This window comes from Uloborus diversus, chromosome 9 (assembly GCF_026930045.1).
Source record: "Uloborus diversus isolate 005 chromosome 9, Udiv.v.3.1, whole genome shotgun sequence".
NCBI classification, from domain to species: Eukaryota; Metazoa; Arthropoda; class Arachnida; order Araneae; family Uloboridae; genus Uloborus; species Uloborus diversus.
Genome location: NC_072739.1, coordinates 83,769,008 through 84,057,365, shown reverse-complemented (window position 1 = coordinate 84,057,365; position 288,358 = coordinate 83,769,008). Strand labels below are relative to the sequence as shown.

Genomic DNA, 288,358 nt, shown 5'->3' with positions numbered 1-288,358 from the left:
TGTTTTCTATGCACACTGACACTTTCAGTAGCTTTTTGTCTGAGGCTTGGTCAAGATGGATTTTCTCAGGATTAGAAATTTTTTCCGAATTTGAAATCTTTTCAAGATTAGCACGTGGTTTTTCGGTGGACAAAATTCTTGTATTCTAACGACTAATATAACCTGAGTCATGAAATAACTAGGTTTCATCTGTAAAGAACGCATGTTCAATTCCATTTCTATTAACGAATGTCCTTAGTTATCTACAATAACTTCATCATTTAATTTAATCAGGAGCTTCCTATCCTTGTAGATACATAATAGCCAATTCACAAATCGAGTAACGCTGACGTCACCAACAATGAAACTCGTGCTATAGAATGATAATTTGATAATATTTTTTGCCAATTTTCGACATGCAGGCAAATGCTTTATTTTGACGAGACTGAACAGGAACCGGTAACTTAACTGTTTGACTGGTAAGACTGACATTTTAGGAGAATGAAGAAAGAAAAAGTGGTCAACAATGAACACTGTCTACTGGAATTTAGGGTTAATCCACTGGAGTTAGGGTTGAAATTTCAACCTTTAAAATATCATGAAACAGACTATTGCTTCGTTCAAATGTAGAAGCAATTTTCACCCGTCATACCTTGACGGGCGATTTTCAAGTTTCTTCAATATAAGCTTGAAAATCCAGTTCCTTTGCTTTTATAACAGTTGAATGAGGGACCATTCATTAATTCCGTAAGGGTTCCCGGGGGGGGGGGGGGACACAAATCTCTACATGCCGTTTCTTTAGGGGAGGGAGGGGTCAAGCTCATTCTTTCGTAATATTTTCCAAGTCGATATTTTATATTAGAAATCGCGCGGTCAAGTCGTTTGGAAGAGATCATATTTCATTTGCCTCTGGAAGGTAAAAAACGTATTAGGCATTTTTACTTGCTTAAAAAAAATTGTAAAACATAGTTAAAGAATGGTAATATTCATGGCATGTTTTATTTTTAATTAGTAACGCATCATATAATATATTTGAAAAATAAAAATCTTTGATTTATGTCAAACGAGAGTTTTAGTGTAACTAATCCTTTTCTACCAACATTTTAGAAAGTTGAAAAACGAAATTGAATCTTATGTAAGAATAGGGGGGATTGGTTTGAAAAATCTTACGTACCCTGACATGGGGGGAGGGGGGATCAAAAATTTCCAATGTCATCTTTAAGTAATTAATGAATGGCCCCCAACCAACTTTGTTTCATGGAATAGGAATGCTAGTCGGATATTTTGATTGGGCTTTCTTTCCATATGAAATATTAATTCCAAAATTAAACTCACAAAGCTAATGAGGAAGTCTGTCTGGTTAAAAAAGACATTTAATTAATTAATAAGCAGTTACGCGCACAGTACGATACAGTTATTTACAAAAAAATAAATAAATAAATAAATAAATAAAGACATTGCCATTTTGTTAGCACAGCTCGAAAGTTTCTTTTGCCAGCAGAAAACAAAGTTACAATTCCAGTTAAAAGTTTTCTCGCGGTTAATTTCGCTTGTTTTTCCCCGACATAGTACTTCTAACCCCGAAACACGTATATGCAATAATTTTGCTAAATTTTTGCTATGATAACGCTTTCCACAGTGGTAATCATATTTACTTCTTTTGGTACGTTATCGTTTAACTTTTTCTATACCCCTCTATTTTTTTAAACGGTTATCATATTTTGTAACATTCATTGAAATCTTTTGCAACTGCAGTTTGCTTGACATTGTTCGCCAAAATTTATGGCAAATGGCTATCAATGTGACATGATTTTACTTGCTATGTCTTTTCCAAAACCTGCTGCAAAGGGCTGTCAAATAAACATGATTTGATCAAAGATCTTCTGCTAACAGTTGTGAACGCGGCAGGAATGCTTGCCAAGGTGTAGCTACGATCTGATAGAATAACTCGTTCGCAAAATACTGTTCCTAGTTTTGTATGTCATAACACGTACGCTTAACTCCAATTTTAACGACTTAAGAACATTAAGCGGTATGCGAATTCATTTACAAATACTTTTTAAGAAGATATTTTTTTCTTATCTTAAATTATTTTTACCTTAATATTTTTTTTTTTTTTTTTTTTTAAAGAAATGTTTGCTTTCTGTTGCGGAAACTATCTTAGAGTTAAAATTTTTATGGAAGATGTACAACAAAAATCTCCAACATAGGAAAAATATATTTGATAATGTTATCAATAAATTTACGCTGTATGGTATTATCTGAAGCAATGTAACCTGATCTAATTTATGGCTTGCAGTGTTTAGGAAATTCCTTAAGTCAAAAAATTCATAGAAGTATATTAGTCAAGTTTAATCACTAAGCTCATTATATCTATGCTTGTTTATCAGAAGATTCTTGATATAAGTGAACTGCTTCTAAGTCTAGATGATGAGGGTTTTTATTTTACCTCCTTTTCTCCTCTTGTTTCTGTCCCCCCCCCCCCCCATTTTTCTTTTATGATTTTTTTTCTTAATAATTGGTTTCCTTTATATTTTTATTATTATCTTTGCATTCTAGTTTGGGAACAGAGGAATGTTGTGAACATTTTTTAAAGTAAAACGTTTTTTCTTATCTCTAAGCTTATAAATAAAGCTGTTTTCAGTGATACGATAAACAGTTTAGTTAGAAAAGACCTTCAACACCGATCAAGACGAACTGTAGAAACGTTTGAAATTGACTTTCTTTAGGTACCGAAATTACAGCACCATGGAGCACAAAATTCCGATTCCAAAAAATACTGAAAAACAAAAAGGGGAAACTTTTCAAAAGGGCAATTCCACGGGTAACTGCCTGACATTCACAGTGCAAAACGATAAGTATTTTGAAACATATATTAAAATTTAAACAAAAAATAATTAATAAAAATAAACACAAAATATTAAAATTTAAAAATCTATTTTATCCTCGCTTATTGTACTTTTTAAGTTGAATTTTATGGTATAATTGAATTTCCAAAATACATATTGGGTCATTTTAGAAAAATTGTTAAAAGCTTGGTAACTGACATGAATGCAACTTATGTGAAAAGTAACTCTGATTCAATAAGAGATTTTCCTGAAAGTAAAAGGAATTTTTATTAAATTCAAATCAGGATCAAATAACAATGAATAAACTTTTGACCTATGGCATTTGAGTTGGAAAATATTGCTACAATAAAGAATTACAGTAATTAGAACTGCTTGGTAACTGACTGACATCCCGGTAACTGACTGACATTTCTGACATTTTCTAAATATCCTAATGCAAATGCTTAGAATTAAGCATCAAAACAAATAAATAAGTTTACATAAAAGGCAAGCAAAGAAAATACATTTGTTAGATTTGATACAGTGCACTCCGGTTAATTGAATCACTGAAAAATTGAATCAAATTGCCAAAAACAGAACAAAATCCAGCTTTATTAAACTAACCGTTTTATTGAATCAGCTGCTTCATGGAATCAAAGTTTAGAACAAATGGGATTCATATACTCGGCGACCAGTGTATTGCTAAAATAAAGAATTGCTGTATTTACTTCAAATTGATAATTCACTGATAGATTGGCAACTGACTGATTTATTACAAACCTATTACACAAAATATCAATTTCAAAAAAAAAAAAAAACAGTTTCTCCTAATTTATTGATTTTTTCAAGCTGAATTTAATGGTATAACTGAATTTTTAAAGTGCATTTTTGATGATTAAAAAAAAATGTTAAAAGCATGGTAACTGACTGACATGAATGCAACCTGCGGGAAAAGTAGTATAGATTCAATAAATTATTCTCCTCTGAAAACAAAAGGAATTATTCATTAATTTCAATTGGGATCAAAGAAAAGGAATCACCTTCCGGCATACGGCATTTGATTTCAAAAATGTTACTAAAATAAGAAAATTAGAGTAATTAGAATAGTTTCGTGAGCTAACTGACTGACATTCATCGATAGAAAAAAAATCTTATTTTAATTGCTTTTCTTTTGCGTAGAGTTTTATTTACAAATTTTAAGGCTGTTAGACATTCGGTTTTCTAAATTTCCTATATATTCTAACATAAAAAATAAGAATTATGCAGTAGAACATACAAATAACTGTACACAAAAGCAAAGCTTTCTTTACCTTTAGGGTTGAACCAGGGGACCCTCAGCCTATGAGGACCCCCAAAATGATAGACCATATAGAAAATTACTACAAAATATAGTTTTAATATGCTAATTATGACGTTCAAAAGCAAGGCGATACAAAACGTATATAAAGATTGATTTTTAACATCAAAATAACAATTTTATGCTACCAAGTATTTTGTTAAAGTAGTTTACACCCTCAGTGTACCCTAGCTGTAGTATATGAAATGACAAAAACTGTAGGCGATTGCAACTCTGCAGCACTTCCTTCGATAGTATTTTTTTGTAGCATCTATAAATGTGTTTCGCTGAATGTCTTCTTCTTTTTTTCGGCACTACAGCCTTGGGCAGGCCAAGACCGTCTCAATCAGTCTCCTCCATCCCGCCCTGTCAGAAACAGATTTCCTCCATCCAATTTCTTGACCGAATGTCTAACAGCCTTAAAATTTGTAAATAAAACTCTACGCAAAAGAAAAGCAATTGAAATAAGATGTTTTTTCTATCGATAACCTCTTTTCCCCTCATATATATATATTTTTTGATTTCTAGAAGATTTGAAAATATGTTCTTTTTCTTCAATATTTAAAAATAGATCACATCCTTGTAAAGTTATTGAGCTATAAAAAGTAAACTATTTATATTTCCCTTACATCATCTTAGCCGCTCATATGATTGAACAAGTCCTTTTATCAAGAGTTTCACCTTAGCCTTTCTCCTATTACCACGTATCACTCTTGCTACAAAATATAGTAGATCACAAGAAACTCCATAGAAATGTTTTTTTACTAGCAGTCACTTCCCATATTTCTGAATTTTATTCATTCCTGTAAAAGTTGTGATATTGTAAGTTTGTCATTTGGCTGTACTGACTAAAATGCTTTCCTCTTTTGTTTTACATTGATGTATTTTTCGAATAGTAGGCCTTGATTTTTGAAATTTAGGTTTAAGCATTACTAAATTATGTAAGAATGAATCATGAATAAATTTAGTAAAATATATTATCGTTCTTAAAAATTAAGAGAGTTGGGTTGTTTGATATCACTTAAAGGGCTAAAAATAAAATAATTCTGTTTTCAGGAGTATTAAATTAAATACATTGCAGCCATTTTAAAGTTAAACAGAATGTCAGTCAGTTACCGTATCAATTGTGTCAGTCAGTTACCGAGGAATTTTCGGTGTTCCGGATGTAAACTTCCAATTCCACTTATTCATCATTTAAATACTTCTGATGTAGACAGAGAATATGAATTTTGGAAAAATTCCACCAATAATTTTCATGCTGAGGGGAAAAAAGTTGATTTTTTGTGGTAACTGACTAACATTTTTATAACCTGATTTTAAGATTGTTTCTAAACGAAGCACTATAAAGATATTTATTGATATAAGCTTCTAGTATAAATCTGTATTATGAGTACAACAAAATACACTAACCTTCTTTCCTTTTAGTTAGAATTAGTTTTAGAAAAAAATTTGATTACTACATGTCAAATTTTCTCCAAAAAATCTGGAAAAGATATAGGCATCTGTTATGACTTATTTTCAATACGAAAAATTACAAATTAAAATTTAATTTGGTACACTTTAAAATATATATATTTTAAGCTTTTAAATGATATACAATACTTACAGTTTGGTTTATATTGAAATTTTGATGCTCAGGTTGACATTTCAGTGGAATTGCCCCGAAAGACTTTATCAAAGTCACTATTTTGCAACACAGCATTTTCACCAATTCTTTAAATGTGTTATCAACCACCAGCATGTAGCATAATAGACATTGGACAAAAATAGAACTTGGCTATCTTTCACTCTAGGCAGAACTAACAACTGGAATTTTATAATCTTATAGAGCCTTTCGAGGATCAATTTATTCTTTCCATTGATTATTTTTAAATATATCATCATATAGGTAAAGATTCCGTAGCTATGACGCTAAGAGGGGAGGGGTTTTTGTGGGTCATCTCTCCCTCAAAGCTCTTGGTTTGGCACTCTTAATACGGTTTACTCTATATAGGGTAACACCCCCAGTAATTGGCAGGTCACCAGTCATTGTCACTTCCAACAAAAATGTCCTAAAGTAAGATTAGTATCCAATCTTTTTAAAGTAGAAGGTATATATCAACTGAATGTACATTTATTTTAAAGATTATAACTTTAATTCATGTTACTAAAGGTAGTAGTGCGTAGGAAAGAGAAACAATTGTGTGTTGAATCAGCCTTTTTTGTCGCAAAAGCTTCTTATATGGCTTAAGCGAAGCATGCGCATCAATCCATTAAAATCTGACTTAAAGTATATTTTAAATTTTCGTTGTCAAAAGTTTTGTTTAGTTCAAAGGTGTTACTTTGAGTGGGTAGAAATATATATTTGTCCCTTCTTGGATTTCTGAAATAATGATGGATGCCATTTAGTGGTGCTTCAGTTTTGCTAGTCTCCAGTAATTGGCAAATGTGCCTATAAACACTAATGTGTTGTGCAATATGTCACTAGTTTCATTTCTGATATTTTTGCAGTAACTATATTACATGGATTCTACTATTGATTTGAATCCCACAGAATATACTGTTAAATTTTTAAGAGAAACAATAAAAAACAAATATGTTTGGCCATCAGTCAGAAATGCTTGCTCTAGAGAATCGGTTTATTTTTTATGGTCCCTTAGAATCATCGGCTCAATTTTCTTTTTTTCCGTGGAAACAGCTTCAAATCGTAAAATCGAAACTGCATACCGACTAATGAAACAGCAATAATCTCGATATTTTTTCCATGCAACACTCCAAATTTATTTTCATCTCTCTAAAATACTTTTTCAACGTCAAGATGTGTGATTTAGCATTAATTTATGTAAAATTACCTACTTTAAATTAACATTAATTATGTTTCTTGTGATGATAAAATTTGTATTTAATCTAAAAATGAAAAAAAAAGTGATTTTCCAGTTTTATTAACATGTTCCAATTACTGGATCACAAGGTTTCATACACTGGGGTATCAGGTGCCAATTACTGGTGATTTTAATAACTTTATGCGTATATATTTTTATAAAAATGTCAATTCAAATATTTTTGATTTTAGTGAAATAAATACATGCACAGATGTGCATTCTTTAATACAAAAATATTTGCAAGTGAATATTTTTTTCTAAGTAATGAAAACAGAGGTAAGTTTAAGGATAAACTCTTAAAGTGCCAATTACTGGAGTCGTTACCCTATTTCTAAGAACTGTTATGTGCCCCTCCTCCCTCCCATTTAAATTCTGACTGAAATGGCCGGTTGACAATCTTTGTAAATGCTTTGAAAATTTTGTCAAAGAAGTGATATCGTATACTAGTTCTTTGAAAATTCTTATGTACAATGAATGAAAAGTAATTTGTGATAAACTTATATATGGCTATCCCACCGTCACGGGCGAGACAAAAAGACAGCTTAAATTGCACTAACATTTTGTCATATCTCTTATAATATTTAATCAAACAGGGGTAAGCAAATTTTTTAATATTTACATTTGATACAAAGATACTACTGACGCAGTTTTTTAACCAATTTTTTTTATTTAAAATTTAATTTATTTGTTTACGTCGCGTGCGGAACATCGAAAGGCAACCTCTTGTAACTTGATTATGAATTAGTTAATATTTTTGTTCCATTAATATATTAATGTTAAAATAAATTATAGATTTTGGGAGCAAAATTTTATTAATGTAAAGGAAACATATCTAGTTTGTTGAGAAACATTAGTTTAAACTATTGAAAAAAAATATGTATTGGGCCATTCCATGAAAAAAGTCACTTTGTCCCTCACGTGACGGTTCATATAGTTCATTAAAAAGTAATTACTTAAAAAAGTAATGACGAAATATTTTGCTTAAGGAATCCCACATTCGTTTGTAATTTGTTAAGCAATAAAATTTTTATCATTATCCCTTTTAGATTATTATTTTTAATGAAATATATGAGGCGTAAAATGCGTGACAAAATGACCGTATTACGTGGAATGGCCCTATAGATTCCTTTCATGTATAATACCGTAGTCTGGTAAAGGACAATAACTGCATTGTTTTAATTTTGTTTATTTATTTATTCTTTTTTTTTAAACATTTTTGTCATCTATTGTACTTTGGCTTTATCGTACAAGCTAGCTTAGTTGGTTTTCGCTGAAGAAAAGCGCGAAATGCGCGAATGGAACAGTGATTCCAACACTGTTCCAATACTGTTAATATTGAATCCAAAATATGTTTCTTCAAATATCTCGAAAATTTATTTCTGCCGAAATTGCCGTGTACCTGCTCACGACAATATAGTTCATGGAGGATTTTATGAGACTATGGAGGATATTATTGAAAATTGATAAAATTATGCTAACTTTTATATATTTGTTTTTTCTAAATTAAGTATTATTTATTCACAATAAGTTTCAAAACGCTCAACACAAAATTTACTCAACTTGGTAGAAACCAGATTATTCTTTCTGCATGCTGGACCAAAGCTCGACTAATACTCAAAAACTTGTGGGAATATTTGCTAGGGAGTAGCATCAATCTGGTATGACTGTTGGCTCTCCAGCTCTAATTCGTTTTGAAAAAAGGGCACTACGTAAACGTCCCCCTGTCTACCCTACTCTATGGCCATTTATGCATCCATTATGGAATAGCTCTCTTGTTTAAGATATATTTTTAGGGCGTTTAGCGAATCTTTTGCTCAGAAAAGAAGCATTGATTCCTTACATTTTTTTACTGGTAATTATACAATAGTTAGCATAGTGAATTCGTAGATTCCCTCGATTATTGCAGGGGTTCACGAACTTTTCTGAGTCGGTGCACCCCTCGAAAAATTAAAGTTTTCTTGCGGAACCCTAGTCTATCTTTATTATGCATGTATACATTGATGCTATTGGGACTTCACGGCACGCCTCTCTCTGCGGTACCTACTTTGGGAACCAGCGGATTATTGGATTAAGAATTCCGTAAAAAATACTTATAGAAATGTAAGACAGTGATAGTAAAACCTATTGAGGATGTCTGTAATGTGTGGTGATTCATATATCTGTTGGAGAAAGTGTGTATTATAAAGTGTATTGCTTATATTATACCTACCCAATTTTCGGTCAATGTCTTATGATGCCACGCTTTGAGGGGGGGGGGGGTTAAGAAGCAGCTAGACATCATACATTTAGGTTGAAATGAAAGCAATTTTTTTAACATAACGTGACGTGTGACAAGGGTAAGGTGGGTGAAGTGTGACACTTAATGACAAAGGGGAGTCAAATATGTCCAAAAAAGTGTAACATCATTTATGTACAGCCCCTTTCCAGCTATTTGAAATTATTTCCCCCACGAACTTATACACTTATTTAATGTCTACAGAATCGACTGATATTCTTGTAATGTCCGTAGAGGGAATTTACGAGGTCTGTAAATGTTTGCAGAGTCTGTAAAGAATTATTTTTGGTAAGTCTATAGTCCATCTATAATGACTTCATTGTTTGCGTAAAAGGTGTGCCGAATATGCTCTGTTCGGAATATTTTTTGCGTCTTAAAATGGACCTTCCCAAAAGTTTTTTACATAATAAACGGACCGAGGAGGAAAAATAACTCTTCATAAAATTTGTATTATATTTCAGCATTAAAACTATGTACTCAAATACCAAAGATCATTTTTCGCGTCCATTTTTTAGTTTCATACTAAGCTGTTATTTACTTCTTTCAAATTTCTTATTCCAATTTTATGCGCTTATATCCATTACATTACTAACTTTCGGTTGACTTCGGAGTCAAATGAATTTTTATGAGAAAGGATAAGTTGATCTGGAAGTTTCTCATACAATAAAAATTTTATGAATGACAGAAATATTGCTCGCTTTAAGCGGGGTTTGCTTGTTAAAAGAGAGTTATGCTCCCATACACTTAATAATGTACCAGCCAAATATTTTGAATCTAATCGCTAAATCCGGGTTCTCGTTAAATCAGGGCTCGTTATAAGCGAGTTTTACTGTATATTTAAACTTGAGGAATGTGGCGGCAAAGTGAAATAGAGGGTAAAAGTAAGGAGGTGAAAAATTAACTGTTTTAGCACCACCTGTCTAGTAATATTTCAACAATGTAGTATCACATGTGGGCTACTCCGGCCAAGAAAAAGTTATCTCTGAAGATTAAAGCACATGAATTTTCGAAAATTGTTACTCGTATTGTAATATTTTGTTGGTAGTCAAAAATTTTTTTTGTTATCATAAAATGATAAAGTTTTAATATCGAGACTTACTAATATTCAGTGCAGTATTTAGTTAATTAATGTTAAGCTTATTTTATTTTTAATGTTTTGTCCAATTAGTCAAGTGCATGTGAATCAAAGTGGATGGAGCAAAGTGAAATAGTTTATTTCGTTTGCTTATTCAATTTTTTATTAAATCATTGATGTATTCATTTACTAGTTCATTCCTTGATTTAAAATTCAAATATTTCTTCATTCATTCACATATTTTCCGATCCATTCACTGTTTAATTGACTCATATTAACTATCATACATTAATCAATTTGTTTACTTATTTATTCGTTTATTGTTTCACTATCTATTCATTTATTCATTCATTATTTTACTTACTTATTCATCTGATCAAAAATATTTCTAATGATCAGATAGAAAATATTTCATCGTAAAAATATTTTATTTTTCCCTTTGCTCCATGAAAATAAAATTAAAAATGACCACCTTTTTTGAGCGTACAATTTTATTTCCTAAAATATATTTTTAAAAAATGTTTCAATGCAAGCTTTATTATAAAATACATTGTACTTTCTTTATGCATTGCAATTTTCAAAACAAATTTCAAATTTGTTCATTTTTAAAAATGTAAGTAATCTTACCTATTTCAACTTGCCTCTCATTCCCTTACTTCTTTATTCTGATATTTTTTTTTCGATTTAATGTCTATTCATCTATCAGTTTTTCTACCTTATAATGTTTAAAAATGTTACAAAATTAATCAAACTTTCGCCAAAATAATCACAAAAAGCCTCGCATCTATTCTAAGCAAACCTCTTTCGTAGACATTGCTACAATTTATGATCCAAATCTATGGATATAACCTGGAGAATGTATAGAAGATATTTACAGGCAGAACAATATTATAAAAGTGAAGACACGTGTTGGAACGTAATGCAATAAATCAATTACTGTAAATTAAAAGTTTCAGCAATTTCAAATGCAAGAAATTTCCCTTACACTTTTTCTTGCGTTGCATGGTACTGGTGCTTTTTAAAACTTAAAACTTGATTGGACAAACAATGTTCTACATTCTGTTATTTTCTCAATCACTTTTCTTGTAACGATGAAGATTATTAGCGTGTTGTTGTGCAGCTAAAAGCAATGAACTACGATAAAAATGATTTTTTTTTTCGATTATTTATAGTTGCGTAGCTTAAGATGTTCATACATAAATTCAAATGCAGAGGAAAAGAGAAGAATTAGCAAATTGACATCAGTAAAATTATTTACAATAAAAACTGATTGTTTACCATTCAAACAAGTTTTCAAGTTTGAAATTTCCGTGATTTGATTTCCAATCGGTTTCTTGTTATTGATTTGGTTGAAGTAAGAGTAAACAAATTTCTTTTTATTTCATCCGTGAAAACGTATTGAAGTTCATTCGCGTGTTTCAGGCGATGCAAATCCACCCACCACAATTTTTTCTATATTTTAAAAGCTGTTACTGTCAATCTTGTAGTTTCGTTCAAGTCCATATATTTGAGTTGAATGACTGTAGAGAGCACTTTTAGCGTTGTTCAATAATATATATTATATATTTGAAAAGACTCGGGCCAAGAATGTGATATGCCACGTGATGTGAATGTTTCAGTAGGCCAATTTCCGACTGATAAAAAGCATTTGTAGAATTTTTCAAAGGTATTACACTTTCTATATTCTGCAATATTAAAACCAGATATGTTTTTTTCCCAAATGACATAATCTATCGCCATGTTCATTTCAATTTTACTTAAGAGAAATTTCAATTTTAGTTTGATTGAAAAGTCACTCCTTGTGGCTTGTCACATTTCTGCTCGGAGCCCTTCAATTGTGTCCTCCTAAACAAAAGGGCATGTCAGAGCTTTTTTTTTTTCATCTAATGACTCTCTGACTTTTACTATAGCTATTATAGTTATTATAGTTATTTCTCAGACTTTTATTATAGTTATTATAATATAAATTGCGAATGATGTGCTTTGAAACAAAGTAGGGGAATATGGGGCAAAGTGAAATAGCGGGGCAAAATGAAATGTTCAAATATTTACTCTGCTTTTAGCGCCACCTGCCTGGTAATATATTTTTACTATGTAGAAATATGTAGTCTATTCCAGTCAAGAAAGAACTACCTCTGAAAATCAAAGAATATGATAACACAAGCAATTTTTAAAAATTGATACTCACATTGTAATATTTTGTTGTAGGTCAAAAATTATTTTTGTTATTATTAAATGATAAAGTTATTCTTATTAATGTTTTAAATATTAATTGAGACCTACTAATGTACGGTGCAGTATTTATTTGCTTAATATTAAGCTTATTTGTATTTAAAATGCTTTATACTGCACTGTAAAAACGATTCAGAAACGTTCCTGGAAAATAATAGGCGGCTGATGTGCCCAATTTCAACCAGTAACATATCTTGCAAAAACCAGGAACGTTTTCCGATAAAAGTCAGTAACCTTTCTGAAATATTGGAAAATCTCTCCGGTTAAAGACAGTCGTGAACCTTCTAAAAATTAAATTATTTGATTAGAACTTCCTTGATTAACTAAGGAAGCATTGGAGCAACCATGGCCAAAGCCACACGAAAATTGTTAGCAAGAACCAAGCATATTCCTTGCCTCGCAAGACTGCAACTATCCAGTGACATATTTGCCCCCATTGGGAACTTAGTCAATCTGGACGAGCCGTAATCAAGTTAAAGCCTATACACTTAATAAACACACTCAGTCAATCTTTAAACTGGTAGCAAAAAATATCTTTCACACCAGTGAGAAGTCTGCATCCGTGCACCTTTTAGCAATTCAGGAAACCTTTTTGCGAAAATACTTGATTTTACGGGGAAATAGGTGAAAACCTCTGGAATCCTAAAAGGTTCCACGGAAATAACCAGTAACGTTTCGGAATTTTTTTACAGTGTGTTAGTAAAGTGCATGCGGGGCAAAGTGGACGGGGCAAAGTGAAATATAGTCTATTTCAGTTACTTATTCAATCTTTTGTAAAATAATTTACGTATTAGTTAATTAGTTGCTCCATTCACATTCTTTCATTTAAAACTTCCCTTATTTGTTCATTCATTCATTCTATTTTTTTTCATTCGCTATTTTATTCATTCATTTAATTTTTCTCATCTATTAACTTATTTATTCGTTTATTGTTTCCTTTTTTTCATTTCTTTATTCGTTCTTTTTTTACTCATTTATTCTATCAAAAATATCTTTAACAATCGAATAGAAAATATTTCATTAGAAAAATAATTTATTTTTCACTTTGTCCCATAAAAAAATAAGGGAAATATTTCCACCCTTTTTTAAAGGCACAAATTTACTGTCAAATATAAACAATGATGTTTCAGTACCAGTTTTATTATAGAATATAGTGCTCTTTCTCTATGTCCCGTAATTTTCAAAACAAATTTCCAATTTGTTCGTTATGAAAAAAGTAAATGAACTTAACCATTTCACTTTGTCCCACATTCTCCTAATTGCTATGAATTAATATTAAATTAAAATTTTTAAAACTATCCGGCTCAAATTAATCATAGCTGAGAACAATAATGGCCAACCTTTTTTTACACCTCATATTGAAATTAACTCACGGGCTAGAGCACAAATAATTATTAAATACATATTAAGTTTTTCTTAGATAACATGGATAAGACAGAAAAAAAAGGCCAATAAAAATAAAAATTATTTCAGCATAAAAAAATTGCGACAATTAGAGAGGCTTTGAATATACATATATATTACTATAAAAATTATTTATTCTTGTACATCAACGAAAAGCAACAAATTAACAACATGAACTGATCGACATTTTCCCGTAGACTTAACGTTGATGAGACCGAGAGACTGATGAATTTAGTTATTTTAATGCAGGGTTCGAAAATATCGAAAATATGCCATATTTTGATATGTGTGTATATATATATATATATATATATATATATATATATATAGATTATTTGAGACATTTACTATTTTGAAAACATTATATATATATATCGGATATTTTGATATGTATGTGATATTTTCAATCAGCACAAACTAATGTTTTCAAAATAGTAAATGTCTCAAATAATCAGTAAAGTCTCAAATTACTTTTTATTTTCTTATAGTATTATTGCGTCGTTCTTCAAAAAGTGTAACTTTTCTGTCACGCGCCTTTTACAATAAAAACTTTAAGGAGCAATTCATTTAACAATGATGTTTAATTTCATCAAAAATATATCTATTTAAAACTGCAAACAATTTTTTAATAACAGTTTTATTTTAGTATATTTTTGGTTCACAACATGTGAATTCTCACCTCTGTGGCACTGTTTATGTGTGTGTGACTGTTTATGTTGCTTAATAACTTGTTTATTTAAAAGTTTATACTTATTTATTTATTATTCCTTTAATGAGTGTCTCAAATACTAATTGTGTAAGTATATTTATTTTTTTTAATATTGTGTTTTAGTTCGTTTTAGTAGGACAAGAAGTCATGTCACACAATAAATTCTCTTCTCCGTTACCTAAACACAAAATGCCATTCCTTATTAACACGTGGCAGTAATTACATCAAATTTTATTTCCCATGATGCAAGGGAGAAAGAACCCTTGTTTATTTTCAGTCATAGTTGAAGTTGTGAGATTTTTGTCGAAAAACAAGAAGATAGATTTTGCTAAACTTAGTGTGGTTATTCTGACTTCTCACCTCCGTGAATTCGAATTTCAGGGATGTAAATTAATGTAAAAAAAAGTGAACATGTTTTCATACGCTTAATATGGGCAGATTGTACCAACGAAGGAAAAAAAAAATTTCCTTTAAAATGTATCTATTAGGCCTATATTAATGGAAAATTCCTCACCTCCGTTAATCCCACCTCCGTGACAGACCTTATCAATGTCATTATTTCTGAGACGAAAAAAAAAAAATGATGGAGCGGAAATACATCAATGATGGGCATTCTACCAAAATTATAAATTGCCAATATATCCTCAAATTTACTATATACTATTTTTTAACATACATTTGAAACTTCTAATTAAGCCGTTCTTTAATTAAGAGAGATTAATATTATATTCCCACTATTCATTAAAATAGCTGATTGTTTGTACAATTAACAAAAAACTACTTTGATATTAAGTTATCCTCGATTTTTAAATATTAAAAGTTTTTTCTTTTTTTTTATTTCCGTGAACAAGGAATTTTTTTTTTTTTTTTTTTTTAATAAGTAAAATAATTGGAACTTAGCTGAGCCATTTTTTATGGTTACTTCTAGTAGGTAACACTTTCATGTAAGAATGAAAAAAAAAAGAAAACAAAAGGGTTGGATATATATCGGATATATATAACATGATAATATCGACTGATATATATCGGCGAACCCTGTTTCAATGCAAAAGAAATATAGTTACAAACGGTTTCATTTTCAATATACAATGACTTATCAGAGTGAGGCCCAATCTACGGCCTGCAGACCATATACGACCAGCGAAGATGATCCATGTGGCCCGTCATTTTGTTCAATGTTTCAAAACGAAAATTATTTCTTGAAATCTTCCAAAACTGCTGATCATCTTCATTCGGTGTCATGAATGATTGTTGCAAATTTGAAGTCAAGAACTGTCCGACCACGGATTGTATGGAAAGGCAAACATCCGGTTTACAGGCGGAAGTGGACGCATCTATTAGTTTTCAGGAATGCCAGTTTTTTCAGATACATGTTAACCTCTGAATTAAGCAGAGTCACATTCAAATGAGCGGAACACGAGCGTCAACTTCTTACTTTTCCTCGTCCTTCCGATTGGCTCGTCTTAACTTTTCGTTTGCCAATTCCATACAATCCCTGTTTGAACTGAAGTCATAAATTGGTTTCCAAAAACGTATGTAAAGTTTGTATCAATAAAATAAACATGTAGTAAGAATGACAGCAGTTTTGGTTTGTAATTTTCCTTGTTTTCCCATGCTATTTAGAAAAATTTGAAGATAATATAATTAAATTTTATATTTGTCCTAGCTCTCGAGATTCGTCTTAATATGAAATGTGGCCCACGAGCAAGGGCGCCCATATGAGAGGGAGGGGGGGGGGCAAGTGGGGGCTTAAGCCTCCCCCCCTTTTTGAAATCAGAACTTCTTTGCTTTTAGTACTTAATTCTTTGCAAAAGTGTAAAAACATTTCTTCTCCAGCAATTAATGAATAAGTTGTTAAAAATGTCAAATTTTAATAACTCTAATCTACTGAAATCGGTTTTATAAGGAAAATATCCTACTAAACCCTGGGGAAAATATTTGAGCCCCTCCCCCCTTAAAATTTTTCATATGGGCGCCTTTGCCCGTGGGTAAATTAAGGAATGGGCATCACTGACCAATCAGACTGTTTTTTTTTTATATAAATTACGAGAAGTTTTTCTTGTTTTTCAAGAGTTCGTTTCTTTTACGTTTAGGAGCTTAAATCTTTGACAAAGGACGTGGATTAAAATAGATTCGTGGAATAGTACGTTCTATAGTACATGGATTCTGAAAAAAATCATACATGTATTATTTGGAATGAAATTTAAGTTCTGGGATTGATATTCCGTACGTTGACTAATATTTATCCCATTAATTATCACTCAAAGGGTGTAATAATAGCATTCATGAAGTTTGAAATGCTTCTGCAGTGCGATTCCTGCAGCGCATACACGATGGCAGAAAAGACAGTTTTACAGAGATAGTGAATAGGAAATGACATAGGGGTCATTACTCCTTTGCACGGAATTTGCAGGTGGGTTTAAGTTGTCCTCAATAATTTAACTTAATTTTTCCCTGAGAAATTCTCTCTCTCATCTCTTATCTCATAGTCCCTAGATTTTCTGGAAAATACTCAAAGTGTAAATTTGGGAAGCAAACCCCATTCTTTTAACTGCCTAGTTTTCTGTGCTTCTGCACAAAACTTGGTGTTCCTTGAGTCTCAAGGACTAAATTGAGCTCAGATCCCTGTTGCCCAGAAGCTTGATTCGTATGCTTTTAACAGGTATGACTAAGTACCTCTCAGGAGTGGTGATGGACCCCCTCAAAAGCTACTGAACTCTCACTCCACTCTCAGACCGGATATTTAATTCTTAATCGAACTCTTTTCTTAGAGCTTAAAAGTATTGAGAAATCGAAATCGCACTTTAAAAATACTGTATTAAAAATTGTTTTTATGGAACTTCAAATCTTCGAATGAAAAATACTACTTTATGTGTGTGTGTATATATATATATATATATATATATATATATATATATATATATATATATATATGTATGTACACTTAAATGTGTAATCATTTTTTTGATCATCATTTAAATGTATCACATTTAAAAAATGCATTTGTTTTGGCTTTGTGTTCGTATATTCTCTTTTCTTGAAAATCACCGTACACCGTTTTTTTTTTTCTTTTTGGACTTGAATATTTTAACACGCCAGAATTTTTCAGAATTATACTTTCACATAATTTTCTTCTCTCTGCAAAACAACTGGTTTCCACGTAAAACTCGCAAATTAAATGAAAACCTTCAATTTGAGTTTGTTCACTTACAATCAATTACATACAATACTTTTCTCACATGCTCCTCCATTTTGTCTGTCTTGATTATATTGTGCTGATTGTCAAGTTGGAGGATTTTTTTTATTTAAATATTTGAGGTTTTTTCGCATATTTATTCTGCTGAGAAAATTCCGTTGCATTTAACATGTAAGAAAAACAGTTGTAAAAGAAGAGATAAACGAAAAATGGAATAGAGGAGTTTTTGTGTTAGAATTTTTCTTTCTTTTTTCTTTTCGTGGTCATAAATTTTTACGTTCGAATTCCGACGAATTTCTGCGACGCCTGGAATTCCCAAAAGGTGTAAGTATAATCAATCTAGTGCACATAGATAAAAGCAAGATTCCATGTGTCTTTTCTTTTTCTCTCTCTCTCAAGGTTTTAGTTCAATTTTTGGCGCTGCCTTTGTGAGGCATTTAATTTCATATCTTTCAACTATAATTAAGCAATTAAAACTAATGGGTGTCAATGGAATACAACTCCTCTATTCAAATATTAAACAATTCATTATTACTTAAATATTTGAATAAGTGCTTTTTTTCGTTGAGGCGTCTAATTTAGTCTTCTAAATTCAAATAAATAAATCAATCAATAAAAGTAAATTAGAGCGAAAAAGGTAAATAAATAAAAAATTAGCACATAAGAATATAATTAAAAAAAGTATATAAATCAAAAATTAAATGATAACTAATTTAAAAATATTAACAAATAGTTAAATAAAACAAGTAAAAAATGTAAATAAATAAAAAATCAAACGATAAGAACAACAGCAAAGAAATAAAGTAAGTAAAAAATATATTAGAACTAATTTATAAATAAAAATAAATAGATAAATGAAAAATTTTGCTAAAAATATAAATTAAAAATATTTTGTTATATTTTTTGAGCACGATAGTTGCTTTAGGTTACACATTACTAGAACACAGCTGTTATACGTAAAATTATTACTTAAATAGTGTACTCCCAGTGAGTCATATGTGGCCCGCGAAGCTGATCAGTATGGTTCGTTCTTACGTTCAATGTTACAAATCGAAAAATATATTGGAACCTTTCAAAATAACCGACTGTCTTCAGTCCGTATTACGAATGATTGCTGTAAATTTGGAGCCAAATAGTTAGAAATTGATCTCTAAAAAACAATTCGAAACTTCGTATATTAATAAAATTAGTGTATTGTAGTGTTAACAATTATTTTAATTGGAGTTCTTTCTCATTGAGTCGTCTAGTTTAGTTTTTTTTTTCAATTCAAAATAAATGAATATATGCGTATTATGAAGTAAAATAAAAAAACCTAAAAATAAATACGTAAAATAAAATAGATTAATTAATTAAAAATAAATTAATAAAAATTAGTTAATAATTTAAAATAAATAAGTAAAAAAAATCCAAGTACGTAAAAATGAAACTAAATAATTAAGTAAAAAATAAATTTAAAAAATATTGTTTCGTTTTGTTTCTTTAACTTAATAATTCTTTATTGCTCACTATATTCCCACGACTTATCAGTTCTTTTCCAGATCGATTTTCTTTTGCTCTTATTTCTAATATAACTCTACAAAATTATAGATATACAATTTAAAATGATCTAAAAATAATTTTCTCCATTTGTCTTTATTCTTCTTTTTAGAAAACCATTTAATTAAGAACACTTCTCTAGTTTTTATCTGATATTTTATTGTAACTAATAATTGGGAAAAAAAAACTTTCGTCTTTTCTAACATTTACCACACATTATGCCGTGTTCCTTGAATAAATGAAATATTAAAAATTAAGTCTGTTTCCATTTTATAGCACATCTCTGTCACTTATTTGTTAATTATATAGCTTTAGAATAAGGTTAAAATGAAATAAGTTCTGTTGCATTTATTAATGCTTTATGATTTGGTACAGTTTACCTCTTCATACAAATTTCGTTTAACGGAGAAACAGAAACAATTTAAAAATTATGTTTGAAAATGTTTTTATTCTTCCATATTGCAATATATATATATTATTTATGATGGGTTCTGCACGTTGTATTGTCGTTTGCAAATTATGGATAATTTCTTAAATATCGTTTACGTTTGTAAATTAGTTATAATTCCTGATTTTATTTTACCGCTTGATAAAATTTGTGAATTTATCTGCATTGTGATTTTTATCTTTTGAAAGCGATTAAATATTTTGACTGATTTTTATTTCTTTCAGCTGTTTGGAAATAAATAATAGTTTTAAAAATATTTATTCTGTTCATCAATTGATGATTTTCTGTAGCATTATTCATCATAATTATTTTCTTTTTTTTTTATTCTTTTATTTTTTCAAGTTTTACTGAAAGTAAGAGTTTATGGGACAAATTCAAAACTTTCTATTCAAGAAACTAATAAAGCTATTAAAAAATAATAATAATAACACTCAAAATTCATAAAATAAGTGCAAGGACCTGAATGTATCGTTGTGTTTTTGTCGCAGAAAATTGAGAAAGGGATATTACCAAAAAAAAAAGTTTTAATTATTACGTCTGCATTTTCTTATTTATTTCTTTATTTATTTATTTACTTTATTTATTTATTTATTTATTTATTTTTTTTGCAAAAGTTACATTGTTTTAAAATCATTGTTCTGACCGATGAAAAGTAACAAATGAAACAGATCGTGGTAACTAATGTTTTATATATATATATATATATATATATATATATATATATATATATATATATATATATATATATATATATATATATATATATATATAACAAATAATAAACTCGTTTGGTTTTTGTGTGAACATCTAGTGTTATTCAAACATCAAAATTTTGACAGAAGGTTACACACTACGTTTTACTTCTAGTTATAGTTTATACGTTTATAAATAACTTATTAAATTATATATTATAGATTAATAATACCTTGATTATATTAGCAGAAGCAGATAAATTAATGCATTTACTATGTTAATACTATACTGCCGCATTTATCGTGTATGTAATGCGAGCGCTGTTTAAGAATTTCTTTTATTTTTAGCGTTTCTTAAAACGAGAATCTATCGTCTGTTAATTCATATTGATGCTAGAAAAGAACTGAATATTTACTTGGTTGAGAGAAGCTTCCACCCCCGAGAGTGGGGACTGGTATAGCCCAATTTTATCCCCTTTGGTTTTTATGCACTGAGGGTCAGGGTCATGTGTAGGTGCTGCTACACCCCCTCTCAGCCTGCAGCAGCCCCTCCCCTCCAGACGCCCTTGGTACTCCTGTTTTTGCTACTGTTTTCTATTCATCTTTGTCAAGAATTACGGGGTAGACATATTTGGTCATAAGCTAGCAGGAAAGCCGACTCTTTCATATTGATCGACTGAAAGGTACAAAAAAATGTCTAAACACATTTAAATGTTTTTTTTTTTTTTAAATGTATGTCAATGATGTAAAATAACTTCAATAATTAATGCACTTTGTCAACCAGAAAATATAAGCAAGTAAATGAATAAATAAATACAGTATAACTTCATTTATCCGGACTAACTGGGACCAAAGGTCATCCAGATAAGCGAAAATCCGGATGATATGGATAATAAGCTAAACATATTCTTAAATGAGCAATACACGTTTTTAAATAAGCACTTTTCTTTTATTACAACAAAGAATACAATGCTTTTGGGCAGAATTATATAGCAGAAACTTACCGCCCCTAGGCCAATGCTAAGACAGAAAGAACTACATGCAATATACCCGACATTCCGGTTATCACATCGAGAGACTGCAGTTTCATTCTTATTAGACATCTGCTTCCAGCTCGGTTATTCATTAATTCAAACTGATGAGTTCTAATAAGAGAGAAACCGCAGTCTCTGGATGTGACAACCGGACTGTCGGGTATATTGCAAAATTATATAGGTCTGTTTCTCGCAAACACTTTCATTTATAGTTTAGCTGCAGTGGTAACGAATTGGCACTTTATAATCGCCATGTTGTTTGTAAGATTGCTATAATTTATTTTACGACCTAGCAGTTTTGCGTTTAGTCAAAAGCAATATTTGGTGCATTTATGGTTCCGTTCTTGCTATCATAATTTAGAATTATTATTTAAGTGATTTATTTTTTAAATTTGCAAAGTTGATCCGGATATAGGGATAAATGGGAGCCAGATAAACGAAGTTTTAATGTAAAGCCAAAAAAATACAACTGGGAAATTCCACGGACACTATGCCCCGCACGTTATAGCTCTATATTTCATTTCAAAACATGTAGGTATAAATAAAATACTTTTGCTTATTTTTGTGGGTTGACTTCCAAAATCCTATTGAGCCACTTGTAAACTAGATAATTTTTTAGCTTGTGGTGCATAATTACCAAATCTAACCAAAAAGGTAGTGTAAGTATAATTTCGAAAGCATAAAGTAGAGGAATGTGGAGCAACGTGAAATGGCGTGAATTTGCTCTGCTTTTAGCACCACCTGTCTGGTAGTATTATTTTAACTATGGGGGGGGGGGGGTAACACATGTAAAATGTTCCAGCCGGAAAAAGGTTTCCTCTGAAGACCAATTCACATTTTCAGAGAGTGAGACCCATGGTGTAACATTTTGTTGCAAATCAAATATTATTTTTGCCGTTATAAAATGAAAAAAATATTGTTAATAACAATTTTTAATAACAATAACCTACTAATATTCAGTGCAGTATTTAATATTCTGCTTTGTTTTTAATTGTATTTTATATATGTTTTGTATAATTAGTTAAGTGTATGCGGGGAAAAATGGATGGAGCAAAGCGAAACAGTAGTTTCGTTTACTTATGCAATCATTTATTAAATCACTTACGTATTAATTTACATGCCTTCCCAAAAAATTCACTAATTTATTCATTCATTCACTTATTTTCTTATTCATTCACTATTTTATTCAGTCATTTATTTTTTTCTCATATATTAATTAATATATTTATTTGTTTATTTTTTCAGTGTATGTTCCTTTATTCATTCATTTTTTTATTTACTCATTCATTTGATCAATTTATTTATTTATTATTTTAAGAATCAAATTGAAAATATTTCACTAAAATTGAATAAATTGAATTTAAAAAAAATATTTTTCACTTTGCCCCAGAGAAAAAAAAAGTGAATTTTCCCACTTTTTTTGAAGGTACAAATTTAGTGCCAAGAAAAAAATGTTTCAATGCAAGTTTTATTTGAAAACACGTTGTTCTTTCGTTGAAAATTGCAATTTTGAAAACAAATTTCCAATTTGTCCGTTTCGGAAAAAGTAAGTTATCTTAATTATTTCGCTTTGCCCCTCATTCCCCTACTATTCTAGGGTCCCCCGTGTCTACCATTATTTGTATTTTAACCGGTTCGATGGTGCCCTGAAGACGGCTCTATATTTTTTATCCAAACCATAAACCAAACAACCCCTGTAAAGTAAGACAAAACAACGTTAGAAGAAGCACAAAATTTGCAAATTACAGCAGACACGTGTTTCAGCGTTACAAGGAACGCCTTTTTCAATGCAAAAAAATAATGAGCTTATGGATGAAAAGACATCCGACAAAAGCTTAACACAAAAAAAAAAAAAAAAATTAAAATCCGTTAAAAGCATCCGCTTTTGTCGGATGTCTTTTCCTCCATAAGCTCATTATTTTTTGCATTGAAAAAGGCGTTCCCTGTAACGCCGAAACACGTGTCTGCTGTAATTTGCAAATTTGTGCTTCTTCTAACGTTGTTTTGTCTTACTTTACTGTTCAGCACAAAGGTATTTATTTCTCAAACAACCCCTGGTTCAACACGACCAGAGATATTGATTTACTTATAGGGCTTTGTGACCACGACATATTTAACGTGCACCAGTCACCATTAATTACACGGAGGATTTTCGACCAGCTGGCATAGAACCCGGGATTCTTCGATTACGAGTCCGACACCTTACCGATCAGGTCACCACGGCTGAATTAATACAAATAGTAAAAAGTTTTCCTGCATTCAGTTACTACCCTTCTAAATGGTCACAATTTAAAGGGGGGGGGGATTGATTTTGCCATTTAAATAGTGTTAAATGAAACTTTAATTTGACAGCCACGTCTGACCATGGGCAGTGAGCAGTGTTTTGTAGTCCAAACAAACCTGTTTTTGACAGTCACTGTGATCGCAACTGCTAGCTAATTCTTTTTCTATTCTAAGAACACTTTACATGTAATAAAGCATTTTGTTCATTATAAACAAAGTGACAGTATGAATCTCGTTTTTTTTTTCATCTGTTAACAATATTTATATGTTCTTTCCCAAAGCATCGATAATTCATTCTAGAGGTTTGGGGAAACACATTAAAAGTGAACTATCTCAATTACAACTGCCTTCCAACTTTACACTTTTGATTCCTTTATTTTATTTATTTGAGTTTTTTTTTTTTTTTTTTTTTTGTTTGCTTTTCTTTATGTTTTCTTTTTGCTGAATTTCTGACAGCATTGATTATTTACATATATGATCCTTGCTTGTACCAGGGTTGCCAGGATGCCAGGTTAAAATTCAGGAAAATACCCAAACGGCTTCGTGAAATTAGCCAAAATGGCCAAGCTCTACAAAAATCACTCTGCAAGGGCGGATCCAGGAATACTTTTAGGGAGGGCGAAATTGCGTTTTAGAACTTCAATTTTGGAAAATAATTTTGAAATATTCCAAAAATTTTCCGGTTGAGAGTTCCCTTAAACATCAAAATCTTTGCAAATTGACAAAAAAAAAAAAAAAAAAAAAAAAAAAATTGGAACATTAATGTCGAAAAATTGCCTGTAGAGCCCTCAAAGGAGGGGCAATCACCCCCATCGCCCCTTGTGTCCGTCCATGTCACCCTCCCTTCTAGATATTTTGGAAACCTTCAGGGGGGGGGGGGAGGGATCCACTAAGCTTAATGAAACTAAGCTAAATGAAACTTCACGAGATCATAAGGGAACAAAATTATGAAGATGAAAAAGAAAGAGCGAAATGTATGACGTTTGATATCGCTATTTCGATTTCAGAGTTGTAAAACATTCTCCCAATATTCAGAATCTCGCCTTAAAATGGAAAAAAGCAATTCAGTCTGGTGTCCTAAACAGCCAAAACACACTGAAAATCAGTTTCCTTTGGCAACCCTCAAAATTAGTGACCTAAAATTTTGAGACTTTATTTTAACCATTTTTACTGAGTTTCGGGGTCGACGAGAGGCACATCAGCCTTGTCTGAAACTAGGGGTTTGGTTCAGAATCAGAATAATATAAATTGGACAAGTTTTATGTGAGGGGAGGGGGGGTTGCGACCAAGCTGACAGGGCTGAATCTCCGGCTTGGGACTCAGGGTCTTGACTCTTGGCGGCCGGGTCATTCCATGTCAGTTCAACCACACCCCAACACCCACCATCTCAGATTTCAATGAAACTTTGTATACTTCTATGTTTCATAGTCCTATGTAACCTCCTAAAGAATTTCTTCTCTATTTAAAATTGTTTTTATTTTATGACCCTTCAAAGTTTTGAGATTTTGGGTTAGTTGTCATTCACAGTTCTCTCAGAATGAACTGCAGCTGTTTGCAAAAAAAAATAATTTCTCAACAATTAAAGATAAAAATTTTTTGAAAATTTTCACATTATACATTAAGACTTCAAGCATTTTAGAAAAAAATATAGCAAAGATCTGAATTTATATTCAGCAATTGAAAAAAATTAACAAACTGAAAATTTTAAAATTTTTTCAATAAAAAAGTGATTTTCAAAAATTTTAATTTTTTGGCATGAGGGTCTAAATTAAAATAATTTATATACATTTTTAAATGATCAGTAACATGTGTGCTAACATATAAAATGAGAATCTTTAGGGGACTTTGAGGGATTCTGCCCCCTTGCCCCCCTTATTTTGATAAAAGAAAAAAATCGATCACAATCTTAAAAACTTAGCTAATTACTAATAGCATCAAAAAAAAAATTTGAATAATGACATGCATTGATGTTTGAACCCAAATTTAAACATTTTAATACTCAAGATTTTTTTGAATTGAAAGTAGTTAATTAAATAAATTTATAATAAACAATAAAAACAGGTTATCGCGAAATTCGAAATTTTCCTACAACAATTTATGCATACTAAAAATTATTGTTTAGTATGCATTAAGACAACATAGAAATTAAAAGAGAAATCATCTAATTCTAATTTATAACTAGGCAATTAATACAAAGTATCACAAATCCTATAAATACCAGCTCATAGTTCTTAAATTCCTTCTACCTTATGTCTGTTTTCCTACTAAGAAGATTAGAAAATATGTATGTCATTCTAATTATTGTGTTGTGTGTAATCAGATCTAGGCCAAATACAAGTAAAAATTTGATATCTGTCCAGTAATGATTTCTCTAACCAACTGGGCAAAGAACAGACTAAAAGACAAATTCGAAGCTAGACACTTCTAATTCGCAGAGCTTTTAACTTGTTTCATTAATCTAATGAAATATCAAACTGAAACATGGATTTGTTTTCCGCTTATCAAACAGATTAGCCCAGAAAAGTTCAATTTCCCGTGTCCCCCCCAAAAGATTTTTCTGTATCCGCCCCTGAATTGCGGTATGTTGTTTAAAGCCACTTTTTATTTTGTACAAATGATTTATAAACATTCTACTCTAAATATTCCTGTTTAAATACAGTGAAACTTCAGTAACTGGACACACTGATAACCCCTGTAACTGGACATTTATTTTTCTTAGGGTTGGCCCAATGCCAAATTCAATGACTGAAAATCTATCTAGCTTGATACACATTTGCGAGAACCCCCTATCAGCAGGGTTGGCCGGATTGGACCCAATTGGGTCCAATCCGGTCCAAGAATCCCTAAAAGACCCATAACTTTTTTCATAGGGGAAGTTGGGACTCATACTCATTATCATTTTTCATTGTTAAACATGATTTTTAAAACTGACCCTGATGTTAAAAATTTGACAATGGCTTTTTTCACCAAAAAAAAAAAAAAAAAAAAATCAAAATTATTCTTTTTTCAATTATTTAAAAATTCTTAGTATAAACCAAGATTATTATAATATTTTTAATAAAAATATTCAAAATCTTAGCATTTTTTATGAAAATTTCCAAAAAGGTAAGTTTATTATTTGCTAAGAAACAATTTTTTCCCATTAAACAACAGTTCAGTTTGAATGTCTTAAAAATGACAAAAAATGCAAAATCAAAAAATTTGATAAGTCTATAATATCAAAATACATTGAGATTGAAAGAAAAAAAAAACTAAGGGGTTGCTTTTTACCACAAAATAAGGAAGTATACCAAGTTTCATCAAAATCTGAGGTGGTACATGTTAAAATCCCATTTTTTACGGTACATTTGGGGGTGGAACTACCCCATATTTTAAGTTATTTCAAATGAAAAAGAAGCTTAGATTTTTTTTACATTTGAGTCCAATGTTCAACACACTGTATATTTGAATTTTTGTCGTAATTGCTGACAATTCTGTTTTTAAGAATATGGAAGAGATTGTCTGTATGATGTTATTTGCTTTTTTTTTCAGAATGGGGGGGGGGCAGAATCCCTCAAAGTCCCCTAATGTTTTTTATTGGATAAGTTAGAATACATATTCATGATCATTTTTTAAAAAAATTATGATTTTTAAAGCTGACCCTCTTGTTGAAATTCAAAATTTTGTCAGCACCTTTTTTTGACAAAAAAAAATTTAAAACTTTCATGTTTCTAATTTTTTAAAAAATTTTTATGTAAACTAAAACTATTAAGATATTTTTTATCAACATGTTCAAAGTCTTTACATTTTATGCAAAAATTTTCAGAAAGATTATAGCATTACTTATCAAGAAACAATTTTTTTAATAAACAACATCTTCTCAGTTTGAGTGTCTCAAAAATGATAAAAAATGCAAAATCGCCGAATTTGAAAAAGCTATAAAATCAAAACGAATTGATATTGAAAGAAAAAAAATTAGGGGGTTGCTTATAACCATAAAGGGATGAAGTATACCAAGTTTTATCAAATTCCGAGACGGTGGGTGTTAAAATCCCATTTTTGTGGTTGATTTGACGTGGAATGACCCGGCCCTGAGTTGATCAGCTGTTTAGCTAAAAAGTAGCCTAACACTGGTTTGGCTAATTCTTTTGAATTCTTCTAGCCAATTGGCATCATAAATGGCCTAATTGGGTAATATTAGCCAAACGTGGCAACACTTGTCTGAACATTATTTGTGAGTGAGATGAAAAAAAAAAGGTTAAATTAAAAGAAAGTTCTTGTTATTTAGTGTTTTGCGTATGCTAACAAAATATATTTGCTAAAAAGTGATCAAGTAAGTAAGTATTATTTTAGTGTATCGTAATCTTCCACTAAACATTTATTTTAATTTGAAATTCAAAAGACAAATGACTATTATTTCGGATTGATTAGTTTGTATCAGATTTTCAACTTTACAACTGAACATATATGCAAATCGAGGTTTTAAGAATTATCGTGAATATTGTTTTGTTTTAGCGTGATTAATGAAACGAGTATCTTTTTATTAACAAATTAACATTCAAAATATATTTGCTGTGCGTAAATTATAACTGAATGGGTCCTCAGAAAAAGGGCATATGTTACAAATTAAAAAATTTACAGGAAGAACTAAACGAAGAAAGCGCGCAACTGAAGAATATTAATAAAGATGAAATGTAACAAAATGCACCCTTCTTTCACAATCATTTCGGATAGTAACAATAAGCACTGAAGTTTCGATTTTGTGAAAAATGTTTTTCATTTTTCTTTTCTTTTTTTTTCTTGGTTTCATTTCCACAAAAAAAAAAAAAAAAAAAAAAAACAGTAACTACAAATTTGTAACTTTTAGAGACTCATTCCATTACTGACCTCGTCGTAAAAATAATGTGAATTAATAAATTATCGTTTCTACCAACAATTTCATAGAGTTTATTAAAACTAACAAAATTTAACATACTTTTCATGCTGCACACGTGGACGGGACGATGATGTCTAAAGCCATTACTTAACACTAATTTGTTATCACTTTATAAATAGTTTTTGTAAAATATTTTTTTTCTTTCTTTCTCCCTTTCCTCTTCTTTTTTTAAATGTTCAAACGAAAATATGAAGCATCATTCAATGATTTCCTACAAAAATAAATAAATAAATAAATAAGTAAAAATAAATAAAAAAAATCACTCATTATTAACAGATTTCTAATTTCAGAAAAAGCTTAAATAGATTAATTAATTAACTTCAATTTCATCTGCATCAAATGCTCTTTTATTATTAGTAGTATTTGTGTTTTGTTACATGAAATTTTCTTTACTGTTTTTTAGTTAGGATTGAGCGTCCAAAATGACATTCAGTACGGCATAATTTTTTTTGATATGATTGGGGAGGGGGGGGGAGCAAATCTTTGATAGAAGCGAATGGATTGTCGTATTTAGTTTTAAAAAATTGTGAAATACTGCATCAACTACATACGTGTGAGGTTATTTGGATTACATATCTATGCATTGGAACAAACATGGCAGCCTCCCTCTAAAGTGGCAAGGTTGGAAAAGAAGACATGATTTTTTTCCCCGGAAGATTTTATGGGGGAGGCAGCTTCCAAAACATTCTGAATGTCACAGGAGGTGTAGCGAATGACGTCATCATGTCTTCCGATCCCTTTTTTCCCCAGGGTGTAAGTGAGGGTGCTTTAGGGTCTGCTGACATAAAAAAAGAACACTTCCTGGACCATCGCCCACACACGTTATTGGGGCATTTTGCTCTTGCTATTCTCTTTGGAATTTCTTTGATCTTTTAAAAAGATGTTTTTGAGTTTAATTTAGTTGTTATTAATATATTGTACAAAATGTTAAAGATCAATACTTCTAACGTCTCGTTTATAGAAAAAGAAACAGTTTTTTTACTTCAATAATATTTTGATTAATTACGGATTGTTACTTATATGGACTGTCACACAGTTACTTTTAAACGGTATTTAACTGTAGGTGCTTGAATTAAAATAAGCTTGTAACACTCGAACAATAACAATAAAAATAATACAGAAGTGTTCAAACGGAGTCAAAAAATTTTGTGAGCCTCAAAAATTTTAAAATATTAAATTTAAACCTCCAACACGTTCACATCTTTTTGAAATAAGGAAAAAAAAATAAACATATTTAGTAGTAACTAGAAAATTTGAAAGATTTGCAGCAGTTATCGTTTAAAGGCAGAAATAATATTACTGCGCGAAGTATAAAATTTAAACTAAACTGGAAAAACGATTTCTACTTCATACTTAATACAATAAAAAATAAATAAAACTTTGAAGAAATTGTGTTTAATGTTTGACTTTTGGTACGCATTTTATAAGATGTTTAATTTGCTGAGAACCATAAAAAAAAAGTTGAATGGAGAAAAAAATAACAAACCTTAGAAATAGTAATTTTGTGTCTTGTTAAGACTTTATGAGCATTTTCGTGATTTCCTAATTAAAGTGTGATTTTCTTGTTTAGTTGAGGTAACTGAACTTACCGTTCAGTTACCTCACCGTTTAGGAGAGAAATACCCATTGTACATATTCGCGGTAATTGAATTGAACATAACTTTTTCCTTATCATATTCTGTTTGCCTTAAAATCAGCTGACTGGTAGCCACATCCACGTCCAATGAATAGCATTGATGACGATAATAATAGTTAATGGTAATGATAACAAGTGGATTTTTTTTTTTTTGGTTTTGATATGAATGAAATGAAGACCTTTTTTAAAGGCTTTTCTAAAATTTTAATAAAATCTTTCTTCTAAAGTAGAAATATTTATGTTAGATCATTCCTATATGTTAATTGAAAATTACATTAGGAATTACAGTTGTGTTGTAAATTTTTGGGAAAATTGTTATACGGGAGGACTTAGTTTTGACCACTGGCACGATTGTAATACTATATAATGTTAAGCGCATGAATATTATGATAACTGAAGTGTAATATTGTTCGAAAGTTCAGCCCATCACATCGAAGATTTATTGCAAAACTAGCTGTACCCGACGCGCGTTGCTACGCCAACAAAAAAAATACATCATTATACTGATTTTCATGACGATCGGTTGAACGGGGCAGAAGTTGCTACTCTGCGGTGCCTCCTGGTGGCGAGTGGCTTCAATGAGCATATTATGCACCTTCTCCGTGGAAAAGTACATATATATAGCAATTTTCATAATAATCGGTCCAGGTATCAAGTGAAGCCGTGACTATATTCAAATTTTGTACTCACGCAGTTTGGAAGATCAATCAATCGCTAAAAATATCAAATAGAAAAAGTTTTAAATCCCCCCGTTGCATGAAAAACCATAAAACAATAAAGAAAGAATTTATTTGTTCAAACTCAAGAAAAATGGCAACAGCTAACTTCTTATCAATGAGATCTTTCACGCGAATTAATTTCTGCAGCCGATAATTTTATTCGTATTTATCCAATGGATTGTGACTTAAATTGGAATAAAAAAGGAACAATCGATCGGATTTTTTTCGAACTGGTCTATAAACATTCCCAGTACCAAAAATAACAAACGGTGAAAGTTTCAGCCAAATCTGCCGGGTAGTTTTTGAGTTCATGGATGACATACAGACAAACATTCATTTATATATATATAGATTTGGTCAAGCTTTTCTTGAAAAATTTTGCTGTCCCAAAATTTTTTGAAAAAAGTCAAATTTTAGTTTGATTAATCAAAAATCTTTAGATATTAGTTTTCAACTTTTTTTAAAAAAATTACATTTCTATTTTTCTTGTTTTATTTATTTGAATTTATGTATTTATGAAAAAAAAAACCTTTCAAGTTTAATACTTTCATCTAAGACTTCTGCTATTGATGTTCTTGTTCTGAATTTGCTTTGCATTATTTATTTGGCTTTTAATTAACTTGATAGCTTAAGTAACTTAGAAAAGAATTCAAATAAAAAGCTCAAATTAAGCTTTATTTATTTTTTCAGTTCTTTAATGCTTTCTTTTTAAACTTGGGTATATTTTAATAATTCCTTATTTTATAAATTAATAGTCTTCGAAGATTAAAAACTATCTTGACTTGATTATTTTGGTGGTAAAGGTTATGCTCTTGATTAAGGTTTAAGGGGAAAAAGTCAAAAGTCAAGTCCAAGTCTCCATTTGTGAGGATTTAAAGAGATAAATTTAGCATTTTCAATAGAGAATATTTAATAATGTTTTATTTTCTGATTTGATAGTTTTAGAAATTTAAACACTATCTTGATTTGAAGATTTTGGTGATAAAATTTACAATATTGATTTGCGGTTTAAGGGGGAAAACTTAGAATCGACGAAAAATTGAAGATTTAAAATAATAATAATAATCTTGATTAACGGTTTAAGGGTAAAAATCAAAAGTCAAAACAAAGTCCATTGTGATCATTAAAGAAATAAATTTAGGACTTTCAGTAGAGGATTTTTAATAATGCTTTATTTTCTGATTTGATAGTTTCAGAAATTTAAACACTATCTTGATTTGAAGATTGTAGTGATAAAAATTCTAATTCTGATTTCGGTTGAAGGAGAAAAAATCAGCAGATGCGAAAATTGAAGATTAAAAATAATAATAATTATACATAGTAATAATAATAACAAAAATAATAAAAATGATCTTGATTAACGGTTAAAGGGAAAAAATCAAAGGTCAAATCAAAGTCTCTATTTATGATGATTTAGGAAATAAATTTAAGATTTTCAATAGATGATTTTTAATAATGCTTTATTTTCTGCTTTGATGGTTTCAAAAATTTAAAAACTATCTTCATTTAAAGATTTTCGTGATTAATTATCTTGATTTGCGGTTTAAGGGGGGAAAAATCAGAAGATACGAGAATTGAACAGTTAAAATAATAATAACAATAACAACAACAATAATAATAATAATAATGTTTTTATGAACTATGGAGTTAAAATAATAATCCTCATTTTGATAGTTATGAGAAATAGAAATTAGAATCTTGATTTGCGATGCTTAAAAAAATAAAAGTGGGATTTTCTGTTGATAATTGTTGAAGGTAACGACTGCGCTTTTGATTTTACTGCTTTGTGAGATAAAGGTTATAACATGAATTTGATAGTTTTAGGAGGAAAAAAAACTCAGTCTTCATTTGGCGATTATGAGAGATGACAATTTAGAATTTGATTTGATGGTTTTGGGAGAAAAAAATTAATTTTGCAAGCATATTTATTAGTTTTGTGTCCCAAATCTAGCTCCCAAAACTTCCCCATTACCCTTGAGTGGGATGTATTATTGGAAAAGGGGGTTGTGGATGAAGGTCGGGATTGAAGGTCACACGAGCGGGCATGCGCATGATGCATTGTATAAAAACCTTGAGCTCGTGCTGCTTTTTTTTAGACGGAACCACAATCTCTTCCTGATTTGTCAAAAAAAAAAATCATACGCACCTGGATTTTTTTTACGCTGATTTTCGTAACAATGTGTCTGGTTGATATGATTTTGCTTCGCAGCTTCCGTATTTTGTTCAGTTCCGCCGTTTTTAAATTCTTAAATTTTTAAAAGCGACTCGGGCAAGTTCTCTAAATAGAATAAAATCGTGCTAATGGTATGAAGCTGAAGCATGCATATTAATAAACGTTTATTTTGTCTACTCTAAAAAATAATTATGCGTATTACATGGCCTAACCTCGTCTTTATCGTATTTTAAGTAGTGAAATGTGTGTAGTGCCTATTTTCGAGAAAAAGTTAGGTATCATTGTAGAAAATACAAGCAAAACTGTCAAGAAAAAAAAATCGGTGCACGGCTTCACGTTCAAAATACGTCATGTTGTTATGATTTTATCACTAAAGTCATTAAGTCAAAATCAGTCATTAGGATGCATGACAATTATACCTTTCACGGCAAAGATTTTTTTTTAAATTCTCGGAAAATTTTTGGCTGTCGATAATTTTGTATTACGTGGCCCATCGGCATATGTGTGTTGGATTGATTACAGTTTTTCTTTTCTTTCTTCTTCTTCTTCTTTTTTTTTTTTTTCAACGGCACATGACACTACCAGTCTTATTGTCCTGGAAGCATGTGTAAATCATCAGGATGCCGTTTCGAACGAAAATAGATTAAATGTGAGACTACATTACGATAGCTGGGTACGGAAAATTGCGCCAACTTGTTCATTCTTTCCTTTTCAAACCTTATTAAATTAAAGCAAACGAAATATATAAATATAACTTTCCTGAAAATTTCAAACAAGACTTTTAAATAATCGTTATTACAGACACAATGTTTCGATAATTTAAAAAAAATATCCATCAATGACAGGCGTTGGTATGTAGGGACACAGCAGTAGAGGATATAGAGAGCCTTAATCCCTTCAGAATCCTTAGTTCAAAATTTATCCGTTAGTTTTAAACTATATTGCCAAATTGAGTTGTTTCTGTGTTTATATATAAGCACTATTATGATCAGACGCTCCCAGGAGAAAGTTATAACTTGTTATATACCCCCCCCCCCCTCCCCACACATTTTCATTATTACTTCCAATTTACAAAAAAAAAAAAAAAAAATCTTTCAAAAATTACATCGAACAATCGAATGCAGTTACTTAATGCTTCTACTTGTACATCTTTCAACATATTTAACGATTGGTAACCGAGTCGTTAAAAATATGTCTTCAGCGATTTGAGTGCTTTGTTAAATTTCTCAGAATAAGCTACGTCAGTCCTCGTTGAGTTGCTGTTACTGGACACCTACCACCATCTTCTGATTCCATGAAAAACGAAGGTGAGAATCCTACCTGTTCGAGTCGTTCTTAATCGGCCATTAAGCCCCCAAACGGGCCTATTTCGACCTTTCTCTCCGAGTGGGGGAAAGAACAAATGAAGGAACAGAGAAAAAAAAAAAGATTGAAACTGGTTAGTTGCGGGGGAGGCTGGTAGCAGCAGACACTTCCAAAGATTCGGCTTGTGGGGGGTGGACTTGTCACACCAGCTGTGGCAAATGGCGACCGGTTATAATGACGAATAGGGGAAAAAATCAAACAACGCTCTGGCAGTGTAATTTTTGTCGATTTCTTCTGTTTTTGTTTTTCTTTCTTCTCTTTTGCTTGTAGCTCGCGTCTTGTCTTGCTAAGGAAACAATTGCTATTGTAGTTTTTGGTGGCGAAATTGCCCGGGTTAAGTTTTAAGGATTTTTTTATTTTCGGTCTTCAATTTTTTCTCTCACGTTTTTTATCTCCTGATTCTCATTGTTTTACCTGCTTCAGTGCGTGTTACAATACTTCACCACTTTAATGACAGTGTATTGATAGAGCCATCGACCGTACGGAACGTGTTTTTTTTTTTTTTTTTTTCCTTTCTTTTCTTGAAATTCTGTTTTGTGATGATCTTTTTTTTTTAATTGAAAAAACCTCACCAAAACCGCTTTTTACTCTCCTGTAAGCTCAAGCTTCATCTAGTTTATTGTTCGCATGAACATAGAATGACTGTCGCAACTGTACTCAATGTACTGTATTTCAGGACTGTGTTACAATCATTAGCTCAATCCAATTTTTCAAAACTTGATTGCATAAATCCCCTTTTCAAATGCAAGTAAATTTTGGAAAGATTTTCCTGTATCGCAATTATATAGTTTTCGTGAACAAAAAAATAAAATAAATAAAAATAATAATAATAAAAAAACAAGGGGGGAAAAAACGAAAAGAAAATGTGTGTATACAAGGTGTTCGTAAATTGTTTTGACAGATTTACATAAATGATTGCACAGATCGAATTATTCATAATTATTGAACCTACGGTCGCATTACATTTTAGTATCATAAAAAATTGGATAATATCAATGCAAGAATTTTCAATGTTGAAAACAGGAGGATTGACGCAAACATCAGTTGCACAATTCTAGGTTGTTTCGATCAATATTGTTCGTCTGTCGATCTGTTTATCTTGATATATATCGAACTATGTATGTTTCTTCTTATATCAGAGGTGAAACGACTGAACTTGCCCGGAATTTTGGATTTTTTCTTAAATTTCTCTAAATTTACAAAAAAAAATTTTTAACTATTATTTTATTTTTTTTAAATAAATTTTTATAACTTGATTAGACATATCCAAAATCGTCCATTTTCTTAAAATGCTATTCAATATTTTTAATGATGCAGCATAAGTTATTAATGTTTTTTTACTTCAGTAGTTACTATTAGAATGTTTTTTTTTTCTTTTTCGGAAAAAAGGGCTGAGAATTTTTTTTCCCTCTAAAGTTGCACAGTATGAATAACGACTAAAAACTTTACTTACGTCCTTTCTCAAAGTGCACGAAGCACTTTTCAGGATTTTGAGACGTACGACACAGTGAGTGTCACCCAGGTGAGCCCCGATAGGAAGTCACGAGATTTCACCATGATCTTCCAAAATTTCCCTTATTCGATAAATTTTGCTGATGATTCGGAAAATTTGACGACAATATTGCAACAAATTGAGACTATTTTTAATTTTGTAAATTAATTTTTTTTAAATTACTACTCAATGTTCCTCCTTATTAGATGTAATGTATGTTTGTCACGTGTGTATGATCGTATTTGATCATTCGATAAAATTTGAATTTCAATCGGCAAATTTAGAAATTTCCCTCTCTCAAATTTTAGCTTGGGGGCCCCTAATGTCAACCCTGCTACATGCAATATCCTGCTTATAAGCAGGGGCGTGCACGGGGGGGGGGGGAGAGAAGGGACACCTGTTGGCCCGGGTCCGAACCTGAGGGGGGGGGGGCGATATTCTTAAAAGAGTGTCAAATATATGAGAGATGTAGGCGTAAGCAATATGGGGGAGGGCCCGTAAAAGTCATTTGTGATGGGCCTCAAAATTTCTGTGCACGCCCCTGCCTATTACCCTATATATATTCCAACTATATAGATCTTCATCACCTACTATATAGGTTCTACTTCATAAATCTTATATATTTATCTGCTTATATTACACAATAAAGGTAGAAGGTACTATCAATCTACCTATTTTTCTAAAACATATCTATTTCTTTGCTTTTCTTTCGGCTGAGATGCATTTATAATTTATGTTTGTTTGCAATATTCACCTTATTTTTGTTTATATCTACTGTTGATTCATTTTTCTTGGTGTGTTTTTACATTTATTTGCTTTTTTTTTTCTTTTTTGTGTCTAGTAAGATATTTATCTTTCGATGCCTGCGTCTGTACATTCATTTATACAGCCTACCCCAAGTTCTATTACGCTATCTGTCAGTCCATCTCCTTACAAAAGGCGACACTTATTTCCTTTTATCTTCGGAAGTTACAGTCTTTTCACAGATAATTACTTAAGTACAGAAACTACAGCTGAAAAATCTCTTAATTCTTATTTTCCCTCTCGTGGGGGTTCGTATGCTACTCAAAGGGTATTATTGATTATTTTAGATTTGTATGCGATTCATATTTGAAAAGTTTTTATGTGCAATTTACCAGCCCAGAATCGAATTATGCTTTTAAAGAATATTTCAAAATGTTCATTATATTTCACATTGTTCTCCCCCCCCCCCCCCACCCAAATGGAACGTTTTACTCCCTATAATCCTATTCCAAGAAACGCTTTCAGCGTGCCCATTTTCATTTTCTGCGAGCCTAGATATCAAAATCAACGATTAGGCGCCGCGAGAAGAAGAAGAAGAAAAATGAACAAAGACAGAAACCGTTTCTCAATTTAAATTTTTAAGAACCTTTTTACGAAACAAAATGGCATTTCAGGTTTCCGTTTTAATTTTTATTTCCTTTCACACGCGCGCCAAGAGTAATTATATCCTTTTTAAATAAAAAAACTTCGCAGGGGAGTGGGAAATATCATTTGTGAGGAAGATTGTCTCTGGCGTTCTTCATTTACTTGATCATGATTAAAAATGACGTTTTTTCCCCAATTGCGCTGCCTGAGGAAAAGGAAGAAGAAAAATCACACAGCTTGGAGAAAAAAAAGGTGAAAAAAAAATCATCCATTCGTGTCGTATGCTGAATTTTTATATTCCCTATTTCTCACTTACACGGCATCTTCAGTAGATATCATTAATACTCCGCTTTTTCTATGAATCGAACCTGCGTGACTATCAAAAAGAAAAAGCGCCCCAATAAAGGGGCCCAATATGCATTTTTTCATGCATATGTCATACGTGTTATGCGATTACTATATTGTATTATGAACTATTATTAACACGAAGGGAAGCTGTTTATATTTCTTGGAAACAGGTAGGTGTGTGCATTATTCACAGGTCACTTTTTGTCTCGAAAACCAGTTTTTTTTGCCGCGTCCTCCAAAGAGATGCCATAGATATCGATCTGGCTTTTCACTGTCAAGAGCACTTACTTATTGATGCCTGTCAAACTCGTCAGGTGTCGCTATTTATGTTTCACGGTGCTTTATACAAAATGAATATTTTATTTACGAACACATTTATTTGTTTTTTTTTTTATTCCAATTACAACGCCTAAATGTCATTTGATATTCCTCTGGCGTCAATTTTCAGCAGTTGTTAATTATTTGTTAAAGTCAGACAGTAATTATTAATGGGATCTTAGTCTGTGTTCAATATTAGGCGCTTTTCTATCATTAATACGTCGCTCTTGGCTTGGCGAATTTGATTATTTTTTTCCTTGTCGAAAATTTAAATTAATGCTTCGAAATCGCTGTTGATGCGCAGGAAAACAAGGGTGCTTGAAAGGGAGTGCCGAAGGGCCTCAAACCTCTCCCAAAAAGAGTATTAATCCACTTACTTTGAACAAAGAATTCAATATTTTCTAACTTTAATTCGGAAATTTCTCATACAATCTGACTTGGGGCCCCTCCCGAAATTGCACTCTTGCAGGTAAATAGGCTCATTTAGTTCGTTATGAACTTCTTTGTTTTCAGTGATGCTTCAGAGATATAATTTAGTTTAATATTGTTTCATCCGAAGAAATTCTTTGCAAAACATGCCTTTATTTTTGACCGAACGGTAGTATTTTGCTGTTAGATTCCCCCTCCCCCCCTAATTGGATCCTTCATTGAAATTTGGGTCGAAAAAAGACTCAATCGCAAATATCGCCTCAGAGCAACAGTAAAATGTCTAATCTTAGGAATAGCAGTCAGATATCCTACTGTTGCTTTGTGGGGACGATATAGACTTTTCACCAAAAAAATGAAAAGAAAATTTTGCAAATAATTGCAATTACAACAATGGATAGCTGAGTTTAAAATATTTTAAAAATATTTTAAAGAATCTAACTTTTTCTATTGTTGTTTTTATATTATTAAAATAATCGATTCGAGTTTCTTTTATACTTTCGATTTTAGATTTCCGAAAATGTCTTTTTTTTTTTTTTTTTTTTGTATATATATGAAATGGAAATTGCACAAAAATATTCGCATTTTTCACAAAGATAGATAACCGAAAACTCAACTTGCCTCCGAAAAAACTTCTCTACTTTAGAGTCAAAGCGACTTGTTGGGCAATTTCCAGCTGCGCTTTTTGGGAAACCTGTAAGATATTCATGGAATTAATCATTTAATAACAATAATAATAATTATAATAATTACAATAATAATCCTCATATAAATAATAGCTGATGATCGAGTAACCCGCGTGCTTCAACAATGAAACTTGCGCCATGGCATGATAATTTGATAAGATGTTTTGACAAATTTTAACATGAAGGGAAAGGCTTTATTATGGCAAGGATGAACTCAATCCGGCAACTTAACAGTTTTACTGGTAAGACAATGTCATATCAGGGGAATGAAGAAACGAAAAAGTGATCAACAATAAACGCTACATACTGGAGTTAAGTGTTGATCCACTGGAGTTAGGGTTACAATCTCAACTATCAAAATATCACCAAACAGTTCATTCAAATGTAAAAGCAATTTTCACCCATCATACCTTCACTGGCGACTTTCCAGTAATCATGATAATAATAATAGAATATCTTAGATTTAATATTCACAAGAGAGAAGGAACGAATAAATAGGTTTGGCTACATTAATATAGTTATATAAAGATCATGTTTAAAATGGACGGGAAAATTTGATTAAAGTAGTTACAGAAACGTAATGCGACAGTGCGGTTGGGGAAAAAACGTCATTTTAAGTAGTTGACATCTTTGCATCGTAAAGATATTGTTTTTTGTTTCTGTAAATATTAACGTACGAATAATTTCAAAAAATTCGGAGTGTTTACTTATTCAATAATTGGTGCCTGTTAAACCTTCATACTTTTTTTGCTTTGAGTATTAATATTTCAAATTTGCTTTTAATATTTCAACTCTTGTTGAACACAAATTAAATTTCCCTTTCGCCGTCATAACCAAAAAATTAATAATTCATAATTATCTTAAAAATTATTTTTACCTTACATTAATAAATACCTTTTTTTGTTTAAAAATATTTAATCTAGTTATTACTCATTAATTTCTCGTAGAAATTTTGAAACTGTCATTTCGTGATGTAATTTTCATATATAGAGATGGCTAGTATCAAAAATTGTGTTTTCAAGTTCTCGTGTTACTGAATGGCAGATTATTATACGGCTCACAGTAAACGAATTTCACTGTAATTAAATAACTTGAATAATCTCTGTAATTCAATGTTTTTATTTCCTCTTAATCTAATTGCGTCACATATTTTGTGTTAAATCTCTGACGTGTTTTTTTTTTTTTTTTTTTGCCGTCCTTGTGTTAAAAATTATAATTTTGTCTGTTCAAATAAGCATATTTTATTGGAATCGGCAATTTTAAACACTTTTCCGAAATTTGATTGAAATATCTTATGAAATTCATTGGGGTTGATTTTGCCCTTAGTTAAAATTTTTGATACTTGACATAGTTAAATGTTTTGCCTCCTTGTAAATATTAGAATTTCTATTTTTCTTGCTATTCTTAAAAGCAATGGATTTGAGTTCAACAACTTGACTCTTTATTTAGAGTATTCATTATGCAATCTCATTGTATTGTCAACAGTTTCTCGTTATAATATTCTCTGCCATTGGTTTTATTGTACATTTAAAATTAACTTTCGTATTTAATGATTTTAGTTAATTTAAACTTGAGACTAAATTGAGACTTAAAATTGAGACTGTTTTTGGCATTATGACACACTTAAATAGTTTAATTTTGAAATATATAGGATAAATTTTTTATTTAATTTTTAATGTTTTTCTGTCCTTGACATCTTTATTTGATAGTTGTTTTAACGGATAAGTATTTAACAAGACGATGAGGGAATTTCTCTTTTCCTTGCCTTGGTTTTCCTTTTTTTTCCCCCTTAATGAATTAAGTGCAGTGGATTTTCCTTTTGGCCAACTACTATATTTCCCCTCTATCTTTTGAAATATTAAACGACATAGGTTAGACCAGCTATAGCATTTTCCTACCTTCGTATTAGTATTTTTTACAATGAAGATACTAAAAAAAACCGGATTATTAATTAGTACAGTACTTAACGTAACTATTCAAACTGAAAGGTTTCATCTCTTTTTAAATCTAATATATTTTCTACTCCATTTCTTCGATTTAATTTTCATTGTATCTGGACAACAACTGAACATTCGTTTGGTCGTGTTAAATCAAACTTGGGTTACTATAAAATATTCTATTGTTTAAAAAAAAAAGGTCTGAGACATAATTTTATAAAGTTAGTGGTAACATTTCTTTTGAACTTGAAACTATTTTTGCAATTAAAACTATGGATTTTAGCTATTTTTATAAACTTAGTTTCTTTTTAAATCATTTTTTCTGCTCCATTTGTTTTATTTTATTCTCACTTTATCTGAACATCTATTGAATTTTCCTTTGATCGGGTTAAATCAAACTTTGGTAATGATAAGAGTTTTTTTTTTTTTAAATGGAAGAGAAAATTTTGATCCACAACCCTATAAAATTAGCGGCAATGATTCTTTCGAACTTAAAATTATTTTTACAATTAAAAATATTTGACTATTCGTTTTTATTTTCTCTACACTTAATCAACCATTGAATTTTCGTTTGATCGTGTTAAATCAAACATCCGGTAACGATTTAAAAAAACTTTTGTTGCTAAAAAATCGTCTAATGCACAACCATATAAAATTAGTGGCAATATTTCTTTTTAGTTGAAAATTATAATTAAAAATATTTAACTATTCTATTTATTTTCTCTGTACATGACCAATCATTGAATTTTAGTTTGATCGTGTTTAATCAATCTTCTGGTAACGGTAGAAGAAACTTTATTGTTAATAACCGCCTCCTTTTTGAAGTCGGTTAAAAAAAAAAGTTTAATTCACAGCCCTACAAAACTAGTGGTAAAATATCTTTTAAGCTTAAAACTATTTTTGTAATCAAAAACATTTGACTATTAGATTTTAGTTTCTCTATACCTGACCAACCATTGATTTTTCGTTTGATCGTGTTAAATCAAACTTCTGGTAATGGTTAAAGATTTTATAATTAAAACGAGCTGATGTGTGCATCACATGACTTCCTTTTACTCCAATTTAATGTCATTTCCACATTATTGCAATTTTAATGCGAATCAATGTTTACTCTCTAAATATCACCAACAGTAACCAAAGTAAAACCAAATTAAAAAAAAAAAAAAAAAAATCGCCAAATTTGTCGTCGATTTGGCGACAAAACTTGGCGACCAAAAGACTAGCGGTATATCGCCAAGTGTCCGATAAATTATAACACCACTTGAGTTTACATCGAAATTAACAATGATTTCCCCCCAAAAAGGGGCAAAAGACCCCCTTAGGAACTTCCGAATGCAACCAAAAGAGAAGGTGCACAACTAGACTAGGAGTCTACGTGCCAAATTTCAACTTTCTAGGACATACCATTTTTGCGGTATGCGTGATACATACACACATACACACATACAGACGTACATACGGACGTCACGAGAAAATTCGTTGTAATTAACTCAGAGGTAGTCAAAATGGATATTTCGGGTGTCTTTACGTTTCTAGGCATATATCCACGTGTGGTTGGTCGAAAAAAAAACTCAACATTAATTCGGGGGTGAGCAAAATGAAAATTAAGGCCGAATTTTGAGTGAAAATTTTTTCGCGAATACAATACTTCCTTTTTTGGAAAAGGAAGTAAAAATGAAAGAAAAAAACTCTAATGCACATTCTTATAAAATTAGTAACAGTATTTCTTTTCAACTTATTAAAAATGTTTAACTTTTCGGTTTTATTTTTCTGTGCGTGACCAACCGTTGAGTTTTCGTTTGATAGTGTTAAATCAAACTTTCGGTATCGATTAAAAAAAAAAAAAAGAAATATTGTTTAAAAAAAGTCAAATGCGCAATCTTATAAAATTAGTGGTAAAATTTCTTTTGAACTTAAAACTATTTTTGCAATTAAAAATAGTTAAATATTTACCCCATTAATTATTCATTGATTTCCTTTCAAAATATTAAAATTTCTTTTCCTCTTGTCCCGATTTTTTTCAAAAGCAAACTTTTTTGTGAATTCCACGACGTGGCTCTTACTTAAGGTAATCTTCCGGGTTTTTAATGTTGAAAAATTTCCTTCACAACGAAGAATTTAATGAGCATGTATTCCTGCGCTCATTATCATAGCATAACGAAGGAGTCCGGCACGCAGCGCCTAATTATATTTCTTCAATGGAAAGCCCTAATGAAGGCTTTTCCTCCTTTTTTAGTAACTTCAGTGCAAGTTTTTGTATTGATATTTCACAAAAGAGATTTTTTTTTATTAATAAAAACATGCCATTTTTGAAAATTCAGTTTTATTTATGATCGGAAGAACATGTAGGACATCTTCTTTGATTACATACGACTATCGTGATGTTTTCTTTTATCGAAGCATTCTCATGAACAAAAACACTAAGAACTTGTTCGTAAGTTATTTTTTTAAGTTTTAAAGTTTGTGCAATAATAATCATTTTTTTAATGTTGAATTATTATGAAAAGAATATGAATTGAAAATAAAATTGAAACATTGCAATTTAAGTCAGAATGTCATTTCGCAACAATGTTTGATCATTGATGTTTTCACTCTAAAATTCTGTTTCTGCCTCTTCATATTGCTTTTTAACTTTTTTTTTTACCACTTAAAAAAAAACTAGTTTTTTTATTGATTCTTCCTTTTATATTTTTTTCAAAATTAAAATGCACGAAAATTTAATTAAATCAACTGTACTGCTATGCTTTCGGCTTCCAAAAATTTTTTCGTATTTTATACATAGTCTGGAGGGGGGGGGGAGAAAAAAAAAAGGGAAGAAAAAAAAAGAAACCCGCTTTTTCCGTTAAATGCTATTTACACTAGACTCACAAGAAATGTGTAAGTTATCAGATATAATATTTGTATACAAGACCTTTAAAAAAATTTAATTAAGTCTCGGCTCCATATAACACTAAAATTTCAACCACAGATAGTAATTTCGGCGACATATTTGCAAGCATCATCTTGTAACCACTTTTCGTGAAATGCGGTTCAACCGTCGCTTCACAATTAAATTGAAAAAAATGCATTTCGTAATAGTTTCGGTACGGATTTTTTTTTTTTAAATTATGAAGCAACTCAGCAATAAAAAGGTGTTTCATGTTTCTATAAACATTAATTTAGCTTCCATTAGGATTGTGAAATATTTTTTAAAAATTGACCTGAAATCGAATAGGGTGTTTCGATGAAAAATTATTGTGAGTAGCTTTTATGTATGAATATCCAGTTTCAACATAAAACATTCAATGTTTTTTGGTTTGATTTAAAATACAATTTGCTCACGTTTCAGGCGCCGTATGTCATTGCTAAATGAAGAAACGACAACAGCCTTACAATTCAAAATGAAAATTAATTGCATTATTTATGGTTTCTCCTTTTAAAAACATACCTAAAAAGGCTGCGCAGCTCTCAAGGAACAAGAATTAAACGTATTTTACCTCTCTTATCTTAAAAAAAAAGTTGCAGCCTATTGATATATTGGCTTTTTCTTTAGTTTCTTGCTACAGTGAAACTTGTGAAAGTTGACCACTTGCGGTGCAATACTTTGGTGGTCAACTTAGACAGGTGGTCAACTTACAGAGGATAGTAACGAAAACTTTTTTTTGTCATTTCTTGCCCCATGCATTCATTTTTTAACTAATTGGAATACTTTAAATTCACTTTCATTGTTTAACATTACTTTAAAACAATAAGTAAAAATGTTTTTAAATATTTTTAGAGATTATTTAACAGAATGACGCGTAAATTTTCATACAAAGTTAAAATGTCTGTAAATTGATTGAAGGAAAAAAAATGTCTCATTACTTATGAAGAACTACATACTTGACATTAACAATTACTAAAAATTCATAACAAGTCATAAGTGGTTTAAATTCTTCATTTGATTTTTTTTTTTTTTTTTTTTTTTTTGAGCATTTGTAACAATGGTAATCTACTTTTCAACAAAATAACTCCTTAACGAAGTTTGGCATATTTTCTTTGACTTAACATAAGCCCAATGTTTTTCGATAGAAACATAAATAGTATTCATTGTTTTTTTTTTTTTAATGTCTGGTTGCTTATTTGATGCATAACTGATTAATCTTTTAGTACAACCTAATGCTTTTGCCAAGTGGTCAACTTACAAAGGGTTTTTTACAATACTCCAAACCAAAGCTGGTGTATATTAGTGGTCAAGATAGACAGGTGGTCAAGATAGAGAGGTGGTCAAGTTACAGAGGTTTTCCTTCATTATATAAGACTAATTCCGTTTCTGCCAAAGCGGTCAACTTAGACAGGTGGTCAACTTACAAAGGTGGTCAACTTTACAGGTTTTACTGTATTCGTTAACTGATTACATTCAAAGTATCATGCAACTTGAAACTCATTAAAAAAGTACAGTTGATAGCTTCAGAAAGGAACTTGTTACTGACACCTTCTTCAAAGAAATTATGGATGAAATTTACCTCTCCTTGTTCTTCCAAACAAAATACAATAATGTTATTGTTATTTCATATTAAATCGTTGATATATTTTTGCATTAAATGTTACCTGTTTTGAAAAAGTAAGGAAAGAAAACAAACCATTGTAATTCTTTAAAGGTTGTTGATAGGCGCGGATCCAGACGGGGGTTAAGACTCATGATATTAAATTTCTGAACATATTATTTTGTGCCAGAAACATTAAAATTTTCCCCTAGTGAAAAGAAACCCTTTCGGAAAAAAAAAAGTTTTTTTCTCAAAATTTCGTGTTTTTTTCCGATTGTTCACATCTCTAGATTAGTGTTACTTTAAGTCTTTTTTTAAGTAAAAAAGTTACATTCTCCAATTAGTATTCACTGTAAAGTCAGAACAAACAACTGTGTATAGTATTTCAACGATTGTACTAATTAAAACATTTTAAACGAAATATTGCAACATGTAACCCGTATTATGTCTTATTAAATAAATAATAATAACTTCTATTAAAAAGGACGAAAATATTCAAAATCATGGACTAAAGACCTTTAAGAAAATCTGAATTTTCATTAAAGAAAGAAGTAAATGCTGATGTAAACTAGAGATAAGCTTGATTTCGAATTTAAGATATATATATATATATATATATATATATATATATATATATATATATATATATATATATATATTTATTATTTTTCTTCTATCTACTTTTTTTTCTGTAAGAAAACGACTTCTCAGGGTTAAAAAAATTGGAGACGTTTGACAACTTTTAAATTTTATTTTTAAGTGATATTTCAGTGCATTTTCATTCAAAGTGGTAAACTTTTATCCAAAGCATTTAATTCCAGCTTTTTATACACCCTTTTTGAATGAGGAGTTGATTAAATAGGACTTACACGAACGACTATTTGTACGAATATTTTGCAACTCAGCAACTTAATTTCTTAAATCTTTTCAATAAAAACTCAGAAAAGATTAATTTAAATAATGATGTTTGGAGGTAGTTTTTTAATGAGATTTCGGTATTAAAATGAAAATGCATCTGTAACTTACGCAAGTGCATACTAATGCCATGCTAATTTTGTAATGGTTATAAAAGTTGGATGTATGCTATTTATATTTTAAAACAACAAAAGAAAAAATAAATATTTTGTCGAAGAAATCGTTTTTTTTTTCTTTTTCCAACTTAAAATGTTTATGTGGGAAAAAATATTTTACACAAAAATATGTTTTTTGACTAAAGTTTTTTCCCCTTACTTTCATGCCCTGCCCCCTCCCCGATTGATTTGCACATTGCCATAGGAAGCATTGGGAATTCACTGGTGACTTGGTAGGATAGAGCAAAAAACAAAGTCCGGTTAAAATGCTCAAGATTCTCTTAGTTTACTCTTAGTCTAGGGACCTAGGCATACGCGAACCATATTTAAAGAGTTAGTGACTGTGTTGAATAATTAGGTATACATTGAAAGATGTTTTAAAATGATGATTTTCAATGTTAGAAAAGCATGCTTATTTAGTTTACGAACTCGCTCATTTACTAATTTGAATATTGTACATGGTTAATTCATTTCGAAAAGTTTAATTAATTCTGTTCAAGCACTCTAAAGCATTAAAATTACGTAATACAACCGATGCTAAAAGCATGTAATATATTGAATATTGCGCATCTTTATTCATTATGTATTTAATTATCGTTACACTTTTATGGAATCATTATTAGTTGCAATTGGCGACCTAAACTACTTGGAACATTTTCTTTTGAAACATATCTTCCGAAGTTCCAAGCAGTTTCCTTTCAGAACGTAAATATATTTTAGCGCGAACAACGAAATACACCTATTATAGAAAAAGAAAAGAAACTCTTGTTAATTTTTTGTGCAAAATTTCTGCAATATAAATAAAATCATGCAATTTATCTCACAATTTTCCAATTTACGGCTTGTGGCGAATTAACGAAAAACTGGGGAACTCACATGGAGAAACGTAAAATTGCACAAGAGCCGTTCTTGAAACAGCGGGACGTAAGGTTATTACCAGAAATTATAATAAGCACTGAATCTTCGACCCGCTTGCAAATTATAATTGGGAAACAAATGTAAACCGGGCATTATCCCCTGCCCCTAAAGGTAAATGATTTAGAAAGGTGCGAAATCTCACACTTGCCCCAATGGTAAGGTTCTGCCCAGTTCACTAACAAGCCCAAATAAGGGCCTCTAGATCCTTTCTGCGTTTTTACGAGGATCTTATTTATGGCAAGTTTTGCTTGCACTTGAACTGTAAGATCTACAACTCACTCCTGTAGGATTAAGGGGTCAAGGAGGCAATCCCTAACAGCGCGCACACGTTGCCGATAATTCATTCCATGTGGCAGTGGTCCTCTTCGATGCAGCTAGTCCTGCAGCATTAAATCAAATGGCGAAGAGGACGCTGAGGTGTGGATATATTCTTTTGTTTCGCATTGGGCTGCATTTGAAACGGGTTTAAATCCTGTTGCAAAATATAAAAAATGGTATTAAGACAGCTTTATTAAATGTTAAGATGGGTAGATATTATGTACGAGGTATGCTGTCCATCCGTGGTGCTTGGAAAGTTGAAATATGTTGAAGCGTAAGAATTGGTTAACATGATTATCTGTCTTTGTTGAATGAGCTTGTCTCATTTTGGTTTCTTTTTTTGCGTTGGAAATTGAAGGGAAAAGGTTGTATTGTATCGTAAATTTATTGAATTCATTGATCGGATCAGTACATTGGAACGTCTCAAGATCAGTCTGATCTTGGAGACGTTTACATGTTTATTATACTTTTGATAATTAATGTCTTTTATGCTGGTCTTAGCTTCCCAAGTTTCGCCCTTTTAGACTAAATGACAGTTTTTTATTTTTAATTCCTTATGTCGAGAGTTTAACCGCGAACAAGGTAACAGTTTTAAATAAAAACATGAGCTAAAACCTTTACTCAATTGCGAATACAGGGGGAGGGTTTTGGGAGTCACGACCCCCCCCCCCCCCCCCCCGCTAAACCGTCGACCCTATTATACACCCACATTGTGTTCAAAAAATTTATGAGTAAAATGTAAGCAATTGCAGTTCTCTTTTAAATTCATCAAAACATTTTAGAAGTGAAAATTTGAAATACTACTTCTTTTCATTGCTTATGAAAGTAATTAGTAACGTTTTTGCCCTATTAGGTGCATTATTCCTGACCGATTTGGTGCTTTTTAATGACACCCAAGCAGTTTCAGAATTTTTTCGCACACAAAACCGTAGGCTCGTTCGTAGGGGCACAGAGAGGGGGTTATTCCTCAATATGCCTCCCCCCCTAAAACGGTAACCTATATTCGCCAATAGCATTTCTAACGCCTTTTGTCTTTAGAAGCTTGGACCATCATGTGGCGTAAAATATATATATATATATATATATATATATATATATATACTGAAGTTAGATAAATAACCCTTACAAATCAACTGTAGAAAATAATTTTTAATAATTTTTGTTTCGATTTAACAAAAACCTCTTTAACTCTTGTTAAGATATTTATCAAAAAATAAATAGATAAAAAAATATTTTAAAAAGTGACTCATAAGGTCCAAGACTGGACTTCTGTAAGACACTTTATGAAGTTATCACATTTTAAATAATAATAACATATATTGCATAATTATTAATAATATATATTTCATTATCAAATTTAATGATATATTCATTTGTTTAGTAATGTTCAACTTTCAGATGAAACCAACGTTGAAGATGTTTAATCCAAGCAATATTTAACTAAGGAAAGGTTTTGATGGAAAATAATTATAAACTCATAATGCGAATAAAGCTGAAAATTAACTTAAAGAAAACGCAAATTGTGAAGAAAGTACTGCAAAAAGCGGTTGAAGTATTTTATTCACGATTTGTGCTTTATTTACGTTGCTTGTGTTTTATCCACAAATGTAATGGTACAACAGCTCATAGCCTGCTGTATACTTAGCATAGTACTTAAACGGGGGGGGGGAATACAGATAGGCCACACTTGTCTCCATCGGAATGCGAAAGTTTCTATCTAAAGATTGTTGAAAACTAGGAAACTGCGCACAATGTTTAGATGATGACAGCCACTAGCGCGAACAGAATTTACCTTTTTTTTTGGGGGGGGGGGGGGGGGGGGGTCAGGGTGCGGGACCTATTCTCCAGGTTGAGAAACGCTGTACTATGTAGTCATAGTAATAAAATAAAACACATTGGAAAATTACCACATGGAGAAGAAAAAAAATCTTGAAAACTTTTCATTCGGGAATCGTAATTTGCGAGAAGGCAGCGCGATTGTTTGTTTGTAACAGTGCTGTTATTTCTCTTTGACTGTAGCTTTAATCCGTCTAATTTCACTAAAAAACTATTTATCCATTTATATCTCAGTTGTAACTGGTGGCAATAATGTTAATAATAATAACAAAAAATAATAGCGTGTTATTTTTTCTTTCACATCTTTAATTTAATCATTCAATGTCATTACTCGATTTCACAGCTAAAAATACTGGGAAATATTTGTATTAATAATAAAATCCATAAAAAAAAATTCTTTCATAACTGCAACTTGCTGATTTACTGTCGCTAATATTCATGACTTTATTTCACTGTCATCAGTATGTTATTGAGCTTCTATATCACTGCTGTAACTGGTAGGAATAACGTTAATAATAATAAAAAAAATAATAACGTGTTACTTTTTCTTTGGTGATTCCTTTAACTTAGTCATCTAATGTCACTACTTAGTGTGAAAATACTGGGAAATATTTATAATAAAAATAGAATTTAAAAAAAAAACGATTTTTCTTTGATAACTGCAATTTGCTGATTTACTGTCGTTAATATTCATGACTTCAACTCACTAACATCAGAAAGTTATTGAGCTTATATATCACAGCTGTATACGAATTGAACTATGTTAATAAAGAAAAATACGTTGTTTTTCTTTAATGATAACATAAACACTCACGTCTAATGACACTAATCATTTATCGATGTATTTATATTGCAATTGCAAATGATGAGATTTTGTTAAAAAATGGAAAAAATAAAAGAAAAACTGAAGCATCATTTCTCTTTTGGGGAAAGTTTTGGGCCGCGAGAGTCAAGGAGGGCCCCTTGTCAGTCTGGTCGCCGGGCCACCTTCACCCCCTAAAACTTACCAAATTTATACTACTCCAATACCGTGCCGGACCCTTCAAAGAACGAGGCCCATAGTTACCAGGCTGATATGGTTTCTCGTCGGCTATGGATATGTTTAACAGATTAATAAAAGTCACCAATTCGTTTTTGATACTTAAAATCAGCAGCTGGAATTTAAGGGAAATTTGATGAAATAGAAAAATTAAAACATGATTATTTTATTTATTTATTTGATTATTTATTTACAGTTTTTTAATCTTATTTTGTTATTTTATTAATTTATTTCATTTATTATCTATTTATTTATTTATTTTTTTGATGATAAATTTCAACAGACTCATCTATGTTACTAATATGTTATTCATACATTTCTATCACAGGTGTAAATTATAAAATATATCTTAACAAAAAAATTAAAAAAAAATTTAAAACCCTACTTCTCGCCGACGCTAACTTCATCTACAGTCATAGCAATAAAATAAAACAGCATGGAGCGCTAACCACATGGAGAAGGGGGGGGGGAATCTTGAATACTCATCCTTCGGGAATCGTGATTTGCGACAAGGCTGCGTGATCGCTTGTTTGTATCAGCGTGAGTTACGGCAGTGGGGCGTTGGGAGGGAAGGACGGACCGTTTGTCCACATTGGCTTTGGAATCCGTTCGAGCACCGCCCATCCCAGCTTTAAATCACGATTTTCTTCAGTCTTTGCTCTCAGGAGCTGTCTTGAGTGTGCCTGAGTTGTGTAAGTTTTGCAAAAGTTCACACCCTGACTTGCTGCTGCGAGTCATAAATTTCACGCTGACTGAGGTGCAAGAATCCTCGGTGGTTTCCCCCCCCCCCCAAGAGAGCATCCCCCCCCCTCTAATTCGGAATTACTTGTCTATGCGTCAGTTCATGTTCTTTCAGTCATTGTTCCATTTTTTTTTTCTTCTTTGAATGGAAGATTCTGATGGTTAGATCAGTTATTCTTATCCTTGTTTGCAGAGCCGACAAGAGATCATGTCAGACTAGTCAGAAATTAAGGACCCGACTCCGAATCAGAGTAATGGAACTGTTATAACTTTTTGGGGAAAGAGGCCTCGTGACCAAACTGACAAGGGGCCTTGACTCTCGGCGGCCCTGCTTGCTTAAAATAGACAGACTCAGTTTATACCTATTGGAGAAGTTAAGTTTTTTTTATCGATAATATCTGCCTAAGATTTCGTCATTATCACTTCTTTTTAACCCCTAACGCCTTTAAAATTTTCGGTCCCGTATTGTTTTGTACTTTCTTCTTCCCATCAATTAAAACAATTTTTCGAAACAAAACGAATGTTTTATGTAAATATATATGTATTTTTTCTGATATAAGAATTAGCTATTGTAAATACAATATAAAACTAATTTTTTGAAATTTTTGTCAGACGTCATGTTTCCATAAATACCAACAGATACCAAGTTTTTTTAATGAGAAGTTTACAATATTCGAACCCGAAGTTTCAACAAGTAAACACAAAAACGGAAGGAAAATGAAATTTAAAATTGAATTACAACCTAAGTGCTATCGATGCAAAAAAATTTAAGTTGCTCCTCTAAAAAGTAATTTTGTTAACTCACTTCTTTTATTCTGTGGGCGCGATGAAACAACAACTAAGGTTTGGAAGCAGTAAATAATGGTATGAAATTCCTTTGTTTTACATTAAAAATTTGTTTTACTTAAAATTAACCTTTCACTTTAAAAAAAATGGCATTTGCTTAGATAAACAAAAAAAAAAAAAAAATTTGAAAACAAAGAATACTGTACAATATTTACGCTTCCTTAATTTTCGGGTTTTCTGTCCAAAATCTAATATTGGGCCATTCCACTGAAAGCTGTCATTTTGTCCCGCGCGTAACGATTCATATATGTCATTAAAAATAATACTTTAAAATATTAATGGGCAATTTTTTTCTGCTTAACGAATTTCAAACTTATGTGTGAATTCTTAAGCAACAAAAAAATTTCGTCATTACCCCCTTAAAATTATACATTTTTAATGAAATGTATGAACTGTCACGTGCGGGACAAAAGGTTGACTTTTGCGTGGAATGGCCCTATTAGAGGCTATCCATAAAAGACGTCACATTTTCTTCCATCATAGTATTTGACTCCGCCTTTGTCACTAAGTGTCATACTTCACCTTGCCCCTTCCCCTCCCCTCGTCACATGGCACGCTTATTACATAGGCATATTATTATGGAATATGTGATGTCACACATCTTGATACCACTTTTCTCTCCCTCTCTCTCTTCCTCCTTGTAACAAACTTACAATTTCATGAGACCCACCCCCGTTAAAGCACGACATCCATTGTGGACGACCTCTTATGTTTTTATTTATTTATTTATATTTATTTATTATTGTATTATTTGTTTGCACTTATTAATTAATTATTTTTTATTTATTTTTATCGCTCAGAATTTGGAGAGAAAAAGTTTTTATATCAAATATAAAACTGTCCTTTTTTGCTTTTAGCAGCGGACACATTTTCGTACATTTATTTATTTCTCCTAAATTATTTTTTTTAAATATTTTTTATAGATGCAAAATAATAATAAGGAACAGTTGAACAAGCATGGGAGAAAAAAAGAAGCTTTCCATGTTTACACTTCTTTGTTTTTTATCGGTAATTCGTTTATAAATATTCTGTTTCATTTGCTATTAATTCTATTCTCCCTTAATACTTTCTGCCGGATTCATGTCTGTTATATATTCCATGCTTTTTAATTTTATGCGTTGAGCTTTATCCTGGTAACTAAAAGAGGGATTCTTTCAAAGCCTGTCTGAGTTTGGACGGTAAAAAAAAAAAAAAAAAAAAAACACATGGTTACAATAAAGTAAATCTAATTGTTTATGCATTAGCTTATTTTTAAAAACTCATCATTTCGATTGAACAATTTTCTATAATAAATGTCAGTGTAATGATGTGGTGGTAAGAATAAGAGACCAAAGGAAAATTTTATTGCCTAAAAAGCCATGACATCAAATAAGCAAACATTTTTTCACTAAGATATTCTTTTAAGTTTAAATTGCAATTACTTTTTAGTCTGTTTAAAGTGAAAAACAAAGTAAATTGCAGTTTATTTTTCAGCGTCATCGCAGAATGATTATAGAATATCAGTTTCCTTTTATTTATTTATTTATTTATTTATCTTTTTGAAATTAATATCACTTCGCTTTTATTTTGTAATTGAAAGTAAAATATAATTTACTGAGAGACAATTATGCAAAACGAGTTTTTGAGGTATTTGAAGGAACGCGTTTTGGATTCAATTATAACAATAGGAAATGTTGGAATTAGACGCTTTTTTCTCGATTTTTTTCAGCGGAAACCAAATAAGCAAGCCTGTACAATAAAGCTAAGGTACACTAGATGACAAAAATGCAAAACAATGAAAAATGAAAAAAAAAAAATACATTTACTGTCCTTTACATGCCCACTGCAGCATATTTTTAAAAAATATTATTCTTCAAAGAATATTATCAAATTACTAATGAAAGTTACAATTTTAAGTTAGTAGCCAGTGACCATCAGTAAATCCTTTTCATTTATTAGACAATTTAATTTTTCGTGGATAAACTATGTTAAAAAATACATATAAGCAGTAATCTACAGTCATAAATGCTGCTTATGGGCAGCACTTTGTTTAATCTAGATCAACTTTGGGGCTATTTTTTTTAAATAATCAAAGAAAGAAAATAAATATATGTATAAAAAAATGTGCAGTGAAACTGGACCCTTTTTTTTCAACCTCCACTTTTTTTATATCTTTTTCCTTATCTCTTTTTTTTTCTCTTATTCAACTCTTTATTGAAATTTATGTTGGGTTAAGAATAAATAAAAAATAAAGCTAATACGTATTTTAGCTAAATTTTGCTTTTGGTAAACTTAATATCCCTTTGTTAAAACATTTACATTATGGGGCAAGCTGAATATTACTGTGATAATAATACCGAAAGACAGAGGTGGATACAGACTACCATTGGGGGGGGGGGGGATCATGCTGAGGAATGAGCCCCTCAAACGAACTTAGAGATTTTAGTGCGAAAAACTTCTGAAATTGCTTGGGTGTCAATAAAAAGCACCAGATTGGCCATTAATAATACACCTTATAGGGAGAAAACGTTGTTAATTAATTTCATACGCGATAAAAAGAAGTATCTCAAACGTTTACTTTAAAAAAAATTAATGGATTTAAAAGATAATGCAATCGTTTGCATTTTGTTCATAAATTGTTTGAACACATTCTGGATGCATAATAGTGTCGAGGGGGGGGGGGTATGAGCCCCATGACCCCTGTATCTGCCCTACTGAAGGAGAAATAACTAAATGTTTGTCTGAATGAATAATTGTTTTAAAAATTATTTTAAAAAATGTTTAAAAGAATTATTTAATAATATAAATGGTTAGTAGTTTGCTCACAATGCAAGTTAATGCTGCGTAATTTTCAATTGCCATATTGTTTAAGCATAGAGTTATTTCCCACAAATTGCAACTGCCGTTATAATCACGATTTAGTTAAGGAATTGTTTTTCGGTATGTACCTTGATGATCATTTTAACATTTTGCAATTAAATGCTCAGTTTCCGCCATTGTGTTTTGAAGGAAATGAGTACGTACTGATCATTTACAAACGACCTTCTAACGAGACGACTGCTTTATTAGAAATTGTAGAATATAAAGCAACTTTTTTTTTCTTCATTTAAGTTAAATGTTTAAAAGACCTTGAATTTGAGACTGTGATTAACAAAATTACAAAAGTAATTACTTTTCTCCGGGATACCCTTGAAAACCTGTTATTTCGTGATGAATTTTGTCTTTGTTTCAATCTTCCACAAAAAAGTGCTGAAATGTTCTCGATATTTAACCAGCTATTAATTTGTACGAAATTCTATTATATTCTCAGAGCTTTTCGCCCTGTATCGGACAGAAAGAGTACATTCGATAAGTAATCAGACAATGTTTTTAGTTCTGTTGGGTTAGAAGCCGTTCATTTTGCCTCTTTCTTTTTTTTAATGTAAAAATACTTATTTCCTTACGCTCTGTGTTTTTTCTTATCATTTTTCAAGCTTTTTAACTAGTAGAAACGAAATAAAACAGGAACGATGAGATGTTTTGAAAGTCTGAATTACACAGATAACTTATTTAAAAATAATTTTAGGTAGGGAATAGCAATAATATCTTTAGGTGCTACTTTCATTACTTTATCTAGCATTTTGAAAGTACAGTATAACCCCGATTTAACTATTGTCAAGAGACTGGAAAAAGTTATCGTTGAATCAAGGATATCGTTAAATCAAGGAGCATGGACATTCAATGCAGCCAAATCCGGACCAGTGAAATGTATCATAAAATGGAGGAAATCGTTAAATCGGATATCGTTAAATCGGAGTTATACTACAGTATAATCCCGATTTAACGATTGTAAAGGGACTGGAAAAAGTTATCGTTAAATAAAGAATATTGTTAAATCGAGGACCATAAATATTCAATGCAGTCAAATCCAGACTAGTGAAATGTATCATAAAATTGAGGAAATCGTTAAATCGGGTGTCTGTTAAATCGAAGTTATTCTGTAGTTTTTAAACTGATTTAAATTTTTGATGGTTAGTGTATAATGTAAAAGTTTTTTCTGAATCTCGAAAAAAAATTTCAAAAGTGTCCGGACCCCAACTAAAATTAAATGACCACCCCCGCTCTGAGTCTTTAAAAGTCTTGCAATTTCCAAATCTGGGATTTTCACAAATGGATCAACTACAAAAAGACCGAGAAAAATTTATCCAATCTTCTCAACAAATGGACTTAAACCGCCCATAAACTATTTGTGCCGCAGTCGATAGGGATTTAGAGCCGAATTGCCGCAAAGAATCCCTGTAAAGCTACTTTCCCTCCTCATTCCCCGCCTGATTAACCGTAATTAACGACTTCTTAACGGCATTCCGATAGCCATGTCGCTGGAACGGTTCCTTTCTTTTAACTGATCCTACAGGAAGTTGCTTTTTCGGACTTTCATTCTAAATTGGCTTCTGATGGACAAAGTGTTTTCCAATGATTGTGGAGGCGGTTGAAAAGTTGGTGTCTGAAAGAAGTTTTCAGTAGTACATCGACTAGAAGTAACTTATTGCGTAAAGCATTATTGCTTTTGTTGTTTTTCAATAAAAAATGCCAAAATATTGCCGCATACACACAAAGGATCTAAGATTTCGTTTAGGTTTAACAATGATCTTTGAATGTTATCGATGGACGGAACGCTTTGATATGAAAATGCTTTCATGTTTGGAGTAACATGAATTATACGTCACCACCAGAGGGGCATGGGCTTTTCAGGGCTGGATCGTGGACAAAAAAAGATCGGATATACCAGAAGACTGGTATAAACACAATGTTAACTTGAGTGAATGTTTTATTCACATATTTTTTTCTTTTCAAATTTCTCTTCTGTCTTGTAAAACCAGCACAGATGGGTGGCGGAAGCCCCAGTGTTCCACGTAGAACGATTGAGTAAGACTACTGGTTTGAAACAAAAACAAGTGAAAAGTGATAATTTACTTCGATGCTAGTGTAGATTTTGTTAGAATTTCGCACCGCCTAATCACAAAGGAAAAAACTCACGTAAGTTTATCCAGTCACCTAAAGCAGATTAAAACTCACTGATCATTATTCCTAATGATATTTTAAGTCTCTAACTCTTCTCACATTCTTGCTAAGCTTGCAAACTCATATTATTTAAGCGAAGAGAAAGAAAAAAAAAACTTTCGTGATAACCAGTGTTATTTTAAAATTCCAGCTCGAAGTCAACTTTCTGGTATATTAACTCAAATCATACGTCTTTTAAGTTAACATTTCTTTACACTAATGATCAACAAGTGTTTAGAATGCTCCGTCGAATGAGCTAGCTGCCTTTTGTGACAACAAATCCGTTACCTGGCGTCACGCATCCGCAAGTAAAGACTAGAGATAAAGGGCCATTTCTCCGAAATCAAATCATTCGAATGAAAAAATGGGCGGGAAAAAAAAGGAAATTATACCACTTTTTTTAATTACAGATTCCTGATCGTGGCTCCGTAGTCAAAATACACTTTTTTTTTTCTGCGCGTGAAATTATATGGTCTTCTTGCAACTGGCTTTTTGCTTTCCGTACTGAGATGAAAGAATGTTTTTAATAAATGCCGAACATTTTTTCGCCTCAAAAACATTTTTTTTTTCCTTCGTATGTGCTTTTTTTTCATAATCTGACGCATCACATTCCGTAACGCAACGTTTGTATTTCAGAGAAGAGCTAGAATTAGAAATTCAATTTAGGCATGCAGAGGAAAGAAGTGTGCTTGTTCTTTTGCAATAATTGCTTGTAGACTTACTTTTACTAAGCTATCACGGCAAGAATTACTGAAAAAGCAAACATTAGGCGTCAAGGTTTGTGTTTGTGAAAGAAGCATTTAGAATGTTAAATTCATTAGAAAAGTAAATAAGTTAATGAAGAAAAAAAGAATAATAATAAACCAAAACAAATATTTAAAAAGTGCTGCGTTTATTGTTAGTTTAAACAGGGGTGCCCACCTAGGGGGGAAGGCGTGGCGCAGTCTGCGAAATTGAAATTTTTAGGGGGGTGTTTTGAGTGGTAATCTTTACTTTTGGGGGCTCTTGCTATTGGGGGTCTTCGCTGTATGAAGAGGGGCTCTTGCTATTGGGGGGCCTTCGCTATATTTAGGGGGTGCGACCTTGCTCTTAGGGGTAGGCACCTCTGGTATAAAGGTAGTTAGAGACAGAGAATGTAACGTTTTAAAATTATGTGTAAAACGCGTTCAGATCGTAGGTAAGCTTTCATTGATTTTTTTTTTCCAGTAAAAGGTTCATTTGGCCCCATGTTGTTGGGTGGTAATGTGTGAAAGTGTTAAAATAGATAATAACTCTGAAAAACGTCCAGAGCTCCCAAATATCCTTTGAATTCTTTTTTTTTTTTTTTTTTTTTTGCAGAAATAGAAAAAAAAAGGTTGTTAATAATGCTATTTCCCGTAGACTTAACACTGGCGCAGGGTAGACAGATATAAAAAAATATTGAATCAAAGGGAATTACGGAAATGCTTTTCTTGTATATTTTATAATTGTGGAAATTAGTTAGCTTTGATTTCGTTAAAAAATTTTATTTTAATTACTTATTTATTTTTAGCATCGAAAAAAAATGAAATAGGAAGCGCTTTAACTTTTGGCCAAAAAAAAAAAAAAAGAGCAGCAAACGATTTCGTTTTTGATTTTTAAAAAATGTATGAAATTTCTTAATTATTCCTTTCTGAAGTTTTAATATTTTTCCAAAATGATACTTTACCTATTCTATTTTTCTATTAGATTAAACTGACATATATGGACAAATAATTACGACAAAAATCTATGGAAAGGTACAGGCATTATTTCTTAATTTTTTTCGTCATGTTTTCTCGTTTTGACCAATAATAAGTGAACCAAATGCAATATTACAATACAGAGGTCTACCTTGCGTGGGTGACACTCGGGGCGGTAATTTGTACTGTTACTCCCCCCCCCCCCTCCCCTCTGCAAATGAAAAAAAAAAGTTTTTAATGTTCTTTGAAATCATGAAATTCATACAATTTTCAGAAACAACTTAATTTTCGTGTTATTACGAAATTTTAAGCGGGTTCATGTACAAATAAAAACCATAAACGCATTTTATACAGTTTTGCCCTAGACGCATATGAGCAGAGCTGTTGCGAGGTCTAAAAAGTAAGGGGATGCATAAAATTGGCCCCTTAATTATTTCAAGCGTATGTGAAACACAGTGTAAAATAATGGGTTTCAGACCCTTGGTTTAAGAGGATGTCCCTACTATCTCTAAGTTTTGACAATGAACCTAATCCTCAGAAAAAAATCACTCCATGATGTGGGATGGGTGTGAGGGGGTTCGCCCCCTTCCGGATTTTTTTTCAAATTTGTAGTCTTAAAAATGCATTTTAGCTTTATATTTTTTAAAAACTTGCAATTCCTTTTTGGGTGTTACCCCCCGGGGGACCGACGCCCCCCCCCCCGTAGTGACGCCACTGTATAATATCATAATCGTTCCCATCATTAATTAATTGAAGAAACCAAAACAGACTCCCAAAAGCACACTTGCGTAATTCTCTGATTTGTGAAACTTAATCCTTCATGTCAATCATTTTAAATTAATTTTGTTAAATTACGCGAGGAAATTAAAAACTCGACAGCAAAAAAGCATCGTCACATTGAACTATGATTTAGAGTTCATTTACTCCCCCTTCGTCTACTTGCTTGAACTGCTTTGGGCTTTTCAAGGACAATAAAAACAAAACCTTTTTCTCTTGGATTTCTTTCCTTTGTGTTCATGAAAGAGAAGAGGAAAAATATTTTATATCAGATTTCTGGAAAAAAAGATTCATTAGATTAACATCCACGCTCTGAGCTTTATGCTTGGTTGGAAGACGCGAAGTTTATCTGTAGAAAAGAAATATTAATGTCTATTAGAAATACGGCTTCAGAGGAGCATTTTTTTACGATTGAATCATGTTTGGTAGAGGATATATCACGAAGAAATATTTTTGGTTGATTCTTATTGGAATAAATTATTAGCGTATATTTATTCTTTCGTTGCATTTCCTTTGCAATACCCCCCCCCCGCCCCCCGAAATAAAAGAAATAGCAGTTCAATATGGGAAGTATGCATTTGAAGTCAATAAAAACAGTATGAATCAGAAAATAAAATCGAATGCTATGGAAATTGTTTTTACATAGAAGGTAAACGGCACTATGTCCGCAAGATTTATTTTTAAAGTATACCTTAAAAACATTTAAAACTACATTTAATGCTAAAAGTCAGAGGTCCAAAGATTATAAAAAACATTTTCAATTTATAACCCCATAAATTACAATTCGGTGAACTAACAATCACGAAAAATAACGTGAAACACAACTTCGGGAAAGTTTTGTTTCTAAAATAGCGTTTTTTTTTTTTTTTTTTTTTTTGAAAATGGGGTAGTTTCCAAAATTTTAAAAGTATTTTTTTTTCTGAAAGAGCATGCTTAGAAACATATGATCTGACCATTTTTTGAATAATTTATTTAAGTTTAATATTTTAAAAAAAATACTTAAATCGTTGCGCTTTCATTGTTTACACTTCTGTCGTGTGACATCACAAATGATGAAATGACATTCAATGTTGCCATTCACAGAACAAAATATTTAATTCGCATCTTTACTCACGTGTATTGGCAACAATATGGTTGATAGCAAGCGTAGAGCGCAATTTTAATTCGCTGCTTGCTTATCATAACGTGGAAACATAGTAGAAAGATGCGCCAAATTGCATCATTTGTGGCGTCATAAAGACCACGCCTTGTTTGAAAAATCGGAAATTTAAAAAAATTAATTAAAAAAAACTGTTGGGAAAATGAAAGTATTTTCTGGGTCCATGTAATTTTTTTTGCTCATTCTATCCGTTTCAATGACTAAAAGTAGTACTTTTGACTGAAGGAAACCACCCCATTAGTAACATTTCTACAATTTGAGGCACTGAAATGTCTCAAAGTATCATGCGATTGCTAGTACGTAATGATCACAAATTAAGAAAACAATGGCGAAAAATCTTTGGCATTTGGAGGGCTGGTTATTTAAAACCTGCTAAAAAGTCATTTTTTATTTTTACAAAACTGACGAAACTATATTGCTAGATGGCAAAAATTTTTTGATAACATATGATAAAAATGAAAAGTAGCTCTTTCTTAATTTTTGAACAAGGTCCCTAATCCTTATTATTATTGAATTTACATTTTAATTTTAGATTTAGCGGTTGTCAGTTGTTTGTTTTCTTTCTTGAAAATTAGCACAACTTTAAAAATATTTGTTTAGTTACGAACATTTAGAATATTTTATTCAATCCACAACTTTAAACCTAACATTGTTAGAAAAGTGGTTGCCAGTAGTTGATCTCGAAGCTTATAAATAAAAAATAAATAAATGTGTTAAAAAAAGCGATCGTTTATCGTATTTTGCGGCCAAAATTTTTATTTGGTGCCTAGGTTTCCAATCCTAAATGCTAAATTTGAAACCTAAAGTTTCAGATCACATTGAAGCTTTTCTTCCTTGACTCACTGTAATTAAGACCCGTGGTGGGGCCGAAGGACCAATTAATAAAATCATTCTCTTTTTGTATATTTTACAAATATGCTATCGACAGTGTGGCATACAGCAATGCATATCGAAAGAGTATTTAATAGAAACTTCGTTATTTCTTCATACACATATATTTGATTCATTAAAGTGGCGCCTAGGTTATTCATTTTGACGTCTAGAAACTGATGCGAGTGACCATAATGACGCCTAGATTTATTTTCTTATCTCTAACACTGCTTAAAACGATTGCTCGTTTTTAAGGACAATTTATCAATTTTGGACTGTAATTTATTGTGCCGACGAATACATAATTAAAAAGTAGATTTTCTCCTACAAAAAAACCTTGCTCACTAATTTAATGTATTTAAAATCGTACATCTTCAATACAAATCTAGATTGAAACCATTTTATGAATTACACGAAACTTTAAATTTTAACTTAAAAACTTAAATTGTAATATTTTTTTTCCAATTGTAATTTCCCTCCATCAGATGAATTATAACTTTCATCTGTTCATAAAGATTCGGTCCGTAACACTCACGAAATAATTTATGATTGTATAACTCAAACTTAATCAGCAAATAAATCATCAAAATAATCGCCTCTGTTTTATAATAACAAAAGATTACTGTCCTAGATAGCGCATTTGATTAAATGCAGCAATTATTGCGCAGAAGAAAATATTAAACTTAATTAATATAGTTGCCCTAAATTACGCTGGATGTTATTAAGAAAATGCATGATTTAAAGTCGCCTTATCGTGTTAAAGTATTTATAATTATGGCCTTTTCCGAATGTTAATTACAATCTGCTTTATTATTTGCAGAAATTTCGAATCATTGCCGCTTTATTTATATTAAAAATGACGCTTTGTTTCTGTTTTTGCAAAGGAATTTAAATTGGTTTTTCCGAGCAAATTTTCTAAAAGAAAAAAAAATCTTCTGTTTAATTAACGAATCTCTGGAAAATAAAAGCAGTTGTTGTTTCTTTTGTTTGTTAGAAAGAATTCAGGATTCTAAATGAAAGAATTGGAGGTTTTTCAGGGCGTTAATTTAAACGCTTTCTATATGCTGAAGCCTTTTGTTTTGTTGTTTTCTTAAAAAAATTTTTGCAAAAATATTTTTCGCTTTCACGTTAAATATTACATATACTTATCGTAAATTAAACACCTTGTTATTGTTTCAGAAGCCGTGCTTTCAGACCAAACATTAAAAAGAATGTTTATTCACATTTTTAATTTTGAATATTTACATTTTTGGAAGGAGTGGGCGAGAAATGTTTTGTTAAACTGAAGTGAAGTATAATTAAAAAAATAACAGGCAATAATTTCCATTGAATTTAAAGGCTTCACCTTTTCATGTGTCGTCACTTTTGTAACGAATAAAAGTTGGTGCCTTAAAATACACATAACTTACGTAATTAAATATATATATTTTTAATAAGTATTTATTAAAAATACTTTTTGCGACATAAAATGATAATAACTATTTTATTAACATTTTATATAGTAAATGAGATCTGCTAATGTCCAGTGCAGTACTTATTTAATTAACAGGCACGTTTGGGTTTAAATGAATAGTTTAATACAATTTGTCTAGTGCACGCAGTGCAGTGTGATATAGTTCATTTTGTTTTCTTATTCATTCATTGATAGATCACTCACGCATTCATTTAGTAATTTATTCATTTACATTCCTCCATTTATAGTTTTACTTAATTATTCACTTTTTTTCTTATTCATTCACTATTTTATTCACTGATATATTCCTTATCATGAAATTATAAATTAATTTATTGTTTCATAACTTATTCATTTATTTCTTCATTCGTTTACTTATTCATTCATTTGATGAAAAAGATTTTGAATGATCGAAAAAAAAAATATTTCATTGGAAAAAATATTTTTCACTTACTCACTGCCTCATACGTGGAGCACAGTAAAAGTTGTCTTTTTTTCAAAAGTACAAATTTACCGCCAATAGAGAAAAACGATATTTCAATGCAAATTATACTTAAAAAATAATTACGTTTTCTTTATGTACTGTAATTTTCTGAGTTTTTGAAACTAACGTTGTCTTAACTATATTTCATTTTACTCCGTGCTCCCCCAAATGAATAATACGCACACTCACTACCTGTGTCTTTACTCCATTGTTTCAGATTGTGTTTATCCGAAATAGGCTCATTTTAATATGACCAGATATTCACCTCGATTCCGCATTTTAAATAAAAAATATTCCGGGCCCCTTCTCCTTCCTTTTCAGTCCCACTTCCCAACTCTACCCTCTTTTTAGCAAGCAACCCTTCCGCCACTGCGCGTGCATTGCACTTGTTCCGTAGCAGACGATTGTAATCTGCGACACTCCTCTTTCTTTCCTTTTCCTCTTTTTTTTCGAACGCATATTTGTACCTCACCCCTTTTACCAACTTACATATTTCGTCACTTTTTTTTTTCTTTTACTGCTCTTCATTCTAGTAATTCTTAAGTTTTCCTCCCTCTAACTTCTACCTTTGTGATTTTTTTCCGCGCCTGTAGCATATTTTGTGTGAACTTTGTACTACGGAGTATTTTAACCCTTTTAGTTAGTTTATTTTTCCTTTTCACCTGTTTCTTTTTGCAAGACGCGCTTCGTCGATTTATTTTTCGTTAATTTTCTTTATCATGCTGACTATAAGCACTTTCGGAGAAATTTCTTTCGTTTACGTTTATTTTCTTTTCTTCTTTTCGTTTAAATAATAATGGAGGGGTGGGCGTAGACTAATTGATTTTTTGGTTTTCCAGGTGCGTTTTGTGGAACTGCGAGGATAAATGAAAATATTTTGTGATGACCTGCTGTTTTGCTCTTTCGTTAATAATAATTTTGAAAGCAGCAAAATACATTTGAAATTTTATAATTGCGTAAATTAGGTTTTTATAGGTGTGTTGTAAGTTCAATGTACTTATCTGATTTTAATTTGCTCAGAGATATTTTTTCCATTCTTTGAAAATTTCAGGCAAGCAACACGCTGGCGCACAAACTTATAAATGCATCTATATGTGAAGGACTCATAATTTCTTACAAAAGTAGTGCAAGTTGATGGTCATAAAAATTACAAATAATAATAATAATAATAATAATAATCCTGACTGCATGAACTTTGGTCATTGAATGTGAAAGAATCATAAATGTAAATCTTTCATAGTGGAAAAGCAAGTCAAGAGTAAGTTAGGTTTTAATTGACGTGCTATAACTTTCATATATCTATATGAAATTAATGTAATCGGAGATTTTTTTTCCACTCTTTCAAAGCTTCAGGCATTTCAAAAGCCGACACACAAACATATAAATGCATATATATGTTTAGGGCGTATAATTTCTTGCAAAAGAAGTGCGGGTTGATGGTCATACAAATTGCAAAAGAAATAATAACAGTAATAATAATAATAATAATTGAACAAATTACCGGTCATTGAATGTAAAAAAATCATAAAGTAAATGTTACATAATGGAAAGGCAAGGCAAGCGTAAATTAGGTTTTCATTGGTGTGCTTTAATTTTAATGTATTTGCATGAAGTTAATGTACACACACATAATGTACATAATGTGACAGTTGTTTTTATCACTTTTTGAAAGTTTCAGGCGTATAACACACACACACACACACAAATGTATAAATGCAGATATATGTGCAGAGTTTATAATTTCTTACAAAAGAAATGCGAGTTGATGGTCACACAAATTATTGTAATAATAATAATAGTAGTAATTACTATTATTATTATTGTTATCATCATCAGCATCATCACAAACTATCGGCCATTGAATGTGAAAGAATCACACCATTAAGTGTTACATAATGGAAAAGTTAGACTAGCGAAGTATAAGATTAAAAAGTAGCCATAGTAAGAAGAAGACTAGCGAGGAAAAGACATAAAAAACGTAAAGTTGAATAAATACCTTTATGCTTTAAACGTAAATTAAGAAATAACAACGTTTAACTGCACAAAATGGCGGATAACTGTATACACGTGTTTCGAGGTTTCAAGGAACCCATCCAACAATGTCTTTTTATCTATATGCTCACTTATTTTGCACTGTAAGGAGTGTTCCTTGTAACCTCGAAACATGTGTATGCAGTTACCTGCAATTTTGGGCAGGTAAATGTTGCTATATAATACAATATGTCAACAGGACAAAACTACAGAAATGCAATAGACTGACACTTATAAAACGTAAAACAACAACTCATGAAATATGCATCCTGAGGAGTGGTATGGAGTAAATGGTAGGTTGCGAACCCAAACCTGAAATTGTTAAGTTTTGCAAAGTGAAAATATTTTTAAACCGAAAAAGGTCCCCTGTTTACACTTGTGGTTACACTGAATGAAATAAAGACCATAAAACCCGTAACTGAAAGTCACGCCATGTGAACGCTTAATTTAAAATGCAAAAGAGTCCATGCTACACAACGAGATAATATGGTAAAGGAGTATAACACTGAGCCTTGCTCAAAGCTAAAATAATGACTAAAAATGTTCAAGAATTATACAATGTAGCGTTTAGTGTTAAAGAACGAATATCAAAAGAGAATTGCAATGACAAAATTAAACAAGGGAAAAGATAAGGCTCATGATTAATTAATAATTTTGAAAAACGCTAAAGGCTAAGAGTTGCATAATGTGAAAATAATAATCACGGTCAAACGAAGTTGAGAGTGGGTGTTATAGCACAAAGAACACAGAACAAAGGAGTACAAGATTGAGAGTTACAAAATGTAAATTAGTGACTAGATAAATTTTAGACTTATACTGCCGTTGGCAGGTAAGCTGCAAATTTTTCATTTGTTTGCATTTTTGTCATCTATTGTATGGTAGCTGTAGTGTACAAACATGTTTATTTGGTTTCCGTTGAAAAAAAGTGCTGAAAAACGTCTAATTGTATATTATATTAATGTATGTTAAATATTGAATCCAAAACGCATTTCTTCAACTATCTCTGATGAACTCATCTGTGCAGGTTCTGCCGTTTACTTGCCCACAGCAGTATACAATGTGAAAACAGCTTAGCGGAACCATATATATATAAAGATTACACATTGTGTGAACATAACTTTTGAGTAAGCAAAACTAATCTGTTCACTCATTGTATAGTAGATAAACATTGAAGCTGACACATGCGAGTATGTTGTTTTTGTGGAAAAACAAGCAAATGAAGCTTGTACATATTTTAATGAAACATTTATATTGGCGTTATCCTGCCAACAATTCAACGGACCTCTGAATAAGTTTCGAACTTTAGAAAACCTGAAAGTAATGGTTTTTTCGACTGAAAAAATTTTCCTCCGATATTTCTTTTTGCTATAGTTTCTCTTCCTATAATATTAAAAAATTAAAATACGAAACTCAAGTAATTCTTGCATCTTTTACAGTAAAAACTGCCTTAAAAGATCTGAAAGTACCACTTTAAAAATTTCAGAACTGCTTTCTTTCTCATCGCCTTCATTTCCTCTTCTTCGAGAGCAATTTAGACATACAATAAACGCATTAGACGTGGCAGAAAAGGAACCATCCTTCTGAATTGCTGATGGACAAGAACTAATATTTCTCTCCCAGCAACTCTTAGAATTCTCGATTTGATATGTAAAATCAAGCTTTTACACTGAATAGCGCTTATGGTTAAATTGTAGAAAAAGAGAAACCGCCTCAGTTATAACCAATGATGTGCAATGCTGGAAACCTGTTTCGATTTCCAGTCACGTCTACAGCCGGTTACTCCTTTTTTTAACACCTGCATTATTCTTCATTTCATCTCTTTGCCAAATTATCTCAGTTCCCGCTTCAATTCGGCATTACACATATTCTTATTTATTTTTTTGTTTAATATTTTCCCGACCCAGTGGAGCATTTTTTCATCGTTATCATTTTCCCGTGAGGTAGCGGTTTGTTGAGTTCCATACGTATCTTTGAAAAAGGAAAGTATGTATTTTATTTTTCGGAATTAGTTCATTTTCTGAACATATTCTATTTTTAAAGTAAATAAAGAATTCGAATGACTCGAAGAGCAGTTTCTGGATGCAATATATTAGGTGAATTCATTTGCCTTCATATGCATTTCTGGTAAATAGCCAACTTAAAGAATGTATCATTAAAACTTACATAAAAGAAAAAGAAAGCGTGAATATGCTCTCCAATAATAATCCGGTGACTCAAAATGGGAGAAATTGTTGAATTTATCGCTGATTTTAAATTAAGATATTAGTATTTTAAACTTTTGCGAATATTAATGTAAGAGATGAGTTTAATCAGGCTTCTTAACTATTTTGGGAGTTTTAGACTTTTAACCATTGAAAACTTTTCAACTTTGCCCAATTTTATCTTTTTGATAATGCAAAAATTGCAAAGAAAAAAAAGAAATTAAAAAGCATTTAATCTTAACCAACATTATAATCTAAATCTCACCGATCTTAAGTTGTCCCAGTTTCGTGAAGGAATCTTGAGTGTGCAATTTACAGTTAAGGAGGATAAAAAATTTGTTGTTTCTAGTACATGTTGTTGATTTCTAGTACTCGAAGTAACATTATATAAGGATTTATGTTTATTGTGACGTACGTTTTAATCAGAATATCTGCATTCCAGTAATGAGACAGCACCTATAAAGTGTACAAAACTAGGCGCATTTATTAAATTACGCGAAGTTTTCTTTTACATTTTATGATTACGGTTGAGGGGTCATCTTTATCGCAACGTACTTTTTAATCAGAACATCTGCATTCCAGAAATGTGACAGTAGCCACCCAACAAAGCGCACAAAAATAGAGGCAATTATAATGTTGTGGCTCAGACTTCTCGTAGGAGAGATTTAGGCTTAGTAGAACTGTTTTATTTTAGCTGGAATAAAGTATGAAAAATTATTTCTAGCTTGTCCAGTAGATGTAGTAACTTTAAAATCTTGCTTGATTCTATCCTGTTACATCTACTGAACAAGCTAGAAATAACTTCCGTAGTTAATTACGGCATAATTGCAGCTGTCCCATTCCTCCCGACAAGTTATAGTTGCACTGTTAAAATTGCTGGTATTGCTTGCCTAAGGGTGCTATATGCGGGAGCGTTCACAGGGGGAGAAGGGACGCATGTTGGCCCGGACCGAGATTTTTAAGATGAGGGGGTGAAATATATGTAGGAATGTAAGGTAAACAATACTGAGGAGGGCCCGTAAAACTCATTTGTGACTGGCCGCAAAATTTATGTGCACGCCCCTGGCTATACGGCTTTCTACGGCACCCTTAAGGGTACCAGAGGGAGCCAAATGCCATCCTTAGAGGTGCTACAGGATGCCATGTGGAACTAAATTGTACCTTTAACGTTCACATAAGATTGTTATAGGGACCCAATTGACACCCTTACGGAGATGCCGCTTGTGTTACAACATTTCAGCCTAAAACATGCTATATGCAACCCACAGATTTAACAGTGTGCGCTTAAAAGTTCATCTTTATTGCGATATACTTTTTAATCAGAACATCTGCATTCCAGAATTACGACAAGATCCACCCCACAAAACTTACAAAACTATGTGCGTTTATGAAGGAACGACTTCTATTTCATCTTATGGTTATGATTAAGAGTTCCTACTTTTTCAGTACGCAATTTTCCGTCTGAACATCTCCACCTTGACTTCCCAATAACTGATATTCAGCAAATGCAAAAGCGCCCAGACAGCAAAATGTTAGAAATCATCATGCGCAGGGTGAACGGCCCATGTCCCTAGCTGTAATAATTTGGTTGTTGCACTCACAGAACGCGCAATTTAATCGGTAAATGTTGCTCGTGTATGAAGAGTGCGTTCATTGTATTGGACGCGTGTAACCTTGTCATTATTCCATCTAATGGTTGAAGGAAACGCTTGGCTTGACTTTGATCACTGCACCCCTATGGCTTGATTACACACCTCAATGGTGATTTACCTGAGTTTGGAAGGCTTAAATCATGGTTTGGCAATACGTTTGTCAAATGTTTTGTATTAGGGGATCCTTGTTGTTTATGGTCTTGAACAAGATGGTTCGGTTTTTCTGTGAAGGGAGTGTGAAGGCGAAGTATATTGCATTGGAAGTAATTCGAAAAACGTGACTTCTTACGTAGCATTAGTAAATAAAATATAATAGTTAAAGTGTTCTTCATAGTGACTGTAGATTATTTTGTGATAGGGAATGTTGAGCAATCAAATTAGTTTTAGTTCAAGTGTCAATATTGTCAAATGTGTGCAAAATTGCTTTTAACTCTTTCGGAAGTTTGCAATAAAAGCTAGTCCCTCAATAAATTCATTATTTTTTGAAAATATCAATTAAATTGAACCTGATTTCTAAACTTGGGTTTTGGTTATTTTTCTTTAAATTTGATTGGGATGAGCTTTGACCTTTTTTTGATTTAAGCATCTTTGAGAATTTGCTCCTACAGTCTCAGTAATTCTCTTGCTGTTTCAACAAGGTCGGCAGTTTTATTCGTCTTTTTAAAAAAAAAAAAAATAGATTTATAACAATTGCTTGCTAAAATATGACTCACTATACTCACATCATATCGAGCAACTGAGCTTAAATTGAAAGAAGCAAAAAAAAAAAAAAAAGAAGAAGAAGAAAAAGAACAAGAGGAAAAAAAGGAAAATGAAGGAATAAACACTGATGTGGGGAAAATAGCAATACAGAATTAAATTGTGACATTATTTTTATGCATCAAAAGTAAACATTTTTTTTAAATTAAATCATTTAATTTAAACAAGCATCAACTGCTGAAATTTGCTTTAAAAAATAATCTTCCATGAGATCTTCAAATGGGAAATGAAAAGAAAAAAAACTTATTTCTTTACATCAACTTAAATATTTTTAACTTTATATAATGAATTGGGAAAAGTTATATATTTTATTGTACCTTTTTGTTAGCAAAAAAAAAAAAAAAAAAAAAGGGAAAGTCTTTCCAAAGCATGAAATAATTTTGTATAAAAACCGCTGCCAATACCTGATGTTTCTGTTGTTGCACACAAACCTCCTTTTGGAATACACATTTTCCATCAACAGCGTAACAGCAGGTGTCTCGTGTCTTCATTACTTCGGCCTGCCGTCCAGAAATCAAATTTCTTTGTCTGAGGACATCTCTGGTGGGAGGTCCGCTTGACCATTGTCCATCGAATTGTTATGTTTCGGAATATGGATCTTTCGGGACCTTTTGTCAAAAAGTTATTGGCTTGTGCATCTGTTCAGGAAGCGTATTTCCATTCCTTGCGCCAAACAACGGAGAATTTAAGCCATTGTGATTGCCAGAGTAAGTCAGTGAAGAAATACGTGAGGCGTACGACCTTCCAGTAAGATTAGTTAGTTAATACTGACAATAATCTTATAGAAATAGTATTGGTAAGTATAACTGGCAAAAGAAAAATGTAGGACTTTGAAAAACTGTCGCACGCTGTAAAACAGAAAGAAACTTTGCTATTATAGGAAAGTCTGTTGGAAACCGAGGTTCTATAAACTCTTCTAGTAACTTATTCAGCTTTTTTGTAAGTATCGTCACAACGTTGCTGAAGAAGAAGCTTTATTACTCTGTCGTTTCTTTCCTTTCTTTTTTCTTTCTTTTTTTACAGCGTAAGGTAAAACACCAGTAATGGCCAGTGCTTCAGTAGTGACCACTTCAAGGTCTAAAATACACTAGTAGTAGCCACAGTGAAGTATATTCTTAAACTGTGGATTTGCAATATTAACTATATTCTTAAACTGTGGGTTTACAATATTAATTATCTCTTTTGAAACTCAATGAGCGTATTATAGCGTAACTCTTCCTTAATCGTCCCATTTTCTAAAAATGCCAGAATTTCAATTTGTTAATTTTTTATCCATTTTTTTCCCAAACCTCAAATTTAATCCATTAGCGGCCACTCCAAAATCTGAGAATTTCAGTAGTGGCCATCTGACATTCTCCCATCTGAAAAATTTTCATTACTTACTTTAAATTCAAATAACTGATAAATAAAATTGATTCAGTATGATAATTACATACCAGCAAAAACAAATCACGTTATTATTGTTCATTTCCTTCTTGAAAGTATATGAGTAAACTTGAAGTAGCCACTACTAAAGCACTGGCCACTACTGGTGTTTTTCCTTATTTTATTATTAGTTAGTAGCGGGGTTGGAAATAAGAAGTCGTTTTGCACCTCAAAATTTCGGTTCTGAAGAAAGGATTTTCCAACACCTGAAACGGCTGTTTGCTTCTATAAAAAAAGTTTCTTACTTTTGTGTTTCATTATCACTCATGAAAACAAATTTGGTGGGGGGATATAGTTACGTTTCACGTGGGAGATGGCAAGTTTTAGTCGTTTTCCATGTTCAAAAATAGGAAATTTCTTGAGTTCGGAGGGGGATATCCCACACCCTTAGATACGTCCTGCTCATATTTACTTCGATTCGCATTTTTGCCCAAAGCTTTATTACTTTCATTAATGATTAACCTTACTGGACTTCAATGCAACTCTTTTTCTTATCGACAATTGTAAAGTGAACGGACATCTGTTTCCTGGTAATAAAAGGAAAAAGCTGGTCTAAATGAATGCGTGAAATGAAAAGATTCACCCCGAGGGGCACACGAAATGGTGATTCGCAATAAAAGGAAAGAACTTAATTCACACAAATGAAGAGCAAATGAAAAAAAATCGCCAATTAAAATCATTACCACTGTACTTTCCGGGTATAATCCCTTAAATATGAGGCTGGCGTAAGGGACTGGCAGGTGATGACAGAAAGTAGGATGGGAACTCATGATTAGCGAGGCCGCAATTAACCTTCAGGTGCTTAAAAGGCAATTGGCAAACTGTGTGAGGTTGGCCCGGCTTTTTTCCGAGTCCTTGAAGAGCATTTTCGTTGAAGCAAAAATATTAAAACCTAGCTCACATGATAAGTGTACCAAAATGCATATAGCATGACTAAACATTATGCTTTCTGTTAAATATGTATAAGAATGTCTAACTTGTTTGTTTATGAAATATATTGCTTTAATGTAGTGATTCTCAATCTTTGATCCGCAGACCAATAGTGGTCCACGAGCAGTTTTCATGTGGTCCAGTGAAACTTAGTTTATATAATTTTATAAGTGTAATTAAATTTTTTGAAGAAAACTTTTTGATTTATCACATTTCACCTAACCGAGTTGTTGTTGAAATATCATTTCTATCGTATGTAGTAACCTTAAAGTTCGGAAGGGTATCAAGTGGTCTTCATTAGTGAAAAAATTGAGAACCACCAATTAAATGGACATCGTGGACAACGATCTATAAGCTAGGAAACTAATTCTGTTGTCCCAAAGTGTTTGAAACTATACAAATGTTAAGTTCTGGTGAAAATTGCTCTACGGGCATTATGATACTGCGCCATTCTCATTATGGCTCATCATGGCTACAAGATTTAAACATATTCCCTTCTTTCAGCTTTCACGAAATAATGCTACAGCACTACGATAATTAATTCATCTGGTTTCAGAACACTTTTTTCATTCAGAAGTTATAAGATCTAAAAAGGCATGTCATACAAGAAAAAATGCGAACACCAAGTTTTAAGTGCTTGCAATTCGCACTACCTACAGCTCTGCACGAATTCTGAAGCGATCCATGTTTTTTCAAATACGTGTCCTTCTCAACAATTTGAGCATTCAATATATTTGAAACATATGTTCCTATTTTCTACAACTTTTAATTATATTTAGCTAAAAAACTATTTTTATGAATTGCATTTATTAAAACCTGTATGCTTTTTGATTGTTAAGTAATTAAATTTAAGTATCTGTTTATTAAATAAGGGAGATGTTTACTGTTACCATTTTAATAAGCAATTAGTTAAATTTAGTTGCTTAACACCTAAAAATATTACAAGTTTTAATGAATTTAAATAAGAAAAAGTTTTTTAGCAAAAATAATTAGAAAATTAATAGCATATAATGTGAAAACATTAAATGTTTTAATTGTAAAATTTTTATAGACTAGCAAGATTGATCGTATTTTAATGGAATCTTTGTCCATTATATTTTAGTTGGGAAATCTTGTTTTGTATTTAGATTCCAATAAGTACGTGTTTGAAACCCAGAAGAGTCATTTTTCCCAAGAAATTCATCAAAACCTTTCTTCTTGAATCGAAAATGTTTAAAACCTTGATTTATATTTTACATTTACAAGCAATGATAAAAATAAAGAACAAAAGTAGTTTTAAAAAATACCAGTCATGCTCGAGAGCTGCAATAATTTATTAACGCCACATCACAATTGATGATTTTTGAGCTAACTGGTATGATTGTGATTATTTGAGGTAGCAATTGAAGGAATTAGTTTTGTTTTAAATTGTTTTCATCGTTTGGCTTTTACTATTCGTATTAATTTTTTTTTTTTTAAATGATTTAAAGTGAAAGTACTACTTGTTTTAAGAGAAGGAAAACGATTACGTTGACGTATGAGTTTACTTATTAGTTATTTCACTCTTGGTTATTAATTCTTAAGCTCATTTTTCAAACGAATTTGACACGAATACAATGGTATGTGGTTGAAATAAGATTACAAATAATAACAATCAAAATAACGGTTGCTCTTATACGAAAATGCAAAAACATTACTGTTATAAACACAACAAAGATGAAAATTTTCACTGAATTTTGGCTGAATTTCAGATTTTTTGAAATAATTTTTAGAGGATTTCAGACTTTTAATCATTTTAAACTTTTGTCGATTTTTTGAAAGCAAGTCAAGCTTGGCTTACCTTGTACTACAAATTTCACCAATCTTAGATTCTACCAGTTACGTAAATACTGGTCCAGTAAATACAATTCCGGATTTTTTTTTAATTTTTTTTTAACGTGATACTGTCATTAATACCGGCATTAGAAAATTTTCAAAACAGAAGCAAAATATTTATTCGTTTGATTGCCATAGTACACAATTTTATGCAATAAATCATAACTACAAATATATGACGAGTTTTACTATAATCAAACATAAGAGCAGTATAATAATAATTTGTAACACCAGAATTGAAAGAAAAAGGCAAAAGTTGAACTATTACCGTGTTACAATACTGTCAAGGAATGAAACGTATAGCATTGTTAGGAAAAAGAGTCAATAGTAATACATCTTTTTTATTTATTTATTTAAGTGAAAATATGATTCATCACACCATATAGTAATTTAACTATAATCCATGCTTTTCTACATGATTCTCAATTAATATGTTTTTTTTTTTTTTTTTTTTTTTTTTTTTTGAGTCAAATTTTGGCATTAGGCATCAATTAATTAGTTTTTATTGGTCTTATTTATGAAAATAAAATTATTTAAAATTTCAGTTGACATGTAATAAGTTAATTAAAGCGCTTTAGTTTAAAAAAAAAACTATTACTTGCAGAAAACATCGGAAATGCTGGAAATCCCGACATTGACTCGAAATACCGCTGATCGGTATACCAGTATTGCAATAACTAATCCATAGTGAACTACTGCTTCGTTTATGGATTGAAAATGGTTGATCAGGAATTTGTTGTAATAAAGTTATTTTAACAAGCATTTAATCTGAATAATTAATTTTATTTTTGAAAAAGTCTACCTAAATATCGTTTTGTTTCTTAATGCAAAATAAGATTTCCTGCAATTTCTCTTTGTCTTTTTTAGGGGGGGGGGAGGGTTCGAGTTTTATGTGCATTTTTAGATTTTTTGTGTACATATTGTACTCTTATTACAGTAACGACACCAGTAATAGACATGCTTAGGACATCGCTCTCAAGTTAATTCAATTTTATGAACCTTTTAATGTATTTAGACTTTTTAAACTTTTTCTCTCATTCTACTATATCTCATCTAACGTTTGGCTGCTTCTGGATCCTCAGAATTAATTAATCATATTTTTATTTGCTCAATTTTGAATAAAGGTCCGACCCCCAGTAACAGACACCGAAAAATCTGGTGGTACTATGTAACAGATAGGATGAGGAAAGGATAAGTAATGGATAAAACTCCTTTTTTTTTTCTTCAAAATGTGCAAAAGTTCTTTATTTTTAAAACTAAAGCCTTATTAAATCCAAATGAACATGAAACACCAGCTGATGAAATTGTGGTGGCTGTTCATAACCTTCCATCACTGCCTTCTAAGTACCAATTGGCTCATAAAATTCACTCTGATAACACTAGATGGTCGCACCGTATTCGTGGGTCGCATTAACATTAGTTTTACCCGCCTAAAATTATTATTATTTAAATTCAAACTTTTGACTGCCTGTTACTGGACCCTTGTCTGTTACTGGTGTTATTTCCCTACTGGTATAATTACCCCATATGCTGTTTAACACTCCGTCGGGCGCAACTGATCTATTAGGCACACCGAATTCTTTACTTAGCCACGTCCCCTCAATAGCTCATGGAAAAATGTATATTCATTTTCTCAAATAAACTTGTTATATTCGAAAATCATGAAAAACTGTTTTATTTCTCTTCTTGGGTGTTTGTAGTTGACATTTGTTTTTGTAAGAAAATGTGAACATGCGTAGAAAAGATCAGTAGATCAAAGTGTGCCTCCCAGGCTCAATGCGCCCGATCGTGTTCTACAACATATTGCGCCCGACGGAGTGTTAAATAACTTTATTAAAACTTTTTAATTTTATTAAAAATTTCCTTACAGTAGAACCTTGTTTATTCGGACTAACTGAAACCAAAGGCAATCCGAATAAACAAAAATCTGGATAAACCATGTAGTATGGAAAATAATAAGCTAACCAAGTCTTTAAATTAACAAACGTACCTTTTGTTACAGCAAAAAAGAATGCTTTGTAACTAACAAAGTTACATAGAATTGCTTCGCACAATCAAAACTTTATCATTTATATTATTCAATCAAACAATTTCTCATTAATAGTTCAGCTGCAGTGTCACTACAATCAGCTGCAGTGTCGCAGGATGTCACTACAATCCATGATGTTTGTTTGGACTGCTATAATTTTTGCGAGATCTGAACACGATTCGTGCATTTAATCAAACTGAAAAGCAAATATTTAGCTTTATTTCTACTTTTATTCAGCTATCATCATTTAAAATTATTATTTGTGTGAATATAAAACTTTGTAAAAACTACAAATTTGATCCAGATTTACCAAAGATCCGGATTAACGGGGGCCAGATAAACGAGGTTTTACTGTACTTAAAAATAAACAACTACAATTATTTGTAGTGGGAACAATTACGATACTCTAAGTCTATGAGTGATGCTCACTTATATCTCTTCTGTCGTTAAGTGTTTGAAATTTTTCGTACTTGAAATCCATAATGGAGTTTGAAAAGTTTTTTTTTTTTTTTGTATTATTTATTTATCTGGGAGACAGATTTGCTTCCAGCTCTAAATGGCAACAAAGGATCAAGTATCTTCCTCTACTACCCCAATTTTCTTTAACAGATAATTGTCCTCTTTCAGTAAAGAAGCTCCGTGTTTCAAATTTCTCATCGTGTATTTCGAAACTGATGATACAATGTACTTGAAAAATTCATCCAAAAAAAAAAATGTCCTTTTAAATGATATTATTAAAACATTCATATTGAAAAGAAATCCATTGATTGTCGATGTATTCTTTTCGGTTTTATCTATAAAAAATTCTGCGGTTTTCTTTTTTATTCAATTATTTATTTTGGAAGACAAACGTGTTTATCTATTTTTTAATATTTTCGTTTCTATTATCATATTTTACCCTTGGAAAATAAATTCCGCAGAATACTAAACTCATCAGTTAGATTATTAGTAACCAATACCTACCCCCACATTGGTTGCTAAAATTAATTTAATTATAACATGGGTTCTTGTGCTAAACTTCTTTACTCGTGGTTTTTTTTTTATTTACTTATTTATTTTGTGTGTGACATAATGAATAAAGCATGAACGACTAAGGACACTTTTTACACGAAATTCTTTGTTCAAAACTTAGTACTTTTTCCCACAAAGAAAGTAAATATCTTAGTATTCCGTCTTCACGTTTGCAAAGGAAATTTAGTGATCCAACTTAATACTGAAATTATGGATTTTCAGTTGCACCCGAATATATTGTAACCTAAAGTTGACCGATAGCTCTTCTGAACTATCCTACTCAGCTCTTGGTCAGAAGTAGCTCAAAAGTTCTCCCAGCAATAATTTCCTCTTTTCCCCTTTCATGGAATTTTCTTATTGGGGGTTTAAAATATCTGCTATGAATCGGCCATTGGCAAGGGCATCCATATGGGGGGTAAGCGAGGGCTCAAGCCCCCCCCCCCCTTAGAAATGAGAAGTTCCTTGCTTTTAGTTCTTTTTTCTTTGCAAAAATGTAGAAAAATTTCTTTTCCAGCCATTAAAGAGTAAGTTATTAAATATGTCAAATTTTAATGTCTCTAATACGTACTGAAATAGGTTTCATGGGGAAAATATTCTGCTAAAAAATGGGGGAAATTTTTGCCCCCCCCCCTTAAAATTTTGCATATGGGCGCCTTTGGCCATTGGTCAATGTAAACTGGCTCTAAATGACACAAGTTGTTCAGAAAGAAGGGGTAAGCGTGCAGGGCGGTTTTAAACTATCTGATTCAACTTTCTCAGGTGTATCGAATTGGTTTAATTGTTTATGTTTTATACCCATAAAGATTTAGTTAGCAGTGGAGTTGTTTTCTCCTGTCAAAAGTACTACTTTTATTCTTTGAAATTAATAAAACGAACAAGAAAAATAACATGGAGCTAGAAAAAAGTTACATTTTCCCAACTGGCGCAGTATAGCCCTCATGGGCTCTTGCGCCATTAAAATCAAATAAACCAAACCAACCAACAGTTTTTTTTTAACTTAATTTTTTTAAGGTCCGATTTTGGAAATAAGACGTGATCTTTATGACGTCACAAGTGATCTACTTTGATGCGCTACTCCCTTGGCGTGCTAAATGTTTGCTCCTTGCTGTCAATCTGATGCTAGGACATGATAATTTGCGCTCTGCGCTAATGGCATCAGTGAATGGCATTTTATCACTTGTAATGCATGTGCAGAAGCGCAAAACATGAATTTCAATCTGCGCACCGATTAAAATAATTGTTAAATGGATTAAACTTTGTCAAATTATTTTTTAAATGGTTAAATCCTATGTTTTTAAGCAAGCTCTTTCAGAAAAAAATATTTTTAAAGTTTCGGAAAAAACCCAATAATGAGTTGAAAAACTATAAATAGGAGACAATAGGAAAGTAGTTCGTGAAATGATGCGGTTTAAACCTAATTACATGTGCATTTATGTTGTTTTCTCAAATAGTAAAAACTTGCCATCATAGTTTCACTCAAGATGGCGCCAACAGTTCATGAAAAAAATAAAATTCTTGTGATTATCCGACTGCTGTATTTAAAATTATCAACTGTACCAGATCTGTTTTAATTGTCTGTACCCTTTTTACTGATAGAGGTTTAAATCAGCTGTTCATAAATCATAATAAAAAATATCGAACTTTATTAAGATAATTTTAAAAGAAATATCGAAGAATTTCTAAATACTCTCCGGCGGCTATACGCTCTGAGGAAAGACGCTCTTGCATGCATCTAAGAGTAATTGCGATTATTAAATTAGCTGCGAGACGTTCCATTGCAGATTCTAAGAAATTCAACGTGAGTAAAAATAAATTCGAATTCCCTTTTATCTAACGAACGTGCTCGAAAAAGGTATTCGAAGGTTTTTTTCTTTTCGTTTTTTTTTTCCTCCTTGGTAGAATAGAACCGTTGCCAGAGAGTCGTCGAAGAACACATACGTGGGAAGAAGGCATTGGTCCGAATTTCATAAATCAGTACACCAATGACATGTTCAAAAGTACAAAGAGAAAAATGCATTAGAATCTTTATAATTTATAAAATACCTATAGCTTTCTTTGTGTAATCAAATACAATTTTTCAAGGTTCTTAAGGAGTCGTATTTTTTACTGGGCATTTATTAAAAAACAATGCTTGGAACATAAAATATGTATAAGTTGCTGCGAAAAAGGTTGGTAAATGGATGCAACTTAATTTGTTAAATAAGTTTTTAAAATTATTTTTCTCTAGTGATACCGATAGAATTCTTAGTAACTGCTAATGTTCGTATTTTTAGTTGTTTCTCATTATTTTATTTGGAAAAATATGCCTAAATACATATATGTATGTGAATAATTTTAGTATTTAAGTTTTTTATGTTATTTAAGCACATTTATAAGATAGGGTCCCCTTGGTCTATCACAGACAGGACCGTCTGAAAAGGGGACGAGCGGGGCAATCGCTTCGGGAACAGAAAGCGATGCCTCAAACTAAGCTTTTGCTACATTTCATTTTTTTTATTTTTTTAAATATTTTTCTTTTCAATTTTTTTTTTTTTAAATCCAACACAGTAGATCTGATTCCTGTATTTTATGATACACATACATTTTAGATTACATGTTCAATTATATTACAATTAATATAAAAATATTGCGTACTTTTCCATTATGCGCTCACCAGCTACAGAAAATATTCGGCCCGGGTGCCGTCATTTCTTCGGGCGGCGCTGATCCCAAAACTGTGTAAAACATTTGTCAAGTCCTTTTTTAATCCTCAGGCATTGGGGGGCCCCTCACAATTGTGACATTTATGGCATTGTAAATCCACCGCTGTTTTATTTTTATAATAATAATTATTATTATTAGTTTTTGCAGTGCAAGATATGGTAGAGGGCCCGCGTTAGGGATTTCAAATTGCTAGCCAACAAATTAGCTAAATCTCTAAAGTCTCAGCCAATGACGTAATTTTAATAAATTTTCATTGTGAGTTTTTATATTATATATTTATTTATTTAGGAAACAAAATAATTATTTGAAATGCAAGTGCTTTTTTTAATATGCAGCAAAAACTTAAGTTTATTAAGCATTGAATAACAACGCACAAGACATTGAGCCCCCCCCCCCTTCTTTTCGTTGAGCAAATAATTTCTGAGAATTTTCCACTCGCCAATACTTTCTCCAAATCAGAGTTTCTTTCGCCAAAAGTCTTGCATCATTGGTCCTCATCTTATCGCTAAGTAGAGCGATAATGCTGCCACTCGTTGATTAAATATTGCTAAATATCGCGAGTAACTAATTATAAATTTATTATTTACTTCAAAACGTTACCCCTGAAAACCAAAGCTCATATTTCTTGACGTTTCCTAGTGAAGAGCTTCACAAACACACATACATACAAATACACCCCTTATTTCATCATATGTATGGATTCATTTCGTTTTTCTGTTTGCGAATGATTTTCCTTCTCAAACTATTTCGCTTATTGTATTTAAGACTTCAGTTCACAAATTATTTAGCGCTGCGCCGTGCATCAAATTTTGTTTCTATTAATAACTCCTAAGTTTTGTACATTCTTATGTAGCTTAGATATTGGGTTAGGTGTTTCGATTCTTTTTTGTCTTTAAAATAAAGCTAGCATTACAAGGACATTGCTTTCAGATGATATTTAATTAATGAAACGCCTTCTTTCCCGCAACGTAACTTATAGTAATTTGATAAACTGTATTATTTAAATTCTTCGTTTAGATGAAAAATATGATAATTTATTGAATAAAATTCATTTATTTCTTCTCTTTTAATTTCTGTAATTTTATAATAAAAGAAATGAAACTATAAGAAACGTGATATTAAATTTAATATATCGTCGCCTCAGAGCAACAGTAAGATATCTTAGTGTTATTTCTGGGATTAGATATCTTACTGTTGCTCTGAGATGACGATATGCCCACTTTAAATTTAGAATTGCTTTCAGATTTATTTAAAAAAAAAAGAAAAATTGAAAAAACTATAGGGTGGTAAAACTTTCGGAAATTTTGATTCAGCGAGGGGGGGGGGGGAGGGAACAGGTTTTTTTTCTGTAAAATTGAAAAAAATAGAAACATTGATTTTTTGCAAAAAACAAATAGTTTTTTAAACAGTCGTATTTTTTTTAGAAGGCATGAAATATTATACCTTAAAAAATATATGCTATTCACGTTTTATTTTTTCTTCTTAACAGAGATACGTATATCAATTGCAGTTAAAAAAATTATCCCTTCTGTTTCAAATCTACCAATAGCTTTCCTTGTTCAAAATACCAAAAATGAACCAAATTAGACAAATCATCATTCAAACATTAGTTTGAGATAGGATGTGATTTTTATAATTTTTAAATCAATATTTTTTACAGTAATTTGCAGGGGATTTTTATTAAATAAAGTGTGGAAATTTTGAACAGAAAGTTGCTTTTTTTTTCAGTTTGATACATGCATTGATACAAATGTGTGTGCATCACGCACACACACACTTTAAATGGACTATATGAAAAAAATCATTTCTACTTATTGATTCAATTATGTACTGTATATGTAAATTTAGTTTTTGCGAGGAAATTAGCAAATAATTTTTCATGTGTAGAGCCATCAAAATTTTTAGGTACTTGTCCAATTTTGTGTTTTTATGTTGAATTCTGAGCATAAAAAAATATTTAAAGAAAAAAGTTTTAGAATGTAAATGCTATTGTAAATTTCTGAGTGCAGTATTTTATACTAGAAAATTTCAAACTTTTTCGGACGGAAACAAACCCCTTCGGGGAAAAAAAAAGTTCCCCAAAATTTCCGTTTTTTCCCGACTATTCCCGTCTTTAGCAAAGCATTTGAGGTCAAGTTTAAGAGTTTCAAATTCTTCAGAAGTTGTACGAATTCCATTGAGGAATCGGCTACTAAATAATAATAATCTTAAAATCGCAACGGAGTGCATTTTCCATTTTTCAATTAATTTTGTGTGAATAAATACATGAAAATTTTTTTTTTAATATTTTCTTTTCTGATACCTTATTTATTAATTTTATGTTAAACAATTCCGTGTTTCTTTTCAAATCGATATCTTCCCTAGACTATTCTATATTTATTTAAACTATTTTTTCTGTAAAAACATTTAAAATTGTTTTTATTTTTTTACAGATAAGGATTTTGAGTGTCACTAACTTTCTGTGTCAAGTGAAACTAACAAAAATACCAAGACTCAGGTAAGCTAATTTTAACAAATCATCATCGAAACTACACTCATACAATACTCTTTGTTTTCCTTTCAGAATCAATCCTTACTTTCGTTTTTTCATTTTTTATTTTTTAATTTTTACAAGATAAAAAAAGGGGGACGTAATGAACTGAATGCATTCGCGTTATATCACCTTCATTCTTGCCCATTTTTGTTGGAAAAGTGAGTAATTTTAACTACGGATTTTCTAAACCTCACATCCTTTTAGTCTAACCTCCGATAAAGAGAAATGCAGTTAAAATATCGCCATTTTTTTCATGAGTTAAATGTAAGTATGATAGTTTTTAACGGACAGATGTGTTGACATGAAAAGAGTGCTATTTGAGAATTTTTTTAGCCCTGGTTACTGTATAATACGTCAGTTAACGACAAGTAGCTTTCATAGCCAAGAAGTCATCAACAAATCTCGTGATAAACAAGAATTTATTTCAATCTCAGACCAAGCACCAACTATAGTACATTCAGGGAGAATTGATAGCGGACGTAAACAAAGAGGATTGCTGTTTGCCCCCAACATTTGCCAGTTTCATGAATTACTCATTAGAGTGACATCTCATCTAGCATCTAACTTATCGCCATTCCATAGCCAATCAGACAACGGTATCGCTAAGTGTCACGTTCCTTTGTTTTCTTCTGCTAACAATTCTCGCTGAGTTCACGATATGTTAACGTTTAGGCTGTCAACATGAAAACATTTCTGATCACCGTGACAATTTGCTGATCTTAACAGGTTTACCTTTCAGCCAAATGGTATTTCATTTATGGTGCTTCTCAGTATGGTTGAGGGTAATGGTAATAAATGCGTCAAATACCAGATCTCCCCTCATTTCAAGGACGGATGCAAGGGAGAGCGATGGGAGCGATCGCCCCCTCCTTTAGTCAAGATATAGGAACTCTCCCTCGGCATATATCCGATAATGAAGTTCCAAAACCGTAGTTTTAGAAGATCTTCAATAATGTTACCAAAAAAAGAGGGATCTCCCTTGGAATTTTTCCAAAACTGTAGTCTTGAAAACGTAATTCTAGCATATCTCTTATTGACACCTTAGTGATAGGGATCGGAACTTTGTTTAAGAAGTTTTTCGAAGTGCCAAAAACTCAATTTTTGGCAATGTGAGATGAGTTTTGTATGTTCTTCCATGGAAAGTTTTTCAATTGAAGTCCAAAAAGAAGCAATTATAGGACACTTTTGATGACGTTAATGTAAGGGACGGGGCTCAGTACACCCCACCGGAAGTTTTTAGAAATAGAAGTCCAGAAAAAAAAAACTTAATTTGAGATAATCTTCAATGAAGGAGGCGGAGATTTGGGGATTTATAAAATGTTTAATTATCTGAAATCAATCGCCCCCTCCTTCAATACGTTCTCGATCCGTTAATGCCTCATTTCTTGATCGCAATATTTTATTTCTTTTTGACAACTGGTTTTGTATATTGCTTCGTACTGTATAGTGCACAGCCTGCATTATTATTTGCTTGCGATTCTCCCGTATCTTAAATGTGGTTTATCATTTTCTCGCCACTGGAAAAGTATCCAAATCATCGAAGAGTAGTTACGTTTGCCTAACTTGAAGAGCTGCAAACCTTTTTCAATTTTTTTACATTCAATTTTTGTTATCTTACTAATCCTACATATTTTGGAACAGTATGAGATTAAAACTGAACTGTTTTTTTTCCCCCTTCCTGTGATTTCAGAAAAATTATTCTGAAAATTTATTTTAAACCTTTTCATAACATTATTTTGGATGCGTCAGAGCTGCTAGGAATGTTTTACCTCTTTTACTGAGAAACAAGACATTGTTGAAAAAGTGAATTCTTACCATGTTTAACCTTTTTTTTTGGAAGACATTTTATGAATGTAAACAACCATTACTGCAATTTGCATCCCATTAAAATGGACGAAATGTTACTTTGCGCAAGCATTTTACCCATTTTCATTACTTAGAATCTTCTGTAAAAGTATTTTTTTGTTTTCCTGCTTTTACGCAGATAACTAAAGCAGATTAGAACGTTAATAGATAAAAACTCAGAGTTTCCTAAAATTAACCAAAGTAACTCTTCCTGTTTTCCTGACTTCTAAATTGGAAAAACAGACCACAAGCGTCGAATATAGTCTAAACAATTTCAAGGGTTCATTCATCTACGTAAACTGGGAAACAGAGATAAAAACAACTCCTACTTAGCATCTGGTGACCCCTCAACCCCTCAGGAACTCCCTCTCACCATCTTTTTTTTTTCTACAGAATGGTTAACTATTGCAGTCACACTTTGTTTGTGGCCCTTGCAGATTTTTACTGCCAAGACCAAGGTTAGTGGGGAAACTGAGAGTTTTCTGTTCTGATGCTTTTTAAGACTAAACATCTGGTTTTTCTTGGACTCACTTTTGTATATTCGAAGGGAAAAGAGGGGGAGGATGGTAGTCTGGGATGGTAATTAAATTTGCTATTTACGGTTTAGGGTTCCCTGAGTCACTACACCAAAGAAGCAAAGATGAGTGTTTAGTGCCATGGATGAGGTTCGAGCAGATTTCTAGAAGCTGAGTTATTCTGTCATCATTTTAGTATGGCCAATATTTTACAATCGCTATAAAATACGAAATTTGTATTAAAATATTTCCTAATACTGCCGAAACCATATTTTACCGAACACCGAATATTCGTTTAAAATTTGAAACGAATATTCGGCCCTATACCTGATAATCGTGTATAAACTTTAAATCTATAACATTTGGTTTTTTTTTTTACTTCGTGCAATGGATGAAGTTCAATCACATATCTAGAAGCTGAATTGTTTGCTTTCTGTCAGCATTTCAATATGGCCAATACTTTACTATCGCAATAAAATACAAAATTTGTATTAAAATATTTCTCAATACTAGGGATGCACCTAAACCATATTTATCAAACACCGAATATTCGGTTAGAATCTAAACCGAATATTCGGCCGGCTACTTAATAATCGTGTACACTTTTTATCTGCAATATTTGAATTTTTACTTTATGCCAATTAGAAATAGAAAATGTTTATCTATTTTGTGTCTTTTGCTATTCAAATGCAGTTCCTTTTAAAATCCTAAATTTATCTACAATAAGTATAAAAAATAATTTAAAATAAACGAAAAATAAAATAACTCATCTCAAAAGCAAAAGCTACAACCTGAAAATTCAGAGCGGCTGGTGTTCCTGCACTATAATCAGTGTTCCCATCAATTTTCCTGAGGGTATACTCCCAGTAATCCGTTATTCACAATATTTGCATGCGATCGTATACATAATATGTCTGAAAATGTGTGAGAGTATTCGGCGTATATGGAGTATTATACCCTATGGGAACACCCCTGACTATAATTTACCAATATTAACCTATATATATGTTATTACTCCCCTTTTTTAATATTTGAAATGATGATAATTGCATGGAATATATCGAGAGCCCGGTTATCCTGTCCAGAGACTGTAGTTTCGTCCTTGTTGTGGACTCATCAGTCTGGAGTAGTGAATAACCGAGCTGAAAGCAGATGTCACCCCATTGAAGCTGGGAGTTCAAACAAACTGGTAGCTACATTTTTTAGCTGCATATTTCATAAAAAAAATTATCTGAGTTGACATATTAATGAACACTAATTATTTTGAGAGGGTGTTTTTTTTTTCTGGTTTCTTTTTTACATTTAAGTGAGTTAGTAATAGTAATATTAACGTAAAGTGTCGCACGATTTAAGAAAAACTGAAAAGCAACACAATTGAAATTTAACATCTTTAGTAAAAGAAAATATATCAATGTTAAATATCATAAAATTTGCAGATTACTGGTTACGCGTGTTTCGAGTTTTCAAGGAACCCCTTTTTCTCTTCAGAAAAGTGAACCGATATCCGATGTACGGGGATTATTTAGCGTTCATGAAGTATTCATGAGGAATTTTCCTATCGGGGTTCAAACCTCCAAAAAGCTGGCTTTTTGGTTAAGGGCCATTTCACAGTATTTTAGACAAAAATGTAGAATCCGTAACTTGGCACTTTTTTTTGCCATAACTATAATTTTCTGTTTGATTAACGCATTTTAATGGGAGTTTGTGTGTTGGTAGGACAAAAAAAGATAAAATAATGTGCTAATCAAACAGTAAATTCAATAGTTATGGCAAAAAGAGTGTCAATGCTTCGGACTCTACATTTGTCCAAAATGCTGTGAAATAACGCATAATGTAAACAGGCTCATTTACAGTATTTTCTACTTAATTATTCCTTATATTCTGTTAAATTCTCAGCCCATATTCACGGCCGTAATAAATTCCATCCTTTATCACATTCTCCCACTATTTTACCCTTCTCAAGTAAGCATGCCCCCCCCCCCCATCCTCCCCTTTCCAGCTTTTATTCTTATCACTCCCCCCTGCGAAGTCTGCGATAGTTCTAGAACCCAATAAGTACTTTGATCCTTGCCATAGAAAGGGGAGGCCAAATGGAGCGAACGGTATCTCTTCAGCAGAATTCGGGGCACCCCCGAAAAGCTTCGAATCTGTGTTCTATCATCCCGCGGACCACCCTGTTCCCTCCAACTAGGTGCTGTTTTTCTTGCTTCAAGTGTGGAGGACTGGCACCAAAGTTCCCTCATTTAATACTTTCTTGAGGGAATTCATGTTAAGTGGGTTGAGTGTCACTTGGAATTCTATCCCTATCTCTTTCAGCCAGTGTGTCTCGATATTGTTTTGGAACTTTTCGAACTCAATAGAATCGGAATTTTGTTCTTGGATGACGACCAGGGCCGCAAAGAGCTAAGGTGGGCCCCTTGTCAGTGATGTCGCCGGGCCAGTCCCGCTGCCCCCCCCCCCTCCCAAAAAAAAGAGAAAAAGGAAGAAAAAGAAAGAAAAGAAGAAAAAAGTAAGGAATAGAAAAGTTAGAAAAGAGGAAAAAGGGGGGAAAAGAAAAAAATAATAATTGGTTACTAGAAAGCAATCAACTTTATTTTAAGTGCCACAACAGTAAATACCGAAAGGGTTCATTTCACTTAATATTTACGTTCTCTCTTATTCGGAGTTTTTCCTCTCCGTTTTCTTTCCATTTTCTTTCCTTCTTCTTTTTTTTTTTTTTTTGCGTCAGTGTTGCAGCTCCCCCCCCCCCCCCCAAGGCCCGGGCTCCTAGTTACCGACTAGGCTGACATGTCCTCTCGTCGGGCCTGATGACTACAGGAGATTTTTTTTTTTAAATTCTTAAAACCTGTTATAAATTTAGCAAATTTTCTTTAAACAGAATACAAAATAGTTCTTTTATTTGACAATGTTCTTCAAGAGCTTAAAAATCCTTATTAATGATGAAAATGATTTCACGTTTTTACGAAGTCCTTTATCTCAAAAGGAATAACTTACTACCAAACGGCACGAACTTGAGGGTCACGGATTTGGACAAAATTCTAAATATAGGTCAATTCCCACTAGGTATGAGCGCAGGTAAAGCGGTTTGACTCATAGGCCCTAGTTTGGCCATAATGGGGGTCAGAAGTTGATAATTTGGACCCAGAATGCAACAGAGTTTCCTTTAAAATTACCATTTTTATCCATTTTTCTGCTACTGTACTGCAGCATGAGCCATTTGCATGCTTACCTTCAAATTAATTATGTTGGATCCTAATTTTTAATAAGCGGTTCTCAAATTTAAATTGGTTACTACTTTTAATTTCAATCCCTTGAATGACAATATAACATAGTTACAGGATATTTATCGTTTGCAAATGAAACTAATTATTTTCGTTTTATATTAATCGTGTGCTAGTAAAAAGTATTTATCGTTTGCTAATAAAAACATTCACTTTAACTGGATATTTATCGTCTGCTATCAAAGATACCCCACATTGATAAGCAAAAATGGAGAAGAGAAAAAGCTCTGATTTATTGCACATGGCACAAAAAAAAAAAAAAAAATTATATTAATTTGAATTTTTGGCATCTTGAATTCAAATTATGTTTTTCGCAATCACGAACGTGTGTGTGTGTATGTATTTATGTGTGTGCGTGTTGTGTATGCAGTGCTGTGTGTGTATGCGCGGGTGTGTGTAGGCGTTCGTGTATGTGTGTGTGTAGGAGTGTGTATTTGTGTCTGTGTGCAGGCATGAGTGTGTGTGTGTGTGTAGGAGTGTGTGTTTGTGTCTGTGCGCAGGCACGTGTGTGTGTATGTATGCGTGTAGGATATGGACGCAACCTGGAGACAGGTTTCGCTAGAGGAGCAGCATCGTGAGGCCGGCCGACGGGTGGTGCTGGCAGAGGGTGGCGCCGGTGGGAAATAAAATGATAGCACGCCAAAAACAGTCAAATGAAAGCAATAAGCAATCGTGATTGCTCAAAAAAAAAAAAAAAAATGCAAGATCATTTCGACTTTTCAAATAACTTAGATAGTGCCCATAAAAAAATACATGTTCTCCCTTATACTCAATTTACTAACAAAAAAAGCCAAAGGTGATGGGAGATCGAACATAATGTCGAAATCTGAATTTCCAATGGAAACGCCATTGCATTTCTAGGGCCAAACTAGCAACTTTGGGCCCTCGTTGCAGCCAAAACAGGGCCTATGCAGTCAAACCGCTTTACCTGCACTGATACCTAGTGGAAATGGACCTATAGCTAGAATTTTGTCAAAATCCGTGACCCTCAAGGTCATGCCGTTTGGTCGTTAGTCCCCTAAAAGTCCTAAATTGTAAGAGAAAATATATCCTTAGAAGTCATTTATTCTTAAGAAAATATTTGTAGATCTTTATACATCCCTAATTTTTAGGAAAATGATACATGAACACATATCTGCAGAAATAGTTACAGGTCACAAAAATACTTTTATGAAAAACAGTTATCAAACTGAAAGTCGTATTAAGGGTAATAATTTTGTGCTTAGACGTTCCTAATTTTTTAAGCAAGAAAATTTAAAAAGTGACGTATTCAGCGTAATGACTTTTTTTGCTTTAATTTTTTATGCAATAATATTTCGTTGATTGGTAAATGTAAATATTTAGGATTTTTTCTTGAACTCTCTATTTTTAATCATACAATTCTATTTTTCCTCTGAAGAAGGTGATTCCTTGTATTTCTGCTACCAGTAATTTTTAAATGAAAGTTGAAGTATTATATTTTTCTTCCCCAGTTGATGCAAAAGCAATTATTTTCAATGAGGAGTGAAGGAGTAAAAAAGTTTTTTTCTCGGGTGGGAGGAAGAAAATTTATAAACCATCTCATGTGCTCATCTATATACAATACATTATCTATAAATATTATTTGCAATGGTTAAATTTCGTGGACCTTGGAGAAGTTTTTGTTCTCCCTCAGAGTCAATCTATATAGTAATATATGTAGGCAGTGGCGCACACAAGGTAGGGGTCCAGAGGGTCCGGAAGGTCTTGCTCTTTTTCCGATCGATTACAATTCTATGTATTTTGCACGTAGAACAATTTCAAACAAAGGTAACAATAATTTCAATTCTAATAAGTAAAAAAAATAAAATCCTCATGTTAAATAGTTTTAAAAAATATTGTTCATTTTCCCTATAACGAATTGCCTATAAGAAGCAGAAGAGTGATTATAAATGAATGCACTGTAATAACCATGTTTTAAGTTTTGAAATTACAGATTAAAATGAGATTCTATGAACTTTTGAATCCATTTTTTCAATATGAGAATAGTAAAAGCGTAAATTCGTTTGCTTTCTGGTTATTTATTTAAGTATATTTCATTAAATAATGCTAATTATTTATTCAATAGTTCATTTTTTGCTGTTTTTCTTTCTCAGGGATCGATAAAATCAAGTCAATATGTTTGACGGCGTATTGGGGTATGATATGAGAATGAGGCTTTCGATATTGAACCCACCCCTTGCAAAATTCCTGTGTGCGCCACTGTATGTAGGTAATGTCTATGTTATCTGCAGTGTCAATTTGTAGTATAGAATCACGGTATCCTGATCGGTAAGGCCCTGGACACGCAACTGGAGGGTTCCGGATTCGATGTCGGCTGGTCGAAGATTCTCTATGTTCGCTACTGCCAAGGGCAAGTTAAATGTGTCGTGGTCACAAAGTCCTCCAAGTTCACATTACAAGAAAATACCTCTGAGGGTAGAACTCCTGGTCAGGACATGCCGAGAGCCAAGGAGCGCCCCTTACCAGTTTGGTCACCAGGAACCCATCCCAACAAAAAACTTGTAAAACTTAAATCACTCCGATTCTGAGCCGGACCATCTTAAGAGTCGGGACCCTAGTTTCCGACTGGGCTGACTGACCTCTCGTTAGCCGTGCACTTGGTCTGAATCTAAAAACAGAGCTGTCTTCAGAACCCCATATCCAACCGATTAAACCAAATCTAGTGGTAATTACGGGGAACACTTTAGTGTAATCTAATATAGAACCTGTAGGTCCAATATTTGGTGTCAAAGTAATAGATTGCACCAAGGATCAGGGGTGCAGTGAAGGGAGGGTTTGGGGGATCAAGTCCGAAAATCTTTGTTTTAAAGTTTTAAGGCACTGCTAATTTTAATATGGTGTTTTTTATAGGAGTAAGAACTGTTATAATCGCCCGTCACCCCTTTCCAGAAGGTCAATTCTGGTTGTGCTATTGGATTGCACAAAGCCTTGTTAATAGTTCTCCGAGCAAAAACATGTGGACTACGTCTTGTCATCTTAAATGCAAAACAAACTCATCAACGAACGCCAGTGTCTTACTTTTGTATTCGACAGGATAATTGTGCCATAAATCGCTGCCTTTCTCTTTCATTAATAAAAATCTTATTTCAGCCAACATGTCTGCCTTTAAACAGGCCATCGACAAATGAAAAACAATCAATTCCAATTTCCAAAAGACCCTGATGTTCTTTAATGAACGCTCTTTTGCACCCCGCGATGTCCAAGAAGAATCAAAATAAGGGCGGGACGGGGTCAGATGTCACTCGCAATTGTTCTCAATCAAGCATCTTGATAAGGATCCGCCTATTCCAACGCCTTAATGACAAATTCTGGAAATAAAAACGATGGAACAAAATATATATAAATCTCTCGATCACGTGAGGGCTGCAGCTGTCGAGCCCAATCCCACTTTTGTCTTAGATTCGGGCCTAACTCTTCAAATCACGACCTCTGTTACAGTGTCATTGTTAAAGGCGGGGACCTTTCGTCGTAATTGGTGTGGACCTTTTAAGGAGCTTTCTTGCTTAATTGTCATTTACAGTCTCCCAACAAGCGTCATTTCCTCTTTGAGCCAGTTGAATGAATGGATAGATGGCTTGGTTTTTAATGTAATTCGCATTTGTCCGCTTCTGAGAAAGTTTTTCTTTTCTTTATTAGTATTTCTATGATCTTTTTCCTGCTCTCTAGTTAGCACACTTGTTGCTAAGCGCTGTTCGACAACTAGGCAAAATTATCGGTCGCCACCGACCACAAGGCCACTAAATGAGAATAGTTGCGATAAAAAATCATCCGTAAATCACCACTCGTTTGCCACCTTAACGAATACATCAATGATTTTAAAGTGCACAAAAGGCATGAACTAATACGTTTAAAAAAATTCTGTAAGAATCAATCTGTATGAATTAATTAATTTATGATCTTATTAACTAATCTACAATATATTACTTACCTTAATTAATGTGTTTAAGATTATTAACTTATTCTTTTTATTACCGTAGACCTTTGAATAAAAAAAAGTGGCAATTCTTTCAAAAACGTGGCGACTAATAAATTTGTTCTACCAGTCATTGGCGACTAAAGAGTTTTTCCAGTTCTTCCCCTAATGAACAACTTAGTACTCATTTGTAACATTTATATTTGCAATTCAGAGCCTAATTTGCAACAAAACAGGTGCAGGAACATCGATCAGAACATACTATTTGCTATGTAGCGATGACGATAAATTTCTCAAGTCTGCTTGATATTACTATTAATTCATTGTTATTCAAGTTTTAAATAATTTTAGGCACGGGTTCCCATCTCGTACGGGACAATGGCGCACCCCATCAAATGCTACGTACCCCCCCCCCCCAACGACAATCCTCAACAACAAGATTAAGAAACCCTCTAAAATCTCTCCCCCCCCCCCCAAATATTTCAATGCGGCAGATTGCACTACTACCCCCACCTCCCCTCTCTCTCATCTCTCCCTTGTGAGTCACAACCCTGTTTTAGGATCAGAATCAAAAACTTGATTGCCGAATTTCTCCGTACCATATGCATTTGTATTTAGTTTTTATTTTTAATTGAACATAATTTGCCAAAATATTTGTTTGTTCACAAGTAATGTTTCATACCAGGGCTCACACCAGAGCATGGAATTGAGCAATATCCGCAAAATTTTCTTAAACCCCACTCAAAAAAAAAAAAAAAAAAAAAAAAAATCATAATGCTCCCATACAAATCTCACTAAACATTTTGGTCAAGAAAATTTCATCTTGGAACTTTCCTTAGTATGAATCCTGTATACTGATCCTGATCCTTTTTTTTTGTGTGTGTGTGTAGAATTATGGTACACCAGTTGCAATTATACCTCAATTATGTATAAAATATGCTGCAAATAATATTAAAATTACGTAAAAAATTTTTTTTTTTCTTTCAATCAACCAGCCATGTTACGCAATGTAAGTTATTTGATTAAGGAATCAACCATTTTTTAAAAAAAGTAAATTCAACTTGTCAGTTCTTCACTTCAGTTCTTGCACGATTCCATCAACTTGTTCACGATTGGTTTAAATCTATTGTGATTGCCTCTACTTATGAATAAGCTTCGCTTTATGCTGCTGCAGGAATCCTCATCTGTTGGGTCTAAAATTGCAGTTATTGCCTGTCGGCTATTGTATGGAAATCAAATGAAATTCCACAGCAGAAGAATTATTATTCTTAGTTCATAAAATGGCAAAGCTCTGGCGTCGGGGAACCTTAACTATTGGCCTTATGCAAAAAAAAAAGTATCTGGACTGAATTCCACCTCTTATAAAAACCAATCGTCCAGCAAGTTTGAAGCGGCCATCCAATCCTGAATCGTCTAGCAAGCTTACGAAGATAGCCGCGAACTACTAACGTGTGACAAAATCTATTTAAAATTTTTTTTTTTTTGTTTACCTTCAAGATGTATAATGTACTTGTAGTTTTAAATTTCATGTACCGGTTTTCTTTTCTTTTCTTTTTCTTTTTTTTTTTTTTTTGCAGTCATTCTGAGAACTATGTCTATATATTCTATACCCCATCTCTGAGAGTAATTTTTCTATTTGAACCTAAATTTAAAACGAAGCCATAGTGCGTTAAAATATTTACTCCACTATTCTATCACTTATTGATTTGACTAGGACTGCGGAGTCGGAGAAAAAATTCGACTTTTGGGGTTATGGAGAGTTCAATTCCGACTCCTTTACCCCAAAATATGCCCGACTTTCACTCCACGACTCACTCTGACTCCGCATCGCTGATAGAGCTGAGGACTCGGAGGGGAAAATGGTCGACTCCGACTTTTGAAGTTTTAGACAGTTCAACTCCGACTCATTTACCCCAAAATCAGTCCGGCTTTGACTCCACGACTCGGACTCTTGTCTCCGCATGCACGACAGAGTTATGGATTCGGAGGGAAAAAAACCGACTCCAACTCTTGGAGTTTTGGAGAGTTCAACTCCGACTCCTTTGTCCCAAAATTAGTCGACTTTGACTCTACGACTCTGATTCGATTCATCACCACTGGCAGAGTTGCGGACTCGGAGGGGGAAACGCCAGACTCCTACTGTTGAAATTTTAGAGAGTCCGACTCTGACTTTGCATCCAAGCCAGGGTTGCAGACTCGGAGGGGGAAAAAAAACTCCGACTCATGGAGTGTTGGAGAGTTCAACACTCCATGAGTCGGAGTTTGTCATTTCACCCAAAACCTGTCAGACTGCAGCTCCACGAGTCCGAGTCTTACCCTGCATCCCTGGCAGATCTGCGAACTCAGAGGGGGATAAGATCGACTCCGACTCCCTTGCTCCAAAATCACTCCCACTCCACTACTCCGACTCCATCTCCGTATTAGAACTGGCAATATGTTTTAAAACTTAGGGCTCAGGGACCCTCAAAACCCCTCCTCGTTGCGACACTAAGACTCTTCCTCCTCCTACACACCCGCACGTGATCGTAATATCCTACTCAAAAATGTTTGAGGTTAATCTGTACCTCAGAGTTAGAAGGACGTAAGCCACATTATGATAATTTTACAGGAGGGAAGAAAAACGTTTTCCTGACGCATGCAAAGTATGGGACGCACTTTTTTAACCAGGGTAAAAAATTGAAAAAAGATTTTTTTTTTTTTTTTTTTAAAGAATGATGTTCACATGGCTCGATGCGGAGTAGGCTTCTACATACGATGCACTAATGATCGGAAAATCACAATTTTTGGACTTAGTCAGTCTGGCTCTGAGGTATGAATTTTAGTTAGTACACCTATAAATAATTAACATAAGCATTGAAAAAATTAAAAAAAACACCTTAAAAGAAAAGTCGGATGAAAATAAAAACTTTTGAATCCCCAAAAAATCACCACTTGTTGGAATCTTCAACATCCTGAGCGATTTCACCAACATGCCCCAAGGGCTCTTTCCAGAGTAGCCTCGCGTATCACCTGCTTGCCGCTACATAACTTTGGTATTGTTCTCATAAAAAGCTATTTGCGCATAGCCAGCCTCTTTCATTGTGTTTACTAACGAAGCAGTAATTATGCATATGTAAATACAGACCGGCACCAATGCTATAATTAACAAACGCGGCGCAGACACAAGAAAATTGCTCGTCCATTCATTAAGGCTCGGGAATAAACAAAGTGTGGCTTTCATAACTTAAAAAGCCTTTTTTTCTCTTCTTTGTTTGAATATTTCTTCACACTTAGAAATTCGCTAGTGCCTTTACATTCCTGTTTATTTGGCTCATTAAATGAAAGAGCTGATGTCACGATAATTTTATTTCTTTTAGCTGTGGATGTTAATTAATCAGCGAGTGACTCAACAATTGTGTTTCTGAAAACTAATGAACTACAGCTTTATTGAATTTTTGTGCGGAAATTTTGTTAATAGTTTTCTTAATTACGGCGGTTTAATAAATGTTGCGTTTAAAAAATCTTTTTTCAAATCGTGTGTTATAAGTCATGTGTTTTTTTCAACTGATAATCTAAAACTAGGAATTGCAGAGGGATTTTTTTTTTTTTTTTGTTTTTTGAAAGGTTACAATGAGTACTTTTATTTGAGGATTTATGATATAGTAGTACAATTTAGTTTATCCAGGCTAACTGGGACCAAAGGCAATTCTGATTATGAAAAATCCGAATATTTCAGGTTGTATGAGTAATTACTGCAGTGGGCAGGTAAACAGCAGTATATATAGAAAGGAGTTTTCGAGATATTTGAAGAAACGCGTTTTGGATTCAATAAACTAACGATAAGGATATGTTGGAATTAGACGGGATTTTTTTTTTCCATCGGAAATCAAATGAGCAAGCTTATGCAATAAAGCTAATGTGCTGTATAGATGACAAAAAATGCAAAAAAATAAATAAATGAATAAATAACGAAATAAATAATAATAATAATAATAATAATAAAATGAAAAATTTACAGTTACTGCCCCTTGCCTGTCTACGGCAGAATAAGCAAGACCAAACCTTAAATAAGCAGACTTACCGTTCATTTAGATAGAAGTTCATGTTTTGTAACAATTAACAATATTACATAGTCTGCAAGAAAACCTATACTCCGTTTGCAAGAATATTATTAGTTCGGAAAAACTAATAGTATTTGATCAAAATTTCGCACGTATGATTTTAAAATTCTTAAAAAGAAGGATGGGCAGAAGGATCATTTAGGAACCTCTGATTTACTAATTATTAGAATATATCTACTTTTTTTGTTGTCTTTATGCAAAGGCTGTATTGATTCAACTTTGTGATCCTCCACAATAACTAATATTGTTGCACAGCTGTCCCTAGACATCTGTGTTGAAAGTTGGTTCATGGTTAATTCCCTGCTCGTCGTGCTAATAGGACATTAATAAAAAAAAAAGTAAGAAAACGAGCCTTAAACGATCTCCGGATTCTACGGGCGGCCGATTCAATTGGCTCGGCACAAGTGAGCTCCAGCCACCAACTAGAAGATTAATTACGTCTCAGCAGTTAAAGAGGATCCTTCCTGTTTGAGGAGGGTGGAGTCAGATTCCTCCGCCAACCATCCCAGATTGAGTCAATGCTTTTGTCCCATTGTAACAGTTGCTTTGTCCCGCGCGTCCACTCTTCTGCTTTAATTTCGCCGCGCTGGTAATGATGATAACCGTAATAACTGATGCCAATTGCCGCACTTGTTTGTCTGACTGTCAGATGATGTGTCCATCCTTCCTGCACGTGTTCAGGCCGTGCTTCTTCTTAATTGCCGTCATTTGCACAGTAGTTGTTTCTTTATCTTTCCAAAATATCGTTCATGGCTACGTCTTCATTATTTTTGCTTGTCCTTTGCCGCAGTTTTGTTTAGAGATCAGAAGCGCTGTTAAAAATAAAGTTAATTGTTTCACCAAGAAATTTGTCAAATCCAGCAAACTTTAACTGCCACCATTTTTTGGTGATATAGTTTCGCCAATGTAATGGTGCTTTACAAACTAGTGATCACCAAAAGCACCTTTGCGTTGGTGAAACTTATCACCAATAAGATTGTTGCAGCCCATGTTCGCCATTTCATTGAAAAAGTTTCACCAATGTAATGGTGTTTTTACCAGCTGGTGATCCCCAAAAGCGCCATTGCATTGGTTAAAATTATCACCAATATGGATCATTCACCTGTCCATTCAATTTATCACCTGTCCATTGGTGATAATTATCACCGATAAGATGGTTACTGCTCATGGTCACCATTTTATTAGTAATAAGTTTCGCCAATCTAATGGTGCTTTTAACAACTGGTGACCCCCAAAAGCACCATTGCATTGGTGAAACTCATCACCAAGAAGATGGTTGCAGCTCATGGTCACCATTTTATTGGTGATAATTTTCACCAATGAAATGGTGATTTTAAAAATTAGTGACCACCAAAGATACCATTGCATTGGTGAAATTTATCACCAATAAAATGATTGCAGTTATATTTTGTTAGATTCAGCTTATTCCTTAGTGAAACATCAAACATAATTTTTAACAGTAAAGCATTATTTTTTTTATTTGCGTGTCTTTAATGATTCAAAAGTCAATATTCTATAGAGCAACACAGTTTACTTTCATTATTTTACTCTGAAAAATATGTATGGGAGGGGGACCCATCCTCGGAGGACTTCTATGAGGAAGGCATTGCTTTCCAGCAGTAACTGGTTGACGGTTAGATAAAGTGCACCTCAGGTCTTGGTTCTTCAAAGGAGCAATTGAAGCGATAGGATTCGAATCCGGGACCTTTTCGTTCTTCGTCTCAATAACATTACCACTGGATCACTTGTCGGATCACTGGATGTTGGAATCGGTTGCTTTCAGAGGACAAGGTTTTATTCTATTCCTTAAAAGTTAAATGCTCATCAGATTATCAGAAGAATATTTGAACTGACAACAAATTATAGGTTTCTTACTAATCAGATGTCCAATCAAAACCAAAACCATGAAATGTGATTTCAATGCCCCGTCCAATGAGGATTAAGATTAAAAGTTTCGTGACTTTTAATTTTGAGTGATGTGGTACGGAATCAATTTAATACGTTCGCGACTTCATGACCCACCGGTGGTTCACACTGGATTTTCTTAGTAGGCGTGTGTGTCCATTGGTGATCCCCTACTATGGAGCATTGCATTGCCGATGAAAGTCTGTGTGTCTAGTGGAGGCACTTTATATCGTAACTACGGCTACAGGAGTAGTTTTTCTATATACTAGTTAAATGGTTTAAGAAACGAGATGAAACAATAAAATTAAAACATTTTACGTCTTTCGAAGTGAAGCAATAGATTTCACGTTGTCACGAACGTGTTGTTATTGGTGTCGTGTGAAAACCAGGCTGGCAATTGGGGTTGCGCTGCTTCACTTTTCCAACTGTACCGAAATTTGTTGTGAAGACCGACTTTCACAGTATACACGTGCCACAAGGACCTGTTACAAGGTGGGTAGGGCAACCTTTCACAGAATAATAACACATTCACACAAAGAAAGGACAAGGACTGGAGAGAGAATGTACACCCCTGCACGAGCAGGGATTCGAACCCGGGACCTCCCCATCGCGTTCAGATTGCTGACCACTAGACATGGCGGCCAGCCACGAACGTGTTAATTTATGAATGTATTTCATTGCATTTATTTAGTTTTCAGGCAAACTATTTGTATACTGTGTATAATAAAAATAACTGGTATTTTAAAGTGTAATAAACTATTATCAGGGGTTCCCATCTAGGGGGGGGGGTGAGGGTCATGGTGCAGACTGCACCATTGAAATGTTTTAGGAGAGGTTGTTTTAAGGGAATGTTTCTCTTTTTTGGGGGTGAGGGGGCTTAATGATATTTAAGGGGATACGCCCTTGCTCTTCGAGAAGTGGTGGGCACCCCTGCCATTATTTTATTACAAATAAAAAAACTCAAGCATTAATAAATTAAAACATTTTAATGGAAAAGGGTTGACGGAAATAAGTTACACTTGAACATGGTTTTAAGCTTTACTCATCATGTTTTATCCCATCGACAATTATTATCTTTATCTGTCTCAAAATCCTCTTTCTCGTCCATTTGTTTTCCCCTTGTACTTTAACTTTATAACCGAATTTAAATTTCAGTAAAAAACACTTTTCCGAACACCTTCCTATCCTTTCCCGCCAATGATTCCTCGAACAAAAATGTTCCAGAAAAATTAATCCATCCCTTGCCCTCACGAACGCGCAAGAGGATCACATTCGAATGCACACAAATACCCTAATCGTGACACGGCATCTCGCAAAACCCAAACAAGTCCCACTCTCGAACTTCCCTCCCAGATGGCGCTAAGGTACTTCGTCCTGGGCACATTTTAAAATCTTTTAAAGGGAAAAAAAATCGATCAGACGTATCTCTTGAACGTGTATTCGCCCTTGCTGCTGCTTGGACCATCATAATGGCTTCTATGCTAGTCGATTGCAAGCCGTTATAATCGATTGTTGCTCCTTAAGCCGAGCTTCCTTTCATCATGGCCGACCGAATACATGTTTAATGCGCAAACGTGGGAAAAATTATTAATTTTTCCGAATTCCGCGCTTTTGAAGAGGACGCATCCTTGTAAAGATGGAGGAATGCATAATTTAATAGTTCTTGCAACCAAGGGAACGTTTAAGCTGCGAGATAATGTCAAAGGAGAGATTTGGCTTATTATTATTATTTTTTTTACATTTTCTTACAGGAGCTCCAGCATTTCGTTTTAATGTATTCGTATTTTCTTATTTTGACCACGACGCGTTGGACTGTTAAAATTATTTTCTATCCGTGCCTTTCTGAAGTAGTGCGGCTGTATTCAAAATTATTCATTCATTCTCGGATATGTTTTGAGAGATGGAAAATCAGTAGTGATACAAATAGAAGTCTCATTTTTCCGCTGCTGTAATTTGGAAGCAGGTGGGAGTAAGAATACGAATCCGACGGAATTTGAAAGATTAAAAGCAAATTTTTGTAATTTTTTAAAAGCAATGTGTCGTGAAATTATCGCAAAATATTTTTTTTATTGTTGATGACTCATTTCCAGTCATGTGTTCTATCTCTAATGCTAAGATTTGACACTTTTTTTTTTTTTTTTAAACGGAGTTTTATAATAGGGATAATGTGGAATTTTTTAACATCCGGTTTGGGGCACATGAAGAGGAAAGGGAAATATGTGTTAAAAAATCGGGAGAGTGTAAGAAAAACACACAGTCTCATACACACTGATGGACAAGGTAGAATATTGAATGAAAGTGGTAACAATTGATGTACAAAAGCAGAGGTGGTACGTTGAATATGTACAAATAACACATTATCCGGACATCAAAGAGATGTACATAAGTATGTGCTCAAAAAACAAAGCTTCATTATTAGAACTTCACCATCCCTCCCTCCCCCATGGATATCACCAGACATAGTTTGACCCGTTGGACGAGGGCCCTGAAGGCAGTTATGTTTTTTGATTTGGAACAGGAGCCAAGGTATTGTTGATCCAGTACCACCAGACGTACGTATTGATTTAGAATGGGAATTTGGAGAACTTTGTGATCACGACAGATTTAATTTGTATCAGTCACCACACCTTCGACCGAATGATATTGAAACCAAGACCCTTTAGCCTCAATCCGGTGCCTTACAGGTCAAGCTTACCTCTGTCTAATGCAACGTACTTGGCTTACTTCACTTTTTGTACTTACTGTACTTTCTTACGTACTGTCTATTGCAACGAGAGAGCTTAGGCGTTCTGAGATAAAGGTGAATATCTACGAAGAAAAGTCAAAGGGACAGAATGTGTACTGGGAGATTACTGAATGACGGACGGAACGACACTGGCAATATGACGAAATTCTGAAATCATTCTCACAAAAAAGTCAAAAGACTTTCAAAGGCAAAATGCAAAAGCTTATTATAGAGAAATATGAGGTCCAATAAGAAGTTAAGCAAAAAGTTAAGCAACAACTTATAGAGAAAATTGTCAATTTGCAGAGTATCAGTAAAAGGTTCATACAGAAAAAGGGGGAGAGGGGGGATATTTTGAGAAACACTAAGGTGAAAGAAATACGGAAGCTTGTCAAAGAGTGTATGAAGAGTATGTATTTTCAGAGCACATTACCACAGAATCTCCAGAAATTGCATTTACGATTTAGGGGAAATGTTTCTTTGTGATGCTTCTTCAAGAAAATAAAATAAATAATCGACAATGAGAAATGGATAATTTAATAAATAAATAAATTAAAGTTTTCCTGCTGTATGGAAAACTTCAGCTGTTTTGTATAAATATTTTCGTCCAACTATTCCAGTAATCTTGTCTCGGCCACTAAAATGATTCATTTAAGTATGGTCCACGTAATTAAAACAGGTGTCTTTTTAATGCCTGGACATCCTCACATATCGCCGCAGTAGGGCATTGACTCACTTGCCGAACGATTTATAGTGAAACGATCAGAGCAAATAACTTTTACTAATCGTCTTCAAGCCATTATAAAGCGTTCCATGCCTCTAACTGTGTTTGTATTAGAACCAGGTGATCTATACCGTTCCAGCGTTGGTGCGATTTTTGCAGACGTGCCTAGTTGGTGTAGGTGTTTTAATTATCGGTTACCAATGGGCGGATTTTTCTTATTGACGATGTTACATTTGTTGACACAGAGATTATTTTTCCAGTGAATCTTAAATGTGTGTCTGGATTTTTTGGAATTGGTTGCGTCTGTGACGAACGCTTTTAATTCCCGGTGTTAAGGGCATCGCAAGAATGGAAACTATTGTTCAAAGCATAATTGCTTCTTAGAAGATATCTTTCATTCCGTGAACACATATTTAATTGAAGTTACACATGATGTAAAGTTTGTCTTGTCAAGAAAGGTTACAAAACTACTTGATAATAATGTGATACATCATTATAAAAGAGTTGTGGGCAACTATACTCTTGCCATTCTAGTAGTAGCTTTATATTATTAGTATTTATTTTGTCACCTTCACGTAATGTAGATTTCTTGAAAGACAAGAAACAAAAAAATAAAAATAAAGGAAATCATAAACGCGCCGTCTAAAATGGATGCAATCAACTATTTTTTTTTGTTTGGGGGGGGGGGGTAACTTGGTAGTTCTTGTAGCTTGTGTGATTCTATGGAAGTTGTTTAATTTGCGTACTTGTATTGAAGTGTCATCTATTATTTAGAATGTTCAGTGAAGAAAGCTGAAAAACTACTTGATTTATAATGACATAAATCTACGATTACTCTTTATTGCTGTAGATTTCGTTCAACTTTCCCACCAATTTTTGTCGAAACTTAAGCTCTCAAAACCTAGATTCTAGAACAAATATTTGATGTTCTCCCTGAAAATTTGGCTTCTCTATGATGATTATGGCCAAATCTTAATCTTTGATGTAATTTTATTAAATACCGGAAAGAGATTCATGTGTATTTTGCCTCAGCAAATTGAACACAGCTATTCAATCTGAGAACGAGAAAGTGCGAAAAAAAAATCTGGAATTTTCATAGCACTTATGGACTACGTAATTCAAAAATATTAATGAAATGGTGGTTTATGTTAGATTTAAAATAATAAAACTTGGTGTATTTTGTGAATTGAAATCTGACATAAATGTAAGGCATTACTTTGGAAAACAAATTTAAGGATTATTACAAATCATCATTAGCAACCTTAAACTTTGAGAGTGATATGGCGAAAACAAATAAGATTGTATAAAGTTAATTCATGAAATATGTATTTTGGTTAACTTTCCTTCCCGAAGCAACTTTCTTTTAAAGTCATGAAAAAATCTTATGTTTTAAAGCAAATTAAAATGATTTTAACCAAAAAACTAGTATGTTGTGTTAAGGGATGCATTTCTACACTTCTGTGTTGAAAGACACTTTTTGTATCAATGATAAGAACGCTTAATATGGTATTCTTTGCTTCATTGCGCATTCAGCTGCATGTAATACACAAATACAGCTCAGAACTCCTCTAAAATATTTAACAGCACAACATCACCATCAAAATCTAGCTTTTAAGAAAAATAATCTCATCCAACAAAAAAAAAAAAAAAAAAATCAATCATTACTTTGGTTAAAAACATTCTGATGCGTTTTGCCGAACCAATGCTGAACCCGTAGCAATATCGAAACTTGCCTTTTTTGGGAGTGTAAAACAAAAAAAAAAAAAACATATAGCGCTCAAATTACTCCGTGGCTTTTTATCGTTCTCTTGTTTTATGCTTTCTCTTCCTGGTGTTGATTTGCCGAATAAGCCCAACATTACCATCAGCATACGAAAACGCCTCATATGGAGCAAGTTCTTCTCCCGGCTTTTAAAGAAAACCGATACTGTAAACGTATCTTGCATATTTGTGAAAACTCTTCTTCGGCAAAGCTGAATACCTTTATGCCAATTACTAGAAATGAAGTTGGTTCGTTCTCTCTTGACAGAAAACAAGCTGGGGAAAAAAGTGATTTTTACCAATTTCTTGCTACCACCAGGCGGGATTTTCTCAAGAAAATCTTCCGCAAATGGAATGCTTGTCGTGAAGAAATCAATCATATGGAGATCAATGGGGAAAAAAGAGTTTCCGAGGGAAAAAGTATTTTCTTCCAGCTGAGTTCATAATCGCGGCGAATCTTTCGGTTTGACTTATCATTGTCTTTTGATCCCGATACTCGTATGTTTAATATTGGAAAAAAGTATGACTAAGTCTTCCGATTTGGATTTTTTTTTCTCTTTAATTTTTTTTTTTTTTTTTTTTGTATTTTTGTATTCCAGTCATTCATCAATTTGTCAGTAATGAGTCTTTTCATCCATACGGAGAAAAATTTTGGTAGAGTAAGTTCATGGTATATCAACTCTTGGTTTTGCAATACATTTCGGAAGATCCAACATGCCTCAATCCAACATGATCCAATCCCTCACTGTGATGAACGTTACTTTTAATGATTTAGTTAAATCTCAGGGGCGGATATATGGGGTGGGTGAGAATATGAGGGTCATGAACACCCTCCCTAAATCGTCGAAAATATTATCCATTCAGTACTATTGTATGTGGTCAGAATTTAATAGTATGATTTGATAGAATACGTGACGGGTAGATGTAGAATATCAGGCAGAGTATGACTAAGTCTTCCGATTTGGATTTCTTTCCCCTCTTTAATTGTTTTCTTTTTCTTTCTTTTTTTTCTTTTTTTTTTTTTGTATTTTTGTATTTCAGTCATTCATCAATTTGTCAGTAATGAGTCTTTTCGCCCATATCGAGGAAAATTTTGGTTGAATAAGTTCTTCTTGGTATATCAACGAAGTTTTGCGATACATTTCGGAAGATCCAATATGGAAGCAGTCCCTCACTGCGGTGACCATTCCTTCTAACGATTTTGTTGAATATCAGAGGAGGATATGGAGGGGGGGCATTAGGGTCATTACACCCCCTAAACATTATGTTCAAGTACTTTATGAATAAAGTGCAAGTGTTTTCCGTAATCTTTTTAATTTTTTAATTATTTCTTTAGTAAATGTTTGTGTGGGAAATGCTTCCTTTCATTGCTTCTGATACTAATTTTAAACGTTTGTGCCATAATGAGCGCCTTATTCCCCGCCAACTTGGTGCTTTTTATTGACACCCAAATAGTGTCAAAAGTGTTTCGTACCCAAAACTCCATATTTTTCAACATGCCCCCCCCCCTCTTAAAATGCTAGTGTCTATGCGCTAGTATTATCACATAAAAAATTGTTGTGTTTTTAATTTTTTATTTGGACGAAAGTGTGGTTTATCACATCTGCTAGTGATGCGGTTATTTATTCTTGTTAAGGAAGCCAAATTTTGGAATCAAATGACTGATTTCATTCGTGTGTCTTTGATACAAAAGAAAAATCATTGGGAAAAAAGTAATCTCATTGGTTAAATTTAAAATTCAAAAAGTATTTAGCGGTTGCTGCTAATACCGAAAATACCGGTATTTACCTCATTAAATACCGGCCTTGTTTCAGATGAAGTGCAATTTCATTAAAACGATTTTAATCGCAGAAATGTTTGCTAAAACGTATTGGAAAACATTTTAAAGTAATTAAAATAAAATAATTGAAATAAAATTAATTAAAATAAAAATTAAATATATTAAAAACCGTAACTTTTAAGAAACAAAGTTGTATGAGGCGTGAAAATGTAGACCATGAGGAGTGTTTCGCATGAGGACATGAGGCTTTCAAAGAAGGAAAAACTGAAAAACAGAATGAAAAGTAGTACTGTAAGCGAATAATAAAATTAAAAAGAACCTGCGGTATTTTCACTCATCAGGAGTCTAGCCAATTTTTATTCACAAAATTGTTTATATTTGCAAAAAACCATCAATGCGGATAACATACTTTAATCCTCGAGCGAATAATGGAGTAAAAAAACACTGCGGTTTTTTCACTCATCAGCAGTCTAACCAATTTTTACGCGCAAAAGTGTTTATATTTTCAAAAAACCATTAATGCACACACTATACTTTAATCCTCAAACAAGTTTTGGTAGCATTAAAATATCGTGCTGAGTCAATATTTACTTACAAAGTTTTAATCCAACACATAAAAATATAATCTTATTTATTTAATGCATCAATCAGTCCATTTCTGAATTCATAAACCTTTGCAATCTTGTTGTTAAACATTAAACTTTTCTTTTCTTACAACCAAAAAGTAAAAAAAAAAAAAAAAACAATCTTTTTCTTTCTGCTTTAGCCCACAAAATCTCGAAAAATTGGATTTCGAAACAAGCTACAGTTTCTAAACGCGCTTATTATAAAGTCAGGCTCTCCGTCTATGGCTAAAATAAATAAATAAGAGAGCTGCTTCATCGATAACATGAAAATGTTTACAAAATTTTTAAATTACAGGGCTCCCGAAAATGTTTTCTTAAAAAATGAAAACTTCCCGATAAAAACTGCAAAAGGCAATAAAGGCTGCATTTTGTTTCAAAAGTGGTGTAGTATTTCATGAAAAATCTCCCCGTTCGAAGTTTCCGCTTCTATAGACAATGGATAATTATTAAAATATCTTGGCACGATGAAGTTGGGTAGTTTCTTACATTTCCGAAATGAGCAATAGAATGCGACAGAGTTTAACTTCTTGGAAGTTAATATCTGGAGAATATATTAAGTTTTAAATTTTACTTTCATTCATTCTGGTTAAGAAGAATTTTTTTTTACTGGATTTTTGTTAAAACTTCAAATAAAACTGATTTAAATATAAAGCAAAAGAATGCTGAAAGGCACCTATCCGCGTGTGGTCGGGTTGAACAAAAAAACTCAACATTAATTCGGGGGTGAGCAAAATGGAAATTAAGGCCGAATTTTGAGTGAATTTTTTTTTTTTTTTGCGAATACAATACTTCCTTTTTTTGTAAAAGGAAGTAAAAAAGTCGATATTTAAGGACATGCACGTAGGCTAACTCTGTTGTAATACAAATAAATACAAGTATTTATTCTAGTAATATTTTTGACAGGTTGTTTCATTAAAATTTTACGCTAGATAGCGATTTTAGTTTTTAATTTTTACTTTCAAATGTATTTCTGTACCATAAGCCCTGGTTAATTTTGATTTTTATGTGAAAAAGTAATTTTGGAAGCATGACGAAAAACTATTTTTCAAGTTACAATAAAGTTCGAATTAATTTTTTTTTAACATGCGCTGTATCCTAAAGACTAATTTAATAAATTTTCTTTACATCGTAATAGGTTCTTCGAACTACTTAAAGAATATTTCTGCGAAAAATTCAAGTTGGAAATTTTTATAATGTATTTCTGCAATCACTGAATCGCCAATTGCAGAAATTTAATGTGTATTCACGTACTCCAAAACTCCGCATATTGACCTTGCCTTCTCAGAAAAGAAAAAAAAAAACTGTCAAGCATGATTATACAATCTTGCATTGCTGTATAAGGGAAAGTTTAGTTTTTAATAGTCGCTTAGCTATTTTTATAAGATACTATTTTTTACTATAAATGCTTTTTTCTTTATTTTACAGTTGAGAGAGGCATTCTCATTACGATCACTTTGGGATTGATACAATATTTGCTTAGTACCAGGGTTCGAAAATATCATGATATTTTCGAAAATATCCGATATTTTGATATATATATTGGCTATTTTGACATGTATCCGATATTTTCAATCAGTACAAACTACAATTTTTAAAATAGTAAATGAGTCTTTAATCACTCTTTATTTTCTTACATTATTTTTGCAATATGTAGGCTTGAAAAAAATGTTTCTTTCATTAATTATATCTTAAATTTTAATTTAAAATTCTATCGATTTTAATGGAGTTAATTTAGTATTAGCCGTTTCACTCATTTTTCCTTACTCAAACAGTTATATAATTCAGAAATAAAAAATATGCATTAGTCGGCGCACGGTCATAAGATTTCTGAACAACGTTTAATATCTAACTAGGCACTATTAATCTGCGTTAAAATTGTTACATCACTAACAATTTTATGAATATAAAATAAAAAAGGATTTTTATATCACTTTGTTATATTAATGATGTATTAATGCATCATAAAAATATAATACATAACTTTTTAATTATTTTCAAAAATAAATGAGTAATATTACTATAATTAATATAATTTTTACATTGAAAAATCCTGCTTGGTACATAGCTAACAGCTTAACAATTGGTAGTAATTTTATTGATTACTCTTGTTGACTACCCTATCTTAGCATGATTACGAGTACTCTTAAAATCAGAAGATTTCTAGCTGTCCTTGTTTTTAAAAATGAGGCATTTCTATAAATGAAATACTTTATAATATAATTTGTTCATTTTTAAATTTTTCTACTTTAAAAACATATTATGCTGTGAATAGATAAATTTCATCGAATTTCACTCCGATCTTATGTTATTAAATTTTTTTACTTTATTTTGAGAATTTATTTAGAAAATATATTTTTATAGAAAACAGTAAACTACATTTAAATTTCATTAATTTTTAGCCTCTCGTTAAAAGCTTTGAAATGTGTACGAAAACACTTTAAATTAATAGGACTCGAAATCACTTTCCCTTTGAAAACAGAAAGAAACCTATATATGCAGTTGCGTAATCATATCATTATTATTTTTTTCTTTTTTACACTTAAAACTTTAATTAGTAAAAACATAGCTTCAAAACACTTTTTGTTTCCATAAAATATTAAATATTTTAAAGATATTCCTTTATAAATTTTACTATAAAAAATTAATTACATTTTAAGCTTAACATGCAGCCAGATTAAATTAAAGTAATTTATTTATATTTATGATAATTTATTCATTTTTAATTAAGTTTTATTTTATTTTTACTTATTTTATTTATTAATTTTCATTGCATTATTTTATGTTATCTATTTGTTTCTATTTCATTTGTGTACTTTATTTACGTACTAATAATCTTTATTAATTTATAAATTTTTTCGAGAGCAATTTCGTAAGCATGCAAATCACAATCGTATACTAAGGTATTAAAGTACCCTTATAGAAAAAAAATCTTTTTATGCAACTGCACACTGTTGAACAAGTGATAGTATAATTATTAAGCCTAATCTTTGATGAACTTTTAATTTATTAGAATTTTTTTTCAATGGGGCCGTTTCTAAAATTTTAATAGTATATTTTTCTAAAAGAGCATGCTTATAAACATAGGATCTGACCATTTTTAATTAATTTGTTTAAGTTTAATATTAAAAAAAAAAACTCAAATCGGTGTGCTTTCATTGCTTACATTTTTTGCCGATGACATCACAAATGATGAAATACCATTCTATGTTGCCATTCACAGAGCAAAATATTTAATTCGCATCTTTACTCATGTGTATTGGCAACGATAGGTTGCAAGCGTAGAGCGCAATTTTAATTCGCTTCTTGATTATCATAACTTGGATACGCGGTACAAAGATGCGCCAAAGAGCATCATTTGTGATGTCATCAAGACCACGCCTTGTTTGAAAAATCGGACAGTTTAAAAAATTAATAAAAAATAACTGTTGGGAAAATGAAAATATTTTCTGGGTTCATGTTATTTTTTTTTTTTTTTTGCTTATTCTATCAGTTTCAGGGACAAAAAGTACTACTTTTGACTGAAGGAAACAACCCCATTCTAATGTTGAAATTGTTTTCATTTGCACTACACAGAGCCACTGTGATTTTTAAAGTTCCATTATTTTATGTTTGCATGAGAAACGTCACTGTATAATCTGAATATGTTTCACGTCAGAATCAGCATTGACTACAAACACAAGGAATCAATTATGCTTGTGTATTTTATTTTATTTTAATCATTTATTTTGCTCAGAGGGAAACTTGATTTAATAAAACTAATAAGAAATATTAACTTTATTTATTTATTTTTTTAATTTTTTGCACCCAAAAAAGTATTTTTAGCTAAAATTAAATGCAATGTGGTTAAGTATCATAGTTACGTTAGTGCGTTTTTTTTTTTTTTTTTTTTTTTTTTTGCACAAATGAAAGTTTAATTTAATGAAACACTCAGTTCAAAATTATTTTTATACTTTATTATATGAATTGAATTGATTATTTATTTACTAAACAAACTTTTTATTTTAGATATTTTGCTTTGAATTTTCAATCGTATACAAAAAGTTTTTAAATGCATAAAAGCGCATCTTCAACAAAATGAATGCAACGTCACTAATTGTCCTTATGTTTGTAGGAAAAGTATCGCGACATTTATGAATTCGCTTTGCAGGGAAAAGATTCGAATCGTCCTTGATAAAATTAAATAATGAGTACATAATTATTTATTTGTTTAACTTATTTATTTAAATAATTTTTCGTTTAGTTATTTATTTATCGTTAAAAATGCTAAGCATTAGCTTAAAAATTATTTTTGTATATCATCAAGATTCTAAAAAGATAAACAAAATAATAATAATAATAATAATAATAATAATAATAATAACATAATAATAATAAAATAAAAAAATAATAAAATAAAATAAATAATAAATAAAACCAACTAGAAGTAGATGTTCCCTTAATTTTATTTTTTTTGCGAAAACCTTCACAAAATATACGAATTCCTTTTAACATAGGAAGGCCTCAAATTGGCCTTGAATTTGGAAATAAAAGATTTTGGAACCAGGCCGACTGTCTCTTCCTGGATTCAAATTCTCAAACAAGGAATAAGTAGGTCACGCCACGTGCCATACCTGAATATTGCCTCTTGGGCCCCCTGTATCTCACAGGTCCTTGATAGAAAAGGGGGCCCTCTCAGGGACTGAAAGATGTCGCGCAGCAGTTGTTATTTTTTATAACTTTGCTGGCAACGGTAGCAGCTTCCCCTATCAAAAAAGGATTTTTTGCACTCTTTTTTAACCTTGTCTTCTTCCTGAAAATAGTTTTTTTTTCGAACCCCTCAACTCTCCTCCTCTCTTCCTACATATGGTTAGATGTCTGTTATCTTTTCAAATTTCCGCTTCCTGGTAAAAGCGGTTTCTGGTTTACCGGGAACTGAAATAGTTACAGCTTCATTTCGGTGTGTGTTATTCTATTACAAACGAATCTGCTTATAACGAATATTTTGTTCGTTATATCTGATGATTTCCTGACATGTTCGAGTGCAACATACATTGAAGTTGGTTTTACGGTAATTAATTAGCTTATTCGGAAAATAACGACTATTACAAACATTTAGTGATGCCTTGAAATCTCACGAAAAGCTTTATGCAAAACTCGTAAACGGAGGTTAAGTACACTTTGATGTAATAAATACGAAACATATTTCTTATGGATAGGTCATTATTTCCAGAGGTCCTTATTTAAAACTTTTAAATCCTGTGGAACAATTTAACGAGCAATTCTTCTTCAACTTCATACGAAACTAGCAAATGGCGTTAATACTAGTTACACTGTAATGTCATAAATACAAATAATATTTCTGGAAATGGAGTTATGGATATGTCATTATTTCTAGAGCTTCTTAATTAAATCTTTTAAATCCCTTAGAATAATTTAAATGCATAACCGATCTAAAAAACAACTTTTTTTTTAACTTCATACAAAACTCGCAAATGGTGATAATATTACTACATTGTAATGCCATAAATACGAATAATAGTATTTTAATGGATTTATGGATATGTGATTAGTTTTTGTGCTCCTTAACTTCATCTGATAAACCATATAGAACGTTTTTTTAATGAAAGACCCGTATAAAAATCAAAAGCTAGTCCGGTATATTCTTAATATATTTGCAACTTTGTAAAATGGCAAAAATCGGCTAACGGTTAAACAAGGATCGCGCATTAAGATAGTTCACATTATTAAAGGTGACATTTTATGGATTTGGAAAACATTGAACATTTAATTGTACTATATTTGGCTATTGCAGTGAAAATATTATTCGATATGCTATGGCTATTTTCATTTCTAGGTATGCTCTGACTAAAATTTTCATAAATAAATATTTTACCACTGATGTATAACATACTCGAATGTTTATCACAAAGTGTAAATATATAAATAATGACTACTAGTAAATTTTGTACAGCAAAAATTATGTTCTTGAAAGTTACTTAAGTTTAATGAATATAGCATCGTCTAGAGTTCTTTTTTGTCATTTTAGTCGACTTCTAAGATACAACCGCGTTCGTAATCAACAGAATCTGCTCTACTTGTGGAATGGCAATTTCACATCTAATAGGGCATTCTACACCCTGTCCCAAAAATATAGATAACTGGTAAAAATAAAAATGGGAGGATTTTTATTTCATATGTTTATTATAATAAACTACGTGAAACACAAGTTAGGGTTGATGTATAGAAAAAGCATCATGTGTTGAATTCATTTAGGAAAACAGAAAATAGGGTGTCTCATAATTATAGACAATTGTTAATTTCTAAATTATATTTACAGCTATAAATATCCTACAATTTGATTGAAAATATCAAACACGTATCCAGAACCTAAAATAATGTCCCAAAAGTACCTGTGAAGGACTAAACGATTGCAAAATGTCATCAAAATGGCGATTCCGCTCATAAAATGCATGTATTTTTCTGTTCTCTAAATTCGTAGTCTTTTAAAAAATGTAAGAATTTTGTTTTTTACCATATATAACTGCATTTTCTTTTTAAAAAATACCAACGTCTGTGATATTTATCTTTTTTCGGTTTGATTTAACCAAAGACTAAATTGGATAAATCAAACAAATTAACCCAAGAAAGAATTTACCCAGGTTTTTAAAATAATTTTAACAGTCATTTCAGAATGAACAGAAATTTCATCTAAAGAAAAAAATAGCTAAATTGCAGAAATGGCACCAAAATGGTGATTCTGCTCATTGGATGCATACATTTTCTGAGCTCTAAATTTAGAGTATTTTGAAAAAGATAAGATATTATTTTTAAAAGCTAAGAAACGTCAATTTTTGAAACAATTTAAACAAGTTCTCGGAAAATTAAAATCAAACCAAGAAAAAACTTTTTTTAAGAAAGAATAAACCAAATTGCATAAATGCCTTCAAAATGGTGATGGTGAGTCTGCTCATTGGATCAGCACCATAATTGACTAGTTAAAATGACGGAAACCATCTGATTAAAAATAATAAAATAAAAATGATAATCTGCTACAGAATAATTAATACTTGTGTACCGTATTGTATCCAAACACATAATTAAAGGATATAAGAGGGGAGAAGGATTGTGTGTGTGTATGGGTTTATAGTATATACAGTAATTAAAAAGATATTCGTTTGTATAATGTCCTAATTTAAGATATCTTTTGAACTCAAAATAACTGACTGTCTTTTACCTTTATTTATTGGTGTAGAAGAAATTCTTATACTTATACAAGTAGCTGACTCTCAATTTTTACTACCACAAATAGTTGAAATAACTATACAGTAAGCCTTTTTGAATTCTTAAACTGGGTACATGAACGTTTGATAGCTTAAGTATGCATTGATGTTTTTAACCTGTATTTTCGATCAGTATCGAGAAAGGTTGTTAAACTCATAAAAGTTGAGCAACTTATGATATAGTCTTTGATCAAGTCGCACGATACTTTTTTGCATTTAATCGTGAGCAGTTTGTCATGCTCAGGTTGACGTCACATATCTACTTTGTTTTCGGACTAAGCCATTGTGTTCCGTAGAAAATTTTCCATTCGCACAGTTCATGTACCAGCTATACTTACGAATTTTGTAAGCTTCCTAATATCTAAATTGTAAATTTTCTTTGAAAATGAAGGAGTTAGAGTACATTAAATTTAAGTTTACTGTTTAGTTATCAGTTTCGATATCGTCAAAGATACATAGTAGGGAAGTGTGGGGCAAAGTGAAATAGTTGAGATGACTGAGCTTTTTCAAAATGATCAAATTAAAAATTTGTGTTGAAAATTACAGCACATGAAGAAATAACATTGTATTTTAAAATAAAAATTGCAATGAAACACCTTTTTCCTTGCATTTTTGGCAGAAAATTTTAGCCATCAAAGGAAAGTGGAAAATGTTTCACTTTTTTTTTCGTATAGCAAGATGAAAAATAAAATATTCTTCTAATAAAATATTTTTATTTGATTGAAAAATACTTTTTAATCAAATGAATGAACAAATAACAGGTCGAATGAATAAATGAAAAGGTAATGAAACAATAAACGAAAAATTAAAATAAATAATTAATTAATGTATGAAAAAAATGAGTGAGTAAAATAGTGAATGAATAAATAAATAAATAAATGAATTACTAAATGAAGAAATTGTTCAATAAAAAAAAACGTAAGTAATTTAATAAATGACTGAATGAGTAAACGAAATGAAATATTACATTTTGTCCTACATGTACTTAACTAATGGTACAAAATATTTAAAATGCAGATAATCTTAATTTTGATTAAATATATACTGCGTCGAGTATTACAAGGTCTCAATTTATATTTGATATGATAGTAACAAAAACTTTATCATTTTATAATGCCAGAAATAATGTTTGAGTAGCAACAAAATACTACAATATTAGTCTCAACTTTTGAAAATTGGCTGTAGTATCATGTACTTTTTATCTTCAGGTGTGATTTTTTTCTGTCTGGAATAGACTACATGTTCTACTACATAGTTAAAATATTACCAGACTGGTGGCGCTGAAAGCAAAGAAAATATTTCAATGTTTAACTTTGCCCGACATTATCCTACAAAATATGCGAAAACACTAAAGACCCCAATAGTGATCAATTTCATGGGGGAAAAAAAAACTTTTTAAGGGTGAGATGGGATAAGACCGAAGGGAAAGAAAAAAAAGAAATATTTAGATTTTTTGAAGCTTTACACTGCTTTGTGACATTTTGATTTTTTTAAAGACACATTTAAATGTAATATTTTCAAAACTCCATGTGCTTTTTACTCTCATCTTTTGCTATTTTTAAATTTTATTTAAAATAAAAAGCGTGAAAACATGCTTAACAGAAATTTTGAGGCTTATTTCGATTTTCAATGCGTGAAATACACTTGTAGGAGTGTTGAAAATATCACTGCAACTAATGTACCTTTTGATAATGTAAACTTTTTTTTCCTTCTGGTTGTTTTATTTTGCAATGTTGGACATAATAATAACTATTACAGAACATATAAAATTTTGGAATAACTGAAGCAAATATTAAACTTCATCATCGCACTTGCTTTTGTCAAATTTTGCTTCTTAGTATGCTAGTAATATAGTGTTGCTGCACATTAAAGCTGTACACCTTCAGACAAAACAAAATGTCGTCCCTACAGACATATCTGAAGGTTGAAGTATATTTTTCTCATTTAATACTTCTCCGAGCATAGAATATTGCAGCCATTGCGTGGCTTTTTAGAAATATAGAAGCGCAGATTCTTTTATTAAAAACTGAAGAACTCTGTTTATGCCTTTGTATAATTCAAAATATTCTAGTTTCCCCATGTATTCATCTTTATCCTGCGCCCAACTCCGACATTTCCGTCACTAGTCGACAAGTGTCTCAATTAAATATTGCAAAAATTCAAAAAAAAAAAAAGAAGTCTTCAAAGTCTGAAACAGCATTTTTCGAGTTGCCCAAAACAAGGGCGAAAACTGAGAGGGAATTCTTTGCTTAGTCTTAACCTATGTTTACCTGCTGGCAGAAAGGGTGGGTATGTAGGTAAGTGAGTATTTTGCTCCAATACATTTTAAATGTTTTTGGAAATGGAAGCCTGAAGCAACAACTCCTTCCGCCCTGAGGGGAAAAGGAATACGGATTTCATTACTTATCAATGGTCACTAGAATTTGTTTGCGAAGCATCTGTCGGAACTCTACAGTTTTCATTGCAGAAGAAAATACATTCTTAACTCTACGTAAAGGTACGGAATAAGCAAGTTGAATTATATGAGAGCCAGTTTGTACCTGTTCATATGCTTGTTGTGGTCGGCAAATTCTACATCAGGTGGAAATTCACTGGAAGCCATTATCTTCAGCAGGTTTAGTTTATTTCATTCAATTTTACTAGATTGATCGATAATGTTTTCATTATGCCCAAGTGCTACGAAAGTAATAGTCTCAACTGCTAAAAAGATGTCAATTTTTGTGTTATTTTATATTTAGTCTACATCTCGATCAAAATTATCAGGCAGTGAGAAGCAAAGGGACGAAAGTGAACGTTTTAAGGTTTTGAGTAAAACGCGTTTAAAGTTCAAATTCCGTGTAGACTTTCACTGAAAAGTTTTTCTAAATCTTGCTGTATTGCGGCACCTACCAGGGCTACTAGTACTATCTATTGCTCCAAAACACTGAAGAGCTTCCCCTATCATTTCTACTGGTTATCTTCAAAATTTTAAATCTCGGATTTTCACCCTTTTGCTTCTCGCTGCCTCAATTCTTCTCCTCAGGGAAATAGCTTAAAGCAATTATATGCCAGCCCCATAATTTCTAGTGTCAGCTGAGCTGCCTATATACTAATAAATATAACCATATAAACGTGTAGCTAAGAAATATGCCTATAATATTTTCATATTGTATCTTTTAGAGAATAATTGTGGAGAATATTGAATTTAACTAAACGCACCTAACATATACGTGCAATGTGCATACTCTCCTAATATGCGTAGAAATTATTTTTTCCTTCAGAAACTGTTACTATATTTTCGCTACTTTAGTTCCTGAAACGATACTCACACTAAAGCGATTGTTTGGCTATCAATTTAAAAATTATTGTTCACCAATCGTACAAGTGTCTCTTTAAACATAGTAAATATTTTCTAAATAGATACTTGTACTGTAAAACATAATTTGTTGTACAAATCTTTTTTCACAAATGAAACATGCACTTAATTTCTATTTTTTCTAAATGTAGGGAGGGGGGATGGCACAGAATGAAATTGAAATTGTTAAATTTTTAGAGGAATCGTTTCGGGAGATCTTTATCTCTTTTTTGGTTGGTTTCGTTCTTGTTGTCTCTGAGATATTAGCAGGGGTGTTTGTGATCCGAAAATCCCGAAACATTTTGGGCTGACTACACATTCTAAAACTGAAATACAGGGTGTCCGAAAAGTCCTTGACACATTTTAAAAAATCATAGAAAACCAACAAATTGTAGTATGAATTTGCGGTTTGCACCATAATACTTCACAGGTTCAAGAGTTTTTATAATATCGAGAAAAAAAACTGAAAAGGGGGAAAATAGAAGAAGAAAAAATAGAAGAATTTAAAGGTAACTTTTAAATCGTTTTTGTTGACAAGGGAAAACGCAAAAAGGAATGAAAATTACTAAACGAAGAATTACAAGCATAGTATATACTGACATCCTGACTGCGAAATGCCTTTTTTCTTCTTTTTTTTCCTTTTTTCTATTTTTTTCCCCCGATGTCATAAAAACTCTTGAACCTGTGAAGTATTGTGGTGCAAACCGCAAATTCATACAAGTTGTTGGTTTTCTATGAATTTTTTTTAATGTGTCAAGGACTTTTCGGACACCCTGTATTATTAAAAAATAAAGAAAAAAAACTTTAAAAAAAATTTTTTTTTTCAATGATTTTAAATGATTTTTGTTAATTAATATTAGAAGATTTTTTACCGGTGGGGGGGGGGGGGGGAAGACGAGCATCCTCATAGTTTCCGAAAATTTCCCACTGTCTTCAGATAATTTTACTTGAGTCCATTATCACCCCTGGATATAAGGAAGTTCGCGATTGCTCTCGGATTTAATGATCACCCCAGAGAAAGGAAAACTTCTACAAAAAGGGGGGGGGGGGGGTAGAAGGCGAATTTTTTGTTCCATTTTCCATTTACAATGTATCACAAATTCATCGTACAAATATCTCGTTAAAGGCAACAGTTTCTAAAACTATACTTGTATATTAAAATAGAGTTCACCGAATTCCTTTAGAAATCCATATTAATTCGCTTTCACATGAAATAGATGGTTTCAACGTCGCTATCTGACGTTCCAAAATAATTTGTCATTCTCTCGCTATGCAAAATCTGCATTTCATGCGCCTATCTACCACCTGAGCATGTCCAACCATAAAGCACTTCCTATCAAATCACAGAGCTTATCGTTGTGTTTTAATTATTGTCCAGGCCCTTCTTTCTAATGGCCACCAGCGCCGCGGTTATGTTTTTATTTACTTTTGTCGGTTAATTGTTTGAAAGCAGCGGATCGGTTATAAACGGTCATAGCCGAGGATGAAAAGCGGATGCGTTTAAACACAATGCCCGTCGCGCCATAATGGTAATAACCCGGTTAAGAGCCTTGTTTCCCATCCTCCAATGGACACGGCTCACTTTGTGACAGGTTGCCCGTCTCAGGTGAAGTGTGAAAAATGGAACCTTCTCTCTGACCTTTGGACACGAGATGGGAAAAATGGCTTTCTAAATTTTGACAGAAAGTATTTCATTCGGAGGCAAAAAGAAAAAAAAATCGAAACCGTTGCAGCATATTGTGAAAAATATCGTCTGCTAGTCGAAATTAATATTACTTTATAAATAAATAAATAAAAAGAACTTTGCATTAATATATTTTATGTTTATCGTCTGCCAAATTTTACTTGTATAATTTTGTAAAATTCGCAGTTCTGAAGCGCCACCTTGCCTTGATTTAAGAAATTAACCAAAGAAGTAAAAACAAAGGCTTCAGACAGTTAGTAATGGTAAAGAAATTTTAAAAGACTAAAAATTAAATATCCCATACATAAATACGAAAAAAAATTACTGTCATTCAGTAAGCTAAAAAGCAGGTTGTTAGTTACTGGATTTGCATTTATTACCCAATGGGAGGTCCCGGAAGGTCACTGTGACCTCCCGAAAATCGTCCTTTTTCAGCGAATTGTGTCGGACGATTCGACAAATTTGGAGACATACGTAGTTGCAATATTGCAATTTTTAAATGTCCGATTGTACTTTTTTTTTTTTTTTTTGCCTGTTTGTATAAACTGTTTCTTTAAATAAATAAATAGAATTATTGTATTGCTACATTTTACCATTATCATTTGTTAAATATTACTTATTTATTTTCATGAAATGTATTTTTGCACACGATATGGGAAAAATGGCATATTAAGTTTTGACAGAAAGTATTCCAAAATAAGAAAGTATTCGGTCTCAAAAAAAGTTGAGACTAGCAGCATAGTAATATATTGTGGAAGTTATCTTGTGCTAGTTGAAACTAATTTTATTTTGAAAAATAAATAAATGAGGAGTACCTAACATTGTATTATTTATCGTCGGCCAAACTTAGCTTTTTTAATTTTAAAACAAGGATACAAAAAATAAATGAAGTTTTTCAAAAGACTGATGTTTGTAATTGCAAAATGTTATTTTACCATTTTTTTTTAAATTTATGTATGATTATCACACTTTAATAAAAATGTTAAATAATCCGTTGCTACCGCTTGTTGTTGAGCTGCAAGTCATTTTAATACTTTTACACTGTTTTTTAAAAGAAGCAATTGACATTGCATTGTAATGTACTACTACCTTGAACGATTTTGATTAATTTTGAAGGAGAGTGAGAACTGAGATCAAAAAGTTTTGGTCAAGCTCTTTTATTTTTATCATCACAAAACTTGATTTAAGTCAGCAAATAACTACCAAAACTGGATAATAGAATTTGTTGCGTTTTTAACTCAAATTTAAGCATGAATGAGGACTTGTTTTAGTGAGACAAAGTTTTAGTGATTTTAAAAATAAAAATTGAGTTCAGTCAACTATCTATAATTTCTTTTAGCATTATCTTAAATAGAAACAGTTAACAATTTTATAAAAAAAGGAGAATTCTTTTATTCCATTTTTATTAGATTTTGCCAGAAATTATTATTTTGTTTTAAATAAAAACTTTTTGAGATTGATTGCTTGCGCTTACCTATATTAAAACAATGTTTTCAACCCACACAGTTGTAAATGTGGATACATTTTTTTTTGGTCGAAATTATTCCTATTAAAGCAAAACTTTTAAAGAAGATGATTTTACCTAAGCAAAAATTGGATACTGTCGTAAACAGAAAATATTGGTATGCGTGTGAAAACTGGAATAATATTTGATTTGCGAATTTTTCTTGGCAAAAATTTGAGTTCGCAGTTTTTCTCATTAATCCAATGCTTTATTGAATTCAACCACATGACATGTAAAAGTATCTATTTAGGTTGAGAGAAAATGTAACTTTTATTATCTTAAAAAAAGTTGGTAGTAGTGAAAACAAAACAAAAAAAAAGGCTTTGGTGAGTAAGTATTTTATTTGTATGCAAAATTTTGTGACTGAATATTCTTTAGCTTTGAAATTTTTAACATTCGGCAAGCAGAAAAAAATGTTTTGTGGATTTCTAAACAAAAATCTTAATAACAGAAACTCATATTTTTGAATTTTACTAATTCAAAAATTTGCCTTAAAGAAAAATTTAGACTCGATAAAAATCAAAGCAATAATTTGCTAATTTTTGGTATTTATTTTTGGGACAGTTATGGCATGCATTTGAAATTGGAGAAAAACGCTTTGTATTTGCGCCACCATTTTTATTAACACTGTTAACATTTAAAACAACTGCGAACAAAAATAATTATTATTATAAGAATTATAAACTATTGCAAAATATCTTGTAATTCTCAACAGTAAATCATGCTTCTAAGTTCAATATTATTATACGTATAATTTTTATTCATTTAATTTTGAAACGACATTGTTCAAGTTGAAACAAAGGTCAAATTTGAATTTTATCATTCTATTAATCCACAATATAATCATAGGAATGAAGATTGAAAAATTGAGAATGTGTTTGAAATCCCATATCCCAAATATTTAACACGTTATTTTTGTAAATGGAAGTATTATTGAACATATTATGTAATTCAGATTATTTAACAGATTATTTCAAACAAAAATTCTTTAAACCATCACAATCATTTATTAACCTTTCTGTTTACATTTGATAGCTAATGAGAAAATACGATCTTGAAAGCGATCATCAACTTATTAGCAATATAATGCTTTAGAAATAGCAAATCGTTAAACATTTCTTTAAAAGTTTCTACTTCTGTGTGCACATCCCGTATTTACTTCCGTGTTTATTTAAAATATTTATTGCATAGCACATAAAACACACACACACCACTTACACGCACATCCCACACACACACACCACTTACACGCACATCCCACACACACATGCGCACCGCATCTCACAAACACGCACAGACTACGTTTATTATTTTGATGAATATTTTGTTATGGAAACGATTTGAGAAAACACAATACATTTTAACAATGAACGTAAAATCTAAAGTATTTTTAAGTTTAAAGTATAGGTAACGAAAAACAGATCATTAAAGCAAATGTACAAGACGTTACATTACTTCGTGTCACGTACAATTTCACAATAAAAAGCTCCAAATAATTTGATTGTATTCATAAATATAGCTGCAATACTGGTTCTTGAATTTGCTAATGCAAATTTAAAATTACATTAAAAATGAGTACATAATGTTTTTGAAATATTACGTATCTAATCTCCCTCTTCGATTGTTTTAATTTTTAAAAAAGAAATACTGTACAAAATGCATTTGAGGTATGAAAAATAAATATTTTCAAACAAATTTCTTCTTACTCAATCGCATGTTTTCAGTTCAATAATGTAAGCCATAAAATTGGCTGGTATCAGCCATTAGTCAAAGCTCATAAGTCAATTTTCTACTTTTAAAATATCAGTATAAATAGGGACACGGTTTAATGGCCATGATTCTAAGCGAGTTTAATTGGAATATAAATAAATGAATAACAAATACGCAGCTCTATTTTAATCAATGAATCAGTTGTTGCACAAAACACTAAATTACAAAAGCGCTAAATCCTTGTTTCATCGCATGACCTTTATGAAGAACATGGACTCTATTCATTGTAATTCAATTAAAGTCTGAAAATTTCTAAAACCAATAATTAAGTAAGATGTTTTGGCTCAATAACTGTTGCATCTTATGAGATGCGTTTATTAGTGGGCAACAAAATATCATTTAAATATTGTTCCTGGCAATCTTCGAAATTTAGTGGCATTTTATAGAAGAATCCATATTTTTCATAAAGCTCATACAATGTGGCAAAGATCTAACATATTTTCAGTTTTGTAGGGATTTTGTGCAACAATTCATAAGTCTGTTATCGTGAAGTTGCTCAAATGATGGAATAAAGTTTTTTAACTCTCCATTCATCAATAATGTATTCATAAAATTAGGAAAACACTCTTAAATCATCAGCCCATTTAGCAAGTTTAGTTTTTCATTAAAAACATATCTTCGTAATTACATTACTACACGCATTACAAAACAGTGTTTATAGATATCTGATGGGAAATATATTTTACGCATATTTGTCTTAAGCTTAAAGAATTTTATTTATTGTAGAACTTTTTCCAAATATATATAACTTGAAATACTTCGAGACAAAAGCAACCACTTTAAATTAATTTTCGTAAAAGTAAAATGTTTTTGCAATTAGCCTTAACGTATGTACGCTTTGCGTAATTTCTTATTATGAAAATTGTAAACATTTCATCCTTATTGTCATACTTAATTGTTGAACCATTGTATTCACTTGTAAAATACGATTAAAGACATTTTTTGTAAACAATTAAATTAACCTTTTAACATTTTCAATTACGTTGACTTTCAAATAATTATTTTCTTTATTAATATTAACGAGATTTTCATACTTACTACATTGGAAATTAATCTCAAACAAATTTCTTTTATGAACAACATTTCAAACTTTAAATAATATGGATAGACTATGCAATTATCATAATGAAATGTAGAATAAGGAATTAAATGACTTTTACAACCTATTAAAATTTCTTTACTTACACTAGTTTAGAAATAGTAAGTTCAAGGATTGTAAACATTAAAACTAATTTTTCTCTTAATCATGAATGCAAAATAACACATGAAAAATTGTTAGTACTCACCAGAATATATTTTCCTGTATATGCGGAAGCTCTGATGTCGATGTTATGTTCCAAAGCAAGGTTGCTCAAATATTACCTTGGGGGAGGTTTGCTATGCAAGCTCCCAACCGCCTCCCTCATGAAAAAAAAATCTCTTTTTTCATGCTCCATGTATAAAAAGAGAGGGGGCTGATTTTTACACACGACCTTGAGTAAGGAGGCGCTTTAAGGTCGACACGTGGGCTGCGATACTTCCTAGTAGACCTCCCCCCCTTTTTTTATATTTTACAAAAGCCCTGATTTTTTTTTCTCTTTTTTCTTTTTTATCTTTTTTTTCTGCCCTATATTCCCCATACACCCCCAAGCACGTTACGTTTGTAACGGTCAGGTTGGATTAAATCCGTTGGTTGGTGTTTACGGAATTCAGTTGAGAATCAGAGCTGAAAGTGAATCTACTTCCGTTTCCGTCTTTGGATGTTTATCATTAAGTTGTGGACGATAATTAATAACTGTGACGTAGTTATTGGCTGAATTTGTGTGTGTGAGTAGATTCAAATGGAATATCTGTTGTGCCCTAAATTTTAAGGTATTTTATGCTACATAGAGCAGTTAATATTGTGCTAATATGCCTCTTTTATGCTTGCTTTTATATGAGAAACTACCTGCAGTGTGAAAAGGAATTTTCTACACTTTAATAATTTGCGCACCCAAGTGACTCTAAAATTGCAATCAAATTCAACTTGCATTCCATCTGTAACTGTGATTACTTTTCCAACTTTATTAAATTAAATATTATAATTGCATTACTTTTGAGTTCTACATTGAAAAACCACTGGCTAACGAACAAATAGGTTTATGCTATTTTATTTTATCTAAGTGATATATATTAGCAAAAGCAAGATCTCAGCCTAATATTTTATCACCTATGATGCTTAGTGGACCCGTGAAGCCTTCATACTACTAAAATTTCATTGCATACAGCTCAGATTCAGTTACGATGAAAAACATTAACCATATTTATAATTTAGGGCTCATTTTTTGTTATGATTAAAAAGAAACCTGAATTTCAAACTGTACCTATATGTTGAAGAAATTTTATATGATAGAGAAAACATTAGAATTCTGCTGTGTTAACTGTTCGGCATATGACTTAATGTTAGCATTGTAGATCTTGACTTGACATTTTGGCATACAAAGTTTTCACGCGTGAGTAAAGTCTTCAAAACTGATAAGCAATTTGTTTCGTACTCTGATGTGACTTAAAGCTACTTTTTCCCATGCATTCAACACACAAATGCTTATTACTGTATTGCGTTCTGAATTAATGAAGATTTTTGAAACATTATAATATAATGTGCTGCATTAACTGTTTTTTTTGTGTGTCTTCATATTTAACAGCATCTAACTTATCGAGCATTCTTTCATTTGTGCTGCTATTGCTGCAAAGATTTATATTTATTTATTTTATTTATACATAACCCCATTATTTATTGGTCAACTAATTAGGATTGGTTTCCATTTTCATTTTTGTGAATCTAATTACATTTTTTATTTCTGCTGAAATCAAATAGTGTGAATTTCTTTAATAATACTTCTGAAGTACGTCCTGCAAATTACATTAAGAAATTGCATCCTTAAGAACTGTAGGCGCACAGAGTGTTTTCTATTATGAACTAAATTTTCGACCACCTAATTTTATATGAATCACACTGCAGAGTCATTTTATTTCTGTACCAAGTTATAAACAGTAGAATGATTTTATTCTTGTTGGATACTGACTAGGTACATGACTGATAATTTCCTTAGTTAACAATCACAGACTTATATAGAAGCCTTCAAGGGAATATAGAGACTATTTTGTTCAAGATTTCATCTCTTCCAAATTTTCTGTTGAAAATTTTGAAGTCACACTATGAAATAAAATTATTTCAAACATAATTTATGTCAAAAGATTTTGTACGCACTTGTAGACTCATTCATAATGCTAGTCAAATGCGACTCAACTCACTTCAATCTGTTTTGTGAATCACTGAGCATTAAAAAAGTTAACAGACGAATGACTCGAATGGAAATATTGTTTTATGAAAGTTTAAATAATTTCTTCATGTTCCATAGTGCGCCAATTATAAAATCTTGCAATTTTGCAAAACATTGTGCTATTTTAAGCAATAGGAAGTTGTTTTTGTAGAAAAAGCAAAAAAGAGTCTGAGAGCTATATTGACTGCAACTTGGATTCTTATTAACTATACTTTATGTATCTTAAATTTAAAGAAGTTCAAGACATAAAATTCATTGCTTAAATGCAAGTTTATTCAACCTCAACAGTTGAATCATTTTACAAATGATTAATACTGATTAGTTGATTTTATATCTCTGTGGTATCTATTCCTGCCCAACGTTGAATATTAATTAATCATTGGTGAAACTGGTGTAATAACTGTTATGACAATTCAAAACTTTCTGCTCTAAAAGCTTATCAGTTATTTAACAAACAGTATTTCTAACACAATGAGCATTCGCAGGATTTCACATTAGCTTGATACTCAATATACTGATTATAGTAAATTCTTACAAGCTAAATTATATCTTGCTGTCAATTCATTTTTGAAAATTGAATCATCGTACAGTAATTTGAACAAAACTTAATACTACTGATTTTTATAACAGATAGTATTTCATGTACGTGCTAACATGGCTGCAATGAAGGAAATATTTTATTTATTTATGTGACTGTTAAGAAGTTTGCTCTTATATAAAACTGGTGCTATATATTTTTTAAACTACTCAAGAAAAACTTTCATATTGTACTCCTTACAAATTTGCAGTTATGTTTAACGCATCCTCTTTGTAGCGAATTAAATAATAGTTAATTTCCTTCAATTTCCATATCAAATCACTATTTGATATACAATTTGAAATTAGTTTTACATCTGGTGAGTTTTCTATTTTTTAGTTATGCTTCCACACCGTGGTTTGGCATAATGTAGTTCATATCTCCATCATTCTTTATTTTCGTTAACGAACTTATTTACTTATCATTAAAATTTTACTGCTCAATATTTTACATTGACAATATGAATGTTTACTAAACATGTTATCCAAATGGAACCATGTTTAAACCTTATAAGCTATTACTAGTTTAATATTCCTTAATTCGCCGTATTTCAGTGAAGATGCTGACATAAGTAAGAAAAAAAATTATTAATGTTTGCATCTTAAATTCATTATTGTTTTAATTTTTTATGAAGACTTGTATAATATTAAAACGTTTTTCTCGTGCAATTGAAATTTTTTTATATTTAAGAAAGCACTGCTGACTCTATAATGAAAATTTTTATTTGTAAATGAAATGTTATTCATTTCACTTCAGTTTCTATTCCTGAATTCCTTGTAATGTGCGGTAGTTTAGAACTGGTTTTGCTAATTAGTGTTGGTTAAGTATAGAAATTTTTACAAGGAAAAAAAATAACTATATTCGTTGATAATTTTACTAAAAATGCATCTAATGTGTTACAACACATTAAAATTAACACATTAAAATGTAATACATATTAATATGTTAAATCCCCGTAACGCTTAATTCAGGATGAAATTTTTTTCACTTGCTTTTTGACTCGTACTATTGCATACCTACCATTCTAAACTGAGATTACTAGCACAGTTATCTTGGCCAGAGTAAAATTGAAGTTTATTTTAACATTTATTTTTAAGTTGAAAGTTATTTCTGTTGTTTCAGTTTTTATTTATTTATTTACTTATTTATTTATTTATTTATTTATTTATTGCCTTTAAAATTTTTAGTCATAAGTTTTCACTTTCAACTATTATGAGATTTTTTTTTTCTTTTTTTGGTTAATTCAACTAAAAAGTTGAATAATATTTCACTTTACATTGAAAGTTCATTTCTTCCATTGGTATACACTTTCTCTTTTTTTATATATTCCTTATCCGAAACTACTTTACCTGATGTAGTGATACAGTTACTTGCGGTGGGTGCTTCGAAGTTGCATCTCTGCTTTGCCCTTTATGTACAGCTAAATTATTGCATTGATAGCGGTGACCTTTGTTATGAAAGCGTAGACACAACTTCCTATTGTAACAATTGAAATGTAGTGCAAAAGTAAACTTTAAGTAAAAGTAAAAATATTTCCTTGCCTCAGAAGCTATTCTTGGAATTAAGTAAGTTAAAAAAAAATTTGATTCATAAAGGTTGAAAAAGCTGCAAAATTAAGTACTGATTTTTTTTTAAAATTACTATTTTGAGTTACTTTGTGCAATTTTTGAGCAATAATCAAGCCATCCCTGTGATAACTCCTGGACGGTAATTAACTGCAATTTCTTAAATTACAACTACATTAGTCATAATATCAGTTTTTTTAAAACAAAGACAGCACACTGTACTTACTCCATGTCAAATTTATAATTCAAGCTTTGGTAGATTTTGAGGTAGTTGAATGTGTTTGATTTTGTTCTGTTATTGCCCCCGAGTGACTTTATTACATTTGGATAAAAATTAAAATATTTAAAACTATTTTGTCGTGGGAAGCTAAAGCGCATTATCTGCAAATTTTTCTTTTCTTTCTTTCTTCTTTTTTAATTGACATTTTTTTTACTTCTAATTTATTCAAGCTTATTAATTTGGTTTCCACAATAAAAAAAAGTGCGTAAAAAACGTCAAGTTCCAACATTTCCTTCTTGTTAATATTGAATTCAAAACACCTTTCTTCAAAATCTCAAAAACTCATTTCTACAGATAGCCCTCCTACTGTTGTATGTGAGCTTAACCTTAATATACTTGGCAGACGTAGAGTATGTATTTGTACGCTTCACGCTTAATTTCTGAACAAAATTAACTACAACTACTTGAATTACAACTCCACCACTCATACATTTAATCCAAATTTTAAATGGGGCAGCATATCGAGATAACTTTATGCCAACTGTGGTAACTGTAGCTGTGATCAATTTTGAAATTGTTTTTATTTTATTTTTGTTCAGCAACTGCCCTAAGTGGCTTTTTAATATATTTGAATAAAAATAAAATGTTTGGAGTTCTTTGAACTTAAACTTCACCTGATTAGGAGGCATAGAGTATGAATCTGTTAAGAAGAAACGACTATGCTTCCGGTAAGATAGCTTGACCTATATAGGAATGTTTGTTTTGGGATGTTGTATATTTTAACATAATATAATAGTTTTTTAATAGAGTTAGATCAAGTAAGTTGAACTATTTGGGCAACATTAGACAACTCAATAATACTTATAATGATGGCTACGGTCATATATATCCAGTACTGTATTTGGGGAAAAAATATATATTTGGGAGGACTCATCAAAAGAAAATTTGGTTTGAAAGAAAGTTACATTATATTTACATTATTTTTACAATAAAAATTAAATATTTTGAAGGACTGTGTCTGCACCAACTACAGCAACAAATATATCTGATGCTTTTTGTTACAAATATAGTGGAATTATAGTTAATGCAAGCATGGTTAATATGTGAATGTTGACAATGTGTCCTAAAACCGACTGTGGATATCTGTGTAATTGTATTAGAACCATTACACTCATTAGAATCATTAAAGTCACCTTACATCCATTCTCAGTTTCTCTGTTTTAGCTGCCCCTTTCTTTTTTTAATAACGTTATTGCTTTTATTGGCATAAAACTGAAGAAAAAAAAGAATCTCCTACAGTACTGTAGAGGATAACCAAAATTAAGAAATAATAATTGCAAAAAAAAGAAAAAAAAAACATTTAAAATAATTTATTAACCTGGTTCAGAGCTATTCTCTTACTTCGGTAATTTTGAACTATGTGAGATATGCTATACAATAATAGTGCAATTTTTAACCAGAAAAATAAAGTTTCTTAGTTTAAAAATTCCTCATTTTTATTCATATAGCTCACAAAATTTATCTCAGTTTGTTATGTTACATAGGATATTTCAATGATGTAAGATGAGTTGGATGAGAGATATCAAATACTTTAACTCGGTTCGATGATTAAAATCAGCTTGATTTAAATCACGATTTAAATTTTGATTTTAATCAAGTGATTTTTTTTATTACAAAAATGTTGAAAACAATAACTTGTAAAGTTTTTTTCAAAAGTGATTTTACAATTTTACAATTTATCATTGTTCTAAGTATAAAATATGTTACATTTACAACCTTAGATTCAATTAACTAAGCTATATGGGTACCTCTCTGCCTGTCTATTTGTGAGTTCACATTCAATGTCTGCGATATCAATACTTTAGAAATTAATTATTTTTTCAGAAACTTGAAATATTGATGTTATTCTTCAGAAATGAAATGAACATAGTAAAAATGATAGTTCTTCACTAATATGGCAATGAAAAACGTAATTATTCAATGTACGATTCCTCCGCTAAAATCATACTATGAAAAAATTATAGAGTTTTAATTCTATTTAAAACCACTTCTTTTCACACCACAGATTATAACATATTTCTGAACCTTAACAGTTATGAAATATTTATAAAACTTATCCTAATTTCATTAGTAAACTTCAGGTACTTTATACATATTTTCAACTTAAATTATTCATTTTACTAAATAATTAGTGAATATCGCAAATGTATCAATTTCGAGAGGCCCCTCATGACCATAATATTTTGTAGCTCGTAGGAGTTACAAAAATGCACATGATAAATGTTTTACACAGTTCCGTGATAGACAAAGGAAGGCCCCAAAATGCATTGCAACGGGTTCCCAAAAATCCGCCACTGGAAAAGTGCAAAACCACACAGATTTCCAGTAGAGACAAGTATTTTCTTACCAAACCTATGAGTAGCAATAGGTATGGAAATGAGTAAAACGACAACAACGTGTATAAAGTACAAATGAAGTATTAAAATGGAGTTAAAAATAGAGTTAAAAATTCAGCATTTTAATACTTTATTTGTACTTTATACACGTTGTTGCCGTTTTACTCATTTCATAGTACAAAGTTTTCGACTGCTTTTTTACAAGGTATGTTACGAAAAATCAGTTAAATGGAAACGCATTTTTATGATACCTGTAAATTTTAATGCAAAATGTACAATTAAAGGGGGTGGACTATTTTACAATTTTAAGTATATGTTTCACAATTTAAATCTGCTTTCAAACTAAGCATTTTTGTTAGGAATTATTGGTTTACTGGAAAGGCATTATAGATAATTATAATTACTGCTATGCATTTGAATTATTTCAGTTTTGTTTTCAAACGCTGATTGAAACGAATAAAGGTTCTAAGTAACAAAAACAGATGTCAAATACTACTTAATAATTTTATATAATTACATACGGTTCATTGTAATTATGTTTGAGTAAAAAAAAATATTTTTTTAAACTAGGTTTGTTTAGTTTTGGAACGAGGCAATTAAAATTTAAAATGACATTTTCAGACACCTTTTTTCATCTCTCAGAGAATTCTATCTTCTGCGACTAAAAATAAAAATCATTTTGAAGCATCGAAATAGCACTTAACTCCTTTATTGAAAATGTTTGCTATATTATTATATACTTTTTATCACCAAAATTTCAATCTGATTAAAATGGCTTTCTACCTTTTATTTGTGTAGTTATTCAGTGCAATAAGTAATAAACATAGATATCTAAATAATTGCTAACACTCTGAAATCTAAACAATAGTTAAATAACTGATTTCTAGAAAATAATTTAAGAAGTTATTTGAAGTTTAAAATGTGCTTTTTAATAGAAATTAATATGAATTTGAAAGGAATGAAAACATTTGATCAACTTCATTAACTGTGAGGAATGAATGAACCACAATTGGATTTTTAATTTTAAAAAAAAGTTGAAAATTATCACATGAAAAAAATTCACGAGAAATCGCTCCATTGCAGGGTGAACATAAAATTGTAAGGAATTTGTTGAATATAGAATTGTTTTAAACATTAAAGCTTGTAAAGTAAAGTTTTTTTGCTAATGTAGTTCAATAATAATGTTTTAAGCATTTAAACTATTCAAAACTGATTTTAATTATTATTTAACTGAAAACCTGAACAAGATTTGTTATCTCAATATTTAAATCATTGAACTGAGTTAAAAGCGAATTTATATGTGAATATAAATTTAAGCGAATTGAGATGCGTTTAAATTTTTTGATCTCTAAATAAGTTCGGAAACAATACGCAAGTGTTTTCATAGAATTGTTTCGAGTAGTTATCTTACTCTCTGTGCTATATCTTTGAACTCATAGACAACTCTGTAAAGGTCTCAATTTTTTTTTTTTTTTTTTTTTTTTTTTAACTGTTTAAGCGATGAAAGTAACCAAACGGTAAAATGAATGTGAATAAATATTCGAATTATTCTGATAAGTTTTGATGTTATTCATTAATTCAAAATTAAAGACAATATTAGGAGGTTTTTTTTTTTTTTCAAACTGAGAATTAACTGTAAACTTTCTTCTTCTCCTCTCTCTTTCTCTCTCTCTCTCTTTTTTCTGAGAAATTTCTTTTTCATGCAAATAATTCAAAAAAACATTAATATATAATTTGCGTAAATAAATAGTAGAAAATCTAAGCTGTTAAATTTTTTCCGCGCGATAATGCGAAAAAAAAAAAAAAAAAAAAAACAGGGAGAGGAAAGAAAAATAGATAGACAGTAATATTTGTATTTTGATTGGGAAACAATATATATATATATATATATATATATATATATATATATATATATATATATATATATATATATATATATATATATATATATATATGTGTGTGTGTGTGTGTGTGTGAATGTATTTGCTACTTGTTTACTTTAATTAATTTTATTTTTAGTGCTGTTATTTTAATTTTCCTGCTTTATGCTAATTATGTTGCTTAGAAAAATTACATTTCTTTTAATTCAAAACGTTTGGATAGTGCTAAGTCATAAAAAAAAGAAAGAAGCCGAAATCTTTTTACGCCATTCAGCAACCGGCGATTTGCAAAACCGAAAGCACCGCAACGAAAACAAAAAACACCGCGGCTCGGCAGTTAAGCCTACTCCCGCAATCGCCTCAATTCACACACCCCGCCAACGTACCGCGGCCATTACCGCGACGCCGACATTCGATATTCCGTCGCCTCGAGCCGTCAGATCTTACATATTTTTTCTCCATTTTTTTCAACTCGCTCATGCGCCAAGAGAACAATAGATGGCGGTGCTTATCCACCCCTCGCCAGGGAGATGCTCTCGCGTATCGTCTGCTGTCAGTTGGCGACGATTCCCCCGTCAGTGTAGCTCAAGCCGCCGATAGTGGCGGTGCGTTGTGATTCCGCTTCCTGCTTGGCTAACAATTGTTTCTTTGATTGATTAAAAGAAATTGAAAGTTGATAAATTTTAAAAAATCTGTGACTTCACCTGGAATTTTTTTTTGCTCAACCCTACAAACTGACCCTTCGTGGGATATGTGTGTGGACAGCGGTCACTGGACTACCGGTAGGATTATTTATGCATACATTTTTATTTTTTTTAATCGAATTTTTTCGCACGGGCGTTCTTTGGACTTCATTTTTTAATAAAATCGCACCGACGCATTAGGCTTAATGTTGATGCTAACGATTTGGTCGCCATACGACGTTGCGTTTGTGTTTTCTTTTGTGATGGGATGCTGGAGATGACTTCTCGTTCAGGTGAAAATAGTAAACACACGTGTATTTGGAACCGAAAGTTATTTCTGATATTTTTCCGGGTGGATTTTTTTTCCCGCAAAATTTTTTATTTCTATCTTTTTTTTTTTTTTTAAATTGCGGTCCGGTTTTGATTTCGGAAAGTGAAAACAAAATCACTCAAGAAATGTTACCTACTGGTCATATATAAAAACACATGTGTTGTAAATTTCACGTTGGGGGTGAGGGAGAAGGGGGGTGGAAAAGTGTTGCACCTGTCGACTTGTTTGGGGTTTTTTCCTCACTGAAAATTTCTCCATGCTGCTTTCTGTTTCTAACTGCATTGATATTCAAATGATATTTTACTATTAAATAATTATTTCAGTTAAATATTACCTTATTTTATTTATTTATTTATTTATTTATTTGATCTCAAACTGAACATATATCGCTCTTAGATTTAATAAATTTTTTACCCGTTATTTTCTAATGAAACTTAGGATTTCTTGTTTTATTTTATTGCTACAATTAAATATTATTCAATTAAATGGGTTATCCTTTTCAATTATTTTCATTATTTAAATTTTTTTAAGCATCGACAACTATTCTTAATGTTTATCGAGCAGCATTATTATTACCGAATTATTGATTAACGATGAAAAATAAGGTTAACAGTTATTAAGTATCATAATTATCAAGCTTTATAATTTTTACTATTGTTATTAACATTATTATCGTTCTAGTAATTTTGTATTAGTAATTTCGTATAGTATAATACGTTCAGTAACTATAAAAATCAGAAGTTCACTCTAAATAATTATCTCTATTGAACTGAACTATTTTTAACATTGAATTTAAAAATAAGTTACCTTTTAAAAAATTAACAATTTTCTTTACTTAGAGTCGATTTAGCTGGTTATTTATTTTTTAGCTGGTTATTTATTTTTGAATTATTAAATATCACTATACAGTGAAATAGCTTGATCACACCGGAATTCTAATCATTTTATTAATATTGATATTGAAGCCTTCAGTTTTTTTTTCTTCATCAAGCTTTTTTTTCTGTTTTTTTTTCTAGTCTTTTAAATCAATATTTTTTACAACATTTAGCATCATTAGGTTATATAATTGTTTTTATCAAGCATCACGTTGTTTATTTTATTTATTTATTTATTTATTAATTTTCGTTTTTAACTACTCTTTCGAATTGTTGAATTTTTCGAATTGATTTTGTTTTGTTTACGTTTTTAGTGAAACAAACGTTTATGAAATAATGCTACAACGCTGCTACTTTTCTGGCATATGATGGGATTTCTTACTTAATACTTTAAAAGAATGTACATAAAAACTGCTTTTTTTTTCATTTAGAGCAAATCTCTTTCTCTTTTTTGTTAAATGAACTCATCTTATTTTCGTTAATAGGTTTTTCTAAATATTTGTGTCTATTAATCGTTTAACTTTATTTTTATTTGTTAAATTGACATTTTGAATTGCAGTTCACCAAATTGTTACTTTTTTTCATTTAGTAAGTACTTTCTAAAATGAAAAAAAAAAAAAATCCAAATGCTGTTTTTTTTTCTTTTTTAATTTTTCTTACTTTTTTTTTCTTTTTTGTTGAATGATTTTCGTTAATATGTCTTTTATTTATTTATTTATTTTGTTTAATATTCGTGACTATTATCTTTTTTCTTTTATTTTTATCTATATCATTGACATTTTGAATTGCAATTCACCAAATTGTTACATAGTTTTGATTTAGTAAATATTTTCTAAAATGATAAAAAATCCAAATGCTGTTTTTTTTTCTTCTTTGCTTTTATTTTCGAAGAATCTTTTTTTGTTGGTAGTTTCCTGCATGCTCATTGAAAATTACTTGTTAAATTCTTGGAGTAATATTTACTTATAAACATTTATCAAGCATTCTTTTATCCAGCATGTTATGCTTTCTTTCCGTCTTATTTCAGTTGATAACAAATATTTGAATAGTTTACTTAATTATTTTTACTTAGTATACATTGTATATTAGTAAGTAAATAAATTTATAGGGTAGTTAATAAGTATAAATACTCAAACCATACAAATACCTTAAACATTTTTTTAATTATCAAGTTTTTATTTCTATTTATATTTCAAGATTGTAGTGGCTACTGGTACGAAAAATAAAGTAGGGTCTTCTATTTAGTGTGTTTAAATATACTTTTCCAAACTTCAATCGATGTAGGCAGTTACCTCGACTGCTAGGTTGTTAAGTCGTTAATTGTTTTGTTTATGGAGCTTTAGTGTTGTTGAGAAACTCAAATCGCAGTGTAACATTTGAATCTAGTTTCGATTGCTATACTTTCAACTGTTTCTGAGAAAAGTGAATTGGATTACATAACAGTTTTAGCTAAAAGTGTGGAAGTCGATGAGTTTGTATTCATGCCTCTCAGTAAATATAATTTAAATCAAATTTCAATTGATGTTCTATCCAACAACATGCTCCTTATTCTCATCATAACACCCCCTTAAAGAAGCACTTTCTAGATTTACGCTAATCCTTGTTTTCCCTTTCTTTCCTTTTTTTTTAAATAAATCATTTATTCATATATTTTTTTTTGTTAAGAGTATGTATTCATTAGTATCTACTTTTAAGCATTGAGGATTCAATTCGACCACATGCTTCTTATTGTCCCCTGAACACCCCTCCCCCCTCCTAAGTCCGTTGCTGTATGCTTTTTTCCTTTTATTTTTTCATAACCGAATGTATGTTATTTTTATATTCAAATTTACATATACTACCTAATATTTATTTACTTTTTTAACCTGTACGTTGAGGTTTCGATGAACTTATATTTTTAAAAGAACTGCGATTGCTATTCTATACGCCAACATGCTCTTTGTTTTCAACTTTAAAACCCCCTTTAAAAATACTTCTAATGCCCATGAAAAAGCTTGTTTCCTCCCCTCCCTCTCCACCTTTTTTTTCTTTTCCTTTTTCGGAACATGAACGTGTTGATATTTACATTTACTAATTAGTATTTACTTCTTAAACATAGCTGTTGAGTTTTGGTTAGCTTTTATTTCTTCTCGAATTACGATTGCTCTTCTATCAATCAATATGCTTCTGTCAATATGCTGCGCAATAATAGGAAACTTCCTATGGTCATGGAAAATGTTTGTTCCATTTTTATTTATTTATTTATTTATTTTTGAGCATGTGTTGTTTTTAGAAATATTAACTTTTGAATTTAATTTTACTGCGTAAAATTATTTACTTTTTAAACGTTCATGTTGGGGTTCCGATTACTTATATTGTAAAGAATTATGATTGCTCTTTTATCCGTCAACCTTTTCGTCATCCTCACCTTTAACACCCCCTTAAAGAAATACTTCCTCTGCTTATGCAAAATCCTTGCTTCCTGTCCTTTTCCCTTTTTTTTAAATAACGAACATGAGCAAGTTAAGTGCTTAATATTTACTTTTTCAAACTAGACGTTGAGGTTTCGACCGACTTTTTTCTTTTATATTTTTATAACGATTTATCAGGTAGCCTAAAACATAAAAACTCCGATTAGCATTCATTGCATTTTCATATTGCATTTACATTCTAACTAAAGCTCTAGACTAGAATTTCTGAATGATAGTCACTGGCAACCAAAGCCACAAAAAATGGTGGCCACTTTTTCACTTTTGATATCCAATTTTAATAAATTATGTCCATAGCGCAAAAAGTGAATAACTTATTCGCTGTTTGTAACATTTTATCAACAAATTTAGGGGTTATGATTACTAAAACAGCAAACAAAATTTTAATGGATTTATTTTTTTAATAAACATCCAACGAAAAATAATGTTTCCAAAATTTTTAAATTTTATACAAATTTACGTCAGTACATTTCTGAGCTTTTAGCCAGAAAATTTCTGTCTACAAAATAAAGAGCAAAAAATGCTATTGGAAGCGCAGTTTTGTAGCGCGATATTGCTTTTTGCAAGTAAACCAAAACATGGTCCCCGCTTTTGGCAACTCGGACTTGATTTTGTGGTAGCCATTTTCAATGAATTGATCGCCAGTTGGCGACTGGCGACCGCTAGTCTAGAGCTTCATTTCCAACTTTGTGCACTTTTGCGATACTATTTTTTGAAACTACGATCGTGAAGTACGAATTTTATGACACTTTCTATACCTAACAAATTATCAAAGGTAATAGAAACATGTGTGCCACGAATATCTCTTGTTCAATATCAATAATGTAAATAAAATGTCTAGTTAATTTTGTTAGAACTTCGTTAAAATTTCTCTAGGTTAGAAATTGGTCCTTATTTATGATCAACTGTAAAAAAAACACCTACGTTCCGCATTATTGTTTGAAACTGTTTGATTCATAAAATTCTTTCAAAAGTAGTTCGGTGAACTGTTACTTCGACTGCAAGTTTATGAAAACACAATGTTTTTGTCCGAAGATACATATCACTTTTGTTTTCCACACAGTGAATAAGTCTTACCGATTTCGGCTAATTAATTTCATGAAATGATTGTGTTTTTAAAAATCAACCGAAATATACACATTTCGATTTGAAAAATGTTCTATTTATTATAATATGCCCGCCAACAGACTGGTGTAATCAAGGCTGTTTCATTTAGAAGCTTTTTCTCATAATTCGAATATATGACATCTCACTAAAAGTAGAACTTAATAAAAAGGAAATTTTTATCTAAAATAATAATAGTGTTACAGACATGATTTGATACTACAAATTCTTTAGAAGTTAAAACAAGTGAATATTTTTATATTTCTTTTATTGCTTGACATTTAAATATCTACCAAAAAGTGTAGCCAGTATTTATTATTTCTTTGATGAACTCAATTCATTTTAATTCACGTTAATGAGCTCATTTCTTTTACACGTTATTTAAAATTACTTCAATTTTTGCCTGAGATTATATATTTCTATTTGATTTTCCATCGAGATCGAGACCATCGAAATTTTCTATTTGTTACAACTAAGTCTCGTTTTTAATTTTTAAGTTTTTACAATATTAATAGATGTACTATTATGGTAACAATTTCATTCATGTTTCTTGGGTTTTCGGTAATGGCAACACTTGTTTTAACGTTGTTTTTCTTACTTTACTTGTATTTATGTTAACCGCTGTTACCAACAATCTATAAAAGTACGTACGTAATTGTAACGTTTTCGCATCCTTTGCGTAAATACATATTTCTAATTTTGTTACTCACATCGTGACTTGGTTTTATTCAGTGGATTGCTATTTTGTTCTACTCATAGTTCGAATATTTCGAGTTCAATTTAATTTTTAAAAATGTGGCTTTCAATGACTAAAAAGCTTTTTTGTATGCAAAATTTTAACTCTTATCATTTTTTAAAAGATCGAGTTGTTTCCTAAATTTATTGAAACAATTACAATGCGACAACAGGCATCATTTATGTGAGATTTACCTTGGATCAAAACTAACCAATATCAGATTTGGAGCAAATTTAATTTATGATAAAAATTTGCCCACGAAGTAGTAAACTTTTCGATGCAACAGCAACCGATGTGATGCAGCCCCCTAGTATTGAGCTATTGTAATCAGAACAACCTAAATTTCAAGATCCCTAAAGATGTCCTCTTACAGCTAAGCTAACCAATGTCCGATTTTGAGCAAATTTAATTCATGATAGAAATCTGTCCACGAACTAGTAAACTTTTTGGTGCAACAGCAACCGATGTGATGCAGCCCCCTAGCATTGAGTTACAGTAATCAAAATCGCCTAAATCTTAAAGATGTCCTTCAGTAACTTTATTTAAAACAACCAATGTCAGGTTTTGAGCAAATATAATTTATGATAAAAATCTGACCACGGAGTTGTGAAATTTTCAGTGCAACAACAACAACCGATGTAATACAGCCCCCTAGTATTGAGTTGTTGTAATCAAAATCACCTAAATTTTAGAGTCCTAAGGATGTCCTTATGTAATTTTGTTTACAGTTAAAACAACCACTCTCAGGTTTTGAACAAATTTTATTTATGATAGAAATTTGACTGCGAAGTATCTAGTAAACTTTTCGGTGAAAAAACAATCAAGTGTGATACAGCGCCCTTGTATGCGGTTATTGTAATCAGAATTACCTAAATTTTAAAGATTCGAAGAGATGTCCTTAATTTTATTCATAGCTAAAACAACTACAATCAGATTTTGAGAAAATTTAATTTATGATAGAAATCTGTAGTAAACTTTTCGGTGCAACAACAATCAAATGTGATGCAGCGCCCTTGTATTGCGTTGCAGTAGTTACATTAGTCCTATAATATTTGTTTTTCTATAGTCAATAATTTTATTCAGAAATAAAGCAAGCAATATCACTAATAGAGCAAGTGTAATTAAAGTAATTTAAAATTATAGTTGCATTCCTAACATTGTATGAGGCAATGATCTTTTGAACTGTTCAAAATTTTGCTGGCATCCTGTGTGAAAGTTAGAGTCAGAAACTTGACGATCACTTTTTGAAAAACTGAGATTTTTGACATTGATTGTTGTTGTTCCTAAGTACATAATATAATGACACGTTTTGACGTTTAAAAAATGTTGAGCAAATTTTTAAAAAATCTGAAGAGAGAAAAAAAGAAGCTTTCACTTTTTTCAAATGTTTTTTAAAGCTTTTATTTCTCTAAATCAAACTTTTTTTTTTCGTTGTTTGTTGGCAGCCACGTTTCGAATTTCTCATGTGTTAAGTAAAACCTTGTTTGTTACCGTGCTCGGTTGAAGCTTTTTATATTCAACGGAAACTTGGGAATTGAGCTTAAGGGCAATTCCATGGTGTCGGACGTAAAAAATGAAGAAAAATTTCTCAGTTTTAATTCTATTTACCAAATATAAACTGTTCCAAAATGATCAAATTTATTTACAAGATACTTACTACACCCCACTGAATAATAAATCATGTTAGTTTTTCAAAATAAATCCCTAAAGTATTAATTAAAAAAAATTAAAGGTTGATGTCGGACGTAAACACACAAATAGTAAAATTGATGGTTCACTTAAAAATTATTAAAAGTCTGTGAATTGACTTACATTTTAATTTTAAAAACAGCATAATTCTGAAGTATACTTATGATTGAAGCATACTTCACAGTTTTCAAATGATATTATAAAGAATAAAATTATTTAAAAAATATTTTAAGCTTTTTGTCGGACGTAAATTGTTCATATTAGACGTAAATTACAGTTATAAATATGTAAATTATAGGTTACATATACTGAAACAAAATTTACCACGTAAATTCAAAAGTAGGGTTGATTGGAGGAAGTGGGACACTGGGGTAAGTGGGTCACCCCCAAAATTTGAAATAGCCCTATGGTTTTTATACTATTTTACATTGATCATGTCACGGTTCATCACAGTGATTAGTTTTGCATATATTTGGGTTACGTGGAATTTTTTTCCTGGGCCAGAGAACTAAGTCAAAAAAAAAAAAAAAAAATCTGAAAAATATTTTTTGGCGAGTTTAAGCGGCATTTTTCAAAGAAGTGTTTCCCGGTTAGCATTAATTTTTTTATGATCATTAAACATTCATGTACAGTTTAACTTAAAGTGCATACTGCAATCGGAATTTTTGAGCAAAATATTATTAAAAACTGTTTCAGAGGAGGGCCCCACTTACCCCGTAAAATTTTGCTATAAGAGGTCTACACACTATGGGGGTAAGTGGTTCCCCCCAAAACAGTGAGGATTTGAAAATCAAAAGCAACTCTGATGAAATATTTGTATTAGTGAAATACGGGACAACTAGGATGACTTAGTAGGAATCGATAGTTCAGCTACAAAAGCTGGTGATTAGCTATTTGTGAAACTTACCTGAAAGAAAACCATCGAGATTTATATGGGTTGAATGTTGATAATTGTTCTTCCTTAGTCAACTTGACATAGGCGCAGTCATTTAGTGTTTCCAATTTCTTTTTCCACTTATAGTTTTGGCAAATTTGCCAAAATTGATCTCAACTGTATTACGTTCATTCAACACACCTTTTCTCAAAAAGGGTCCTACTTCTCCTTATCAACCCTAAATGTATATACAATAAATTCACTAAGTTGATTTTTATCCATGTTTCACTTTAACTTTGAAAGTAAAAGCAAAAAAAAAAAAAAAAAGAAGAGAAACAAAGTTGAAAACATATGTTGTTTAAAGGAATGTAGCAGTGTCGGACGTAAAAAAAATTTACGTCCGATACCTAGATTTTAGTAAAAAATACTCACTTGTTACAAAATGAAAATAGGTTACATCAAAGAGATTGAAATTCTTACTTTGTACTCAAAAATACATGTATGTAGCTTTAAAATTATTGGCTCAGCATAATTAACTGAGCATTTTGGTGTCCGACGTAAAACACTTAATGTACCCTAGAGGAATTCTTTTACGAATCAAAATGAATTATATTTTCACACATTTTTGCAACATCACCAGCAACACATTGTATCGTTAAATGGTCATTCATCTTAATTCATAATATTGGTATGTATTTTTTGGAAAAAATGGAACTTCTTTGAGAGTCGCCAAATATGGTTTGAAAATACTCAAGATGTTGACCTTAGTTTAACCTCCTGTAACTTATTTATAACTGAAGTGATCAAATTTTAGACAGGCATTTCAAAATATACAACTCTTTACCTTTAAAATGACATCTCATTTGTTTAGAAATTTTAATTCTGAAAATTTGATCATCTGGTTGACCTTATCATGGAATTGCCCTTAAGAATTTCAGATTTCAAAAGTAATATTTTCTTTGTTTGTTTCGTTATTTTCTAAATGTTTAGGGGTGGGGGTCATACTTCCTTAGTCGTAACTTGATTCTTATAAAGGGATCTACTTCTGTAGGTAGTTCTTATTTTATTTTGTTTCTTCTTTGTAGATCTTTGTTTTTAGTGTCACATGTAATGTGAGTTTGTCTATCGGTTGTAAAATCTGTCAGTGTAAATCAGTAAAAATAACTTATTATTTAGAATTGAAATTTAACAACTTTCGATGTTAAAAATTGCTGTAGGGGAAATTATTTTTCACCTATAAGAGCATTAATGTCTTATCTTCTAAATGTAAAATTTTATGAGTCACTGTTTTAACAATTGTTAAAATGAATGATTTATCCTTAAAAAATTCATATAGTTCAAGCCTTTAAATATATGTATCTAATATATATAAACAGGAGCACATTTTGCGTTTCAAACTTTCATCAGTTATTTCAGAAAGTCTTAAAACACCCTTTAAGGTATTTTTCAATACCCTTTTACTATAAATTATCCCGAGTTTTAAAATCTAGAGTTTTCTCTTACTTCGTATTTTTTTCCCCTTTTTATGTAACATTTGAAAAATTAATCTGTCATCATTCAAGACATTTTCGTTTTTTAAAATCAAATTTTCGATTCTATATTACCAATTTTCAAAAGCAAATCGAAAAATTGCTGCAATATTAGTTAAGATATTTTAACTGTATTCGTTTTATTGGCTATTGCGTTTTTATTTTCTCGTAAATAACCATTTTATCATATTTCAACCTGAATTGCTTCAGTTTCCTATTGGTAATAGGCTGAGTTATGTTGTATTTTTCCTTGTAACCCTATCAATTTAAGATCAATTCCAATATCGTTTCATTTAATGCATAGTTTGAAACATTTGGAATTTGAAAAAGTTTTTTTAAAAAATACATGGACAGTTGATTTTTCCAAATTGCATGCTTCAAATGGCGGATGAATTTATCATAAAACGCTTTCTTCTTTTAATTGAAGGTTCACTTCATTTGGGTTCGGCTAATTGGACTTCTATTGTATTTAAAAAATACAGTAAGTGCAGTAATACGCGATATTTTCAGCTCGCAAAACCACAGCTATCTAAATTTTCACGAAATTAAAGGCTCGCAAAAATAAGTGCTCTTACAGTAATTAATAGAAAGTAAAATGTTGAAAATTTTATTACAGACAGAGACCAACAAAAAGTGTAAAACCTCAGTAGCCAGGAATAAGTGTTACCAATTATTTCTCGGAGTGAATATGAAAATTCAGTGTTACATGACTTCTGGAAGTTCTTTTATTCTAAAAGAACAAGTAGCCAAGGTACTTTTTAGTTCGAGATTTATCGGACCCGGGTAACAGATAACGAAAAGCAAAAAATAATGAAAATGCTCATTTCTGGGGAAAAAATAGAAAATATTTCTTGCCAGCTGAGGTAAAGATGAAGCAAATATTCCGACGCAAAAAAAATTAAATAACAGCTTTAATCCAAATTAATTTTCAACGAATAAAAATTGTTAAAGGCAGTGAAAAGTCGTGAAAATGTAATTATATCAAATTTACATAAAAAAGAATAAAATATTAAAAATAATTTTTGAAAAGACGCATTTTGGGGGGGAATAGAGAAAATTATTCTTGCCAGCTCAGGTAAAGATCCAGCAAATATTTTGAGGCAAAAAAAAAAATAAATAAAAATAAATAACAGCTTTAACCCTAATTCTTTTTGAGCAATTAAAAACTTAAAAATAGTGACGAATCGTAAAGATGTAACTGTATAAAATTTACATGAATAGAAATAAAATGTGTGAGAAACGTTTGTACTAACGCAAACATAAATACCATTACCGTCCTCTGCGTTCCACAAAGCACGACCCCTTGTGCAACCTGTGAACAGGCCCTGTACTTCAGACGCTTTCATCACATGTAAAATTCTCTCTCTGCTGTGCGCTGACCCAGTGCAATAGCCATACCGCTAGCTTATGCATAAATCGCCATTGTCTTGGCGAATGTGAGGACCCTAATGATGTGGTGTGACTGACCAGGTGGGATTGCAATTGTGGGTGTTGTCGCTGTTGTTCAAGATGTGGCTCGGTGTGATTGTAATGGCCTTTGTCTCCAAGCACGGCTCGAGCTGTTATTTCTTATGTAATTTGGAATTACATGCTGCGAGGACAGGTTTAATGCATTCCTCCTAATTACTTGTTGATTGCTTAGTCGATTTATGGCAAGCGAGGGATGCATTAAGTCTAAAAATGCATCTAAAATTTTAACTCTCTAACACAGAAAAAGTGTGTGTAAAAAATCATGTTGAAAAAAAATGAAAGTGTAAAAAAAAAAATTTTTTTTCAGAAATACTTAACAAATTACTTTTTAAAAATTAAAATAGTGATCAAAATATTTCTGAAAGTATACAAAGTAAAGTTGGATATATACCATTTTTGTCGGACATCTTTTCATCCATAAGCTCGTTTGTTTTTCACTGAAATGGGGTTCCTTGAAACCCCGAAAGATGGGTATGCGGTAACCTTCAATTTTGTGCACATGAACGTTGTTATTTCTTATTTTAATATGCAAAATATTTGTTAAAATATTTTTTTTACGTCGTATACCTAATCATTCCATAAAAATGCAGCAGTAGCTTCTCACAAATTACTCTTTTCAGTGAAAAAGTGGGCAGAATTTTAATCAGTCAAAATTTGAGAAGATGTGTTGCCTTTTTGGGACTTTCTCCTGTATTTTTAGGAAAGGAAAAGAGTTATTTTTAAGTATTTTTGAAGATCAGAACTTTTCGCGGAAATTCTTCAGACGAAATTTTTGCAAATTTCATCGTTTTGTTGATAAGGTGGGGATTTGCATTATCCTTAACATCCCTAATTCTACCAGAAGAATGCGTTAAAAAGGGATTTAGGCAGAACTGCAGTTATCCAAAATTTAGAGTGAAACGATGACTTTTTTTTTTTTTTTTTTTTTTTTTTTTTTTTTTTTTTTTTTTTTTGTCGCCTTTCACTTTTTTTGAGAAAGAAAAAAAATGGCAAGAATGAAATTTTAAAATGATTACAAATCAGAAATTTTCTCAAAAATTCTTTTGACAAATATCTGACGAATCTCCAACCTGTGATCAAAGATTCGTGCGATATTTAACATCCTTAGCTTTAGCAGGGTTGCCCATCCCCCCAAGCGCAAGAGTGCCCCCTTCAAATACCAAGAAGATCTTCGAGAGCGAGAACCAGCCCCCCCCCCCCCCCCCAAAAAAAAAAGTCTGCACCATAATCCCCCTAGTTTTCTTTTTTTTAATCGTCTTTCTGTTCTCAAAAAAAAAAAAGCCAAGGGTACCTTTTTTTCTTTCGTCTATTCACGTTTTTTCAGAAAGTGGAAAAATGGCAAAATTACATTTTTAAATGATTAAAAATTAGGTGAATTTCTTTTAAATTTTCAGACAGAGTTTAGTGAAACTCATCTTTGTTAAAAGGGTTTGTACTAGTCTTAGCACCCTAGACACTAGCGTATCTTTCAAAAGAAAACATTAAAATCGAGAAAAAATGCCAACACTTTAACTAAGCAAAATTTAGAAAGAAATGTGGAACCTTTCTTATAGCGCTTTGACATTTTTTTCAAAAGGGATAGAAAGAAAAAGTTCAATTTTTAATTGAATAAAAATTGGAAATTTTCTTTAAAAATTTTTAGGCAATCAGAAGAATAGACTGAGTAAGATAGAACTTCCTTTAAAAATCTGCTAATTTTTGCGAAGAAAAAAGTTTGTTTAAAAACTAAATTTCAAATTATAAAGCTATTACAGTGACGAATTTTCTTAAAGGATAGTCGCAAATGATTAAAAGTTTTAACAAACGAGAACCACGTTGTTAAAAAACGATGAATTACCCCTTAATTTTTATATCTATTAATACATTACATTTTTATTTAAAATAACAGAGGTTGAATTTAAAAATAAAAGCAAATTCTGTGAGCTTAACCCAGCAATCGAATTATTTTATAATTGTGCTAAGCACTTATCGTATTTAGAGTCACCCCAATTAAATACCCAATTGTGTCAAAATTGTAAAGAGTCGACACTGTTTTTTCATCCTAAAAATTTGATTTCCAATTTCTAAAAAACCCTTGTGTGTCATAATCTAAAAAATCTAAAAGAAATAATATTTTTTAAATGTTTTAATGTTGGTTTTTGGAACTTTTTTTTCATCATTTTAATTATTTAAAAAAATCATGATCAGCCGGCCCATTGATAAATAATGTCCGATTATCTGAAGGACAAGAATGGGAATTGAATATTTAAAAACCATATCGTCCAGAGTCTATTGACGATTTTGACTGGTACAGAAAATTCATTAATCAGTTAGGTTTTACTCTTATCATTGTTATTTTCATTAACATGAATATTTGTACAATTAGCCTTGTAATTTTAAGGGACCAATCCGAGATTTAATCGCAGTAACGTTTGTCATGCCCAAATTAAGACAGCCATCACAAATAATGCCGGTTTGAGCTGCCCCAGCTGGTTTCGCAGCACAAGAGCTAGGATTAGGGAAGGAGAAATATTTGTTGACAGCTACCTTATGGTTCTACTTTGAAGTCCTATATTTATTTTTTTTATTTATATTTAATTATTTTTTTATTTTGTTCATTTTTAATTGTTGTTCATTTACGTCTTCATTTTTAACAAATTGATCGAGGAACAGCAATAAATCTAAATAGGCAAATGCTTCTCTTGTTAAATTCAAGTTTTTCGTGTTACATACGCCTTTTTTTAAATAAACTTTTACGTATTTTTGCTTTTAACTTATTATTTTAAAAAAATTTTGAACCTTTTTTGAAAAATACTCTTCTTTTTGCAGTAACTATACATTTAGGTCATTATTTTATTCATTTATTATTTATTTATTTGTTTATTTTTTTCTGTTTATTTTTAAGCAAGTAATTTCAAAGAATAGTTAAATTGAATTTCATATGAAGTTAAAATATGTTACCGATGCTCAAATTTGTTTTTCACTCTTGCCACAGTTTGTAAGGCTGCTTGTTACAGATGGGGCCTGGGATCCTTCAGATTTTGCCCAATTTGATGCTATAACGCCGACGTAGCTGTTGAAAGTTTAGAGTGCGCTGAAATTTAAGCATATACGATGTAGTAGATTGTAAGCTAAGCCTGGAATGTTGTACATAGATTCGATGTTTGCTGTAAGATATGCAGAATAAAACTTGCTCATAAGATGTAAGTTTTACACATATTGGATACAGTTGATTATTTCTTTAAAAAAGGATATATTCAGGAGTGTCCATTCCCCTAAGAGCGATGGTGACCGCCTCCCTTAAATACAACACTTCCAGAAACATACCAAGATACCCGAAACAGATCCTAAATATTCAAAGGGCTTTGTTTGCGCTATTTCCAGAATTGGATTTTTTTTTTTTTTTTTCAATGAAGTACCTTGAAGACGACTTGCTCAGATTTATTTGAACATTTAAAACCGATAAACCACGCAATTGGTGCGGAGTTCTTTCATGCAGGGTGTCAAATGCCATGACCTTCCCTTCGTCTGCGCCCATGTTATAGTAAATTCAAACTTAGGAATATAATGTAACAGATTCAAACTTACTCGGTTCAACTTGCACACGGGAAAACTTAGAGTTAAAGTAATGCATTAGGTGTAGCAAATTCAAGTTTATTTATTTTCTTTTATAATAACTTCTATCCATTAACTGATGTAACTTACGATCAAACATATGCACTCTGTTTGAAAAAAAAAATAATAAAATGAACATGTTCGTTTAAATAACGAGTAAATACCTTTGTGCTTGAAAATTAAATGAATGAATTACCAACGTTTTAATGCACAAACGTAGCAAATTACTGCAGAAACGTGTTTCGGGATTACAAGGAACCCCTTTTTCAATGCAAAGTAGTGTGAGCATTAATTCATTCGTTTATTGTTTGTTTAAGTTTCATTTATAAAAAAAACTAAACTTCTAGTACTTGTAACTACAGCAGCATATGAAACTTCATTAGATTTAGCAAATATATTAAGCTTCTGACTGCTACTGTCATTGTTCGGGTAATTATAATTACTTTTACTTTTTGAGCAAGGCTTTTAAAGAAAAGCTTGCGCAATCAACGCAAATTTTAACTGACATTATTCTAGAAAAGGCATCTCTTCCTGTAACAATTATTTCGAATTATCTGCAAATTTATCTGTGCTTAGTAGGAATAAATATTGAAAATTTCCTGATGAAGTCACCTTGACACGAGGGTTAAATGATTAGTAGCTTAAGTTATTTTCCCCGCCACAATTTTTATCTTAAACAAAAGGGGGGAAAATATTCAAAACTTGATTTGTTAATGAACACTTGAAACGTTGAAACTAAAACATTGTATTCACATCTTAGGAAAACAGGAAAGTATGTTGCTGATCTTGGGCCGTAATTGTAATTTTCTGATTATTGATTGCAGAATTTGAACGTTATATGATTTTGAAGGTTGTCTGGAAGACCGATGAATTGCTGATTTGGTGATAAAAGTTTCCGAAAAAATAATGTTTTTGATTCGAGTTAGATAAAAAAAAATGTATATACTTTTTGATTGCATAAAATTTGAATATGATTAGAGCTGCTACCTTTACAATGGGCCAGTCTAGTGGCGTAATAATAATAATCAGTTCGTATTGAATGCGGGAACTATCTTTTTTAAAAGTCCTACGTTTAATGATTTAGTGCAAAAGAGCAAGAAAGTTAGACATAATAAAGAGGAATTTTTCCTTAACACATGGTAGTGAGGATTTAACATTTTGAGTCTCTACTTTAGCACATCTTTCAGTAGTTTACTACTGCAGTAATTCCCAAGTTTTTCAAGTTTTTAAATTTATACATTTAGCACATCTTGCGCTGGTTTTATTGCAGCGATTCGAAACTCAATACGCCATTTTCCTTTACACGGCAGAATGATAGTTAAATTTTTGAATGTCTACTTTCAGGACCTACATCTGCCTAGTGTTAATAAATTTTCCTTTTGATCTAAGTCCCACCCACAATTGGCTTTACTTGACCACCAGCAAGAAGTCATGCTAGAGTTACTTAGTTCAAATTCACCATTCTAGGAAAAATTTCGTAGGAAATTCCAAAAAACGTTTCTAACATAAACAAGGGCTAATTCAGATTTTTTTTTCAAGGGAACGCTGATTGATTTTTAATATTTACCTCTCGTAACGTATCTTGATTTCAAGTTCAAGTTCCAAACCCCATCCTGTCCTTAAGTAAAACAAAACGTCCTGCAATTTTTAGGACTTCAATTCCGAAACTTGTTCAGGAGAGGGCTCCACACTTTCCTTCTTCTAACATATCAAAAACTATATCAATATGTGTTTTTGATAGTTCAATGTCGAAAATCTTCCTGTGGAAAGTTACTTTATCTAGCCCCAAGAAGGGAGCGATTGCCCCCACCACTCCTCCCATTTTAGACATGGCGATTTTATGAAGCAGTTAATGGATTCAAATATGATATATTCAGTCATTGCTCAGTTTGTGTTTTTTACCGTTAAAAAATTAATTTTGAATCCAAGTCAGTTCCGTAAACTTGCCGCGAACACGGGGCACGTTTACGCATATTTATTTTGACACGTCACGTGGTTCTGTTAGTGTTTTGAACATAATGTCCTATTATCGTTCAAATAAAGCAAATTTATTACAGACTGAATAGTGTATAACGTGAAAGCTGAACGGGCATGAAGACAGAACTACATGATTGTAAGCTAGAAGACACGAATTTGTAACTAAATTAAAAATTAAATGGTGATTTTCAAAACTAAATAGCCTGAAAATATTAAAAAGTTTTTAGACAGTTTAGAGCGAAAAAAGCGTCAGGGCACGTTTAGAAATAAGACACAGTAAGAAAGTGCGTAAAGGTGCTCAGACGTCAACGCGTAAACTTGCCCCGTCACCAAGTTTAGATTTATTTTTAACATGCAAAAAAAATTTAATAACATTTCAGTTCATACAAATACAGTTCTCAAAAAAGGATAAAAATCTGCTAACTTTTATATATTTGTTCTTTCTTAACTAAGTATTATTTATTCACAATAAGCTTCGAAACGTTCAACTCAAAACTTACTCGACTTGCTAGAAAACAGATTATTCTTCCTGCATGCTAGACCGAAGCTCGACTGATGCTCAAAAACTAGTGAGGATATTTGCTAGAGAGCAGTATCAATGTGTTATGACTGTTGACTTCCCAGTTATAATTCCTTTTGAAAAAAGGGCACTGCGTAAATGTGCCTCATGCGTAAACGTGCCCCGGTCTAACCTACTTCAGATTATGAATTTCGGTCGAACAAATGTTACATAATCAAATGTTATGTATCAAAAGCACACACTTTTCTAATGATTACGAAGAAGAATGCATCGACTTTTCATATTATATAAAGATTCATATTCACTGCGGTTACTTTAAATCTTGATTGCTTCATGTATCGGTTCCATAAGTGAAGATTAAATGTCATTCCCATGTTGATCAATGTTCCGCAATTTACGTTAGTTCGGTCCTAAATTGTATGATGTGGTCATTAGATGATTAAGGATCTAATGACGATTTTCCAATAAGATAGTATTTAGAACGTAATTCGAAGCACATTACATGCACTTTTATTAATTACTCTCAATACTTGTGTTTCATAATTGTAAAAGTTGTATGGCGTACGATTAAGTTAATTTCTATCCTTCATAGAAGCAATGTATATTTTTTACTAGACCTGAAAATATACACTCGCCAAGTGGCGAGTACAGAAACAAAAGGGCAGCTATTGGGAGGAGGGGAGCACACCATGTTTTCCAGCGTTTTTTAAAATATTTTCCGCTTAAAATTTATTTTGAATTTTTTTAACAATTTCTTTTCTCGCTAAGAATTTTCTTTCCATTCACTTTTTCAATCTATTATCTGTTTCAATATAACAATGTTTTTAACCCTAAAGGAAATAGAAGCATACTTATTCTAAAAAATACGTTTGTATTCTTGCTCATTATGATTTGCACTGTGTACTATTTCGAAAATAGAGAGAAATATTGTAAAAATAACAAGAAATATTCGAAAAGTGGTGACAAAGTCAAAAAGGTCAACTTGTCCATTTAACTGAAAATAGGAATTTTCAAATCCATTTTCTGTGGTCCGTCATACTGACTAGAGACAATTACCTATGTGTTTCTTAAGTATTTAATTTGTATGGGTACTCGAGACATTTTCCGACAAACAGTAACCATGCGTATAAGATATCTTCAAAGATTAAATTAACTTTTGGTAAAGGAATTTTTGGAATTTTTTTGTTAACAAATTGGATTAATACTATATCCATTTCATAAACTCAATAAACTTTTCTCTGGATATTTGACTTTTTTCGTGGCTATATTCAGTCATCCATATATTCCGGATTAATTAGTAATCCGAGAAATTTTTAATATGGGGTCCGGATCTCATATTAAAATTATTCTCGCGAGTCAGAATACATATAAAGTCCAAAATATTAAAACATTTTAATAACATAGGGAAATATGGAAAAGGAAAGAAAATGAAAACACCGCAATATTGTTACTATCATTACTGTGCTTCTTTTATTAAATGCCTCTGTTTTTCAGAAATTATTTTCTGACTAAATGTGATTGCTCCAATGACAGAAAAAATTGTCTTATTCACTGAAAAAGGGGTTTCTTGTAATCGTCAAGACACGTGTATGCAATAATTTTCAATTTTTGTGCTTTGTCGACTTAGTTGATGTGTAATTGTTTGCTGAACAAAGGTACTTATGCATCCTCTAATTAACATTGCGTAAAGTATATGTGTACTCCGCAGCGTTCCTTTTTTTTGGGGGGGGGGGGGGGGAGGGGGGCTAAATTTTGGGCGCATTTTTCTTTTTAAAACAATAATACAGCATCCAAATTTTTACGATTTCGTTTCCTTTGTTTTCTTAATTGGGTTTTTATACTTATTTAGTTATTTATTATTATGTATATAATTTTTTACTGCAGTGCCGTGATCTTTTTTTTTCCTCCGATTTATTTCATTTTTATATTATAAATGAAATTGGAAATCTAATAGTTCAACTCTATTTTACATAGCGTGTATGGGAAGCAATTTTATCATGTTTTTCAAAAGTTGACGCATTTTCACTATCGAACGAAACTTAATTTTTTTTTTCATTTAGATCAAAAACGCAAAAAATAAAGAAAATTCGTATCAGCTGCATGCATTTGTGCACTAATTTTACCGCACGCACATTCGTACCGAAATGGTTTTTGTATTTTTGCGTCGTCACAGTTGCGATCTCCATAAACGGCTGCCACTCATCTCAAATCCGCCAAAGATTTAAAAGGCACGCAAACGATTTAGCTGCATCGTCTTGTCAAAAATCTGACAACCCTGTTCTCGCTTTTGGCGCTCGCCAATGCGCGCGAGCGAGAGGGAATCCGAGGTGTCGAAAATGTTGTAATAACGGTAACCGCCGAGAGATGGCGTAATTGCTCCGTCAAAGTCCGGATCGTTTCACCTCCCCCTCCCTTTCATTTTTGCCGCCGCCTCCTCCTCCCGCAACCTTCTCATCTCCCCTCTCCTCGAAGTAATTGTAACCAATAAAAAGACAGGCACTGTTCGCGCCGAGATCTCATTGGTCCCGGGTCCCAGCAATCTCGAAAATTAATTAGAAAAATAGAAAAAACTAATAATCAAAAAAGAACCCTGTTTTTGCACAGGCCGTTGTTTCTGTGGTGGTAGCTTTAGCTGCTGCTATCAGTCCAGTTGTTTCATGTAGATCACGGAGGGTGACGGAATTTCACGCGGCAGACGATATTTTACTTTTGGTTTGGTTCTTTTTTTCCTCCTGCTGGACTTGAGGACTCGCTCGTGCCATTGTTTCGTACTTGGGGATTTTTCGAAATAATGTCGCGCCAATGGATCGCCGTGCTTGTCAAGATCGTCTGCTTCACGGACCACCCCGGCGAGGGAGCTCCTGTCATCGTCTGACGGTATCGTCGCGCCACCACCCATTCTCATCAACAGGTCTGTTGCTTTTTGGAGTGTGTGTTTACCTTTGCGTGTTTATGTGTAAATATGTGTGACCACGAGGGGCGCTTTCAAGGCGGATCATACGTAATGCGTTTTGTATTGCGTATCGACAATATCCGATGACGATACCAATCGATTATATTAGGTAAACAATTATTTTTATTGTACGATATTTTTAATTGAACATGAGTAATTTAGATAAATTTCTAAAAACTTTTTTTTAAGTGTAAATTTTTTTATGGTATTAATTTTTGTTTTAATTTCATTTTTTTTTTTAATCGTCTGAATGCAATAAAAGAGTCAGCTACATGATTGTTGTTACATAGTACGGCTAAGGGTAAATGAATGGCTGTCATTGCCTGCATTCGGGCTAAAAGAAACGGCTCAATTTCTTCCTATTTTAAACATCATCATATGCTCATTATAATTTAGAGCATTAAAATTTGTGAATACAAATATATTTATTGAATTGTATTTGAAATTTTATTTTGAAGTAAAGGCGGGTTCAGCTAGTGCGTGTCAGTTTTTCAGTTGATTTAAAATTGCCATTGTATTCCATTTTATATTTATCTTAATCGATTTTCTACTTGTCTTTATTTTATAAATAAGCATTTGGTTGGAGAAATACGTGTGTGCAGCGATATGCAGAGAAATTTTGGGGCCTGTCACAAATGACTTTTATGCCCCCCCCCCCCTCCGCATTGTTTACCCCTTTCGAATCTACATATATTTCACCAATCTTGGGCCACCTTCATGCTCGGGCCCGGGCCAACAGATACCCCCCCCCCCCCCTCCTCTCCTGTGAACGCCCCTGAATGTGTGGAGTTCGTTTCGTTAGTTGATCTCCGTTTATAAGGTAAAGCTTAGCCGTATTTCTCAGCCGGTCAGAAGTACAACAATTTCTCAACGATATTTGTTAAGCTTCGAAGCATTTCCTGAAATTCAAAAGTACTTGTAAATCATCATCTTCGTGATGAAAATTTAATATTACTCCGTTTTTAAAGAGCTGAATGTTTTTAATAAATTAACGTTATGTGTTTTTACTGTTGGCGTTTTGCATTGTATTTTACATCCGTTAAAAAACAACGTATGGGATTTATTATTATCCCTCCGTTTCCCCTCAGAGCATTATGTCCCACGGAGCAAATAGCTATATAACAAGTACGACGGTGACAAATAAATAGAGTAATTATCATAAAATGGAATTACAGTGAGCGACAAAAATTACTTTTCATAGTATTATTTTTATTATTATTTTTTTTTTCCAGTCAAACCTGCATCGTTCCTATTCAAATCTACGACGAACTACAATAGTTTTTTTTTTTTTTTTTGAAATTTTAATTTTCGAATAATTTTCCCCTTTTTAATTTTATCACTCTTTATTAAAATTTATCATTGAAATGTTTTTAATTGTGAATGCAGAAAACTATTTTTTCAACTTAATCTTCCGAGATTTCCCCCATTCATTGTTAGTGTTTAAAAATTAAAATTTACAGGTTAAAACTGAAGTATAAAATGTCATACAGTCTTTTGAACACACAAATAAATAATTTTCTTGGTCATGATTTTCCCCATTGAATGTTGGTACAGTGGACGCCGGTTAATTGAATTAGCCGCTTTATTGAATCAGCCGCTTTATGGAATCAAAACTGCTAGGAACAAAAATGATTCATATAAGCGGCAGCCACTGTATTTAAAAATTAATAATGGCATTTAACAAATAATCATATATGCTTTTGAATACATCTGATAATATATGTTTTCAACTTAAAATCTATTTCCAAATCAAAAATTTTCCCTTTTAAAGTTGATATTTAAAAATTAAACCGAAGAATTTGCTCTTTTTTTTTCGTTTAGAGCCATTTATATTTGACATTTGTCCCAAACAGTATCATCCTCCGCCGCCATTTAAAAAAAAAAAAAAAAAAAAAAAAAAAACAAGCATAATAACATTTGTACTAAAAAGTACCTTCTCCTGAACAAAAATGGCTACTCGATCCTACAAATTGTAGATGTAAAATTTATAATCTCTTTCGAACAAGAGAGTAAAATGAGAGTAGAAATCAAACAAAAACGCGCTTGCATGTTTGAAAACAAAATTCGCTATCGTGCGTCATACTATGAGCATTAAATTACAAACAATAAGAGGAATATCAAAACCTAACTTATTGTTCGAAACTAAAAAAAAGGATATTCAAGCTACAGATGCCTTTTTTTTTTTTTTTTTTGCAATTTAAGGAACCGAAACAAACTTAATTGCGCAATGATATTAAAAGTTAAATTTAAAATTTATTTGAACGTAAAGTATGAAAAACAAATTCAGTTCAAAACTTGTTCGAACCCAAAGAAGCAATTTTTAACAGCAATGCCGTCCCTTTGCTATATAAAGAACTGCACTTTCACATGTTTACTAAAAGCGCCTACTCAAAAAAAAAAAAAAAAAAAAAAAACATGACTATTCGATTCCGAATTAAACGAATTGTGAAAGTAAAGTTTATAATTTGTTTGAAAGTAAAGTTTAAAAATCCGGTTCATTGTTTTGATCCCGAAAAAGTAATTTTCAAACAACAAAGGCCTTTCGTTGTGTTTTAAGATTATACAGAAACAAACTCAATTGCGTATTGCTATTAAAAGTTAAATTTATAATTTATTTGAGAACAAACCAAAAAATAAAAAACAAATTCAGCTGAAAACTTGTTCTAAACCAAAAAAGCAATTTGCTAACAACAATGCCTTGCATTTTCAAGATACAGAAACAAACTTAATTCATCGGTACCGCAACCAAACCTCTCTAATCTTCCATGCATTCTCTGCTCTGCACTACATCCGTTTCAGCAGTCCCATTCTCTCCCGGCAATATCTCTGTCTTTATTACAATAACTAGCAAACAAAGAGAACACAAAATGAACAAGTTCATGCGGCTCTAAGCCATCTCGTTTGACTAGAAAGCTAGAAGGAAGTGGAGAAGACCGTATTTTTAACCTTATGCCAGCCTCCCACGATCTCCCGATGTTATTCTCTCAACTGACACGTTTTGTGTTGGGTTTCGTCCTCCCCCTCCCCCCTCGCGGGTGCTGCGTAGAAGCCATGAGCGGAGGGAGATAGTTTGTATTTTATCCGCTGACCTCTCTGCTGAGAATGGTTTTTAAGCAATTTTGAATTCATCTTGCAGTGTCTAGGTGATGCCAGTCATTAATGCAAATGGCTCAGTGCATTTATTCCATGCATAATTTTTATTCATAAACAAGCGTTAGACGTTGTGAGATTTATAAGCGTAAACGTTCGAAATTTTTATAATTCATATTTGAATACATATATATTTTTTAAATGCATCCAATTTTCTGTGTAAAAAAAGAAAATGTTATATTGAGCGAACCATGTTTTGAAAATATCGACCAAATTGAAATTTATAGTTAGTTTTTTATCCGCTGATCTCTGTGTCTAGAATGGATTTTAAGCGATTTTGAATTCATATTGCAGTGTCTAGGTAATGCCAGTCATTAATACAAATGGCTCAGTTCATTTATTCCATGCAAAATTTTAATTCATAAACAAGCATTTGACGTTGAGGAGTTTCTAATCGAAACGTTCAAAATTTTTGTTACTTATTTTAAAATATGTATGATTTGTCAATATATTTATGTTTTTAAAATCGTCAAATATTTATATTTTACCGACCAATTTGAAATTTAGAGTTTCTTTTTTATCGTCTGATCTCTCGGCTTATTTTTTTAATATTATTTTTTATGCTTTTAAGTGTGTCAACAATATTTTGAGAATATTTCCCAATTTGAAATTTATAGTTTCTTTTTTATCAGCTGATCTCTCGGCTTAGAAGAGTTTTAAGCGATTTTGAATTCGTCTTGCTGTGTCTAGGTGAAACCAGCAACTAATGCAAATACCTCATTGCATTTATTCCACGCATAATTTTTGTTCATAAACAAGCGTTAGACGTTGAGATGTTTTTAAGCGTAAATGTTCAAACATTTTTAAACTGATATTTAAATACGTTTTATTTTTAAATGAGCATAAACTGTGAAAGAAATGCGTGATTTCAAAATTTTTATATTTCACCAACGAAAAGCATTGTATTTAAATACATAATTATAGTTCTTAAATATAAATTTATGTGTTTTTAAATGCATCAAACAAAATTTGAAAAAAAGTTTCATTGAACTTTAAACAAATATATTTAGATTGTTTTTTTAAGTATTGACCGAATTGAAAATTATAATGTGAGAAAAAGATTTTAACAACTTTTCTCCAAAAGTGTGTGAAGATAAGAGACTTAAATACATTCACTAATATTTGGAAAAAAAATAATGCGTTAACTTTAATTGTGAAAAATAAAATAAATAAATAAGTATTTAAGTTTTTTAGAATATTTATTATAAAAGTTTATTTGTGCCCCAAATGACCTTACGTCTAGTGGTTAGATTACGTTTAGTGATCTAGTCTATTAATTTAAATTAATAACTAACTTATGGATAATCGACATCCAGATCAAACTGCTAATGTCTAAATTAAAATTTAAAAAATAAAGGAGTTTTCAAAAAAAAAAAAATACTATTCTTTGAAAATTTTAGTACCTTTTATTTTTCACCATTTATAAACATCACTTTCAGTTCAATTAAAAAAACAAAAACAACGTAAAAATGAAGAATTCCTACTTTTATTGTATTTGCATAAAAAGTAGTTTATTTTCATTATTTTCAATTTTTTCACACTAGTTCTCTGATATTATTTAATAGTTCCTAATTTGTACTACTATATAAATTTAATGTTTCACTAAACTATCATTCATTGAAATTTAATTTATTATTTTTCAATTTTAATAAGCTTTAGACTCTAGAATAAGACTGTTATGTTTCAAAATAAAATTAAAGACGCCTCTTTAAACTATGATATTGAGATATGCAAATATGCTATTATTTTAATGAGTAGGTATCACGCAGCTCAGCGTTTCTGAACTTCTTTCATTAGTGGAACCCTTTTTAATGTTCAATTTTTTCACAGAACCCTGGCTTAGCTTCAATACCATAGTTAGAATTCAACATTAGAAAATGGCTTGCTAGCAATAAAAATAAAAATGATTCCGAATAATATTTATTGTCATCAAAAAGTAATTTCTTAAAATATAATTAAATGTCTTTCAATAAAAATTTCATAATATTGTACTGAAATAATCGGAAGTTGAACAATAAATGGGTTCATAATCCATATCTCATTTTGATGTTACTTTGCTGTTCATTCGAAAAATACTGGTTAAAAATTACTCTCAAACCTTATTTTTATCAATTTAAAAAGTAAACTAAGCTGAATTAAAACACAAAATCAAGTTTCGTGGAACTCTTGAGTGATCAGTGTGGAACCCTGGGGTTCCGCGGAACACAATTAAAAAAAAGTATGACAAAGTTCTTCGTTTTTGCCTGCTGCACGGCAATTTTACACTAAAGAACAATGATATTTTTTTCTCTATTCTGAAACCTGGTCTCTGATACATTAAATACCTGCTTCGGATAACCATTATCCGACTCCTTCGCAGCGAACCAACAACACTTGGATATTTTACTAGTTAGAAAAAGAAAATGAGTTCGTGTTCTTTGCTACTCGTTATCATGTGTGCCAAAATTATCCTACTTATCCTTTGTGTTTGAATTCTGCCCAGAGCACTTTTTGTTGAAGCTACTTCTTAAAAATTGAAAAGAAAATTGACAACGTATTTAGATTCCAAGAAGAATCCTCTTGTGTGGTCCTCCCCCAACTTAATTGGTCTGGTTTCAACCGCTTTCGAACTAAAGAACCAACATGAATTCCAGCGACCCTTCTTCAGTGACATAAATTTTGGAGAACTAGATTGTTCAATATTAATTTGATGGTGGAAAAAAAGAGCCTTAGAAGCAATTACGGAGTAGTTTGGAGGTCAGACTTGGTTATTAAAATAGAAGTGTCTTGAAATTTTGAACTTGATTTATGCAGAGAGGTATGTGCAAATAAGATTGCTTACGTAGTTTTAGCGGCTTCAAATTTGTTGTTGAAGTTAACTACACTGTTGTTATAAACACTTCTTGGTTCAAATTAGTACTTGAGACGTTCCTCTATTTTAGAATATCCGTATTCATCTGATTGAAAGCGTTTATTGGCCGCTAACTCATCAAAACATAAGTAGCGTCTTGTTATTTGAAACAATTAACTAAAAATTACCTACCTTATTGTATTTGCCTTTGATGTTCCCCTTTTTTTCCTCTTCTTCCTTCTTTTTAATTCTCTCGTCTTAATTTTTGATTTCAAAAAGTATGTGTTTCAAATAAATAAAAAAGGAATAAATAAATAAATACTAAATTAACCATAAATAAATAAATAAATATTAAATAACATGAAAATAAATAAATAAATACTAAATAAAATAAAGATAAATAAATAAGTACCAAATAAAATAAAAATAAATAAATAAAATGAACTTTCAAATGATAATTATTAATTTCTTAACTATGGTTTTCAGCACCCCTTGGGATCTCGAAAATTTTGCGAAATTTTTTTACAATTAATAGGAATAAACAGAGTGTAATACATGAGTTTTTTCCGAAAGAAATTAATTCAAATTAACGTGCATGAAGTAGCATATAATGCCACCTATTATTTTCAATTTGTCAAGCAACATTAAAGAAATTAAGTCAAACTAGCAACATCAGCAAGTATGTAATGCTACTTATTTTCAATTTTTCAAGAAAAATTCAAAAAAAAAAAAAAAAAATCAAATTAGCGTGAAGCAACGAGTGTATAATGCCACGTATATTTTCAATTTGTCAAACAGAGTTGAAGAATTTAGTTCAAATTAGTCTGAATTAGCTAGTATGTATACCACGAAAAAAAAAGGAAAGATTTATTAGACAGCGGAGAGAAAGGGGGTGAGCGGCGAAGCTCAAATATTTCAAATTTCTTTTGTGACAATTATAGTTACTATTATCAGCATATGTTTATGCAAAACTTATTTATTGAGAAGTAATGTCTAAAATCAAAGTTTAGTCAAAATCAAGAGAGGATCAAAATCAGAGTTCAAAATTCCTTTTTCGTTATTTTTTTTTTCAAATTTATAAATTGTTTCGTTGCGTTATTATTGAAACCAGTTGCTATGAAATTGTTATCAAACCTCGTTTTAAGAACCCCTTCGATATGACACAGAAAATGCGAACTCTTTCGTTAAAGAGTGTTCGCTGTAAGCGAATTTGATTGATAAAATGTTTGTATAGCAATAAGCCCTATGTTGCTCTAGTAATGTACCTTGTGTTTTTAGAACAAAACAGGGGGAGAAGCGTCCGCGAGGGGTTGACTCACATGGGTTATTCGCCGCCTAATAATTAATGTCTGCGGTTAATGAAAGTGCAGCTCCATCAACGGAAGGGGGAGGGGGGTCTCTCATGTCCTCTTGGCGCCTGAATCGTTTGACCCATCCAACATCGATAATTCCCCGTCTATACATAATGCGAAATGATTATGGTTTGCTGATATCGATTTTTCCTGGAAAGAAATGGTGTTAAAGAGCTATGTTCCAAATACGGTGGATTTTTTTTCTCTCTTGAAAACACCTTTCTGTACGATTGTTGGTATTCTTAAGCTTGTAATGTAGTCCTCGAGGTTGAATTTTTAGAAAAAAAAAGGAGAATATTTTAACGTACTCCTTAACTTGTAATTGGACCAGAAAGTGTTCTTACTAAGCATTATTTACAGATGCACACACATACATACCTATTATTTGATCGTAAGATTAAAATTTTCGAAAGATTCGAAATTTCTCAGACCCTGTGAAAATAATTTGGGCGACTGGCCCAGCCCAAGTAAGATTCACCAAATCTCTTACAAACTTTGTATTTATGACGTTATTATCCAATGATGCTAATGCTGCTCTATTCATGCCTTCGAATTTATTGCATTTTAAGATATTTATTTACCTTTATTGGAATAAAAGTGTGTATTTTATGGAATTTTGATAGGGTTGAGTAAAAAAAAAAAAAAAAAAAGAAAGAAGAAGAAGAAAAAAAAAGTACTTCGTGAAATAAAAAATGTTTCAATGTGGGACTCATCAAAAAAGTAAAATTCTAAATATTATTGTGCTTTTTTTCTACTTTAAAAAAAAAGTGGTCCATTCCACTTCTAAAATATCGGAGGTAATTTAATAGTGAAAATATTGATTGGAATTCAAAGTTTAAAATTGAAGTAAATAAATTTAAAAATAATATAAAAGGGAGAACACTCATTATTCCAAATTCACTCGTGTATTGAATATCAATAGCTAGAATTGAAAATCTTTGAATAGAAGTGACAAATTCTAATTTAAAACAAAAATCTTTTTTTTAATGTTTGCAGTTTTATATAAAAAATATAGAATTAATAAAAATGGTCCAAACTATGGTCAACTACTTATTCACTTTTTCCTCTGTGCATAGTTTAATTTAAGACAATATATAAAACACATCAAAACCCATAGAAGCCAAAGAATAAAAAAGGCAGAGATATATTACTCTAAATACTGTCTGATAAGAGGCTGTCTACAAATACAGTCAACTCTCAAACACTTGAGGTCCCAAGGGACCGGCTAAAACGTTCGAGTTGTTGGTAGTTCGAGTTATGGGAAGTTTCGACAACAGTCTCAGGAGTTTGGGACCCGATGAAAACTTCGAGATATAGTAATATTCGAGTTATAAACTTCTCACTCCCCCCCTCAAAGCATGACATCATTTGAGGGCGAGCCCTAATCTGATTTCAAGTCGTTCCTGCCTCTCAAGTATTATTCTAAGAAACGGTGCAAATGTACTTTTATTGAAAGAAAATGTATCATTAATTCATTGGAATTTAAAATCGTATTTGTTGTTAAATTTAATTAAAACACGTATAATATTTTTCCATTGCTTATTTTTCTCTATTATTTTTTTTTAATTTTCTTTTCTTCAGAAATCTTTATTACCGTGGAAAGGAATTTCTTTTAGGTTATTACTTTGAATTTGTTATTAATTTTATCTGAGAATGCAATTTTTAGATTTTAGACTTTTCTATCGAAACTGCCAATTATGCGTAAAAATATGCTGCTGTTTTCGTCTATTAAGAAATTAGTTTCCTTCCGAGTAATATTCCAAGCTTTTTAAAATGATGTAAAATATTATTTTCCAGCAATTAGGTCGCCTTTGCATGCAATAGTGTGGGAACATTTTGACCGTATTATGTCATTTTTATCTGTTAATAATAATTAACTAACGGGCGAGAAATTTCTTAATATTCTTGAGTTATTTTTTTCTGCCAAAACTATTACGTTGGTAAGGCTCTTTTGACAAAAATTAAAGAAAGCGAAGTAATAGTAATTATATCGAAATGTATAATATATATTATGAATTTTTAAGTTTTATAAATAACAGCTTTTTGAGGCAAAGCAATGAAGCAAAAGTTGTAAAACTATCAAGTTTTTGCTTCCGTTTAATTTTTTCCCACTTCGCTTCGCTTCGATTAAAAAGGAGGGATCTCCTCCACTTTAGATTTGTTTGCATACAGTTTTATAAAAAATTTACTCTTCCAAAAAAAAAGAAAAAATAAAGAAAAGACAATCGCTGCATAAGTGAATATTTCATTTTATTTAGTCCCTAATAAAGAGGTGTTTTTCAAATTATTTTCTTTTCGTAATTTGAAGTAATCATAACTATTCAAGTTAACTTTGAGCTACAATTTCTCTGTTTTAAACTGTCCCACTCACATTTTTTAAGTTCTTTTTTCAATGAAACGAAAGAAGCACCCCTTAAACTAGGGAATAGTTATCCAAAATTAAGTATAATAATTTTTAAAAAATCATTTAAGATGAATTATTAGAGTGTTTTCTTTCTTTCTTTTTTTCTTCTTTTTGTTTGCAATGCTGCCTTCTAGAGGGACTTTGAGCTACGTCAAAAATGGGTTGCGAAATTTATTATTTTAATCAAAATAGTATCACTTTAATGCATCAAAATAAAATTACTAAATGTTTCAAAATTCCCCCTTTGTACTTCACATTCACAAACGATTGCTATGTTGTTTATAATAATCATGGAATATTACAATGTAGGAAGAGCACTTTCAAAACAACTTAAAAAGTAGCTTCCATTCAAAACAGTAAGTTTAGAATTTTAGAATGATGCAATGAGTTGTGTAAAATATTGCAAACTTTCTTTTTGTAAAATAGAGCGAGGAAAACTTATATTTAAAAATCACCAACTGTGGCCCAAGCTTGGTGAAATATCTTAAATTTTTCACCAATCCTATACGCGTAATGTTAAATGATGCATAGCAGGCAAAGTCAACATACAGGGGAAGTTTCAAGTACTGAGGTAATTTTGAGCGAAAATTGATGGAATAAACGCAAAGTTTAGAAAGAATACAACACACAAGGGCGCCCATTCGCAAAATTTTAAGGAGGAGCGCTCAGATATTTTCCCCATGGTTTTTCAGGATATTTTCCCCATAGAAACCGATTTCAGTACAGATTAGAGTTGTTAAAATTTGACATTTTGAATAACTTATTCATTAATTGCTGGAGAAGAAAGTTTTTACATTTTTGCAAAGAAAAAAGTACTTAAGCAAGGGAGTTCTAATTTCAAAGGGGGAGCTTGACCCCTTGTCTCCCCCCCCCCCTTTTGGGCGCCCTTGATACAACAAACTAAGTACATACAAAACATTGAAAAATTACTAAGCTATTACAAAATTTGTAAAAATATCAAAGTGGATGCAGCACTCGACCCTCAATGTGTATGTACGTCTTTTAAAGTCAAATATACTAAAACAATTGAAATGGTGCAACAGTAACCAGAATGGCTCTAAGCAGCCTGTATGATTGCACTGCAAAGCCACTTTCAATCCTTAAAGATGTGGTGTACGAAAAGTGGCATATAAAACAATAATTATTATTAAGTAAAATTAATTTTAAATTACACTCTGTAACTACTATTCCCACATAAGGGAGGAAACTTGCCGAAAATGTGTGTCTCTATGCCATATTCTTTACAATTATACGTACATGCGATTCCTGCACACCAGCCGTTGCCAACACACCTAGTATTTAATCAAACAAAATGGCCTTGAACAAAACTATAATTGCTCTTACCACAGCTCGTTGTTCCCTGCCATCTTCTATTTTTTGCTCTTTGTTTTAGTCGGATTCATTTTCAATTGCCTGCAGCGACACCTCGGTCAAGTTCCATTCTAAATGGCAATAAATGTAATGGGACTTCTTTTACATTTGACGTATTAACACTTTGAATAGAATCGATTCTGAACATGTAATTGTAACTGTTTCCGTCTCTTCCCACTTCATACACGAAAGGTTGCTTTAGAATAATTATTTTCCGAGCAGTAAAAGAATATTTTTGTCATTATCATTTTTTTCTCATTTGTAGACTAAGAGTGGAGTATTTGACATCCGTGTAAAGCTACTATTGCATGAAAAATTACTTGCAAATAATATTAGAATTAGCTTTTATGGGATTCATGAATTAACAATTTATTTATTTATTTTCATCTTAAAACTCATTCGAATCTGTGATTTTCTCTCATCTCCGTAATATATTTTGTATGATCAAATTTATATTTCAGTTTCTAGTTTTAATTCTAAATTCTGATTTTTTCCGTGAGGACAATTTTATTTTTTAAAGTAAGGTTATCTTTTAAATTTTGTATTTTAACGCAATATTTTTTTTGTCTGTGGAAACAATACAAATCCATGAAATTTAAATAAAGTACACTCGACCCTGTTTTTGTGCGATCTTTTTTTTTTCGGTATATGAAAATTTCAATCAGATTGGGACTCAGATGACGAAATTCTTTATAAAACGAGCGATTTTTTTTTTTTTTTTTTTTTTTTTTTTTTTTGTGCAGCTCTTACCCACCGCGCAAAAACAGGTTTGAGTGTTACTCTAAAAGCACTTACTTTCACATAAAAATTTCACGAAAATTAATTTTTCTGTAATTTTCACGAAAACGAAGATATCGTTGATTTCGCGAATTTTATATGAGCAGAACCAAAAATTGATAAAATATATTTAAGTTGAAAGATTTCGCAAGGCTTAAATTTTCGCGATTATGATGGCCTCGTGAAAATCACAACATATAAAGCCTCTCGAAAATAAGTGCCTTTGATCCATTCCACGGAAAACGGTCATTTTGTCCCCCACGTGACGCTTCATATTATTTCATTAAAAATAATACTTTAAAATATAATTGAACAAATTTTTTTGCTTAACAAATTACAAACTCTTCAAACTTATGCGCGATTTGCTGAGCAAAATATTTCGTCATTACCCTTTAGAATTATTACTTTTTAATGCAATATATGAACCGTCACGTGCGGGACAAAGGGTTGACTTTTTCGCCGAATGGCCCTTTTAGAGTACTAAGAACATTTTTTGTGCAAAAATACTTGTTTTATTGATCATTCATTCAACATTAACAAATACTCAGCCTTTTGATAACATGTTAAATACTATAATATCCATACATAAACTTAAAAAAAATTATAGTCATCAGAAGCAGCAAATCTTTCTTATGAAATCTTCTTTTGTTATTTCAAAAACAAATGCTCTTTTTTTTTCTTTATCTCTATCTTTTGTATATTGGTTATGATCGCGTGACTTTCATTCCCTACACCCCCGTTGTCCATTCGAATTACGAACATTTCCTGTGAATCTTTCGTGTGTTCTCAATCTACATTTCTGAGTACTCGAAGGTCAACACTCTCCGTTCTTTGTACTTCGTTTATTGTCTGGTAAAAGCGGGCGTATTGTTAAGAAATACATTAATTTTGAATAAAATATTAATAGTGCGCGTTCAGGTGACATATTTTGCTGAGTTTAACTGTTTTTCAAAAACATCAATGTGCGTTACTTTTCAAAGGAATCTCTGGGCAGTGGTTAATTTAGTTTAATGTTATTACTTAATTAATTATTTAAATAAGTTCATTCAAAAATTCGTCCAGAATAAAGTGTAATTAATTTTGAAAATAAGGGAAACACATGAATTAATTAGTTAAAAGCCTTACTGTTCTGCATTAACATATTTAAAAGCAGTACATGTATTAATGATTAAAAAAAAATCAACACAGTGTTCTGTTTTAGTTTCTCTTTTTTTCCTGAAAAATATAGATATATATTTCATATAACACGTTTCTTCATGTTTTAATATATTTTCTGTTAATGCTTTTAAATTTAAACTATTTTTTGTGGCGTATTGACTTAAGGAGATTAAAATTTAATTTCTCTAAAAATCCTTGTACCCTTCCCTTCCCACACTCAAGCATGCACTTTTTTACTATTTTGCCTTGAAATGTGTCGTGCGCGGCATAAAATTTTGAAAAATATTCAATAATATTTTTTTATTTACCTAATATGTTCTGTGGTACGGTCATGGTATCACTTTTCTGCCATTCGATGTCAAGTTGGTGCAAAATCTCAAAAAAAATGTGATTAGTCCAAAGGTGTTCACGATTACTTGAACTGTCACGGTTTGTACGTTCAGTATTAACTCCTTATAAACTCCTATCTTAAAAGGAAAAAAAAAGGTCTCTTTAAACTCCTAAATTTTGCTAGTATCTCCTAACAAACTTCTGATTTTTTATTCCACACATCCATCCCTTTAAATTTTTTCTCCACCGCTGATCTCGAGGACTGGCTGTTTTCCACATATCATAAATGCAAAAATTAAATAATTGTATGAGATTTTTACACATTTTTTTTTGTGAAATATGTATTGAAAAAACAAACACATTTTTCGACAGGAAACTGAGGCGCATAAAAATTGATATAAACTCCTATACAAACAACTCCTTAAAATCTTACTTTTCATCTTCAAATTTGAGTTTGAACCCTGAATACATTCGGTGAGACTCTGAGGTAGAGTTTAAGGAGAAATTTTATTAACTATGCCTTCTCAGAGTGGGAGAAGAGAGAAATTTTTTCAACTTTCGCTACTTGCATTTAGTGCGAAACTAGATTACCTTTTATGCTGATTAATAACAGTAAAATATTTAACTTTTATTGATTTTTACAATATGTTAAAACTTTATCACATGTTATCAGTTTCATTTCGACTGGACAGAATACTATTTGGCTTGCGTATAGTAAAAAATTGAATGAAATTAGTGCGAAACTAAATTACTTTTTATGCTGAGTAGTAATAGTAAAATATTTAACTTTTACTTGTTTTAACAATATGTTAAAACTTTATATTATATCACTTTCATTTCAACTGAGCAGAACACCATTTGGCTTACATATGATAAAAAATCAAGTGAAATTCTTGTTTCTCAACAAATTTCGAGTGTGCTTTGGTGAAAACATAAAATATCGACCATCTAGTATCCATTTTAAGAAAAATATTGCCCTATTGGTTTTGCGATTACAAGTACAAAAAAAGAATACCCTTACGGAATACTTTCACGATTTTATCGCTTTCCTGTTATTGAAGGTATGTACTGCGCATGCCTAAGACACCTTTCTCTTTCATCATAATTTGTGTCATCGGAAATGAATCTGGCAACATCTCTTCACGATTATTCATCATTTCTTATTTCTAGAATTATTGGAAACGCATGTTTTTATGTTTGTTACTAAAATACATAGCTAGAAGTGTTAAGTGCATTGCTAGAAGTGTTCTAAAGAAAATATAGTTCTTTTTATGCTCTTGTAAAAAAAATGGAAAAACAAAAAGAAAATAAATATTTTGTCGCATTATTTCGAGTTTAGAATTTTCAGGAACAATATTAACAAAATTTAAAATATTCGGATATGTGTCACGACAGAATATATTTTTCATTCGGAATAACCTTTAGCGTATTGGAAATTATAGAGATTCTTGTCTGCGCCTGAACATAAGATGAAAATCATTCTGCTCGGATGCGGTTGTATTTTGCACTGAATATTTGAAGATATTTTGATGAGATAAAAGTCTTGCTCATATACGGAAGATGGTGTTAAAAAAAGTTCAGATACAAATTCTTTTCAATAATATCAAATTTCCTCATAATTGATACGTTTTGTAATTAGTCGCGGAATTTATTTTTTTTAAATTTACATTCATATTAATATTGTTTGCTTTTACTAATGCTAATTTAATTTTATAGAGCTAGTTTCTTCATTTAAAAGTAACAGATAATAATACTTTTATAAGAAATTTTAAAAAATAAGTGATATAAGAAATAAATAAATAACATAAAGTTTAATGCTAAACTACCTACTTTTGGAAACCAACTTCATTGGTTCTAAATGAACTTCTTATTCCTACATTCCTTTCTCATAATCTGGAGAAAATTTTACGATATTTTGCATTGATTTTGATATTTGATTCTACAAAATAACTTGCATGTTTCTAAAAATGTTACAAAATAAAGAAATCATTTTTTTTTTTTTTTTTTTTTTTTTTTTGTATGCAAGATCTGAAAAAATGAAAAGAAAATTTTGCAGTAAAAAATATTAATTTGTAGAAAACAGGACTTGATTTAATGAGTTTAAGCAATCTTTTTTATTTTTCAAACTAATGGCTTTTATAGAGAGTAAAAAAGTTTTTTGCCTGGACGAAGTCTAATTTGATTCATGAATGCAATTTGTTTTTGTTATAAATATTTCTACAAATCAGGTAATGTCGCTTTCCACTTTTTTTAACAATCTATGGGAAAATTGTAGAGTTTTTATTTTATTTTTTTTAATTATCTTTTTCATTCTTGTTAATGATGCTCTAAACACTTCTTGTTAGAGTTCATTCTTGTTAATGATGATCTTGTCTTTTAAATTTAAAACATAAGTTTTGTTTTAAATATAGTAGGAAATTTTGAACTCTGCCGTTCCAAAAAGAATGTTGCTTCAGTTCATAGCATTCGCACAGTTTGCAGAAATTCATAAAAGAAAAGAACCGCAAACGATTCTAAACAAGGGGGGTGGGGGGAAAGTAAGTAGTGTGGTAGAAAACTATTAATATACAGAAAACAGGCCTTAATCTAATGAATTTTAGCGAACTTTTTGTTTTTCAAACTAGTAACTTTTATGGGGAGAATTTTTTTTTGCCTGGACGGAGTCTTTAGTTTCATTTATAACTATGATATGCTTTCTTATAAAATATTCTTCAAACCAAACAATTATCGCTTCTCCACTTTTTTTTAGCAATTGTTTGAAAAATGCAAATTGAGTTATTTCCAAAATACTACTTTTCCTCTTGTTAATGATGTTTCAAACACATGTACGTTCTTTTAAATCTGAATACAAATAAAAATAGAAAAAACATGTAAAAAATTAAAATAAGTAAAAAGTTTTGAACTCTACCTTTTCAAGAAGAATGGCGCCTTCAGTTCATCACATTCACACGGTTTGCACAAAAGCCATAAAAGAGAAAAAGCTACATTAACCAATCCGCAGACGATCCCAAAAAAAAAAAAAAAAATTACAAGAAACTCATCGGCGAACAAAACCAACCGAAGATCACAAAACCCCAGGAAAAGCCAGGACCAGCTTTGTTTCCCAGTTACGCCTGTACAGTCAACGCTGCAGATATTAAGGCAGACCATCTGTCCATCCGTCATTAATTACAAGATCGTTAACAAAGAAGCGAAGCAGCGAAAGTGTATATGTTTTATTATTTTTCCTTTATTTTTCCCTACCCGAACTTTTTTTCCCCTTTACAAGGGGGGATTTCTCACACTTCCACGCGTTCGTATCTGCTCTAATTATTTCCTTGTGATGATCTTGGGTGATAACCTACCTGACTGCCCTTCTTCCCACCCCTGTTTTCTCCTGGTAATTTTTCTTTCCGTTTCTTGCCTTTTATTTGAAACTTCTTCAGGAATTCTTTTTTTTTTTTTTTTTTTGTTTGAGTTTTGCGATATTCGTTTGCGAGATAAGGTTTATGGAATAACTACAACGCGTGCATGTATTTTACTTCATAATTGGAAACTTGTTCCGGGCTTAGCTTTAATGAGTGGCTAAATATATTTGTTATCTGTAATGTTTATCATGCAAATGTATTTTAGAGTTGTGATCCGTGGCCTTTGTTCGATAAATATGTTTTCGTAATTTTTCATTGCGCCCTCTCCTTTCACGAGCATACCACACTACTCTCATTGTATACTGCCATCTCTTTGTATACAAATAAAAGTCTGTTTTGTAGAAGAAAAAGTTCATCATTTTAATAATGAATCTTTTTAAAAACTGAGATTCAGCGTCCCCCCTGAATAGAAACTACTGTATTACTACGACATCATTTCTGTTTATTTACATTGCTTTGATATAGCTCCTGTATAAAAACTAACTCTCACATTTACAGCTATATAAACGCAACACTTCGCCGTTTTATTATTTTATTTATTTATTTATTACTATTATTATTTTTACCATCACAATTATAGTTATTAATTTTTTTAAACTTATTTATTTATTGAAAAGAAACTTCGCCTCCGACGCTATTACGAGTCTATGTTTTGTCAAATGCATAGAGAAAATCTCACCTTGGAAAATCAATGACGTGTGCATTAAAAATGACCATCAAAATTGCACAACAAAGAAAAAGATCATTATTTTCATTCACACGGGTTTTTTTATTTATGAATAAAAGTACGTAGTTATTAAATGAATGATAAATGGAATATTGATAAATTATAGCAACTAATTTGTTTGAAAGAACCACGGTTCAAAATGTTGGTGTTATGAGTAAAATTTATTTTAAAAATAACCTTTATTTTGTAAAAATCAGAACACTTCATATTTAGCCTTACAAGACTATTTATTAAGTTCCCATAGAATTAACTATTTTTAATGGGAAAACTAATCTTTGAAATGAGTACAAAATGTATTTCACGAATTTATAGCATTTAATATATATATATATATATATATATATATATTACGACCTTTTGTTAAAGTCTAATAGTGCTTAATTGAAAAAAAAAATGCAAGATCATTTCCTGAAATTCGATGTATGCGAAGAGAATTATAGAACTTGAGACATTTGCATGAAGGTGAATTTGAGACTTCCCTACAACTTCGCGATAGCGAAATCGAGACTGTAATTTTACTTCCTGTGTGTTACTCCGTGCTAAAGAGAGAAAAGAGCGAACAAACTATGTTCACCTTCTCCGAATAGGTCTAGTATGTTTTCCAAACACTTGTTTTCCCTAAACAGGGGCTTTGAAAATTATGATTTAAAAAAAAAAAGTTTGATAGTGTTTAATCGTTAAATAAATAATTTAAAAAATAGGTATTGCAAGATCATTGTCTGAAATTCGATGCATGCGAAGTGAATTTTAGTTAGGAGACGTTTGCATGAACGTCAGTTTGAGACTTTCCTAAAACTTCAAGATAACATAATCGAGATACTGTAAATCTATTTACTCTGCATTTCTGCGTGCTAAGCGGAGAAACGAACTAATAAACTCTGTTCCCCTCCTCCGAATAGGTCAAGTATATTTCCCAAATACTTGTCTCCCCCAGACAGACAGAAGCCTTCTTAGGTGCCACATATTTTCTCCCGGAACATAAAAAAAAATAAGGAAGACGAGAGCAAAATGAAAAATAATAATAACAAAATAAATAAATAGAAATCATGCCTGAACCAACCTTCCATCTGTTGTTTGCTTTCCCCTTTTGTGACGTCACCCTATGAAAGAGTGCGAAAATGGGGCGGGATCCGGGGACATCCCCCCACTCCTGATGCCAGGTGGAGCCTAATTTGTTCTCATTAGAGAATAAAAAAAGAGGGGTCCGAATGTGCCTCTTTTTTGACAGATGGTGGGTAAGAGTGTCAAATAATGGCGAAGGCTTTGGAAGTTCTTGTACTTTTTTAGATCAAGATTTATTGATATCTCGCCTTGTATTATCGCTAATTATTTTTTATGGGGCTTCTTATATTTTTTTCTTCACTTCTGCTCTTTTGAATTTAAATCTTAATGCTGGTTTTTTTCTCTCTCCCTCTCTATTTTATAGGCCAAGTGGGGAGAAAATCATTTTTCTTCGTTTGCTATTGTCCCTTTATTCCATTTCAGATATTGTACATTAATAAGGTACTTAATTTATGTGAAAAAAAAAAGACTTCATTTTCGAATCGGAAAAAAAAAAAAACACTAATGTAGTTGCAAAGTAAGTTTCTGGGCAAGGACCCCGAGTATTGTTGATTTTTGATTAAATTTTTCTGGTGATTTCGGGAGTATACATTTTTATTAAGTCGTTTTTAGTTTAAGTAGAGTGGCTCTGTTTCGAATCTCGGACAGATGCAGGAGGAGGGGGGATCTTTCTTTTTTAAAATTTTTTTTAGAAATATTTCATACATAATAAGTTAAATACTTATCAAATAGTATGTATTTTACAATTTAGTGTATTTGATTAAAATACCTTTCAACAGTTTAAAAAAACTGATTGGCAATTTAAATCTATTTCCTTCGTTGAACCGATAAATGATTCATGTGCAATGCGTTAAAAAAAATTTCCATGATTAAAAAATTCCTACATTTATTTTCAAGAAACTTTTACAGTTTGCACGTTAAATTTATTCTTTAAAGGGATTTGTGATTACCTTCAAAAATTTGTATTTTCCTGATCCCTTAAATATTGCATTTAGGCTCCAAAAGTGAAGTACGGTTATTATGCTTTGACGAGAAAAACAGTTGAATGCTCAGGGCTAAAAAGTGATTTTCTTTAAATATGTAATTCAATTGTATCGTTTAAACAAATAAAATGAGTTAGTAACGACTAATTTATTCGTCACCTTAAGCTTTTGCTACATTAAAATTGATTCAGCTGAAAGTGTTTAACATCAAAATTTGTTTTTCCTTTTTCTTTCTTTTTCTTTTTAACTTTTAACAATTCTTCATTTTGAAACCACGTTCTATTAACTCAACTATCGTTAGAACCAGGATTTACTATTCACAAAACGTTTCCGTACATTAAATATTTACTACAAATTATGGAATACTTATACTATACCGAAAACAAAATATGTAAACAAACCCATTTATTCTGTTTTTAAGTTGTCTTTTGTGTGCTATGATGAATTTATCACGAAACATGTCTGTAAATGAACAATGATAAAGAATCAAAAATAAATCGTCACCAAAGAGGACCAGTTTATTCTGGTTACCCACGTAACGAACACAATAGCGCGAACCATTACCACAAGTCCAAATTTAAAAATAATAATAATGAAGCGGGGGTGTGTGTGGTAAGAAACGTAGACAAAGGTAAAGACGATATTCATAAGCATTAAAGTCGTTTGCATGTCTGTAAGAGAAACTGGAAATAATTGTTCCATTTTTCAGCCCTTACTGAAGAAACTCATTTGGACAATATGCGAATAATCTTTTTTTTTTTTAATATCACGTGGTTTCTTCTGAATCACGACATCCATGTGCTTAAATGGGGTACGGAAAATACTTCTTAACGAAAAGGAAACGAAAACAATTAAAATGGTACTTAACCGTCGGGACATAATATTGTGGTTTAAGTAACTTGTACCTTATGTCTAAATTCATCAATAAGTCTGTATTACATTCTAAAATTCAATTTTTACAGATATCCTGATTTTTTTTTTTTTTTTCTGTTTGTACAAATATACATATAATTTAATTTTTCTTTACTCGAGTCTGGAATCGAAATGCTTTGTGATATGTTTTCTTGTTCTTTTTTGCATAAAATTCAGGAGAACTCAAACTTAGTGTCAGAGTCAGAGTTCGAACTCCATGGCATTCTGAATCATGTGGTTGTTTTTTCGCCAAAGCTCAAGTCGCAAACATACACGGAAACCGTACAATATTTTAACGGGCTTTTATTTATTTTCTCTTGGGTCTCCGAAGGTATGGGTCAGTGTTCTGTGTTGCTAGAATAAATCCCTAAAACTTCTAAGGAATAATGCAATTTTATTAAACAATACGTATTAATTTCAAATTTTAATATGAAATAAATGACGCTCCTAGAAGATATGGGAATATATTTGCTCCATTTAGAGCCATCGTGTCAGGGGCCTATTTAGTGTTATTTTGAGGACCCAAAATGGACGTTTTGCAAAATGTATCATCTTCGGCTTGCCCAGGAGCGGCAAATAGGGGGGTCAAGAAGGGGCGGTCGCACCCCCAAATTTTTTGAGCAGAATGATAGAAAATGGGTGAATTCAATTTACGTAAGTCGGAAATCAACGTTCATTAAAGGAAATCTCGCTGGTTCTCAGCAACTATTTGATGAAACTCGACACATTCTCAGACTAGAAAAAGTGTTTTTCGTTATTTGGATGATGACTTAGAAATTCATGAAGTATTTACGGCTTTTTCAGAACATAGAAAACTGATAGAGAACCATGGTTAATTTTAACTAAAGAAGAAATTGCCTCATATAGGCTAAATATTTCACACTTGTGTGCCCAGTGTAACGATGGTATGTCCAATATGAGAGGCTCGTGAAAAGTGGTGTGGCTGCATGGTTTTCACAAGAAAATTCCTTGATATTTTACATTCACTTTTACTCTCATTTTTTAAGTGTATATTTATTTAATGAGTGTTCATCGCTTTCTTCTGCTAGAAACAAGTTTCAGCTGCTCAATACATTATAATGCTTCCATAGAAACTTCTTTAAAACGCATGTGATTATTTAATAAAAAAAAGACATATCAACCAAATACGTTTTATGGGGCTCTATAATTATGCAACCGCGGAGTGACACAAGATATAATCTTCAAGAGTTAAAACGATAAAAACATTTCTCTATAACTTCAAAGCAGTGATTTCAAACTGGAAGAATTATTGCAAAACGATTCTTTCAATGGTGAAAAAGCTCATGGCATGTATGACTTCGTTTGAATTTTTATCCAATTTCTTTGCATTGGGAAAAAGTTTTTGAAAAATGCTTTACTCTATCAAAATCTATATATCTTCAATCCGCTACTCGACTATTCAAACCACAGTTCAATCTACAATTGATCTGAGTACCATACTACCACAGTTCAATCTACAATGAAAATAGTTTTTTTTTTTTATGGATGTAAATTTCAATCCATCGTGAAATTTTTCAAAAAAAATTCTTCCTCCGAGCCAATTTTAAAGAGGCGCAAAAAAAAAAAAAAAAAAAAAAATAAATAAAAAATAAAAAAAAAAAAAAAAACTCCACATGATGATGTGAAGTCCAACATTGATTTTTGAATATTTTGTATGAAGAAATAGATTCAGTTTCGAGTGAAATCAACACAAGATTTGATGATAATTATTTTTCTTCCAGATTGGATTTTGAAAACGAAAAATAAAATGTTTCAACGTGAGTAAAATTTTTAGCATGAGGCAAGAAAAATTACAAGCAATATAGCGACAGAATTTCCACATCCAGAGACTGCAGTTTCGTCTTTGTTATGAACTCATAAGTCTGGAATAGTGAATAACAGAGCTGGAGGCAGATAATATCTCTCATTGAAGCTGAGAGCGCCGACATGACTAGATTATTCAACGATGAAAAGTTTAAGTCCCTCACAGTTTTTGAAGTAGCCTGGGTGATTTTGAAGAGCAAGATATAAAAAGTGTTTTCATCCGTAACTATGTGTTACTTCAATTATTTTTTAACTGTTACAATCAGCTCAGCTAGTAGAGAAAGATTTTTTTTATGTCTCATGAGGTTAAAGAAATATTTTCGAAGCACAAGGGGGGAAAAAAAACCTTTTCCATTTAGCTAAACTGGCAAAACAGCACGACATTGGGCACTGATAGATTAGTAACACGATTCCCTTCTCTTCCGAATTCCAAAAATCATGCATTATAGCTTTTCCAAAAAGTATAAAACCTTTAGTAGCGAGTTGTTTTGTATGATAACTTTTTAGTCAATGAATGAAGATTTTAATTGTTTCTAAACACTAATTTTAATCATACTAAACCGATTTTATTACAACTTCTTCTTTAGCTAATGTGTGTTTGGTTTCGCTTTGGGGTTATACATATTTAAGAAACTCGACCCCCCAAATGAAATGGTGAAATGCCGCCCCTGCGGCTTGCCGAATGTAAATTTTACGAAGACAAGTACATTTTAGGTTCGGAATCCCCAAATTAACAAATATATGATTTCTGTTTGATTTTTTTCCCCTGTTTGACATAAACACACATACACACTCAAAGGGAGGGGGGAGAGAAGAGGGAAAAAATAATTTTCCAAACGGAAAAATATGTATATGTAATATATTTCTTACATGTTCTGAATTTAAAGCTACATTTATGCCATGAAAATGAAACAAATTCCTTAATATTTTTTCACGTTTTGCAATAAAATAACTATACCGTGTGAATAAAAACCCAATCTGGAACTGAACTACATTTGTGTAAAACTTTTAATTGACCATTTAATCCGAAACGCTGTAATTGCAGAGTTGTAGAAATGTAATCACAAAGAGGTGGAACTTGCAATTTCCGCAAGCGATCCTACTAATTGAGGTCGATTCGAATTAAAAAACTTATAGATGATGCTCTTTGATCTGATCTATATATCGTTTTGGTATGGTGTAACAACTATTCTTTTTTGCCGATTCAAAATGGCCTCTTCCTGATAGTGGCGTTTAGAATGCAACACGTGACACCGAAAATGAAGACATTTTCATTAAATGAGAAATGTAGGTCAGTCTGAACCTTGTCTTTTACGTGAAAACATGTTTTTTTAACACATCGCTTCATGTCTTTGTTTAAGTTGTGTCATTATTGCTTTTAATTGAATTAAGTTTTGAAACTCTGTTCTTTTCTTCACACCATTGTTAGAAAAAAAAAAGACCTTTTTTTTCATTATTAATTTATTGCATTTTTACAAAAAGCAAGTACTAATTTCAGTTTGCTTCACAATTCCTTCAGGTTAACTAATGCAATTTCACTATAGTAATTTGGATAATTATTAAAAGGGGGGGGAGTGGATTAATTCTTTATTCTCCAGTGGCAGGTAAAGTCGCCGGTGGCAATGACACTTGTAGCCGTGATTGAAAGGCAAAACTAAGAGAATTCTTTAGTTGCCAGTGGTTTATAGTAACAATTTCATTTATAGCCATTTTCTGAAATAGTATCTATTTTTTTACTCAGTTTGCTAAATGTTTTTTTCTAAAAAAATAATTAAAGTTAAAAATTCTAAATACATAAATTAGTGCAAGTAATTGCTCTTAAACAAATAATTTCATAAAGGCTGCATCTTGATTTTGGTTGAAACAATTTTACAGATTATTTAGTGTCTTTTCTACAATTTAAAGTCATTAATTTATTTTTTGAGATTGCTACAGAATGGCAATTTTCTGATAATTTTCACTTTTTTTTTTTTTAGTTGCACTGTAGCCAGTGGCGAATGTTAGTTTTGCCCTTATAAAAATTATCAAATTGTTTATGATGTTGAACCATATAAGTTCTTTAATGGACATCACACACACTACAAATCTTTGATGATAAACTGTTTTGTTATTTCGTCAAGGTTATAAAACTAAACAATTGTATACATTATAAGATTCTGAAATTTTTCTAATTGCGTTACTAACCCGTATTTATTCGTTAGCATGCATCTTTTCTAGTTCTGAAAGTAAATCATTTATTGTAACCCGAACAAGTATCACAGTTTATAAGCCGTAACGATGATTAACTCTTTTATTGTGGAGCTGATATCTCTTCTTTAGTATAACGGAATATTTTATATGAAAACAAAACACAGATTATGCTGCTTACGTATACGCAATTCCTTATCCTATTTTCTAAAAACGCTTTTTAGTTTTCGTCTATACATTTGCAGACATTCAAATTGCTGAATTTTTTTTAATTTAATCAAGACCTTCAGTGCTATTTAATATTCGCCTTAGATAAGAAGCCTTGGTAAACTTCATTCAAATCACGTATATGTAGCAATCTCAATTATTTATATCCATTCAAAGTATGGTGGTTATAATGTGCCCAATCCATCAACAAGTGCATGATTTAAAGAACAGTGGTAATTCGTCTTCTTTTTCTGGTTTTTCATTGTTCATTTGAATTCCAATTGTTTAATTATATTTTAATTCAAAGAAATTATTCGTGGTTTTTCCATCGGCATCAGAGATTGAAGCTTCGCCAGGTGTATTAAGAAAGTACGAATTTTTCAACGGAAATCTAACGTTAATCTGTAGCAATATAATATAAGCTCCATGTGGGATATCTATCACTGAACTACTTCATTTTCTGACACTTCTTGTTTATTACTTTCCATAAACATTTTCAGTTGGTTCTCTCAGTTTCTATTCCTTTAGTCCAGGGTCTGCCAACAGGACGATTGTGACCAACCGGTCAATCGCTGAATGATTTTTAGTCTACAAAGTATCAAGTTACATTTGTCCTGATGTGTCCTTTTCGTCAACAATTCTGCAGTATGGATGATGGTATGATAAAAATTTGCCCACGGTCAGCCTTCAAACTGTATGATTTTTGATGCACAAAAAATTTAGACCATTTTACTATTTAGATCCTGGTGTACTCAAAACTTACTAAGTATGAAGTTATGTTGCTCCTAATGTATCAAACTCTTTTCGTCAATGATTGCTCAGTATGGATGGCGGTATATTGAAATTTAGCACACTATTGCATTAAATTGATTCTGATGCATTTAAAACTTGCTCTGGATTCTAAATTATTGAAAAGCTTAATGACTATTTAGGAGAAAAAAAGTAGCCAACCGCTATCTTTCAAAACACTTAATTTTGAAATCATGATTAAATTACAGCGAGTTCTTTCTATTAGCTCACAATCTTTTGGCGACCACCATTGAATTATATTTGCTTTAATGCATCAAACCTATTTAGCCTTCATTATAATGATCGCGTTCCTAAATCAAACACGGACGTTATTTACTTCTACAGGACGGATGGACGCGACTTTTTTTCGTCCTTTTATTGTCATCATTATTATTATTAGTCTTGCGTGCCTCCACCAAACCATGCACAGGAATGCTGGCATTGTTCACGCTGCGTTTTTGCCGTTCTTTCCCCCCTGATTTGGGCAGTACACCCCCGCTTTCTATCATATTTTGTGCTATACCATCACACTTGGGCTTGTGTTTTTTTCTTTGTTGTTTTCTCGCTGTTATTTTTCTGCATTAGATTTGACTAGTATTACAACCGAGAACGGTCACGCTAAGACGCATGTCACAAAATCCTATTGATTGCCATGAACTACATGAATTGCTATTTGCATATTTTTGCGTGTTTATGGCAGGATGACTGTTTTTGTGGTTAATTGTTCGGGTATGTCTGCGTTTTAGTTCAAGGACCAAGTAACAGCTAACTTTCGCCGAAGTATAATGTGATTGGAGTAGAGTAGACAATTAAACCCGGGCTATAAAAATTGTAGTTGACTTCCAATGAAATTTTATGGCTTGAACATTGGTTTCAGTAGTATTTAGCAAAAACATTTTATGAATCATGTTTCCTGCTAAAACATTCCACATTTTGTTACTCATTTTCGTGTCAGGTTTTGCTAAATTTATTTAATGTGGCTTGATAGGTCTCATTGATTTTCGTAAGATCTATAAATTGCCTGTGACACATCATGGTTAAAACTTGATGATTCTCAGTCGCCAGTTTCTCAATGTCAGCGTTTCAGTTGAAGGACCATAGGTCTGCTGTTGTGGTAGAAACGTCTCTACTGGTAGACAAATCAATGTGCAATTCTTCCCTTTCATGGATTGGGTGTTGAACTGCGTACCAGCAGAGTCAGTCGTTTCAACCAAACCAGCACTATTCCTCAAGTAACAACTTCCTTTTGCCCAAGTATATTTTGATTGAAGTTGACAGTTAAACCTGAGCTGTACAAATTATTGTTGACTTCAAATGAAATTTTATGATTGAACATTAGTTTTAGTAGTATTTCGCAAAAGCATTTTGTGATTCATTTTCCCCACGAAAACATTCCATATTCTGTCGCTCATTTTCGGATCACATTTTGCTAAATTTATATAAAATGGCTTGTTAGGTCTCACTGATTTTCGTATATGGTCAAGCTATATGAACAGGCAATTGCACATCATATGAACAGGCAGTGATGTGTGATTGCCTGTTACACATCATGGATGACTTTGCCGCCAATTTTTCATCTATGTCTGCATTTCAATTCAAGGTCTTGGTGCTGGATGATAGGAACATCTACACCGGTAGACGAGTCGATGCACAATCCTTATTTTTCTTAGACTGCGCAATGATCTGGCTGCCAGTGGAGTCTTTTATACCAAATCAGCACACCACTCCAATTAACAGCCAACTCTCGCCGAAGTGGATTGTGATTGGAAAGAGTAGATAGGCAATCTTTAGTGACAAAATTTGCAGATGACTTCCGACAACATTTATGTGTGAACATTGGTTTTAGTTGTTTTCCCATTTTCATTTCATGAATCACATTTTTTTGGAACAGTCCTCATTTTGCAATTCCTTTTCGTGTCGCATTTGGCTAACTTTGTATAATGTTGCTTGCTAACTTGGTAGATCTTATTGATTTTCATAAGATCTACGAACTGCTTGTTGCAATTCGGTATTGAATTGAGTGCCGTATATTGAATGCCAAATATTTCCGCTGCCGGATCTAGAAGTGCAACTTTAAGAGTTAAAACTATGCATGATTCTTCACGAAACCTGCCATGCACCAAGAAAAGAAGCAACACAAAAGAACCGCGATAATATCCTTCTTTGTTCTATTAATCGAAGCTGTTGTCAGAAAGCGCGCGCATCGAATGCACTAATTACACACGCCGTCGAACTTCGTGCCCTTTCCCTCTAAACTCATGGAATAAAAAAAATCCCTTCTCCTACTCTTCCACTCTTACCGACTGGTTTCGCCCACTCTTCAGTATGTTGTCCTTTTCTTTTCTTGACGAAACGGAACTGGCCAAACGATTATCTAGAAACACGTGATTAACACGCCTTTTCATTGCCCCCCCCCCCCTTTCAATTTCTTTGCATTTTTTTATCTGTACCCGTATCTGCTTCTTTTCTACTACTATTTTTTCATCTGCTTTTTTTTGTGTTTATTATTCCAATATCCATCGGTCAAACTCATAGATCTCCCCCCAACAGTTATTCCACCCTGCGGAGCATTTAAAACTACCAAGGCGCGCACAATTACATAATTATAACGTTCAGAACGTGTTATTTGCATTTAATCGTAGGAGACCTTGACTTTTTCCATTTTCTTTTTTTCTAGATGGCAACACAGAGAAACGGCAGACGAAAATGTGTTAAAGATTTTTCCCCCATTAATGATAAAATTGGCTTATTGAACTTTTTCTCCGAGTTTTTTTTTTTTTTTGTCTTTCTTTCTCCTCCCTATATTTTTAGTAAATTGTTCCATTCTGGGTCGGAATGTAATTGATGCGGTTTCTACAGTTTTAGGATATATAGTCACGAAATTTTGTGCTAAATACTTTTTAGTCCCTTGTAAAATTGACTTTTTTTTCTTCCCAAATTTTGACAAATCATCAGGGTATTGCAAAATGACATATGAGATATTTTATTTAAATGTAAAATTAAATACAGAGAAACTGTCAAGTTTCTAGGAATTTCAAGTGTTTCTAGGGGAACACTCGAAATTCCATGTTAAAAATCACGCTACGTTAATCTTAAACACGTTTTGATTAATTAAATGTCAAATTTTCACTTGTCGAAAAAACTGATGCTTTTTTTTAAAGCCTTTTATAATTATTTGCATTAATTAACCAAAATTTCTATTTTGAAATCCTTGGATAAATGTGTTTTACGTAAAGGTAAATAAATTGACCATGGTTGTAAGTTTCTTTTTCTTTTTTTTAAATACATATGTTTCTTAAGTAGTTGTGTACTTTCCCCTTCCTAAAGATAAAATGATTCTATTGTTGAAAAAAAAAAACTTTCTTGGCAATCTGTTGCACATTAAGAATTAAAAAATAGTTTTATTATTATTTAATTTGAAAAAGGCAATATTAGTTCGAATTTATATTTTTTCTAGTCGTTTGATTATAATTCATTTATTTTTTGCCGTTTATAATAGATCAATTAAATTTGGTTTCTCTTAAATAGACTGCGTTTTTTACTTGAAATATTCTAATAATTATAACTGATCGGTTGAAGTTAATGATATTTTAAATCATTAGAAACTTTTATTTCTTTTGAATATCGTCTGCAATTTTCCTTAAACTTGATTGATTGTTTTTCTATTCCGTTGATGAAATAATTATGCTAATTACCCCACTCCTATTTTACGGTGATTCAATTTTAGCAACAATTTCTCCTTACCAAATTAAAATAATAAACTTAATAAACTGCTGCAGAATGTATCAGTGAAAACGAAAAAGAACTATAAAGATGTTTTCTCTGACTATTCATTTTGCAAATTGATATTCATATGCTGGTTGGGCTTTAATTTATGCGGTAAACAGCGACCGAGGTTAACTTGGAAGAAGAAGCAGTATAAAAGAAGAAATGACCTCCAGATATTTAGCGATAACCTGCAATGGTTGCACCTTTATATTTATTCCAAGTGTAGCGATTCGGCTATGGGGTTAACATCAGCAGGGTTGGCAAAAACCCGGGTTTTTTTAAAAAAGCCCATGGACCCAGGGTTTTTTGGGTTTTTTAAATAAAACCCAAAAAAAACCAACTAAAGCTGGGTTTTTTAAAAGAAATGTTTTTTTTTTGTCTTTTTTTAGGGGAAAGGTGGGGTACTCATAGCATATTGTAGCATAAGTAACAAAAACAACAAAGCACAAAAATTGTCTTGATAAAAAAAGCTGGAAAATTCAGCATTTTCTGAAAAAAAGGTATAAAAGACGACAAAATTCAAGAATGGTGAAGTTTCAGATTTTTTTAGTTTCCATGATTACCAACTGTTAAGGCAAAGTTATTTCTTGAGTGATAAAATCTATTGTTTATTTGTTCGTTTTTAATTTCGACATTTTTTTTTTTTTTTGTATTTTACTTTATTGTATTTCATTTTGTTATGTAAAACTACGGTAGAACCTCAAGTAGTTTAAATCCCTTTTTACTGAATTCCAGCTTAATCAAGACATTTCTTTGAATTTTATGTTGCCTGTTTTTCTATTTCTGTGTACAGAGTAAGAAATATTAAACTTTTTTGTAAGATAATGAAAATACTGTACATCCTATTCCGTTTTCTGTCCGACCATTTGTAAAACCTGTTAATTTCTAAAAAATATACCTTGTTTATTCGAGTTTTGTGACGTGTTGGTTTGCAGAAAATAATTCGTATGAGAGCCTTTTAGCTAAAGTAGTATCCTTTGTACAATCTGCAAATATTGAGAAAATCTGACGTGACAGGACTTAGTCAAGATAATTTGAGTTCCTTATTGACCAGTTGAAGGAAAAAAGTTGAATATATTTATTTAAAATCTTTGAAGCATTTTTTAATGCCCTTAAGAGTTAAGAAATACTATTAAAGTTCAAAATTCATTTTTAATGTCCATTGCTTATTGTGAAGAAGAAATAAAAAAGAATTTTAAATTGTAAAAGTATTTAAATTAATTATTTTTAAAAAAAAAGTTCTCAGAAAATTTAAAAAACCCAAAAGTGGGCTAAATAATGGGTTTTTTTAAATGGGTTTTTTCAAAAAAACCCATTGGGTCCAACCCAATTGGGTCCAGTCCGGCCAACCCTGACCATCAGTGCTGTGGAAGAAGAATTAAACACTGTGCATCGCGCCAATAGGAGCTAAAAGCTTAAATATAGTAATACAATCACCTTTGGGTTTTCGGATCACTGATTAATTCGATCAAGTTTATTAAATAACATATTTATTGATCTAGTAACCATTGTTTTCGTTTTTTATAAATAGAAATGTAAGGGTTGGTCATTTTTCCGGTAAAATAGTATTTTTGCCTCAATAGTTGCAAAAACTTGGAAAATTGGCTATATTTTTGCATAATGCAATTGAGACTCAAAACAGAACTTTTATTACGTTTATTTTATTCATATATTAATTTTCTAATCAAAATAATTTTAAATAATTCTCTAGAAAATAAATCAAAATAAGTTGGAATTGTTTCCTCACTTATTTCTATTATACAATGTTAAAAACTAACTAGAAAACTATAACATCTAAATAAAATATGTGACACACGTATGTTATCACATCTGAAACATATTTTATTCAGATATGGTAATTTTCTTGACATAACTAAAAATTATATATTGTTGTATATTTTTTAATCGCGTCAAGAAAGCTACCACATCTGAAGCATAATTTATTCATATGTAATAGTTTTCTTGACATAATTAAAAAATATAAATTAATGTATATTTTTTTAATCATGTCAAAAAAACTCACATCTGAATAAAATATGATGTGATAGTTTTCTTGACATGATTTAAAAATCTGTATATTGTCGTATATTTTTTGGTTTTTAGTATGCATATTATTTAGTTTTTATTATATTTACTAAAAACGTCAAGAAAATGATAACATCTGAATAAAATATGTTTCAGATGTGACAACATATGTATACCACATCTAAAACATATTTTGCTTAGGTGTGATAGTTTTCTTGACATTATTGAAAAACATATGCATATGTTATTTTATATTTTTTAACCATGTCAAGAAAACTATCACATCTGAAGAAAATGTGTGACATATGTCGTCACATCTGAAACATATTTTACTCAGATGTGATAGTTTTCTTGACATGATTAAAAAATATGTAGATTGTTGTAGGGACTCCCTAGCAAATATTCTCAAAAGTTTTTGAGCATTGGTTGAGCTTCGGTCCAGCGTGCAGAAAGTATAATCTGTTTTCTACCAAGTTGAGTAAATTTTGTGTTGAACGTTTTGAAGCTTACTGTGAATAAATAATACTTAATTCAAAAAACAAATATATAAAAATTGGCAGAATTTTATCCTTTTTTTTTTCGAGAGTTGTATTTGTATGAACTTAACTGTTATTAAATTTTTTTGCTCGTTAAAAATAAATCCAAACTTGGCGACGGGGCAAGTTTACGCGTTGAACGTCGGAGCACCTTTACGATCGTTCTTACTGTGTCTTACTTAAACGTGCCCCTGACACTTTTTTCCTTCCAAACTGTCTCAAACATTTTTAATATTTTCCGGCTATTTAGTTTTGAAAATTACCGTTGAATTTTTAATTTAGTTTCACATTCGTATCTTATAGCTCACAATCATATAGTGCTTGCTATCTTCATGCCCTTACAGCTTCAAATTTATACACTATTCAATCTGTAATAAATTTGCTTTTTTTTTAGCGATTGTAATATTCAAAACACTAACAGAACCACGTTAGGTGTCAAAATAAATATGCGTAAATGTGCGAGTAACAACTGAATATACCAATTTCGTCTCCATTAACTGCTTCATAAAACCGCAATGTTTAAAATTACCTAAGTTAAAACATAAAAATCAGAAAATTCATTTAAAAAAAATCCGCTTTAATGTGCCCCGGTCTACCCTATATTTTTTAGTTTTTAGTCCATATTATTTAGCTTTTATCGCATAATTTAGGTGTTTTTAGTGTATATTTAGTGTATTTTTAGTGTATATTAGCTTTATTTGAAAAGAATTTTCATGAATCGTTAGTGCATATAATTTGGGGAACTTGACTTCACATGCCTCTCTGGCAGCCCTGTTGAAAATAATAATGTTCTGTCTGGAGCAGATAACTTCAAATTGACCTTGGTGTCGAATTACCAATGGAGGTGAATTTCATACCGAAGGCGCGCCACCGCGCGTAATGTCGGATTTGGACTTACCAACTGTCCTCCTACGTCTCTTTTTGGTCATACATTCTTTTTTCTCCAGCGATTTGTTGCCATCATAAAGAAAATTTACGGCATTCTACGGTAATGACCTCCTTGCTGTCTACTTGCTCCCCTCCCTATATTTCTTGGGAGGAGGGATGTCACGTGTCAGATGTCAAAATTCTTTTCACGCTTAACCTCGTCCTCGTGTCTTATTACTTTATTTATTCTTTTTCTTTTTTAAATGCTTTTCGTCTGAACTACTGCATACTAAAATTAGTTGTTGTTCAATTGCAGCAGTCTGTTTTCACACTGAGCATTTGGAGAGAAATGTGCTGGGCTTAGTATGGTTTGATATGTGTTAAAATAATAAAAATATATGCCAGTTGATGGTATTTTATTTTCTTCATAATTTCAGCACTTTATTTGAAGAGAAATAAAAAGAATAAAGATCACCCCATCGTTTTTTTAAAATTATTTATCTACTTATTTATTTCGTATTTCATTTATTTATTTGTTATTTATTTTTTTAACTATCTTTTTTTGCTTTTCTTTCCTATTTTGGCCGCCTCACCTCTCAAAAAATAAATGAATAAATAAATAAACAAAATAAATAGAAAAAGACGTGGAGTAGTCATATTGAGAATTTATATTTTTATTTTATATTTTCTTATATACAAGATGAAAATAACGTTAAAAAATATGAGCAGGTATTTAAATAAATTGGACGAATTGAAAATACTGTAATATGAGGAAACCAAACCTTTTTTAAGCCTTGAAAAGAGGTGTGTAGAAAATGGAAAAATGTTGAATTACACTGATTAAGAATAAACTAATACGCAGTGTGCAATATTACCAAGATGTAACACTCGCGTAAATCTTTGCTTTCTTTCAACTGTTGAATTTTTCCTATTGCTTAGTGTCAATAAAGCTACATTTAAAAAATAGGGATTTAAACTAAAAATTAAGAAAAAAAACCTAACGTGGTTGTAAAAGTAATGCACTCCTTTAATTAGAATCAGTGAATCATAATTAATAATAATTCATAGAAAAATGAAGAACTGTAATGTGGGCAGTAGAAGTAGAGGCACAGAGGCGCTCCAATGGGAAGCCATTGGGACCTCGCGAAAAAATTTACTCATTCGGTAAATTTTGTTTGAAAGTTCGGCAAATTTGGAGATATAATTACAATTTTTAAATGACCAAATGCACCTTTTCATTACATGTAGCTATGTATGCATACCCGTATTTTATCATCCGGCAAAATTTGGAGTTGAGAATTTGCCTTCTCAAAAAATTTGTGTCTGAGCGCCCCTGTAGAAGCGCTTGATTGATGTTAATCAACAAATCGTAAAGCCTAATTTTGCACTAGTCTTTGTCAAGGGTAAGAGATAACACATGAAAGAAAGAAAGAAATAAAAAAGGAAAATTGATTTCATTCTAGTCTTTTGAAAATGAAAAAACAAATTTATTAGTAATCAAATCAAAAGGATTTTAAGTATGAAAAAGTAAAACTGTTTATATTTAATTAAGAACTGTACCGCAATGAGATATTTCACAGTCGTTTTTGTTACCAGCATTATTTTGCCGCCTGAAAAACTCGTGGGATTTTTTTCTTTAAACAAAAGGGGGTGGTTTACATTTTTCTTCGTTAAAATATGCTTTTATTATGTATAAAAAATGTAATTTGTTACGCATTATTATTTGGTACTTTTTATTTTCCCTTTTTAGCACATATTCGGACGTCGTTTCAGAATTTGAAACGAGAAAATATTACTAGTAAAGAGTGCAAACCTCTGCTGCCAAAAATAACTTTTCTAAAAGCTTTATTCCCCCTTATATAGCTCTTTCGTTCCAGTGAGGAAAAAAGGTAAGAAAATAAATAAAGATCCGGAGAGAAGAAGTAGGAAAAAAAAGAAAGAAAAAAATGTGTTAGATATACGGAAGGTTTTCTCAAACCCTCTCATGTGTACTTTCGCTCGCTCTGCTTGTTGATGTTTTTTTCGTTCACCGGGTCACGTGACTAGCGGAGCGCTGTACGTAATGTTGCTCTGGAACCGTTTCGTCTCGTCGCCATTTTGAGTCACATTTTCCATCTATTAGTTGTAGACTTTTTTCTCCCTTTAAACTTCAATCACAATTACGCAATGAAATCTTGGAATCTTTTTTCGTTTGGAATACTATTTTAAAAATTACTAACTTTAAATCCAAAATAAAAAATAATCATAAATTGTAGTCCGAATTTTTTTAATTGCGTTCATCTATTTGCTTCTAAATATAATATTTTTGCTTCTAAAAATCATAATTTACTTCTAGATACCATATAGCTGCTAAAACAACGTGTCTTAAAGATGTTTTTTCCCCTCGTTTTAAGATTCTTTTCGTTCTTGTGTCACGGTTTTACTATAAACATCAACTTAAACTTAGAACTTTTATTGTTGACATAGTTTGTGATGAATCTCATGGTAGAGCAGCAATTTAATTAGCAATATTGTTGTGATCATAAACAGCAAGATCAGAGCCGTCATTTAAAAATTTTCCTGGGGGAGAGACAAAGGGTACAAACTTAAAGAATATTATCGAAAAACAGGTAAAACCATCTTGATTTTTTTTTTTTCAAAGTGCGGGTGGGGGGGGGGGGCGGTTGCCTCCTGCTGGCCCTCCTAAATGATGAGCATATCAAGATCTGTAAGTTTTTTCTCTCCCTTAAGCACGCATTACAAAAATTGGGCCAAAAATGGCCGCTTTTATTTGTCTGATGCTCTTCCTTTGTGAAGAAAGGTGTGGTGTAGCTTTCTGTGACGTTTGTTACGTCACTGATCCAGAGCAGAGAGCCAGAGAGCATCAGCTGTGGCTTTGTCAGCAGCTAGTGTATTGATGGAAAGTCGAGTTTTGCGGTTAAATTTCGCAGGGCATATTCATTTGTTTACAAATTGTTGATTCTTCATCAACAATCCAAATTAAATTCAATGTTAATGTTGCGAATTACTAAATTAAAGCATTTTCATTAATAATTGCTCATAATTTTTATGTTATGTGTACATTAACAAAGTGTTTTTCTTTTTTCGTTGAAATGGACTCGAAGAGCAACATTATACTTTCACTTTTATGTGCATATCACTTTTTTACTATTTTTTTCATATGTGATGTCGTAATTCTCTGAACGCACTTCAGCATGACTTGTTTGAAAAATTACCTTTCCAGCCGTTGGATTAGGCATTGAGACATTAGGCATAATTTGCAGTATTCTTCCCTGAAAGTTAATGAATAAGAATTTAGTGTTAGACAGTGACGAAAATTTTACTAAAGTAATAAAATCCGGATAAAAATTTGATTTTCTCATAATTTTAATGCAGATGAAATATTTGCTGCATTATTTTTAAAGTATTCCGAATTTAAAAAGGTTTCATGTGTCTGAAAATAAGTCTATATTTTTTGTGAATCGTTAAAAATGATAAGCTACATAAAAATTTCATGCATCTTAAATAACTAAAAATACGTTGCATAAATATTTGACATAAGTTTTAAAAATGACACATTTGAAATAATTTGCTCATTTTAAACAGGCATTAATTAAAGAGGGTTGCATCAACGTATTTTTGCTCGTATTTTATTTTATACCAAATTCGCCGTGTGATGTAACATTAATGCCAAAAAGAAAAAGTAAGTTATTGCGATTAAATCATTGTTCTACCAGCAGCAATAAATAGACATGTTCAAGTGAAAAGTAGTTACTAATGAATTGCTAAATACAAGGCATAAAACTAATCAAACGAATGGGAAATACTAAGCGAAATTACTTACAAAATATCCTGCATTTGCAAACAAAAGGACATAAAGTAAGCTCTGAAATAATTTATTAATTATGATAAAGTAATTGGCAACAATAAAATCAGTGAAATGGAAACAGGGAAAAAGAAGGGGAAAAAAAGCATCGAGTATTCTTTGTTATGTTTTTTATTATTATCCCTAATAATCCGATTTGCTTGAGTGTGTAATAAATATGCTTTAGCTGGAGATAGAATATTGCACACTTTAATGAGATGATAGTTTTTAAGTATTAAACTTGACATTTGAGGATCGAACCCATTTTATTGTGAAGAGTTTCTGTAATTCCCCCCCCCCTCCTAGGCCCACCCTCTATAAAAAAAAAACTTATAGTATTTTTTTCAAAATTTGAAAAGATGCAATTTATTTTTTATTTTATTTTTACTTTTCTCTCTATTTTACCCGTTTACATATTTTTTTCCGCACTTATTTATTTATTTATTTATTTGGGGGAAAATACATGAAGGTATTTCCCAAGCATAAAGTTTATTGTATGAAAATCATGGAATGTAATTTAAACTTACAGTTAAGAGTGACAAATTTCGTATCGTGTCTGTTTTTGTAATTATGTTTTTGCAAAAGCTCAGAATGGGGTTGTTTCCTTCAGTCCTAAGAAGAACTTTTCGTCACTGAAATTGATAGAATAAGCAAAAAAAGAAAAAAATCTTCTTCTTCTTCTTACTTATCTCTCTGTTCTGAATCAGATCAGATCCATGAGGTTGTTCGCCTTAATCAACTTCAAGACAGAGGCAGGTCTCTTCAGTAGATCCTCGCGTACCAAACCAACACAAAATAATAATTATAATAATAATAATGATAATAAATTAATATGATTAATAATAATAATTTTTTCTTGCTCCATGTTAAATAATAATAATAATAACATGGAGCGAGAAAAAACTTTCATTTTCCCAACGCTTCATTTTTAATTAATTTTTTGAAATGTCCGATTTTGAAAATAAGGCGTGGTCTTTATGACATCAGAAATTATGTTTTTTGGCGCATCTGTCTACCACGTTTCCACGTTATGATAATCAAGAAACGAGTTAAATATTGCGCTCTACGCTTGCTATCAACCATATTATTGCCAATACATGTGAGTAAAAAAAGCAAATTAAATGTTTTATATATATATATATATATATATATATATATATATATATATATATATATATATATATATATATATATATATATATATATATATATATATTCGGTATAGAATCTGTTTTTGCGATTGTTAATTTTGAGACTTTGTCAAAGGCTGATTTTTGGTTGCGAAGTTCAACGATTCCTATGATGTTCTAGCCTAAGACTATGTGCAATTATTACAAAGCTCTTTTTTTCAAATAAGAAAGTAAAAGACTTAATTACGAACAACGAATCTTATATTTATAACTGTAATTATATTTGATATACATTTCTATTTCTAAAAGTTATTTGAAGATTATTGTGAGTTACACAATGCTGACTGACTGATTGAATTGATTAGCTTTATTTTTGTCCTAGCAATTAAAAATCATAATACAGAACATATTGAGAATTCTGAACTCAATGACTAAAAAGCAATCCACTATTACGGACTATGATATCTATAATAATGTTGTTTTCCCTAAAATATAAATGTTATACCTTTTGAAAGAGTTTTCTTTACTCCTCTTTTTTTTTTTTTTTTTTTGGTTTTTGCTTTCTGTAAATTTCCCGTAGTCTACGTTTTCCCGTATTTTACGATTTTTAACTCAGTCCCTTTAGAAACGTAAAATTGGGGTTTCACTGTATTTATATTCTTACAAAACATTCTTTGTGTAAAATGCAGTTTTGCTGCTGTCCAACACATTGATTAACGTGCTGTTATTTTAGAGTATTGTTTCCTCTCTCCCCGAAGTCTTTTTCACGCCAGTAAGAATCGCTGTAAATAGAACCTCTCATATCAAAAGTACACACATCGAATGTAGGCGTGGGGGGGGGGGGGGGAATGCGGAAATTTGATCAAGTATACGAATGAATGTTGAATAAGCCTTGCGTTAATTTACTTTTATGGACAGGTAGATAGAATTGCACAATGACAATTTTGATAGGTTATTATGCTAATGAAGTTACAGTCACGTTTTTCGTTGCCAAGTTATTCATTTATTGATCAATGGCAGATATATGCTCAATTATCCATGACTGGAACTTTGAATTCAAAATGTAAATATAAGCTAGACTCGTTTCTAAGAGCTCTGTTGTAGTTGAAAATATGTTTTGTAAGGAAGAGAGAGAATGAGAAATAGTTGAGCATGTTTAACGTTTTACAGATATAGCATAGTATTGAATTACAATGTGGAACAATTCTTAACAAATTTTTGTTAATGTGAGTTTCTTAGCTGTTTTAGATTTAAACAGGCCTTTGGCTTCAAAACTGTAGTTTTCTTTTACCGCGATTGCTTCTCTACACGTTATGTGAACGGGATCACTTTCCGCAGGATAGTGCATATCACAGGAATGCTCTTGTGACCCTTGTACTGCTCTGATATAAACCTTTTTAAATTTAAATAAAATCTTCCTTTTCCAAAATATTATTATTATTCGTGAAAGTTTCAAATCTCTATTGTAACGGCAAAAATAATAATAATAATAAAGAACCAATAACGAATGTATAATAATTGCTTGTTCATCAGTAACACGAAAAAGTAATTTCTTTTTAGCACTGTATACGCAAAATTTCATGATTGTTGTTTACTGCAAGTAGTTGATTTAATGTCCGCGTATAATAACTTACATATTAGTAGTGTACCTCCTGCGGGCTTTTGTAAAAATTTATTTAATTAGATAAACTCATCGCTTAAAAATGCATTAAAAGTCTTATATATGCTGTATCAAACACCTAAACGTTATAAACTTCCAATTTCTTAAGTTATACCTCATATCTTTCATTATTTTCCCTTTTCCCCTTTGAATTTAGTTTATTAATGTTATGGGTTGTGTATAAACCATTAAACTGTCCATAGTCAAAGGTCTAAAACTATTTCCAACATTTCTTTTTGAGTAATTTCAGTTTAACTCTAAATTTAGACGGAAAAACATGGGTAAAAAAATCGCATTATATATCATGGTACATTTCACGCTTGCAATTATTGATCCTGATTTTAGAGCGCAATTTGAGGATGAGCCAGCCAGATAGAATAGCCAATGGCATGATAAATCTCGCTTCTGATTGGCCTTCCAAGGCTGGAAGTTTTAAAAAGAGCAAAAATAAAAACGCGAACAATGCGAGCACATTAAACAAAAAGGAAATGGAAAAATACTCAACTTGGCGAAACTAAATATTAGGCCTTTAAGCCTGCAGTAATTCGTAATCCATCTAGATGACAGCCGAGTTAGGTGACGATAGATTACGATCAGGAGCAGTCTGCCTTTGTTCACAGAACTGCACTGTGATTTAGGCACAAAATGGCGACCGAAATTACTTATGATAACAATGTAATACAATCCGTACCCGTGAGACAAAAGAGGAAAAGATTCTGGCAACAGCGAATGTAATTTGGCGAGTGATTATAAGCGTCTGAAGTTTTAAAAAATGTTGGGGGTGAATTATCGCCGCGGTTGACCCAAAAAGATAGAAAAGCTTTCAAATCTAATTCCGAATGGAATACATGTGACAAAAAGCACGAATAATGATTGAGGAATTGTTATTGTTACATGAAACCGGATGTTAGAATATTAAAATGCACGAATTGTGCAAAAAATGATTTATATATTTGTGTTTTTCTTTATCGTTTTTCATTTTTTTCTCTCTCTCTCTCCCTCTCTCTCTATCTCATTTTTTCATCCCTCGTATTAATAGGTTTGTTCTTTACAAATATAGGTTGTGTGTGCTTATTTGTTCCGGAGATTATTATTTACTGCACGAAACTTGAAGGAAATACAACAAAAAATGAAAAAAAGAAATACAGTAATACTGATTTTCTATGTTAATAGTATCCACAGATGTTTTAATAAATTTATGTTTTAACAAAGTATGACGTTGATGTATTAATGCTATCATACGGCCATGATAATTTTTCTGAATTTAGGTAGTAAAGTTTAAGTTTGTAAAATTTGGAATAAAATCTATTGCACTTGACAGAAAAAAAAAGTCAGCTGCTCAACTTGATTGATCAGACATACGAGACTCTAACACCAGTTGAAGCATAACTTCAAAAAAAAAAAAAAAAAGAAGAAGAAGAAGAAGGTTATTACAACAAAAATTCTGTATGTGCCTTGTAGTGAGATACGAAAGCAGTTCCACATTAAAATATTTGCATAATTGCACATGCGTATGTAGTTCTATAGATATAAAAATACTTTTTTCAGAAGTTGCTATTTCTTTCGTTGCATTGACATCCATGCCACGTTTGTTTGGTGCATGAGAAAAGGCAGGGGTGCCCCCCAAGAGCAATGGTGCACCTACCACCCAAAAAAACCACAAAGATTCCCCCCCCCCTCAAAAAGAAAATATCGCTCCTATAAATTTGAATGTTGCTATCTGCGTCAGCCCCCCCACCCCCCACCCCCTTGCAGAGCATACCTGGGACAGGCGTAGTCACACCTTACTGATTTATGTTTGCAATTAAACATCTTCAACACAAGTTAGGGACATTATTATTTAAACTGCTGGTATGAAAACTAGTTTTGTTTTCCGCTGTAATTTTGCGTGGTGTTGCCTCTTCTGTTCAACAACCGGAAAAATTCGTTGCTTTTCAAAAATCAGGAGCGTTTCCAAGAGGAGTTCATGGCGCAAACTGAACCATTGTAATTTTTTGGGAGGGGGGTGTGGGATTGTTATAGAGAGTTTTGGGGCTCATTTGCAGGGTCTTGTTTTTTTTTGGGGGGGGGAGGCTTCGTAGTATTTAAGGAGGTGGAACATTACCCTTTGGGGGGCACCCCTGTATAACCCCTGTAAAATAAATTGTTTTGTTTTATAACCGGACTTCTGCTAGTTTATTTTGTGATCTATATGTTAGGAAAGGTGAAAGGAAAATGACCTGGAAAACTATGTTTAAGAGCTAAGTTTGCTTTTGCAACAGCAATTCTTTTACGTATCTTCTTATTTTCGCTCTGATGGTGGTTATTTACCCTAAACTCCAGGACGTGTTTGTTAATTTCAATGCTTTGTTTTTTTACAGCATTGTTTTACGAACTATGCTATGATGTAATAGTTCTCATTTGCATTTTTGTTAAAATTGATGAATAAATTTTAAAAGGTTTTATGAACGAAGCGTTTGTGGTCAGGGAATAGGAAAGTTTTTTTCTTTACAATACTAGCGAACGTGTTTTTTATGCGTTAAAAGGTGGTTACTTTGATCATTGTGTTGTGTTGTTTGAACAAATTCCTTTAAAACGCACACACACACCAAAAGAAAGAAATATTTCCATTGTGCTCTGAAATGAAAAATAATTTGCTCTTCAAATTTGTCAAACGCAGCATTGGGGAGAAAAATACTATCACGTTGAAATAGAGAGAATGTAACTTAGCGCCATCTATCGACCATACTATCACTTAAGAGAGGAAAAAAATAGGCGTGGTCAGAACAAGATTGCGTGATTGACAAGCAGGCTGTGGCTCCCTCTGTCGGCGAGGCGCACCGTTGCTTCATTCACGGCGCAATTCCGTCCGAGAGCGAAAACAACATTCCGTCCTCGTGTGCTAGTCGCTCACGGACACACATAACAGAGCGACGGAATTTTTTCAAACTGCTCGCTATATGCAGTATCCATCTATTTATTTATTGTATGTCTCCCTGTCACCCCTTTTTGGAACTTTTGAGTGATGTGGTGGAATGATGATGAGGCTGAATTTTCTTCGCCGGCTATCGTCTGCTGCAGCGGCGGGATCTGCTTCTGGCGGAAAGGGTGAGTTGAAGTGAAGAGTTTTTAGTTCTTCTTTTTGCCCGCCCGTTTCGGTTTTTGAGTTTCTTCTTCGCAGGGGCGTGTGAACTGCTCGGATTCAGTCGGTTTAAATCGTAACCGGCGCTGTGATTGTATCGGTTTCGAGTTCTGTTTATTTTCTGCTTGTTTGAAATTTTGATAACATAACTGCAATCGGACAACAACCTGGGGGGAGGGACTTTTTTTTCTGCAATTTTAATGACAATTTCCTAACATTGTTTTATCATGCTTATTACGTTTACCAACTTGTTTTTCCCCTTTTTTTATATTTTTTTCATCAATATTTTCCCGTGCAACATCTCTAGTTTTTATCAACATGTGGAATCTATTTCAGAATTCATATCCTTACGCACTATTTCTTTTATTATTTTTCATCGCGAGTAGTTTTTATGATGAATTTTATCAATTATATTAAATAGTTACTGAATACATTTCTAACACAAAATAATTTAGCTGACTCGAAAAATCGTGGTTGCTGTTTTTTGAGTAACCGTTGTTTTAATATTGGCTATTTTTTGGTTAATACTAATTTAGTTTTTTACTTGCAGTTTAATTTTTAAGTGTGAAATTTAAACTTCCTGCTCCAAAATATTTTATTAATTCTTTCATTTTTCTGGGAACTCTCCCCCCCCCCCCCCGCCCCTCTTGTCGCCGCTCGATAAGATTTTTTTAAATTGTCTTTGTGGACTGTTTTTATGGTATGATTTTTGCTTAGGTGCAACTTGAACTTCAACTGAAGTATAAAGTTTAATCATCGCTAGCTTGATGATTTAAAATGAAATCTTCAGATTTCAACACGTTTTTCCTTGATGTCCTGTAAATTTCGTTACTTCTATATTTGTGACCGTTGAATTTGTACTTCTCCTTTAAAATATTTTCCTCCTTTATGCATGAGTTTTTTTTTTTTTTTTTTTTTTTAATTTTAGGAATTAGTTTTAAATGTTAAAAAGATGTGTTTGGTTTGACTTAGTTTTCAAACTCTGCTATTTGAGAAAATACTGATCTTATGCTTAAAAAAAAAAAAAAAAAAAAAAAAAAATCACAGTTGGGATACTAGAAAGTAGGCTCATTTAGTTCTAGACGGAACTTCTTGTTATTTATGATGTAACTTTCCAGTCGATGTTGTTAATTATTGCAATGTGTTAAAGTGTGATAGAAGAATAACTTAACATTTTTTAATATCACTAGATTGATTCTGCAGAAACTATATAGTCAAGTAGCATTAACAGAGATATGCATTGTTATTTGTTAATTGTTATTTGTTATTTTATAACGATAATTTAAATACACAACATTACAAATAACTGACGCAGCTAGAATTTTTCCTCTCGTGTGTTTGTGTAGATGGGTGGGGGGGGGGGGGAGAGAAAGTCTTGGGGGCAAACAGTGCTTACATGTGTATAAATTGCAATACTAGGATTGGTAGTGTCGCTTACAAAGAAAGGTTGGGGGATGAGAGCTATCCTCTGCGCGTTAGACATTGGACAACTGCTTTATCAAAAAAATCTTTACCTCTACTCCGGTAGCATTTAAAATTTTATTCATCATTAAGCTAGTAATAGTTAATTGCACTAGTATTTACATAGATGTAGGATAAAATATAAAGCTATAAAAATTGATCACGTCAGGAAACATGTTTGATAATTTCATGTGCAAAGCATTTTGTTGTAATAATACTAATAACTGTCTTAATGTTATCGAATGTCTTCTACAAAATGTTGCTCTGTAATCTTCCTCTTTTTTTTTTTAAATTTTAGAATGTACTACTTTAAATATTTATTCATGGTATCAGAGACGTAGAGACGTACCAGTATTTAAGAACACTTGCACTAGTTATTTATTATAACCTTGGTCAAAATTCAGGGCAAGCTGTCGACATGCTCGTCTAATTCTTAGGGCTGGAAACTCGTGTAAGTTTATGAGAAAAGTTCGCTTTTTAATTGGTATTTGCGTTTTTAAAGTCAAAATCTAATGAATTGACTCCTGAAAATATTTTTATAAGGAAATATTAGCCCTCTTAGCTGCAAACCCGAGTATACTCGTATTAAGATAGATTATAACATTGAGTGCAAGAAGTTTTACCGCCAAGAAAGTAAATATTATTCACCTTTTTCATTTTGAAGTGTTGTGTAATCTATTCGTTTCGTAAGGGAGACTATTTTACGTTTGAAATACAGAGTTAGCATAAAAGAATATCCTGGTTTTAAAAATTTATATTTCAAAACCTATTACACTTGTTTTTATTAAGTTTTTTAAAACTATTCTAGGTAAAAAACTATTAAATAAGTTAAATAACATTTTTACTACCTTTCACTTACAGCAGTTCTTAAATGCAAGGATAAGCAATTATTGTTCTTATTATCTAGGCCCATCATTTAGAGGGGTCAGGAGGGGGCAGTTGCCCCCACTGATTTTGAGAAATTTATGTATTTAACCTATAAGTGGGCATGATTTTATTATTTTTCGATGTAATTTGCATTGAGAACATACATTTTGCTCTCCTCCCCCCCCCCCCAGAAAATTTTTAAATGATGGACCAGTTATTTTAAAAAACTGAGAAAAAATTCATCAAATATGTATTTATAAAAAATTTTAAAATATCCAGCTCCCCTTTTGAGTGGGAGACGCAACAAGTGAATAACGTAAGCACGCCAACAGGAACAGATATATAAAACCATTTGGGGAGGGAGGATCATTCTCCCCCCCCCCTTCCCCGCGTCAAGAACGAACCTACGGTTTTGTGTACGAAAAATTTCTGAAACTACTTGGGGGTCAATCAAAGGAACCGAACCAGTCAGGAATTATTCACCTAATTGGGAATAAACGTTGCAAATTAATTTCATTATCAATGATACGAAGTAGTTGTTCAAATAATTAAAGAATTGAAAAGATACTGTAATCGTTTACATTTTAGGCATAAAGTGTTTTGATCACAATGTGGACGGATACTGTTATCGATGTTGGGGGTTTTCTATGACTCCTATGTATCCGTCACTGCGGTTTCTAACCTCCCAAGACAAAATACGTGGTTCCAGTTATGGTTTCCGCATCCTAAATATATCGTTCAAGATGCTAACATCTTTTTCTTTTTAAGTCAGATTTTTTATATTTTCGTAATTTATGTCGCAAATCGGTAAAAAATAGGACCGCCAAAGTTTTCTACGAACCTGTGCCGGACCAGCGGTTGAGACTATCTGATCTAAAGGACCATGTCCTTTGTTCCTGAGCAAAAACAAATATGTTCTGCTTAATAGACTTTAAGACAAGTCATCTTTCATGCGGTGACACATTCCAATTTCAATTTTAGTTCTCTGGTAGGCATCGAATAATCAAACAAGCCGAAGGTAATTCGATCTTAGTAACGCGTAGTTAAATCAAGTAATGGGCTGTGTTTTTTTAGCCTAGTGTTCGCTGAAAGCAAAGGTAACATGAAATAATCACCCCAATTAAAGTTGATTATACCTGCTCTGGAAAAAGAGCGACTTCGGCAGAACCGGATTAAGAAAAGATTTATAGGACCATGTTTTTGGCTGTTTTTTCGCTGCACAGAATTTCATCAGTTTGATTAGGATGCGCGCTTTATGTTCACTTTGTAGCTGAAAATATGTTTACTTTAATTTGAATTACTGTTGCAAGAAGCAGTTGATCCCAGCTGTTTTGATTGGATACTTCACTCTTTTATTGTAAGGTCCAAGGTGGACTTCACCATGTTTTTGATTGTTTTTTCGCTGTACAGAATTTCATCAGTTTGAATAGGATGCACGACTTTGTTTACTTTATTGCTAAAAATTTAATTTGTTTGCTTTAATTTAAAATACTCTGTTGCAAGAAGCAGTTGATCCCAGGTGCTTTCTGATTACATGCTCTTTGTTTGCAATGTCTAAAGTGGACTTGTCTCTGTTAGTGGAGACTACATCCTGGAGACAACGTTAGGAGAGTCGATCTAAAGATTGTAGCTTGTGTAACTGGGGACTGAAAATGTCAGGCGCTAAATAAGTAATGGAAAGCTACTGCGTATGACCCCCCCCCCCCCCTCACCCGTGAATAAATAAATAGTGTGTGAAGGATAATAAGGCGAACATCACTCCCGAGTCGATAACTCTCATCTGATTTGACGCAAGAAATTATAATGGTTGTCCTAGAAGCTGCTGCTATTCAGCATAATTTAGAAAAAATTATTAATGAAAGATAACCCAGGTTTTCGTTGACGTAAAACGGAAGTTAAAGCTCAAATTCTAGGTTGCAATCAAAGAATATTTAATAAAGTGGTATATCGTTCGCACAGATTTGTGTTCACAGATAATTACTCTTTTTTCCATAAAAATATTTCCTTCGCAAGATTTAGGCAAAAACTTTTAATAAAATGATGTCCTTTTGCAAGGCATGCAATTATTTGCATCAGTTCGTTAAAATGATGAAGGAAATACTTTTATATTTCAAAGAGATGAATAAAACCAAAATGTTAATTAAAATGAACCTTAAAACAATTATCTCTTGGTGCTAGGTCCTTTGGAACTTTTAAAGTGAGCACGTGCCTCATACCTATCGAAGTCAATCTAATGATAATGCATATGACTGAAAGAACGAAAATTATAGGGTTTTAGCCTTCCACAGACACAGTTAAGAAAAACATTGAGGAGAACTAGTTTAAAGGAAAAGATTAATTACTAAACCCAACAAATATTTAATTAAAAGCATAATTAATTAAATTGGTTGAAAGTTTCCATTCATTTGTTTGTACGAAGAATAAGTAAAAAGGAAACCTTCCATTCGAAAAGAAGTTGTTTTTTTCAAATGCATTTAAATAAATCTCTAATGATTTTTTGTGCAAAAAGTAATGAATACCGATTATTATCTAATCACTTGTAACTGACTGTTTTCGCAACTGTTTGGTTTAATACAGATTGCCTAAATGCATTCTGGAGGGAAAAAATGAATGCATCTATTGTGATGTTTACGGTTCAGCAGCATTCTAATTTGCTTGTTTATAAGCAACTCTGCTTTTTTTTTTTTTTTTAAACGCCCAGACAGATTTGCATATGATTTAGCTGTCAGTGATGCTATCAAAGATATTTGTACCTCATATCGTTTTCGTTTTTTTTCCCCCAACGCCTTTCAGCAGGGTCTTGCAACGAACCGCCTAATCCTGAAAACCTAATGGCTGTGAGCCTATGTTTTATTTCGGAAAGCACTGAAAGGTGTTTTTACAAAAAAAACTTTATTAGGCGTTTTAAAAAAAAAAACAGGAAAAATCAATAATTTAATAATAAAAATTTTATTGGCATTTGTTTACAAAAATATTAAAATGAAAAAAAATAACTATTGCACAAGTAAATAAATTATTGGACAAAATCACAGAATTTTATGAAAATAATTGAAAAAACAGTACCACATAAAAATAAAATGTGAAAACTAACATGTGGCAAATGTAAACACACTCCAGTGTTGCCAATCCTCAAAGACAACATTAATGATTGTGGATTTTAAAATTATGACATCAACGTAAAAAATATTTAATTGTTATTATTTTTTAAAACCAAGAAAACCTTTTTGAACGAAGCGAGGTGCATTTATCAATTCTTTGTATGGTGTATGAGATTCATAAAATCTAAATCTGATAGTAATTCCGATTATATTGTTAAAATAAATCTTTTTTTTAAAATAAGATAAATTCGTCAATGGAAATACTCGTATATTTTTTGTGGTGTCACCACACTTCTGTCTATGCAAATCTAGTTTGAATTATTCAGTTTTAATATTCGTGCTAAGTATGCAGAATTTTCTTTCATTGAAAGCTTTGTTCAGACAAATCATTATTGCACAAGTCAACTGCATTTTTGCAGTGCAAATTTTAAGCCTGGTTGTTTGCATTGTTTGCATGTGTTTGTTTATGTGTTAGTGATGGGCATAATCGAGAACTTATGACGATCGAGATCTCGGAAATCGAATACTTCTCATAATCGAGTGATTGACAATCGAGATCTTTCGAAACCGAGAACTCGAGCTTTTGATAATCGAGATCTTTTGAAATCGAGAACTCGAGAGAATAGCAATCGAGATCTCGAGAGATTGACTTCTCGAATAATTTGAATGGAGAACTCGAGATGTGATGATTGAGAATTCAAGTTGTGAAAATGGAGAACTCGAGGTACGACAATCGAGAACTTGAGTTGTGATAATCGAGTTCTCGAATAATTGTGATTAATCGAGTGATTCGATTATGAGAACTCGATTATACCCATCACCAGTGTGTGTGAAAGAAATAGTTTTTTTTTTAGCTTTTTTTCCCTTCTTTCTTTCATGTTCTTTGTCTTTCTTTCTTTCTTTTTTTTTTTGTGAGTGTACAAATTTAGTTTCTTGCCAATATGAGGTTTTGAATTTCACAGCTGTGTTCCGTATGCGCATTCGGATTTACTTCCTTTTATTCATAATCCCCTTCTTAAATGTTACCACGTCGGACGAATCTAGCCTCTGTACTGCTCAAGAGTACCGGAAATGGAGCCAGAAGCGAAAACATCTTCTCGTTGTCTTCTAGGCTGAATACCCTCTTGGGACGACAAACCGCATAATTTCGGCATAAATCACTTCTTAATCTGCTACTGCCTCGCGTAATAACTCCGGCACAATTTATGATAGGTATTTATATATACATCTATATTCCTGTATTTATTTCAAAATTTATTCGGCCAGGCAGCATTTTAATCGACGGGCCAATATTTTACGAGCCAATAAACTCGGTAAGTATCATTAAAGAAGTTCGTTCCGGCACTTTCCTCGGTAAAATACACCCTCAATCGGTTAGGGACACCCACTCCACCCTTCTCTACCTCCTTATTCCTCGGAGCAATTAGAAAGGCAGTCGCTTTACTGGAACTTGGAATTCCAAAGAAGGACCGTAGGATGTTTGTCACGTCGGTTACCTGCAATTGTGTTCCATCAAGCGTAAGAATGGATAGTCGGGTTTGTCCGCTATAACTTCTGAGTGTGGTGTGAAAAACAGACAGATCCGGTTGGACCTTTTCGATTTTGGAAAGTTGTACTTCTTTTGGCGCGAACGAGCTAAAATTTTCAACATGAAACGGAAGTGTCATAAATTGGTGACAATCCGGTGAAAGTTCGATAGGAATAAAACAACACTCATGGCTACAGACGGGAATCGAACCTGCGCCTCTCTGCTTACAAAGCAAGTTGGCGAAACCACACGGCCCCTATACCAACAAAAACGAAAACCCCCATGATGGAAAACAAAACGAACGGCTGTTGCCCCCCAAACGCAAAATTCTAAAACCAACTTCAGACTTAGTTCTCGAAACTCCACCAACTATAGAGTGATGTCACATTGCTGTAGCCAATGAGAGAAGATGCCTGTTGCAGGATTTAGTCAGTTGTGTTTTTTAATTTGAAATTCGTTCGGGCACGTACTTTCAGCGAAAAATCCGATGTCTGAAAGTTTATTTACTGTTCTTTTTAAAAGATATATAGGGTAAAAAAAGGGAATATAGAAAATATAAGACATTTTTGAAAAATATAGGAAATATAGGACAATTTTGATGCTTTTTTTGAAAATATAGGAAATATAGGATATATAGGACTACTTCGACCCCTGCAATCGGGACCTCCGTGGAAGAAGCTTCGTTTTCTACGCCAAGGTCGTGGGTTCGATTCCCGCCGGTGCCGTGGGTGTTTGAGTTAGTATGAATTAGTATTTTAGTAAACGCAAAGAATTAGTCTGCATTAATGAACTACACTTTTGCCCCGCTACAAATTAAAAATTAGAATACACATACACATGCATAGATATATAATGTGACAGCAGATATCTTCAATTAGGGTAGACAGGTTTTTAAAAAGCAAGGAACAACATGTAATACTCTGACATTATTTTTGGGTATAAAGTTTAAAAGGAAAAAGGCAATAATTTAATTAAATAGTGTTTTCTTAAAGTATCAAAAAATCTTGATCTATTTTAAACATTATTCCTTACAAACATTTAATCAAAGAATTAGCAATGTGGCATAGAAATAATGTTTCTTTTTTTTTTTTGGGAAAGGGGGGGGGGGGACTTTCAATTCACTCTCGCTAAATGTGTACACACCAACACAAATTTTAAAATGACTTGGATACTCTTGGGCGCCAGTTTTTAAGTGCAACATGTTGAATCAATCCTACGCAGGCCGCATTTAACAAAATTCGCCGAGTGGTATTTTCTCTTTATTCCCCGATCAATTCTTCTGGTCCGAAGGCAGCTGTAAGTTCTGTTAAGTTATTCCAAGATGTTTCCAAATGGAGCACTGTAAAGCTATACAAAAATTGCAGGAGGGGTGGAAGACTTCATGAAATATTTCAAAGTTCAAAATCGATGTCCCCTTTCATGAAAAGGAAAGGATGGATGTCCCAACTTGTTGAACAGTTAAGGTCAGAGATGCCCCCAATTAAGCAACAGTTAAGGTAGATGCACCCAGATGGGAGGTTACGGGAGCGGGAGGTGACCCCCAGTAACCTCCTTCCACAATGTCCTTATTCGGCAAATTTTGTCTGACAATCCGGCAAAATTATCATAATTCAGCACATTTTGTCTGAAAACTCGGCAAACTTATCATAACTCGGAAAATGTTAGGTGATTCGGCAAAATTTGAAGCTTCATTCTGCAAATTGAGGATTCCCGCTCTCTCAAAAATTTTAAGTTCTGGGCAAACCTGAGTTAAGGATGGTTGTCACTACCCACTGAAGTGATCGATTGCTTATTCATTAATGATGTTTACTTGCGTGCGTTCAAAACTTGTAAATTTTCATATAAAACCTTCCGTTATGGATCAGAAACATTTTTAAATTAAAAAAAAAAACATTTCTGAAATTCATAAACAGTCCAACGCCAAAACAATTATCTAAGATTTTCATAAGCACCGCCTGAAGAGTAAAAATCTCATAATAATATCCAAAAAAAGAACTTGATTGCGAAAAAAGTAATCTGTTCATAATAGCTTCGAAGTTTTGCTTTTGAAACTTAAAATTGAGCTGAATTTATTTCCTTTAAAAGGGAAGAAAAACTTCTGAAATTGACGACCCCTCTTTTGTTTCAATTGCGCAATATTTTTCCGCCTCAGGACTCAACCTCAGCATTAAGAAGATAGCAATTGCTCTCAAAAATGCCGAATACTTTTAAGTGGAAAGATAAGATACATTTATTAATCTCTCAAAATGAAACCGGATTTTATCTATTAAGTCAAAAGCTTGTGTTGTTTGCAGCTTTAAGAGTAATTTAGCCGGAGTGGAGGCAATTTTTAGAGTTCATAAGGAATTTTCTACGGAGATTAATAGCTTTCGGCTTAAAACACTTTTTTTTTCCTTAAATTAAGGCATATTTATCTGAATAAATTATCAGTTTAGTTTCAGTTGACCAACTCATTACCAAAGCATAAAACTTTATATAAATAAGGCAGTCAATTTTTATTTTAGATTTAATCTTTATGTGTACATTCATACAGGCATAAGAATCCAATGCACGCAAAAAATCTAAAATGCACATTAAAATCAAGTTTTTCATTAAAAAAAAAGCGTAAAATCTTATTTTACACTAGAAACTGTACGGTATTCAGGTATACTTTTTAAAAATAAAATTAATGCTATAGACTTTTTCTGAAAGGATAAATATATTTGTTAAAATAATTTTATTGGTAATTCCTGATAGCCTATCATCATTCTAAAAACAATGCAGTATCCAAATGAAAATTATTTTCAAAAAAAAAAAAAACTGGCAGAACTTAAGACAGGTGAAATTCGAGTACAACAATCAGACTATGTTGCTGGTGCTATTTTATGTTTGCAAAAAGGGGGAAAATGGACGAAAGCTGAATTTTTTTAAAAACTAAAAGTCCGAAAAACGCAAAAAAAGTGTAAAATTCAGACAAGAGTTTGAAAAATCTCATCCCTGCTTTTAAACGTAAATACAAGAATGTAAATTGCATTTTCTCACCACAAAAAATTGCCATTTATTTCGGCAAATCACCGAAGTTTGTGACATGGATTAGGACATAGTCTGTAAAAAGATGCGCAGTAAATTCAGGCATTGGAAATTCAAAACATATGCCAACATAAATATGATTTTTTAAGAGAAAAAGAAAAGAAAAAAAAAAGAAAAGAGCAATTTCCTTGGATAAAAGAGAGAAATGATGAACGATTTTGTGAATGCCTTAGTCGTATCTTTTAAACGTCTGTTCCTCCCTCTTCTGAGATGTGTTTTAAATCAGTCACACATCATTAAATGGCTCTAAGCCGAATATTTTGCGATATCATCATTAAAAGACGTCCTTTTTGTTATGTCACACTGACTGGTTCATCGACCGAATTTAAACGATGCATTAGATTTAAACATTTGGAAGCAAAAAGAAAAAAAAAAAGTAGGGGGAGGGGGGTGAAAATATATATTTAAAAAGCACCCAAAGAAATTCGAATTAAACTAAACAAATCTGTTTTTTACGTATGGAAGCATGATTCACCGGAAAAGAAACTTGCAAAACATTTTAAGGGTCAGGAAAAACAATATTATACGGATCGAAATCAAACAAATCTTGGGCATTTTGAAACCGAAAATGGGGAAAATAAAGACATTTAAAAGATCAAAGTGGTTTTATGGCCTGGGGGGAAAAAACAACATTTTAAGAATAAACGTAACAAAACCAGAATATTTTAAGGACCCAACTTTTTTCAACAGAAAATTTTGCATAGTTGAAACCATTAATTTTTACGTTGGAATAAAATTAACATAATTATTGTTTAGATTAAAATAGTTAATATTTATATGTTCCCAAGTCTAATTTGACCCATAATTTGGCTATACAATCCCTTAACAATTCAAATATGAACTTTCCCCAGTTTATGTAATTCTTCAATGCAATCGTTATTTGTTACTGCTAATTTGTTTTTTGCAGAATTTGAATTTTCTTCAACTTATGGGGCTCTACGGTAAATTTACCAAATGTTACTAGCTGACACTTGATTTGTCTTCTCATTTTTGGCACCAAACCTATGTAATGTACATCTTTCATGTGTATTGTCCTGGAAATAAAATATGGAAAAAGGTTGTGGATTATTAGAGGTAAAATCTTCTCCGTTGAGAATAGCTATATAGTACCCCAATGTGTGTTACCATAAATCAAATCGTTGGTATATTTTTGTGTTCAGTGCATTTTCTAATTGGAATTTTCTAATATTCTTTTTGCAATCTTTTCTTTTTGTAAAATTTTGGGATCATCGAATGTTAGTTCCTTATGACGTCAAAACGTAGTTTGTTGTATTAAGTGGAATTATAATGGCGAAATCGCATCGCTTAACACAATTTCGTGTGGAGTGGTTGAACCAGGAGGACATTAATTGTACAACTTTTGGTGCATGTGCACTAAAGGAAAACATGATTTTACCGCTTTTTGCTATTTTTGCAACTGTTTGTCATTTTGCAACCATTTGAGGCAGCATGTTAAAACATTCAAGCGTAAAGAAAACTATGAAAAACGTCAGGAGGATCCTCCTCAACCTCCGTTTGTTCTTAATAGAAGTAGTAAAAGGTTCAGTTTAGATATAAAATCAAATAATAGTGGAATTTGTACTTGGGTCATGAATGAGGAAGAAAAATAAAAATCAGCTTTGTTCAAATTTTGTTCAGTTATTTAGTCTATAAAGTACACTTTTTTCAAAAATTATTCATTCAACTACAGGAAAGTCATTTGAGATTAAGTTATAATTTTGTTTGAGTTTTTTTTTTTTTTTTTTGAAACAAAAACATTGATATGTATTATTTCTTTTTTCATAGCAAAATTATTCATATAATGTGTCCTATATTTGTCCTATATTTTTTGTGGAAAATGTCCTATATGTGACAAGTCGGTCACTTCTACCCCTGCGATTGATTATTTAATAAATAATCGGCTATTAATAAACTCCTTAAAATTATCATTCCTGTTTCTTTCTCCAAACTCATGAGCGGTGATTAGGATTTTAGTTCTGCTAGAACAAGAAAAATGTAACTTTGTTTCACCAAAGGTTAGTCACCTTTTCCTCCTCAGCTTACAATCCATTTGTGCCCTTGCAGAGGCTATCATTTTAGAAGCAGCAGAGCGTATTCGAAATTTATATGTAAAGTGTGCTTCTGTGTAATTGTCATTTTAGTATTCGCATTTCGTATCATTTCTCAGTTGTTTTCCAGTCGTTAAGATTACACCCAGAAAAGGCAAATTCGAGAACAAAAGTCCCGAAGAAGGTATAATTTCACATTCCAGCAATTTAAGATAACCTTTGTGTTTTTTGTGGCGCTGACGAATGCCTGATATGCTATTAAGTCTGAATGATACGTTTATTTCTTTGAGGTACGATGAGCACATTTGCATTTTTGCCAAATCTGCTGGATTTTTAAGGAACTCCTGTTTTTTTCATTTTATTTCTTCTGTTGTCTTGGATTTCATCAAAGAATGATAGAATTTTAATAATTTAAGATTCCTTGAAATTTTAGTACTAGTTTATATGACTTCACTTTATAAAAATTTAAATAAAAAATTTCTTACTAAAATTTTTTTCGAAAAGTCTTTCAATTGCTTGCAGAAAGTTGTAATTCCAGTGACTGAGGAAATTATACTGTTGGACGAAGAAAATATTCATTGCCCCGTCCCATCCCTCTCCCCCAAAAGCCTAAATAGTTTCCTTTTCTTAGAAGAGCCTGTGTCAAATGCTCCATTGTTTTAAACTTGAGTGATGTCGGTGAAGTCATTGTCTTAAAAAATTTGAAACTATCGAAGAAAAAACTTTTTAATTGAATTCAGTTACTGTAAATAAATAAATAAATAATAAAAGGAAATAAATGAATAAATAAATACAAAAGAAATCCAAAGTTAAATAAATTGATGAAATAAATGAATATCACTTGCCAGTTTCTGAAGAAAATACTTCATTTTTCCTGTAGGTTTGCTTACCCATAACAATACATCCAATCAGTCGGGTGGAGAAAATTTTAAAATGGTAACTACACCAAGAGCAGGAATGGAACATACATACAATTTTGTAGTCCTAAGAATTTATAAGGTCCGTAAGTGCAAAAGGGTTGAACAAAGAACGTTTTTGAAAATGTATCAGCAGGTATATCAATTTCTTTGATCGTGGTAGTATAATCTTTTTGGACACTTAATTCGAGAAAACTCTATCATAAGTCTCATTACACTTAAATTACAATCGCTTTTTATTCGATTATCTATGAAAGATTATTCATCTTTAAAATTTTAATTCAGCTGCAGAAGTCAAACTATTATTTAGTTGGTGCAATTTATGTCAACAACTTACTAGACACCAATAGCATGTTGTAATATTTTAATGCATAAATGAAGAACAAATTTGTTTTGAGCTAACATTTTATGCCTCAGAATCGTGATGTTTCCAGGAGGTGATGAAATACCCTGTATAATTAATGACATGCACAATTCACAGCTTCTTTATTTACTACTTGAAGCTACAATCCTTGCGTCAATATCAACCATCCACACGCTCGATTTATATTACTCTTTTATGATTTTCAAGTTGCCCAGCCTTGGAAACTCGCCTGAGGGGGGAAAAAGTCCATTTGGCGCGAACAACTTTTGCAAGAAAGTAGTCATTTGCCTTTGGAAAAGAACTAATAAACAAATACCTGTAATTGTTTTCACAAGTCGAAAAGGAAATGAACTTTTGCGGAGTTGAATTTCTAGTTTGTTTCTTTTCTTCAGAAAGGTGAAATTAAGATAAATCTAGTCGTGATTTACCTGCTGTTTTCACCATCTGCGACGATTGCTTTGCGTTTGTTCTTTTTCGTGCCCTCGTAGGGTTCAATGTGCCTATCTCGCGGCGTCAACTTTTATATCTTATGCAGATTTTTATATGCCGAAGAATGTGGAGATGTCCCCGGCCATCATATTAAGAGATTAGTTTGCAGCTCCCCCGCCTGAACGACTACAGCAAACAAGTCGGCGTTTTGGTCATGCTTTATCGGTGATGAGGAAAATTTTTGAAAACCTTTTGTGGTTAATGCTTTTGTGGTGATTGTGGAGCTGTCTAATTTTCGTTCATACGTTGTAGTGATCTGCTTTTTTATTTTTATTTTTTCGTTGGTCGTCTTCTTTTATATTACTCTTGGGTGCAGTATCAGATGCAGTAACGTAAAGATTTTAAATGAATTGATGCAGGAAGGAGCAAAGGGGTGTAAGTGGACTTTTTTGGATTTTGAGTAAAACACGTGCGAAGTTCAGTTCTAGGGTAGACATTCATTAAAACGTTTTTCTAAAACAAGTGTACCCATCTCCCTCCAAAGCAAGGGTTCACCTTCCCTTCCCCCAAAAAGGAAAATGTTCCTCCAAACACCCCCCCCCCCTGAAATTTGAATGGCACACTCTGTGCCATGACCGCCCCCAACAACCCTTAAGTGGGCCCCCCTGTCTAAAACATGTTGTATAGCAGCACCTACTAGGGCTACTGGTACCATATCTTTCCCCGAGAAAAATGAGAGTTTCCTCTGCCATTTGTAGCATCTTCAAATTTTTAATTTTGTCACACTCCATTGCTTCCAGGTGTGTCAATCGTGGGAACTTGTCTCGGCTTTATCTATCAACCGGATTAATAACTATTTGGATAGACGTCAATGCAGACCATTCTTATCAATGATCTTTAGATCAATATAGATTTTTTTTAAAAACTGGAATGAAACTAGTCTGTTGTTTTTTAGAATAATTTTACGACATTGGAGACATCCTCAATAGCTGTTTAGAGTTTCTAGCTCAACTCATTCTACCATATTATACCGCGATTTATTTTTCAAGAACGAAAAATTTTACTCGATAAACATTTTCTATGTTCTATTTCTTGTAAAAATTGTAGTAAATGGTCACTTCTCTACCTTGTATTGAAAGACCTTGTCTCGACTGGGGTGTGATGCTTAAAAGCTCTTAGTGTTTAACTTTTCTTGCCTGATTGTCATAAATGGTGAATAGAGCAATCTTGGAAGATTCATATGTTGACCATATCTGTCTATAAATCTCTATATTTTAGAATACCCAAAGTACAGATTCGCGCTGCAAATACATCAACCGTTAGGAACTTTAAACCTACAGTGACTGTCCAATTGAGATGCAGTCCTTGTCCCAACTCTAGATCCTGTTCATAGCAAAATATCACATCTATTGGTAATTACCGTGAGTCATCTCGAAACCAAAGTGAAACAACAAAAGCTAACCATTAAGCGTGAAGAAAAAATTGCACCAGAAAGCATCAAGAGTCTTGTTTTCGCCAATAATTTGTAGCTGGTTACCTCCTGCAGCTCTTGCTTACTCAATTACTGTCATCGGTGGCGTCATAAGCAGGTGATAATTTCTCCAGAACTTCTGTTTTCCTCCGATTTTCATTCCACCGTTCGATTATATCATAAAATTCACGCTCTCGTAAACCCACCACGGATTGAATGTCTCCTGAAAATGACACGTTGGTGCTTGTTTTTATCTTCAAGGTCACACATAATTAAGTCCATCAGGGGAGGAGGTGAAACATTTGATTAGCCCAACTGCCCGGATGTGCATCTACCTAAATGAATGTTACTTTTCTTTTTGCCTTACGTTCCAGGAGGGAGCAGTTCTTTGTCTTCGGTTGTCATCAAGGAACAAGTTTTAATAGAGGCTCTCGACCCCTCCCCCTTCCCTTTTATAAAACCATTTCCTGTGACTCGACAGGTAGAGTAACTAACTTCGTAATGGTTTGTCCAGGAAGATGGTGTGACTTTCGTCGTGTCAAAAGAATCGGTGGCCAGTTATTAAGAACTTAATGAGCCCGATCGGCGCTGATTGCCAGAACCGGATTAACAACCAATTAAAGCTCATTTCCGCTTGGGTGGGTTATTGTTTGTTGTCGTTGTTCTCGTGTGTGTATGTTCATTCATAAGAATCTTCTGAATGAAACTGATGAGTACGATGGTCTGACCCTTGACCAATCATCGTGAGCATAGAGCGAATCGAGTTGCAAGTGAATGATCAGTTGTAAATTTTTGAACAATTTTACTCGGTATATGGATCGTCAAATTGATGATCTTATGTGTTGATCCTGTTTTGTTACTTTCTTCTGGAATCAACGTGCATGGACATGTTTATTAGCGGCTCATTCCACAGTGTTTGCACTTAACATATCCATTCGTTAATAACATTTAAAAATAACTTCTTGATTTTTTTTTTTTTTTAATTTTTAATTTCTACGTTCCTTTAAAGTAATAATGAAAAGTTTTCGAAATATTTTTATTGTCATGAGCAACATCGACTAAATTTTCTATTTAAAGGAGCCATGTATGTATTTTTATTTATAAAAAAGCATAGTAATTGTTACGTACAAACATCACTTTCTTTCTTGAGCTTTTTTTTCTCCCCCCCCCCCCCCCATTTTTCACGTGTTTTATGCAGTTACAAGTAGTTTATTAATAAATCGATTTTATCACTCACTAATCCATACAATCTATTGTACTACTTCTAGTTCAGTTACTACTACTAATTCAGGGCAGCACAAACCCTATTGTAGATCACAAAAATCGACTTATCCTATTTTACTACCAGTTAAGTATAAAATGTAACTTATTCAAATAGCTCTCTAATGCAGCTTATATTATTTTGATAAAGTACTGTATAAAATACAGTAATACTGTATTCTTATACAGTACCAGTTTACTGTTAAATCAATGCTATCTCTCACTAAACCATTCTATTCCATTTTACAACTAGGCTGCTAGTGTAATGGAGATATACAGGCTCTGATTACCCAAAAAGCTCAGGAAGCTTGAGCTTCCCCTCAGATTTTTTAGGGGGCCCAAATATGACTGAAAAACTGTGCTTAACAATACCAGTTTCTGCTTTTAATTGCATTTTAAAAGAGATTGCTAATGTTACAGCATGCTAAATAAAAATGTTTGAAGAATTGAATAATAATAAAAGCTGGGGACACATTTAATAACTTGTGGCCACAAGTTATATTTTCAAATATTGGATTTGGTTCAACTCTTCTAATGCACATTTATTTCATTTAATTTTTTTTGCGAAGTGTTAAATCTGATTCAACATTTCACTACCCTTATTCGTCGAGCATTGCAGCACAATATTTGTAACGTACGAAATTTTAATCAGTTGAGAAGGTGGAATAAACTTTACTGAGTTCTGCTGGGTCTTTTTTGTTAATACTACTCTTAGCACTAATGAGTTTTGTATCACTGTGAGTGGAATTTTTAGAAAATTTTCCCCTAACAAAAGGTGGGGGAGACCACGAAATGAGACCGAGCTTCCCCTAATTTCAAAGGCTGATCGGATCCTGGAGATATATCATGGACATTAATTTAGTATCGCTCAGTACCTCACCCTATTCCACTTTACTACTAGTACTTCAATAGAAATAAATAACTGGTACTAATTTAATGATCCATCACTTATCTATCTGTTCTGCTGCAATAATAAATAATTTAATGGAAATAACTCACCGACGTTAATTTAAAATCGCGTACAAATCTTATCCTATCTCTCTTTACTATGTAGTAGTTTTCCGAGATAAATCGAAGACATTCAATTTGACACAGCTCACTATGTATCCTATCTCAACTTTACGGCTAAATGGTTCGCTGTAAATGAATAAGTACACCGTCTAAAACAATGCCGTCCATCGTTTTATCTGGGGGGGAGAAAAAAGGACTGTTGCGTGTTACAATCGTCGACTCCAGCACTATTTCCGTGTGTGTCCATTCATGAAATCTTGTGAATGGGATGCTAGAGATGGAGGCTGGCTCTGCGTATGTCTTGACCAATCATTGTAGGCAACATGCGAGGTAGGTTATTGTAGTTGATTGATATCAATTGCAGTAGGAACTTTTCTAAGATATCCATTTTGACTTAATGATCGCTGTTTACGAAAATGGTTTGGCCATGATAGGGATAAGTTTCTGCAACGAGCTCTTTAATTGCAAGATACGGTCTACATGGCTACGGTTGTGTAACTAATATGCATTTTTTAAGTTGTTTATATGCATGCTTGAGTAGATAATTATCTCTATGGTTTTTTTCCTGAAAATGCTAAATATATGTGTTTGTCTATTAGGCTATATTGATAACTAACAGGTGTATGTCATTGTCAGTTGCTAAATGAAGGTTTTCTGCAACCTTTTCCATTTTGTGGGAAATACTGCTGTTGTTTATTTCTCATCTACTTCGTTGAATTCCTCGATTAGAAAATTGATTTTGTCTGTAGCTGATTCAATATCACCAAAATTGAAGCACCTGGAAGCTAAGGGGGTGAAGTAACAAAATTAAGAATTTGGTTGAAATTGTTTGAAATGCTGCTGTTGCTGATTTCTCATCGATTTCATCGAATTCCTTGATCTCTGAATTAATTATGTCTGTGGCTTACTTTGATGCCACTTTTGAATTGCAGCACCTAGAAGCAAAGGGGTGAAGTGACAAAATTGAGAATTTGGATATAACTTGTACAAATGGTAGCAGAAACTCTTTTGTTTGAAATGCTGCTGTTGATTTCTCATCCTGTACATAGCTGCAAACTCTCTCGATTCGTTCGGAAAACTTCCAATAAAGTATATGTCTCCCGAATTTTTGTCCAAAACAACGAAATTTCCAGGAAAGGGAATTTTTAGTGTTTAGAATTAGAAAAAAAATCCCTTCGAAATCAGGAATTTTGCATACACAAACATGAAAATCTGTCCAATCCCTTTCATTTCAGTTTCCATGTTTTTAAACTTCTTATCTTTAAAAAATGCGGTAAAACATTCCTATTTTTTACTGAAATTTTTACATTTTTACCTCTACTATGGAATGTTCATTATCCTTACAAGGGAAAACAAAATTTATACTTCTTTTTAAAGCCTCAATGTTGTAAATTTCTGGTCCTATACAGGCTCGATTTCATAAATCATAAGTGTCCCTGATTTTCATCATTCAATAATGTTGGTAGTTATGCTCGGTGAAAATGGAATTTTTTGGGATGCAACATCACACGAGAAATACAAAATTTCTCATAGTTTCATTTTAGAATCTAAATGTTACTTCCTTTCAGTATCTAAACTCTGCTTATGATTGCGCTAACTTTTTGACTTTCACAAAACGTATTACTTGGTGTTTAAAAAACATATCATATATTATCGGAAAAAATTAATGTTAAAAATTTCGTGCTGTAAGATGAAATGAGCTCCATTTTTAATAAAGTTAGTTCATCATCAAACTAGAAACTACTCCATGTAATACTAAAATTCTTCTATCTTAGGCTCATATTAGAAACTAAAATTTCGTCATTGTTTCCCGTTTAGTTGTCCAATGGTTGCTTTCAAAAACTAAGCGTTCGTTGTATAAAGTCTTCATTAAATGATAGTTCTTAGGATTTAAGCTGTGTAATTGTCTCTATTGAAGCAATTAATTTTTTTGTCGCCGGTCTAGGAATCCTTAGTCTCATTTTAGAAAGGAAATTTATTCATCGTTCAATTGTAGTGAATAATTGTTAGTGTTTACTGTTAACGATTGATATTTATCATCGTCCTTCCCCCCCCCCCCTTTAGTAACCAATATTCTAATAGTTTCTTCATCCGATTGGATTTTATTTACCAGTTGCAATTGTGTTCCCCTCCTTGTTTGATGACTACCGGTTTACAGGAAGACAGTTCCTCATATCCATTCATCAAATTTGATTTCTAACTTATGAACGTGTTGATGCTATTTTTGGACAACAATCCCCGTGAGTCAATCACGCTATCGGAATATCAAACCGTCCAAATTCATTTTTAATTCACCTCGACAACAGACTACCAGAGACCAGCAATAAAATTAATATCGAAATCATATTCCCATAAACGCATTAATACGGTCGCAATCAGTTGTCGTTATCTATTCTGGAACATATACGTGATACAAATGGAACCATTAACAATCAATGGTGAGCAGGCAAGAAATTCCTCCCACGACGTTTGTTCTACATTCCGTGTCGCGATGAGTTCTATTTTACCGTGCCAAATTAACCGAGACCGAACAATTAAATCTCTGGTCATCCCAGAAAAGCTCACCCAAATCTCCGACCCCAACAATTCTGCCCATACCTTTTCTCACCCCTCCCACCAATGAGCAATCCTCAATTAGCCCTTTATCTGTGTTCTTTATTTTCCTTTCCTTCCATTGTTCTAAAGACGTCACGAGGAGCAGATGTAAGTCATAGCGCAGACATCTTCTAACCTGGAACAGGTAAGGAAGAGGGGGTGAGTTCGAATCTTTATCCTCCTCCTCCTACCGTGGGAAAGAGGGTCATATTCAGTTGCCACATCATCATCATCGTGGACCGCGTGAATGATTTGGCAATGGTTCTCGTATTTGGAGCCTCCTACACACCTGGGATATTTCCTTTCATTAGATTCTCATCAAGCAAAAGGGGTGAAGACATTCGAAGATGGGGGGTCAGCATCACTTGATGCTGTTCAGTCCCCTCCCCCAAACACTTTTTCCCGCTAATGGTGGAAATGAAATTACCGGTCAGCTGCAAATTAATCTCAAGATTATGTCTTGTAATGCTTTGCCTCTACCTTGCTTTAATCACCACTGATGGATCTGTAGGCCAAAACTTTCATTATATGGATAACATTGATCAGATCAATATTCTTTCATAATAGATTACTTTAGCACCAATTTTGCTTCAGAATAGGTACTCTATTGGTACACAGTTTTAAAATTTACGATACAAATGATGGCTCTGTTTTTCACATTGAGACTTTCGACAAATTATTTTCAATGTCATTTAAATAAATATTTTCAATTTTCAATGAAAGTTTGGTGGTTTGAAGTCATTTCTAATTGATTTTAATCAGCTTGATCAAAAATTGCCGATGCATTTCCCGTCATTAAATTGAAATTACTTGTCACCTGCAAATTAATGTCAAGATAATGTGTCTTGGAATTCTACCTTGTTTTAACCATCACTGATGGATCTGTAGAATAAGACTCTCACTATAAGGATGTTATTGATCACAATAATATTATTTCATAAACTAGTACTTCTGCTCCGATTTTGTTTCAGAGTATGCTTTTACAACGTTTCTGTTGGGATCGAGTTTTGAAAAATTAGATTGAAATGATAGCTCTGTTTTCAACAATGAGAATTTTGTAGTTTTAACAAACTATTTTTCATGTTATTTAGATGAATATTTTCGGTTTTAAATGAATGTTTGATTGAATTTTAACTATTTTATTTGAGTTCAATGAGCATGGTCGGAAACCTCCAATACATTTCTTGTAATCATTTAGATCTGCTCACCAAGACTTGGTCCGAGTACTGGGATGTAGACAAGAAACCATGCTATAGTCATATCAAGGGATATATTACAGTTATTGCTGGTGTTTACATAAATTTCCGAGGTGTAGATTTTGGAAGTCAAATATAACAATAAACTTTAAACAAAAACTGTATAATCAGTTTATTTAAGCACCTATTTTTACTTTTCTCAGAAATTTTTCATTCGCAAATTTAATAGCTTGTTTTCTTTTCACTCGATACTTCGAATCGCCATTTTATCATGGAATTAGGCCAAGCAAATGACATTTAATTTTTTTGGCTTGAGCATTTCTTTCTTTCTTTCTTTTTTTTTTTTTTTCTTCACAGCCTTGCAATTTGTTTAATGACAGTTGGTGCGAAAGTATGTCAATTTGTTTACTTTTTTCGATGTTTGGGGGTGGTAAACAAAAGATTATTGCGTAACTTACAAGAATTAAGTTGCTATTTTCTCAAACTGTTGGGTTAGAACTAGCTTATGCATTAATTATTTTTTCACAAATTACATTGTTGAAATCTAAACAATCGCAAAATGTCAAGAGAAGGAGATAAAAATATTGCGTCAAATTATCTTATTTCATGCATATCCGCTCTAATTTGCCATTTTTATAATAACATTGGCTAAACAATTATCTATTTCATCAACACTTGAAGTTTTGAACCAAAGTATAGATACTTACATAGATAGTAGGCATAGTCAATAAAATTTTCTTTTAAAATCTTTTAATGTGCCTTTTTTTTTTTTTTTTGTAATAATTTGGCGTTGTAAGAAATTCCTCAAGGGGGTGTCCTGCCTAAAAATAGCCAACTCTTATGCTTGGAAATGCAACTAGAAGCAGTGATAGTTTGATTTTAATTTTACATGACAATAATCTTTACTAATAATAAAGTTGGAAAATCTGTCACTGGATGTCTGGATGGCTGTTACGCACATAGCGCGTAGATCGTTCTGCCGATTTTCATGAAATTTGGCACAAAATTAGTTCTTAGCATAGGGGGGAGCACAGTGAAGCGATTTTTTGAAAATTCTAATTTGTTCTTTTTCTATTCCAATTTTAAGAACATTTTACGTAATTTAGCGAATTACCATAACATGGACGAGCAAATTAACATAGCATATTGGCGAGAAATTCATCATCCATTATTTGTAAATATCCAGGCGAATCAAATGACTTTTTAATTTTCTAATATGGGAAAAGCGTGCAGGTACCGCTAGTGGATTCATAAAACTGATTAGATGATGAAATTGTATTTTAAACAGAAGGATAATAACTTTAGTTTTCTTTAATAGTGTTTGATTTTGAGTTTCAAGGGAGGAGTGGGGGACAGGGACCACCTCTTTTCCGACGCCACTGGTTGAAATACAATCATAAACAGTGGATTTGCGCCACTTCACATTCTTTAGTATATTTGATTTCAAAAAGATCTTGCAGGCCGCCCAGTACTATCCTCTCCTAGCAGGGTTATGAACTTCTCTACTTTTTATTTTACAAAAACATTGGCAACATTATGCACATATAATTTCATCTTCCCATAATTCTGAAGCTTACTGTTTCGAAGCTGTTGAAATTGCTGTTCCTACATTGTAATATTGTACGCAATATTATGAATCATAAAAATATTGTGATTTTATGAAGTGTTAAGGGAAAGTTTTTATACAAATTGAAAATTTACTTTTCTGCTTTAAAGTTGCAATGCTTTTATTTGAAAATAAATTATTTTGCATCTCATTTCTGGCGCGGTATAGAGTTGCCCGAAATGACAGAGAACCTTTGAATCAGGCTATTTCATTCATTTTCAATGGATTTAATTATCATTATTTCTTAAATTTGAATAACTCTCTTTGAAAGTTTTTCTTTCGTTTTTATCATCAAATCCGATAAATCTAGAGTGTAACTCCAATTATCCGAACTCCAACTGTCCGAATGACTGTTTATCCGAATATTTTTCAGACTTTCTGAGGGGGGAAAATAAGTTAAAAACGTGCTGCTATTCGCAAATTAATTATTCAAGCAGCTGACTTTGACCGAGATGTTCAGCATGCAATGGCATTCGAGTACAGTACCCTAGTATGTACTGTTCAAATGTACAGCAATTGTAAATTCCGACTATCCTGAAAAGAGTTTTCTTTCTATTTGATTAATTAAAACCTTTTTCACACAAAAAACATTTTTTTCTCTTATTTTCATCATACGTATTTTCGTTGATTAAAATAGATCCCATTTTCAGAAAGTCCAACTATCCGAATGAGGTCCGGTCCCAACTGAATATAACATAATTGGAGTTCTACTGTATTGAATTATCAGTGGGGCTGTCCACAATAAAGAAATTGTGGCTCAAAGTCACCCGGAATTACTTCTTTTTCATGCAATTTTCCCCTTCAAATATTTAGAATTCTTATTTCTGTTTACGCATTCTTTTTCTGATTTGCAAACGTGACCAAATTTTCGCGGGAAAGTTCTTCCATTGTTCTTGTGCATCTTATGGCACTCTGATTCTTGGAGTTGAGGGTGTAGAGAGTTTAATAGGCTTTAACATTGGAAAAAGTAATCTTCAGCTCGAACATCAGAACGAATAGAAATTAGAGATTTCTCAATAGGGAAAGGAAAAAAAGCGAAACCTGTAATTACCAGCAGATGTTAGGAAATTATACCCGCGGAAAAAAAAAAAGATCGAATGAAATAAGAGATTGTGAGTTTATATAACTGGAGTAAAAACGAAAAAAAATTCTCAAAAAGAAATTATCGCTGTATAAATATTATGCTTTTCGCGAACTTCATTAACTTTTCGATTCAACCACATAATTTGCAGACGGCTTTGCTCGAAAAAAGCGAAAGAGAAAAAAACGAAATACCGAAGCGATTTTGTTTATTTTAGCACTATACGTATGGCTGGCTAGCTCTATTTCTAACGTTTGCTTTAGTAAGTCATAGACCCCCTTTCACCAACAGTGACCAAGGCGGGCACAAAGATTTTCCGTATCGTCTGGTACTATAATTATAGACGTCGGCGAAGATTCGAACGCCCCTTTGCCAAGATATTCTACTATTATTACTGTTACTTTTTTTTTTAAATCAAAGTGGATAGATAAAGCTAATCGTCGAATTTTTTGATGCTCAGAGTTTTTTTCTCTCCACGTATGCAATAGTGAACGAAATTTTTGTATTAATGAGTATTTTTTTCCCTTTTCTTTATTATTTTCAAAGTAGTTGTTTTCTTTAGATTGAGATATCAAACGTTCAACTTTTCGGCTGTCGATTTTTTTCCCCTATTATTTTCCGTTTGCATACTGTGTCTCGCCTGAATTATTTTGATTGTAGGTGTTTCTTTTTCTTACTTTTCCCGTATTGATTATTTAAACTAAATTACAGGTTTATCCAACATTAATAGTTTTATCAAAATAATGGTGTTTTCAGAAAATAATTAATATCGTGCTTGAGATGTGTACATTCCATTAAAAGAATCTTTGATTACTACCTAGAAGTTAAGTCAAGAACGACCTTAGAACAAATTTTAAAGGTTTTGTACTCAGCAACTCAGGTAATTTATTTTCTTGAGATTTTCTGCTATGAGATGCAATATCAATTTTGTTTTGAAATCAAATAACCGTACATCTCCAAAGTAATTGATGAGAATCAGTGGCGGCGATTCAGGAGGGCGAGAGGGTCGACCGCCCCCGCATTTTTTAAATCATCATAGATTGCCTCATCGTTAAGATTTCAATTTCAAAATATTCTGGAAGAAATTACCCAAACATCTACGTTACCAAATATTGTTTAAAATTTCAGTTTTTAAAACTTGAATTTTGAAAATTTTTCGGGAGAAAATCCCTGAGCGCACTCCCTCCTTTTAAACTCGACCTAAATTTGCATTATAAAGTCTTCTGTTTGAGGGGGAAGAAATCAGGAAGAGAATCCCCCTAGTTCAAGACTGAGTTCTTAGGATTTCATCAGTTCCAAAAAAAAAAAAAAAAATACTTTGAGAACCTCCGAAAATTTTCGTTCCTCCTTAAGTCAAAAAAAGTTAAGTCTGAAATAACGTTTTAAAAGACGTTTAAAAAGATGTTTTAAACTTTGCAAAATGTCTGTGCGAGAACCCAAAACCCCCCCTTTGCTCTAAGTTTGCTAAAGACGGCTTTAATTTCCATCTTTAAGACACATTTTAAGATTTTTTTTTTCCGGGAAGAACCTTCCTTACCCTTACATTGCCAAAAACAGTCCAAACTTCTTCGTTATTATTACTATTATTCTTAATTAGACTTTATTTTTAAAAAAAATATTACGTGGACAACCCTGGAAACTCCTCTCCATTCCCCAAACGTTGACAAAACTCTACTGAACGAGCATTTTTAAAACTACGATTCCAAAACATTTACGAAAGAGAACATCAGAAGCCCTCCCCCCCCCCCCCCCACACAGTCAAGTTCAAGGTAGCCTAAAATAATCTTCAACTTCCTAAAAAAAATTTCGCCCCCGAACTTATAAGCCCCACTCGCCGCCTCTGATGAGAATGTTCAAAAACATAATTCGTGGAGATTTACTTATATCTATTTTTTATACATAAGCTTAATGTGTATCTCAAACTGTTATGTGCTCTAAGTTGTGTATTTTTCTGTGAGCAATGTTAATTCTATTTATATTTTTTCAATTGTGTATTTTTCCTACGACACGCTGCAGTTCTAAAAAATATGGTTACATTTACTTTCTGAAAACTTCGATCTTAGAATCTCCTAAGAAATCGTGAGCGAGATTCAAGAGAGGAAAGGGGGGGGGGGTAAGGAAAAGAATGTTTTTTTCTTCGCGCATTCTTTTTATGCTGTCCCACACTAGATCTCAACTTACGGCAGTTATGCCGTAAGCTTTTTTCTCCCCCCCCCCCCCCCCCCATCTTTTCCCTATTCTGCCGTGGGCAGGTAAACAGCAGTATCTGCAGAAATGAGTTTTCGGGGAAATGTGTGTTCGATTCAATACTAACAATAGGGAAATGTTGGAATTAATTTTTTTTTTTATGTTTGTTTTCTTTATTGCGCCTTTTTTTCAGCGGAAACCAAATAAGCACAAGCTTGTACAAAATAAATAAATAAATAAATAAAAATTTGCAGTGACTGCCCTTTACCTGCCCACCGCAGCAGTTGTTTGAAGTGGGTTGCAATGAGAAATGAGATTGAAATGCAGAAAGAAGTTAAAAAATCCATTCATTAGTAATTTTGCTGACTAAATCCCGTTCATTTTCCAGGAACCTTATTCTACCTTCATCACGTGATATTCGATCATTCCTTTCTTTTATCTCGCTCTGTATGATCCGTGGGGGAAAAGAAAGCACTAACTTGAGTGATCTCGTATTTTTTTGAAGATAAGTAACGAGTTCTACCCGCAGGGGGTCAAATCATTGGTCAAACAAGAATTCCGGTGGCGTGGTGAGGGCCGTCTCCGTCTCGCGTCCCCACGTTTAGGGCGTGTTCGAACAATTGGTTGCGTGTGGTCAGCGGAGGTTGATCGGTCATCTGTCAGTAGGTGTGATGCGCCCCATGGTTTTTTTTATAGGTTCGATTTTAGGGTTGTCTTTTTGAATTTCTGCAGTTTATCTGGGAAAAAAGGAATTGGAGCATTTTCTGTTACTGGATTCTTATTGAATTTTCAGGGAAAACTATAGTGAAGGCCCCTTATCCGAGTTGGAGCACATGTTTCGAACGCGCATAGGCAACTCGTACGGGGAGGGGAGCAACTACTCCCAAAATTTCGAAAGTGAAGGTACTTGCCCCCTCACTTTTCAGAGTTAAAAATTAATGATCGATTGAAAAATGGTATTTTACAGGGTGGATGGATTTGTTTCACGAAAGTAAAAACTAAAAGCTCTAAACGAATGAACTTTTCTCATCTTATTTTATAAAAGTGGACCTTTGAATTAGTAGGGGAAAGTTACGGTGGCCATCCATCCCGATTTTTGAGGCCATATTTCGCATTTTTTGGAGGTATCATAGAATCAGTAACCTTAAAAGCCCTTATACAGCTCAATTCTACCAAAAAAAAAAATCTTCAGAGGCCACGCCTCTAACCCCACACGCTTCTTTAGACCCCCCACTTTTTTGGTGCACCGGAACGTGCGTTACAACTAGACCTGAAAATGGTCATTCGCCACGTGGCGACTAAAAGTTTTTACTTTGGCGACAAAACCCAATACTCAACCGGCCTCTTTTTGAAACCCTACCGACCACAGATGTTTTAATTCACTAATCTCCCCCCCCCCCCCCCTTCCAGTCAATGCTATTCGATAGTAAAACGATCCCAAATTCTCTTTTTCGCTTATCCGGATTGCATTTTTTGACTTAGTCCCAGTTAGTCCGGATAAACGAGAGTGTACTGTACACTTATTAACAAAAATTAATTCATTGTTTGCTGAACATATAGGAAAATTCATTAAAAAATCATGGGATTGCGTTCGGATTTTCGAAGTTCTATTGTAATATATCATTATCGAAAATACTACGTGGACAAAATCGATTTTTTGAATATGTCTTCGTAAGATATGTCATAAAGATTTTTCGAAATGTCATTTAAGCAATTTCAGCTGAGTCAGTTAATATAAAATGCTAGTTATGGAATCGATTTCACTGTGATTGAGCGATCACGCAGGTGATCAAAACCGAGATAGCACCTTTCAGCTGGTCAGACACTGAAATGGTTTTCTCATTTGAATTAAGATTATGTGGTCGTTAAACTATGCCCAGCTATTTCTTTAAGCATTCAGAATGTACGGGTATACGACAGAGAACTTCATTAGTTATTATCTATTGATTCATTTACTAAGCAAAGTAAGGTCTCAGAAAATACGACAGGGAATTTCTTTAGTCGTTATTTATTAGTTTAATTAGTGAATAAAAATTATACCAGGCAATTTGACAAGAATGACAGGAAACTGTGTTAATCGTTACTGTTAACCGTTCGATCACAAAACAAAGTTATACAGGCGTTACGACAGAGAATTTCATTAGTCATTATTTATTGATTCATATACTAAGCAAAACAAGTCACAGAGGATACGACAATGATTTTTTTTAGACGTTAGTTATTAGTTTAATTAGTGAGTAAAATGTATACCAGGCTATACGACAATAATGACATGGAACTGTGTTAACCGTTACTGATTAATTCGATTACAAACCTTAGTATATCACTAGAGTTACGTAAGAGAATTTCATTAGTTATTATTTTTATTGATTCATTTACTAAGTAAAATAAGTCACAGAAGGTACGACAGGGAATTTATTTAGTCATTATTTATTAGTTTAATTAGTAACTGAAATGTATATCAGGCTATACGACAATGACAGGGGATTGTGAATCGTTACTGATTAGTTTGACTATGTATATCACAAGCATTACGCCAGAGAATTTCAGTGGTCAGTATTTATTAATTCTTTTACGAAGCAAAATAACAGAGGAAATGACAGGGTATTTCTTTACTCGTTATTTATTAGTATAATTAGTAATTAAAATGTATTCGAGGCTATACAACAATGACAGGACATTGTGAATTTTTACTCATTAGTTCGACTAAGTATATCACAGGCTTTGCAACAGAGAATTTCATTAGTCGTAATTGATTTATTCAGTTACTAAGCCAAATATAACACAGGCACAGGCTATATGAACGGAATGACTAGGAATTTCATTAGTCATTATTTCTTACTGTAAAAACACTTATTTTCGCTAGCCGTAATTTTCATAAAAACGAAAATATGAGTGATATCGCGAATTTGATGAAGAGAACCGAAAATTGAAATAATAATTAAAACGAGCTGATGTGTGCATCACATGACTTCCTTTTACTCCAATTTAATGTCATTTTCTCATTATTGGCAGTTTTAATGTGATTCAATAGTTTACTCTCTAAATATCAACAACAGTGGCCAAATTGAAACCGGATTTTAAAAAAATCGCCAAATTTGTCACCGATTTGGCGACCAAAAAACTGGCGATATATCGCCAAGTGTCCGCCAAATTATAAATCCACTTGAATTAACATCGAAATTAACAATGATTTCCCCCAAAAAAGGGCAAAAGACCCCCTTTGGAGCATCCGAATGCAACCAAAAAAGAAGGTGCACAACTAGACTCCACTAGGAGTCTACGTACCAAATTTCAACTTTCTAGGACATTCCATTCTTGAGTTATGCGACATACATACACACATACATACGTACATACAGACGTCACGAGAAAACTCGTCGTTATTAACTCGGGGATGGTCAAAAAGGATATTTCGGGTGTCTGTACGTTCCCAGGCATATATCCACGTGTGATCGGGTTGAAAAATAAACCCAACATTCATTCGGGGGTGAGCAAAATGGAAATTAAGGCCGATTTTTGAGTGAAAATTTTTTCGCGAATACAATACTTCCTTTTTTGTAAAAGGAAGTAAAAGTGAAATAAGTATAGCGCGGTCAGAACTTTCTCTTGAGGGTGGTGGGGGTGGAACAGCAATTAGAATTTCGTTACGAAGAGAGAAAAGTTATGGTAGTAGATATTTAAAATTTTGATGCTGAATTTGCATTTTAGATTAGATTTTTTTTTTTTTTTTTGTGTAAATACTTTCATAGCCGAAAATGTTATAAAACACTCGATTTTTCCCCCTGTTGCTTATCACGAATTGAGAAGCTCCTTTACAGTCTATTACGATTACCTCAGCAAATATTTCTTATTGCCCAAGTTAAGTATTGGGCAAGAAATATGTTAAGAGATAAGTTTTTATTTTCCCTTTTTCCATACAGTAGTAGTTATTTGACATTGCTTAATAAAAAGAAACCTTGAAGAAAAATGCAGATTTGTCCCATTTTTCTGTTGATCTTCAAGGGAAAAGAAAAATTCTGTATTCATTCACTCGGGTCTTGTACGTAATATTTTGCATCCGGGCAATTTTATACGTGAAGGAATGAAGTTCAAACCACTACAATGACGCTATGTTCTTGACAACATGTTTTTATTTTTATTTATTTTTTTTTTCATTTCCTCGTTTACTATTCCAGGAAAAAAAGTACTGGGGGGAGAACGTTTTTTTAATTCGTTTTTTATTTTATTTTTTTTTGTAATTTAATCATTATATATTTTATAGAGTAAATTTTTAGATTTCTGAGGAAAGGACTTCTCTCCCTTCATAAAAGTGACCTCCCCCCATATCCGGGGCTCAATTAAGATATCAGAGAGGGGGGCCCTAGGCCATATACTTTATCGGAGCTGCTGTGTAGCTATTGGTTAAAAATATTAGCCATTTTGGGGAGCCTTAGGCCACGGTCTAGTTGGCCTATTCAGTAATCAGGCGCTTTCGCCCTGATCATACCCAATGACTTTTTTTCACAATAATGTCTATCCCTCACTAGATAAAACCCTTCCGCAAATGAAAGATAAGCGAATTAGTTTTGGGGCCGGGCCCTTGCCCCAATAATTATTGTTGCCGCAATACAATGCTTGCACTTATTTTCGCGAGCCCATCTTATTTCTAAAGAAATCCTTATGCAAGGAAATGGACTAAAATATTAGTGAGTTCCGGCCCATAGCCGAAAATTTTGTTACACGTTTTAAGCTCTGCATTAAGGCTAAAAGAAGCCAGATTGAAAATTTGTAAATACAAAATAATGTATTCATATTTATTTTGAAGTTTAGTCGTAATATTTTCTTTAGCATTAAAATTATAATGTGTTATGTGTCTAAGTTATTTCTTGTCACCCTTTATAACCAATCTTTAGTTCTGTTTACATAAAAAAGTTTTTGAAATTTAAAGCTCGCGAAAATAAGTGCTTTTACAGTACATCAAAATACATTTAAATCTTTTGATTTTAATTTTTTACTATTTTTACTCCATGCTGCGAAACAAAGTAATAATTATTGAAAACACTTCTGGAAATTTGTGATTTCGGTATTTCGTCGAGTTAAGAACAAAAAGCATTCACTGAAAAGTCTGAGTTTTCTAAAAGCAGCCGTACTAACGTATTCATTACAGTGAAGAATGAAAAATTAACGGATTTTTCTTTCCAGGCGCACTTATTTTCCAGCTCTCCGCTCCCCCTTGTCTTCTCCCGAGAAAAAGGGAAACATTACGACAACAATCTCTCTAGGTCGCTGTTTTTATTGGGTCGTAAAATGGCAGGACAGGGGGTAAGGCACCCCGCAAGGCTGGGGCATTTTTAAAAGTTATGGCTTCGCATTCCTTCGTCCAAGAGCAAAATGGACAACCTGACCTCTTGGCCTGTTATCGCTTGCTTGGACCCTCCCCACACAATGAATTTCGTTAGCTTCTTCCTCCCCACGCTTTTCTTTTTATTATTATTATTTATTTGTTTATTTATTTATTTATTTTTTTGCTTCCCTTTTTTCTGAATTTGTTCCTGTGCTCAGATGTCTAGAATCTTGACGCAGGAATTTGAGATGTCTCTAATAACTTGTCGCTGATGGGAGGTTGCTGCATTTGGCAATTTATTGCCTTGCTGTTTTTTGAGGGGGAAAAACGATTAAATTCGTCTTATCTAAGATTTTATGTATTCACTTTTTTTTTTCTTAATACGTAAATTTATGCTTTAGATATTTTTCCCCTAAAAGAAAAAGATTCGACTATTTGTGTGTAAATACAATAGTGCCTCGATTAATTATCCGGCATGCTACTGAAGCGAGAAAGGGAAAAATTTCACCACAATTGATTTTTACAGCTAAAATATTATTGTAATTTTATCATGTTCACATATTGATAGTAACAAATGGTTGCCTCCAGTTCATAAGATAGTTAAACAATCGTTAGTTAAGAGTAATTGATTGTTCCTGTTGGCTGACAGTAAATCGAGAAAGAGTCGGTAAATCGGGAGACGGATAATCGAGGTACGAGGTTTCACTGAATGTGTGAATACCTTTCATGATTTGGTTATTAGTGTGCTGACGTGAGACTGAACTAAAGAAATATTGAAGCAGGCATAAAAATAAACAAAGAATACCAAGAAAGATGCAGACGAACTAAATATCGTTGGCATAAAAATATCAGTTAATGTGCTTTAAGTAAACTATTAAAGTTCACTAAAAATTCTGCAATCAATCCCCCCGTCCCCTCGCATGAATGCGTTGTTTTTTGTAACATGGCTAAAATGTTTAAATTACACCATTTCCATAAATTATAAAATGTTTCATGGAAATCGGAAAAAGGGAACATGAGTTCTTTTAAAAACCGACTGGAGGCTCGATTTTCAAATCTGTTGTTACTGTACTGGAAATATAGATTTGATAGAAAAATTTAGGTGTGATTCATTGATTTTAAAACCCTCGTCATTTTTTCCCCATAATAATTATTAAGGAGGAGAATTTTTAGAAGGACAAATTAAGGACATTGGAAATAAGAGTAAAAAATAATCCCAGAAAAGCATTGGCAGGGAAATAGTTTAAAATCAACACATGATGCCTGATTTATAAAATCTATAAGTCTCTGGCGGAGTTTTCATTAAGGACAGAAAACTCTCTCAGTCTGCCGAGATCAAATCAACCGTTTTCTGCCCCGAATTCATAGAATTTCGCACGAAATCCCGGCGACTAATCAAGACTTCGATTTCACATGGCGGTGTTTCTGTTTTAAACTCGCATTGTGTTTGATGAGGAGTGGGCGCGGGAAATCTTCCCGGCAGACGATATTTGCGGAGATATGCCCCCGAGGGTCCGAGGAAGGGATGCAGGCGGCGATATCGCGCGGTCGAACATTATTGATCGAAAGTCATCGTGGACCAGGGGAAGCTCGCTATTTTGAATTTATTTCCGTCTTTTCCTGGAAATATACGAGGTCCACAACATCATTGCACCCACAAGAATTCTTTGAAAATTGTATTAGGCAGGGTCCGATTCACCTCTGAAATGCGGTGCGGGGAGGCTGAGTCTCATTTCAGCAACCCCCCCTCCCCACCCCCGCTTTCGGGCGGGGTATTTTTTTCTAAATGTTACACTAATTGAAATAAGCATCATTATTGCCACAAAATAGCTGATTAAAGTTTATTTTAACCCTTCCCACACTAACATGTAGAAATTTTGCACATTATTCTTGTACGTGGTTGCACTGCAATTCTATGGTAAGTTAATGAATCAAATTTATCACTTCAACTAGTTACTTAGCCCGATCTACCTCGAAAGTAAAAGTTGTGTCTAGTGACCCATATTCAACAAGCAGATATATATATATATATATATATATATATATATATATATATATATATATATATATATATATATATATATATATATATATATATATATGTATATATATATTTCTTAAATTTCTTTTCATTGTTGGAAAGGTACTAAGTCGCAAAAGCAAAGTTTGCCGTTAGAAGAGTTTAAAGTTTTTCTTATATGATGATTTGCGTTACTGCATTGTCATTTGTTTGCTTAAACAATGAAAATGTGTTCATCTAAAGCAAATCCCCGTCTAAGGAAAATAATAGGGCGGGTGGTGGGCACTGAGCATAGCACCCTTTACCTCCCATGTACATATTTATTTACTTATCGAATGATTTTTCAAAGTTCTTGTGAAATAAATAAATAAAAGAGCCGATAAAAACAATAAAACCGAACTTAGTGCTTAATTTAGCTTTGCATCGTTGCATCCATTTTATACCATTTCCCACTACTGGCAAGCACATTAAAAACGAAGAAAAAAAAAGGAAAAAACACTTCACTTTGCTTTGAATTCATAATTGAGAACATATTAAAAAAAAAAAAAAAAATCACCCCCCACTGCTTCCCGCCCAGTCAGTACCTTTTCTGAGAGGAAAAATTCCTTCCAAAATCCCTCAGCTCTTTTCAATATTCCGCAGCAATGGGACACAAAAGCTTGTCTCACTACCCCACCGTCGTTCCATCGAACAAAACAAATTCAGGTTTAAAAGTACAATTATGAGATTTTCGGGTTCTTACTTATTTATTTTTTTTTTCGGTTTCCCAAACGAAAGAGGGGGTTTTTATCATTTCTGCAACAGCTGAAGGAATTGTCCTTTTGCGTCGGTCAGAATTAATGACCACGCACCACCAGAAGTTTAAAGAAAGAAAATAAGATTGGGGTACATATAAAGAAACTCGCTTTTTATTTTCTCCTCCAGAGGACAAGTAACAAAAGGGCCTATGTCTTCCCCCCGTCGTGCCCCGTGTTTTGGGGGAGCTTTTTGGGAAAACGTAAATGTGACTATCCAAGGTTTGTCCTGTCATCTTCCACCTTTCAAGAAATGACGGATTTTGTATAGTTTAGGTTTACGCACCGTGAACGAGGGAAGGGGAAACTTGTTTGTGTCCAGCTACTTGCACACTGCGACAGCTGTTAATTTAGAGAAAAAATGCCATTTCTTCGGAATTCCTTTTGGAATTACATTTACCTGCTCGCAAAAATGTTCTCCTGCATATGGATCCTGCTAATCCGCCATTATTGGATTCAACTTGAAAGTTCCCCTTTGATCGTGGTTAATGTATTTTGCTGGATGAGGTTTTTCTTGTTTACTGGAGAAATTTGTTTTTACATAAACTTCGATAAAAAGACGACCGTAAAATATAACTGTTTATAAAAGGTTGTGTTTTGTTGAATTAATGAACTGTATACGTTGTGAGTGGATTAATAAAACAAGATATTTACAAACCGAATTCCGTGACTCACAAGTTTTAGAATTTACATGTAAAAAATTTTCACCCTGTAATTAGTTTTTTTTTTCTTCGGTTAACTTTTTATGGCACTTCATTTCAGAAAATAATTTCGATCCATATTGAACAGAAATTTAATTGCATTTTAAATTAAACAAAATTGGTATATCACATTGTAAAATAGTTGGGGTAAAATATTTAGGCGAACATTGTATTAGACTTTCATAGATCAGGTAAATGTATTTATTGGTTGTCAGATTTTTGTTAGACCGAAATTATATTACGTAACCAGCTTTAATTTAAAAAGCGCACTTTTAGCTTTTTAAAAATAAGGGTTTGCTACCATTTGCATTATTTTTACAATGACTAATCATATATTTCGAGAAACGGCATCCCACTCCCCCCCCCACACACACAAACACAGCTATTACCACTGTCAGGTTAAAACTTGGCGACGCAAGCGAGCACATTAATTTATTACATTTGTTGATTTTATTACCCAATTCTTTACACTGGATAGACTCAATATTTCAAAAGAAATTTTAAAATTGTCCCACTATGTATGGAGGCTGCACATCAATGTTTAATTTCGGGTATAATTTCTGACGGAAGAAGTGTGGGAGGTCTATAGCCTTCAGAACTTGCTTTAATGCAAAAATAGACTGAATTCTATTTAATACCTACGTATAACATTTAAAAGAAGTGCAGGAGCTGGATTTCCGTGAAATTCCATGCGAATTAAGTCCTGCTGTGCATGAAAAAGATTCGACAGTTTTAATTCCACCTTACCATCTTCTAACCGTGTAAATATGTGAACAGTGCACTTCCTAAGACACAAAGGATTAAATCAACAAGTTAATTTTGATTTTTTTCACCACCTGGTGTAGTTGCTCGGTTTCTTTTAATCAAATGAATAAATTACAATGTTCTCTAAGAAGTAGCAAAAACTTATGAACATTCTTTCGAAGCTTGGGGAATCTTCTCGGAGCATTCGAGGCGGAAAAAATGCATCAGTTACCGTTGTTCCGCCGAAATCTGTTTATATTCCATCTCGCCTTGGATAGCTTCTACCGCTCAAATCCAGGTTCGTAGCTCGGGGCGATTTGCATGGATATTACCCGATTCGCGCTCCCAGTTATGAGTGTGAGGCTCCACAATAAAATACCCGGAGCCCCGAACTAATTGATAACGCCACTGGCTGCCCGAGGTCTGCTTTCCGACTGGAGAAATATCTCGCCCACCCCCCTCAGGCCTCGCAGCGTCCAGTCGGTGGTCATAAGTTGGGACGTCATCGAAATATGTTCCCCCGGTATCCATGGCAACCGCTTGACGACCCGGTTCGCATCGTTGGGCAATGGTGACGTCGACTTATTAACAGTCGAACTGTCTCTGCATTTCTGCTGCAGTTTTGTTTCTTGATGGAGTATTGGGTTTGGTTCGGAAGGTTGCGGGAGGAGGGGGCATGAGTAATATATAGTTAGCAGTTGATTATATTTGGGTGCCTTTTGATTAGTGTAGTTAATTTATACCCTTATTGGAAAATTCGAACGATTGAAGTCACTGTAATTGGAATTATTAGTAAATTGGAAATCTTTTGATTCGCTTCTTAGAAACAATTCGATCAGCTAAAAATTAGTGTTGAAGTTTACTGTGTGATAAATAATATTATTGCTGGTCGTTTTTGCAAACATTTCAACTCAATAAATGTTACAAATATTCTACTAATTTTTCTGTAGTATAAGTAATCAAAATGCTTGTCTTGGTTTTGTTTTATTTAGTTTAGATTCTTTTCCTCTAGGTTTCCTCAAGTCTAAATGGAATTAAGAGTAGTTGGAAATTCTTTTATTTGTTTCGAAAAACTAATCGAGCAGCAGCTAAAAGTTGACAGTTGACATGCAAGTTTTCTGTGTGATAAACAGGGCCTGATTACTGAATAAACCATGGCCTAGGGGCTCACAAATGACTAAAATTCTTCTAGTCAATGATTAAAATAGTAAGTTTTGACTACAAATGGGTGCCAAAAAAATATGTGCCCCCCTCGCCGCTACCGATATCTTAATCGTGCATTTGGTGATAAATAAGTTGATTCGTCGTTATCACTTATTTTGAATTAACCAAGGCTGTAAATAATCCAAGTATTTTTCTGTAGTACAAGTAATCAAAATTCTTGTTATTTCTAGACTGAGGGATTCATTTGTTAGAATAAAAGCAGCACAGGATACTTTTACATTCAAATTTTAAGTTGTGTTTTGCATGGAAAATTTATTTTAACCCATGTAGCAGCAACACCTTTTGCTTAGCGGAGATTTTTCGTTTGTCGATGAGTACAAATCTCAACAAGCTTTATCAGCTACTGTTTGAAGTACCTTGTCTATGTATAGTAGTTTGCAAAAGTAAGCTTAGCAATTTCTAGGGGAAGCGGAAGTGAGCCAGGTCAAAGTGTAGAGCCCCCTAGAGTAGAAGAATAGACGTTTAATTCGAGTTAAATATCTTGTTGAAGCATTTAATGAGTGCTGTAAATAAACATAATCCCTATGGAGCAAAATTTGCCACTCATACTCATAAAACAACACAGAAAAACCGACAACATGTGACTGGATTTTACGAAGGAAATTTGGAAACTAATTAGTAATTAATAATGGATCACTTAGCTTTTCAATTTCGGTCGTAATATTAAAGCATTTAGATCAATCTTAGTATGTGTAGCTAAGTGTGAAAGAAAGCAAAAAAAAAAAAAAAGGGGGGGGGGGTCTGAACTAAGATAACTTAAAAAATTTATTATTGTGCGCATTCTTAAACTAATATTTATGTAATTTCAATCGCAAGTTTATGTTAACTGTTCTTTTTTTTTTTTTGTAATTATTTTTAGAGAGTCTTAAGGTACCTTGAAGTGACAGGTGATAAATTCAGAGATATGAACATAAACGGAATTTCTTTTTATGTTCATAAATGTTAATAATTATATCGATGGTCATTTTACAATCGGTTTCATGCATACATCATACTATCGCATGTTGTTTTATTTATTTTTATATTTTGCTGCTGTGTATGTATTCGTCAAAAATAAACGTAATTGATGCTTTCAAAATTTCTTAAAAATTAATAGCTTATGAGCAAAAGATACAAGGAAAAGATTTAAAAAAAAAAGAACGAAAGAAAGAAGTGAGAAGGTGAAGTGTATTCCTATTAATTACTTCTTACAGTTTGGGGAAGAGTATTTTTAGTCCCTTGACTGTTGTATGGTAAGAGAACACGGGATGCATTGAAACTGCTAACACTTACTCTATTTTGTTTTCAAATTTTAAAAATATTGTTTAAATCTATTAAAAATTCGTTTAGATTGTGAAAATACAACAATATAAGACAATTTTATTTTTATGTAAGCAACATTTTCTATAAAGGGAAAAAACAGTTATTACGATATTCTTTTCAAATCCATCTCGAGTCTTTTTTTCCATCTTACAGCACTAAAGAAGTAAAAACCACTGGATCTTGTAAAAAATCCTTTTCCTAGATGGCTATAAAAGTCTCACAGAAAAAAAAATCCTTAATTTCTGGTACAGAATTCGTGATATAAATTCTTCGCGAAACATTTTCCTGTGCGTGAAATTTTATACACGCTACGGAATCTGGCAGATTGACAGACGAGCTTTCGCCTTCGTTGACGCACGCGCAGGAACGCATCGTGACGTCACTAGACTCTCAGCTGATTGTCTGTGTCTACATTTTAGCCGAAGGGCGCAGTCGGCAGAAGGGAAAAAAAAAAGCAAAATGAAAAGAATAAAATATTTTCCCAGTCGTCTGCTCTTTTACCGGACTATCTTATCGGCAGCTGACTTTTCCACTCCATCTAACCCCACCCCCTCGTTCTATCGAAGCGTCGTCGTTCTGTTTTTATTCTCACATTCACGTGCTGATGTTATGAATCTTGTGACAGTGTTACCTTTGTTGATATCAATCCTATGAATGCGTAAGATTTTTCTTACGTTTTTGCACCGCAATGCCACCAAGAAAACATATAATTTATTGGATAGGTAAAGAACAAATATTGAGGTACACTACCAGAAAATTGGACAAATTGCATTTTTGGGAGAGGAAATGCTTAATTTGTCAACAGATTTTGGCAATGCATTTGTTCAGGTTTTTTTTTTTTTTTTTTTTTTTTAAATAAAGAATTCAACATGGGGGGGGGATACAACTTAAGGATATGGTTTCTTGAACTGAAAACAATTATTAAAAATCTTGCTATTTACTAACTGCAGCATCTTTCCCGAATCTTAACTTGTGAGAATTTGTGGGCAATGATATTAACATTGGCGAATTAGATGATGAAATTCAGTTACTTTTTATCGATAAAAAGCTAATTTTAAACCGGCATGTTGCTACTCATGTACTTTTTTCCAAATACAGAACGACTTCAATGAAGAGAGTAAAACATAAGCGAGATGAATGATGATGGATTATGGAAAATCTTGTTTTATAATCTGTTTCACTTAGTGGTATAATAATTACGATTGTGTTATAGATTTTTCTTCCCCCCCCCCTTTTTTTTTTGACAAACTATTTCGCTTAAAGATGACTTTGACTTTTGCCATCTGCGCCTAAATACATTTCTGTTTGAGCGAAATTGGCGACCATTCACTGCCAACAATGCCAAATTCAATTCAAATCAACTTTAGCCTTGCAGAAATGTTTTTAAAATTTTTTTACTTGTGCTTTGGTTTCCGGGAGAAAAAGGTCTTAATAGAGTATTGTTTAATTTCGAAATAAAGGAAGAAAAATGAATGTTTTTTTTATTGGTTATAATTCTTTCAAATAATTGAATAAATAGCGTTTTTGTTTACGTTAGGACAACGAAACGCTGTCACCATTCTGCGATTCCATAATGTATGTCTGCAAACTCACTCAGTTGCACAGAAGTTTTATTACCTTTCTCACCAATGTTCTCATGTAATGGCGCGCTCTAATTGCTGCAGTTTTATGGCGTGTCGTAAAACTATTCATCGCTACGGGAATTTGCTGTAATAATACTACTGGTTTGTTGTCTCTGTCGCCGTATTATTCAAAGCGCGGTAAAGTGTTTTCAACGAATCCATTTCTGTTTGGTGTAGAATCTTGATGAAATGGTGGATATTAGAACTTTCGTCTTCCGAAGGCGCCAATTTAGACAGAGTTTGCATGTTCTTTGTTATCCGCTTTATCAGTTGCAGTTGACGTTTCTTTATCCTGTTTGTATTCAGGGATAGTCCCTTTTAATAGTAACCTTGAAAGTATCAGAGGAAGATAGTATAAAAAAAAGCGTTCCTGTAGGTTTTTTTTTTAATTTTCACACAATTTTTTGTGTAAGGTTCTGAGAAAAGTTAGTTAAAATTTAAAAAAAAAAATCACGTAACTGTATTGGTAGATCAATCATGCCGGTCATGCATAAAATGTCGATTTCTAAAATATAGAATGCTGAGCAGGTTTTAGACATTGCGACGATGATATTTTATTTATTTATCTATTATAATTATTATTATTTTTAAAAAATACAACTTCGGTAAAGTAAGGAACTCGTTATTGTTCGTTAACTATTGCAAGTATCACTATTTTTTGACATTGAACAAAAAAAAAAAAAAAAAAAAAAAAAAACTACATTTTCAAAAGAATTTTTTTGTATATATTTTTATTTCATAGTTTTTCGTTTGCAGTTATTTTTCGTATTTTCTTTAAAAATTATTCAGCAGGTCCCGTAGCATTATGTTAATGTAAAATTTGTACTAAGTTCTATCTTTGCGATCTGCGAGGGAATTTGAATTTTTTCGGGTACATAGCCAATTTGTAAAGGTGTTGATTTCGACTTGGAAAAAAAGGTCTTATTTAACAAAATATTTTTTTTTTTTTTTTCAAAATGAAAAGATGTGAAACAAAAAAAAAAAAAAAAAAGAAAGAAAGAAAGAAAAAGAAAAGCGCCTCCACTCTACAGGTATCACAGGGAGGGAAAATACAGTAGTAAGCTTCCAGATCGTACATCAGGTTTGCAGTTTTGGCGCGAAGTGCTGTCGGCGAGAGATAGATAGGATAAGGCGAAAAAAGGGGGGATTTGGGAAGAGAACTTCCGGCAAGCTTCCAAGTTTGACCTTGAATGATATCCGAATAGTAGCTCTATTTCACTTTCGCTAAAAAGGCCCATGGCAGCATTGTATGGCTTAAAATGCTATTTCGTCACAGTTGCAGTGATATATCTCAGACAAATGTTTCTCGCTCTTGTTTGCATGTTTCTTTTAATTATTATTATCAAGTTTAATTTTAGCAATGGAAAAGTGATACCTTTCGTCGCGCGATTTGATTTTATAATTATATTTACTTATACTTTGTTCTGAATAGGTTAATTAATTTTATGAAGGTTGGAAAATTTGCCAAGATTTGCATTGGTTTGTTTGCTTATTTTTGTCAGGTAAGATAATTGTAGCCATGGGCGCCCCGATGGAGGCCACGGGAGGTGTCTGTGACCTCCCAAAAATTTCCTTATTCGTCAAATTTCGTCTGACGATTCGGCGAATTTTGGAGTTCCATTCGGCAAATTGAGAATTTCCGCCCTACCAAAAATTTGAGATCAGGGCGCCCCTGATTGTAGGCTTCGTTGTAGTAAATATGGGTGTAGTAAAGTGGGTTGGTTTGTTGGGGTGGGTTTTTTTTTTTTTTTTTTTTTTTTTTGCGCAAGAGCCATAGTAGGCTCGTAATTAAGTGTTTGGTGATTTTAGAAATGTATGTACGGAGAATAATCAGTAAAATTATTCAAAATTTAATTACATTAACTATTTTACAAAGCCCGTTCATTTAATATTGTTTGACTTTGGATTATAACAAACATGTAAGCTACAACAATTTGTATCGGCTAGTCCAGATCATGCCATAAATATTTACCTACTCAAAAAGGACTATAAAGCTTAGTGTTAGATGAACGTTTTAAAGAATTTACTCTTAGTTATCTATTTTTGAATATGAATTTTTAATATTTTGCTTAATGAACCAATGAAATTTAATTATTTCTTAACCCGGTTTTGGAACTTACTCTGTTGCCAGATAGCTTATGCTTAATATTTTTAGCAATTTATTGTTTATCTGATATTTAGTAAGGCTTCTTAGTGTTAAAAATGATTATGCTTCTAATAAAATGCTGTCATTATTTCTTTAGTTAAGTTATGTCACTAGTAAATCATAATCTTATATCCATTTTCTACTGCATTTGCAATCGCTATTAAAAATTATAACGATTTCGTTTGGGAAATTAGCCACTAACGAATGTAGTTTCGCATTATGTACATTTTCAAACCCAACGTCTATGATTAATTTACGCAGTTAATGAGTTAACCAAGGGTGCTCATTCCTCTAAGAGCAGTCCCTCCAAAAACCAGTCCCCCCTCCCAAAAAAAGTGAAAAATAATCCCCCTGAACTCCTCTTTAACATTTTAATGGTTCAATCTGCGCCACGCCTCGCCTGTGGTGGGCATCCTGAGTAAAATATGAAACCAAAAAACGTTTGATGTGGTAAATTTTTTATCACTCAGACGACTCGAATTTAAGTTTGAATTTAAAACTTCATTATGTAGCCATTTTGCTTCTTGCAACTCCAAAACAATTTTTAAGTTTTTTTAAACAAACCATTTTGATCGTGCAGTTTGAGATCTGGGGGAATTATTTACCGTTTAAAATCAATGTTTTAAATTAATTTATTTATTTATTAAAAGGCTGGAAATACTGTACAGAATTGTTCTATTCTAATCTCATTGTTTAAACAAGCAACAAAAATAACTGCGATTTCAATTTAAAACAACGTCAAGATTTTGAAATTGCTTCACGTTGAGACATAACTGCAACCGTCTGTGCTAAAAATATTGCTCAACTTCGTTCACTGTAGACAGCTCTAAATCAACTTATTATCTGCTTAGATTCCTTTTTTTGCTGCGGCTGCAAAATAACCCACCTTTTATTAAAAAGTGCGACAACACCGAACAAAGAAAACAAATCGTTCTCAGCTTTGTTTACGTCTGTCTTAGCAGATGTGATCTCTGGGGCATTTTATCGATTTTGTTATGAATTGCGAAAATTGCGTGTCACGGCGATTTCCCTGAAATTATTTATATTTCCAAATGACCCGCCACTTTTAATGTCAGGGTTAATTGTCTGTCCATATGATGTTTTCTTCCTATGGGAGGGGGAATTGTCAACTAATCAATTTTTTAATGCCCGCGATCGTCGGTTTAAGGTCAAACGAGATTATTGCATTTTTACAGAAACTTATCAGTTTTTATTGGAAAATGGAAGTAAATATTTATGCATAAACTCATTTTGAAATTGAACTTTATACCTAATTTTATGTAAGTTTATTTTCTTCTTTAAAGAGCAAACATTATATAATTTAATATAAGCTTAAGGCTTGTGTTAATATTAATACTATATTTTATTCTACAATTAATATCATTAGCATATTTTTCCCATAAATCTTCAAAAGTAATTAACTACAAAATCAAATTCAAAAAATAATCTTTAAATCATTTCATATTTGGACTTATTTTTTAAATCGATATTCTCGCTAATCACTTCTGAAAAAGAAGTTCTTTAAAAAGGAATCATTTACAAAGTATATTGATTTAAAAAAAAGGGGGATATTATTTAGATAAGAGTAGCAATTATAATTAAATTGAAAATGCATAGAAATATAACATTTTATCATTTTTTACTATAGTTGTGGCAAACCTAACCTGGCAGCATTGTGAAGGTTACGCAGGCCTAATCACAGCGTTACCTTACAACCCTGCCACGTTTGGTTCATCCAAACTATAGTTAATTTATGAGTTTGAAAAAGCTTCCAGTATTATAATGCACTTGCTCTTGGGGCAAGTTTTTTAATCGATGCTAAAAACAAAAATGAACAAGAGTAATTATTCAGTTAATTGTTGATAAAGTTAATAAATAACTCCAAAGGGTGTCGAAATTAAGCAATCTTCTTTCACCGTATTACTTGTTTAAGTATAAATTAGTTGGCTAAAATCTTTTTATTCTTCGCTGTGTTTATTGCTTCTTAAAAAAAATAATTTGTTAATATTTGTTTGAACGATTCTGTAAAACAAAAGCGCTCGATTAAAAAAGCAATCGTCTGATGACTCATTTCACTTCATTGTTTGAAACATCAAACCGCTGCCAATTTTCGTGCAATGCGCAATCTATTTCCAATCACAGAGGCGAGGGCGACGCGGCATAATTGGTGTCCATAGCCTTTTAAAGCAAATATTATGGCACTTGACCGTTGCGCCTACAACGGCTTAGCTCATCAAATTGCATTACCATCTATACTTTTTAATGACGTATTGTATTAGAACGAGACGATTGGTCCATAGCGGTAATTGCTTTGTAATTGTTCTTCGCTCTGGAGTCTCTTACCAACAGATTTATACGAATAAAAATCCGCCGTGACTAAAAAGGCAAACATGTGAATGTCCATTTATATATTTTTTATTTTTATTCCACTTCCTTCGTAGAGTAGGAGAAACACAATAAACTCATTCATTCAATCGTCTGCTTAGATTGGAGTGACGAGTGTTGGGGAGAGGGGGGGGGATGAAAAAGAGAAATGTAATGGAGGTAAAATAATGACGAGAGAGTAAAAATAATAATGAAAAAAATTGCGCAGTCACCTAAAATCAACATACTGGTCTAACATTTATACATACATGTGTGTCATGTGATTATAACTAACCAGCACTTAAGCTAATGAACTGAAGCCAATTTCGGTTGTTTCCCCCCTTCTCTCATTTTTCCTAGAATTCGCCCGTACAATAAACACAGGTTGCTATGGCAACTGCAAAGCAAACGTTATTATATGGTTGGAAAGTGAAAGGTATAAAAGAGAAAAAAAGAAAATATAAAATCCTAGATTTAAAAAAGGTGTTTGCTACCGCTTCAGTGATACCACTGTCAAATTGCTGATTCCAACTACTACAAGCAGGGTTTTTTTTTTTTTTTCGAATTTTAATTTTTAATTTTTGTGTTCATCTACTTGTGTTTGGCTTTTTTTTTTCTTTTTCTTTTTTTTTTTTGATAGAAAAAAAAATGGTATGTGTAAATGTGTACAATAATGGGGCATATTATACTTTTCGTACAATATATTTCTTTTGCTGATGTAGTTGCATTACTTACTTATGACGTAGACAATAATTTCCCTGTTAACCCCTTGAGGACCAGCGCTCGGAAAACGAAGCGCAGCTACGGGTCCGAACGTTCTGAAATGGAACGCCGCCATCGGCCCGATCATTTACAGCAGTTAAGCCTAACTGAACAAAAATATTCATATAAAATCAGCATCTCAAAATAATGGCTTGAAATTTTGATTTTGCTTAAACAATGTACTACTGATTACTAAATATTAATATAAAGACTATTACATTATTAGAAGGAAGTAAAATAAGTAGAATACTAAAACTTTAACCATGTGCACAAAATTAAATGATATGTGCACAAAAACAAAGTTAGAGTTTGACATCGTGAGTGTGGAATCAAAGAAAAAGAAATGTAGCAAAAAAATATGTTCCTTATGTAATTTTGATTAAAACAACTTAGGTCAACGAATTTAAACTAGTTATATTTCCCACGCGACAAGTCTCAAAACTGCTTCATAATTCACTCGAAAACATTCCCTTTCACTCACTTCGCTCACAATTTTTATTGCACTTTTCCATTCTCCAAATGAAAAAGAATAAATAAAGAAGAACAATATCAGAAATGATTAAAAAATAATCATAAACTTCAGTGCCTCTTGAAATCATTCATGTACTCTCATTGAACGGGGAATCCCAAAAGTCTGGAACACATACGCAAAAATATTTTAACCTTCCTTCCCTCCCCCATAATTTATTCAGCTAGATGTATATCTCTTTCAATTACTCGTAAGAAAAAAAAAAGAGTAGCAAAGATATAAGCAAGAGCAATTGAGACCTCATAAATCATATGCGCAGAGCAGTGATTCACTGTTGTTTACATAAAAAAAATATATCCCATTGAGAGGCCGAAATAAGAAACTAAAGCGTGTACATGAAGGTCAAATACCATGTGACTCGAATATGATCAAAGTAATAGCCATTTAGCGCCATCTATTATCGTTTAAATATTCAATTCAATCGTTCCATTTCGAGAAAGCATATACGTGACGCTGGGACGTCAGCGTCGATCAGAGCGCGTAGCGCAGAAGTGACGCTGGGCTGATAGGAGAGGATTCGTTGCGTAGCGTCCGCGTGACGCTGGGTGCGAACGGGTTAATGTAGAAACTAGAAAGAGATGATCTTTTGATATTCATGGATTATTTGCAAATGATACAAGGCTGGTATGAAAAAAGACTAATAAAATATTTTTCAAATGAAATGAAATTCAGTTTTGCTTAATTAACTCGATTTTTTACTTAAGTTTACAGACGAAAGCTTGAAAACTTTCACTATTGTTACGTAGCTAGCTATGGTGTTCTTTCTGCTTTGTTGCACATTCTATAAGCAATTTCTACTACACCATTTTTACTGTTTTACATTTTATTCAAAAAATCTACATTTGATTAAAAAACATAACTAAACCTCATTTTTATTCCAATAGATTTGTTAGTTGGCAACACCTTGATTGTGCTGCTTTTAACTGTTAATCGTAGAGTTGATCTCCATGACGTATTTTCCTAAATCCGATTCCTATTTCGAATTCTATTTGCATGCATCGCTTTCTCAATTCCTTCTATCCAAATAGAAAATATTTTTGTTCTTTTATGTCGTTTTCTATCGGGATCTGCGATCGCTCTTCGCTCTGTCGCCTTTTCTGGAGGTACAATTGGAACAAAAAGGGGGTGAGCACATCCCCAAAAATTCTCCATCCTCTGGTAAACAGGGGCATCCGCGGAAGAAATGGGGGGACAGGGCAAATCCATTTTTAATTCTACACCCTCCCTACACCGTCCCGTTCCATCATACCTCTTTGCACTATTTACATCTTTTGTCTGCTCAGTAACCACACATATTCTGCCGTCTTGCTTTCTTTTGCTAGTGGCTTTTATCTTTAGAAAGGGACCTTCGTCTGTATGAACAGGGTTGCAGAGTGAGAGACACCTGGATATTTTTGGTTTAGGGGGATTGCTTTTTTTTTCTGTCTTACATTTTTTTTCTTTTTTGTTTGGGGGAAATGGGCTTTTGTTTAACATAGAGCGCGGAGCTAGAAGTGTCACCTTTCGCATCGGACCTCTTGAAAGAAAAAGGTCTTTAAGGAGAGGTATATACCCCCCCCCCCTTTTTTTTTCCATATTGAAAATGAGGGCCTCCTTAACAATCGGCAAATGCTTGCCGATGCTAATCAGGCGGTGATTTTCCCACGAAGAAGTCGGCGAGTTCTGATATACCCTCCTCCCCATCTTAAGAATATACCCTCAATTTTTTTTTCCGTTCCCTCTTTTTAGTACCTTTCTTTTCAATCGGTGTTTTTTCTTTGCACTGCTGTGTATGTTAGTCATTGGCGGAGTTTTGTTCCCAACCTCGCCAAGAAACAAGACGCAAAATAATAACGTGGATACATATATATAGGAGGGAAAGCGGATAATAATGAAAATGATGAAAAAAAAAAGTCCCTGCTTTTGTCCCAGCCGAATGTGTCCTCTGTGCCCAATGTCTAGCGGGCCCCCTTGTTGTCGTGTGACAAAAGATTTTGTACAAAACGTGCATCATCCAGGGCATGGGAGAGGTAAATGTTCTGTATTAACGGCCGTTTCTGGTCTTTGCTAACAGCCTCTGTTATTGGCGAAAACTATGGAAGCGCTTTTTTTTTCATTACATTGTGTTTTGGTGTGTGTTTTCGTCTTTGTCCCGCTATGTTACTCTAACACCTGGCTTGTGTAATGTGGGAAGTTTCAGTGAATTATTTTGTTCCAACTCTGCGCGTTGCACTTGAATTGGTTATGAAGCTTCCAATTTCTCAAGTATCAATATCGAGAAATTAATGGCTGATTTTAATTGAACCGTTTATTTCGAAAACCAGTCAAGCGACACACTCTAAAATTTCGGAAAAGCATTTTTGCCTTCATATTAAAATTTTTCTATAAGGATTAGAATGCTTAAAGGGATACATATTTAGGTATATTTCTTTCAATAAACAATGTTGTAATCATCATTGAAAATTTAATATGGTGATATAGATGTTTTTCTAAAATTACTTCGCTTGACTGGTTTTTGAAATAAATTAATCAATTGATGATGATTTTTTGAAAAGTCAGGCGTGGCTAACGACGCCACATTTGCTGTAATCTGGCTCTTGGAAAATTCCAGAGTTAAAAAAGAATCGTTTTCTGATCAAACTAAATGCATTTGTATAAATAATCCCTTTTGTGTGTGCATCCTTGCTCTACAGTTCTGCGCATGCACCAAAATCTCATTACAGTGCATACCAATACAACGAAATAAATGTTCAGTCCGATTTTATTGCCATTGCTTAAATTCTTTTACAACGAAGTTCCCGTTAACTATCCTATTCCTATCCTTTGAAGTTTATTTGTAACTTTGTTTTACTGTTCTTCTACTCGTAAGCGAACGGTAAAATCATGGGACGGCAATAAATTTGCTTTACGTCGTTGCTCTTCATGATATCTCAAATTCTGTCCTTTTATATTTATTTGATTAAAATTTATTAAATTATAGCTAAATATTTAGTTTATATTCGCTTACTTTGTTTCACATAAATTCATCCTTCAAAATTTTGATGTGAAGCTATGAGGTTTTAGTGAACACCAGCTTGTTAATTCTGTGATGAAATCAAAGGTGTTTGTGATCCGAAATTTCTGAAAATTTTGGGTTGCCGTTTCCAAAAATTTTGTTCTATCAACATTCTAAAATTGAAAAATTATTTTTAAGAAAAAAAAACACTTTAAAAACAGTTTTTTTAAATGATTTTTATGCATAATTAGGAGTATTTACTGGGCGGGGGGGGGGGGGGGGGTAGATCTTCCGAAAAATTCCCGCTCTTTTAAGAAAATTTTACTTGAGTCTACTTGCACCCCTGAAGGAAAAGCACCATACGGATTAAAAAAAATTAAAGCTAAACTTTTTCATTTTTGCGATGAGATATATTATATTTATAACTTCAGCCAGTTAAATTACATGTAACGAACTCGTTAGCTTTAGGTGATAATTGACAGTTGTAGAAAATATTATGTGTTTGTCAAATTTTTCTACTCTCAATTGATAAGGATTTTGAGTTTTTTTTTTTCAATTTCCAGCATTTTAGTAATTATTTTTGCTAGTTCTCCAAATTTTTCCTCCAAATAAATTTATTTCGCCTATGTTTCATGTCTGTAATATTTTTTTTAAAATGCAACTGCGCAATAGTTAATGTTCTTAAAATCGCAAAACTACACTACACATGAGTTAATACAGAATTAAAAAGCAACAGGTAGTAAGATTTAGAAAATCCCAGCGAAGACCCTCATCGACTAAAATACTTGTAGTGGCTTGGTAACAAAAGACGAAACTTTCATAAACGGCTTTGTTTTACGACTTTGATAAATATTCTTAATATTGTTTTAATTATTATTAGTATCGAACTGCATTTGGGAATAAAGACAAGGTAATTTCACTTAAATCTGTTATAGTAGGGAAATGTGGAGCAAAATGAAACTTACCTTTTTCGAGATGGACGAATTGGAAATTTGTTTTGAAAATTACAATACATGAAGAACAATGTATTTTGCAATAAAGCTTGCGCAGGACATTTTTTAAAAAAATTGTTGGGAGTAAATTTGTACCTTCAAAAAACATTGCTGTTCTAAAAACGCACCATGAACAAAAATTTCAATTTCAAAATAAATTTATTTCTTTTTTGTTCGAAAGTGTTTTTAATAACTGATACATCTTTTGGTTGCAATTTAATTTTCATTCAAAATATCATTAACTATCACAAGAATAATCTCAGTTTTATATGGAGAGGGGGGGATGAAAAGTTTTCCAGATTCACCTAAAACAATGTATTGTATAACATTTGAGACTTATCATAAATTAGTCGTTGTAATGAGATATCGCTGTAAAGAAAATCCGTATAATGAGCTTGAAGAAAATCCTTGCAATGAGTTTTTTCTGTGTTTCAATAACGCAGTAGTTTTCATTTTACATTCGATTTTATTATTTTTCGTTCCGATAGAGCCCATTCGAAAATAGCTTTGCCTTCTATTGTTGTCGCGTACCCACAAGATCAAAACAACATTTTTCTTTTACAACTTTTCAATGCCAAACCGTTTAGAAATGTCTCCGCAACAACGTCAGTGCCTACCTTTCTCTTCAGCGAACGTGATTTCGAACATCGAATCCTGTGGGCCCCTCGTTCATCAATCCCTTTTTCCGGTGGGGAATTTTCGAACTCCATTACCATATTTAGTCCCCCCACCCCCTTTTTCAAGCCTCCTCTCAGAAAGAGGACCGATATGCACCATTGCCAGAACAAAAGTATATATCGCTCCTTGTTGGCTACTGTATTACCCCCCCCCCCCCCCTTTGAGCTTTTTATAAACCTTCCTTTCGTTCAACCTTACCTTTCCTTACCATCTGTTTCTGTACCTTATATCTGACTTTGAAAAAATTCTTCGTACTTGTTAAGTGAATTCCGTTTGTTTTGGTAAATCAGTTGTTGTTTTCAAATTCCCCCAAAATTAAGTTTTGTAATGCATTTTTTAATGTTAAACCAGGCACAATTACTTAGTCTTAAAAAAATGGACATTAATTGAATGTTTTTTAGGATGCGGCTTTGTAACGATTTTAACCCTTAACTGGTGAGGTGGACTTATGCATTCAAAAGCTTTGTAATACTTACATGAATATATATATATATATCTTTTAAGTGTATAACTTGACGGTATTTTTTCAGTTATACAGTAGAACCTCATTTATTCGGCCGTCATTTATCCGGATCCCCGGATTATCTTGATCAACTTTGTAGTCTTTAAAAAGATGTATATTCACATGGATAATTTTAAATTATGGTAGCAAGAACCTAACTACGATGAAAATTTTGGTTTACCTTGCTTCATTCAAACGACACACGTGTTTGAGCCTCACAGATGAAGGCTCCAGAAAACCAAGGCTTTGTTAAGAAATGGTGCAAAAAAGTATTTTTAGAATTTTTAATATCTTGTAAATTTTTAAGGATTTGCTTTGCTTGTTACCCCATACTACCCGGATTTTCGATTAACCAGATTGATTTTCTTCCCAATTAGCCTGGATAAACGAGATTGTACTGTATTCATATAGGTAAAAATTACCAGAATCGTTGGACATTATCCGACTTCAATTTGCAAAATTTTTGTGGATTGTTATGGGCAGTAACGCTGCGAGATATTCCTTCTGGGTTAGATTTTTGGTCAAAAATCCCTATGTGGGTATATAAACTACCGTATTAGGTTTGGCAATATGTTCTAAAACCATTGGTTGGAGGAGGGGAGGGGGGGGGGCTGACTTCGAAACTTCCCTTAATATGATTTGTGAAAGTCAGCAAATATTTTTCATACAATTTGGTTGAGTGTAGCACCATCACTAAATTTTACAACTTAACTGTTATTGATGACAGGGCCGTATTCAAGGGGGGGTTATTTTAGGGTTCAACCCTCCCCCCCCCCTCCACGAAAAGTTCGGTTTGACACTTAAATGTTCTTTTATATTTAAAAATTTCCAAAAAATATTGTTCTAAAACTCAAATGTCTTTCATATGTATATTAATTGCATAAAACGCTTCCATAACAGATAACCCTACGACTTGAACATTAGCACAAAACTCCGCATGAAAGTTTTTAAACCCTCTCTGAAATTATTTTCTGGTTACGGCCCTGATCGATGATTTAGTTTTTTCTCGCTTGAATGTTAAATTGAAAACATTACGGAGCAAATGTAACTGCATACCTATTCCGTATGAAATTGCAAATGTATTATTTGAAAATATTGTGGAGGTGGAGCAATTGTGACCTCCTATCTATCAGATTTTTAGAATAAAACAAAAATCAATTCCAATAAAGCAATTTGCAGCCTAATTTCTTCATCCTGGTGATTTTTCTGGTCCTAGCTGCAAAATGTCTGCTCTTAACTGGTTCTAAAGCAAAAAAAAAAAAAAAAAATCCTTTGTTTTGATAGCTGATGTCCCAATTACCAATGCTGACTTTTGACTTAATTTCAAAAACTATTTATTGCTTTATGATTGCTATCTCATTCTTTATACACTGGAACTTATTTTGATTTATTTTAAGAATCTCAATGAATTTCTTTCTTATTTTTCACAAATGACTTTCCATTATACTTATTCAGAAGAAAAGTAAGCAAGAAATATTTTGAAAATTCTTTTTCGCAGTTGAATTGTAGAACAGAGTTGAGAGAAGCAGTTTTTGAATATTATTTTGCTGTTTCTGGATTTACGAGTTTCAACTAATGCCCTTATTGTTCAGAGCTTATTTGTCATTTTCCCGCAATTAACTCCTCTGAGTTTTCAAAAATATAATTTTCAAAGCTTTATAAATAAGTTGCGCTTAAAGTTCTCTTGAGAAGAGGAAAAACAATGGGTACCATTTAGATTTTATCTTTGTTATCGTCTTCAAGACACTTCCAATTATACTAACGAACAAAACAGAATCAACCACCAATAGAATTCAAATGGATCAAAAGAAAATTCCAAGTATTTATTTCCTGTCGCTTACCAGTGGTAAAGAATATACCTTATAATACCTCAACCCAAAAACTTTCTTCGGACCCGCAAAAAGTTTCCTTTCATTTCTTGTGCAAGCATTCTCTTTCGCAAGTGATCCCTTGAAACTTTTCGTCTGGGGACGCCTGTTGTTCTCAAGTACGGCGGGGAGGGGCAGAACTGGAGGGGTGGAAGTGTCAGAAAAGGGGGTGACCGAGGTCGTAATGAATGGAAAGAGGGGGTCTTGGGGATCCTAGCTATTGGCGGACAGCTGTAGGGTACGCCGAAGAGCGAAAAAGCCCCAAAGTCGTGTACTGAACTGACTAGAATTTGACGCATCCCCCAGCCAGTTGTGGGCCGGAAGGATTGGGAAGTGTACGCAATAGTGCTGTGCGTGTGTAAATGAAAGTGCTTTTACGTTTTTCGGAAATGATATAAAACTTTTCGGCGACACTTTCTTTGGGACATGCGACTGATTTGAGAAGTGTTCGTGACTTAAAGTGTGCCTGATAACGTGCGACGATTGATGGATTCAATGATTGTGGAAATGTGACCTTTACCAGATGCGGTTGGCTTGCTGATTTTGGCGATTTTTTTCTTATTTTAATTGCGATAATTTGGTTACCCGCGTGATATGCTAGAGCGCTTCATTGAGCTGACGCTGGAGTAGCATGAATAGTTAGTTAATTTGTGTAATAGAAATTCGTTCCATGATCTTCATAAAGTAGTTTGATTGAAAAGGATATCATGCAACTCAAAGACATTTGTTTACCTCGGCTGCTATGAACATGATGAAAGACTGCCTAATTATGTGCCGTTAAAAATGGCATTAGGCCTAAATAGACTTATTTGATGTGTGCTTAATCGACGTGGGAACTGACTTATTAAGGTCTTATAGATATTTTCTATCAGTATATTTGATTGACAGTCATCACATCTTTGTTGAGGTAAATTTTTTCACATTTTGTGTTCCTTTAACTTGAAAGTTATAGTATTGATCTTGTTAATTTAAAAAAAAATAAAAATAAACAAGTACTTATGTACATTTGTAACGTGTAAATAGCATTTAACATACTTAAAATCAAATTATAGTCTTTACTTATTTATTTTTATTGTAGCTATTTCTTATTCCCCCTCACTCGCAATTACTTATTTTGTTTTGTTGCACGATTTCAGACAACTAGTCGAAACTTTTTGAAAAATATGTTTATGGTAATCATTTTTTTTTTTTTCATTTAAGCTTACATTATCTTAAGGTCAATATAGTTAGAATTTTTAAACTAACACATGATGCCATGTATGCATTAAAGTTTTGACATCGCCAAGTAAACATCGTGATGCAGATCTAGAAATGCATGTTCTTGATATAATTATTCGAAACGCTTATAATTATTTCAATTTACATGATGATTAATTATTGATTAGTACTTTCATTCCGCTTGCTAGTTAATTTTAAAACAACCATTAATTGCATGGTTTGATGACCTTTCTAATTGTGTACGTTACGGTTAATGATCAAAGTTAAATTAACGTTGCAAGAATTTCAAGGTCTGTACATTCATTAATGTGTTTTTGCACCACGTAATAACTGGTTATTTGTACTTGAAAGGTATTCTCAATAATTAGGAACCTTTTTTGTGCTTCTAATCTATCTTATGTGATAGCAAATTACAGGTAGTTATATTCCTATTGCTTCACTTGTGTAAATTTATGTAGGTATTGACTTTTTTTTAATGGAAACCTTAAAGCTATACTCAGCAGTTGCCAATAAATTATTTCAGTTTTAAAATAAACTATCTTTTTTTAAAATCATTAATGATTAACAGCTGTAATTTTTCAAGGGAACGTTTCTTAAGACACTTGCTGGTAGTCATGACTTTTTTTTTCTCTTAACTCTATCAAATCTTTTGTACTCCACAAAATACAGCAATTGAAATTCAGAAAACATTTTTGTATTTTTTATGTATTTATAAATGTAACTGAAACTGCCGTAAGTTCCAAACATTCTCATACACTAAAGCCATATATTAGGCAGTGAGAAGCAAAGGGATGTAAGTGGACTATTTAAAGTTTCGAGTAAATCGCTTTTAAAATTCAGATCTTAGGTAGGCTTTCATTAAAAAATCTAAATCATGCTGTACAGCAGCACCTACTAGGGCTACTAGTACTATTTTTTGCCCCAAAGCAGAAGAGAGCTTCATCTACCATTTGTACTGGTCATCTCCAAATTTTTAGTTTGATCACTTACATCCCATTGCTTCTCACTGCCTCATATGTAAACAATACAAAACATTTGAATGCATAAGTCCAATTCAAGTAGAGACATCCACTGTAAAATCAGTAAATTTCATTTTGAATTTAACTAAATCATTGTTGCTTAATCTTTTTATAATCAAGGGCCGCACCTCTCGTAGGGATGATTCTGGCGGGGCCTGCAAATTTATATTATTTATTTAAAAAGAATTCTAAATATATCATGGGAAGGCATGGAAAACGAAAGAAAATAACAAACTAAGGCCTATTGTTGCATTACTTGATGCTTATTTTATTGATACGCAGTTTGCATCTGTTTTCGAGGAACCAATTTCTGGATATCTGGCTCGCAAGTTGGTGGCATTGTGACTAATTGTAGTTCTCAATTTGCGACGTCAAACTTAACAACGGACCATACGGGTCAGCTTTCCGGACCGCATGTGGCCGCAGGCCGTAAGTTGGGCACACTGATCTAGATAAAATATTACATTAAAATAACTATCATTAATGTGTAACTTACGACCAAACGGCACGACCTTGAGGGTCACGGATTTTGACAAAATTCCAGCTATAGGTCCATTCCCACTAGGTATGAGCACAGGTAAAGCGGTTTGACTGCATAGGCCCTGGTTTGACTGCAACGAGGGCCCAAAGTTGCTAGTTTGGCCCTAGAAATGCAATGGCGCTTCATTGGAATTTCAGACTTCGACACTACGTTCAATCTCCCAACACCTTTGGCATCTTTTTTTAGTATATTGAGTGTAATTGAGAACACGCATTTATTTATGGGCACTATCTAAGTTATTAGAAAAGTCGAAACGATTTTTTATTTTTCTATTTTTTGTGTGTGTGCCATGTGCAATAAATCAGAGCTTTTTCACCTCCCCCATTTTAGCTTATCAATGTGGGGTATCTTTGATAGCAAACGATAAATATCCAGTTAAAGTAAATGTTCTTATTAAGCAAACGATAAATACTTTTTACTAGCACACGATTAATATAAAACGAAAATAATCAGTTTCATTTGCAAACGATAAATATCTTGTAACTATGTTATTTTGGCAATCAAGTTATTGAAATTAAAAGTAGTAACCAATTTAAGTTTGAGAACCGCTTATTAAAAATTAGTATCCAACATAATTAATTCGAAGGTAAGCATGCAAATGACTCATACTGAAGTACAGTAGCAGAAAAATGGATAAAAATGGTGATTTTAAAGGAAACTCCGTTGTATCCTGTGTCCAAATTATCAACTTCTGACCCCCGTTGCAGCCGAACTAGGTCCTATGCAGTCAAACCGCTTTACCTGCGCTCATACCTAGTGGGAATCGACCGATATCTAGAATTTTGTCCAAATCCGTGACCCTCAAGTTCGTGCCGTTTGGTAGTTAGTTGTTCAATGAGGATTTTCTTATTAATTGTTCTTAACACGTGTCGATCACTTAATAATTTAGTGCATGTTGTTTATGTCCTATATTTTTCATCGACTAATTGTATAAGGCATCAGATTTTGCGCTTGTATTTTCGAAAGTAGGCATCAACATGGCATTTCAACTTACAAACTTTTAACCTGCGACCCTACGTTTTCTGCGAGTCCTAACAAAGCCATTATTTCGTTCAAAGCAGAGACAGCTCTAAATACAGCTTATTTTTGCCTGAGAATAATTTTCACAATTTCTGATTGCAATATTAAGCATTAAAAAAACTTCTAAGTTCGAAATTTAGTACATTTTTAAAATGCTCTGTTAAGACAATGGAGGTTCAACAAACCAACTGTTGCATTCTTCATTTTTATGTTGCGTTGTTTATGTTTAGTAAAACATATCAATATCTGTATAAATCTTGGTGTGCCGATCCCAGGAGGAGAATGATATAAGATCCCCCGCCCCACCAATTTTACTCGGAAGCAACGTACGAAAAGATACAAAATGACGTAAATGCTGAGTTAGATGTTAGATCATATTGTGTGCCTGCATCATTGCCGTGCGTTAGACTTCGACGTAGAGCTTGACTAATAAGACGGAGGTTCCGATATATATAAAACTTTCAATATTTGAAAAATAATAGATTCACTAGTTGCGTCGCCTGGCTTTGCTCGGTCCAGCTTGAAATTAAAAGCTACGTCAATTGACGCGTGTTCAACGATCAGGCTTGAACAAAAAAAAAAAAAAAAAAAATCAGTAAATATTTTAAATCCCCCAATTGCAGGAAAAGTCTTTAAAACAAAAGTCAGCATTTTATTTGTTTATATTCGAGAGAAAAAAATGGCAACAGATCTTTCTTCTCAATGATTTTCTTCACGCTACAAGTTTTAATAAAAGCATTGTTACGGAAAGTTGAGATGAAGCACTGAATAATAATTTGAATGGAGAAAAGCCTTCGAAAAATAGGGATTTTATGTCGAAATCTAAGTGTCATAATTAATAGTTTTTAATTTATATCTCCGCTAATTATTATCGGAGGATTATGTTTAAACAGCCAAACATAAAGACGGGAATATTACGAATCCATCGATACCTGATTTGATGGTCAGTTCACTGTCGTTCGGGAGAAGAAACTTGGACATAGATGACTACATAGATACTTAGGTACATACAATGATACATACGCTCAGTTTTTTAATATATAAGATTATTTATTAAACATCACTGCTCATAAGTCTGTAAGTATACTCCAAAACGTAGGCAAATATTTTGTTTAAAAAATTGGGGAATGTTTTGAGCTTATTTAATTTTTTAAATGGAGAGGGGGTGGGGTGGCAATCCATTATTGAAGTTTTTGCGGGGCAGCAATTATAATAAACTAATTCGGAGAAAATTGGTGACTAGGATAAAAGGGCACTTCTAAAACGAAAATTAAAGATTGTGAACGAAGTTGGTAATTTTTGTAAATATTACCTTTTAAATCTGAAGGCCAATGAGATATATAGCTTGGTATTCCGTGCGCCCATTTACCTTCAAGTTTCCCTCCCCTAGTTTGATTTCTCTTTTCTATCTTCCCTGAATGAAAAGTTTTTTAATTGTCAGAAAAGATTACAAGACGTTTAAAAAAATAAAATTGTTTCATTATTAGTAGTGTTACGTTTTTTTTTTTTTTTTTTAACTAACGAAAAAGTACTAATTTTTAAAAAATATGACGTATTTTTTAGGGCAGGTGAAGAGGGAGCCACTTTTAAAAAAACGCGTAGAAAAAACAATTCTGATTAGGGGCTGCCCATAAATGACATCATCACAGTTTTTTCAATAAATTTGAACTCCTTTTCCCTCCCCCAATTAGTCACAAAATGTCACACTTTTTTGTACCCCCTCACTTTCATAAGTAAATGGGTCTTTCACTTTTTTTAAGTTCAAAATTGGCAATAAAAATATAAAATTGATCGAGTCACGTGTTTAAAGAAAGAGAAATAGACTTATAAGTGTGTGTTTTAAATTTTTCTCATGTTATTATTAATGAAAAGTAAACTGGAGCTTTGAATTGAAAGGAGGAAGTTTACTATTGCCATCTGTTCCAACTTTTGAAGCTGTGTTTTTAGAGAATGTCATTTAATCAACAATGACGTCAAAGTTCAATTCCCAGAAGAAAATCAACAAGGTTAGGTGGAGGTTAAGCCCCGCGTGGGGTAAAAACCCGCACCAACATTTCAACTTGATCACCTTGGAGAAAGAAATTTACCTTTAGTTGATGGGTTTGTCCTATGGAAACCTATTGATCAATGAAATTTTGTCCTGACTAGGCACTCCAGAGACGAGAAAGGGGGATATGTCTGCTTTTTACTACTTTGATCTAACTTTTCTAATGTATTATTTGAACATTGTAAAATGTAGAATTTGAAAAGAAGAATCAATGAATTACATGTTAATACTAGTACATTAAAGCTTCACCTTCGCGTGAAAACAGTTGTTCTAATGGCAGCTTAAAAGCAACATGGGGCGTTTTTCAGAAAGTGACCAAATGGGGAAAATCCCCGCAGTTGTTTTGAGGTAAAACCCCGCATCTCCAAAAGGTCAAAGATTCTCTCCACTCAGCTTAAAATTGTCTCTTTATTGAAATATTATTAATATCTTTGTTTAGCATGTGTTTTGTACAGCTTATTCATCTTAAAAAAATCTTAGTGAACATTTACTCATGAAGTTTTAATTTGGATAAGATTTGTTAGGTAAAATCTTACATTCAATTTAATTCAAATGTGCTTTCATTAATGTAATAATAATTTCTTCTTTTTTTTAAACATTTACGTACGTTTAATTTTTTGTTCTAGTACCTTCAGAAAAAAAAACAATTCAGAACCATGATAAATGTCGAGCTTAATGAAGCACGTAACTTAATTGCAGGCATCTCTTCGTTCTGTATGGTAGACATTAAAGTTAGGTTCAAAAATATCGATTGAAGTCATTAAAGTTAGGTTCAGAAATATCGATTGAAGACATCTCTGAAAAATCGAACAACAGCTTGGGACTTCGAAGAAGAAACAAATTTCCCTATAATTTCGAGTGAAACTGTAGAGAATAACTTGAAGCTCATCCCTGCACAATGTGGCCAAGATAACTTCAATATGACAAGAAGGAGGGGGTTATGTAGAGGGTTTTTTTTACATAAAATACCTAGAAGCCTGCAAATGTACTGAGACGCAGGAAGAGTCATTGGAAATGAAGACGTTATAAATAAATTGTCATAACCTCAGCAGGACACGGTTCCGTCCAAGACGCAATAATATTTTTAGAAAATTCAACCTAGTGTACTATTAACTTAAAGCACTGGGTACTAGATATTCAATTAAAAATTATAGCTTCAGGTATTTAAATTATTTTTTATAACGCAGCTGTCATTTTTCCCGGGTAATTAATCCTCCTTTTGTTAGAGAAGAAAATATTTTCGTCACAAAAAAATAAATAAATAAATAAAAATAAACGTGTGAGATATTTAAGTTCGGTACTGCTGAATAACAATAAACCAATGGCTCAAGGAGGTTTTTCAAGTGTTTTTATCAAGCAGTCACCCTTTTTATTCACATTCATCTTGAGTGGGGTAAAAAACCCGCATTGCGGGGTTTTACCCCATTTTGTCGGGCAAAACTTCGCAATTTTGTTTTCCTGATAAATTGTAATTTTCTCAATTATTACTAATCAGACGTAGCTAAAATTTAGAAGGATTATAGGTAACAACCCACGCAATGACTCTAATTTGAAAAAATGGGAAAATATACCCTTTATTGACCATGTTGGTATAAAAACTGAAAATTGCGTGGCTTTACCCTCACCTACCCTACTTGCAAAAAAATTTCACTTGTTGAACTCGCCAAGTATTTTCAAAACTTTTTCCTCTCGTCACATCGTTTGAATGAGTGAGAGCTTTTTCCAGATTGTGTCGCTTTCAGCGTCTTATCTTTGCGAAATTTTGTATAAAATCAAGAGTGAAAGATATTTGCTCTGTTCTTGGCAAAATTTAGTGAATGAAAATTAAAATTTTTTGTTGATGATGGATTAGTCATTGAAAATTAATTAGTCTTCAATACACTTTGCAACTTATGTGAAGGTGAAATTTGGCTACTAAAATTGAGTTGTTGGTGATCGATTGCAGTCATTTAGTTAATTATCTAATTAATTTCCTATATTCATTGCAATTAAAATTGTTAGAATCGATTACAGTCATTTAGCTAAGTAATTAGTTAGTTCCCTGTACTCATTACAACTGCTGTGATAATGAACTTTGGTAATTAAATTCATGATTGATAGTTTTATTAATTAATTTTCTGTACTCATTGGGACTTTTGAAATGGAGTTGCTTCTTTCAGTCAAAAGTACTACTTTCGGTCACTTAAATTGGTAGAATAAGCAAAAAGAAACCACATGGACCCAGAAAATACTTTTTATTTTCCCCAACATTTAATAGTTTTTTTTTAAAATGTCTGATTTTAAAAATAAAATGTTTCATCGTGTGACGTCACAAGTATTGAAAGCCATCTTGAACCGGAGCGCGTGGTTGTCTTTTCTGGCAAGATATCGCCTTTTATTGATTTTTTTTCACTGCGAGCAATTGATTAGCGGAACGAGAAGAAAGAAAATAAGTCAAAATTAAGAAAAAAAAGGTAACTTTCGCCACGATTTTAACATGCTCTTTCAATATATATATATATATATATATATATATATATGTAAATACAAAAGTATTTTTCCAAACATAGCGAGAATAAATAGTTTTCTTTAAAAAAATACTGTCCGCGGCATAGATTATGACGACCGAACTGTTTCGTAGTTAGGTAACAATAAAAGCTCAAATTGCATTATTATATGGGAATTGAGCCCAATTTCCACGTAAGATATGAACTGGACGTTAGTGCTTAGAATTTCACGGGTGAATGACAACGAAAATAAGTGCTAATTTCCGCTGTTGTTTCTCGTTGGTCTTGAACAGTTCTGTGTTTTCTGTTTGATGTTTATTGCTCTGCTATCACAAGTTTCTTCGAAAAATCGGCGAAAATTTTCCATTTTTTGTTCCCCCCAGCAAGGTCATAATCATTAACCGTCAGGCCAAAAGATCCATGAATCGTATGCTAATGAAATTCACGTGTTGCACGACAGTAAGCCCATAAATTAGATTTTTTATTGGAGATTTGCGTTTTGTTTTCGAAATTCTGGTAACTTCACCTTTTTGGTAGTTAATCAGTTAGCGAGAATTTGTCTAATTCTTTTGGCTGTGAGAAAGGGGGAGATGTTTTATTTTTTATTTATTTATTTTTTTTTTTTATTTCTTCTAAGTTTATAATATTTATGTGTCGCAAAATGGTAGTACAATTGAAAAGTTCTTTTCGTGCAAACGGAAAAAAAAAGTTTATTTGTCTTTTCAATTTGATGTAACATTACTTCAGTTTTGTATCAATGACTGCCAATTAACGACCAAATTAAAAGTTTCTTTTGCGAAAATCGAGAAATACAATTTTTACATTTAACTGATTGCAGCTGTGTAATGCGTTTCATTGTTATTTTTGTTTAGTATATTGTTGCTACACCTTTGATGCATTTTCACATCTTTTCATTAAAAATTTGCAGTACCGTTTAATCTCGGTAATACCAGAGATGTCCAATTTGGGGGGGTCAAGGCACAGACTGCATCATTGAAATTTTTAGAGGAGGAAGTTTAGAGGTATTTTACTTTTTAAAGTGGGGGGTCTTAGTATTATTTGGAGAAGATGCGCCATTACTCTGGGGGTGAGGGGGGGACTCTGGTAGTACAAGGCCTACTTGTATAATTGGTTGCTTATCCTTAGAGGAAAAGATGTTGTAATTCGCATTCCAAATATAAATTGAACGAATAAAACAAAATCGGCAAAATCTTAACGAAAATATGAATCTTTTAAGGAAAAGTATACCATGATATAATTCCTTCAATAACTAATGAAGTGGATTGGTGGAGGGAAAATGATTTATTGGACCAAGAGTAGCGTCTGACTGATAGGGAGGGGGAATTATAATTTGTGAGGGGGAGGGGGCATAAAATTAAAAACGAGTAAGTTGAATATGCTCGGATAAATTGTATTTTGTCTATGGAAAGAAAAACTAAGTTGATGCGATGAAGTTTAGTGTTGTATTAATAAGTTTTCATTGAAAATATATAACTAATTGGATCTTAATTCCTTATTCTCCATTTTATTTTAATCACATGCTCGTTTTCCCCGCTTCCCACAACCCTGTATAAGTTAAATATTGTCAGTGTTTCGTTCCCACTGCAACAATTCCAGAATCACAGATTTCATGAAACAACTTAAGTGAAAACAGTCAGATGATAAATTGAAGCTATAGATTTATAGAAATCAGGTGGAAGTTGACGTACGGCTGAGACGTTTTGTTAAGGATAAACATTTTTGCAAGCATTTTTGTTAATGATAAACTTTTTAGCTTTTGTGCGTGATCCCCAAGTACTGCATAAGTAGTTTTTACGCTGTACTGTTCAAATTGGAGCTTCACATCCCGTTCTATTGAATTAACCAGCCCTCAGATCAACGTTTCACAACCCTTTCCCCTTCTTTGTCTCTTTGGCGGCCTAACAGCTCCTTCCCCTTTGAGAACACACCCTGTCATTTAAGGGATTTAATGCTTCACTTGCATTAGTAATTATTTTTCAATGCCGTGGAGTTCGCTGTGGACGATAGCTTCACTTCGATTTAACTTATTGAAATACTCGATGAAAATCCAGAAAGAATATTCTCACATCCTGTTTTTTAATTTTAATTGGAATTAATTAAAAAAATTATGTTGATTAAAAATAAGAAATTCTTATTCTGATAGCCAGGGGGCCACAAACTGGGCAATTGGACTGTATTTTACACCCGTGTGCAAGAAAGGAAGAAACTTCGGTTGGTAATTAAGTGTGATTGGATTAAGGAAGTCCGATTTTGTCATTCAGTGCCATTAAGAAATGCAAACATTTCACTAAATGCTATCAAAAGCAACAATTTATTAAAATTACCATTTCTAATGGTAGCAGTAAATTAAAGTATTTTTGTCCTGAATTTCTTTATTTTGTCTTTTCAGGAATCCACTTGAATGATGTACCGGTAACCCCAGTCTTTCGATGGACGGTGTTCCCGGCACCGACACGGGCCAACATCGGAAGGAACTACAGAGACAGCAGCAGCAGATTGACTCGGGGCCATCACCACTCGCTGTGATGACCGCAGGGGTGAATGAGCCCCCGCCCACCACCAAGAAGAAAAAGGGCGGGCTCGACGAGGAAGAGATGATGGAGGAGGGCGGCGGCGATTTCCCGCCCCAGCTAGCGGCCATGCCACCGGACGACGACGACGTCGAAGGAGACGCTTCCAACAACAGTTCTGCCAGCGATGTGGAGACCTTCAATGGCAAAATCGTCTACAATCCGGATGGCTCGGCCTATATCATTGAAGGGGTCGATTCCGAGCTTAGCGACGACGAATACGGTGGTTTGGACCTGCTGCCTTTCGCAAAGAACAGTAGTGGCCGGTTGACGTCGCCTCGAGTTCAGAGTCCCATCTCGGATTCGAACCAACAGCCGCAGGTGGTGAATGCGCTCCACATAGCCAGGCATCCTGCTTTCTTTGGAGCCCTGTGTGGACAAGCTTACAGTAACCTCCTGCGGGAGAACAACCACAAAGTTCCTGAAATACCGGTGATGCACAGTTATCGCGTGTTCACCGTCAAAGGCGACGAGGTGGCAAAGTGTTCAACAGCGACAAGCAAAATACCTCCGTCGCTGGACAATGCAACTTCCTCCTATTCAGTGTGGGACTGTGGTACGGTACCTGTGAAGCCCATACTTATGTGTTTCATTTGCAAACTGTCCTTCGGGTTCACGAAGTCTTTCGTTGCCCACGCGACCGGTGAACATTCTTTATCGTTGAACGATGCAGAGAAAGAGCTGGTCTCGAGAAAAAACATTTCGGCTGTGATCCAGGGGGTTAGCGCCGAACCCCTACTTTCGTTCCTAGAGCCCATTCCTCCTAACAGCACTGCTGCTTCCACTCCTCAAGTTGCTGGAAGTAGCAACTGCATCGGAGGTGGGGCAACGTTTACGGCCTCATCCTCCACTACGCATGGCTCAGTCTCAAGTTCCTCTTCTCACGTCGTCCAATCTTCCCGGTACGACGACCAACAAGTAGCGTCCATCAGTGCAGCGTCTTCAGCTGCTGTAACAACGGTGGTGTCGGCCAGTATGTGTCCGGTGACATCAGTTCCTGATCTTTCTGTCGCCCCATCTTCAGCTGGCGAAGTAGCAGCTTCTGCGTCTTCGTCCTCGACGTTGAATTCGTCTACGTCCAGTTTTGGCGACTCATCGCTGACCCCAGTATTAGAAGATCTAGCAAACATTGAAAAGATGGCTGAAGCTGCCATTGCCGCCGCCGCTGCTGCCGTCGTTACAGTTCCTGAATCATCTAAGTCCTCCCCGTCTCCACCCATCACGAATGGACCATTTGAATCAACGCCAGTCGCACCTCGTGCATGCAACCAAAGTAACACAGAACGGATGCCAAATTCATTGTCACCCGTGGCAAAGATCTCATCTTTAAACAACCATCACCATCAACCACAAATTAGCCCCATCTCCAGCAACAATGTAGCTAACCTCGATGACAGTATTGATAACATTTCACCGAAAAGTACTACATCACAGAGCTCGACTAATCAGAGTCCATCTCCGGTTGCTGCTGCAGCGTCACTTATGCAGATGACATGCACGCACCATCCGGAAGGGAAAATGAATGGTGTAGAATGTCCGAAATGTGACATGATTCTTGGGTCATCCAGGTCTCTCGGAGGTCATATGACTATGATGCACTCCAGGAATTCCTGTAAGACTCTGAAGTGTCCGAAATGTAACTGGCATTACAAATATCAGGAAACGCTAGAAATTCATATGAAGGAAAAACACCCTGAAAACGAAATGACTTGTCTGTACTGTGTAACTAACCAACCTCATCCACGACTGGCTCGTGGTGAGACTTACACCTGTGGCTACAAACCGTACAGGTGTGAGGTGTGTAATTATTCTACGACGACGAAAGGCAATCTTAGCATACATATGCAATCAGATAAGCACATCAACAACGTGCAAGAGCTTCAAAACGGTAGTTTGACACCAGAGCATATCGCTGCCCTTCAGCAGCAATCACAACAACAACAGCAGCAGCAACATTCTCAGTCATCTGGGACTTCTCCTTCTTCCGGTCTCGGAGTCGCGTCTTCCGCCTCAGCTTCTGAAGCAATGAAGAAAGCTCAACTGACTCCTAAACCGAAAGCGAACTGGAGATGCGATGTTTGCAACTATGAAACAAATGTTGCTCGAAATTTGAGGATTCATATGACTAGTGAGAAGCATACCCATAATATGATGGTGCTGCAGCAAAACATGAAGCACATGCAGCACCTTTCAGCTATCCAACAAGCTCAAGCAATTGATCCAGTCTTTCAGTTTCATCCTGGTCTTTTAATGCCAGCAGATGCTCAATTACAACCAGAAGCAGCAATCGCTGATATGGCTTATAACCATGCTCTTTTAATGATGGCAAGTCAACAGCAGCAGCACCAACAACAGCAACAGCAGCAGCAGCAACAACAACAACAGCAAAGAGCAATCGCAGCTGCTGCGGCTGCGGCTGCTGCAAATGCAAAACAACATCACCTTGGAAATACTCCTCTAAATTTGTCTTGCCAACAGCCAGCTATAGATCTGGAGCATCCAGACCCTACTTTGAGGCCGGACATTCCGTATGAAGACACCTACAAGTTGTACCAATGCTGTGTTTGTACGATATTTTCGTCAAATTCCTTAGAAGCTTTGGGGCAGCATGTTCAACTAGACAGGAGTCGACTACGGGAGGATGAAGTTCTGACTGTTGTAGCTGGAACATCTATTTGTAAATTGTGCACTTACAAGACCAACCTGAAAGCAAATTTTCAACTTCATTGCAAGACTGATAAACATCTACAAAGGCTACATCATGTGAATCACGTAAAGGAGGGTGGGCCTAGGAACGAGTGGAAACTAAAGTACATAAATGTGAGCAATCCGGTGCAAGTTCGTTGCAATGCTTGTGAATATTATACGAACTCTTTGCATAAGTTGCAGATTCATGCAACGAATCCTAGACATGATGCAAACGGTAGGCTGTTCTTATACCTCGAGAGAAATGAATCTCTTATTAGGACAGAAATGAAATCTTACCACTGTTTAATGTGCAACATTTCCGTGAGGACAAAAGTGAATCTTATCCAGCATGTGAATTCCATAAGCCATTTAAGGACAGAAAATATTCGACAAATGCAAGGTGAAAACGAGCCTGATATGAGGGAGGTGTTTGTTGTGAGAGAAGCAAAACCAGCAGCTTCAGATTCTATTAAAGCTAATGAAGACGAAAAGGGTGAGTTTCGATTATTTTTACCCTATATTACTAGCGAAAAAAAAAACCAGTTTGCTCTCTGTTTGTTTAACGACGCTCTATTTAACGACGGCTTTTCACGGTCCCAGATGGTACACTGTAGTGTTAAAAGCATTCTATTTAAGGACGCTTTCTACTTAAGAACGATTTTTTGTGGTCCCTTGAAAGTCGTTAAACAGAGAGCCAACTGTATTTGTATGTCATGACAAATTCGTAGCCTCAGAGCAACAGTAGGATATCTTTCTGTTATTCTGAGCAGCCTTAGATATCTTACTGATGCTCTGAGACGACGATTTTACCTGAGTCTTCATTTTGTCTTCTTGCATTAGTTTACTAGCGAATTTTATACTGCAGGAAATGTATTGCTTTTCATACCCCTCCTACAGGTAATAATTCAATGGACGTGCCTTCTTATACTATTGGGGTTTTATCCACCAGAAATGATGTCTCACTCCTTTTCATCATATATGACCCCTTTCCCCCTTGTTGAAGAGTCACACTTCACCTTACCTCATCCTCTCGTCATAAACTCACAACACAATTTCATGAACACCATCCCCCTTCCCTAAATGCATGGCATCATTTGTAGACGACACCATACAGTAATTTCTTGTACAGTGCTTGCTTTATATTTAACATGAGGCTGTTAAAGTGCATTATTCTGATCTTTTTTTTGAATTGTTAAAAGTCGTATCTCATATTGAGTTATGGCGGAACCACCTATGTGAAGTTGCAGATGGCGAACGAACAGCCATTACATTGAACAAATCGTAATATTTCTTCATCGGAACTTGCATTTTTGAGCTAACAATGAAACTTTGGTTTATTTGAAAACATACTTAAAATGAGATAAAGTTTTCTTATTTTTAGTCGACGGCTGTTGATGACTAGGGGATTTCTTATACGTACCTTGAAGTAGCCAATTAATGATTTTTAAAAATATTATTAAAAACGCACTTTGAGTTAAATTAAGAATGAGTTAGTAGCTCAATCTGGACTTTTTATTTCATTAATTACTCTTCCCGTTATTTCCTGAATAAATTAAAAATGATTCAGAACTTAAAAATGATTTAGACTTTTTACGCATCACGTATAATTTATAAACATTGTAATGTATTATTTTGAAAGAAAATTTTCATAACTCAAAGTCATAATATATTTTATTTAAAGATGCTTTAATGCAAGAAGACTGAAGGAAATTTTTATGTTGTCAATTTTTACATCAAGGTAAATTTTAGCAAGAACAGATGTTACAGAAGTTAAAACCGAACGTTGTCGTTTTTAGAAATAGTTTTGCAATGAAATATTCCCAAAAGAGTAAGATATGCAACACCAAAATATTGTTGTTTAACAATACCAAAATTGTATCTCTTTTTTGATTCTTTCTGCATTTAAAAACAATATCGTTGAATTTCGGTTGATGTTTGTTTTGTACACTTTGATGCTGTTTTCTGTATTAGTTGCAACCTATGCATAGTATTATTTATATTCACGCACATTAATCAGTTTTTACTCATGTCACGTCTTTCCCTCGATATTCTTAACTTATTAGTAACCACTTATACATACTTATTAGTTGTCAATACCGTCCTCTTTGTAGACCAAAATTGATTTGTGTTTATTTGATCATTTTTCAGCTTAGCATACAGTTTCAACTATTGCTTAGGCCTTTTTTTATTTTTAAGAAATTAAACTGTTTATTAAACTTTTAATTGATGAGGAGAATTTTCTTAACGTAAGGTGGTGTATGTATGTGTCTGGGAAAAACGAAATCCAGTAACTGTCGATATTCACCGGTGAATGTGAACATTTACCTAGCAAAGAGATTGGCAAAAACTTGAATATTTCTTCTGGATCTGAGGTGTATATTGACATTCTTCAGTTTCGGTCTTTCACAATAACATGTATAAAGTGTAGTTGTTTCCAAAATATTATATTTCTTGTGAACTCTCCAAAATTTATCAATGTAAGGTAGGCAAATTTCCAATGATTTTTTTACCACTCATTTATGTTAAATGCAACTGAAGCAGTAAGTGGCATCTATACACAAGTCCATGTACAGGACTTGATTTACCAATAAACCCGTAAGGTCAGGCTTAGGGGCCTTCTAGCTGTGGGACCCCCAAAATTAATAACCTTAACCAGTATTTTCTAGGGCAAGGAAAGTTTTTTTTTTTTTTAATAAATTCAGAAACATTACCAAAAATGAAGACATACAAATAGCCCAAATTAATTTTCATTAAAGCTTAGGTTAATGCCCTTGTAAAAGAGTTAGTTGTGTGTATGGGACGTTAATTAAATTAAGAATGAGATAAAAAAAAGTTTACATCATGGTACTGCAGCCCATAACCATGCATATCCATTATGCAATGATAAAAAGATGTGCAGTTGTTAGTCTAGAGTGTTGTTATTACTAAGTGTTTGAATGCAAAAGTTCAATTCTTCTGGAGTGTACGACAGCCCACCTTACCGGTTAAAGATTATCGGCCATTTCTCATTTGCTACAACAACCCAAAAATGTCTGCTTCAATTTGTACCCTTTACCTCCTCCGATGTGATGAGAGTTCCAGTAAGTTATGTCAATGACTTTTCCGTACTGATGCATGCAGAGGTGTCTGGAGCAACGCTGGGCATAATTGTGGCCTAGCAATTTGCAAATCAAAAGCGAGCTTTTAATGTAATTCATGTGCAAATGAAGGCGAATCGATCCTTGAAGATGCGTGAGCCCAACGTGAATCATTTCCTGTTCTGGCGCACCGAATTTAAGATGTATTTAGTCTAGCATTTTACGCACCAGAATGCGTTTGACCAGTTGAATGAGTTCGCCCATAGCAGTCTCTAAATTTGTTGGTGAAAACACGCATTAATTTTTGAGCTTTTGTTTTTGGCTTCATTTTTTTTCCCCTTTCGTCTTTTCTTTCCTTTCCTTTTTTTTTTAATTTTATTTTTTAAAGATAATTTGCTATAACAAGGAACCAGAAACCGACAAAACTTGTAAAATCTAAGGCGCCAGACAAATTATTTTTTAGACTTAGTAAAAAAATTTAGTGTAAAGTGGCTTCTGAAAGATTGTTATTCAAAAAGAAATAGTCGCCAAGGTATTTTTGTAGTCTCCCGTGATTCGTCAGATTACTATTTCAAAATCATAAATTCCCATTATGGCTATTTCTAAAAACTGACCCGATGTTTTTAATTGAGGCAATGAGAAGTAAATGGATGCAAGTGCCAAAATTAAAAATTTGAAGCTAACCAGTACAAATGGTAGGTGACCCTCTCCTCTGTTTGGAGAAAAGATCTGCTAAAAAAAATTCAATGAAAGTCTACTTAGGATTAGAACTGTAAACGCATTTTACTCAAAACTTGAAAATGTCCACTTCCATCCCTTTGCTTCTAACTCTGTATCAATGCACCTTACTTCCTACGAGTCATACGTCTCCGCACCTGATCTCATAAAATGTTGCTGAGTTTTAATTTTTTAACCGACTTCAAAAAGGAGGCGGTTATCAATTCATACCGTATGTTTTTTTTTTCTTTTTTTGTCCACTCATAGCGTCTCACCTAGTAAACCAATTTTGATGATTCTTTTTTTAATGGATAGGGGATGGCTCAACTTAGGTCCCATTACTTTGTTTGACCATATTTGTTCTTTAGAAAAAAAGTTATGGGCAAAAAACAGTAAACTTTATGCAATTTCCCTATTAAATGATTTTGTAGCGAAGTTCGCACTTTTCATCCATGGATAACGGTGGCTCAGTGGTAGAATTCTCACCTCCCACACGAGCGACCCGGATTCAAATCCCGACTAGGACAAAGTGAATTTTACTAAAATTTCGTTTCTACTGTTTCCCGTATTTTCTCGAATCTTCTATTAATTTTTGTATCTTTCCAAGTCTGGAAAGTTCCAGCACTTTCTCAAGTTGTATATAAGGAGATGTAACGTTCATTCGTGATTCTGAATAAAGATCTCGAGTTGAGACTAACGAGTATTCGCTTCATTTGGCTTTCACGTTGTCTTCGCTATCTTCATCTACGCGACAATAGGAAACTCATTGTTATAAAACTTTGGTGCCCTATAACAGTAACATTAATAGTAATTGTAATGATAATTTTGAATGAAGGCTTCTCTGAAGCAAGCATCAAATTTCTTCAAGGGATATTTCGATAATGGGGAATCTGGCGCTGTCGTCTCATTTTTGGCGTAAATAATTTTATTTTAGCAACCATGCTGATTTATAGTAACCCTATGTGAATTATCAAAATCTTCCTTTCTTCAGTGCTATTGCTCCATAGTAGGGGTAAACCTAACCTGGAAGCGAGGTGATGCAGTGATTAGGATCTGCTTAGCCTTCACAATGCTACCATTAGGTTTGACTCAACTACTCTGTAGTATTTTTATCGTTATCCTCTATGCCGATAACAGATGATCGGGGCTAAGTAAGAAAATACAGGATTGCATCATGAGCAACTTAGATGCTGTGGAATGTAAATTAGTTAGGAAAAACGTAATACTTAAATGGTTATAATTAAATTAACTACGCATGATTTCCAGAGAGGAACAAAGATAAGTTTTTAGTGCCAATCGCTTAAAGTTTAACGCGTGTCAATAGTTTTTTTTTTAGTATGGAGCATTTTTAAGAAAAAAATGTGAAGTTTCGTGATGGTAACTTCTTATTATTTCTGAAATACCTACATTTACACTAAAAAGAATGAAATAAAAAATTTTTGAAAAAAAAATAGAACCGACTTTAAAATTGCTCTAAAAAGTGAAAAATAATTTTATTCTTTAAACACCATCGATAATGCTTTTAAACATAATTTTTGAAGTTTCGCGCAAAAACGATAGATAAAATCATTCACAGCCATAACTCAAATACAACTATAAATTTAACCAGGACCAGTTTCTTCACTATCACATACATTATGCATTGATGACAGCATATTTGAATAGCGATATAAATGTTTCGTTCGTAACTTTGGATGCTTTTCTGAAAAAAAAATATGAACAAAGCATGGTTACACTGGATTTTACGTTTTGTTTTTGCGCCAACTTCAAAAATTATGTTTAAAAGCATTATCGATGGTGTTTAAAGAATAAAATTATTTTTCACTTTTTAGAGCAATTTTGAAGTCGGTTCTATTTTTTTTTTTTTTTTTCAAAATTTTTTTATTATATTCAGTTTTGTTACTTTCCGTGTGTTAATGCAACTTAATTTTTTGAATAGATATCAAGCATGTGCTAGCCTTTTTAAGCATTATTTCTACTTCAACAATAAAAAAAAAAGTTTGGTTTATTGAAATGGTAATTAGGTCTTTCATTTTGACTGGTGGAAAATGTATCTAAGATCTTCGTGACGTTTATATCTTAACTCTTATTTCTAACACTATACAAGAGTAGGGTGTGGCGCAACAAGTGATGGAACTGCCCATAATTGAAATTTTATGTTCGCCATCTGAAATTCATCTACTTTCTAGCAATTAAAATTAAATTTCATCGCAATACTTACCTTTATGTGAGCGAATACAACGTACGTTCTTTAATGAACTTTTCATATTTAATTGGAAAAAATGTTTTTAAGTTTGCTTACAATTATCGTCATTTGTCACGGTTCTTTGAATTCCAGAATCTTGTCTACATTCAGGGATAATTGTATTAAAAAACATTTCATCACAGCAAATTGAAGAAACGTTCAGTATAAGTAATTTATTTTGGTTAAGAAATTATTTTTCTAATTTTACAAAAAGTTTCCCTATTAAAAAGCTCTTGAATTGCCTTATTCAAATCGTACATTCACAGATACAAAACTAATACAATTTATTTTTAAATGTTACAATACTCTTTAAGCATCAAATCCCTCCCCCATCCCCAGTAAAAATTTTCAATTCAAATTGCGTAAAGATTTTTTTCAGGTACCTCCTGCTTTCTTTGCCCGAAATTAAGCTGGTTTAAATTTTAAGCTGGAGAGGGGGGGGGGGAGGTCACAATGGACTAAGTTTCATTTGCTTTATTTTAATTTCCTTCATTTTAATTTAAAAGGGAATTTGAATGCTGGACTTAAATGTTCTTTTTTTTTATTATTATTTGAATTTATACTATTATATTCTTTTTTTTTTTCAAAAGATAGTTAAGTTATTCCACTGTCAGTCCATAGTTGGACAAGGCATATGGTTCTGAAGGCCAGTTAAACCATTTCAACCGTTAACAACTATTTTAATTTAGTTGCACATGTCTCTCTATCACAGGTGAAAGGATATTTTGAAAATTCAAATCGAAAAATAACGAACATCGAAATGTTCAGGCGAAGAAATGAAGTAAAATAATAACAAGCTCTTTAATCGGATAGTAACTATTAAAAAGGTATAGGCGTACAGATTGGCAGTCATTCTGCTATCTAACCAGCTTTTAGCTTTTTACTTTGAATTATTTAAAGAATTGACTTAAAAACTTTTCTTTGTAGCAGTATCTTACTTCATATGAAATCTTAAGTGGTTTTTTTTTTTTTTTTTTTGCATTGTTATTGTGCATCATTGATATTACAGTTCCTGATATTTATTTTCCCTTTTTTTTCCCACAGATCCAAAGCCAACTGACAACGGAAGCGTTCTCGGAGTGGAAGAGAAGAGCAAAGAAAATTCTACCTTCAAAAACTCTGATGGATCTATGTTAAAACAAGCCTTGTTAGACAGAAGCAGTACTGAAAATAGTGAGACAGTGCAACATTCTTGTCCATTTTGCAATTTTACAAGCAATAGCGAAGTCTGCATACAAATGCATGTGGTTTCTCAACATTCACAAAAGCCTGCGACGCTTGCTTGTCCACTTTGCCAAGATAGCTTCCGAGAATGGGACGTCCTCGAAAATCATCTAATTGACACTCATCATGTCAATAAAGAAAGCGTGAAAAAACTGATGGCTCTGGTTGATAAAACAGACTGGCTTGCAGCTCAAACAGCATCTGCAACCAACGACAAAACATCATCTGAAACCAAAATCAAATCCGAAATAAATGAAACACCGCAGTCCAAGCCTTTAACAAATGGACCTACATCAGTTCCAAACGCAGCTGTTTCCTGCAATAACGTTGGCTTAGATTTAAGTTTAGACGATGGCATCGATGTTAAGCAAGAACTGCCCGATATTGATAGCCGCAGCGATAGTAGTGACACCAAGGATGAAGAGGATTTCAATTGCGCTGCATGCGGAAGAATCTTCGTTCAGGTGGAGGACCTTTTTTGCCATCAAAATGAAATGGGACACTTGGAATACAAAAATACTCCGAAAGGTGGTGGATATTTCTGTTGGAAGAAAGGCTGTGGATTATTCTTTGGGAGCATGACTGCTACTCAATTTCACTTCAAGGAAATGCACGCTTTAAAGTCAAACATACCTGTGTCAGAGAGGCATGTGTACAAATATAGGTGCACGCAGTGCAGTTTAGCCTTCAAGACATCCGAAAAACTGCAATTGCACATGCAATATCACATAATACGTGCAGCGACAAAGTGTACTCTTTGTGGACGTAGTTTTCGGACTGTTTTAGCATTACAGAAACATGTGGAAGCATCTCATGCTGATATGACCAAAGAAGAGTTGGAACAATACCGTGCTAGTCTGATGAATAATCCTTTGCTAACCGGAAATGGTGGTGCTTCTGGTGGTGTCTTAGATCCTCAGACAACAGAACTTTTGCGTAAAGAAAGTAATCGCGAAGAATTAGACGACGACATTCCGGATGAAACTGTCAGTTTACCTGACGAGTCCGATGCCATTGATGACACAATTGACGAAGGCAGTGAAACCAAAGAACAGCAAGTGTTGGAAGATTACATTAATAGTCAAGCGATAGCTGAAGACAGCTATAATGATCCAAATCGGAAGTATAAGTGCCACAGATGTAAAGTTGCTTTCACGAGACAAAGTTACTTAACAAGCCACAATAAAACATTGCTACATCGTAAAGGTGAGAAAATGAGCTATCCAATGGAAAAATATCTGGATCCCAATCGTCCGTTCAAATGTGAAGTGTGCAAAGAATCTTTCACTCAAAAGAATATTCTCCTAGTACACTATAATTCTGTATCACACCTTCATAAGTTAAAATTAAGTATGAAAGAAAACAACTCTTCTAATGCAACTACTCAGAATGCTACAACTGTAAATAATACGACAACTACATCTGTTGTAACAAATACAAGTACTTCAAACTCAAATAGTGCTACTACTTGTTCTCCACAAGTTAGTGCTAACACAGATAGTGAGAAAAAGCTTTACAAATGCAACTTGTGTAAACTGTCTTACAGTCAAGCTTCGACACTAGACATTCATGTTCGATCTGTACTTCATCAATCAAAAGCATCTAAAGTGCAAGAACTTGTTTTGTCCGGACAGCTTGATTTAAGCGTACCGTTAGTTGAACGACCTGACGATTCTACTACTCCTGTAGACCTGTGCCCTGCAAAATCACCTGAAGTTACATCTACAGGAAATGAAACACCAACCTCTACGTCAGTCACAACAATTGCTCAAACTACGAAAGCCTCTGATCCTCCGACTTTGACTGTAGCTGCCACGTCTGCCCCAGTGATCACTCCCGTTACATCTTCGCCACAATTCAGCTTCCCTTTGCATCCAGATCACAATAATATCATGCAGCAAGCATTGGGACTAATGCCACAGGCATCATCTGTAGTGCAATCTCAAAGTGCACCTCCATTTTCTTGCCAACGTTGTGGGTCTATGTGTTCTTCTCAGGAAGCACTAATGCAGCATCAACAACTGTATTGCTTCTTTGCCCAAAATAATGCCTTGCCTCCATTGCTTAATGCAGCACCTACGACGCCACAAGCGCCTCTAATGCCAACTCTGCCTCAAATGCAACAGAGACAAAATTTGGACAAAGATGAGCCTCCAGAAAAGCAACCAAGACTCACTTCGAATCACGCAGAACCTTCACCCTCTCCAGCAGTGCATTCCGCTTCTCAGAGAAGTCCTACTCCTGGACAGCAGATGTTCAAAAGTAGGTTTTCTTTCCTGAGGCCCAAACCTCTGATCTTCAGGCATTTGCTTGAGAGCTTTGGCTTTGACGTCGTCATGCAATTCAACGAAAACTATCAAAAGCGCCCTAAAAAAGATGCTGAAAAGAAAGAAGAAAGAAAAGAGGGCGTGCAAAACCTTGAAGATGGTATTAAAGACTCGGAAAAGAAAAAAATCGATTTACCAGAAATAAATCGATCAGTTTGTGGTAAATGTGGGAAGGGATTTTCCAGCATTTGGGTTCTGAAATCTCATCAGGAAGAAGCCCATAAAGATATTGTACCAATCAAAGATGTTGAAAAATTTGCTGAAGAATTTCGTGAGGATTATGAGCGACGAAATGCATCAGTGCCTGTCATCGATGATGCTCTTAATATGGCAGAGGCTCCTTCACCATCTTCGAGTGGTGAGCTTAGCACGGGACCATCTTCAACGCCAGCGACACCATCTGGGGTCACACCACTTTCATTGCCAAATGCTGTAACGCCTCCTGTTACATCATTAATGTCACAAATGCCTGATATGACATCTTCGGTGACAGCAAATCACATGGCTGCTCAAATGCAATTCAATCAGCTCATCATGAGCATGGGTCTTGGCATGGGTCTTCCGATGCCCATGAACATGGGAATGAACATGAACTTGCCTTTCGCAGCCGCTATGAACATGCATCCTCCTCTAATCCCGCTCATGATGCCGCCTCCATTGGATCCGTTAATGGCATCTGCATTTGGTCATCCAATGATGCCAGGGGCAGCCGTGGATCCCAACTTTTTCGCTGCTCAACAGAAGCTGCTGCAACAACAGCAACTGTCACAACAGCAGAAAAGAGCTAGGACTAGAATTAACGACGATCAGCTCAAGATACTCAGAGCTTATTTCGATATAAATAATTCTCCAACTGAAGATCAGTTGCTCGAAATGTCGGATAAATCAGGGCTGCCTTTGAAAGTCATCAAGCATTGGTTTCGAAATACACTTTTTAAAGAGAGACAAAGGAATAAGGATTCCCCTTACAATTTCAACAATCCGCCATCTACATTTCTAAATTTAGAAGAATATGAAAAGACTGGTGAAGCAAAAATTATTCCAGTAAACGGTGGCAAATCGGACTCTCAAAAAATATCGGAAAATTCATCCGTTGATCAAAAACATCAATTATCTAATGAAAATGAAAAAAATGAGGAGTATTCTGAAATAATTGCAAAAGATATCAAAACCGAAAAATATATCAATAATGATTGTATTAAATCTGAACAGCAATCTAACAGTAAAGCTACGGAAAGTGTTTCATTTAATGCCTGCATGACATCTGCAGCATCCGAGCTGTTTTCTATGTCTGATGCATTATCTGCAGCCGCGGCAGCAGCCTCTTGCACTCCAACATCATCTGCCTTGATGTCCATGGACTTAAGAACTTCACTAGCCGAGGCATTTCCGTGCAATCTTAATCCGTTTGCAAGTACATCTTCAATGATGCCTCTCATGCCCCCAACATCTGCATCTCCTCCCACTTCCGAATCTCCTCATTCAACTGGAACACCTAGTGGTACTCCCACACCATCATGTTCATCATCTGGAAAGCGAGCGAATCGTACAAGATTCACTGATTATCAGATAAAGGTTCTTCAAGAATTTTTCGAAACGAACGCTTACCCAAAAGATGATGACTTGGAGTACTTATCTAAGTTGTTAAATTTGAGTCCGAGGGTCATTGTAGTTTGGTTTCAAAATGCTCGCCAAAAAGCTCGTAAAGTGTATGAAAATCAGCCTCCTATCACTCAAGAAGAGGAAAATTCTGGAAGATTTCAACGAACTCCAGGACTGAATTATCAGTGCAAGAAATGTCTACAGGTATTTCAAAGGTACTATGAATTGATTAAACATCAGAAAAGTTCGTGTTTCAAAGACGAAAATCCTCTTGCTGGTCAAATAAAGTCAATGTCTAATGATGAGAGATCATCACAACCTCCTACACCAACATTGCCCGCAACAACAACTACTACAGTGCCACGAAATACCGAAAAAGTAACTTCTAACAGTAATCAAAATGGGACTTATAGGTGTGACAAATGCAGCTTAGCTTTCCCAAGGTTTGACCTGTGGAGAGAACATCAACTGGTTCACATGATGAATCCCACTCTTTTTCCCGGCTATCAACCTTCTTCCTTTCCTGTAGTGTCTTATGATTCCCCATCCACACCGGGAAGCGTGCAATTGTCTCAAATGAAACGGAAGTTGTCGGATGATGAAGAATCTCAGAGTGAACATCCCAGGGACAAAAGACTCCGAACGACTATTTTACCTGAACAGTTAGATTATCTATATCAGCAATATCAAGTAGAGAGCAATCCGAGTAGAAAAATGCTAGAAAATATTGCACGGGAAGTAGGTCTTAAAAAGAGGGTCGTCCAGGTTTGGTTTCAAAATACTAGAGCCAGAGAAAGGAAAGGTCAGTTTAGAGCTCACCAGCAGGTCATCCACAAACGATGTCCTTTCTGTCGTGCTCTGTTTAAAGCTCGATCAGCTTTAGAATCTCACTTAGCTACTAGACACGCTGATCAGTATACAAAAGGTGATATAAATATAGACGCCCTGCCTGATGGGGAGGGTGATTCGAATCCAGAAGATCCAGGGAGCCCTTCAGACGATAAAATGAACACCTCTGCAGCTTCGCCGTTGCCTTCTTTCTCTACGAATTCTGCGGACTCCGTTAACAACACAATGAAAAGGTACTACGAAGACTCCTTGCGTAAATATTTGGACGAACTCTGTGGAATACCAACATCCAGAGAGAACAGCAAAGATCCCTGTTTGGCTGCGGATTTGTCTCTTGGAAAGATATCGGAAAAAACTGCTTTGGAGAGCCCTATGAAAGGTGAGTCCCCATTAGATCTCAGCAAACCATTAAAAGCGCTTATTGAGAAAAGTAACGGTAGTTTAGCTGAGAGGTTCCATCTTGAAGATGGAACATCAAGGGGCTGCCTTATGGACGACGCGAGGTCTGAAACTTATTCAGAATCCACAGACAACATGGATGGCGAGGAAAGTAATCCTACTTCCCCATCTAATAGGTATTCCAATTCAAACAAACGTTTTAGGACTCAGATGACAACCATTCAATTAAAAGTAATGAAATCGATTTTTGTAGATTATAAAACACCATCTATGTGTGAGTGCGAATCTCTTGGGAAAGAAATAGGTCTTCCTAAAAGAGTGGTGCAGGTTTGGTTCCAGAATGCCCGAGCGAAAGAGAAGAAAGCAAAACTTGCTTTTGTTAAGACTTTTGGCCATGAGATGGAGACAACTAAAATCAACGAAGAGTGCACACTGTGCAATGTAAAATACAACTTAAAATTTTCTCCCTCGACACTGCAAGAACACATATTCTCCAAAAAGCATATCGAAAATTTGAAAATCCATATCGATAGTTTGAAGAAGTTGACCGATTCCGGGCAAGATTCCGACACTGGACTGAGCTATGACTCGCAACCGCCCAATCACGTCGTGAACAACAGCGTGACTTCGGCAACTGTCAATTCTGTTCCGAAAACTTCAGCCACGGTAAGTATATCTGGGCTCACTGGAGGGCTTCCAAGCTTTGGCTCCCCAACAACGAACTCGGACAAGGTGAAGAGCGAACCTGCAGATCCTCTGCCAGCTAGTCAAAGGAAAGAGACGACGACGACTAACGGTGAGCTGAATAGTGTGCCCAACAGAGACAAGCACGACGACAAAGAGGACATTGCTACCCAGCCACCTAATTCCTCTCAAGAAAATAATAATCTAGGTGATTTTGTGTTGCCCACTTCATCCACAGAGTCGTCCACCACACCGTCCTCAACATCAGCTGGACTTTTTCCATACATGTACGCTGGTTTCCCCGGCTATTATGGCAGCATGCCTGGTGCCTTCCTCCACCACGCTATGTATCCAGGTAGGACTAAACTCTGACCTCATGTTTTTGCCGCTGCTAGTAGCCTCATTTCATCATGCTGTTCTCGGACGATTAAATCTAATCGATCACGGAGCGTCCTTAATCGATATTAAGGACGATTATAGTTCCTATTCACGTGGCCTTTCCCGTCGTATTTGTACATAACTTTTAACAGGACAACACGACACACATTGTGTTCAGGATCTGAAATAGTGTTTATGGTTTTTCAAAATTCAAAGAATATTTTTAACTTTGCACCTGTTTTTAGTCACTTGACAATTAATATTGTACATTACGTATTGATATATTATCACCCTTGTAAAAAGTGATCGTTTTTCGAACTAGTATGTTAAGCTGATTTCCCAAAGATAAATTTCATTCAGATTGCGCTTACCTTTGCTTTCATTGTTTTTTTGGTAGCGAAGTTTGATACTAATTTATTTGAAAGAGAATGAAAAAGCTCCTTGGTTTAATATTAGAAGAATGTTTATATTGTAATTTAGCTTGCACTTGTTTTTCGTATCCCTTTAAGCGCGCATTATTTATAATGCTTGTCTGTATTATTTGTATATTTAATTATTTACTATTTTCGTTATCATTTTTGTACATGTCCAAGTCATTGTGTATTGAATTTATTTTTTACTAAAAAAAGTTTATAATTTATTTTTTCGTAAGCAACTTTACAATTATTTTCTTCCTAGTTCTATCTTGCATTTTAAAATCGTTATCGAAATGAAATGAAAACGTGCATTGAAACTTCTAAAGCAAATTCAGGCGTTTAAAAAAAAGAGCTTTTGTCGAAATTCTTGACTTAGTTGTTTTCTGTGATCTCATTGGTTAATTGCAATTCTTATGCAATTCTATTTATTGATTGCAAACTCAGGGTATTCCAGGCTATTTTTTCTCAATTGTGATATTGACATTGACTTTGCGTGATTTTGGGTTCTAGAATTTTAAACATCGAATACCGATGAAAATAGTTATTTGTAATGAAAAGTGAGATTTTTATTCTCTAACAGCGTTTGGGTAGTTTTTTCGTTTTGAGACAATAGACATCTTTATGTGATCATAACCTTCATTTACTGGAAGAAGACTGGTTTAAAAAATATTTTTTTTCCAGTTCTAATGTTATTCTAGAATTGGAAAAAAAAAAAAAAAAAATATTTCAGTCTATGTTTTTTAAACAGTTTAAAATTTAGTATTTAGTACATTAACACGGTTATGTAATTATTTTTGAATGCTATTTCATCAAACTTCTTTGGGTTTGAAAAGTTGCAGAAACAATAATTAAAAGACTGATATTCAACAATTTTTTACACCAATCTAACTTTTTTTTTTTTTTTGGAAAACTTCTTTGTTTGTTTAAAAATTGTACAATGAAACTTTATTATTTCGCATTGTTGCAGCAAAATTAAAAATAAATAAAATTAGATGAAGCATTTCATATTTTTCTTTATGTGGGTACTTTAAATTTATTTTAAACTTTAAAGGGGCACAGAGTGGAATTTACTCTAAAAGTAGTATTGCTTGTTTAAAAAGGGTAGAAAATTTTCGAAACTGAAAGTTAAAATTTTACCATAATACGTAATTTAACAATGAAAAATTCAGGGTTTCATTATGCGATTTTGAAAATTTACAATTAAAACACATTGTGTTCTTTTCCTTTTGTTGCTATATTGATTTGAAAAATATTTTTTCAGTTAATTAAGAATAGGGGCTTAAGTTTTGATAGCCCAAGTCAATGCATGGTTGTCTGTGCCTTGTTGTATATTAGTATGTTCCCCTTTGTATAGCTATTTAGCATGTTATGTGTAGATTGAAGTTTTATGTGGTTATGTTTTAATGTGTTGTAGTTGTGTACATTTCCGTTAATGTGACATTTTTCATTTTGTTTTTCATTCAAAAACGTTTTTGCTGCCTTTTTTACTTCAAGGTTCTGAGTTATTTTACATGTAAATAGTATTGGAATGCCTAGTTTTCGTTTAACTGTAACCTTGCTCGAAGGAAGTGTGTAAAATAAATTATTGTTTCATGAGAAATATTTTGTTTTGTTGTGTTATTTTTCCTGAGTTGCTGGTTTTGCATTTAAAAAAAAAAATGCTTTCTTATGATTTTGTTTCATGTGTTGCTGTAGTAGCTTTTTATTTTAATTTGAATTTTGGAAATTAAACTCAAATCCGTTATTTTACTGAAATTTCATTTAATATTGAAGATAGTTTTTAGCATTGAAAGTGTTAGTTGTAGAAGCTTTTTATAGCACACACTCACTTCGTCACAGTAGCACCCCTACCCCCCCCCCCATCCACCTTTAAATGTATGTATGTATATAATGTATTCTAAAGCGTCAAGTGGCACTGCATAAAAATGGGAAATCTCAACCTTATATCGTGCTATTTGAGGGAACAAAGGAATTAACAACCTTTTTCTTTTTCTAAAATCTCGAGAATTCTTTTCTATAATTTTCTTTTTCATTAATATATTTAGCGATCGTTTCTTGGTACCTACCACTGTATTTAGGAACTGCGTTTAATAACTGCTTTCACTAAAACTTCCTTTTCTTAAATAAAATGCAGGATTACTTTGCTTTCATCTATGATTCTTCCATAAGGCATTCCCAATGACTTCTTTTTTATTACTTAGTTGTTCTATAAATGTGACTCTTTATTTTTCAGAAAAGGATTTTTTGGGTGTTTATAATGTACTGTATATACTCAAATGTACTACATTAGCCTAAAAAACGAAGCGACTATTTAAATTCAAGTATCTTCGTTTTCAAAAAAAAAAAAAATTATCTTTTAATAGAATTTTTAGATGAAAGAAAGAATAGAAATATTCATATTTGAGAACTAAATTAAAATACCTCCTAATATCAATTGTTCCTTTTCGTCTTTATGTTCTAAAACAGCGCTTCTTAATTTCTTTGTTAAGTGGAACCCTTTTTAAAACCTTCTTATTTTCTTGGAACCTCTGGTTTGTCTTCAACAGTATAGTTTAAATGCAACATTCACAAAGGGCTTACTTGCAATAAAAAAGAAAACTATTCCAAAAAATACTTGTTAGGGTGACTATTTTGAATTGAAAAAAAGAGCCCGGAACCCTTGATTGATCTCCATGGAACCCTGTGGTTCCGCGGAACACAATTTAAGAAACTCTACTCTCTCTAAAATGATAGAAAATCATCAATTTCTCGTTAGCGATGAAACGACTTCACATATATAGAAATAAATCCCCAAAAATACAACTTAAAATAATCAGTGTCGTGACTTCTTCCTTAAATAAGATACAATGACACCTATCTAAAAGATCTTGTAATTTCGTCCTTAAAAATAGATGTTGACGAATTACCTCACGAATTAATTTAAATTGCAGCTTTAATAAGTTAAAAGACAATTAAAATACTTTGTCTCCTTTCCATTCATTTCTCGGTTCTCACAGTAATTGTTTTCTTGCTCAAGACGTGCTTTACAGACAACTAGTCTACTTAGGCCACGACAGGAGGCGTGAGATGGGGATAAGAAATCTTAACGCAACATCTGTGCATCCCCAAGAGCATAGGCTCTCATAGATCACAGCCCCTATGCAAAGCTTTTTCCCAGCGTTCACATGAAGATTGCAGCGATAATTACAGAGGGGGGCCGCAATGCTTCCCCTCCCCAGAATTTGGGGGAACATTGGGTAGGCCTTTCCAGGGACACCTGGCAGCGTTGGAAAAAGGAAAAAATAATATGGATTTGGGGTAACAACTGCCATTGTCGCTATAGAGGGTATTGTTCCTAGTAGTGAAATATAGGGGAAAAAAATCTTTTTCTTCCTCCTTTATTAGGGCGCAAAGGGAAAGGGTTAAATATGCCATAAATTAACTGCCGAACGGCTACGGTTAGTTTTATAAGGCGTGAACTGTGAACGAGACATACCACATTTTTTAATGTACTTAAAAGAGGGGAAATGTAGTGATTTTTATTGCATTTTTGTTTGTCGCGGAAAATACAATCTTCATTGTGTTAACGCTTTTATCATTTCTCCCGCCCTCCCGGCGATGGTTGCTTTGTTCGGATTTTGTCACGTTTCGGATCCAGGTTAAGCATGCACTAGATTTGAATTTTGTTTAATAATACGGCTTTATGGAAACGGATCCGGCACAACGGAAAATGGAAATGCTTACAGTGAAAATTCATCGAACGATAAATTCATTAAAGTGTGCGTACCCGGAAATCACAGAACAATCGCATTTGATTAGCACTTACATATGAATTTTCTGTGAGAATTGGCGTTTTTCAAAACTTGCTTTGATAGAATTGCCGTTTTTATGTTCATCTTTTTTTTTTTTTTTCATTAATTTTATTGCCATTTTTTTTTCGTACAAATTTTCTGTGGGAACTTGGAGGCTTTCAAAAACTATCTTAGATTAAATTACTTTTTTTTCATATAAATTTTCTGTGAGGACTTCTGGTGTTCAAAAACTTGCCTAGATCAAATCGCATTTTTTTAAATTAATTTTATTCCTTTTTTTCACATTAATTTTAGGTCAGACGCTATGATCTTCAGAAACTTGTCTGGATTAAATTACCATTTTTTATTCATTGCCTTTTTTTTCATACAAATTTTCTGCTAGTAGTGTTGGTTTTCAGAAACTTGCTTAGATGAAAATACCTTTTTTTTTTTTTTTTTTTTTTTTTTTTTTTTTTTTTTTAATTCCGACGGCAAACGTTTTTTATCTTTTATTCACAGGGGCAAACTGAGAAATTATACCCTCACATTTTGTATTCGTCAGAAACTCCCACGGGTAAGAGCAAACCTGAAATTGTTGGGGAAGTTTAATTTTGATTAAAAAAAAAAAAATCATCGACATTCCTTCAGTTTATCAACACCCTGGAAAATATTGAAAACGGAAAAATGTCATCTTTTTGTATCACAAAGTCATGCTGCATGTAGGAAATTTTCCCTCATATGAATTTCTGAGCATCAAAGGACCTTTATGCCAAATGGCAAACATCCATTGTAAATTAGAATCCTATTCAGAACACAAACATACACACACATAGCCGTTTAGATTTTTCCTTCACTGAAACTCTGTAATTTAAAAGTTTTATTTACTTCGCATCTACACTGTATATACTAGTCCAGATTTCATAAGTAAAACAATATTTTTCGTAGAGAAAGCACCTGAGAAAACTACGTGAGAAAATAACTAGGAATAAAAAAAAGTTATTTCTGAGAACTATTGTGAGAAAACTGGTATCACGCCAAGAGGGTTGGTTTTAAAACCTCTCAACTTCTCTTTCTTATTCTTTCTTTCAGAGAACCTCAGGGAACCCTTAACGAATTTCTTTTCATGCCTTATCACCCCCTATCAATTAACACTAGGCATTCTGTCAAGATGCGATTGTTCTATGGCTACCCTTGTGGTGTATAAGGAGGGGGTTTGTCAGACATTCTTGGGTCAGCTCACAAAGAATGGAAAGTGCTTCTAATTGGCGATTGCAAAGAGAAGAGGGCATCAGTTTGGAGACAATTGATGACCTTCACTTAGTCATTGGTACTTTACGGCGTGGACCCTAGGGATAGGGAAGATCTAATCTCTTGGCGACAGTTTTTGGCTGAATGATGGAAATCTTTTAGTTTCCAGGGAAATTTCTTGTAAGCGAGCGAAATGGTGTAGATAAGTTGATAGGGGATGCTCTTGGCGATTCGATGCTGCTATACCCACCTTTATAAGGAAGAACTCATTTCGATTAGATTTGGGGAAAATGAAACTTTGAAACATTAGCTTTATTCTTTAAATTTGTTGCTGTAAATTTTTGATCTGAACACGTACTATAATGCATGACAATGTGGTGAATATTGTTCATAATTCATTCTGTTGTCCAAAATTTAAATTAATGCTTCGTTAGGCAAGTTGGTTTTCTGTACAATGTTTGGGGAAGAAAGGGGGGGGGGAATAAACATCGCGAAATTAAGCCGCACTGATTTTGTATTGACTAATAGCTCATTTTCGTCGATACATTTTTCAATGTATCGTGTGTACAATTTTTTAATTTTTTTTTTAATTTCACAAATGCTAAAAGCTTTTTTCCCCCCTTATTTCTTTCTTGGTTCAATTGCAAAGAATTATCTTTTGAGAGAAGCGTAGAAAATTATTAATTCATTCAGTGTGTTAAGATCCTCCACAAACAATGTAGAATTTTTTAGCCCATCGTTAATTCCCTATTAACTTAATAAATAACTCGCCGAGCAGAATAACCACTTCATAGGCTCGCCACATGATTTCCTAGACAATATTGTCATAGAGGCAAGCGCTTATCCAGAAAACGACCAAGGACAGCCTAAAAATGAGCTTTGGGGGGGGGGGGGGCTTGTATTTAAAAAAACTCGCCCCAAAATTCCCATTTATGCAAAAAAAAAAAACACCTATCATTCTCCCCTCCTTCCTGATATGACCCCTCCAAAACCAGAACCCGCCCTTACGTACAGGGTGTTTATAATGCCTTGCACTGAAAATTCATTTAAAATTTTTTTTAAAAAAGTCAGATAAAAAGATAATTTTTAAAAAAATATTTTAATCGTTATCCCTCCAAAAGTCACCCCCCCCCCACAACGTGAATACGTTTATACTTGTGCCTCTTTAGTGGTTCTGAAAAGAATTAGACGGCATCAACTCCGCGCCAAGACCTAGCGCAGTCAGAAGTTATCGGTGAGTGAGGGTTTACCCGTAACTGTCCTTCAAGCAATGATAAAAATAAGAAACCTTGATAAAAAATAAAATAACTAGAAGTGAAAGTTTTCAGTCTTTTGACGGATTTCTTTTTTTGAAAAAGTTGGAAACGAAGTGAGACGGAACATAATACAAATTTAAAAGTACTGTGCAATTCGAATGAATTAAAATGTGGGGAAAACCGAGTATGAAGCTCATTTTCATTAATTTTATTCACTTGAAAATTAAATTTAGGACACGCCCTCTTCTATTTTGAGAATTTTTGCAACTTCCACCCCTGGAGATAAGGACCAAAAAAAAAAAAAAAAAAAGAACTATTATATAAAAATTTTAAATACATTTTCTCTGTCAGTGCAAAACTTTATAAACACCACGTATAACGAAATTAATTCTAATAGATGCGGTAGTGTTTTCATTGCACGAGAAACTACTGCATCTATTAGCTGGTTCTGGAACTTTTACATCGCCAAGTATCGCCGTCTGCAAAAACAGGTAAAGCTGTCCCATTCGACAGTCCCGAGTGACGATACCTATTGTTTAAAATTCCGCTGGGGAATTTTTTAATAATACTGTACTGTCTCAGTTTGTCAGTCATAGGAGGCAATGGTCCAGTGCTTAATACTTTCAACTTTTCAACATACTCCCCAAGGCTTAATCCCTTTTACTTTTGAAACGTGTGTGGTCGACAAAATACTTGAGTTGAGGAAGATAAAAGAATACCAGTCAGAATTTCAGAAACACCGAACACCCTATTGATTGGTGATTTGATTGACTGGTTTACCCAGAAAACAGATTAGACAGTTAGAAGAATCTCTTTCTCAACCGAAACTAAGCAGAACAGAACTTGCTCTTGGACTTGTTAAAGCGAGGTGAAAATTTGTGCAAAGGTCACCTTCAGTTGTGCATAGTTTATTGGTGTGATTTTGTGTGAATCCTAAAGTTATAACATTTTTTAAAACTATATCATTTGTCTTCAGTTAAAAATCTATCTTTCCTTAGAATTGAATTGCGTAACCAGTAATAGATGTGACTGACAATAACACATTTATACGAATTACAATGCTGAAGTAACATTTAAAATTGTGTTACAGAAGATGAGGTCAAGGGTGGATTCAACTTCTGGTTTGGTTTTGGGAAAAGGGGAGGGAGTCGTCAGTGTCAAGTTTAGGTGGTCTTGGGCGAAATTTTCGAAACATGAGTTCCTAAAAGGCAGCATTAGGATACCTTTGGTCACTAAAAGGAAAGGGACCGTAACCCCCCCCCCCCGATCCATGCCTTAATGAGGTTTAGTGATAGGATCTCTGATAAAATGTTACACGTTCTCCACCAGGTCCTGATTACTGGATAGGCTGTGACCTTGGGCCCCCAAATGGCAAAAAATTGTTTTAGTCAATGGCTAAAATTGGTTTAGTCAATGGCTAAAATTGGTTTAGTCAATGGCTAAAATTGTTTTATCCAATGACTAAAATTGTAAAGTTTGAATACAAGAGCCCCCAAATTTTTTTTAACCTTGTGCCCCCGGATATCTTAATATCCCTGCTCTCCACACATATTAATAAGTAAAAGGTCTTATTTAGTCTAAGAAAAATTTTTGGGCTTCTTCTCTACCAACTAAGAAATAGTCTGCAGCTTTTCTTAAGAATCTGTGACACATGTATCGCGCTGTTTCTGCTCCCGGGCTCGTATGAAATGCTAATTATGACGATTAGTATTAATAGTCACCTTTAATCTCATTTGAATTTACTATGACGGTTATTAAGTGAGGCATCGTCGTAAATTTACCGTTTTTTTTTTCCTTCAAATTAATATTAGAAACATTTAACAACATACTTAAGAGATTTTTATGCGAATTCACAAAAATACTTACCGATTTCAAAAAAGCCAGCACAAAATATATATATATATATATATATATAAAAAGTGCATACTCCGTATATACTCGACATTTTTGACAAAAATTTGAGGTTAAAAACGGAGAGGGATCGATTGGCATAAGTTTTAGTGGGGAAAAATTTTTTGTTTCTCCATTACCATTAAATATATCTTCAGATTCCATTATTGTCTGGGACGCTTCATCAGAAATTGAAAGGAAAAATCCTCCCCCTTGCAATTAATTTATTTTATTCAACATAAAATTACTAGTGTGTGGCAAAGTTAAACAAACTTTATGAGAAATTACGACGCTTTGATTTATTTAATGTTTTTCAAATTGGTTAAGAATAGTGCTGTTAAATCGATATTTTGAAGCTCGTTATTTTGAAACTAGAGCACCATTTAATGAAAATCTCAGAATAAATTAGTTTTTACCTTGAATGTTTTCACTACTACTTCTTGCTGAAATCCCCCCCCCCCCCGGCCCCGAACTTCCCTCTAACTATGCCTAGTGCAGACAACCATTATCTATAGGTGGACAATTACTTTTCCCGAAGAACTGCGAATGCAAAATTACAGCGACAACAGATTTGAACCTGGTCTCCCTTCTCCTGTGGACAAAAGGGTTTAGTCACACTCGTCTGCGAATCCAGCTCTTTAGTGACCTCCCCCACCCCCCAAAAGGCTTTTCTCTTCCCCTCTTCATTCCCGGCCTTTAATCAGAGGCATTCGGGTTCAAAGCTCCTGCTGTATTTGAATAACAATGACCACAAGACCTGCGTTTAACATAGTACAAGCTCTTTATTGAGACCTGCTGCACCAAGGATTTTCAGTTTTCGTGGCAATTTTGTGGGTTCGTTACTTAGGCAACAAGTCTGGTAAATGGTTCTGGAAGATAACTTAAAGCTTTGGATTCTGTGTTTGAGGAGCCGAACATCTTTCACTTCATCCGAATAACTTTCATTTTGTTTTAAATAATAAGTTGGTTTATTTTACAAAATGAATTTGATTGACTTTCACTGAATTTTCTACCTATACATCAGGACAAAGTGAACTTCTTTCGTAAGGAGCGTGATAGAGTAAATCCCTTTTGGAATTGCAGAAAAAAGGGGGGGGGGGGGGAACGTCAATTCGTTGTCACGTGATAAGTCTTCACATTCCACTTGGCGTGATAGTTCTTTGGCGATCATTGGTTAAATAACGTCAAGACGAGAAAAGAAAACATTTTCATTAAGGAAAGCGATAAATAATATTCTAACTATAGTTGAAGCGAACCTAGCCTGTCAGCGTCGTAATGCTGTGATTAGAATTTAGAATCTACTAGGATCTGCGCTGCCTACACAATGTTGCCAGGTTAGGTTTGCCCCGATTATAGGAGCCCTAAATTTTTCCTACTAGACGTCTGCGCTATGACTGCAATAGTCTGCATTGATTGATTGATTTTTTTTTTTTTTTTCATGGCTCAAGAGCCCCAATCCTGCGTGAGAAATAGTTTATTTCCATACGCAGGGCCTGATTATCGCACAGGTCAACTAGGCCTGGAGCCCCAAATTGCTTAAAGAATTATGCATAACATTAAAACTACGGAAAAAAAACATGTATTTAAAAAAAAAAAATAGAAAAGCAATTACATGTTAATAGGAAAAATAAACTTTCTTAAAATAGAACTTTTATTCATTCTGCTAGTAGTGAATTAACCTTATCAAAATTATGAGGGTCCCCGATGGGGATTCAAAAATGCACTTGATAAATGATTTACATAGTTTTGTGATAGACAAAGGGGCCCACAAAAATGTATTCCGACGAGCCTCAAACTTGTAAATCAGCCACTGCATTCCTCTACTGAGTCAACAGGCGTCCAAATTATTAAAAACTCAGGGCCTCAATTTTAATTAATCGAGCCCTGTCAATACGAACGGGGAAGTTTCCTATCTAAAGGACTACAGGTGGCTGCAGGAATTAGTCGACACTAGAAGAAAACTGGGATAACTTTTTACCTAGTTACTTTTCAAAGCAGTAACTGCGACTCCGGGATTTGAACAGTATTCTTTTTTGATCAGACTTTTCGTAGATCCGTATAGCTTATAGCTAAAGCTAATATCGAAAATTCGTGAAAAAAAAAAAAAGAAGAATTTCTTACGCAGATGAGTACACGCGGGCATTTTTATTTCCTTTTCTTTTTTTCTTGTATTAAGTGAGACATCTTAACGTCCGTTATTTTATAAGTAGGCAAAAAAATTGTACGATTTAATTATTATTATTACTATTTTACAAAGAAACCCTAATAAGTAACTTTTTATTCTGATCCGCTTATAAGAAATTTTGAGGTTTTATAGTCGATTTTTATCAGAGTCAGCTCTAATTTCCTCTTGATTTGGAAAGATAACATTATCTTTCTCAGCACTTTGAATAAGTAACGAAGTAAGTTTTAATTATATACCGTGTTTCCTTAAGATAAAGAAAAGAATGCCTCTCTCACATCCTGTGCAAACTTTTTGTAGGTTTGTTAATTGACTAGCAGTTTCAGTGTTTCTGAAAGTGATAGTGAACGAATTACTCAAGAGTTTTTTTTTTTTTTTTTTTCTACTGAAGAGCAACTTTTTGGAACTATACCTCTACTCCCCGAAGAATCATTAAAGATTGTAGTTTTTGTGATTGACTTCAAAGCATTAAACAAAAGCCATATAAAGTGGCGTTCCTAGCACCGGTGTCACTCGGGGTGGTAATTTGTGGTCCCCCCCCCCCTAAAAAAACATGTAATGTTAACATGAACATACATTTTACAGAAACAAATTTTTATATATGTATTGCAACAAAACGAACATTTACGTTAAATACAAAAAAAAAAAAAAAAAGTGAACGTATTTTGCGTAAAATTCGTCCCAGATGCATATGCAACCGCCACCTCTTCTCCATAATGTGCTCCATATTCGATAAAATTTAACAACTTTAATAAATGTAAGGTATATTTTGCAAAAATTTTAAGAGTTAAAAGTATTTTTATTTATCATAAACTTAAATTCACTTAGGGTGTCAATCGGAGTTGACCGCCACCTCGGTTCTGAACGTTACTGCCATTTAACATTATAACCAAAATAATCGGAACCAGACCTTTTTCGGGAAATAGAAAATTCCGGATAAACGAAGGTGCTTAAAAGTGACTATCAGCGGACATGCTCATCATTTAGGGGGGGGGGGGGAGGGCATCTTTGAAAAATTAATTTCCGTTTAAATTTGCATTGAGTATTCGCACTTTTTAAGCTAGAAAAATTCAGAATACATATGTCTGACTACATAGGCCCCTATATGTGTAGTTTTAGGTGGTGGGGGGTAAGATTTGTTTTTGGTTTTAAATCTTTAATTCAAATGAGTTTTTTTTTTAAACTTTCCGCTACTAACTTGCTTTTTAACTGGTTCCGCTGAGGAATATAGTCTTTATTCTAATGGGTATTATAAATCACTGTGGTCCTTATAATGGTGTTGGACATCATATTTTACTATAATAAGTGACAATTAGAAACACAATGCTTCCAGCCTCAATGTAAAGGAGATTCATATTTTTATTAGAAGACAAATCTGTTTTCTAAAATATTTAGTTACAGTTCTGAAAGTAATTTCAATGCAGAATAAAGTAGTATTAAAATTTTTAAATAAAGAAATTTTTAATGGCAACCATTCATTAATGGTTTTTGTTGAGATGTTTTCGTATTTATGCACAAGATGTATCTTAAAAATTGTCAGTACGGATATCTAGAGGGCCCCCCCCCCACCCCTTATGGCGTTCATTTCGGTCTGTGTGCTTTGCACTCTTTAAAATGTTATGCTAAGTTAACTGATATTAGTTATTATAACTATAGATGCTATTCCGACTAACTACTAATATCAGTAGAGTACAGTTTCTGAACTTAACTTGCAAAACTTGTTTTCGGCAGAAAGAGGAATTTGTCGCACTAAATATTTTAAGCTTAGTTTTCTAACAAGACTCACGTGAACGAAATTAATTCTGAAAAATGATACGGAATTCGAGCTTACGTTCACGTTTTTGGTGCTCTGGTGTTTAAAAATAGAATTTGAAATATTTAAGAAAGTTAGTCTCTGTCGAAGATTTCCGGAAACCAACTCGTTAGCCAACGTCGAGAACAAAGATCAACACGCTCTCGAAACTCTTCATTAGATGAAAGGACAAGTTCTTTGTAGAGAAATTTCTGGATTCCTGCGTATGATCATTGAAATTGGATGATGCGAATTTACTCATCACGTGTGATACTAATATGACTTTGATGAATACACACACACTGTGTTCAGAGATTAGCTCTCTCCGGAGAGAAAATGTATTAATGAACTCAGCTTCGTTGTGTTTGCACTTTTAGGAAATGTAGCCCGAGTAATTTAAATTCGCATTCTATGTGAAGTTGGGTTTGGTTGAAAAATGTAGCCTACTTTTTAAATGCCGAATGCATTAGTCGAAAATCTGCATTTGTTGTCAAGACGTCATGAATACCTTTTCATCTGTTCGGCAAATAACTTTAGCAGGGAGTAATAATAAAAGCCGTTACTCCCATTACTTCAGCAACAAGCTCGCTAATATTTTCTTTGCGCGCTAAGATATGATGGAATTTAATTGGATATTAAAACTTGGAGAAAGCTGAGTCTGTCATCATCTCTTAGGGTGGATAGACGTGACATCACAAACAATATTCCCCCAGATCCATTTGATGTTAGGCTTTGGTACGTTTTCTTGAACCGGGTCCCTGGGGCCCTCGGTTAGGTTTGAAATCTTCCGCCACCGAAGACCAGGAATCATAATTCAATTTTATTCCGTTCCAACATATCGAAGAGGAAGGCCCTGGAATGGAAGATTGTTCTGGTGGTAATACGTTCTC

General features: G+C 32.7%; 1 protein-coding gene across 1 annotated transcript; it reads left to right on the top strand.

Annotated features, from left to right (window-relative positions):
• The first annotated feature begins 132,539 nt into the window (after positions 1-132,539).
• Positions 132,540-276,951, top strand: LOC129229442 (zinc finger homeobox protein 3-like). Its single transcript, XM_054863751.1, has 3 exons — positions 132,540-132,624; positions 258,544-261,905; positions 268,496-276,951. Exons 2-3 carry the CDS (start codon positions 258,584-258,586, stop codon positions 274,906-274,908), a joined length of 9,735 nt encoding a protein of 3,244 aa, XP_054719726.1. The 5' UTR covers positions 132,540-132,624; positions 258,544-258,583; the 3' UTR covers positions 274,909-276,951.
• Positions 276,952-288,358: the final 11,407 nt, after the last annotated feature.

Bases quoted from the DNA above. Each gene is read 5' to 3' on its own strand.
- LOC129229442 (XM_054863751.1), top strand. From the start codon at position 258,584: ATGGACGGTGTTCCCGGCACCGACACGGGCCAACATCGGAAGGAACTA. The intron at 261,906-268,495 runs GTGAGTTTCGAT...TTTTTCCCACAG, and splicing joins AGCTAATGAAGACGAAAAGG to ATCCAAAGCCAACTGACAAC.